This window comes from Anabrus simplex, chromosome 4, assembly GCF_040414725.1.
Source record: "Anabrus simplex isolate iqAnaSimp1 chromosome 4, ASM4041472v1, whole genome shotgun sequence".
Taxonomy (NCBI): domain Eukaryota; kingdom Metazoa; phylum Arthropoda; class Insecta; order Orthoptera; family Tettigoniidae; genus Anabrus; species Anabrus simplex.
In genome coordinates, this window is record NC_090268.1 from 354,783,511 (window position 1) to 355,071,868 (window position 288,358).

At 39.5% G+C, this 288,358-nt stretch overlaps 1 protein-coding gene and 1 pseudogene across 2 annotated transcripts; both read right to left on the reverse strand.

The window, feature by feature from the left end:
* Nucleotides 1–26,997: 26,997 nt before the first annotated feature.
* LOC136872724 (uncharacterized) lies at nt 26,998–228,088 on the reverse strand. 2 transcript variants are annotated; one of them, XM_068227512.1, is made up of 9 exons: nt 227,853–228,088; nt 216,144–216,325; nt 198,559–198,610; nt 155,032–155,162; nt 120,926–121,087; nt 114,889–115,033; nt 89,622–89,737; nt 48,747–48,962; nt 26,998–27,052 (listed from the first exon to the last, which is right to left on the reverse strand). In XM_068227512.1, exons 1-8 carry the CDS (start codon nt 227,860–227,862, stop codon nt 48,762–48,764), a joined length of 999 nt encoding a protein of 332 aa, XP_068083613.1. In that variant the 5' UTR covers nt 227,863–228,088; the 3' UTR covers nt 26,998–27,052; nt 48,747–48,761. The 2 variants fall into 2 exon arrangements, with proteins under 2 accessions (XP_068083613.1, XP_068083612.1); XM_068227511.1 differs by lacking the exon at nt 26,998–27,052 and having other exon boundaries at nt 46,244–48,962.
* Nucleotides 146,370–148,057, reverse strand: LOC137500442 (piggyBac transposable element-derived protein 4-like; annotated as a pseudogene).
* Nucleotides 228,089–288,358: the final 60,270 nt, after the last annotated feature.

A 288,358-nucleotide genomic window follows, 5' to 3' on the forward strand; every position in this document is an offset into this window, starting at 1 on the left:
GTGATGTAAGCAAGCTACTTTAAAAGTGTTATCCAGTTTAACAATGACCAATATTGCTGTAAAATAAAGAACAAAGCTAGATAGTGGACTTACCTGAAGTTTCTAGGGCATTTTTCCCAAGGAGATGCATGGCGAAAGAATAGGAAGAGAAGGGAAGGGGAGAACGTGTTGTGACAGTCTAGACAGAGGTACAACCACTAAAGATGGGAGTTATATATCGTAACATGATACGGTATCCTAATCCATAACAGTAAGCTGTTCCAGATATATTATGTTCCTCTGGAGACCCTAATACGAAAGTAACTGTCTCAGCGTAACCAAGGGAAGGGTAGGGAGTTTCTAATTGGCTAACAGGTATTAGGAAGCATAGCAGCTCACTTTAAGCGTGCACTCCTGCACAGGTGTGAGCAATACTTATGTAACAGTTTAGTGACAGTACTGATATTCCTATCCTGTTACTTGCTAGTCGGTTACAGATATGCTTTAGTTATTTGAAGTGCTTTGTATTAGGCGTACTGGTGGTAATACTTACAGTAGCGTAGTTCCTCGGAAAAGTTACGCGTGGTCTTCCCACCTTGAATCTCGAGTTTCACTCCGTGTTCTGGACAATGAGTGAGTGGATGTATCACATCCGATACGATTTATGTGGACAAAAACTCAATTACAGGAAATGCGCTGAAATAAGGTACCCAATAACAATATTAATAATATTAAAAAAATTTAAAATTCTACCAGTTCACATAGTTCTGATAATGTACATGGTACTCAAATGTCAGGTCCTGAAAACCTATCGCAAGTCCCATCACGTGAATCTGTGCGTCCTGAAATTTCGTCATCAATTGCAACCTGTGAGGCAGTGCAGCGAAAGCTGCTATCATAATTTTTACCAGTACAAAAGAGAAGGAGTGATAAATACAGAAGAAAAGAAGACGCTGGACAAGCCACTTACACTGTTGTTTGCCACATATCCACAACCTTCTGTAAATGACAAAACGATTTTGGAGCCTTTTATACTGGATTTATAAAGTGAGTTGGGTACACGGTTTGTGTTACATAGCTGTTAGCTTATATTCAGGAGATAGTGGATTCGAACCCCACTGCTGGCAGTCCACAAGATGGCTTCCCATTTTCACATCAAGCAAATGCTGGGACTGTTCCTCAGTTAAGGCCATGGTTGCTTCCGTCCTAGTCCTGTCCTATCCCATCGTCACCGTAAGATGAGCCTGGATTAAACTCTGCTTACGTCTTGCCTGGTAGGGCTATTTCCTCATGACCCATTCCGGTGGCATCTGAAGTGTATGGCACTCGTTCATCTACATATTTTGTTGTAACCAAGGTTGAAGTTTACAAAACACAACTTTTATTGCTTCACTTTATGATATTTACACAAATAACTGAAATTTATTTTGAAGCAAAAAGGAATATTGAATCTTGAGAAAAGTCTGTCTTTATACAATATGTACAGGTTTACAGTCTTTATATACACTCCTATCTTGAAAAGATAGTCTTTGTGAATTGACACGTTGATAGTCGAGAACTATCTGGCACACTAACATGAATGTCTTTGAGAGTCCTTGTTTGTTGAAGTGCCTGAATTCCTAAAAAGCAAGTTCAATTGATTGAAGAAATTCCACCTAGCGAAACTAAGGGATCTTGCATAAATTAGGGAATGGAAATGGCTTGTAAAAGAATTACGGAACATAGGCAGCGGAAACAGGTAAGGGAACGGTGACCAGAGGTGAAACCTCGTACTGCCAGAAATTCAGTCCACCTGGTCGAAGCACATTTTCAAGAGGAGTAGCCTCCGTGCTCGACGTAGGGTGTATTCTGGAGCTGGACACCGGGCAAGTGGGCAAGTGAGCTGGCAGGGAGCTCCTATTTATAGTACTCTCGATGGTCAGGCACGCGCACTGAGGGCTGCGCGTCGAAGCTAGCAGAATGATACACAGGCGCGCGTGCAGCTGGCTGACGGAGCGAGAAAGGGAGCGCCGGACATACAACACCCTCCCCTCCTAAATACGCCGGTACGGCGTGAAACAGCGGCGGCGCTGGCGGCGACTGCGATGCTGGGGCGGAGCTGCTGATGTTTCTGTTGTATTGTCCGGAGCTGGAACTGGGCGGAGTGGCGCTGTCTCGTCCTGAAAGGAACCCATTGTTATTAAATGATCTAAAGCGCGTTCAGCAATAGATTTATCAGGTTTAGCAATAGCATCAATAGCTGGACAGGGGCGGTAGCGCAGACGTATCTGATCTTGATGGCGGCAGATACGTTTCTCCGTAGTCTGTATCTCGTATAGACGATGACCCAAAGATCTGCAGATGACTCCAGGTATCCAGAGTGGGTTGGATTTGAATATCCTGGTGTAGACCTTGGCGTTGAGGGAGAACTTCGTTGGTGAGGTCTTATGCTGGGTCGGAAGAGGCTGTAACAGAGAAAGTAAAGTTCTGTGAGGTCGTCCATGAAGCTTCTGTGCAGGAGTGATATTATCAGCGCCGGGTAGAGTTCTGTAGTTGTTTAAGAGTTGGAGCAAGGCTTGGTCTTTAGTTAAGCCTGAAGAGACAGCTTTCTTCATACTTCTTTTAAATGTTTGTACGAAGCGTTCAGCTTCACCATTAGATTGAGGGTGAAAAGGTGGTGCTAGGATATGACGAATGCCATTATGTGTACAAAAGTTCTGAAAAGCAGTAGCTGTAAATTGAGGTCCGTTGTCCGAAATGAGTACTTGCGGTAAACCTTCTGTAGTAAAGATTTTCTGGAGAGCACGAATGGTAGCTTCGGTTGTAGTAGTCGAATGCATATCCACTACATATGGAAAGTTTGACAGTGAATCGATGACTATTAACCACATGGAATTGAGGAAAGGACCTGCGAAATCGATGTGAACTCGTTCCCATGGAGTAGTAGCAGGAGGCCATGAAGCAAGATCAGAAGACGGGGCGTTCTGATTAGTTTGACATTGCTCACAATGACGTATTAGCTTTTCGATGGCGGCATCAATACCGGGCCAGTAGCAGTGTTGACGGGCGAGTTGCTTTGTTCTGGAGATACCCCAATGGCTTTGGTGTAATAATTCGAGAACTTGTTTCTGTAGGCGAAGTGGGATAACCACTCGGAAGATGGTGCCTGCTTCTAGTAATACAACTCCGGCACGAGTCGTGAGACGATGCTGCATACGATGATAAGGTGCCAGGTGGGCAGGAAGTGTGCTCTGAAGAGGCCAACCGTTGCGGATGTAAGTACGTACAGTAGCAAGTGTACTGTCCTTATCCGTAGCTTTAGCTATGCAGGTAGCATCAATAGGAAAACTGGATACAGTATCTTCAAGTTCTATGTCCAACTGAAGACATTCAGATTCTTGAGAATCGAAGGCAGTATCAGGACCAATGGGTAAGCGGGAGAGGGCATCAGCATTACAATGCTGGGATGTGGCTCGATATACAATCTGATAGGAATAATCAGAAAGGAACATGGACCATCTTTGAAGCTTTCTGAGGGAATTCTCTGGGATCTTATTACCAGGATGGAATAAGTGTACGAGAGGCTTATGATCGGTAATGATCAGGAAATGGTTGCCATAGAGATATTCATTGAAACGGCGAATACCAAAGATGATGGCTAAAGCTTCTTTCTCTATCTGTGAGTATCGACGTTGATGGTCATTAAGTGTTTTCGAAGCGAAGGCGATGGGGCGTTCTTGTCCATGACTATCTTTCTGGGAGAGAACGGCACCGACACCGTAGTCTGAAGCGTCAGTAGCTAGCGTGATGATCTTGTCTGGCTGAAAATGAGTGAGTTGTATAGCTTGAATTAAGGCGTTGTTGATTGTTTTCCATGCCTGTTGGCATTGCGGAGTCCACTGAAACTTAACACCTTTTTTACGTAGAGCGTTTAATGGAGCTGCCACTGTAGCGAAGCGTGGAATGAACTTATTATAATAGTTCGCTTTGCCTATGAAGGACGGAAGCTGCTTGAGGTTCTGAGGTGCTGGCATGTTTACTATCGCTGAGACATTCTGTGTACTAGGACGAATTCCATTCTTAGCAAGTATATGTCCTAGGTAGTGAACTTGAGGCTGAAAGAAGGTACATTTAGCGAGATTCGCTCGTAAGCCATTGTCTTTCAATTTCTGGAGAAGGAGGCGTAGATTGGTTAGATGTTCCTGATGATCTTTTCCAGTAACAATAATATCATCCAGGTATTTAGCACAACCGGGAATGGAGGCGGTGAGTTGAGCCAAATAGCGCTGAAAAATAGCCGCTGAGGATGAAACACCGAATGGGAGCCGCTGGAGCTGGAGTAGTCCGAGAGGAGTGTTGAGTGTGAGAAATTTCTTAGATTCTTCGTCTAAAAGTAGCTGGAGATATGCTTCTTTAAGATCAACTCGAGAGAAGAATTGTCCACCAGAGAGACGACGGAATAAGTCTTCTGGACGTGGAATAGGAAAGATATCTGCGTCGAGTTGTGCGTTGACTGTAGATCGAAAATCGCCACAAAGTCGAACATTACCATCAGGTTTCTTGATTACCACGAGTGGAGTAGCCCATTGACTAGAAGTAACTGGTACAACAATGCCAGTTTGTATCCATCTTTCTAATTCTTTCGTGACCTGGTCTTGAAGTGCTAGGGGTACTGGACGTGCTTTGAGGAAGCGAGGCTTAGCTCCGGATTTCAGCTGTATGTGAGCTGTATAGTCTTTTGCTGTTCCGAGCTGAGAGTCGAAGACTTCAGGAAACTGTGCTAGGAGAGCGGTAACGTCAGAAGTAGGATGCAATGTAGATACGACGTTAATGTTGTCATGTATCTGGAAACCAAATAAGTTAAATAGATCCATGCCCATAATGTTTGATGCAGTGTAGTTGTTAACTACGAGAAGAGGAATGGCCTTCTGAATTCCTTTATAACTAGCCTGAAGTTTGATTTGACCTTTGATGTCAATTTTCTTCTTGTTAAATGTCACGAGCTGGATGTCAGCCGGAGAGCAGGAAGGTGAACCTAAGTTGTGGTAGGTAGTCAGGTTAATAATAGAGACAGGTGATCCAGTATCTAATTGAAAATCGACAGATCGATCAGAGAATGAGAGAGGAATGATGATTTTGTGAGAATCCTTTGTGGGAAGAATAAGATTGATCTGATCAACTTCCATGTCTTGGCGGGGCTGTATATGCTTCCGGCGTGCTGCAGTAGTCTTAGCAGGGCGGAGCGAACTTTGACAGACAGTCTTAATGTGTCCAAGTTTATTACATCGTTCACAAGTAGCTTTGAAAAAACGACAGTCACGACGTTCATGATGCTTGAAACAACCTCGGCAGGAAGGCAGGAGTTTCGAGGTGCTTTTAGAATTGGGCTTCCGTGTAGCATTACGAGAGGGAACCTGGCGAGAATGCTTGGTGGAGAGCGCCTTAGCCGTACGGTTCACTGTAGCAGAGGACTTGCGGGCCTGAGGCGAGACTTGTGCAACTTCGTGTGGAGAAGCTATGGCTGCGGCAGTCTTGGTAGTAAGCTCATAAACCGTAGCAATACGCTGGACGTCTTCTAAAGAAGGGTTACTCTGCTTGACAGCGTCAAAACGTATTTTGTCTTCAGGAGTATGTAAAAGTATCATGTCCCGAATGAGAGAATCAGTGTAGGATGAACCACAACCGTCCTTGGAGCAGATGAACTGGCAGGGTTTAGCTAGACCACGCAGTTCAGTTATCCATTCAGTATGTGTCTGATGGGGTTGCTTTCTGCTCTGAAAAAATTTATAGCGAGCAGCCACTATATGAGGAGCTTTGGCATAGTGTTCCGTGAGACGGGCCAAGAGCTGCGTGAAGGGTACCTCAGATAAGTGTTCTTCCGGACTTAATTTACGTAGTAATTCACACGTAGCATTGCCAACCGAACTAAGAAATAGTGCGCGGCGGCGTTGATCATCTGTGACAGAATGGCAGATGAAATGCTGTTGTAAACGGGCTAAATAAACTGACCATTCTTCCTTAGCCGGATCAAAAGCAGAGAACGGAGGAATAGCTGATGGCTGTGTAGAGACAGAAATAGCTTGAATAGCCTGAATTAATGCTGCCTGTTGTTGTTGCATAAACTGTTGTTGTTGCTGCTGTAAGGCTTGGAAGACCGTAGCGAGTTGTTCCGCAGTAGCCATTGCGAGATGCGTGCAAGAAAGAGTAAGGTAAGCTGTGTGTCAGAACTGGTTGGAGTGTCGTTGTTGTTTAGCACGTCGCCGTAGAGTTGACAACTGGGCCTGTTGAATTGTAGTGCCGTGTTTACCTCGTTGCTATAGAGTTGGCGATTGGGGCTGATGACGTGTAGTTTGTTGCTGTTTTACCTCGTCGCGATAGAGTTGGCAACTGGTGTCGAAGAATTGTAGGTTGGTGCTTTTTACCTCGTCGCCATAGAGTTGTGTTGTAACCAAGGTTGAAGTTTACAAAACACAACTTTTATTGCTTCACTTTATGATATTTACACAAATAACTGAAATTTATTTTGAAGCAAAAAGGAATATTGAATCTTGAGAAAAGTCTGTCTTTATACAATATGTACAGGTTTACAGTCTTTATATACACTCCTATCTTGAAAAGATAGTCTTTGTGAATTGACACGTTGATAGTCGAGAACTATCTGGCACACTAACATGAATGTCTTTGAGAGTCCTTGTTTGTTGAAGTGCCTGAATTCCTAAAAAGCAAGTTCAATTGATTGAAGAAATTCCACCTAGCGAAACTAAGGGATCTTGCATAAATTAGGGAATGGAAATGGCTTGTAAAAGAATTACGGAACATAGGCAGCGGAAACAGGTAAGGGAACGGTGACCAGAGGTGAAACCTCGTACTGCCAGAAATTCAGTCCACCTGGTCGAAGCACATTTTCAAGAGGAGTAGCCTCCGTGCTCGACGTAGGGTGTATTCTGGAGCTGGACACCGGGCAAGTGGGCAAGTGAGCTGGCAGGGAGCTCCTATTTATAGTACTCTCGATGGTCAGGCACGCGCACTGAGGGCTGCGCGTCGAAGCTAGCAGAATGATACACAGGCGCGCGTGCAGCTGGCTGACGGAGCGAGAAAGGGAGCGCCGGACATACAACATATTTTATAAAGTATGGTCCTAATGTCTGTTTAACCACAGATCCTTGGACATCTACGAATACACATAGCAGCCACAGCGCTTTTTATACATGAAATTTTCGAAGTATTGGTTCTCGGAATGTAAGTGGGTCATTGCAAGGAATAGTTAAGAATGTGAGTGACGAGCTGGCAAAAGGGACAGTGGGAGAGAAGAAAGCAAGATAAGGATATAGTATTGCTATATAAGTACTGTACTTACTAAGGTGCGGTTAGGGGCTATATGAGACAACAGGTATAAGGAACGTTCCTTCCAATAGTTGACCTGCAACTTGTATTATGTTACTTATATATCCTAATACTCCAATCTAATACCACCGTGTAACGGATACACAAGAACATGATATTGGAAAGTAACCATTTGTCCCATCCCTAAAAACCACTTGCTTATGGGAAAGGAGAGTACTTCTCAATGACATAGGCATCAGGTTGGCATATAATATCATACCAGCATGTAGAGATAAGAAAGTGACCCACTCGTTAACTTTAACTTAACTTCTCCGGACTTTTATACAGTAGCTTAAACTGTTGTAAAACCAAATTTAACCGATTAAACAGTGCCACAACAGACTTTTGGTTACCAATACTGTTAGAACAGAACAAATTCTCATAATATACAATTCTTAGGAATGTCAACACATTTTTGGAAGCAGAATATCTTGTTCTAGCCTTTGAAGTAGTTCTGAACCAGCCGTACTTATTTCCATTTTCTAGTGTACTCCTTTGTTAAAGGCTTTCAGTGAAAACTAGGGGTGGTGATAAATGTTGATTATATCTTCTTGAAGAGAAAGTTCATAAATTTGGCATTTAAACATTTAATGTACTGTACAGAATTCTGTTTAGTTAAATACAAGAACAGCTTAATAGTGAGATGTAGTATGGTTAGTCATTTTAACCTACACTGGCGCCATACAATGGTAGCACAATTAAATTCAAAGAGTGATGACCCTAGTAGTTCTACTCGTTTTGCTTGTCATAGCAGTCATAGTTCATTGGGCACAATACAGCTTTTGTGAATTGAATTGAAATACGCTCCTAATTATCAACAGATGGTTATGACATACCATATTTTTTTCTTTATATTCTTTCCATAGAAAATACAACGTATCTACGGCGACTAAAATTATGCAATTTTCACGGGTCATAAAGACATTTAGGCTTTTTAAATGTTTATCATTTTCCAGTAATTTTTAATATTATGGTCATATTTCCCCACGATTTTCGTATTTTTGTCATATTTTAATCTTTTCATTCTTTTTTTGCATACCCGCTTGCAGTCGCCTCAAAGAAGAATTTTTAACATCTCCTAATTGTTGTCTGTAATTTCTTACAATTATCTTTCTTAGAAATATATATTTGAGTTTGGAGGGTAAGCTATACAGAAAGAGACAGAAAGGTGAGCCTCAATTGAACGCTAATCATTTGACGTATTTCAAATATGCCCCAATAACGTCCTGTGATGCCGAGCGGTCTTTTCCCCATTACAAGTCAATGTTGCATGAAAATAGAAGAGCGTTCCTATTTGAAAACATTAAAACATAATTTGCTATTGTAATTCTTTCTGGTTGCTCATCAAAGTGTGACATTTATTTCATTCTATGGAGAGTCGAAATTTACCTTTGGATAGTGTTCCGTAATGAAATAAATTCAAAATATTAATAATAGAGAACAGGATCATCAGGAGAATAATAGAAAAATTATGGAATAGTAAGTGCAACATTAAGTGGATTACAGAAATCAAGGATCAACTACAAATTACAGTGGAAAACCTAAGAAACAAAACCGACAAAATCAAGAAACTCACAGACAAACAAACCAGACTGCAAATCAGAATCAACAAACAGACAATACGAAGAGTAATTTTCGATGAAGAAAGAAGGATAAGATCAGAGAGAATAAAGAAGTACTGGGCTGACAGGAAACTAAAAAATTCTTTGTATAAAGTTGGCTAGAGTGGTCCAATGAAGGCCATAAAATGTAAATAATAATATAAATTAATATTATTATTACTTATTTATTATCATTATTATTGAATGTGCTAGATTTTTAGAAGTATATTTTCAATATCATATTAGGCTAATTTAAAAAGCAGCAAGATTTTGAAGATTTCAAAAATGTTACCAAACATTTTTGAAGTCACATTTATTGTCATATTTTAATATTTTTAAAAGTCATAAATGCTTACATATTAATAGCATCTTTATGTCATTAACATCTAGGCCCTAATTATGTGTCTGCCGTACTGTTGTTGAGATAGAAATTGGCTGACTGTCTTACTCATACTTGGGTACAGCCTCCCATTATGGAAATATAAAAAACTTGTGCCCTCATCCCAAGGTGGTGCAGCTCTCTTCAGGTACACCCCTAATGGAGGTGAACTGCACGTACAATTTCAACCATATACCAGCCCTCTTGCCATTATTAAATTTCTGGCAGTACCAGGAATCGAAACTGGGCCCCCGAGGACGGCAGCTAATAAAACTAACCGTCACGCTACGGAGGCGGACATTATGGAAATATGATGCAAGTATACTCAAGTTCCTACGCAGGGTATCCTGAGCAGACCATTCATCGGTACGCGAGCATCTCATTTTCCTTATGGCGGCAGACTGTAGAATGTTACTCAAGGCGCATTACTATGCAAAAACTGCTCACACGTGTCATCTATTGAGATATAATGGAAGCTTTTAAAATTAGCGGATTCTATAAGCCATAATTTTACTAACTATGCCGATTCCTGACAAATGTACATTAATCTATTGATAATTATGCTTTGCTGAGGTACAATAGTTGTGAAGTTATGGTTCGTGCCACCTACCGAGGATAATTTGAAACCTATGGATTCTTAACTCACTCGACTCATTTGACGTAACGTTCACACGAACATCGACCGGGCCTTCAACTCAAATGATGAGACATTCATGCGCTGTGCCGAGTTGTATGTACTAGCTTATATTTTGACTATACCTGCAAGGATTTCCCTTTTGTGAGCGTCTATAAATAGAATAAGAATGTGGCTTGTTAACAGCTCTCCTCCTAAAAATTGTACCATAATTTATTGCCCATTTGTAGCCTCTGAAAGCACAAACATTTCATCAGGTGTCAGTCAGGTTCCTAGCCATGGCTCCAGGTGTAGTAAAGGCTAGTGACAGCAATGCTATTGCTGAGTTAATTGAAAGGGTTTTAGACAGTAATGGACAGTGCTGGTGTAGATAATACTGAAGAAGAGATTTTTACGTGAAAGTGACACTTCATCTGATACGAGTGACTGTGAAATCGTACCTATTGTGGAAAAAAAGTATAGACACCTGAGTTTATACGTTAATAAAACTTTTATTCTTTGTCCCACATAGAAGCAAGCTACACCAAAATTTAGTTAATTTTATTTTAAGTTTAATTATGTGGAGTAAATTTTTTATCGTACCAAGTTAAAATTTTAATGCAGGTTGAACAAAAAAGTGCCAATATTTTTTCCATTTCCAACAGTGTGCTCACTTTGAAAATTCATAACTTTAAAGTATTGATATGATTGTTACCAAACTTTAATACGTCTTCAAATAACTTATTTTTGAACTGTATACCACGTTCTTATTTCATCTGATATTTGTGAAAAAGGTTGTTGTACATTTTGTTAAACATTTTCTCGTTACTGGGTGAATATAGCCGTAAAACTTTCGGCTTGTTATCAAGATCGTGAGAATGTCAGACTAACATTAAAACTGCTTTCTCCTGCATGAAACTGTTGATTTTATATTGATTTATATTTAATTGGGTGGTTGTGTGAGAAGAAAGCAGCCTACCGCCCGGTGAGAACAATGCACTTGGCCCTGGAAATCCTAGCGATGTTGCCGGGTTGAATATCATTTGAGCGTTCCCTGCTGTACTCTTCTTCAGACTCTGTAATTGAACAATGAGCGTGTTGGTTTTCGGATACAAGGGTCCTGGGTTTGATTACTGTCAAGGTCATTGAAGTTATTAGAAGTGTATCCTCTCTTCAAGGTATCAATAGTAATGGTGGGATACATTCAGCTTTTGCAACGTCTTGTATTTAAAGTTCTGGGTGATTGGTAGGGGGAGGATACCACTATTCATCACCTAGCATATTCCTTATTGCACCTTTTCACCCCACAACACATTCATTGCGATGTAGCTCTACATGACTCAAAGCTGATACAGAGCAGTGAGAGAGTTTAGTTGGCGCGGCAGACAGGCCAACTGAACAACACCGCTTGGCCGATACGCTGCTTTTTGCTCTCAGAACCACTCAAATATAAATCATTATAAAATCAACAATTACATGCAGGCAAAAAGCAGTTTTAATTTTAGCCTGACATTCTCATGGGCACAAGTACGAAGGATGAGTTTTCCACCTAATCAATACTTTATTTACAAAATGTTTAAAATTATCTACATTAAAACAGTACTGGTTTCAACCCATAAATAGGTCATCATCAGCTATTGGTGAACCTGCTTAATAACGATTGTGCACAAAACATTACTAAAAACTAATTTAACAAGAATGCCTTATTCTAATATAATACTACTGTTAAGATATATATATATATATATATATATATATGGTACAATTATAGGGCTTTGACTTGGAGTTCCATTAAAAAATCTGTACTGTTGCCAACATTAAGTCAAACAAGATACATATATACATATGGTACAATGAAGGGCTTTGACATGCTGGAGTCCCTTGAATGCCACTTATTATAAAAATTGTATAGCTGAGGTTGAAAATAGAATAAAGGATCACTGAGGTTTTGGGGTCAAGTTCAAATATCTATGCAGTATGTCAGCATTTGTGCCTTTGCTGGCAGGACCTAGTGTTTACACTGCACTAAGTCTTCTGGTATGGGCTAGAGCAATTTTGTTACTTTCATTGATCTGTTTCAGCTTTATCCTTGGCTATGACAAAATGAAAGTGACTGAGGTATGAGTGATGCTAGTAATGCCATTCCTTCTGCAGCCAGACCCTGCTATGAATGGTGTGAAAATATTGCTCATGGGGTCAGTTGGTGCATGCATTTCAGTGGGCTTGGCAGACTGATATGTAATAGCAACTTCTGGCTCGGTGAGGAAAGCAATGGGAAACTACATCACTCCTCATTTCCCTAGTACGCCTCTTCAGCGATGCCTACGCCATCTATGACAGCTGATGGCGGAACTGTTTAGGATCCAACCAGCCTTCGGGCTGAGGACTAAACATAACACAACACATGTCAGCATTATGTCCAACTGTTGTATAGATACAATCAAGGTGCATTGTTGGGCCACAATTTTGCGGGGAACGTAGTAGACTGGGGTTCTGTAGCTTGTTTAACAGGTTCTATGTTCATTCTTAGTGTATGTTGTTGCTGATACATGCTACCTTTCAGGATCCTTGTTGAGGCATATCACACTATGGAAAAAATTTTGAAGCTGATAGATTATAGTATTCTCATGGGGTTCATAATAAGCCAAAATTTTTATGGCTATGGTCACCCAGTAATGAGAAAATGTTGTTTCACGAAATGTATCACAACCTTTTCCACAAATGTCATATGAAATAAACACTTGGTATACAGATCAACAATAAGTTACTTTAAGGCGTATTAAAGTTTGATAACGATCAGATCAATACTTTAAAGTTACGAATTTTCAAACTTAGTGTTCCATTAGAAACGGAAAAAACACCAGCACTTTTTTGTTCAATCTATGTCAAAATTTTAACTGGGTATGATAAAAATTTCTACTCCACATAATTAAACATAGAATAAAATAAGTTAAATTTTGGTGTAACTTGTTTCTATGTGGGACAAAGGATAAACTTTTTATTAACGTATTAACTCGGGTGTCTATACTTTCATCTACGACAGTAAAGCTCCGCATGTGAAAGCAAAACATAGTGGCTGTGTGGGGGTTAGTAATGGTGATAACCAACTAATTACTCATCAGTTTACAGTCTTTTCAGTGGTGTCAGGAGAACCGAGTGATAAGATGATTCTGTATCGGATTGTCTCTTTTGGAGTTTATGGACCCATGGCTTTCCCGTATTGTGCGGGAACTATTTATACTATAAATTTAATTTTTGTTCCGTATTGAAGTGCAATTGCATCTTCAATACAATATGTCAAATAAATAAGACTGATGTAATATTATTTACACTACGGAAAAATAAACTGAATCAGATAGGAAATAAAGAATAGACAATGACAAGTGGTTTTGACACTAATGAGGATGAAATTAGGGTCTACTTTGCCCTCTGCATTCTGATGTCTCAGGTTCGTAAGCCTCGCATCCAATTATGATGGAGCAAAGATAAACGAGTTGAGATCCCAAAAAGTGTGAAGTGCCTCTACATATACCCAAATGTTTTAAGATTTATCAAACAAAATCTTTGTTCTGACATTTTTTTGGCGAGTAAAACTCTACATAAAAATTCTGGTGGCTGTTCTGTTTATGTTTATTTCAGAGCAGTGTACAGTAGTTCTGAATGGATGACTTACTTGAGTTGTAGGTAATTTAAATCTGATTTCTAAGCAAGCACACGGGACCATTAAACCTGAAGCGATTGGGTTAATTCCTCATCTTTTCTGCCATTTGTAAGAAATGTAAACTTCGTGTAAGAAATATCAAAGCTCGAGACGAATATTATGTTTGTTCAGGGGAGTATCGTGAGCTATGGTTGGGTCATGTCTACTGTCAAGTAGTGAAATCGAAAATGCACTTTTAGGGCAAGATTAAAGGAGTAGCAGCCATTTTTCACATGATTCGAGTGTGGGGAGCAAAACAGATTATGAGCACGAGGAACTGACAACCCCAGAAGATGAGATTGTAGAAAGTGACTGTGGCGCATGTTGACTACATTGTATGTTGGGTGGAAAATTTTGTTCGCTGGGGTGTTGGGATCACAGAAGGATTTTGATAGGGTCTCAGATACACTTTTATTGTTTTTTGACGAGGCAGTAATAAATCTCAAACTAAGGTAGCCTAACAAATATGCAGAACAGTGCCTACAAAGGAGTGTTTTGAAGTCAAGGTCGTGTGTTAGGAACTGGGAGCTTACCAGCAAATTGCTCAAACCTATGGCCAATGCTGTAGCTCGAATCTCGAGACCGATTCTCCTGTGCTACGTCCCAGTAAAGAGCGTAAGCTCGATAGTGTATAATCAGCTGTTATTGCGTGAAATAAAGTTCTCATATGGAAGCGTGTGTGCTGATAAATTTTGTCTTAAGTACTGCATGTTCAACTATGAGCCCCTTAATACCATTAACGAAAGTATAAACAGAATGGCATTATCAATGGTTCAAGAGTTATTTGAGGTGGACATCTTAGCTTAAGAACCTTGTATAATTTGTGAATAATAGGGAACATGCATGATCCGGGGTTTTAATTAAAAATATGCTAATCTGATTCAAAATTTCATGCAGAATTCAAAAATGTGATCAGAATGTACAAATAATAACTCCAAACATGATAAAAATCTACGAAAATGTCACGTCACGCAAGTACGCGATCTCATTGGTCTGACGTCATCGTACAGGTTGACTGAATTAGCAGACGAAATAACACATAGTGTGCTGTGAGAAGCAGGATACACTTCGCGTATTTCTACTTTATGTTAGTGTCTGGTATGGTTAAATTCGAGGTCTATACATTGGATAATAATCTGAGTGGTATATTTTAGACTTAAAATGAATCCTGCGCAGACAGTGAGGCAGAAAACTTATAAATGGTGTAGAGTTCCGATGTGCAATAGCACATCGCATACCATACCATACCAAACGTTCCAAAGACGCTAAAACTAGGCAGAAATTGATTTTGGCGAGCCGGAGAAATGCTGGTGATATATCGGAAAAGTCTACAGTTTATTTTTTTGAAGATTTTAACGTAAGATGAATTTGTTTGAATTTTCAAATCACTTTTCCATGCCAGCTGTTCTAGTGGTAAAACTTTAAATTTTAATGTATTATGCTTTATTTAAATGCTTCAATTACATCTTGGAATATGAAAGTAATAAACAGTGCATTAAATAATGCTGATTATTAAAGTATTCTCCAAACCTAACCTATGTTTTGGGTGATCCATGTCAAGATAATAAATCAAAGGGGTTATGGACCATTTTGACAGCTCTAAGTCTACCAATATATCTTGGCATGGGACAGTTATGTATGTCTTTATTGAAGAGCTTAATTGGTAAAGAAATTTAGGCTATATCTAAATACTCTATAATGTAACAAAGAATAGGCGTGTACATCATGAAAGGAAACAACGTGAATTTAACAAACGTATAACTCTACACAAAACCAATGCTTGTCTGTTGGGGGTCTTATAAGTTAACAATGCTCAATTATAATAATTATCATAATATTAATGAAATAAATAACATAATTGCACACAGGTGAAAATAGTGATGTAGGTGTTTAAAATATTATCCTACTTAGCCAAAGTTTTAGGTTATACAAGCCAAGTCAATAAACCGAAGGGTAAAAATACCGCGCGAGTTGGCCGTGCGGTTAGGAGAGCGCAGCTGTGAGCTCGCATCCGGGAGATAGTGGGTTTTGAACCCCACTGCCGGCAGCCCTGAAGATGGTTTTGCGTGGTTTCCCATTTTCACACCAGGCAAATGCTGAGGCTGTACCTAAGGCCACGGCCACTTTGTTCCCATTCCTAGGCCTTTCCTGTCCCATCGTCGCCATAAGACCTATATGTGACGGTGTGACGTAAAGCAAACAGCAAAAAAAAAAAAGTAAAAGTCACAGCACCCAAAGACATTCCTGTATTGAGCGACTAAAATGTCACCAGGACACTTTTCTTTCCTGATATGCTCAGCTTGTTAAAAGCCAAATGTAATTAATGTTATTGTCTTCACGCCTCGCTAACTACTTCTATGATTTTTGGGAGACGCCGATGTGCAGGAATTTAGTCCTGCAGGAGTTCCTTTACGTGCCAGTAAATCTACCGACACGAGGCTGACGTATTTGAGCATCTTCAACTACCACCGGACTGAACCAGGATCGAACCTGCCAAGTTGGGGTCAGAAGGCCAGCACCTCAACCGTCTGAACCACTCAGCCCGACTTGTGAAAACTAGATGAAGTCATATTTATCTTTATCATGTTTAATTTTTTCCCTCCACAAAGATATTTAATTCTCTTTCATAGGCCCCGGAAGTGGGTAGGCCAGTTGTCCCAACCATAAATATTTTTTTTTGGGGGGGGAATGATAGATTATAGCCCTATAGTACTATGATCTTTCTTTCTTTCCTTCTTTCTTTCTTTCTTTCTTTCGTAATCAGTTTATCCTTCAGGGTTGGTTTTCTCTCGGACTCAGCGAGGGATTTCACCTCTACCACTTCAAGGACAGTGTCCTGGAACGTGAGACTTTGAGTATGGTGATGCAACTGATGAGGAGGGCCATTACCTCGCCCAGGCGGCCTCACCTGTTATGCTCAACAGGGGCCTTGTTGGAGGATGGGAGGATCGGAAGGGATAGACAAGGAAGAGGGAAGGAAACGGCCGTGGCCTTAGGTGCCTGGAGGAGAAGTAGGAAAATACGAAAAACCACTTCGAGGATGGCTGAGGTGGGATTCGAAACCGTTCTACTCAGTTGACCTCCCGAGGCTGAGTAGAGCCCGTTCCAGCCCTCGTACTATTTGTTTTCAACTTTCGTGGCAGAGCCGGGAATCGAAACCGGGCCTCCGGGAGTGACACACATTAACCACTACACCACAGAAGCGGACTAGTACTATAATGCTATCTATATGTTTATGTTAGTGCTGAAATCCGATTTCTTACTTTACTAATGCTGAAAGCCCGAAAATGTAATGTTATTCTTTAATAGGGGAATCAGTCTAGAAGGAAATGTTGAAAGTGATGTGATATCTATCCAGGTTCGTTGTTATCCTAATACTATGGGTTACAGTACATTGCACGTATATAAAAGACGCCACTTACAAACTTCCTTGTTATCCGCGAATTTCTGCGGCCACAAAAGTCACATTTTTCAAGAATGATGACATCTACACATGGTAGATTGTCTGACTGTGCTGTTTTGAACGTTTCTTCTGTCATTTCGAAGTTATTCGCGATCATGAATAATAAACAATCGGCTTTTAGCAACGGCTGATGCACAACGGCTGGTAGAGCTCCATGCGGTACTGAATCGTGACGTCACAGCGCGCCGCTTACGTCAGAGGCCGTTTCACTCGCCTTGCGGAAAGGCACTACTAAATATTTTTTTAATGGTAGAAAACAAGGCAACATACCACAATGTAATACGTTTACGTACTATTTCGTTGGTGTACTTTTCAAAAAAAAAATTTTTGAAAATGATGCACGTTCCCAATTGTAGATAGGATGTACAACTACCTGGATACCTTGTTATCGATGGGGTAGCTTCTTATGATGCAGACCGGACCGGAGGTGCTCTCTGTGACGACTCCCCTTCAGTGATGTGTTGTTAAGTGCCGGATCATCCTAGAAGTATTTCTGCTGATGTATTTTACTTCTTTTGAACAAACAACACAGTGAACTGCACTATGTGGCATCTTTTCAAAATAATCCCATGTCTAAGACATATCTTGCATTTCGGACATTGTCTTAAAGTTGTCGCATACAATTAGACACAATTACACCGTCTTATATACTGAAGTACCTAATTATGACGTGAATATTCCCTAACATTGCAAGAAATCATTTCCTTCATCACACAAGCACTAGTCAAATGGATATTGAATGTGGACGAGTCTGATAAATTATGAGCGATATGTGGAATCTGATAAATTATGACCGATAACGATTTACACCTACAGTAGCCATCAATTTCTGTACAGTACTTATCCTACTCATTTGTGTACTTACGGCTGCATACAATGTCAGAATGTGTATCCTTTATAATTATATAATACTGCGCTAAAAGAGACCTCGGTAGAAATGAACGCCTTAATCGCTTGTCGACACGTATTTACGGAACAGAGAAGGCCAATGGTTGTCTATTCATATACTTGACAAAAACAACATTCAGCTCTGTCTAACTGTAGACCTTCAACACACTGCGGGGACAACGCACTCGAGACCTCTCAAAATTTCTTGCGAGAAAGTGCTTGCACAAGTTTTGAGAAATCTCAAGACCCCGTCTCAAACTGCCCATCACTACTGTAGAGAGATAAAAAGCACCTCTGGTAAGTTGCCATGAAAATTTCAAAGCATTAACTAGTATAGTTTTAAAAACGTGTTGTTTTCCAACAAGGCGCAAAATGTGATGTTGGGTGACAATGACCAAGTCACTGGCATAAGCATATCTAAGACGTACTCTTGGAGGAAGGAAGGTGTTGTGGACATATTCTTTAAGGAACACAGCACAAAATTCGCTTCACAGAATTTTTCAACACACTACCACAATGCTGTTCAAAAGCAGCTAAGACCTGAAATTTTGCGATTTGTGTATTTTTCAAAAGCTACAATACATTCTGGTAGTACTTTCAACTCATTTGTTCTTTTTTGAGCTTAACATGGGTATTTCAGAGGAAAATGACAGGAGAAATGAGTGATTTTCATATTTATTATAATATATTGTGCCCTTCAAGGCATGTGTGGCAGTGATCCTCTTGTAGACTGTTGCCTCGGCTGCTGATGAAAAATAAAAATACTCACCGCTCACGTAGACTCTTACCTCGGGTGTGGACCGTCCCAGGATTTCCTCGTGCTAGGGCCAAATGGGGCGAGGAAATGAATAACTACGGGTCAAGCTAGCTACAAATAACATTACCCAAGACTGATTTAAATTAAATGAATAGAATTTATTTAAAAAAAATGGAATTAAGCAAATAAAATTTTAACTTGAATTGCAATAAACTGGATTCAATGAAAATAAATAACAAAATAACTGGATTTATTGGGATTAACTAAGAAAAGAACTCCAGGATTTGCTTAAATTAAGCAACTAATCAAATAGATTTCGTCGAAAGGACGCTAATGCAAAACTTCTAGCAATCAAGGCAAGACTCAAACAATCATAAACTCAAGTCTCAAATTGGCATATAACAATGATTGAAGATCAAATGAAATTAAATAATCAACCAATAAAAATATTTAGTATTAGTCGAGACAACTCACATATTTACGTGACTATACACTCTCGACTCATGACCTTCAAAAGTTACCTAAAAACAAAAAATGTTAAAACAAATTTTTAAAACCATGAACACTGTTTTCCAGTTAAGACCTTACTTTATTTATAATTTTTATAAACCTTGACACACTATAATCTCAAAGTGGCTGAAAGCTGCCCATAATGGCAGTCTTTACTCTTAAATTAAAATAAATGTCACAAAATAATTAATCAGCCATGATACAATCTGAGTTTGTTCACTGTGATGGCTACTGGACAAAACATCACAAATAACAGGCAAAATACCTCTGTTCTATCAAAACTCAAATGAACTCTCCTACCAGAGTTTCATCACTGCTTGTTACACTGAACCTACATAAATCAAATGTAACACAGCATTGTTACTGGTGGCAGGTTCTCACCTTGTTAAATTAGATCTTGCAGCATTAATTTACATTAACATACAATCAAAGGTTGGTTCATTTGCATGATTCTATCTTAATCTACATACATTTGTAGTGGTGACTATTCTATTTATTTTGCAGTATTTGTTTTCTTTTTACTTATAGTTATGAATTTCATCAAAATCTCTATTTGCAAATGAGGTGTCTACCTCGGTGGCAAATGGTACACTAAAATACATTATTGTCAAGCACGAAATATTAAATTAACAAGAGAAGAAAATTTTCCTATAATAAAATATTACATAATTTACGCTAACAATTTCTCTATTAAACACACAGCTCATCCTTAATAAATTTATATTGTTTACATTATTCTACTTATATCCCCTGTACTACTTACAAATATAGTCAACTGATATACAGTATGTGGAATTACTTCAAATTATACTATACAACTGGTATAAGATTAAAATTTACATTGCCTTTATTTACTTTTTTTTTTTTACCCATTCTGGAAGCTAAGTAGCATAACGACCTGCTGCGTCTTAACCAGAGCCCCTTTTGCCACCACTTTTCAGAGTTCCTAAAGGGCCTTCACAGCTACCGTAGCGGTCCCAGGGCCCTCAAAGTCCCCACTGTACTTCACCCCTACAGGCAGTCCAAACTCCTTAGACCAGGGGATGGAATTAATTTATTCACACACATTTTTTATTTACTGTAACCGTACTACAGCGTTACAGATTCCATTCAGTATTTATTATTATTATTAACCCGATTCATTAGATTTTATATTGTTTCTCGTCATTCAGACTGTAATAATTAGGTATCACGCATATTATTGTATTTAATCATAGGTTAAGTGAATTTTGTTTGTAATTATTCTGTATATTAATAAGCGAGATTTGTTGGTTTCAAATAGTCATGCTGTGGCTTGTAACTCTGGCCAGATGAGCTGGCATAGTATTTTGCAATCGAGGCTATGTTTAACCAAGAATGTATTGAGAAAGTAGGTTTCCCGCCGACACATGCAAGGTAGTCATCCGTAGTCCGCGTAGGCAAGCTTATTACAAGTTGTCCATTTCATGACCGTATCGATGTTTAATCAAGAAGTAAGTATAAATAACCACCTAATCGATACTTAATAGAGTATCGATTAGGTGGTTATTTATACTTCTTTCTTAGGCAAGCTTATACGACTCATGACTGATGACATCAGTGCGTGGGCACGTGATTTCGACCAAGTGTCTGTATTCGCCAGCTACGGTATGTTGAGGTGGAAGGGATGACCAGAGAGTAGGGAGAGGAGTGGTCATCAAGGTTATAAAAGTCGATGCAACGGTGGTGTGAGCTATCAAATGGATGGAAGAAGTGAAGGAAGAGTGATGGTCAGTGGTCTTAGAGTGGTGGTCAGAACTAAGAGGTGTGCTTGAAGAGGTTTTGGAATCATCGAAGAGGTCTACGAGTGGTGGTTGTATCCAAGTAGAGACAGGTACTATGCTGATAGTGAAACATCATTTACTTGTGAGGATGGACTTCACAAGGGGTTTCAATAATATTTTCCAATTCATTACAATCTATTGAGTAAACGTAACTACATTGGAGCTTACTACACTCGTATGGGGAATGTAGGTCAACTCCCAGTTACATAAGAAGATAACAGCAGGCGGCTCCCGACTTCAGCTCATTGGTTTTTCCAGGAATTTCAAGTTCAACAGCGGTGTGAGCAGACATCAGGTAATTAAAGCATCAGACATGTTATGCATTAATAACATGAAGAAGAATGAAATCAGCGGCGATATCATATTTCACTTCAAGTTCATGCCAATAGCTTTCTTTGTTTAGATTAAATTTTCTCTTTGATCGTAACAGCAAATTTCACAATATATATTGAACCCTTTGGTCCATATTGAGGGATACCTACCTTTCTTACCTATCAGCAAAGTTCATGAGATCTGTCTCTTGGGTCGTGTCGGGTTCTTCGTCACTTGCTGAGGTAAAGGTAGGGTTCAGCAATTCTAATCTATCTACTGGAATGAAAGACCTATTTAAAATATTCCTATTTATTCAGGAAAATTCTGAAGCAATCTGATATGTCAACGGCATCATAGTCAATTGTGTCCACTGGACACCACCATCATTTTTACATAAATGTCAAAACACTGGTGTGAGACTTTAACGTAACTGCCTGACGGGCATTCATACTAGAAACCATTGTCTCAATTATTAATCATTTAAGAATGGAAAGTCTGGAAATCCTTAAATTCGGCTTCCATGAGAGACCACATGTACCATCATAGTGATTCGTTATGGTCCAGCCCTTGTAACACGAACTCTGGACTCTGAGTATAATTAAGGCAGTCCAATTGGTGTGTGCCACACAGTGGTTCTACGGCATGGACCCTTAATTGAATCGATGTGACCTGCGTCTATGTCAAGGACCGACATCTAATCTTCTAAGTTACTTTAAAGTCATTGTGGATGATTACCGCAAGGAAATGAGGCTACAATGGCATATGGCCCTAATCTAAGTCACTGAGGTTGATGACCCATGACCATCCAAGTTTCTAGGCTGAAGGCTAAACACAATTAAGTTACATCGGTTGATGACCAAATTTCCACTTTACTATCCCCAGCACATTCACTGCTCAATCAATCAAAGTTCAATAATTACAACAATAGCAATGCTCACAAACTTTGTGGCAGTAAAATCCATTTCCTTCGGATATGTCCCCTTAATCGTTACTTTATATTTAAATATTCCCCCAGAAAACTAAACTTTCCAGAATGCATCTCCAAGTTATTCGCTTGATTAAAGTTATTTCAAATGCGGTTTCACTGAATTTAATAATTAAAAAAATTTAAATGATTTAACGAAATGTTAAAGAACAGTAAATTTTATCTCCGCGGACTCTGGTTTCTTCACAAATTCCTACGCAGTTGTGATGTGAATTCAATCTAGTGATATTTATCTGGCTGGAAAAGAATTGTTACATAATTCGTGTCCAGTTATATATCTTGTCTCATGATTTCACACTTTAAAATCTAATCTAGTCCTAACCGTTATTAACACTTGGATATCCAAATAATCTACGTACAAACCAAACAACTCGCCATAAAATTACGATGTCATATCTCGTCATACCATTTATGAATTTTGCACACCCCTCACAGACAAACCGATCATCACAACCATCGCTCTATATTTTGGACAACCCTGAATTTGGTTACTCTGTTCCTTATACTCAAAGTTCGTGATTTCAAATGTTCATTACGTCCCAAATTAAACAAATTTTACAGTATTTCACAATACTCAGATCATTACCGGCTATGAATTTCAACTAAATCCAGCATTTTAACGTTTTCCCCGGCCGAGAATACAGTACAGTCTCAATTCCACGCCTGTCCCGTTATCAGAGCTGAGGCCTCTCGTCCCCAAGTTCGCTTGGCAGTAACATGAAACACCTGGTTTATTCCAGTTGACTGGCTTTTCAAAATGCTCACCCTTTAAAGTCTGCCGACATAATTAAACAAATACGATATTCTAACCAACAAAATGCACAGATTAAGCTTCAAGATGCCCACACTAATTATACGCGTCGCCAATTAATACCGCTATGGATTTCTATTTCTTTCCATTCCCAACATTATAAAATATTCCTCGGGCTATCAAGTCCCGGCTTCAATGACAGGACTCTAACCTGATTCGCACATCTCATCTGAACTCATAAAACATTCCTCGGGCTTCCATGTCCCGGCTTCAATGACAGGTCCAACCTGATTCACAAATCTCATATCAACAAAACTAACCTCTGTTTCCCAGCTCCACAATTATCATCGACAAAGAACTGGAATAAAATCCTCAATAGAAATCTCGACGTCTAATATCGCACAATGCATTAATCATGAATAACTTCGCATAAAGGATATCGTATTTAATAACCTGATATTTACGAGAAAATGACTGAAACATTCTACTAGATCTTTTATTGTCAGTCAGACACAGTTTAAAATGGGCCTAGAAAAACGTTTCTCTCCGTGACCAAATTCATCACCCTAGGTTCTCACCCGACAGCGCGCTTCAACTCGATTGAAAATGAGTGACCATGGATTTCTACATTATTAACGTCAAATTGCAGCCAGGAAAAATTTACGTCGAATGAACATCTTAATTTGACATCACAAAATATAGGCAGTGCACTCACACGGATGACGATCTACATTGGACGTGATATAACTTCGAAACCCTATTCAATAACTTTTTACAACATTATACGGCCCTCGCAAGATTTCAAATTTTTTATCCAAGTGGAAAATAAAACAAATGACTCTTTTAGTCGTACTCTCACATTTACAAAACTTAGTAGGGGTGACCACTGCATCGTATATCCCCATTCAAATACACTTTTAGAGATCATGAGACAAGATATAAGAGGTAGTAAGATGGAAAGTCACCCACCTCATGTAGTCACACCATTGTTCGTCATAGGGCTCACCTGCGACCCTGGCATTTTATTTAGCCATTTTTACATTCATGGCTGTACAGATCATTATGTTTCTTCAGGTTTCCTGGAATAAAGCATTAAAAAAAAAAAAGAAAATACCCTTCACTTGTTTGCTGAGCGCACACGATGGACTATAATTATTTCCGCACACGAATTACTTAATCACATTAGAATTTATTCAGTACTTTGACCGTCCGATCTGGTACAATTATTTCACTCAAGAAAACTATCTCCTCATGGAGACAAGACCTAGCCACAATGGCTAAAATCTGCAGTTGAACTCAGTCTACTTTCGTTGGTTTGATTTCGCAGAGCAGCTCAACAATTTTTCGTCCGCTTTGTATCACAAATGCCGGAGAAGGAGACTTCGTCATGGCGTCCCTTCATATTTATAGCAGTTACACCCTCTCTTCGGATATCTCCCTTTGCCGCCAAGGAAATTTCTATAAATTTTCTGACTTAACTAAACCGTAATTTCAAGAGTTTTGAAAGTGACTACATGCTTGCTACATTTCTGGCGGTAGTGTTCATGGACATTTAAAATTTATACGGGTTCGATTTGTGAGATGATTGACCCCCTTTGATAGGCACTATATTTTTTTGACTTGGCTTGGGTCACGCCATGTACACGCGCTTTGAAATAGTTCACAAAAATGACTTGAGATTCTTCCGCCGTCGACACGTGTGGCTGACGTCACGTATCCCAGAGCGTGGGACCGAAGGTAATCACCCCCTCGTCACGTGTCAAATCCATGCTATCAAGAATCCAACTTTTAATTTAATTGTTAATTTATGCATAATGTTCTGAGGGCACAAAGGTCATGGGTTCAATATATATATATTTTGTTAAATTAAAATACGTCAATGCTTGTTCATTGTGACAAATTATAGTCATAAACTCAGTTTTATTTTAATTATAATAAGTGATTCTATTTCCAAGCACAATCCTCAATTGTGGAAATGCAACCGTAATCTAATATTGTCCTGATCCAAACCCCTGTGTATTGCCAGATATGCAAGTTTATCACCTCACACCTTGAGATAATGGAGATAAGAGGTATTGTGCCCTATAATGTTTTTGATTCCCGTCAGGCTAATGCCGAATTCGAACCAAGAACATCATAGTGACCCTTACATCCAAGAAAAAATGTATGTACGCCACATGTCTTACCTTACAGGCGTATCCACAATCCGCAGCTCAGTAGAACATGAGTCAGGGCATCCGGGTGAAAAATGAGGGCATAAAAGATAACTTAGGTGGATACGATATGATGCAGGGTAAGAGAAAAATCCTACAAAAAAAAAAAAAATCTAACAGAAAACATCGCTGCATTCAAAGTTTTACAATCAGGGATTTATTACATAAAAATGCTATTTACAAATATAAGAGCTTTCAATTGTGACTGGGGTAACGATAATGTTGAGCCGATGACTACCAGTTCACTGCTTTCACGAAACAGCTTTACTGTAACAAGCATGTTACAATTGTGTAAGTAATGAAATCAAGAAAAAAAATGGATATCTGCTGAAATACACATCTAACAGTAATTTCCATAAAATTCTACTATGCCTCGTACCATCGAACCCCGGTGCAAACAAATATAAACATATAACGTACAGTGCCCTGACCCGGTATCGATCCCTGGTCCCATGAAGCGCAAGGCGTTGAATATTCAAATACAAACAATATAAAAAGGAACACAACCAACTTGTCCAGGGGTCAAGATCAAACGGGCAAGCGTTAAATAAAGCAGAACAAACAGAACTAAAATCTCTCCCTGCGTCAAAACATCAAGGTCGTCCTCTCCCCTCTACACACTCGACAAGCTGCAGACAGCAATATAACCGAGTTTCAAGACTGTGACGTCAGGCACAACAACCCTCACCAGCAGTGCACTCGACAGGCAGTGGTCCACACAATTTATGAGCTCAGCTGACTGACTTGTAGCTGAGTGCTAAGAAACTTCGCTTTTCAAAGTACCTCACATAATCTGTCTGCTAAAGCGCTCTTTTAAATACACATGGGCTACACGCCCTCATCTCAATATCACCAGCAATACAATATATCTCATTTCCGCCTCCAATGGGCTCATCCTTGATAATACAAAGGCACAATTCAGAAAGCTATAATCACATAGCCATAATAAGGCATCTCAAATGCATCTAATCCACTCTCAATCTGTGCTGGGGCTCTCTCATATCAATTCATACAGTCAGCTACATGCATAATGCCCACATCTCTCAAACATACGGACTCGCTCACCCTGTCAGTAAAGCTAGGTGAGTTACGGGGTAAATCCTGATCTCAAATACACAACCTACGTCTGCCGAGACACATACCTAAACGCTACACAATAAACAGAGCCTGCCTGTCAGACTTATCTAACATGACCAAGGGAGTTCGACCTGACCCATGAAGATTACACGTACACTATTATAATACTATCGAAATGAAATATAATCACACCAACAAGGAATATACAACCTACTACCTACCCTAATGTACGGGGTTCGAGCTTGAGGCCTAGCTCTTTATTACCAAGAATTTTCCTACCATAAACTAACCTGTTGGCTGACGGCCCCCCTGTTCCTATCTAAATTTAAATGACATGCTTGAAACAGAATTGGAAAGCTCTGACCTTATATGATTGATGACATGACGGAGCGGCCCTTCCTGTGGACCACTGAATTTACCACATCATGACAAACTGCGACGCTTGCAGCAGATACTGGTGAACGACTGGAGCCATACTATCTTGCGTGAATCCTTCTTGCTGCTCCTTAGATGGTTGGAAGATGTCCCCTTCGATGTCGTGCTGATCAGGTACGCCCAACGTTCCTGTGTCGATCCCCGATGTCGTGCCGGCTTCAGCTCCCGTTGTGGCTTCCTCGCAATGATGATGTGGTAGCTCGTACCGGCTTGATGCAGGGGTAACTGAAAACAAATTTACTTATTACAGACTGTCCAGACTCGATGCCTGTTTCCACTAATATCGTGCCTCACACGTTACATTGACCAAGTCTTGTTCTGAATTTTAAACCTGGTACACTATAGTTTCTTCATCACTCATAGTAACACTGTTATTTTATTCTTTCACTCGGACAACATGTCGTAGTATCAGAACTACCCTGAGCCTACATTTATTCTAGCATTACGTCAGTTACAACTTGACCTCACAGAAATATGAAGCTACTAGTTCATCAGTCTATTATAGGCAGTACCTCACCTCACCATAGCCGATCAACACAGGTAATATCAAGAATTCAGCTGAATATGCAGGTTAATTACTTACTTTCTTGCAGATTCAGTAGTGCTAGTTGTATGTGCAGCTCGAAGATAAAACGTTGTTCTAGGTGCCGACTCGCAGCATGACGACTTCGTTCAAGCAGCCTTACGGTCAGAGAATGAGGCTGACGTGCCAGGCGGCTCTGCATTTATAATCAGGTTGGCGTAGCCACGCAGCTTGATCGCGTGTAGGATACGTGCGCCCGCGACTCGAAGTTTTCCCGCACAAAGCACGTCAAGTACCCTACTTAACGAATGCATTTATGATTACAGCCATATTGCATATCAAAATTTAGCATAAATTATGCAGGTTGCAATTCTTGTATCAGATCCGATGCATCTCTTTCGTAACCAAAGATATTAATTTAATTCCTTCTTCCCTCCGAAAGTTAGTTTGCCGGGATCCGGGGAGCGTCCCCAATCTTCATTAAGAGGCTTGGCTTGGGACATAAATCCCTTGAATGAGGCTCTAGAAATTTTCATAATGAGGCTCTAGCTCTCTCCCCACGCGAACGCTTCTTCTGGAATCTTTTATGAAATAAACTATAAGACAATGACTTCCTTGGTGGTCTTAGGTAATCCCAATATCTAATAATAAAATCCATACTATTGGTCCATGAACTGTATGGTTCAGCATGCTCTACCGAATTTTGTTATTTTTTTCCTTAAAAAGCAACTGGCACTCAAACAAATGTTATGTATATTGTGTGAAAGAGATGAAGGTATAAGAATAGTGGTTGGAGTAGCCATAACGTGTCGCCTGCAACATACATGGATCAGTTCTTTTAATGAGTATGCACATGTTAAATTCACCGAGTAATGTTAGGAAGGTCATTTTGTTGAATTTTGTATTTAAGGGGTAATGTTAGAGGAAGTGCAAGGGGAAATAGCTTTGAGATCGCGAAAAATAAGTAGGAAACTGAAGATGGACAAGGATAGCAATATGCAGTCAGGTGATGAGGTTGATGTTATTGTGTCCAAGGAAATTTTTTATTGTTTTTTTTTTACGTCGTACCGACACAGATAGGTCTTATGGCGACGATGGGATAGGATAGACCTAGGAATGTGAAGGAAGCGGCCGTGGCCTTAATCAATGTACAGCCCCAGCATTTGCCTGGTGTGAAAATGGGAAACCACGGAAAACCATCTTCAGGGCTGCCGACAGTGGGGTCCGAACCCACTATCTCCCGATTACTGGATACTGGCCACACTTAAGCGACTGCAGCTATCGAGCTCGGTTCCAAGGAAATCCAAGGTGGTAACATGAATAGGAAGTTGGTGACTAAGGTGGGACCTGCTGAAAGCCAGAAAATAGTAGAAACTGAGGAAAACGCTGTCACGCAAGATCAAAGTAAAGGGGAGATTGACCTTGGTTTATTCAATTTGTTGATGTCCAAAATGACTGAGCAGAATAATATCATTAGTGAGAAAATTGAATCTCAGAATAATATTAGGAGTGAGAAAATTGAAGCGGTCATTAGTGAGAAAATTAAATCTCAGAATAATATTATGAGTGGGAAAATTGGAACCCAAGAGTAATGCCGTAAATAGTATTAATAAGAAGATTGATGATGTTAGTAATAAGATAGATCATACGGTGTTAGAAATGAGTAAGCAAATTAATAATTTAGAAAGTAAGGTAAATAGGGAGTGTAGTGACATCAGAGCTTAGATGGAACTGTGTCGGAGCAATCTCCATACGGAAATTGAGCAAGTTAGTGAGACGTGCATCAAACAAGGGCATAAGATTGATGAATTAGGCACCAAGATCGAGTCGAATAAGGGGGAAATCAATGAGTTAGTGGAAGAAAGGTTTGAAAAGATAACCAATACAGTGGGGCAAGAAACTAAGAAATGTATTAGTAGGGTAGAACATGTGCAAAAGGAAACTTGGAGAAGTAGGGGATCTAGGGAGTGAGCAGAAATCATTATCACAGAAGGTGAGAGAATCGGAAGAAAAGTTACAGGAGAAATTAAGAAAAATTGAAGAAAAGGTTGAGGAAACATTGGAAGAAAAAATTCGGAGTTGCCAGAGAGTACTCCAGCAAGAAATGCGCGATAGTAGAAATGTACGTGAAATAATTGTAAATAATGGTTTAAAATCACTAGAGATCATGATATACCTAAGTTTTCTGGGAAAGAATTCAACCCGATGGAATTTATGAGAGTAGCAGAGAAGACATTTGCTGTTCAATTAAGGGACAACATTATTAGCTGGGAAACTGTATTGGAGATCTTATCTAATGCTTTCGTAGGAGAGACTAAGTCTTGGTTTCAGGTATATAAAAGCTCGATGTCTAGTCTAACTGAATTTAACCCTTTGGCACTCAGCCTACATGCAGGGGTTTGCTCGAAGACACTCAGACTAATTTCTGTCATTTTTCAAACCAAATTACAAAAAATCAACACGTAAACAGTTTTAACACACATTAAAATAAATTAAATCACACTAATACAGGAAACTGAGCATTTCGGAAATGAATTTACCTAGGACGTATTGTTATTGGTAAAATAAAAAAATTATTACATTTTGAAAATAAATTTAAAAAAATGATTGTTAGTTTTCAATGACTAAAAAATCAGACATTATTGCGTCTTCCTTCTTTACACTTAGATGTGAAAGAAAGAATATTTAATTCTAAATAATTTGATATAAATATGGTGTGTGTACTGCAATTCACTCATGAAGCATGTCAAAAGAGTTATTCACTGTACATGGAACGGTCATCGATGTCAGGTCCTCGCGGTCCGATGCACGGTGAGCAGCTGTGACTGTGTCATTTGCCACATAATGGGAATGACTTTCGGCAAAGAAGGTCATTATTACTGTCTAAATCATCTGAAAATTCAAGGATATCGGCCTCATTCAGCCTTGAATATGGCCTAGCCATTACGATAAAAAGATGACGCAAGCACGTGCAACAACGGAGTTAAGAAAAGGAGTAAAATTATAGTTCGCAAAGTATAACAAACACACGATATACCAACGAAACAAAACATACTCTAAACTAAACTCATATCAAAATCAAATTGCTGTATTCATAAGGCAACCAAAACAGATCCACACAATAACAACTTCAAATAACCACAACATAAACATTCACGGTCAACAGATTTAATTTGTCGAAAATAAAAATATTTTGTAGGGCTGGTGGATATGTCTGTAGAGTAAAACGCAAATTCAACGCTTTAAGGTACCGTCACGATCAACTGTTACGATTTAACAGCCACGCAAATGACCAAAATCCCTAAATAGGACAGAGCCGATGTATGGCGCCGTGAGCTTTCTCACCATAACCACGCGCGCCAATAGATCGGCGTGCTGAGTGCGAAAGGGTTAAGGAGAAATTCATAACTAAATTTTGGAAAGGTGTTCAGAGAGAGAGAGATAGAGAGAGAGAGTAATAGTAATGTTTGGCAGGTATAATTCTTACGAGGGTGTTAGAATGACAGAATATTTTTTGGCTCATGTTTTGGTGTGGAGAAATTTAGAATGCATTGGACCTGAGGCTGATATCGTTAGACTTATGGCAAAGCACTATCCTGATAGAATAAGAGAAGCTGTTTGTATGGAAAGAGTGGAGACTATTAAGGAAATGGAAATTTTGTTGGAAAGTTTTGATGCTTTAGGTAGTAGCCTGAAATATAGGAGGACACAAAATAGGAATGTGGAAGCAAGGGGTAACCAATCTAATAATCAGGACAGGCCTATAAATAATCGTAACTACAGAAGAGAATATCAGGAGAGACCTAATAATAATAATTTCCACAGGGAGAGAAATTATCAAAATAGTTTGGAACATTTCAGGACTGGGAGGCGTGATTATGGAAATCAACCAGAAACTGGGAGGCGGGAGAATACAGGCCATAATAATAATAGTAATGTAGCTAGAGGTAATAGGCAACAGGGGAGGCCCAATGAGGTGTGTAACCAACACGTTGTAACCGAACCTAGTAATTTAAACGTGCAACGGGCTGTATAAACAGGTCACCGAGACAGTCCGTAAATGGCGAGTTCACGTATAAGGTAGATAAGTCAATTAATGTCGACCAGCCTATAGTTGTAAGTGAACATGATTGTGACCTAAGTAGCAATAATTCAAATGTTTTAAGTGACGACGTAATTGTAGAAAATAAATTTTATAAGTGTAATTTAAATTTTGATATAAGGTAAGATTTGTTAAGTGATCTAATATTATGTAATGAGGATAATTTAAGTAGTGTTACTGTTACACCGATGATTGAACTGCTGATATGGGGCAGGAAAGTTAAGATTTTGTTGGACTCTGGTCGTGAGAAGTCATGCGTAAATTCCAAGCTGTATGAATAAGTTTCGAGAGAGAAGTATGTGGCGGAAATTCCAGTAAGGAATGCATTCTTCGTAACAGCTGTTGGAAACAAGTCTCAGAGGGTGAATAAACAAATAGCTGTCCCCATTAACATAAGTGGAGAATGTATTTTCCAGTCATGTTTAGTTGTAGCCAATTTAGTTGTAGCCAATTTAGTTTATGCCGTTATTTTAGGTACCGACTGGTTAACGTGTCACAAGACTAAATTGGATGAATTTGAGCTTGGTGACAAGGTTTTACTCAGGGTGCCCCTGCCGTCATCAGCTGAGGCTGGTCAATTTTCTTTTTCTTGTTATATCAGGGATACTTCACCATAGTGAAACGGATTGGGAAATGTGCTTATTCATTAGAAGACAAGGAAGGAAAGATCGTAGGCACATACAATATCAGAAATCTTAAGAAATATATCATGTGAGTTTGTTGATTCTCATTACTATGTTAATTCACCATGTTTTATGAAGCTGGCATTGCGAACAGGACTTCAGTGAAATTGGCGTGTGTTGTGATATTAAGTGAAGCACGGCAGTGCAATAAACTCCAGTGCTTGGAGAAAGTGTATATAATGAAATGTCTGAGAATTACTTTTGGACACTAAATGAACGTTTGAAACGACCGAAGTGGAAAAGAAATGTAATCTCTGTATGTAAATAATACTGTATAATCAAAGTGAAAATGATATTTGATCTATGTTTTACATGTGTAACAATGAACATCCAGATGGATAATACTATGTATCCAATTTGTAAACGGCATTTTTATACATGTATCTATAGTGTACTTGATTTCAGATGATTATGTATATATTTCATGAATCAATCGATTCATTTAATCGATTATTTCATGAGGGAGGCGTTCTGTAACCGTACTACAGGGTTACAGATTCCATTCAGTATTTATTATTATTAACTCGATTCATTAGATTTGATATTCTGTTTCTCATCATTTAGACTGTAATAATTAGGTATCATGCATATTATTGTATTTAATCATAGGTTAAGTGAAATTTGTTTGTAATTATTCTGTATATTAATAAGTGAGATTTGTTGGTTTTAAATAGTCATGCTGCGGCTTGTAACTTTGGCTAGATGAGCTGGCATAGTATTTTGCAATCGAGGCTATGTTTAACCAAGAATGTATTGAGCAAGTAGGTTTCTCGCTGACACATGCAAGGTAGTCATCCGTAGTCCGCGTAGGCAAGCTTATACGACTCATGACTGATGACATCAGTGCGTGGGCACGTGATTTTGACCAAGTGTCTGTATTCGCCAGCTACGGTATGTTGAGGTGGAAGGGATGACCAGAGAGTAGGGAGAGGAGGGGTCATCACAAGGTTATAAAAGTCGATGCAACGGTGGTGTGAGCTATCAGATGGATGGAAGAAGTGAAGGAAGAGTGATGGTCAGTCGTCTTAGTGTGGTGGTCAAAGCTAAGAGGTGTGTTTGAAGAGGTTTTGGAATCATCGAAGAGGTCTACGAGTGGTGGTTGTATCCAAGTAGAGACTGGTACTATGCTGATAGTGAAACATCATTTACTTGTGAGGATGGACTTCACAAGGTGTTCCAATAATATTTTCCAATTCATTACAATCTATTGAGTAAACGTAACTACATTGGAGCTTACTACACTCGTATGGGGAATGTAGGTCAACTCCCAGTTACAGAAGAAGATAACAGCAGACGGCTCCCGACTTCAGCTCATTGGTTTTTCCAGGAATTTCAAGTTCAACAGCGGTGTGAGCAGACATCAGGTAATTAAAGCATCAGACATGTTATGCATTAATAACATGAAGAAGAATGAAATCAGCGGCGATATCATATTTCACTTCAAGTTCATGCCAATAGCTTTCTTTGTTTAGATTAAATTTTCTCTGATTGTAACAGCAGATCTCACAAGCTACTTGCTTCACGTCGCACCAACACAGATAGGTCTTATGGCGACGATGGGATGGGAAAGGCCTAGGAGTTGGAAGGAAGCGGCCACGGCTTTAATTAAGATACAGCCCCAGCATTTGCCTGGTGTGAAAATGGGAAACCATGGAAAACCATTTTCAGGGCTGCCGACAGTGGGGCTCGAACCCACGATCTCCCGGATGCAAGCTCACAGCCGTGCGCCTCTACGCGCACGGCCAACTCACCCGGTTCTTGTTAAATTGAAATACGTCAATGTTCATTGTGACAAATTATAGTCATAAACTCAGTTTTATTTTAATTATAATAAGCGATTCTGTTTCCAAGTACAATCCTCAATTGTGGAAATGCAACCGTAATCTAATATTGTCCTGATCCATATCCCTGTATATTGCCAGATGTGAGTTTAGATAGATAGATAAAGCCTTTATTTTCTGTGGCGAAGTTAGGGCTCTTGGCCCTTTCTTACACTTAACCACACACATATTATTATTCCATATAATGACATTGATTAATTTAAAATACCAAGAACTACAAATAACACTAATTTTTAAGACAAAAATATGAATATATACACGCAAAGAAGAAAGAAAAAGTAACTGCCTACATAATACAGGTTTGAAAAAGAATTCAATACACAACAAAAGAAATACGAATGTAAAAAATACTAGTAAGCTTAATAAAAATATTAAATGAAATTTAGCTGAATGTATCCTTGCATGACTAGATCTAAGTTAAAAGACTGTACTTACTACTAGCTATTTTTAGGCTACTCCTACTTCGTAAATACAACATGGATGTTTTTAATTTAATTTAAATTATCATATTAAACCAATATTTAATTTATTGTGCAATAATCTCATATCATTTTCACACACAATCACTCGTTCCACTCATACAGGTACTGTACCTTGCTGGAAGCACTTAACGAGGAACTGCTGGTAGGAGGTTTTAAATATACTTTTTGATGCAGCATCCTTGATGTCTTTGGGAAGAGCATTCCACCATCCCGAAGCGGTGATAGTAAATGATCGATGGTATGTGGTTGTTCGGTGGACAGGTATTTCTAGGAGGGACACAGAGCGAGTATCATGGAGATGTAAAGAACCAAGGTGACGAAAATTACTGGAGAGATAAGCAGGGATGTCTTCCGAAAGTACCTGGTACACAAGAGTATTTGCATGTAGTTTACGCCTGTCTAGTCGTAACCAAGATAACTGTTTATAGTAGGGAGAAACTCGAGCGTCATACCGTAAATCCATAGCATATCTAAGACAAGCATTTTGAGTGCGTTGTAGTTTCAAGCTTAATTCATTTGTTATATCCGTAAGAATTACATCACAGTAGTCAAAAATGGGAAATAATAATGACCGAACAAGTTACCGTTTTAAGGGGTGCAAGCCACAATAAACCGTTTTGCAGATATTCTTAACTTGCGCTGACCAGTTTAGAGTTTCTGTTATAATAACACCAAGGTTAGAAACTGTTTCACAATAAGGTATAACAATATTATTTAAAGTTACGGGAGGAATGCAATTTTGTTTTAAAATGTGAAGATTTTTTATCACCTCGCCTTGAGATAAGAGGTATGCTCTACCGAATTTTGTTTTATTCTTAAAAAGCAACTGGTGGTCAAACAAATGTTATGTATATTGTGTGAAAGAGATGAAGGTATAAGAATAGTGGTTGGAGTAGCCACATTACATTAACCCGCACTAGTCGAATGCCCTCTAACATTTCATTTATTTTCTCTGTTGCTGTTTATTCTCTTCTTGAATATCTGTACAGATTTTGGAAAAGGATCAAACACTACCCCTGGTAAACTGTTCCACTCCTTCACACCCTTCGCAATGAATGAAAATTTACCCCATTCGCTTCTGTTAAAATTCCTTCTAATTTTATATTTGTGGTCAGTCCTGCCGATATAATTATTTTCCAACTGAAGCCTCTCACGGATATCTCCCCGTGCTTCTCCTGTATAGGCTCTATATAATCCTGCAAGTCTAGTTTCCTCCCTTCTCTTACTTAAAATTTTCCACCCAAGTTCCTTTAACATTTCTGATACACTACTATTTCTCCTGAAATCCCCTTTTACAAATCTTGCTGCTTTCCTCTGCACACTATTTCTTTTATTAGGTATTCTTGGTGAGGATCCCAGACACTATTTGCATATTCCAATAATGAACGGACCGTACTTAACCTGGATCCGCCCAAGATTGAATTTTTTGAGAATAAAATTGTAACTATTAGCGTTGGATACAGTGCGCGCGGTTACAATAATAAGAGTCCAAGAAGACTGTGTAGTTTGCCGTGCCATATATGGCACGCTGGGCGGATTCAGGTTAAGTAACTTTTCTCTTTTAATTCTTTGTTGTATCCTTTAAGTAGCCTCATTGTGACATGTAACGATCTGTATGCTTTCCCAACACTGTCATCCACATGACCCTTCCAGTGCAAATTACTTTCAAATGCACCCTTTGGGATAACTACCTCATCCAAAGTATATTCAAATTCAGTTTTAAAACTCCTGTCTGTAAATGTTGTAACAGTTGATTTGCCTCCATTAACCTTCATATTATTCTCTTCAACCCACTCTAGGTCCCTTTGTAATTCTGAACAATCCTCAATGTCATTTATTTCCCTATAAACAATTATGTCATCTGCATACAATCTTATTTTTGATGTTATATTATTCTCTAAACCATTTACGTATTTTAGGAAAAGTAACGGATCGATTATACTACCCTGCGCTATTCCCTTCCAAACTTTCTCTTCCTGCGATACATTATTTCCTACTTTGAGTTTCTGAACCCTTGAATTTAGAAGTGTTTTTATCCAACGTGTAACCCTTACGTCCAATCCTATTCCCTCCAATTTCTTTAATATAATTCCATGTTCCACTCTATCAAAGGCTTTGGAAAGATCTATGGCTATGCAATCTAACTGGCCTCCTGAATCTAACTGATCTGATATGTCCTGCTGAAATCCCACTAGTTGTGCCTCACAAGAAAATTTCTTGCTAAATCCATACTGGCTCCTCATGAACCACTTTTTATTATATCCTTCTGATGTACTTTGATATTAAACTCTCCAGTATTTTACAAACTATACTGGTCAGGCTGATTGGTCTGTAGTTCTCTGGTTTCCTTTTATTACCCTTTCCCTTATTGGTATTATTATAGATTCTTTCCATTCCTCTGGTATTATACTATTATTTATGTCATAGTCAAAGAGAAATTTTAAATAAGGCACTATGTACCACCCCATTGTCTTTAACACCTCCCCAGAACTTGTGTTCTGTATTGAAGTGGGATTACAGTAAATTAAAATTCTTTCAAGGTCCACCTGTTCAATACAATAACATTTTATTGTGATTCAATCACATGTCAAATGGTACTAGTTTCGGCATCTATGTGCCCATCAGCCTTTAAGTGCAAATTATACAATTATATACATATGCCTAAAACATCTAAAACACATTACTGTGATTATACATGAGATAAGTTAAAATTATGTTACAATTGAATGCTGTGATATAAAATTCTGGCAATTCGTTTTTTGTTATATAGTCCAGCCTGTGTACATCTGGGTTGAGTGAATTTGTGCTGTTTCATGCTGTCTATATGGGTGACAATTATTCACTTGATATTAGAAGGTTCCAGGGAAATTCAATTTGTCATGTAAGATCGTCATGGCAACTAATTTTTTTCTCACAAATGCGGGATCTATCAGACAAATGGAAATATACAGATTGGAGTGGCGAGCATAAAGTGCTGTGTAATGTATGAATAATGTCGAGCAGGTTTACCGGGTGTAGGATATAAAGTGAGGAAACTGTTAGCCATGAAATCCTTGTGCTACGTAATGTTTTTTCTCAGAGTGTACAGAAACCAAACAGTAAATCTTCAAAGTAGTCCTCTAGATTGTATACAGCACATTGACAGTGATGTGGAGACGTCAGATACCAGTCACCTCGCATTTGTGAATTTCGCAATCTCATGTTTTGCAGTGTTGACAATGTCCTCTCGTGTCCCAAACCACATCCCATGCAATAGTTGTCTCTCTCTCTTTGGGGATGAGGTCAAAATCACATGGAGACAGGCCCGGCGAATATGGCGGGTGTTCCAGTACTTCCCATCCCTGAAGTTGCCTTGTCACATCCATTCTGCACGGAGCCTGACTCACTACTACAGTATCATCGCCCTGTGAGTGATACCTGTCCAATACATCGCCATCTCGTGCTGTGTCCATGTACTGTGTGTGTCATATTTTCCAAGACATATGATCATTGTATTGTAGCACCGTGCACTTGCGAGGAAAAAAATAGTTGCAATGACTTATGCCCCAGCCCTCGTATAAATAGAGATGAATTCTCACTTCAATTTAAACCTGAAGATGAAATTAGCCAAGTTAGACATTGGAAGCAATGTATGGAAGTTACAAGAATCATTAAATGACGATTGACTCACCTTGAAGAGCATGTTGAACGTGTATGTTACACAGACGGAGCCAGATGGTGTGTGTGATAGCTAAGGTAGGCAGCGGTAAAGGAGGCGAGGGGAAGGAAGAAGAAGGGGCACCTGCGGGGGAATGGAACTAAGGCGGGGCGGAAGGATGGGGTAGTGGGGGTAATTGATAGGAGTGTGTATTGCGGATTGCTTGGAAAATCGAATTGTTTTTCGACAGTTTGATGTTTTTAAGCCATTTGAATGAAAGACAGAAAAGGATATTAGGTTTCTCATAAATTTCATTTAAATTTTAATTGGGGTTGAAGTACTGATCACAGTTAATGTAACAACTTTCAATAATATTTATAATGGGTCCCTTATTTTATGTTTGAAGAACTTCCATATCTTGTTCGATGTCGGTAAATGTCATGCATATATTGACCCATGGCGGAGAACTTGTTGTGCTTTATCGCGATGACATGTTCTGAATATCTAATTATAATGTTACGTCCTGTTTGACCCACATAAGAACTGCTGCATTCATTAGATTTTCCTCTGTATATTCCAGATTTGGAATAAATATTGGGGGTATTCATTGATGCAGAGTTGTGTAAAATTTCGGACGTTCTATTCTCAGTTTGAATAAACTTCTCACATGTTTCCGGAAAAGGTTGGTGATTTTGTGGACGTCATTGTAAGTGAAGGTGGTTGAAATAGGAGCTTTTTCTTTTTCTTTTATGAGATTGGTTTTAGGCCGGTACCTATATTTGTAGATTATTTGTTCTATAAACGGCCTGTTGTACCCATTGAACTTGGCAATTGCCCTTATGGTGTTAAGTTCATTATTAAGATCTTTCTTTGTCATGAGTATGGCAAAAGCTCGATAGACCATGCTATTATATGCTGCACATTTGTGCATTAGGGAATGTATGGAATCTTTGTGGATTGTGTTAGCAGTTTGTGTATGTTTCCTGTATATTTTGTAAGACAGACCAGAGAGATTTCTGATAACGGTTAGATCTAGAAAACTGATTGTCTTATTGATTTCTGACTCTAGTGTGAATTTAATGTATGGGTCAATACTATTCAAATCTCGAAGAGTGGAGTCCGCGTTCTTGATTAATTTATCCATAATGACGAATGTGTTGTCCACATATCTGGCCCATATGAGAATATTTGGAAAGTTGTTATTGTTGATTTTTGTGTGTTCTAAGTTATCTACATAAATATTAGTCAAAATTCCTGAAGAAGGTGTGTAACGGTTCAAATCCCGTTACAAGGTAATATCTGTATTTTATTATTATTATTATTGCATCTGTGATATTATTATTATTATGTCCATATTATTATTTTATCTGGGAGATTACTATTATTTTGTTATAATTCCCATTCAATTCAATTTTACAATGCTTGTCGCTTGCAGGATTGTACTTAGATGTATGCATATATACACGTGTGTGTAAAATAACACTCAATACATGTACAGTGAGAATTGTTATATATCAGATGTTGGATAGGACGTTATATTTTGCACTACTGGCGATTCTGCCAAGTCATTGCTACGTCATCGTATTTAGTTAGCACTGAGCTCACTTTCTTTGCGAAACCCAGCGAGCCGGCGGCGGTTTCACAACTATATGTAATATTTGCCGCGTTGTGGGAGTATGTCATTGTTATTTCTGGAGATTACGTAGCTGTGTCAACCAACGTCTATAAAAGGTGGGCGCATATTGTAGCGTCAATCATTACTTAAACGGAAGCAGTACAGTGAAGAAGTCAAAATGGATAAGTGAACAGTCATTAGTTAAACGGAAGCTGAACAGTGAAGAAGTCTACGAGATTAAGAGGCCTCAATGTATAATATAACTATTTATAATAGTTTATTTAAATCCGCCTTGATCAATACACTCATTAAATGAAAGAAACATTATTAATTAAACCATACATGTTTCGGGAAATCTCAACCATTCCCTTCATCAGTGGTTAGATCAAAGAATAACACAATATTAACCTATCATGGTTAAGTTTATTAACAATGAAGAGGCCTCAGTCGGTCAGTCAACGAGTGTGAACGAGAGATGGAGAAGACTCAGTGAGCCATTAATCATTGGTCATTGAGAGAGTGAGGCCAAAGGTTGGTCCGTCACTTAGTTGAAGACACGGACGCAAGGGAGGGATACCATATTGACTTACAAAGAAGTCAGATAATATGGAGAAGAAGCAGTAACAAGGATGTAGCACCAAGTTAGGCGTGACACATCTACAGTAAACACCAGATCAAAGGAATACGTCGTAATTACACTCAAAGTATTGAAGGTACAGTCAAGTGAATCAGTGAGGGAAATATTTCGTATAAATTGTTAAATGTCCGGTCAAGAAGAATTCAAATTCATGCCTAGTTTCTTTAAGACTCACTACTTTTTATATATTATTTAAAGAATATATTTTGTTCTATCAAACGAATTCATAGTTTTATTTCAATGACAGTAAAATATCTTAACCTCAAAATTAATGGGGAAACCGAACGCCAATCTCCTTTTCCCAGAACTTATATGGTATGTTGTAAAAAGTAAGCTTATTACCCCACACTCTAGAGATAGTCAAGAGTCTCATTCTATTATTGCTGCACTGAGTGGCAGCTGGCGCCCTTCAAATAACATATGTGTAAGTAAGCAGGTAAGAAGTAAGTGAGAGTACAAGGTCCGACGAGTGTGTATTTTATTTAATGAATATTAATTTTCAGATTTTCCATTTTAAATGCAGATATTTCATATTTTTCAAGTTAAAAGCAGTTTTTATATGTTTCAAAAGTTAGTCAGACAGTTAGGAATGTCTCAGGTGATCCCATCACCAGGCCATTCTGTTGATAGATAATTTTGTAGAAAACAAAGAAGTTATTGTTGATGATCAGTTTTAGAAGCTGAATGAAATCTTGTACTTCTAATTTACTGAGAGAACTGTATTTACTTAAATTGTTTTCAATGATTTTTGGAAGTTTAGAAATTGGTATGCACGGATACAGATTTTCTATGTGAAAGGAGTGGAGGGAGTGGTTAGGTTGTAGGTTAAATGCCTTAATTTCTCAATCAGTTCGGTAGTATTTTTAATGGATTTATTGGAGAGAAAGTGATAATTTTGGGTTAGGAGACTTTGAATGAATTGGGATGCTTTATAGAGTGGGCTGGGTCTATAGTTGATAATGTGTCGGATACGAATATTAGGTTTGTGAATTTTTGGAAGGGCTTTAACTGTAGGAAGGCTTGGATTCATGGTTACTAGCTTAGATTTTTCATGGTCTGTAAAAAGAAATAAGTTCTTTTAAGGTTTGTTTTAGTTGTCTGGATTTTTTTGGGTAGGGCCTTTCTAAATTATTTTAAATGTATTGTTATTGAAAAATTCTTTAGTTTTAGATACATAATCGGTTTCATTCATTACGACAGTGGCTTTACCTTCATCTGCCTTTGTGATTATTAAGTCATTATGTTTTATTTTCCTTTTAAGTTCTATGATTTGTTTGTGTTCAGAAATGGAATTGTCATCATTAGAGTTAGTGGAAATGGTTTTTCTGCTTCCGTTTTTAGCTGTGCCCATCTTATCTAGTTTCCTTTTTATTTCAAACCTAATTTTGTCGTGTTTCTCTAAAGGCATTTTATTTATTGTAGCTTCTGATTCTATAATCATGTTAATTATATTCATTTTATTCATGTTAGACCAGTTTTGGTTTGGGCCTTTTGATTTCCTTATTAAGGTTTACATTGGAAAGGTTAACCAGAGGGGGATGAAATTTCTTGATTATGTTTTTTGTCAAATTGATTTCTCTGGGTTGGTTTTCAAGTGGAAACTTATGCTTTTCCTTTTTCAAAGTGTTTAATTTTCTATCTAAAGTAAGTTGTTTTTGTGAAAGAATATCAAACAATTTGTTGTCAATTTGAGTTTCGTACAATTTATTATTCGAGAAGGATTTTTTCTTATGTAAGAAACAAATTTCGTTTTTCAGCCACATTTTGTTTGTTTGTTATTGAGTTTTGATCAAATGTGGTGCATAACGATGTTTTTTAATTGTTCCTTTCAAAAAGTTAGGTGTTAAATCGTGTGTAATACACTGCTTCAGGAAATTGATATCTTTGCCTAATTTGGCAACTTTAATTTTTTTAAGGCCCATATATTGATAGGCCTTTCTCTTTGCCCAGTAGGCCATTTCACTAATAGTTATGCATTTCATTGTGTTCCGTATTGAAGTGGGATTGCACAAAATTAAAATTCTTTCAAGGTCCACCTATAGGTCCACCTAATCAATACAATATTTTATTGTGATTCAATCACATGTCAAATGGTACTAGTTTCGGCACCTATGTGCCATCAGCCTTAAGTGCAAATTATAGAATTATATACATATGCCTAAAACATCTAACACATTTTAAAATGCATTACTGTGATGATACATGAGATAAATTAAAATTATGTTACAATTGAATGCTGTGATATAAAATTCTTAAAATTCCGGCAATTCGCTTTTTTGTTATACAGTCCAGCCTATGTACATCTGGGTTGAGTGAATTTCTGCTGTTTTATGCTGTCTATATGGGTGACAATTATTCACTTGATATTAGGAGGTTCCGGGGAAGTTCAATTTGTCATGTAAGATTGTGATATAGAGATGAATTCCCACTTCAATTTAAACCTGAAGAAGAAATTAGCCAAGTTAGACGCTGGAAGCAATGTATGGAAGTTACTAGAATCATTAGAGGATCCTCTAGACTTCCCTGGAACCACTTAATGTCAAGTGAATAAGTGTCACCCATATAGACAGCATAAAACAGAGCATAAATTCACTTAACCCGGATCTACACAGGCTGGACGAGATAACAAAAAACGAATTGCCAGAATTTTATATCACAGTATTCAATTGTTCTCTTAGCCTCTCTCATCTCAATTCTCGATTTCCTACCTACACGTGGTGCCCCTGTTAAGCCAGTGGAAGGTTGGGTAACAACCCCAGCGGTAAGCTGGGTCGGTGAGCAGAGTGGAATTGGGGGTCGGTGGAAGGCAACGGGAAACCACCACTGTTAATTTTCCCAAGACAACCTCATGGCTTTACTCAATCATAAATCAGTGTCCGGAGTAAGTCTCTCAGTCGGATCTCCGGGGGAGGGGGGATATGGTTGAGAAGAGCATCTGAACGTGCAAATCAATCCAAACCAACTTTGCGCGTAGTTAGAAAGATTGCAACCTTCCTCTTACAGACAGGAAAACTGGCTATCGTTGAAAGAGCAATGAGCCTACATGATCTGGACATACTTGGACTCAGCGAGACACACTGGAAAGGTTGTGGCCACTTTGTCACTCACTCGGATAACACCATATATATTTTCTGGAAGCGAGGATCTCAGTCGGAATGGTGTCGCTGTAGTGATTCCTAAAATACTAGCCAGTGCTGTCATTGGATATGAGCCTGTCTCTGACAGAATCATCTCCAAGATGAATGCTTCTCCGTGTAGGATCAACTTCATTCAGGTTTATGCTCCTACTGCACTTGCACTGGATGATGAAATCGATGAATTCTACGAGTTGCTGGAACACACCATCAGAAAGATTCCTCAGAAGGAAATATTAGTCATTAAGGGTGATTTTAATGCGAAGATAGGCGAGACTATTGAAGATAATTATTTGGGACATGTGGTTGGAAGGCACGGTCTAGGTGTGAGAAATGAGCGTGGTGAGAGTCTACTGGAGTTTTGTGTTGGCAATAACCTGTCTATCTGCAATACTCTCTTCCAACATCATCCACGGCGTCGATACACATGGATTTCTCCTGGCGACAGGGTTCAAATCAGATCGATTTCATTTTGGTGAGGCAACGATGGCGGACTTCTGTACTGGATTGTAAAACCTATCCTGGAGCAGACTGTGGTAGTGACCACATTATGCTATCCATGAAAATGCGGATCAAACTGAAACTGACCAAGAAGAAGAGAGTGACACAAGTTCGCGTTACTGACAAAAAGGCTCTCCAAGATTTTGGAAAAAGAATAAGGCCAAAACTCCAGCAAGTACAGGAGGAAGGATCAGCCTCCCAAACATGGGATAACCTCAAGTCAATCATTAACTCTTCTCTCCCTGAACCATTTATTCATTCTTCCCAAGCTAAGCACCCCTGGATATCGAACACCACTCTACTGCTGATAGAAGAGCGGAGCACACTGAAGAAACGTGGCATTCAATCCAAGCAAGACGAAGAAGCATACAGTGAACTTTGCTGCAAAATACAGCGCAATTGCAGAACTGACAAGACATGGTATCTCACCAGTATTTGTGATGAAATAGACCAACATCATAGGCTGAATCAAACACGTGATCTTTTAAAAAAAGTCAACAGCATTACCCATGAGTTCAAACCACGCACATGGGTGATTGAAGATGAAGATGGCAACCTTATTACTGATAAGAACAAAGCAATAGAGAGGTGGAAACAATACTGTGAAATGCTGTATTGCAAAGGAAGTAATTCTGCCGAACAGGAAATTTCTTTGAGGTATGAAGAAGAACCTGATATTTTATTAACAGGTGGCTGCCCTTGAAATTACACAAACTAGTCAGCCGAATTAGTTACTCTATTGTCAAAGCTGGTATAGTCTTTAATGAAACATCGTCAAACGCTGGGTTAGCTCAGCGACTTTACTGATTACAAAACTCCCTGCATAACTTGTCCTTGTGAGTTTGTAAGTTTCCCGAGCTCTGATATGAATTTCTACTTATTGCGATATATATGAATTTGCAACTCCTATTGATAAATCTATTATCACAACTGCACATGAGCTTATATTCCGATGTGAAATAAAGGTTTCGATCGCTATCACCGTGGACTTAGCAAAGTTCATCTAAGTGTGCCGTGAATTTAACAACTGAATGTCGACTGATGAGAAAATAACATTGGAGATTCTAAGACATTCTGAGAGTTCTAAGTATCCGGACAGTTCAACACCTACAACACTTCGTAGCAACTTCACAGTTCTATAAAATCCACATCACATTATATCTCGCTAAATATTCGCGACGTCAGAATACACAGCGGCGGTTTAAAATACACTTCAAAGCTTTGCTCTCTGCGGCCCGTGACGTTTGACACGATCTTGACTGAAGACTCGCTTGTAGACTGAGTGTAGACTGACTAGTTGCATTAAAAATGAACTAAGACTGAATGCTCCGCCGGCCTCCACCGCTCATTTTGTAAATTTTGGGGACCACAACGCCTAAGTAACTCTTAGGGAGGGATTGGTGTAGTGATATCGTAACCTCACGTCGATTTTCTAAGTGTCCGCAGGTTAATTAATCATTGAATCATCTCTTGTGACTTCCGAAATCTGTGCGGTTTACGTTCCACAAGATTATAAGAATCGTTCATTATTTTCCTACAACTTACCAAGCGTCACTGGGATTGTTTACACTGATGAATTTTGACACTCTCCACCAAGGGACTCTGTCTTGCGGCCGAATCCATTCTTCACAAACTTACAACGTAGATGCCAATAATGCATTAATTATAAAATAAAATCACTTAACTGCACAGAAAAATCGTTATAAATTAGTCCCAGATTAGAGCACAGTATTTCTCCTTTAATTCTCTTCTCCAGATCGCAAACAACTAAATAATATTTCTGCTACGGCAGGGCGCTTAAAATTTGTAATTTTCTGATTGGCCAAAAACTGCCTACAGCTGTAACGACGTGTTTGAAGAAGGACCCAACCACTTTCAGAAAGGGATATCAGATACTACTCCGTCTCATGGGCTATCTTTGTCTTTTATTAAGGTGTGGCAAATTCCAACGTCCCCTTTCTCATGGGAAAGTTTTGCTGAGGGTGTCCCACTGTCGGCTCATTAACTTATATTGGAGGCGGTTTATTACCCCTGGCCTTCCTGGGACGTGCTTTCAAGCAAGTTGAGGGGGGATGTATCTTCTCTCTGTGAGGTCTCTTTGTTGCAAAGTTGTGAAATATCTCCACTGAATTTGCCATCTGCAGTTTTCATATGTAGAAATTGATAATTTAATTAATTTATTAATCTGGCTATTCACCTTACGGGTGCAATATTTAACAGAAATATAGTGTAGATAAAACAGAAGCAGTATTGAAAAACAAGACAAGTATCTTTATGTCAAGTACAGTTTTCAAAAAAGTTACAAAAAAGGCAGTTAAAAAAGTCAGGTACAGTCTTCATAAATGTCAGGTACAGTGTTCATAAAAAGTTACAGGTGAATTGGATAACCAGGTCAAAACACCAAAAGACTTCACATCCATATTACCTCTAAGATTTCTCTTCCGCATGGAGAGGGAGCAAAAATTTACCACCACTTTAGCTGGTGCTGCCGCACAGGTGGGCTGAAGAAAATGCTTGCTTTGTTCCCGAGTGGCGGGGATACAGTGTGTGGTCAGGCAGCGCAGTGAGTATGGTTAGCGGTAAGCATAGGGAATGAACATTTAGTTCACAAGTGGAATTCTTGTTGTGCGTGCATTCATCCGTACAATGTGTCAGTAGTTCCTCATTTAACACAGTGAGATCCAGCTGCTTGTGTCAATTTCTGTGGGTGGATGCTACAAACTGTCCACGATGGTACTGTCAGTCCTTTTCTTGTAATTACGTCAGACAAAGCTTAATGGGTATGTGAATTCTAAGAATTCAAGGTATTGAGACACTGACAATCCTCATGTAGTGCATGAAATTCCTCTTCACGATCAGCTAGTCTGTGTTTGGTGTAGTATTACTGCACACAGAATAATTGGTCCCATTTTTGTTTGATACAGCTAACACAAAACTTTGTGAAAAACACAATGCAGCCATTTTTTGGAAGGTTGTTGATTGGGGGGGAGCAGTATGCCTGCTTCCAACAGGATAACATCACTGTCCATACAGCTCATCAGACAATACATATATTAGAACACGTGTTCGATGAGTGAATAATTAATCACAGTCTTCGGTGTGCGCTTGTGATTTTTATTAGTGGGGAACTTTAAAACAGAAAGCATAGTCTTGAAGCCCCTGGAGAATGAAATCAGAGGCTGATATATGAAATTTCAAAGGCAGTTATACGAATTCTTCATAATTTTTTTTACACAGATGCAAAGTTACCAACGAGAATGATGAACATCATTTTCAACAGCTGCTTTGATGACAGTCTAGTTTTCAACTTCATTCATTTGAACTCTGAACTAATAATTTAGGCCTACATAACAAAACCAAATGCCCATCCATGCAGTATGAGCTTATTTAACGGCGAGTCTAGCAATACATTCTGGGCAATCTGTTCCCCCGACGTCACCTGCATAGTGCGGTAACTTTTCGCTCCCTCTCCCAGTATTAAAGAAGAACGCTCAGTACAATACGACTTAATTGGAACAAGGTTCTTTGTCAATTTTTTCCATGGTTGGTAACAGTGGACCACAAAGGGTTTAATCTTAGATTGAATTTTAGCTTAACTGCTCTGTGTGGGAATCGTTTTAAGTTAAAAGCCCATTTATTGGCATGTTATACTTCGAGGAATTTTAAGGTTACCTAGCAAGATTTATAATTTGTCTTCAAAGTACTGTATACAGTAGCATTACCGCAATTGTGCAATTGTAGCATTACCGCAGAGTATTTCTAAGAATAGAATAGAGAGAGAGCTATTAAATTTTGTGTCGTGTAGGCACTGCAACTAAAATTATCCGCTGGCACAAAACAGACTGGAAAAAGGGAAACTGTTGTAAGAAACAGAAAACTACACCAACTGATGACTACTTTTTGTCCAGGAGAAGCAAATTAAACCTAAGGCAAAGAATCTGAACTTGACTAATGTTTGTCGCAGACTTCTAGTAGATGAAAACTTCCAAAGAAATGCTTTCAAACAGGAGAAATGCACAGGAAACTTCTCTTGAGGACATGCAGTTATCAGAATTGAAAAAAAAAAAAAGGAGTTTATTTTCACTGATGGTCACTTTGAAATGCAAGAGCAGACGTTTAATGTGTGACCAGCAAAGAAGCCAATAAATTCAGCACATTTGCAAAAGACTATAAAACACCCTGTGAAAATGATACTTTGGAGGCGTTTAATGCATGAAGGTCCAGGACCCCTAGTGCCAGTCGATAATACTAGGAAGGAGAGTTCTTTGTGACCTACAGAAAAGGTTTCCAGATGGTGATGGAACTTTTTTCCAGCAAGACTCAGCTCCTCGTCAGTGATAATATTCTGGTGCTAGAATGGGCAGGGAATTTCCCTGATATTAATCCTATAGACAACATGAGAGCTGTTTGGAAAAAGACTAAAAATATTGACTGTTCCAGAAAAATACGCATGAGAGTGTTTCTATTTGGGGTGTGGTAATTGTGACTATGAATTTAAACATGTGTGTTCAAAGCTTGTGGAATCTATGCCTAATTGTGTAATGCCACTTATAAAACAGAAAGTAGGACATATTATGAAGGATTAAGAAAGATTAAAGGTATGTAATAGATGAATAAGTGCAAAAAAGTTATTGAGGTGTTCCGATTAAATTACACTGGACCCTACCAACTGAGGTTTTGGCAAGTTGCCAGTGATGCATATTGGTGTCCAATAAAAAATCATAAGTATGCAGCAATTAAAAAATGAACATGATCAAGTCATACTGTTAAAATTCAGTTCTAAGAGGCATTTACTGTCGTCTGAGCTTGAGTAGTAACTTTTGTTATGAAAGGAGGTAAAGGAAGCTTAATAGCTCCTATATGAACCATTCCTTGCATCATCTGTAGGACATTGTTTGATTTAAAAACCACGCTAGTCTCCACTTTTGCTTTTTCCATCTTGGGAACTGATTTAATTCCGTGCCATGTCTTCTCATTATCCTGTAAAAACGAAAATCTTTTGTCATTCTTGTATTGTCTTAAATATCTAAGTTCTTTTTCACAGAAACACAATACATTTTATGGGAAGAACATACTGGATAGTTAGAGAGTAATTAAATTTTCCCTACTTAAATCACTCTAGACAGGAAACTATTTATAGCATACATACCAAATTCAGAGTGAATGATTTCCAGATTATGGGCTACAAGACTGCATGGTACACTGATACCCGAAAGACAGGATTTATTAGGAGAACGTTCACATTTTTGCCAATCTGAAGATAAGCATATCAAGACAGGTATTAAGCATACAATGGACATGTTTTGTGCAGCAAGCTGTCTTACATTTTGAGACTCTCCTGGACATAGACAGGCACCATTCTGAGCACGTTTTGTAATGTGATGGATGTTGCATCCACAAAAACTAGGCATACTGTACTACAATACGGCAAGACATTCAAAGTGTTTAGTTGGAATTGCATGTTCATTATTTCTCTTTCCCATGTCCTTGGCAATGTTCCCAATGTGTTTTCTGTTCATGTAATTGCTTGTTTTCCATATAGAGACCATTAAGTAGGGAAAGTTTAAATGTAGCCACCCGGGTACAATACACATAAGGATGTATTTCATAATAATGAACAAACTATTAAAAGATAATTGTCAACATTTTTGTTGCTGAGATTATCAAGCATTATATGTACACGTTCAAGTTAAAATTGTATCTCTGTGAATATAAGCTATCATATGACATCCAGCATGGTCAATGGTTTAATTACTTTATAGCGAAAAAAAAAACACCTTTACCTATGCTTCTGAAATGTGATGTTTGTGTAGAATAGTATATGTGCCTTGGACAGCAAAAAGAACCAATGCGTTCACACTTCAGGAGCTAAAGATTTTAAAACACCCTTCTTCTTGCATCAATGAAATTTTTTTTTTTGCTAGTTGCTTTATGTCGCACCGACACAAATAGGTCTTATGGCGACGATGGGAGAGGGAAGGGCTAGGAGTGGGAAGGAAGCGGCCGTGGCCTTAAGGTACAGCCCCAGCATTTGCCTAGTGTGAAAATGGGAAACCACGGAAAACCATTTTCAGGGCTGCCGACAGTGGGGTTCAAACCTATTATCTCCCGAATACTGGATACTGCATCAATGAAAAGATAATCCTGTTCTTTGGACACATCTAGAGAAGTTCATCATGGAAGGAAAGGTTGGGGCAGTAGACCACAGGCAAGGACTGCAATCAGATAGATGAGGCAAGTGAAGATTAACACCAATATGTCTTTCCAGTGTGTCCTGAGGAAAGATAAGTTCCTTCCAGAATACTGATGTTACAGCACAAATGTGATAAGCAGATACAAAGCCAGTGGGGTCCCAACACTCAGTAAATTAATTAGTGATGATTAACTTGAGGACATTTAGGCATACAAATCCTGTTTTAGGCAGCTTAACCCTTACCACTCGTCTGTCGGGTGAAGCCTGACATTGCAATATTCCCGTTCTGGTCGCATGTCGGGGGAGACCTGACATGACGTTTTATCGCCCACCGCTCATCTGCTGTGTCTTAGCCGACAAAATACACGATGGTATACTGTACTGCCATCTTTAGGTTCCACGTGGAACTTTGTAGAATCCGGATACTATTTGACAGTCGGTCAAAAATCTATTATTTAGATGGCAGTGTAGCTGTCAGCTGTCCACTCACGCACACAAAAGATTGAGCGATAGTAAACAAACATGGTCGCCATGTGCTCTTCTAGTCATATATATGTTGTATATATCAGGCAACACACGAAACCACAGTATTTTCGCACCTCTGCTCCTAATGAATATATCTAATAGCATTTCACGGTGCCTAAAAGTGAACTGACGATCGGTTTGTGTACCGTAACCCAACACGTACCTGATGCTGATGCCTGGCACAATTGTCAACCAACAGATCCAGATTTCAAGAAATCGCCGTTTACAGTGGTTTCAGCTTACAAACTACCGCAAGGTATGAAACCAGAGACTGGATAGACTTTTTCAATTTATTTTTAGTGATAATTTGTACACTGAAGTTATTAACGAAACCAATCGGTATGCGATAACAATAATAAAAATGTCAAATAATTTGTCTTAAATTCCACATATTGCTTTTATTTGCTCCAGTATAGCTTGCTGTACACGTGTATAGCCTAACTACATCATTTAAAAGCAAGTACTATCTCCAAAATCGAGAAAGATGAATACAGGTCATATAAGATAAAAATTTACATTTAAAATACAAGTAGTTGAGAAAACTCAGAGAACTTGAATTCGAGGGATAAGGGTTAATAGACACTATCACAATTTGTATATACTTGTACTAAATAAAAATGTTAATTATCTCCTGTAGCGATGGGACAAATCTAATACTTCGTCAACTCCAGCCACTCATGTTTGGATACATTACCAATTTGAGTTTGGACTCGAGCTGACAAGTCGACCGGGTAGGGCAGGGAGAGCGAGACAATAGCAATATCTCGTGAAAGAAGCATGTAAGGAAACTCGAGTTGACGAGTCAGGCAGGAAGAGCGAGAAGAGATACCAAGGCCATCGTTATGTCTTGTAAAAGAGGTGAGGGAACCCGAGTGCTTTCTGTGTGCGCAGAGTTTACTTGAATCTACCCTGGGTTACACATTCGAGGCATGAAAAGAAAGACAATTGTATTCGTAGTGGTACAGTAATGTATTTTCTACAATAAATCCATACTTGTTAAATTAGCACTGCCTGGCAGCTGAAGAAAACATTAATAAATAAGGAAACAGAATACTGAGCTCTTTTCAAACGTAAACCAAATAATAGTCTCAATCCTTTGTAAAGAAAGCTAACATTGCACTAAAGCTAAAGGAAAAAGGCTTAATAATTTGTAAAAATAAAGTTAATAATGTAACTGGTTTCTTGTTTAGGTTAGGAATCTATCAAAGAACAGAAAGCACTCGGCTGAACTTGGGGCTACTCAGGACATCTCGTATCTTTGCCATCATGTAGCAAATGATGACTCGAATACTTCGTCAACTCAAGTAACTCGTATTAGAAAACTATGCCAACTCGAGTTGGCGACTATCGCTGTCTTGTGAATGAGATGGGATGGAAAAGTAAACAACTATTATTTTTATAAATGAAGGAATACTCGATAGTTGAACTTGAGTTCTCTTCCTAGCATTTATTAAAAATCGATCAGTCAAGAACAGAAAGCACTCGATCTCACTCGGGATGATTTGGGCGAGTTCATGTCTGTGACTCAGGAGCGCGTCAGTGAGTGAGGTCTTATTGCTGTGAAGATAGAATGAAAATACTTTGAAACAACTTATTCTCCAGCTACATTACAGTTTGCTACTGTGTAATTTTCAAGGTTTTCTGGTATAATTTTCTGCATCATTTCAGTCAAAGTATTTCTAAATTGAAAAATGTCCTCTCAACCTCTCAGGATGCGACTGGGAAATACTCAAAAGAGGCCATTTCCACTGGTGACAGCTCTAATGTCATGGCTGAAGAAGTTACACTGAAGATATCATCCAAACAGGTATTAGGCCAAGTGGCCTATTATGGTCTCTATCAGTCTCTTAGCTGGACGTCCAACAGAACAGCTTCCTCTGAGGTGGTATCGTAAGATCTACTTTGGATTTCTACTCTTTCCTCTTCTATTCACACTGAAGTCATAATTTATTTGTTTTACATCTTGCCAACCAGGATTCCTTAGCAGAATCTTCCTGCCACAATGGACAAAGTGTATCAGGATTCAGAATGTTCTATCATATAGAAATATAGCGGTAAAATGGAATTTTTAACTTATGGAGGTCCAAACAAATGAGATCTCAGAATGTGTACAGATCCATGTATGGTGGTGGTAACTATTCTTTCAATGCTGTTCATAGGCAACCATAACTTCTTACAGAATTCTATGAACAAGGCAGGTATTGTGCCATGAGCACCAGCTATTAGACTGAATCTTTTCAGTCTCTTTAATTAGTGATCTGCCTTGAATTATCAAGGTTTTTGGTGCTTAAAATGCTGCAGGTTATATATTTATTGAATGAACCAACGATTTCTTCAATTATGGGTTGCCACAACAGGATTTGTAATGCCTGAATGTCCTCACAATGATCATCACTAATTTACACTGATCAGCCAGAACATTATGACCACCCACCTAACAGCTGGTATGTCCACCTTTGGCACGGATAACAGTAGTGATGCTTCTTAGCATGGAAGCAATGCCACCTTGGTAGGTCGCTGGAGTGAGCTGGCACCACATCTGCACACACAAGTCACCTAATTCCCGTAGATTCCAGGGAGGGGGGTGATGAGCACTGACACCACGTTCAATCACATTTCGGATGGGTTCAATCGGGTTAAGATCTGGCGAGTTGGGGGGCCAGCACATCAATTGCAACTCGCCACTGTGTTCCTCGAACCACTTCATCACACTCCTGGCCTTGTGGCATGGCACATTATCCTGCTGAAAAATGCCACGGCTCTTGGGAAACATGATCATCATGAAGGGGTGTACGTGGCCTGCAACCAGTGTATGATACTTCTTGGCCATCATGGTGCCTTGCACAAACTCCAATGGACCCACGGATGCCCACGAGAATGTTCAACATAGCATAACTGAGCCGCCGCCACCTTGTCTCTGTCCTGCAGTACAGGTGTTAAGGAGCTATTCCCCTGGACGATGACTGATTCGCACCCTCCCGTCGGCATGATGAAAAAGGTATCGGGATTCATCAGACCATGCAACGCCCTGCCACTGTGCCAACATCCAGCGACTATGGTCACGTGCCCATTTCAGTCGTAGTTGCCGATGTCGGGGTGTTAACATTGGCACATGCATGAGTCGTCGGCTATGGAGGTCCATCCTTAGGAGTGTAGGGTGCACTGTGTGTTCAGACCACTTGCACTCTGCCCAGCATTAAAGTTTGATGTTAGTTCTGCCACAGTTCGCCGCCTGTCCTGTTTATCAGTCTGCCCAGCCTACGACGTCTGACATCTGTAATGAGGGGTGGCCGCCCAACCCCTAGATGTTTGAAAGTGGTTTCGCCACTTGCTGAAGACACTCACCACAGCACTCCTCGAAGGTCCGACAAGTCGTTCAGTTTCCGAAATGCTCGTGCCGAGCCTCCAAGCCATCACAATCTGCCCTCAGTCAAACTCAGATCGCGCACCTTCCCCATTCTACACACGGACAGCATGCTCACTGATACATGCACCGTGCGTGTCTGACAAGCAGTCATTCCTCGTCAGGTGACTCTGTTATTGCCTGGACGGGTTTATATGGATGTTCTGGCTGATCAGTGTATTTACTGAGTGTCAGGATCTGACTGGTTTTGTATCTGCTTATCACATTTGTACTGTAACATCACCATTATGGAAGGAACTTGTCTTTCCTCAGGACACACTGGAAAGACAAATTGGTGATAATCTTCACTTGCCTCGTCTATCTAATTGCAGTCCTTGCCTGGGGTCAACTGCCCCAAACTTTCCTTCCATGATGAACTTCTCTAGATTTTCTCCAAGTCTTCTCACAATGTGCCCAAAGAATAGGATTATTTTTTCATTGATGCAAGAAGGTGTTTTAAAATCTTTAGCTCCTGAAGTGTGAATGCATTGGTTCTTTTTGCTGTCCAAGGCACATGTACCATCCTACACCAACACCACATTTCAGAAGCACAGGTACGGATGGTGGTGGGTTTTTTTGGGGTCACAAACCCTTGTGGGTCCATTCTCACAGCCATATGGGAAAACAGAATACAAGGGTTTTAACGTGACTCATTTTTGTATTATGAGTTATTCCTCTATAAAGTTTGTCACATGAGGTCCATTTAAGTAATTAAATCATAGGACATCTCCATTGCCAATCACTGGTAGCAGCACTCTGGCCTGCAGCAATAATAGGATAGATGGCTTATATAAAAAAACTTGCCACTTTATATGAAACACAATCATTTCCTAACACTCCTGAAAAAGAAAATACGATGCAGCAGCATGGTCAACGCAGGAAGTTGCCGTTTGCTTGGCAGTTGCAACGATCATAAATGGCCTGTTATTCTCTGCTGATCAATGAGATACTGTATACTGGCGTTTACTCAGTTTTCGACTGACCCAGTAGGTTTTCATTAGCTCACTGTGTCAAGCACTGCGTTCATCCGACTACTATGCACCAGTTGTCCACCTCACATTCTAGAAAATCCCAAAACTAATGATGCTTGTTCTGAAAAGGTCTCATTTGTGTGCGTCATCTTGTCATAGGCACATTTCTTTGAGGTCTTTCTTGACGTTAACATACCGGGGAAATGTAGTTTTTGGTTTTGAGTCAAAATTGTAAAAATGCGTTCTGTCTTATCCGTCATAGGTGACCGTAGAAACAAACTCTGCGTTTGTGCATTGTGTCAGTGACCTTCTCAACTGTCGGATTTTTTATTATGGACACTCGAGTTTAGGCTTTAATTACAAACGAATCAATAGGCATATTGCAAAGCAAGTCATACCAATATTTTTCTTGTTTAATTCTACATTAGCTTCTTTAAGGCACATTGTTTTTGACGTTCATTAAATATTTTTTATTTGTGGTTGTAATAAAAATTGCCCACATTTTTGGCTTCTTCTGTAGGAAGCGCTCACTTAGGAAAACTACTTGTCTGATGGTAATGAAATTTTTATATGTTATAACCACATGTATTTGTAGTGTAATATTCAGTTACAATTTTCTTTAACCACCCCGAAAAAAGTTCTTATCTTTCGAAAGCAACTCTTTCTCAGCCCAGGATAGACGTACAACAGCAAACTTGGGCTTGTTTTGAAGCACTCAGTCATGGTTATCAGAAACTACAACAACAGTAACCGTACAATGAGGTACCGAATTTATGAACAGTAATATTGAAGGGAGGTTTTGTGTACGCTGGACTGTGCGATTAACAGCAGGCCGGCGGGTGAAATTGGGAGCAGTGTTGCCGCGTTCAGTAGTAATCACGCGCGCAACAAACACAGCTTTTCGTTTACTTTCAACTTGCAATGATGTTGAGTGCTATTTGTTTCTTTCATTGTGAGGGGGAAAATGTAGGGGACAAGAAGTTCCCTGTGTACCAGAAGGTGGCAGATTGCCTTGGATTATCGCTGTCGTCAGTGAAGATAGTAAGAGCCGCTTCAAAGGAGAATGATGGAAATACGTCATCCAGGTCAAGAAAGGAGTAGTGTGCGAGACCGATGCGTCCGAAAATCCATCTTGATGATTTTACTTTGTGCACAATACGAAGAAATATGCACGATTTTTATATGAATAAGATATTTCCCACAATTAAAAGCCTCCGTATGAAACTGTTAGAAAATATGGCGGATTTTTCTGATATGTCAATTTGTACACTTTTGAAAGTAGTTCAAAGCTTGGGATTCAGATTCAAAAAAATAAAAAGGTAACCAGTGCCAACTGAATCTCTGACAGTTGCTGCATCCTGACATACCAACCTTAGACGAATTAGAGACTTAAGAGCACAGGGCTACAAGATGATCTTTATAGACGAGACCTGGTGTGGACAGAACCATACTGTTAAATATGGGTGGCAAGAAAACGTGGTTGAAGCTTTAGAAAACAACTTTGACAACTATAATCTGTACAGAGGGTACATTCAGCAAATTTATGGATGGCGTGGAGGGTTCAAAACACCGCCTGGAGCTGGGAAACGCATCATAATTTTTAACACCGGAAGTGAAGGAGGATTTTTGACGGTGCAGAACTTCGTTTTATTGGCAAGAACGGAAGTGATGATTACCGCAATGAGATGAACTCGACTCATTGTGAAGAATGGTTCACAAAAGTCCTGAGTTTATTGCCTTAAAGGTCGGCTGTTGTTATAGATCAAGCTCCATATCATACGATGGTCGATCCTTCATCTAAAAAACCGAACATGTCATGGCTGAAACCTGAAATTATATCTTGGATAACATCAAAGAACATCCAGGAGATAGTGGGTTTGAACCCCACTGTCGGCAGCCCTGAAAATGGTTTTCCGTGGTTTCCCATTTTCACACCAGGCAAATGCTGAGGATGTACCTTAATTAAGCCCACGGTCGCTTCCTTCCCATTCGTAGGCCTTTCCTGTCCCATAGTCGCCGTAAGATCTACTGTGTTGGTGCGACGTAAAGCAATTAACAAAACAAAAAACATCAAAGAATATTTCACTATCACCTGGGGTTGACGATTATAACAAATTAAATAAATCAAAGCTGATTGTCCTTACCAGGGCTTATTTTCTACTACTATGCTAGTTGCTTTACGTCACACTGACACAGATAGTATTTATGGCGACGATGGGACAGGAACGGCCTAGGCATGGGAAGGAAGCGGCCGTGGCCTTAAGGTACAGCCCCAGCATTTGCCTGGTGTGAAAATGGGAAACCACGGAAAACCATCTTTAGGGCTGCCAACAGTGGGATTCGAACCCACTATCTCCCGGATGCGAGCTCACAGCTGACTAAACGACTTCGACCAGATGTACAGATTGTTTGGTTACCAGTGGCCCATTGCAAGCTTAATCCAATCAAGCTCATTTGGGCTTACGTAAAAGGGAAAGTAGCAAAAACAAATATGGCTAACACATTAGAAAACGGTAGAGGTACGGAAGCAATTAACGCTTTATGCCGAGAAGCCTTACGTACCGTGACTCCTGAACTCTGGAAAAAATATATTAAACACACTAAGGAAATTGAAGACCTCTACTGGGAAAAAGACGGACTGTCTGAAAATGTCCTTTATTTCGAGCCAGTCATAATCAACATGAATGACAGCAGCACAGATTCATCGGAACACAGTGATTTTTCAGACGAAAAAAATTGATAGAATTAAATATTGTAAATATATGTAAATAATAATGCAAATAACTCTTGTAAAAATTGTACAGTATGATATTTCTAAATTAGGAAGTCAACCATTTTTAAACCTGCCATTGAAGGTCCAAAGCCCTTATGAGAAAAGGCGATGGGAAGTGGAATTTATAAGAGGAAACTATACTAAAGGTTGAAAGTAAACAAAAAGCTGTGTTCGTCGCGCGTGATTACTACTGAACGCGGCAACACTGCGTCCGATTTCACCAGCCGGCCTGCTGTTAATCGCACAGTCCGGCGTACAAAAACCTCCTTTCAATATTACTCTTCATAAATTCGGTACCACACTGTACGGTTACAGTTGTAGTAGTTTCTGATAACCATAACTGAGTGCTTCAAAACAAGCCCAAGTTTGCTGCTGTACATCTGTCCTGGGCTGAGAAAGAGTTGCTTTAGAGAAATGATAAAAACTTTTTCTGGGATGGTTGAAAAAAAATGTACTTTGAGTATAACACCACAAATACATGTGGTTATAACATATAAAAATTTCATTACCATCAGACACGTAGTTTTCCTTGTATATATTCCAAAGTGAGCGCTTCCTAGAGAAGAAGCCAAAAACCCGGGCAATTTTTAATACAACTACAAATAAAAAATATTTAATGAACGTCAAAAACAATGTGTCTTATATAAGCTAATGTAGAATTAAACAAGGAAAATATTGATATAACTCGCATTGCAATAGGCCTAAACTCGAGTGTCCATAATAAAAAATACGACAGAGCATATTTCTTGCCTGGATTTTCTTGTGTACATTCCGTTTTTCTAGTTTGGGCCAAGAATGTAGCAGAAAATCTTTCTCTCACTTTTTGCTCTAATTTAGCGAGCGCACATTTTCTGAGAGAGGATAAGGCATTCTGATGCATAGAGAGATACTGGCTTGACAACAGTGTTATAATGATAAATTTTGGTATTTAGAGAAAAGCACCTTAGGTTATATATGTTTCGGGTGGTCTGGAAAGCTACCTCAATTTTTTTATGTTCTGTATCTAGTACGTTTGAGAAAAAAATAAAAAAAAATAAAAAAATTAAAACAGGCATTATAGGAAGAGAGGGACAACTCTCAAGCTGCTGGTCACAATGATGAGATGCTTTGGTATATGGAATGAAACATTCATTGACTGGGGCCTTCGCACACTGAAAACGTCAATACCCATATTATGACGTCACTTCTATTCCACCAGGTAGAAACCCATCAATAGTCAAAATGTTTCATATGCATTTTATCTTTAAGAGCATTAGCTGCATATTCTTGTACCAAGTCATTCATTTATTTATTTATTTATTTATTTATTTATTTATTTTTCCTTCAGTTTTGGATCACTGTCAATAGGAACTTTATTGGTATTCTTTGGCATTTTCAGAAACTTCAAGAGTTTGAGGAAAAACAACTAAATTACAAGAAAATCAAAAACAATAGCATACGTATCACAAAAAAGGCATCCATCGCCTTTCAAATACCCACTATTATCACCGACACAAGCTCTCAGTCTTTCTGGCTAATCATGTACATACATACATTATCATTATAGACTGTTATGCCTTTCAGCGTTCAGTCTGCAAGCCTCTGAGAATTCACTAAACATCGCCACAATCCTCGATTTTGCAACTAGTGTTGTGGCCTCATTTAGTTCTATACCTCTTATCTTTAAATCGTTAGAAACCGAGTCTAACCATCATCGTCTTGGCCTCCCTCTACTTCTCTTACCCTCCATAACAGAGTCCATTATTCTCCTAGGTAACCTATCCTCCTCCATTCGCCTCACACGACCCCACCACCGAAGCCGGTTTATGCGTACAGCTTCATCCATCGAGTTCATTCCTAAATTAGCCTTTATGTCCTCATTCCGAGTACCCTCCTGCCATTGTTCCTACCTGTTTGTACCAACAATCATTCTTGCTACTTTCATGTCTGTTACTTCTAACTTATGAATAAGATATCCTGAGTCCACCCAGCTTTCGCTCCCGTAAAGCAAAGTTGGTCTGAAAACAGACCGATTTAAAGATAGTTTCGTCTGGGAGCTGACTTCCTTCTTACAGAATACTGCTGATCGCAACTGCGAGCTCACTGCATTAGCTTTACTACACCTTGATTCAATCTCGCTTACTATATTACCATCCTGGGAGAACACACACCCTAAATACTTGAAATTATCAACCTGTTCTAGCTTTGTATCACCAATCTGACATTCAATTCTGTTGAATTTCTTACCTACTGACATCAATTTATTCTTCGAGAGGCTAATTTTCATACCATACTCATTGCACCTATTTTCAAGTTCCAAGATATTAGACTGCAGGCTTTCGGGACAGTCTGCCATTAAGACCAAGTCGTCAGCATAGGCCAAACTGCTTACTACATTTCCACCTAACTGAATCCCTCCCTGCCATTTTATACCTTTCAGCAGATGATCCATGTAAACTACGAACAGCAAAGGTGAAAGATTACAACCTTGTCTAACTCCTGTAAGTACCCTGAACCAAGAACTCATTCTACCATCAATTCTCACTGAAGCCCAATTGTAAACATAAATGCCTTTGATTGATTTTAATAATCTACCTTTAATTCCATAGTCCCCCAGTATGGCGAACATCTTTTCCCTCGGTACCCTGTCATATGCTTTCTCTAGATCTACGAAACATAAACACAATTTCCTATTCCTCTTGTAGCATTTTTCAATTACCTGGCGCATACTGAAAATCTGATCCTGACAGCCTCTCTGTGGTTTGAAACCACACTGGTTTTCATCCAACTTCCTCTCAACGACTGATCGCACCCTCCCTTCCAAGATGCCAGTGAATACTTTGCCTGGTATACTAATCAATGAGATACCTCGATAGTTGTTGCAATCCTTCCTGTTCCCTTGCTTATAGATAGGTGAAATTACTGCTTTTGTCGAATCTGAAGGTACCTTACCAACACTCCACGCTAATTTTACTACTCTATGAAGCCATTTCATCCCAGCCTTCCCACTATACTTAACCATTTCAGGTCTAATTTCATCTATTCCCGCTGCCTTATGACAATGGAGTTTATTTACTATCCTTTCCACTTCCTCAAGCATAATTTCACCAACATCATTTTCCTCCTCCCCATGAGCTTGGCTATTTGCAACACCACCCGGATGATTTTCTTTTACATTGAGAAGATGTTCAAAATATTCCCTCCACCTCTCCAGTGATTCCCTGGGATCTATTATGAGTTCACCTGAATTACTCAAAACACTGTTCATTTCCTTTTTCCCTCCCTTCCTAAGATTCTTTATTACTGTCCAGAATGGTTTCCTACCGGGCGAGTTGGCCGTGCGCGTAGAGGCGCGCGGCTGTGAGCTTGCATCCGGGAGATAGTAGGTTCGAATCCCACTATCGGCAGCCCTGAAGATGGTTTTCCGTGGTTTCCCATTTTCACACCAGGCAAATGCTGGGGCTGTACCTTAATTAAGGCCACGGCCGCTTCCTTCCAACTTCTAGGCCTTTCCTATCCCATCGTCGCCATAAGACCTATCTGTGTCGGTGCAACGTAAAGCTCCTAGCAAAAAAAAAGAAAGGTTTCCCAGCTGCTTGACCTAGCCTTTCCAGGTTATTACCAAAATCTTCCCATGACTTCTTTTTGGATTCAACAACTATTTGTTTCGCTCTGTTTCTTTCATCTACGTACAAATCCCTGTCTGCCTCGGCCCTTGTTTGGAGCCATTTCTGATAAGCCTTCTTTTTACGTTTACAGGCTGCTCTCATCATCATCATCATCATCATCTGTTTACCCTCCAGGTTCGGTTTTTCCCTCGGACTTAGCGAGGGATCCCACCTCTACCGCCTCAAGGGCAGTGTCCTGGAGCTTCAGACTCTTGGTCGTGGGATACAACTGGGGAATATGACCAGTACCTCGCCCAGGCGGCCTCACCTGCTATGCTGAACAGGGGCCTTGTGGAGGGATGGGAAGATTGGAAGGGATAGGCAAGGAACAGGGAAGGAAGCGGCCGTGGCCTTATGTTAGGTACCATCCCGGCATTCGCCTGGAGGAGAAGTGGGAAACCACGGAAAACCACTTCCAGGATGGCTGAGGTGGGAATCGAACCCACCTCTACTCAGTTGACCTCCTGAGGCTGAGTGGACCCCGTTCCAGCCCTCGTACCACTTTTTAAATTTCGTGGCAGAGCCGGGAATCGAACCCGGACCTCCGGGGGTGGCAGCTAATCACGCTAACCACTACACCACAGAGGCGGACACAGGCTGCTCTCACTTCATCATTCCACCAAGATGTTCGCCTTTTCCCATCTTTACACACAGTTGTTCCTAGGCATTCCCTTGCTGTTTCTACTACAGCATCCCTGTATGCCACCCATTCACTTTCTATATCCTGAACCTGCTTACTGTCTACTGTTCGAAACTTCTCACTAATCATATCCATGTACTTCTAATTTCCTCGTCCTGGAGATTTTCTACTCTTATTCGTTTGCAGACAGATTTCACTTTCTCTACCCTAGGCCTAGAGATACTTAGTTCACTACAGATCAGGTAGTGGTCTGTATCATCGAAAAATCCGCAAAAAACTCGTACATTCCTAACAGATTTCCTGAATTCAAAGTCCGTTAAGATATAGTCTATTATGGATCTGGTGCCCCTAGCCTCCCACGTGTAGCGGTGAATAGCCTTATGCTTGAAGAATGTATTCGTAACAGCTAAACCCATACTAGCACAAAAGTCCAGCAAACTCTTCCCATTCCCATTAGCTTCCATATCTTCCCCACATTTACCAATCACCCTTTTGTATCCTTCAGTTCTATTCCCAACTCTCGCATTGAAATCGCCCATTAGCACTATTCTATCCTTGCTGTTCACCCTGACCACGATGTCACTCAATGCTTCATAAAACTTGTCAACTTCATCCTCATCTGCACCCTCACATGGTGAATACACGGACATAATTCTTGTCCTAATTCCTCTCACTGACAAATCTACCCACATCATTCGCTCATTTACGTGCCTAACAGAAACTATGTTGTGTGCAATGGTATTCCTGATAAAGAGCCCTACCCCAGACTCTGCCCTTCCCTTTCTAACACCCGTCAAGTACACTTTATAATCTCCTATCTCTTCCTCATTATCTCCCCTTACCCGAATATCACTTACTCCTAGCACATCCAGATGCATCCTCTTTGCTGACTCAGCCAGTTCTACCTTCTTTCTTCCATAAGCCCCATTAATATTGATAGCTCCCCATAGAATTCCATTTCGTTCGCCAAGTATTGTAACTTAAAAGCTTTTCAGTATAATACATAATAATGTTATTTGCTTTACGCCTCACTCCACTTTTACGGTTTTCAGAGGTGCCGGAATTTTGTTCCGCAGGAGTTCTTTTACACGCCAGTAAATCCACCAACACGAGGCTGACGTATTTGAGCACCTTCAAATACCACTGAACTGAGCCAGGATCGTACCTGCCAAGTTGGGGTCAGCATGTCAGCGTCTGTGCCTCTCAGCCTGACGCTTTTCAATATGTCGACCACACATGTTCAATGTATTACTCTATAACATACCTGTAAAAAACACACTATTAACCATTCGACGTACTTTGACGGATCTCTCCATCCTGGCTCTCGACCGCACTCCGGTACAAAGACGATCTCTCCGCCTGCATGTAATGTTTATTTCCGGATCCGCTCCAAGCTGGTTTCCTTTTTGAAAGGATTTGATATTAGTAAGGTAACCTCTTGACAGATGGAAGCACTGTTTCATTCCATTGATGCATTCAATAAATATTTCTTTGCAGTTATTCCATGGAAATAAGACCTTGTATCTATCTAAGCAACCTCATTGTAGGCAAAATCATGGCTGCCTCCAACTTGAGTGATGAAGTGATTATAAGGGAATTTTTAGAAGAGAGTGACATTGATATAGAAATAAGCGAAGAAGAATTTAGTGGGAGAGAAAGCAGTTCGTGTGATAGTGACGTGAGCGCTGGCAGGGGTGAACAAAGTACTGTTTTGCTGTCAAATGTGTCACTGAATTTTAGGCCTACATCCAATGCCACACCAACGGCTTCTAATCATATTTTACGTGATAGGGAATGGAACTGGGAGCACGTAAGTAATACTCCAGAGTTTCATGCATTGCAACTGGTGAATGAATTTTTTACAGCAGACTTTCGGGAACATCTAACCAAAGAGACAAATGCTTATGCAAGTATATGTCTTGTATCAGCTCCTGAGGATATAAATAGGGTAATGTCATATGAAAAGGAACGCTGGTTTCCTGTATATGTGGATGAAATGAAGGTCCATTTTGCTCTGTGTACCGTAACATCACAAAAAACAAGAAGCTCTCACACCAAGACAATTGGTCTAAGCACAGGGTTATGGAGACTCCAATTTTTGCAGGAACCATGCCTTCCAAGAGGTTCAAATCTATAAATAAATTCCTCTACTTATCTAGTGATGCCCGTGAAACTGCTGGTGATAAACTTAGGAAAGTAAAGCCTGTGCTTGATTTACTTTTAGATAGATTTCAAAAGGTCTACTGTATGTGCTTGGAGAAAAAGTGTCTATAGATGAAAGTCTGGTGAAATTCATGGGTAGGCTTTCATACATACAATATAACCCATCAAAGAGAGCCAGGTTTGGCATCAAAATATGCAAGATGTGTGCATCTGATAACGGGTACTGTTGGAATTTCAGAATTTATACTGGGAAGGAGAACGGCAGTGAAGTACCTACAGTGGGATTACTTTCAAGTGAAAAAGTAGTTATGGAAATGTGTATAGAGCTTTTGGGTTGCTGGAGAACACTGTACACGGACAACTGGTACAGTTCACCAACATTATTCAGAAATCTACTGGATAATAAGACTTATGCTGTTGATACGAGACCAAATAGGAAGTTCATGTCCAAGGAACTCAGCAGCACAAAGCAGAGAAAGGGGGCACTAACCTTCATTTTCAGTAATGGGGTTTTGGCTGTGAAATGGGTAGACAAGAAGGTGGTGCACATGCTCTCTACACAACATAGCAGGCCAGATTACCCTGAAGTGGTGAAGTATGATGGCAAGTAGTTCAGACCCAATCTTGTTGTTGACTACAACTGTGGAATGGGTGGCGTTGATTCTCATGACCAGAGATTCGCATCATTCCCCTTGATGAGGAAGTATGTAAAAGGATACCAAAAAATATACTTCTACATACTAGACATGACACTTCTGAATTCCAACATCATCCATCACCTCCTCAACCCTGACAAGAAGTGAGTAGGCTTTACCAGCTTCCGGATCCCTCCTACACTGTTCTTTTTGGTATAATCTACTACCTCATCTAACCCTCTTTGAAAACCCCTTGTCAATGCTAGAATCAATGAATTATCTGCGAATAACAAACCCGGCACTTCCCTCTTCCTTATCCATGGACATTGCCATCTCTCCCCTCCATAGCTGTCTAATATCTTATTTAAAAAATAATATAAATAATATCGGGGATAGCTTACATCCTTGTTTCACACCTATCTTCGACTCAATACAATTACTCAACCCTCCTCCCTTGTAATCTGATAATCACAAATACCTTCTCATACATTATTTCAATTGCCCCTCTCAGTTTCTTCAATAACCCTATCTCCCTTAATCACATGAATAGCGCATCTCTGCTCACTGTATCAAAAGCTTTTTCTAAATCAACCACCGCTACGTATTATTTGAGCCCTGCAATCCTCACATATTTCGTAATTAATGGGTCCAGTATACACACATTATCAACCGTATTTCTTTCTTTCCTAAATCCGTTCTAAAACTCTGATATCCTTGACACGGCATTTAGGAATGTTATCCCTCTATAAGTATTCGGATCGCTTCTAACTCCTCTATTCTTATAAATTGGGCATAATACCGCCTTTCTCCATTCACTCGGATATTTAGCAGTTTCAAACAATCTGTTAAAGAATTTTACCATCCCCCTCAACATCACTTCGTTGGCTCCTACTTTCCTCCACACACTGTTGGTAATGCCATTCACACCCCCCACTGCCTTGGGTCTTGCATTACTTAATACCCTAATTACTTCCTGCCCTGTTATCTCCTCATCTAATATCTGATTTCCTACTTCTAATTTTCTTCCTATAAATGTTTTCCCGATTTCTCTATACCAGTTATCTTCCCCTCCCAAAAATCTCTTTAAATATTCCACCCACTTTTCCTCCCTTATACTTACCCCCTTCTGCAGTCTAGCCTGAGCAAGCGGAGAGTGAGAACATGCTGCGTAGTGCGTGCCATGAAGCATGGGGGGAGTCGAGCAGTATCGGGCCGCGATTGGGAGGTGGCAGTGGAGGCTGGGGAAGAATGCAAAGAACTGTTTAGAGAAGAAGGAAGATCTTGGAAAGATGGGAGAGGTGGTTTTGGTGGTGGCGGTGTTAGCTGTGCTTCTGGTCATTGGGGGTGGGGGTGGAATTGAACCCTGGCCCAAGTACCAGTGGCAAATTCAGCTGGGAAGACTTGGAGGTGATTAAGGAGATTGTGAAAGAGGTGATAAAAGAAACCTGCCCATGGGATCAAGGAAATTATGAGAGAACAATCGAAGGAGATTCGGAATGTGAGGCAAAGGCTTCCAGAAAAGGTTGATGAAAGTATGACCAAAACGTGTAGCAATGAGAAAGAATTAAGGCAGCTAAGATTAAAAGGAAAAATCTAGAAGAGGAGGTGCTAAAGTTGAAGAAAGAAGCGGAAGTTAGCAATCAGGAGAGGATGAAGAAATGTATATTTTTGTACGGTGTTCAGGAAGATACGAAAGAAAACAAGGTGGACGTAATATGCAAAGTGGTTGAGGTTATACAGAAGAAGATGAAAATAAATTTTGGTGAAGTGGACATAGATGATGTAGAAAGAGTGGGTAAAGCGAAAGGCCGTAGACCAATCAGTCTAGAAATGGCAGAAATAGTGTTAAGGAACGCTAGCAATTTACAAGGGCACAACATTTGGGTAAGGAGAGATATGGGTAGAGAAGGAAATGAGAATCTGAAAACTATGAAGAGGCATTTAGGGAGGGCCAGACGCCAGGGACTGAAAGCTCACATAAGGGGGCAACAGCTGGTGGTTTCAAATGGAAGATGGGTTCGAGTGTGGCCTGTGTCAAAACTGTAAGCTACGAACGAGAATGCCAAGAGGGAGGAGGACGTGATGAAGAGACAAGGTGGAAGGAAAGAGGCAGAGCGAGTGGTGGAAACAGTGGAGGTAAGAAAGGAGAGCAACATAGGGAAAAGTGGACAGAATAGTGCGGAAACAGAAATGAGGATCCGAGAAGTGCTGGGTGAGGGGCTATCTCAAGAAATTTCAAGTGCAGAGTGCAGTGGACAAGTGAATATTGCAGGTGGTGGTTCGAGAGACGAACAGAAAGGAAGAGAAAGTATGAGTAAAGGGAGAAGTATGAGTCTAAAGGACTTGTGGGGTAAAAGGAATAAAGGTTCTGAGGAAAAAGAGAGGGTCAAAAAATGTTAAGAAAAGATGGAATAGAGTTAGAAAGTGAGAGGGCTATGGTAACGAGAAGCAAGATTAAGTGAGGAAATGTAGAGGGGGGGGAATAAGTTACAGCAAAACTGGAAGATAGGGTTTGTCAATATTGAGGGGCTATAAGGTAAATAAAGTAATAAAAAGGTTAAAGAAGTAGTGGAAAGCTTCGACTCTTAGAGATGTGGCTTGAAATAGGAAATTAGTATTTTAAGAGGGAAGTTTGAAGACGACGGTATGTTGCCATTTGGGGATTGGAACACGAGGATAGGGGTGCAGAGTCCAGTGTATAGTAAAGAAGACGGGAGAGTAATGAGGAAAAGTAGAAGAAATTAAAATACGGTAATAAATAACTATGGACACAAACTTTTAGAAATGTGTGCAGTGGGAAACTTAAATATTCTGAACGGGTGGCACGAGGTTGACAGGAATGGGAAGCTGACGCAAGTTACAGCGCAGGGAGGAAGTGTAATTAATATAGTAATCAGCTCAGAAGAAATGTTAAGAGGAAATCATAAGGATGGAGGTAGGAGACTGGGTTCAATCACATCACTTTACGGTATGGTTGTTGATAGAAAGCAGGGCAGGGGAAGATAAGGAGAGAGAGATAAAGAAGGGTGAAGAAATGGGGAGAGGGTGCGTTAAATATAAATGGTCGGAGAAAGCAAAGCGGGAATTGGATTCCATAATAAAAATGATCATGGCAATGTACAAGGAATGTTGTTGCGTGCAAACATAAGTTGGCAGGACAAGTTGGTTCAAAATAACTACTGGGCTGAGACAGGGAAGTGTTCTATCACCAATCCTGTTTACAATAGTAATGGCTGACATCATGAGAACAGAAAAAGCAGCATATGGAGGAAGAGAAATGAACATATTATTTGCAGATGATATTGTGATTTGGGGAGAAGACGACAGGAAGGTTTAAGAACAGCTGAATGTGGTGAATGGGAAGATCGAAGAATGTGGATTGAAAATAAGTGTAGAAAAGAGTAAAAGAAGGGAAAGGTCAGATTAGACTTGCAGACAAGCCCCTGGAAGTAGTGGAAACATTCAAATACATGGGGAGTGAATTAATGGAGAATGCTCAACTGGGTGCTGAGATTAGTAAGCTGGAAGTTGTTTCTATCATAGTGTAAGAAACATGTTATGGGACAAAGATGTGCCATTGGAAGCAAAGTATTACGTACCCATAACAACTTATGGAGCAGAAACCTGGACAATGACAAAGAAAGATGAGAGTTGAATACAGGCATCCGAAATGAAGTTCTTGAGAAGTATGATACAGAAGAGTAGAAGAGACAAAATAAGGAATGAGAATATCCGGGAAGAAATTAGTGTGAAAAAATGAATGATAGAATAGAGAGGAGCCGATTAAGATGGTTTGGGCACGTAAAGCGAATGAGTGATGAAAGAATGCCAAAAAAGGTGATGGAAATGAAAATGCAAGGAAGGAGAGGCCGTGGACGACTACGATTGAGTTGGAAGGATACAATCCAACACAATATTATAGAAAGAAACCTGGACTGGGACACAGTGTTGGAGGAGGAGTGGTGGAAGGACCGAAGAAAGCGGAGAGGAACCATATTTTCCCCTACCCGGCTACAGCTGGACAAAGGGAAATGATGATGATGAATAAAAGAGGAGTTAAATTTAGTAATGTATGGTTGGGGGTTGCATTGGAGGAAAACAACATAGATAGAGCAATGGAATTGATTACATACCCAATCAAAAGGGTAGGTCAGATAGAGTCAGGAGTAGAAGGAAGAGAGAGGAGGAAGGATGGTACACTAAGGATTGTGAGGAATTATGAAGAAGGGTTATGGGTGCGTTAAAATAGCATGTACAGCATAGTAACTTTTCATTATTTCCATTACGAATAAGGCGTAAATGTAACGTGACAGCACACTGACCAGCGCTTGAAATTTATTAACATTTCCAAGTTCCTTTATTTAGTTTGAGGAAGGTTACGCGCTTCCAAATCTGTAAACATAAATATTTAGAGATATGAAATCTTTGTCATATTAAATCTTTACAGCAGAAATTCCGTATGGTAACATACGATATACTGACTCACTTCCGCAGGTATCGAGTTTAAAGCTTAACACATATTATAACAGCAGCAGAAGTAAGTTCATGTTTGAAACCATGCATAGATAGTCCTGGAAAACCTACAACCTGTTTTCGAGTCTTTGACAGGGTCAGGGATGTAATGAATGAACCATATATAGGCTATTATTACAATGGGGTCGCCACTCCCAAAGTGATTTATTAATGACTGATAAATGCTATGAAATGATAATGGAGAGTGTTGCTGGAATGAAAGATGACAGGGAAAACCGGAATACCCGGAGGAAAATCTGTCCCGTCTCCGCTTTAACCAGCACAAATCTCACATGGAGTGACCGGGATTTCAACCACGGTATCCAGTGGCGAGAAGCAGACGCGCTGCCGTCTGAGCCACGGAGGCTCCGCATAGATAGTCACTTTTTAAAAATTGAACAATAAGAAAGAACAGGAAAAACACTTCATTAGAACACAGTCCTACCTGTGAGATTAGATGTCATGAAGTGGTAGCTTTTGAAGATGAAATCCACTGTCGTGCCTTTCGCCGATGAGCTGCTATGGATTTTTCAGTTCTTGTCCGAATGTTCATTTGTTATATGCGTATAAATATTCTCGTTCTAACATACATTTTTAATATTTCTGGTGGTACAACGGGTAATTTACTGCTAATTATATGACACACTTTGCGTATAATATTAGGTATGCGTTACAGTTCAGCACGTCCGCGAGTGTCCTGAAAATTAACTCAAATTCTTTTGTTTGGTTTACCATTCTAACGATGGAATGAGTAGACCTCCCCGAGGTAACATTTCTATCCATCCCACAGAGGCTGTACCAGAAGAAATGGAAAGCATTTCCCCAGTGGGACTTCGCATTGACCTGTCATATTTTCTTTCACGGTCGGCGATGTAGCCGGCGAGGTACCGAAATCCCTCTGCTGAACAATCAGGTGTCGCTGTAGATTGCGGTGAATCTTTTTTCTTTTTTTTTTTTTTTTTTTGCTATTTGCTTTACGTCGCACCAACAGATAGGTCTTATGGCGACGATGGGACAGGAAAGGCCTAGGAATGGGAAGGAAGCGTCCGTGGCCTTAATTAAGGTACAGCCCCAGCATTTGCCTGGTGTGAAAATGGGAAACCACGGAAAACCATCTTCAGGGCTACCGACAGTGGGGTTCGAACCCACTATCTCCCGAATACTGGATACTGGCCGCACTTAAGCGACTGCAGCTATCGAGCTCGGTCGGTGAATCATTAAGGGCACAGTTTTCTATCGCAATGATACTGTACAATGAACACACAAATTTCACTCCAGCTACTATTACACTGTTCACGCAACTAACGAAAAGAAAATAAGTGCACCTCACTGCACGAAACACAGCAACTTAACAGAGATCTCACAGAAACGAACTACGACACACACACTACGCAAAATACAGTAGGCCACTATATAAACCAACAGCAATATACGGAAAGAAATTACGTATAGTTATTACGTGGAAATCCTTTCTTTATAAGACAGACATATATAAACAATGAAATGAGATACACGTGCAGTTGTATGCTACACAGTCACGGTGCTCCTGTGATGACATCACGAGCAGGACGAGGGAAAACTAACATCTACTGCGCAACCAATCTGGGCCACCCGTGGGAATGCAGAAAGAGAAGCTTTCTGTAATTTAAGGAAAGGTTACAAAATGGAAATTACAGAGGGGAAGAAATTATGGATGAAAGAACAAACAGAAGCTATAAATAAGGAGTGTAGGATGAACCAAACTGAGAAAGTGTGGGAGAGAATAAAACCAAATTAACAAGGGTGGAAGGAGATTGGAGAAACCAAGTATCGAGTATGAGCAGTGGGTAAACTATTTTCAAGAACTACTTGGAGAGGAGAAATGGTTTAGAGGGGAGGGGGAGACCAGTCTGACTCACCACGCTACACCATTACCCTGTTCGTCGAGACAAAGTGCTGATCAAAATTTATATTCGAATTCTACAAGTCTTTACAGTGGACTTAGATTCTGACAGTTTATTTGAACTTAGAATCTGTGCGCGAGTAGAAACTTCGAATATGACAAGTCTTTACAATGGACTTAGATTACAACAGTCGATTGGAACTTATAAATTGTGCGCGTGTTGAAACTCCGATATGTAACAAGTCTTAGAGTGGACTTAGGTTCTGACAGTCGATTGAAACTTAGAATTTGTATGCGTGTGGAAAATTCAATATAGGATAAGTTTTTATAGTTGTAGAACTTAGTTTCTTACCACTTTATAATTGTGGAACTTAGTCTCTCAACAAGTGTTATAAATTTCCAAGTGACACACTACTGCATTATATTATTAACTGTGGAATTTTCTTAAAGCTCAGTCAGCTCTTTATTAAGTAGAAGTGATCATGAAAGTGTTTAAACTTTTCCACTACCATAACTGCAAGTGATTGCCTATTAGGCAACATACACTCGTGTGCTTTGATACAAGTGATTAATTCTGAACGATACTCAATTCAAACTGTGTTAAATGTACAACTGTGCATAATATCTGCTAACTTTATTATTTCCTTAAATTCTGGGTTGAAGTGAACGATACTCAATTCAAGCTGAGTTGAATGTTGAACTGTGCATAATAGTTGCTAACGTCATTACTTCCTTACAGTGCTTAATAATTTATTAGTGCATTACTGATAGCAGTGTCCGTAGGATAAACTCTTGAGCAGTCGCATATTTAACTGTCAAGTGCGCCCATATTTCAGCTGCCAACATTTAGAAATCAAAAATAAGATTTTTTTTCCTTGGATTTCATCACATATATTGTGCCACAGTCTAAGTGAATAAAGGACAGGATAAAAGGCATACATATCAACAGTTACAATGTGAATTGGCCATTAAATTTAAACTCAAACTAAAATAAAAACCATTAAAATGGTTACAAGAAAATGACACATACGAATAATAACACAGTCGAACCTCCATTACTCAAATTTTCAGTATATCGAACTTAGATTTTCTGGCCATTCCTCTTATTCTTCACCTGTATTTATTTCTCCATTCTCAAAATTCAGTTATACAAATTTCTCGAAGCAAACATTTCCTCCCTTGAAGCAAAAAATACTCTAACTCGAATTTTGTGCAACATTAACTGTGCAATACGGCATTTGTGGTTTGTGAGCAACAGTTAGCAAGGAAGGGTTACAGTCAAGCTGGAAACTAATAAGACGGGAACTGAAAAACTCAAACTTCTAGTGATCGGCAAATCCTCGCCATTTCTCGGGTGTCAGTTAATTAAAAGGAGAACAATAAAACTTTGATTTCCATTAAATGTAATACGGAAAAAAATGAGGATAGTCTCTTGCAATGTCAGTTAATTACCGTTCATACACGAAAGCAAGCCCAGAAGTCGCAGATGACAAGCTCTATTTACGAAATGACGAGAAGTTTCAACATGAAGGGAGGAAAGGTTAACCGCAACAAACAGAAGAGACTAACCGATTTTTTTCCAATCGTGTTAACGGAGCTATGTTTCTTGTTTCACTACTGTATGTACTGTATCCTGTCTTGTAAAAAGTTACTACAATAAGTGTTATAATGAAAGTGATGCCCTAAAATAGAGTTTCTTTGTATATTTTTAAGTACTGTTAAACATAATGTATTCAGTAAAAGCCCGTAGATACACGTGATTCAATTACGTGCTATACATGCTCAAAAACGGTATTCTTTATATCTCAAAATTTCAATAACGCGAAATAAAATTTATTTGCTGAGGTGATTTGCACAATAATTTCCTTTATTAGACTGTAAAATGAACGGAAATTTAATTTTATAGGTATCTCTGAAGACATGGAGATAACGTTTTTATGTTTTTTGGCCATAACATGAAGAGAAAATACCAGAAACTGTCACCGACACAACTCCCTGAAATACATTCAACTCATTAAAATTATGAAGTAAGAATAAACAAAAATGCACTGAAATACATGAAACTACCATATACAATACAGATCGGTATGTCTCATACATTATTAATAATAATGTTATTTGTTTTACGTCCCACTAACTTCATTGACAGTTTTCGGAGACGTCGAGGTGCCGGAATTTAGTCCCGCAGGAATTCTTTTACCAGTTCTTCTGTCTTTCCCGTCAGTGTCAGTACATTAATTGTTGCAATTTATGAGACAACTAATGGAAAAGCATTGGGAGTACGGGAATGATATGGTGATGACATTCATTGATATTGAAAAGGCATATGACAGTGTCCCTAGGACGAAAGTTTGGGACAGTCTGGTGCAAAAAGGAATTGGACAGGGATTAATAAAAATGATCATGGCATTGTATAAGGAATGTTGTAGTTTCGTGCAAACACAAGTTGGCAGGACAAGTTGGTTCAAAATAACTAGTGGGCTGAGACAGGGAAGTGTTCTATCACCAATCCTGTTTACAATAGTAATGGATGACATCATGAGAACGGCAAAAGCAGCATATGGAGGAAGAGAAATGAACATGATGTTATTTGCAAATGATATTGTGATTTGGGGAGAAGACAACAGGAAGGTTCAAGAACAGTTGAATGTGGTGAATGGGAAGATTGAAGAATGTGGATTGAAAATAAGTGTAGAAAAGAGTAAAGCTCTTGTTATGACTAGAGGGGAGAAAGAAGGGAAAGGTCAGATTAGACTTGCAGACAAGCCCTTGGAAGTAGTGGAAACGTTTAAATACCTGGGGAGTGAATTAATGGAGAATGCTCGACTGGATGCTGAGATTAGTAAAAGGATTCAAGCTGGAAGTTGTTTCTATCATAGTGTAAGAAATATGTTATGGGACAAAGATGTGCCAATGGAAGCAAAGGATACTATGTACAAGATGTATTACGTACCCATAACAACTTACGGAGCAGAAACTTGGACAATGACAAAGAAGGATGAGAGTCGAATACAGGCAGCCGAAATGAAATTCTTGAGGAGTATGATACAGAAGAGTAGAAGAGACAAAATAAGGAATGAGAAAATCCGGGAAGAAATTGGAGTGGAAAAAATTAATGATAGAATAGAGAAGAGCCGACTAAGATGGTTTGGGCACATAAAGCAAATGAGCGACGAAAAAATGCCAAAAAAGGTGATGGAAATGCAAATCCAAGGAAGGAGAGGCCGTGGATGACCACGATTGAGATGGAAGGGTACCATCCAACACAGCATTATAGAAAGAAACCTGGACTGGGACACAGTGTTGGAGGAGGAGTGGTGGAGAGACCGAAGAAAGTGGAGAGGAACCATATTTGCCCCTACCCGGCTACAGCTGGATAAAGGGAAATGATGATGATGATGATGATGAGTTCTTTTACGTGCCAGTAAATCTACCGACACCCTACCCACTGACACTGGGGTGTATGCAGGTGAACTTATCAGAAGCCCTTATAAGAGGCACAGTCTGATAACTGCATACGGGAGATAAATCTCCACAATGGAATTATTGCCCGCCTAGCAATTCCGAATGGAAAATTCTAACTTCCCATGGAGGGGTTTGACACATCCCAGTCTGATGAGTTTAGTGTCAGACCTAAGACGAAATGCTGGTTAATAGAGCAAACGCCTGAAAAGCCTTACATCTGATATGTTTTTGACATTTTTAAATAATAAAGTCGGGCTATATTTTACTGGTTCCGTAGATAGATTGAAGAAAGGAGGTTTACTGTAGTGACTATGGGGTTATATAATAAGGGGTGGATAAAGGGTAAGGATAAGGCACTATACATATTATGTGGGATAAAGTGTAATGATCTACACTTAATAAGTAATTGTAAAGACACGGGGCAGGTAAGAAATAAACTTTTAAGTGCCAACAAGCGGAAGCTATTAGAACAAGGGGATGAAAAAAAAAGTCTTAGGGCAGGTGGCCAAAGAATGGGAAGGAGGGGAATTAAACAGGTATTTATGTGCAGTAAGGAGAATACGTGAATTAAAGTTAAAAAAAGGAAGTACATACACTTATAAGGTTGTGTAAAAGCTAAGACAGTGTGCGGTCTTATAAGTGGTCATGAATGTAAAAGACTAGGAAGTTGAGATTTTGTAATATAGTGCATTGTAAGAAGGTATGTGTCGACTGTAAGTCGTGTGTGATCAATTAATGAGAATGCACATGGCCCTAGGGGCTAACTCAAGATGTAAAGAGAGGGATGGAAGGCTAGACTTCTTTTAGTAATGTGGTTGTCAATTAGTAATTAAGTAGGGTTAGAGGGCGGGAGGTTGGGGGCAGTACATAACCGAGGGAGCACGGGATAGGGCGGGCCTATCTCAAAGGAATGGGGTAGAGTGTCAGCAAATGCAGCAGGGAAAATGTCGAGATAGAAGAGCGGGAGGGGGGGCACATGGGGAGCAGGATTTCCGCTTACATTGTTCTGCTGGAATATGGAATGGTGAGAAATGAGAATTTGACAGCTGCTAGGGTAGGTGGGGTCTTCCTTATGGACCCCACGAGAAAGGGCTTGGCGTGTTATCCTTGGGAGGGTGGCTCATTTTCTCACCACGGGGGGATAACACGACCGGGCAGTAGTTGTAGGGGTGGCCCTTGCATGTGGACTGGTTTTCCGCCTGTGTGAGGAGTCACAAGTTAGATTATACAGTTAAGTTAGATATAGGGGCGGGCTTACATCTGGTCTGGCTATCCGCCCATGTAAGAGGCTGCACATTAGTGTCAGTTTGTTAAGGTGGGTGATGTCTGACAAGAAGTCTGGTTTTCCTCCCGTGCGAGGGGTCACACAATAAGTATACAGAGGTGGCATCTCTCATGTGGGAGAGGCCACACATCAGTGTTTGTGTTCGCATTCAGGTTAAAATTGTTCAGTTTATTGGTTTTGGGAACATGTAGTTTGAGCGAAAAGCCTGTGATGTTCGATGTTTAAATAAACGCTACCCCTTCTCCATTGGTTTCGTTCTCCTTATCTTATTTATAGACTCCCAATTCTTCTCTATTCTATTTTCCCTACAATATTCATTTATTCTTTCTGCTTCCACCCTCTTTTTTTTTAATACCACTTTGTATTCTCTTCTTAATTTACGATATTCCTCTCTCTTCCCTTGTTCCCCTAACTTCCTATACTCTGCTAGGGCTCTCATTACAGCCTCTCTTTTCCTACTACAGTCCTCATCAAACCAGCCAGTCTCTCTATTCTTTTTTCCACCTTCCCTTCTCTTAACTTTCCTCCCCACACTCCGCACTAGGAGTTCTATTAATTCTAACATCCCATCTATGTCATTTCCTTCCAATTCCCACCCTTAATATTTCTCCCCTCTCCCTAAGCTCCAACCTCAGTTTCTCTCTCCTATCATTCCAAACCTACTTCCACCCTTCAGCCTTATACCCTCCCTTTCTTTTTCTCACATCCCTCTTCTCTCCCTCTACCTCACTTCTCAATTTTATCTTTATTGGTATGTGTTCTGTCACTCCACATCCTAACACTTCAAAACTTCACTCTCCTTAAAGCTAACTTCGAACTTATTCCTATATCCACTACGCTCCCCCCATTTGTTATGTATGTCTATTCCCCATTATAATCTGCCTTCATCCACCTGTTTAAAATATATAATTCTTCTAGTGCACGAAACTCCAGCATCCTTTCCCCATTTAAACATTTATCTTTACTCCTCCTTCGGCACCCACTAACTTCTGTATCATCTCTCCTATAATCCGGTACTCTATTGCCAACTCTAGCATTCCAATCAACCATTAAAATCATTCTGTGTTCTTCATACAACCCTTTAATCGTGTTTATTTCCTCAATCAATCCCTCAAAAAATATTTATTCACATATACTGATTCTTTTGGATGATTGTATAGGAGGGCCAGACAAATTGCCTCATGATCCCCTCTACCAATTTTAATTCTAAACCAGTGGCGGCGCCTGACTTTCGTCACTGGGGGTTCAACAGAAGGAAAAATCCCCCTTCAATATCCCCTCTCCCCCCTGTCACCTGTGCCATGACTGAGTTCAAAGAATGGGCCTAACGGTGAACATAATGTGCATGCCTAAAATCTTCCCTGATGAGAACTTGCACCCTGAATGGTGACCACTCATTACATTTGCCCCATCGTAACCTTGTGAAATCAACTTATCTGGACTATCCACAACTTCGCTCAAAGAAAATTTTAAACACTCTTAGCACCATGACTAGAGGGTGAGAGGAAACCCCAGAATCTTTCAATTGGCTTACCGTCGGGAAGAACGATAACAAATTGTGCTGTAGTTGATATATCGGTGTTCTCATCTGCGATTACCGAAATGAAGTGCACTGTGGTGATTTATTTTTTTTTCTTTTCTCACGACAGATTTCATACATGCGCGAAAGTGAATCATTCTGAATGTCTTTCGAGGTGCCTTTGAAAACAGTAGCTTTGGACAGATGATCTCTTAATGCAATGTCAATTTCAGAACTAAAATTAACGAGGCCTCGAAACATGCCAGGATTCGATGATTCACTTATTTCTTCATGCCCGCGAAGTGCCATCTCAAATGCGCCACAGAACTTTACACAGCACATAACGATTTTTCCGTACTTGATCGTTGTCTCTTTCCACAGACTGCCTGTAAGCACAGTCAAATTACTGACGGTTATCGTGTCTTCCCAGGAGATCGAATTGTAACTGGGCAAGCATATGAGATTTAGAACTTTTGTGTTTCTTTACTTTTTTGGGACAAATGTCCTAAATGTACCACTCTGACTTTGGTCCAAGTCGCTTCACCTTCATCACTCATGATTCATAAAAAAAGGAAAACAAATCAACATGTTACTAATTTCACACCCACAGATCCACTCGATTCATTTATATATATATCAATTCTGAATTTATGCACGATTTCATTACTTTTACTTTTAGGATGTCCAGCTCCATGGCTAAATGGTTAGCGTGCTGGCCTTTGGTCACAGGGGTCCCGGGTTCGATTCCTGGCAAGGTCGGGAATTTTAACCATGATTGGCTAACTTCCCTGGCACCCGGACTGGGTGCATGTGTAGTCTTCATCATCATTTCATCCTCATTATGACGCGCAGGTCACCTCCGGGAGTCAAATCAAAAGACCTGCACCAGGTCTCCCCAGAGACAACACGCCATTATTATTATTATTATTATTATACTTTTAGGATGCCTCGTTATATCAAGATCAGGCATTGGACATCCGGCATCATTAATTTTAATCTTAAGTTTACGCTCAAGAGAGAGAGAGAGATAAGAAAAGTTTGTCTTCTTAAGTATCATATCACTGTTCAAACTCATTATGTAGCTTCTTGCCTTTCCCTGGAACAAAGATTATGGACGCAACTACAGTGCACAAAAATACACACACGGACAAAATATTGTAACTTCTTATGTCCTAAAAATTAAGTTTTTGAACGGCACAACAGTGCCACTCACGCTTGCACAGCGTACAGTAATATTACGAATTATGGTAACTGTTGTAAAAATTTGTAAACATCAGACTTGAAAAACACGAGTAAACTTTAGGGATGTATGTTCACACTGTTCACAATGTTGGTAACATAATTTTAAGAACTTCTATGGCTAGGCAATTAGCATTTTTATTGGTATTACATTCCCGCTACTCTTTGCCTTGGTGATTTTTAAGTTAATTTTCTCTCCAAAAAGTAATTATTCCAAAGAAGGCAAATGAATAGATGTTTAGTAAGTATTGATGTACAGTATTTGGGAAAAGGCATCAATTGGAATTTGGCAGTTTAATGTGACTGCTGGTAGTAATGATGCTCTTCAACACTAGCGCTAATTATGTACACTACTTTCTGCTACGTAGTTGAATTCCTGTAAGGGCAACAGATGGCAGGCACATACTTACTCCAACACCCCCGACAACACGACTTGAGAGAGTGGCATATTGCGCATGCGTAAACCACGGATATCTGTTTCTGCGATATCCTGGTCTTGTCTACGTGCCGGCCGATGTCCCCCCGCACCTCGCCACTCCCTTCGTCCAGATACGGACGGAAAGATTGCCTTTCAAGGGGGTTCATTTCAGACAAGTATCCAGCCACGGGACGTGCGCAGTTCACATGAATTGAAAGCCAGTACTAGTATATTACCGATAGATGGGCTAAGCAAGAGCTTCGAGATTGACAAGGGAGTTATGAATATTAAGTAGTTGAGTACAACTTGATATAAAATGGAGGTTCATTGCTCCATTGCGCTATACCAGAAACCGCCACTGTTCTAAACCATACTACCCCATTTACCTCACTCTGGAGTCTCTCCACTCTCCCGGTTACCTCGTTTCTTACTAAAACCAGTATTCCCCCTGGGTTCCTCTCCATCTTCCCTATTTTTTTCCCCGTACTTATCACATTTACTACTCTATATCCGTCCCATTTAATTTCTACACCTTGCCCTAATCAAGACTCCACTAGGGCAATTCTCAAAAAAATTTACTAATTCCACAATTTCTCTGTTTCTCCAACTTCCCCACTAACCCCTCAATGTTCAGCATCCCTATCGAAATATATCGTTATTTTCTCCCCCCGCCCCTCTCTCGGCTTATGTGTTTCTCCACAGCCTCTCTTGCTTCTCGTGATTCTCCCGTGAGCCCTCCTATCTTCCTTGTCCCCTCCCTCCTTCCCCTTCTCCGAGCTGGAACCCTTTCCCCCCCCCCCCCCCAATAATTCTTTCAGACTTATCGATCTTCCCTTATTCAACGCCTGTCGTTTCTCCACACTCCTATGTGTATTCCCCTTCATCAGGGAGGCTGGATCACTTCCCTGTCTAATTATGTCTCTTCCCTCTCCTTCACCTCCTCTTCTCTCCTCACTCTGATCAGCTAGTGTCTCTCTCTTCTCGTTTCATTAACACCTGTGCTGCTTTGACTCACCAAAGTATCTGCATTCACCAACAGCCGAGTGCTGACACTGCCGTCTTTTCTGTCTCCATTATCACCGCTGACGACGTCTTGTGCTCGGTCACTGCAACTCCTTTCCTCTCCACCCATTTCCATCTTCAGTAGTTTCTCCAGGGTCCAAATTTGTGACCATTTCCTGTCTGCTGTAACCAAATACTTCCCTACTATCTTCGTTCGCAGGTCCTGTGCTCTCGCCTTCCACATATGCCGCTTTAAAATTTCTGTCTGCTTCCTCTCACCCTTCTCTATCTCTGCCTTCAAATATATGTTTAAGCCTTTCAGATTCACTGCATTTCTTAACCCTGACAATTACACCATACGATTTTCTGATGTGTTGTGCGAATTAATGCCATCTAGTGCTCATAAGGAGGGGAGAGTTATCCCCTCCACCACCTCTATTCCTTGTTCATTCCGTCTGGTAACTTTAATGTAACTTTAAATAATAGGCTTTGAGTGGCACGTCTTCGAGACGTGTGGTGTAACTAAAGCGATATTTATAGACGTGTTACTGTCAGGGTTAATAATATATCCACCATCAGAGTTGAAATCAATCTCATTTTCACCGGCCTATTCCCACTGTTCCTTTCTGCTCGATACAAATCATCAATGTCCACTTCTGAGAAGTTCATTTCCATCTTATTTGCAATTATATCTACCACATTCAGCACCACCTCCACTTTCGATTCTTTTTTATCCTCAGGTACTCCATACACAAAAACATTCTTCTTTGTTAACTCCTGCATCACCAGCCTTGTTCATATCTTCATTTCTGCCAATTCCTCTTCCAATTCAACCACCTTCTCCCTCAAACCTCCCACTTTCTCTTCTAAGTCCGCTATCTTATCGTTTACACCACCAACTTCTTTTATAAAAATTTTTAGGTCCTTCATCTCTCTTATTTGTGTGGTTCGGTCTTCCTGCAACATTTCTTTAATTTCTTCTACCTTACTTGCTTCCTTTAGCACACACTATTTTTTCCAATTCCTCTCACCTCCAATAGCGTTGCTATCACCACAGCGCACATCATGATTTCGAGCAGCCCCTTAGTGCTGCTTTTATCTCTCTCTCCTTCCGCTCAACACTTCCTCCAGCACCACCTTGCTCCTTTCTAACATTCTATCCTTATCCTTATCCTATGTGCCGTTATTCCCATCTCTCACTCCTCGTTTCCACTGACATGTCTGCACTGTACGCTGTCTCGATCATGACTGATAAATTTTATATGCAACATTGTGAAATGTTGCCCACATCTCAACATCCTGCAGGACATTGGTTATAGACATACTTAATGCAAAGAGGAGAAGAACTCCACCTAATCAATACTTGTTTATTATTATTATTATTATTATTATTATTATTATTAAAAATACAGGACCGGTTTTGACCGTAGTGGGTCATCCTCAGCTGGACATACATATACTGTACATATAACAAATCGTACAATTGCAAACATTACCATATTTAGAAAGGAATATCATGTGACGGTAACATGTTAGGTTGTACTCATGAGTAGGGCATTCGTCGAATTGGAAGTATATATTATCATGCACGAATACGCATGTAAGAAAAGTGAATATTCCTGAACTTAAAACTTACAAAATGAAAACACTTTCATGCTTGTGAATGTTCGAGTTTATGGCTTGCACTGTTTCTTAATTCTTCAGTTTGACTGCTATCATTAAGTCTAGTTGTCCACAACTGTGCATTATATTAAAAACTCAATGGCTTAAACTGTAATGTGAGTTACATTTTAAAATACCAATATCTCATTTTAAAAATATTTTTGTCACCATTTGTACACGAAGGATAAGAAACACTTTGCATCTCTAAAAGGCAAAATATTGACGTAGTGTGGATTCAGTTGAGGCTTGGACGGAAGTGTAGAAATTGCAGCTTGCCGTATATAAAATCCGGTTGTTTACATTAAAAAATGAGTCATAATGTCGTTTGCATTGATGTTGTGTTGCAATAAACCAGAGTGGAGGCTCCTTTTTGTAGTCATGTGATATTGTAAGAATTATCTGTGAAAGATTAAGATGGGAGTGATACTAATATGTTGAAGGAATGTCTTAAGTCATGTGAGAGAATCTATACGTGTACTTACTGCTATTGTGGTCTTGAGGTTGTATATTCATTCATGTACAGTCATTCATCCCTAAAAAATGCTTATCTCAAGAGAATCAATAAACAAAACTTGACACACGCCAGAGAACCACCGGAAGACGCGCCAGACTCCACCCCTACCCCCTCAACAGCCACTCCTCCCGCCCCTTCCCCTCACAGCAAACGGCATTAGCCCGAGACGAACACGAAGTAGTACACAACGTGCTCCCAAACCATATACAACCTCAAGACCACAATAGCAGTAAGTACACGTATAGATTCTCTCACATGACCTAAGACATTCCTTCAACATATCAGTATCACTCACATCTTATTCTTATCTTTCACAGATAATTCTTACAATATCACACAACTACAAAAAAGGACGAGCCTCCACTCTGGTTTAATGCAACACAACATCAATGCAAAGGACATTATGACTCATTTTTTAAATGTAAACAACTGGATTTTATATACGGTAAGCTGCAATTTCTACACTTCCGTCCAAGCCTCAGTGAATCCACACTACGTCAATATTTTACCTTTTAGAGATGCAAAGTGTTTCTTATCCTTCGTGTACATATGGTGACAAAAATATTTTTATGCTATTGGCTTTACGTCGCACCGACACAGATATGTCTTATGGCGACTATGGGACAGGAGAGGGCTAGGTCGGGGAAGGAATCAGCCGAGAACCACGGCCGTGGCCTTAATTAAGGTACATTTGCCTGGTATGAAAATGGGAAACCACGGAAAACTATTTTCAGGGCTGCCGACAGTGGGGTTCGAACCTACTATCCCCCGAATACTGGATACGGGCCACAATTAAGCAACTGCAGCTATCGAGCTCGGTACAAAAAATATTTTGAAAATGAGATATTGGTATTTTAAAATGTAACTCGTATTACAATTTACGCCATTGAGTTTTTAATATAATGCACAGTTGTGGACAAGTAGACTTAATGACAGCAGTCAAACTGAAGAATTAAGAAACAGTGCAAGCCATAAACTCGAACATTCACAAGCATGATAGTGTTTTAAGCATATGTTGTTTCTATTTTATGTATACTTATGTTAGTTTTAAGTTAACATGATAACATATACTTAACTTCCAATTTGACGAATGCCCTACTCATGAGTACAACCTGACATGTTACCATCACATGATATTCCTTTCTAGATATGGTAATGTTTGCAATTGTACAATGCATTATGTGTATATGTATGTCCAGCTGATGATGACCCGCTAGGGTCGAAACCGGTTCTGTATTTTTAATAATAATAATAATAATAATAATAATAATAATTAAAAAAAACAAGTATTGATTAGGTGGAGTTGTTCTCCTCTTTGCATTTGTATGAATCATCAATACGGATATGAAGCTACGATATAAACATACTTACAGTAATATGTAAGTAATAATAATAACAACATAAACGTTTCCACCTTTTCAATACTAAAATATATTCACAAAGATCTTTGCTTCAATACGGCTGATGACCCCTAGATGGGTCGAAACTAGTACCGTGTAATTTATAATTTTGTGAATATATTGAGCCCAATTGGCTCATAGCATTGTCTTTAAAATATTATAAATTACAGAAATGTATAAGGGAATGAACCACAGTTTCATTATAGTCCGGATGTGTGGTGCCATTTCGCTTGCCCAGGTTTAAAGATAAGTTCCACGTGTCAGGGTCATTTGATGATGAAATGGGAAGTACTGGAATATTTCGTGAGGTGTGTGATCAAGGTCACCAGTTTTAAGTTGGCAGCACTTTCAGGCAGCCAATAGCAGCGTGGCAAGTTTGGAATGATGGGGGTAAATTAAAGATGGGTGCCGTACGAATGACCTCCAAAATTAATTAAATCCGCCAAGGGATAATGTGAAAAACAATATTAAACTATTTTGAGAACAAGAATTAAAGATGGCATATTTGCAATAATTTATTGGAATAAATGAATGCAGGCATACGTTGACGGGATGTTACATCATTGTTGATGGGGTTCCCCGAGCTCCATATCCAGGAGCTGGCGTGCATGAAGAAGACGCGTGCTGCTCAGGAGACTCACTCTGCTACGGAAATTTGAACGTGTCGGACGTAACGCATATGTGGTTAACGAGGAATCCTAATCTTCAGCATTTCCTAGTCCACTAACTAGTTGTCGATAGGATACTACGGGTCCGATAGACTATGTATTTCAACTAAATAACGACCGAAAATCTGGTTAAACTCAGGAAGGCGATTTTTACAATATTAACTGAAAAAATAAGACCGGAGCGAGATCGATGCAAGGACGCTTTGCAGTGCCACGTGTTAAACTTGCGGAAAAGAGCAGAGACAAAGTATTCACTACCAGTGTAAATAAGTGTTTATGTGCTATAATAATTTAATTATATCTGTGTTTATATGTATTTTAGTGTATTAAGAAGTGAAGTCGTGTGAATTCATTAAAGCCACAAGAATGAAGACCATGGTTATGAAGAAAGGTATCGGTTCAGGTACTGAGGCCGCCTGTATGATGGCTTAAGTACATCATGGGGCCGACCTGAAACCATGAAGCCGTGGAGCTGAGTATGGAGCGTCGCCGAATCGATAAGTACCCTGATTCATTATATCTGGCATGTGCATGATTAGCTGTTAACTTGTAAATAAATTAATGCACGATTATTCGTTCATTTTCTTTTTAAGTACTGTAGCAAGGATAGTTAGATTTTTTAGGTCATAAGTTTATACTGATGCCTAGGGGGAGTAAATATTATGATATTATAGCGTGTGTTCAAAATGGTCTTCGCGAATGAGGAAATAATATGTGTGTGTAAATAATGATCTTCTATTACGTGTGTGAAATATGGTTTTCCTTAGTGCGCGATCTTCTGATAAATACTAGCATGTGTGTGTGTGAATATTTACAGTGAAACCTCGATTCTCCGTTTTCCGAGGGACCATGAAAATGAAACGTACAATACGGGAAAACGGAAAATCCGGGAATGAATGAAAACCATCAACAATTTGGCTAAACATCACAAAAATGAAATATGTATAATTATAATCTTACAAAAACTCTTAAACCAAACCAAACTACAGCCCCAGTGGGACTTTCTGCCAAGCGACCGCTGCTCAGCCCGAAGGCCTGCAGATTACGAGGAGCGCATGGTCAGTGCGACGAATCCTCTCGGCCGATATTCCTGCCTTTGTAGATCGGGGTCGCCATCTCACCATTAGATAGCTCCAAAATTAAAGGTAATCACATAGGCTGAGTGGACCTGGAACCAGACTTACATCCAGGTAAAATTGCCTGACCTGGTCGCAATCGAACCCGGGCCCTCTGGATGAGAGGCGGGCATGTTAGACCGCGAAAGTGCATTAATTACCGGTACGCGAGTTCAAAATCTCGATACTTTATATTCAACTTTATAGGAGAATCTTCGTCATTTTCCCGTGAAAACGTCTTTCAGTTCAGCAACTTTGATTACGCTAGCCAAACTCTTCGATAAATCTAACAACGCCAAGCCAAACGACAATCGACCAAAAGTAGTTTTTAATTCTCTCATCTAATAAAATAAAGCTCATTAGATACAAAAGCACCCAAAATGATGGCGAAATCCGTTCATTTCTTAATCTTTCATTTAATTTGGTCTCCGGTATACTGTTCGTAGTCAGTTTCTGGAAATCTCGTACCGCGCAAATTAGGCCTACATCGACTTTTAAAGGTTATGTTCAACTCGAAAACATGGTTTCGAATGTATGTATCGATTCTTAAAAGTTCTCGAATGCATTAAATTCAATTATGCGCGTCACAAATCCAATCAAATTGGAAAGATAAAAGAAATATCAAAACTTCAGAAATTACGGTTATTCGTGACCTTGAGGTCATCTGGAAAGCGCGCTCACTGCTCATGTCAGTACGAGTTTGAAATGATACCAACCATTTAAAATGTAACGTGCGCAAATAAAACGACTGCGGTTTTTGGTATTTTAACACGAAAACGTAAAATTCCCAGTCTTACATTAGAACCTAAACAGTAATAGGCAATCCCAAGACCTCCCATGGCTTTCTTTTTTTAAAATGTAAGGTGCAACGTCCGTTTTGGTCTCGCTAACATAATTATGTACGATAATATCAAAAATACTGAATTTGCGTTAAGAAGGAGCAGTTTCGATTCCTGCCTGAAAGCCCAGTTACTCTGCAGTGCCCTGAGGAAAGTGCCGAAAACCTATTCGGCAGTACGATCGAAAAAATGTCAAAATATAAACATCTAACCCTGGACATAATATAGACGTTTTATAAGTGCGAACATTTGACGAAACTCGTTCTGTCTTCAAGCAGAGCTGTCGAAATGCGCCGTGTCTCCTTGCAATTGTTGTGGCCACTCCCTGGTTTATGATTTTCCGAGATTCTCTAAACAATACCACCCGAATGCGATGCTAAGATGGTCCCTTATGCAAGTTCACCGCCGACTGCTTTTCCAGTACCGGTACAGTAGGCCTTACTTGCTTTAATTATCGCAGTGATCCATAAATATTCCATAGCTGTCCTTTCGTGAGATACAGTTTATTAAAAAACGATTGATAGAGGATTTAGCATTGATGGGACTGGAATTTCTGGACGGTTGATCCGGGAAATCGTTTCTTCGAGGAACGGATAATGCGGGACTTTTACAACGTGATTTAATTACGATGTTCGCGGGACCGCGTAATTTGAACGCATATTCCGGGAAAACGTATTTTCCGGGAACGGATAATCGAGGTTCCACTGTAATGTGATTTAGGAGGCATCAGTAAGGTATTAGTCAAAGGGAGTAGATAGATTAACCTGGCATGTCGCATGACAAAAAGTTCGTCGAGAAAAATTTCATTGACCAAAGATTCGAACCTTGGTTATTCTGGCACATTACAGTGGGATTTGAAATGCATGTCATCAGTAAGTAACGTGTATTGGTAACCAGTGAATGAGAAATGTGCTGTAGGGAATAGGTTTCATCGTATAATTTATCCGAGATGTAGTTAGCCAGTGTTGAAGTAGGGCCTCTAAGACACAAAATGCCAACCGCAGGGGTCGAACCAATGAGATTGTGTAACGCCATATATGAATAAATACCGGCATAGTGATATACGCGTTTCTGATAATGTTGAGTGAGAAATGTAGAATTATATACGTGAGATATGGAACAAATAAGATGCATTGAGAGTGTTATATATATAATTAGTTACTGTTCGCACAGAAAGCAAGGATACGAAAGATGATTTTGGAGGAAACATATGAGTTCATTAGAGCGGAGAGAGAGAGAAATATTGAGTGCGGACGGATTGAAATGCCGCGTTAACGAAATGAGTAAGGCACTTGAGATAAGTGTAGTTGCCCAGGTCGGCATGCTGTGTATTAGAGGAAATCAGACAGCCTTGCCAGGGTCTTACAAGTAAAAATATTACAGTTATTCGTAAGATAATTCTGTTTTGTGGAACTTAGGACAGCACATTAAAATTAAATAATAATAGATATACTTCGTGACAGTTCATTGTGGCGAGTATAATGATAGGTCACTGTAATGATGCCATACTGATGGTCGGAGTTCGATGCCCAGCCGAGTCAGTGAATAATGATTTTCCCTGTGACTATATGATTGGAATTATGTTGTGTTTTTGTTCATGTTATATGTTCTTCAGTGTGTGAGCAATGCAAATTCTGGTTTGCAGTTGTAATATTTCTTGCGATGTTGAATTCAGTTCACGTTGGTTGTTTATACTTGTGACAATGAGGTTCTATCCCATTGTTTGTAGAATCAGTGTAGGTTAAGTTGAGTATTACCATTGTAGTGTAGGTTTCTTGCTACAGAGTAGGCATATGTTTTGTGTATGATAAAACAGCTGATTATGTATATGCGGGGTATTTATAATTTTAAATGAATCAGTGAATTAATTTAATTTATTTATGTCAGGGTTACTTTCGATTTCGCGCGTGCGTTCCATATTATCAGCATTTATGCGAGTGGAGGATGGTATTGAGAAAGAATAAGTAAAATAGTTTCGGACTCAAATAATAATAGGGATTATTTTATATAAAATTTGAGATAAATAATTTAATGATTTATCAAAAATTGGGTTAAATTACCAGATCTTACAAAATGTAATTAGATAATTTTATGATCTTAGAGGTAACAATTATGACATGATAACCACGAATTTAGTGAATTATAATGAATTTAATTAATTAAAATGATGAGTTCATGAATTACACGGCGGATGTTGGGCTTAACGAATTTACATAGCCTCATACATTTCAGAATGGAGGGTTGTAATCAAGTAAATAATTTGATAATTAGTAATTGTAATTACAAGGTTTATAATATAGTGATGAAGTAATTTGAAGGTATGGAGAGTAAATACGAATTTATTTATTCAAAGAATGAATGGAAGAAGTTTTGGTTGTATATTAACGTTTCAAAGGTCACTCTGACGAATTAACGAAGGTTATGATGGTAAATTATTATAATAATTTTTTTAAAATTATTGATAAATTTGAAATATGGTGGTAACCAAATATGAGTGGAATGGAATTGAATTAAAATTGGAGGTATTGGAGTAGAGTTGGTAAAAATAAATGAGAGGTAATAGTAATCAAAAATTAATGTGTTTGGAAGAAGATTTGAATTTTATGAGTCATGCTGTTGATACTTTATAGTCGGAGTTGACAAAGGTTATAAATATTATTTGGTAATTTACATTGTCGAAATTCGTAACAAATGATGGCGTGATGAGTGCCTTATAATAAATGGTAATGAAATTTAAACATAATTTACATGAGTCGAGTGATGTCAAGTATGATGTAAAATATTTGGTCCGAAGATTTTGTTGATTTGTATAGGGGTATTTGCTTTGCCAAAGTTTATTCTTTAAATAAATTTGTATTTATAAAGGTTCTCATTCAGATTTTTATTTAATTTTTATTTTCTTCTCTTTATCCTTCCTGCATAATAAATTTAAGGTTAGTTTATAATATCCGAAGATATCTCTGTGGGTAGTACCCAGTCAGCGACCCTGTGATGTCTCAAGCCGGTGCCACATTTCAAAGGCTGGAAGGGTAGAGGGTTGAATATTTTAGTATTGAAGAGGTGGAAACGTTTACGTTGTTATTATTATTATTATTATTACTTATATATTATTCTCAGTTCAATACGGACCAAAAACATGAAATTCATAACCATTAATAAACATACTTACCGTGACTATCAACTTTGAAATCTGTGGTGGGTCATCACCAAAGAAGTCCTTTGTATATTGCTTCCTTGTGAGTAAGGTTGTGTAATCAATGCCATTACTGCTCTCTTTGGGAAGCTCTGTAAATTAAAGTAATGAAAAATCTGACATGGTATGAAATAATGTAACATACACACCAGTTTCATTTTTCCTTATCATAAAATGTTATAACTTAGCAGTAAGTACTTGTATATTTACTAACCAAATTCATACATGCAATTCAGCATTCTTAGACAAGCAGAGAATCTCCTACTCTACCTCGCACGGTTTTAATTCTTCTCTTGGAACTCATAGTCTTGGCCCTCTAGGTAGCGGTTCGTGTTAAGGCTCCTATGATCTTCTTGGACATTTCTTTCCCCTTTCTTCGTTCTGGTTATCTCGTAAGTCTCCGAGTCAACTAGGAGGTCTGCACTGTCAATTGGAACATCAGACTTGTCACTCCAGCAGAGTCATTCCCTGTTCTGCTGTAAGACACTGGGACGATGAGGGCCACCTCTTCACAACCAACTGCCTGCTCTTCTACTTGTGGTGGTGGAGATACAGCCAGCCACCTCATCATCTTTTCTTGTAGCATAGTCTCTTGAAATAGGTCAAACTTGTTTCAGCATAATCTCTTCCACCTCGCTCTCATCTGCAGAATTTGTGGTTTCTTTCTTGCTCCTGAGTTGGTTTGTATGTCTACGAATTTCAGTTCCTTCATTCGAATTGTATATTGCTCGCCTGGTGGCCATGATCGTTAAGGCGCTGAAGTCTAAAGGGTATGACACCGAGGTTAGCCGGTTCGAGTCCCGTTGGTGGAAAAAAAATTTCACCATCAGAATGTTGGACGGCAGGGTAGGGGAGGTGGTGGTATACAATTTCTAATCACTAGATTATATGCCAAAAGCCTGGATTAAATTCCAAACCTCTCCGCAGTGCCCATATGGAGACGTTAAGCCTTGAGCAGACCCCTTGGTGCTATTTGACAGGAGTAGGCTATGTGCCGGCACTGGGTTTCACCCTCTCCCTACTATCATATATCACATCATTCATTTCATCTCATTAACTCCTCTGATGAGGTTGACGTCAGGAAGGGCATCCTGTCAAAAACCCGCCACGACAGATTCATCTCGCCTTATACCCGACCCCGTAGGGAAATGGGACAAGGGTTGGACAAACATTCGAATTGTATATTGTATTAGAGTAAAAAAATGTTTGCCTGGTAACCAGTTATTTCTATTGCCATAATCGTGGAAATATACTGAATCTCCTATTTCAATGCATCTCAGGTCTTGATTTGTCTTTTCTTTCGCTGATATTGGCTTCTCCACTTCAGCAGTTGTTGTCGAGTCTGGGTGAAGTTTATCCAAAATCGTCCTCAAACAATGACAACAGCATCTCGGCAGGTGTGAGACTAGTTACTGCAGATGGTGTAGTGCAGATGGTCAATTCCCATTTCAAATTAGATGAACTTTTAACTGGCCCTTCACTGTCTGTACCATTCTTTCTGCCAGAACGTTACTTGCTGGGTGATACGGGGCAGTATATTTTATTCCATGCATTTCAAGGAATGTTTGTAATTCATGTGATTTAAATGCTGTGCCATTATCAGACACTAAAACATTGGGAACTCCATGAGTGGAAAATGCATTTCATAGGAAATCTATTATTGTGGAAACTGTCATCCCCTCTGTTTCACGAACCTCTGGCCACTTCAAGTAAAAATCCACTAAGATCAAAAAGGTATGCTCATTTGTTGATCCACAGAAGTCCGGAAGTAATCAGGACCAAGGCTTTGAAGTTCTTTCCCAAGGAATAAGTTTGGCCTTTGGAAGTTCACTCCATCCTTTCACACACTGTGGGCAATTTCCTATCATAAACTCAATATTCTGATCCATATCAGGCCATCGAACGTAACAGTGCGAAGGTTGTGGTTTTAGAGATCCCTTGGTGAACCTTATGAAAAAGTTCATGTATCTCAGTCCTGCATTTCTTCAGAACTACAACCCGATTATCCGAAAGGAAGCAAACTCCATGTACTGATAGGGCTGCCTGTCAAGATTTCAGCGCCGTAAACTCTGATGACTGATTCACAGGCAGATCCATTACTTTTTTTTTGCTAGTGGTTTTACGTCGCACCGACACAGATAGGTCTTATGGCGATGATGTGATAGGAAAGGCCTAGGAGTTGGAAGGAAGCGGCCGTGGCCTGGTGTGAAAATGGGACACCACGGAAAACCATCTTCAGCGCTGCCGACTGTTCCAAGAAGTAATTCCAAGCAAGTCATTCTTTGTAGCTTTCGCTATCCATGTGCCTGTTAGTGGAGAGTCTGGTGGAGCTTCCTCGAACAGACACCTGCTGTTTTAGGGAGAGCTGATCCTAAATCTGGCAATGGTCATCTACTGCAAGCATCTGCATTTTGATGCTTTGATCCAGGACGATACTCAAACCGAGTCAAGTTTCCTAAAGTCAAAGCCCAACGCAGGATTCTTGGAGACAACACATCTGGTAATGACGTTCTGTTTTGTAGTAAACCTAGCAGTGCTTAGTGATCTGTCATAATTGCACTATTAAATTTCATATTAGAGCCCGTATTGTCAAAAAGTATCAACTATTAGTCTAATGTAGTCTTTACAATAAAGACTGTTACAGTATTGTAAAGGTGGAATTATAAATTTAAATTTTCACAAGCTGATAATAGTCGTAAAAGGGGCTGTCTGGCCGAGGCGGTAAAGGCGTGCTCGGTTCGCCCAGAAGGACGTGGATTTGAATCCCCGTTAGTAATCTCATTTATGACTTTCCCCGTTAGGAAGTCGTAAAATTTAAGAAATGAGATTTCCACTTCCGGAGGTGCATATGGCTCTGAGGTTCATTCAGCCTACACAAAAAATGAGTACCAGGTTAATTCCTGGGAGCAAAGGCGGCCGAGTGTAGAGCCAACCACTCTACCCCATCACGTGCTGAGGTTAACAATGGGGGAAGCCTTTACCTTCCACTCCTCCAAGGGCCCTCATGGCCTGCACGGAGGTGACCGCTTTTTTTATAATAGTCGTAAAGCGTCCCCCAATATAGTGGTGAAATTTGTTCTCGCCGAACATAATTGCTAATGCTTCTTTATCCTATTGTGAATAATTTCATTCACATGGTTGCATATTTCTTGAGCTAAATGTGATAGGTTCCTCTGATCCATCCGCCAGTTGATGAGAAAATACAGCACCTACATTGCACCATATGTTTTTTTCATACTTTCCAGTGCTGACTCAGTTAAATGTGACTTGAGGTTCCACTACCTCGGCAAGAATCTATCGTACAAGTTCTGTGGACCTAAACAAAGACTAATTCCGAACGATTTTTGTGGCAGCTTTTACCTTTTCTTCTGTGGGGTGTGTACCATTTGAATTTTTTCTGAAACCAAGATATTCAACTGATTTGATTGCAAATTCACAATTCTTCAGATTCACCATAAGCCCACAACTGCCACCTTCTCAACACCAAGAATGCCAATGTTGTTTTCCTGAAGCTCCCTTGATGAGAGTATCATCCAAATACACAACGACCGGGCGAGTTGGCTGTGCGGTTAGGAGCGCAAAGCTGTGAGCTCGCATCCGGGAGATACTGGGTTCGAACTCCATGTGGGCAGCCATGAAGAAGGTTTTCCATGGTTTCCCATTTTCACACCAAGCAAATGCTGGGGCTGTACCTTAATTAAGGCCACGGCCGCTTCCTTCCCATTCCTGGGCCTTTCCTGTCCCATCGTCAACATAAGACTTATCTGTGTCGGTGTGACGTAAAAAAAAAAAACAAAAAAAAAAAAAAAAAACAAAAACAAAAACCCACGCCTGGAATACTATTAAGTAAGGTTTCCATCAACTGCTAGAAATACGCTGGTGCTCATTATACGCCAAAAGGTAATCTCATTACCCTGAAAAGCCCCTTCACTGTATTCAAGGTCAAAATCTTCAATGATTCTTCATGAACTTGTATCTGTAGATAGGCCTTTTCAAGATCAATCTTTGCAAACCACTGACTACCCAACAACTTAGCTAACATTTCACTGATGTACAGCAGGGGGTTAAATATCCAGTTTAATGACCATTTATTAAGAGTTACTTTGTAATGTGTACAAGTTTCCCCTTGAACAGGACTACTTGTCTAGAGAGAATATTTTCTAATAACTTCATATTCTTATTTCTCCATTCCCTTTTAAGACTGGAACAATTGATTGCTCTGTAGATACCAATATTTCTTCCTCCACCATATTCCATAAGGCTGCTTCTACTTTTGATTGAATAACAAATGGCACTGGTCTGTAACTCTTAAATATAGGTTTGTGTTCTCTGCGATTACAATGTGTACAAGTTTCACCTTGAACAGGACTACTTGTTTAGAGAGAATGTTTTCTAAGAACTTCATTTGAGTTGGGACATCACTGCACTGAATCTAACCGAGCTCGGTAGCTGCAGTCGCTTAAGTTCGGCCAGTATCCAGTATTCGGGAGATAGTGGGTTCGAACCCCACTGTCGGCAGTCCTGAAGATGGTTTTCAGTGGTTTCCCATTTTCACACCAGGCAAATGCTGGGGCTGTACCTTAATTAAGGCCACGGCTGCTTCCTTCCCACTCCTAGCCGTTTCCTGTCCCATCGTCGCCATAAGACCTATCTGTGTCGGTGCGACGTAGAGCCAATAGCACTGAATCTAAATTATTTTTGGAAACCGAAATATTAGAGAAGTCAAATCAACTGCAACCAAACAGGCTAGGTTCATCATTTTTCATGATTAGTAATGGTAACTATTGAGTTTTTTCCTTTGAAACTAACCAGAACATCACAAACACCTAAGATCTGTAAGTTTACCTTTGACCAAATCTGGAGAATAACAGATGGATTCAGAACTTTCTTTCCCTTCCATAGATATCACCTTTATGCAGATGAACTAAAAATTTACTGTCAAGCTGGTATTAAAGATATATTGAAAATGATACGAGATGTAAGCACCAACCTGCAACAACTCAGCAACTCTGTGATGACGCTCTCCTTCTCAACCCCAAAAAGACCCAAGTTATTATAATCGATATACAGGGATTGAGTTTCCTGTCTAAAAGCCACATTATTCCTCCAGTGACTTTAAATGCAACTGTAATTCTATTTAGTATATCAGTGAAGAACCTTGGTATGACTGACTAAAAATCTTGACTGGTCTGCACATATATGTACGTGCAGAAAGATGTACGCGATGCTACACCCACTAAAACGGCCTAAGGACATATTGACTCAAAACGTGAGGAAAAAACTTATTGAGACTCATACTACCAATACTCGACTGTTGCGACATGGTCCTCATCGATGCAACTAGTGATCAAACTATGAAACTTGCAACGACCATTGAACTCTTCAGTTTGCTTTCAACTTGAGTTACGATTCTCACGAAACTCCTAGCTACAAAGCTCTTTCCTGCCTGAAACCCAAAGAGCGGCGAAAGTTACATATACTGATGTCAGTATATTGAACTCTAGATGCACCTTTATACATGTCTTTGAAATTTAATTTTCTAACCTCTTCTAAGTACAATAAATCCTTCGTTGTGACTGGGTCGTGACTTTGTAATACACTTCCAGCTGATGTTAGGAACTGTAAGACTTGAATGAAATTTAAAACTGCTTGCAGAGATTTCCTTCTGAACACCGCTGACCTTTTCGCATGACTGGTGTTGTATGATAGACTGCATGTTTGGGCCATTATGGTATGTGACTGTGATTTCAAAATTAAAATATGCAGTTATTTCCTAGAACCAATATTATTATTATTATTATTATTATTATTATTATTATTATTATTATTACAAGTGAGGCGGTCCGTTCCAAAACTCGTCTTATCCATTTAAAAAAAAAAATGAGTTAGAGGTAGCATTGCCTTCTTGGTGATGTTTTGATGTTTGTGACAGTTCTATCACAAAATTAAGCACCAAAACTCGCCTTTTCCCATAGAAATTGTCACCAAACTTAGGCTATTGTTCCATAACTCGCCTTATCCACGCCGCTTGTCATTCCAAAACTCGCCATATACAATCCTTTTTTTTTTTTTTTTTTTTTGCTATGGGCTTTACGTCGCACCAACACAGACAGGTCTTATGGCGATGATGGGATAGGGAAGGCCTAGGAGTTGGAAGGAAGCGGCCGTGGCCTTAATTAAGGTACAGCCCCAGCATTTGCCTGGTGTGAAAATGGGAAACCACGGAAAACCATCTTCAGGGCTGCCGATAGTGGGATTCGAACCTACTATCTCCCGGATGCAAGCTCACAACCGCGTGCCTCTACGCGCACGGCCAACTCGCCCGGTCCATATACAATCAACCAATAGGAATGGATAATTTCAGCACGTGACTCACGCTACAGTTTACCCGCGTTTTATGCCAGTCTTTCCACTCTGAGTTGTTCTTGAACTGTGTTAGTCTTTCATACAGTTTTGTGCTGTGAATAGAGTGTATTTAGATGACCGAAAATATTGCTCTTGTTGGGGAAGGTATATAAAACTTGCTAATACAGAACAGTTTCACATTCAGGTCTGCCAAAAGACATTCTTGAATGTATTGCATGTCAGCAAAGATCGGGTTCAGAGGATTGCCAGAAATCACTTCCAGAAGGCTAAAGAAGAACTAACGCGGGATACTAGCGAGCGATGTGACATGTGCTGGTTATGTGGTGCATGAGATCCCTCTAAAAGTGCATTTGACCACCTGATGACATAGTGTCTTGTGAACTCATACTCGTCAAACTACGGTCTCAGCCACTCACATGTTCTTTTTACTTCTGAGATTTAGAAACTTAAAACAATCTTGCAACCTGACAACTAAGCTACCGCTATATTTCAAACAAGATTTATTTGATTCTTAAAGCCGACCAATTTAATTTGGCTTACTGCCTATATTCCAATGAGGAACTATTTTTAACAAACATTAAATAACTAATAGCTGTGCTCTTTTATAATATAACAATACTGGACACTTATTATTTTATTTACATGAGTATTCTCACATGATAGAAAGTCTAAAACTTTTAATACTATAGGAATGTCAATACCCCAAATTTTATTAGGTGTATAAGCTGTTTAGACAGAAGTATTATAAAAGACATCTTTTATTATTTTACACACAATTGTAACAAAAAACATCACAGATATCATAGAACTGTAAATAGATCAATTTTACCTTTATCATAAATTTTATAAGAGGTATATAGGAGTTTTTATACATTCAAAATTTTGTACATATCAACACTATTATGAATTGCCAATATGGTAGAAAGTTTATTTGTGTACTGACATGTATGTAATTTACTTGTGTCCTTGTTTATCTAACTTTAGGCTGATGGGATAAATATGCCGAAACCGGTCCCTAATATTTATGAATAAAATGTGACATTTCAATGTATATCACATTTGAATTTGTATTGAACAGGTGGAAAATCATATACTTTCATCTCTTAATTGTAAATCTTTTTTCAATACGGACCAATTATGAAGTTTTTAACATTAAAAAATGAAGACCTCAACGGCATCTACGGCGGAGAAGGTGGACTTCGGTACGGTGGAGATGGCGGAAGGGGCATACCCGTAGCGTCTGTACTCCAGAGGAGCGGCTACGGAAGGCGCCTGTCTCCATGTTAAGGGCGGCCTAATTTTGAACCTGGCAGTAGGTATAAAATGCCTTTGGATGTGGCAAGCCCATCGTAACAATAGCCTATATGGACAAAGCAGATATGGTGCCTCGGAAAAGGTTAGGGCGTCCCCTGCTAAAAGCGACGCGCAGCTCGTCAGGTGCTGGGGGAACTGTGAAAAATGGGCAACCAGCACCAAACTACATCAAAATTGCAACAGTAAATGTACTGACACTGACGGGAAAGACAGAAGAACTCGTTGACTTCACGATAGAAAAAGATATAGCCATACTTGGACTGTGCGAGACCAAGAAGAGGGGTACAGGGGAGATCCCTCTGAGAGAAGGATACAGGCTGTATTACAGTGGAGGACCTGAAGCAAAAAATGGAGTGGCCATCATATTTAGAAGAGAAATCCAAAAATATCTGGAATATACAAAGTACGTCAGCGATAGGATGATGATGATGATGATGATGAGACTCCAGTTTGAAAATGGCGTGAAAGATCTATTTCAGTTGTATGCCCCACAAACTGGTTGCATAGATGAACATCTAGAGGACTTCTTAGAGGAAGTGGAGAGACAGATAGAAGATAAGGAAGTACTATTGATGGGAGATCTAAATGCACAAGTTGGAATGGAAAGACAAGGAAAGGAAGATGTTGTAGGGCCCTTTGGATATGGAAATGTAAATCCAGAAGGCGAGTTGTTGGTGGATTTTTGCATGAGGTATCAAATGATTGTTGGAACACCTGGTTTAGGAAGAAGAACAGTCAGAAGATTACAAGGTATGGCTGGGGAGACAGACGAACAAAGACCATGATTGATTATATAATCATAGAGAAAGAACACCGGAAGAACCTTGTAGATGTAACAGCCATGCCTGAAGAAGCCTTTGGTGGAGATCATAAGAGTTGTGATAGGAAAATTGAAAGTTGGAAAGATTGAAAAACCCCAATTAAAAAGAGAGAAAAGAATTAAAGTATGGAAGTTGAAGGAGAAAAGCATACAAGAAGAATTTCAAAGGGAAATAATACCCTTGGTACCCAGGACAGAGGTGGGGAATGCTGAAGAGGAATGGAAAAGATTTAAGGAAGCACTGGTTGGATGTGCAGAAAAGGTGTGTGGTAGAACATCAGGAAATGTGAAAGACAAAGAAACACACTGGTGGAATGATAGGGTAAAGATTAAAGTGAAGGAAAAGAAAATGGCATGGAAAGCATGGAAAACATCTAAGACTGAAGAAAGTAGAAGAAAATATGTGGAGGCAAAGAATTTGGCCAAGAAAGTAGTGGAGGAAGAAAAGAGGAAAAGCTGGGCCTTATTCACACAGAAATTGAGAGATGATACGCAGGGCAGCAAGAAATTACTGTGTGGTATCTTAAGAAACAAAAAGAGAGATCAAGTAAACACCAGATTTGTGAAGGATGAAGGTGGCATAATTTTAACAAAGCCAGAAGAAATAAGAAATAGATGGAGAGAGTATTTTCAGAAGCTGCTGAACATAAGAACGGATGACAGTCATTCAATGGACGACCAGGAAAGGCAATTAGTTGACGAAGAAATGGATAAAGAAATTACAATGAATGAAATTGAAATGGCAGTAGGAAAGATGAAGAATGGAAAAACTGCTGGAATAGATGAAATTTCAGTGGAGATGATAGAGGCAGCTGGAGCTGTAAGCCTGCAGGGGACATATCGGGTTCTCAGGAATGTCTGGGAGAATAAGGAGGTCCCTCACGATTGGCAAAAAGGAATAATCATCCCAATTTTCAAGAAAGGTTATAAGAAAGTTTTGAAGAACTACAGGGGAATTACTCTAATATCCCATGTTGCTAAGATAATGGAAAGGATACTGGAAAGTAGAATAAGGTTGTGGGTTGAGAATCAGATGCAGGAAAATCAGTTTGGTTTCAGAAGTGGAAGGTCGACAATAGAGCCCATTTTCATTATGAGACAACTAATGGAAAAGCATTGGGAGTACGGGAGGTGATGACATTCATTGACATTGACATTGACGAAAGTTTGGGACAGTCTGGTGCAAAAAGGAATTGGACAGGGATTAATAAAAATGATCATGGCATTGTATAAGGAATGCTGTAGTTGCGTGCAAACACAAGTTGGCAGGACAAGTTGGTTCAAAATAACTAGTGGGCTGAGACAGGGAAGTGTTCTATCACCAATCCTGTTTACAATAGTGATGGATGACATCATGAGAGCAGCAAAAGCAGCATATGGAGGAAGAGAAATGAACATTATGTTATTTGCAGATGATATTGTGATTTGGGGAGAAGGCGACAGGAAAGTTCAAGAACAGTTGAATGTGGTGAATGGGAAGATCGAAGAATGTGGATTGAAAATAAGTGTAGAAAAGAGTAAAACTCTTGTTATGACTAGAGGGGAGAAAGAAGGGAAAGGTCAGATTAGACTTGCAGACAAGCCCCTGGAAGTAGTGGAAACGTTTAAATACCTGGGGAGTGAATTAATGGAGAATGCTTGACTGGATGCTGAGATTAGTAAAAGGATTCAAGCTGGAAGTTGTTTCTATCATAGTGTAAGAAACATGTTATGGGACAAAGATGTGCCAACGGAAGCAAAGGATACTATGTACAAGATGTATTACGTACCCATAACAACTTACGGAGCAGAAACTTGGACAATGACAAAGAAGGATGAGAGTCAAATACAGGCAGCCGAAATGAAATTCTTGAGGAGTATGATACAGAAGAGTAGAAGAGACAAAATAAGGAATGAGAAAATCCGGGAAGAAATTGGAGTGAAAAAATTTAATGATAGAATAGAGAAGAGCCGACTAAGATGGTTTGGGCACATAAAGCAAATGAGCGACGAAAGAATGCCAAACAAGGTGATGGAAATGCAAATCCAAGGAAGGAGAGGCCGTGGACGACCACGATTGAGATGGAAGGATACCATCCAACGCAGCACTATAGAAAGAAACCTGGACTGGGACACAGTGTTGGAGGAGGAGTGGTGGAAAGACCGAAGAAAGTGGAGAGGAACCATATTTGCCCCTACTCGGCTATAGCTGGAGAAAGGGAAATGATGATGATGATGATGATGATGATGATACCCAAGTCTCTAAGCTCAAATTTTCCAGAGGCCATCAGCTGAGTGGCTTTCTTCACAAACTTACTAACAGACTCCTCAGATTCGAGGCTGGTTATACAGTTATCCACATAAAACGCCTGCTTCAGAATATCAGCCGTCTTTCTCAGTTCTTTTGGAGCCTGATTCAGATGAGTGATGGTAGCTGCTAACAGAAAGGGACTTGATGAAATTTCAAACACTACACGACGGTGTCTGAAACATATCATTTCCTGAGCATGAACATTGCTGCACCATAGGAACTTTAAGAAATCCCTATCACTGGGCGATAGCCTAATCTGCAGAAATGCCCTCTTAATGTCAGCACTTATACCAAAGGCATGCTTCCTGAACTGAATAACTTTGGAATTAGCTCAATTAACTTTGGCTCCTTTTCTAGGCAATCATTCAACAAATTCCCATTACGATCCTTAGCTGCAGCATCAAAAACTGTTCGGATTTATGTAGTCTGGCTACTAGGCTTAATTACAGCCCGGTGCGGTAAGAAATGTCCTTTATCCTTACATTCAGGAACTGTCTCGATAATGCCTGACTGTAACCAGTCCTGGAATACTGCATAATTCTCCAGGTGCCCACTAGAGAGAAGATGTTTTGTTACACCTTTAAGCCTCCTCTCTGCCAAAGCTTTATTATCCAGCAGATCAGCGTGCCCTTCCTTCCAAGGTAACTGCGCCTCATATCTATCTTCTTCATTGAAAAACAAAATGGTATCAGTAACCGAATCCTCTTTAAACTTCACAGATTCTACTTCACTAATACCTATAACATCTAACCTCCAAAAGGCTGACAAATCCGAAGATTGCAGGTTTGAGTCCTGCCACGGTCGCCAGATGAAGGAGATTCCACAAATTATAGGGCGAACAAATCACACATCCATTTATTTATTTAAACATAATGATGTAACAGGCCATCTCGACTAACAGAAAAGACAATGAAATTATTCACAGAGTAAACAGAATAGTCTTTTTTGTTTCGTATCAACCATATCTATAACAATTTGGTGTTGTGTGGAACAGGATTGGAGGAATTTTAACATTTTTGAGTTTGGCATGATTATTTTTGGATCCTATTATGATTGCTTCCAATTTGAATGGATTGACTTTAAGAGAATTATTTTTAGTCTAGTCTTTTATATTTTTCAGGTCATCATTTAGTTTTTTAATGTCTAGGTTGACATCTTTCAGGTTTGTATATGTATATATAATTGGATGTCATTTGCGTAGAAATGGTATTTAACAAGTTTTTATATGTTCTGGTACATCATTTAAATACAGTGAAAATAGTATTGGTGCTAGAACAGTGCCCTGAACTACGCCAACTTCAGTTTGTTGTCAGTGATACTTTCATACCTATTGACACGCACGGCTGTCGCTTGATTAAATACGAGTGCAGCCACGTCAGTGTGCTTGAAGAAAATATTTGTGCTTGTAGTTTTTAGCTAATAATATTTCCCTGTCCACACAGTCAAATGCTTTACTTAGGTCTAAAAGAACAAGGATAGTCATATGCCTGTTGTCCATTTCTACTTGAATGCCATTTGTAATGCTGTGCTGTTTAAGGTAAGTTGTTATCTGGTTGCGAACAAGCTTGTCTAATATTGTACTAAGACAAGTAAGTATGTAAATGGGTTGAAAGTCTTCAGGTTTTGTTGGATTATCGGTTTTTTTTTTTTTTTTTTCGGTAGTATTATGGCACTTTTCCACATATTGGAAAATATTTCTGTCACGAGTGAACTATTTATTATATGCGTAATTTTTGGGAGAGCAATTTTAGAGTGTCTTTTAACCTCTTAACATGAAAGCCCGAGTGTACTCGGGGTTTTATATATTTATATAAAATAAAATCCCGAGTATACTCGGGAATGTCGCTCATTGAACCTAATTTAAAAGCAGGAATATACTCATTTCTTGTTGTTTCTCAATATTTCTGCCAGATGTTTATGAAATTATTACTTTAGAGTCCTATTTTTGCCAACAGATGTCTCTGACTCAACCGTAGTGGATGTCGGTGACTCAGGCAGTTCGTTTTCGCGGCTTTCCCGTATTTCTTGCTATCTAAGTGTACTTTGTTAGGTGAAAATGGAGAGTGAAGAAGAGTTTGAGGACAGTTCAGAAGAAGAAAGTGGTAGTTCTAGTTCATCTGATTGTGATATTGCAAGTACCAGACAGTGGTGTGAAATTGATACTTCCGGAACAATACCACCTGCCCCACCACGTTTTCCTTTCAAGGCTAATCCTGAAATACGTTTCCAGCCGTGTTGTGAGGATGTTATGCACTATATTAGTCAGTTCATTGATGATGATTTTATGGATATTTTGGTGACCGAGTCTAACAGATATGCAAGACAGACTAATGCTCCGGAATGGAGGACACAACAATTGATGAAATGTATATTTTTATCGCGCTGACAATACTGCAAAGCATTGTAAAGAAACCTACATATCAAATGTATTGGTCCAAGGCACCTATATTAGCTACACCCATATTTCGTCAACTTCTTCCTTACGGAAGGGTCTGACACATCCCACTCTGACGAGTCTAGTGTCAGACCTAAGACGAAATGCTGGTTAATAGAGCAAACGCCTGAAAAGCCAACATCTAAATTTTTGAACAGAACTTCTTCCCTTTTGAAGATTTCATAACTTGAAGAGGTACCTACATTTTTCGGACAACAGTACATATGTTGCAGAAAATCATCCACAACCTAAACTAAACAAAATATGGCCTATCCTGAATCACATGTCTATTAAATTCAGAACTGTGTGTACCCTGGAAAGGGATGTGACAATTGACGAAAGCTTGCTGCTGAATAAAGGACGACTGGGCTGGGTCCAATATCTGCCTCTCAAGAGAGCCAAATTCGGTATCAAAACATTCATGCTGTGTGAGTCAGCTACAGGTGATGTTTGGTCCCTGATCATATACACGGGCAAGGGCTCTAAATTTGATGATGACTACAAACATCTACCCATGTCATCACAAGTTATGACACTGATGAAACCCCTGCTGAATAAGGGGTACTGTCTAACTGTGGATAACTATTACAGTTCTCCCCAACTGGCCGACATTCTCATTACCAATCGTACAGATATGTTAGGCACTGTGCGCCCCAATAGAGCAGATATACCTCCAAATTTCCGGAGCACGAAACTCAAGAAGGGCGAGATTGCAGCATTCCAGCGAGGTAAACTGACTGCAATAAAATGGAAAGACAAGAGAGATGTCTGCATCCTATCTACCATCCATAATGCAGAAATGGAAAGACGCGGAGTACGGAAAAAGGAAGTTGTGAAACCTAAATCTGTGTTCGCGTATAACAAAACAATGGGGGGTGTTGATAAAGTAGATCACCACACTGCTACTAACCCCCTGCCACGGAAGAGAGGAAAAAAAGTTTTATAAGAAGATATTTTTTCACCTTTTGGAACTAGCAGTATGGAATGCTTTCGTCCTCTTCAAAAAACATGGAGGAAGGACGAATGCTCTTGACTTTTGTGTGGCTGTCGTTGAGAAAATGATTGCACAACATCATAGAGAGGAATTTTCTCCGAAAGCAGCAGGTCGTCCTTCAACAAAAGCAACCCCAATGCGACTTATTGGCTGCCATTTTCCTTCGGTGATTCCTCCGACGGATAAGAAGCAAAACCCAACAAGGATGTGCAGGATGTGTAGCAGTGTGCGCGATGCTAGAGGGAAGAAGGCGCGGAGGGAATCCAAGTACATGTGTAAGGAGTGCGATGTAGCATTGTGTGTTGATCCTTGTTTTAAGGCATTTCACACAGCCACAAACATTTGAACAATATTGAGTGTCATGTTGTATTACATGCCATCTGTTTAGTGCTGTGTTATTTATTTTAGAATCCGTAAAAAGTATCACGAGTATACTCGGGATTTTAAAACAGGAACTTTTCGGTGGCTTATATTTCATTGTTAAGTTCGAAAAATGTATTTTCATTGTTATCACTGTCATTAGTTTTCAATAAATAGCCCATTTTAACAATTAAAAAATTAGGTAAAAAATGATCACAATTTTGTAAATAATTGGTCTGTTAAGAGGTTAATTAATGTCAAATTTATTCCATCAAATCCGGTAGCCTCTGACTATTTCATGGATCGTATTTCTGCGTCATTAAGAGTTAAAAGTGAAAAATGAAAGTATTCTCCACCGTGTTTTCTTTTCGCATATAGTCTGTCGGTTGTTTCCGTTTTAGTTCTGTATGTGAAGGTTGTGAGCAGAAATATTTAATTTGTCTAATGGCAAGTCAGTGTTGTTTTTGTAAAATCAATGTTGCGAAGCATTTTCTATACATTGGCAGAATTATAATTTTTTAGGATGTCATGTGTATGGCGTATCTTAGCATTCCTGATGGTCTGAGCTGTATGTTATGCAATTTTCTATACTTTTTGAAACCGTCTACAGTTGGATTTTTTATGTAATATTTGTAAGCTGCATTTCTTTCTTCCACATTTGCCCGTATGTCTTCTGTCTTTTTCTCTTTCTCCTTACAAGATTGTACAAAATTATGTTGATATCCTCTTAGTCAATACTATACTATTTTACGTCCAATTAAGACGAAACTTTACACAGACAGACATGTTTTCACCCAGCACTGGGTCATCCCCGGTACGACATATATACTGAATTAAAAACATCAGACACACGAGATTCATAGTCTGTAATGTCTTCTGTCAATCAAGGCGATGGTTTTAGTTTTACTAGTGCTGTCCGTATGGGAGCATGTTTGTCATACAATCCTAAAAGTAGTTCGTTAAGCAGGGTTATTTAGTTCGTCAATGTCATATACCAGCCGTACGTTGTTGCCACGGTGTCCTGAGTGCGCCCTCAATGAACGGCTCTTCGTTTAGTTTTTTAAGTCTTGATAGGGAATGAATTTAGGCTCACTTTTGGGGCATTTCATTAAGTATGTTGCATATAGTCATGCTGGGAAACTCCAGGAGATGGCTGTTTGGCCATGAGTTTGCATTCTATAAGTAGTGTTTGTAATGATTAGATCCAGTAGTGTATAGGAAGTGGCTGTGTGGTATATAGGATAAAGGGGAAGCATAGTCATATTGAGGTTAAAAAAAAAACCTGTGTATGGCTTTTAGTGCTGGTAGTGTCCGAGGACAAGTTCAGCTCACCAGATGCAGGTCTTTTGACTTGACACCCGTAGGCGACTTACACGTCGTGATGAGGACGAAATGATGATGATAAAGATGAAACATAACCCAGCCCCCATGCCAGCGAAATTAACCAATTATGGTTAAAATTCGCGACCCTGCCGGGTATCGAACCCGGGACCCCTGTGACCAAAGGCCAGCACGCTAACCATTTAGCTATGGAGCTGGACATTGAGTAAGGTAAGCATGCTTTTCAGTCATCTAGATTCAGTAGTCACATTTGGTTAGGAAATGTAACTTTTATGATAGCAATAAATTCTGCGCTAAGTGACAGAGTACCGTATCCATTGATATTGGTCTAGCGTCTCTCTGAAAATGAAAAAAATGAAAAAGAAAAAAATCTGTTTTCAACCAGTATCGCCTTCAGTTTTACCTCATCATAGCAGATTTTTTTAAAAACCTGTCCTAACAATAAAACAAAAAAATGGTAAAATTATAGACAGAAATAAAAGTCAGCTGTTAAGTTGGTGGCAGGTTATGAAAAAGTACAAACAGCTTGCAATTTTAAGGAAAGCTGGAGGATTTTGAGAGAAACAGTGATAGCAATGGACCTTTAAAAATGTGAAGGTTTAAAAAGGTCTTTAATTAAAGAGAGAGAAGTTGCACTACTACAAAGGTTAAAAAAGGCAAGACTTTATCATCAAGGTACAATGTGTACAGAGAAAGTCAAGTTACTTCATGAATTTTCATTAATTGGATAATCCATATTTTTGGCTTTTCGTGCTTTTATCCCTTCAATAGTCGGAATAACCAGGAGTTTACCGTAGTTGACTTTTCAGTGATTAAGTTTGCTTCTAACTGTTCATTTTGCTACTATACTGTTTAAACTGTTACTTATGAACCATTTATTATGAGTGTTTAACCTTCAGCCTACCAAGTGGGTGCACTAGAGACCTCAAAGTTTATTATTAGGTGAAAACAGTATCTGTACAAATTAATAATACTACTTGTTATCAGGTTTGTTTATCACATGTATGTTGTGCTGGTCACTTACCAGTAACCAATTCTTCCCTAGGAGAATACATTTTTCTTTCATTTAGGTCTTTGTTGACTGCTCTTGGTAGCTGTGTTGTACAAAACATTTGTTACCCTATCCTATGCATATACAGCAGTTGCTGGGAATTTACCTTCACTTTTATCACAGTAGATCATTAGGTTAAGTCTATGTTTTACATGACTACTGTTCCTAACGGGTTATATAAAAATATCCAACAGAAAAATATTTGACAAACATGTTGTGCAAGTGATTCATATGATACAGAGTGAGAAAGTAAAGAATGTAGTTAATCTGTCAAAATCAAAAGAAGAGACTGCGATAAAAGCAGATGAAACAGAAAAGAGTGATAAATTACTGATGAAGAAAATGGTGTTAGGAAGAATGATGAAAATAACAGGTAAAAAATCCACCAAAAGACATGAATCAAACAGTTCATAAATTGCTGTTGTGACCCTGGGGTTTATAGGTGCATCTCATGGAATTCAGATATTTTTCATGACAGCATTAAAAAATGGACTGTACTAATAAAAAGGCACAAATACTTCATGAGGAAGGGAGAAAAAGGAACTCATAAAAAGAGAAACAAAGCTACCAACTGATGTTGATGAATTATAGTATTAATTTTTAGGAATTCTGATAACCATGAAGTTTTTGAAAGCTAAACTGGAGTCAGAGTTATTATGGAATACAGATCCCATGCACTAAAGAGACATGATGGCGATATCTTGCTGCAATGATATAAACTTGATTTGAACAGTTATCGACATTCACCAGATTTGATCATACCGTACAAGAAATTAAAGCAGGCAGTATAATAAACTGGCCGTTGTCAGAGGTTTCTTCAGCTTGTTTGTTTATTCTGCACTATCCTGTTTTAAGCTTTTCTGAGAGAAAATTAACTTTTTTACAAAACTGCTTAAATGCGATACTCCACTATACTTTCATGCTCAAAATACGAATCCAGTTATTTCTTACCTAATGCGATATTTCAATAACTGAAACATGCCCAACAGCAATTATAAAAGGAAAATTTAAAAAATAAAGCATACAAAAGGGGCAAGATGTCGTCAGTGTCCCAACAAACTTCACAAGTCACTTCCTAAATCATAACAATCCACAGAACTTATTCTAGACCGTCAACTCGACTGTACTTCAGCTGCTAACTGTTGCCGCTTATGGCTGTAGGAGCGCTAATGTCACGAACATGTCATCACAATGTTCGAGGGAAGCATGGTACTGCTGAGTCACGTTGAGCCATGGAGATAGCCGGTTCTGCACCTCGACGCCGCAAGGAGAGATTGCCAAGTTTGCAATTAACCCCTATATAGCTGAATTTGCAACCAAACAAGTTTATAAACAGATCAAAAACACCTCAAAGAATGATAATCCAACCGTAACTAATTTTCCCCCAAAAGTGGAAATTGCCGGTTTTGCATCTGGACCCCTCATTTTTAAAGTAGCGTGGACTCCTCGCTTTTCCTATTACCATGGAACCAACCTTTCCATTCCACTTTCATTGTAGCTCAACAGAGGTCAGTCTGTCTTTACTCAAGTTTCCTCCATGACATTTTCTTCCTTTAATTTCCAGAATTTTGTCAGGTAAGAGTTGAAGAAACAAGCCTGTTTTGTCCACATTGAAAATATCACGAGGAATGAACTTTTTGAGAAGCTGAGGAAGTGTTGTACTTTTCACTGCTTCTCCAGGGTCAATATACACGCTAGCAGCCTTATCTTGCATGCATCTGTACACCATTCTTGAACCTTGCAATCCAACCATTCGAAGCTTTAAAATCAATGATGCCCAACTGTACTGCTGAACTACAGGCCTGTGTTCAAACCACCTCCATCACATGCTTTCCATTTCAGGAAACAGCCCTTCCCACACACATTTCCTTTTCCGCTCAACCTTTCTTCAAATGCATTTTCTATTTCCTTCCCTTTGCCGAGAATCGTGTTCAGTGTAGACTGAGGAATGTTCCACTTTTGCACTATATCCACACATTTCATGTGAGGATTTACAATCCATGTCTTGAATATATTTCAACTTGTCAATGTTTGTTATCTGTCATACTTTCTTCTCACTCATTATGAAAAACACAATAAAATAGGTCCTAACAACACACGATGTACACTTTTAATACATCACTGAAATACACAAGCAAAAGCAATCAGGTGAGTAAACTTGCACCATACCAATGAGATGCTCGTGAATACAATGTCATATAAAAGTTCACCAGATCTAGCGAAAAAATATTCTGACACTGACAAGAACAAAACAATCACTTATTTGCTAGCCTATTTCTCCATGCCAACCTATCCTGTGCTAACCTTTTCATTTCTACGTAACATGATGATGATGCTGCTTGTTGTTTAAAGGGGCCTAACATCGAGGTCATCGGCCCCTAATGGTACGAAATGAAATAACAAAAAGTCAAATTGATCCACTGACCAAAATGAAATAAAAAATGTCATGAAGAATGAATGGACATGAATCCTACAAAAAAACAAAAAAAACAAACAAACAAAAACAGTGGATCTGACACAAAAAAAGATCGTGAATAATAGTATTACTGACCAAGGGACCACTTATAAAGTGCATTGATGCTTGATGTCTATAGGGGTGCAAAATCCACGACTAAGGAACCGCAGAATGGAACATGTCGCGAGTAAAGTAGAACCATGGTATTTGTCATGTTGGGGTACTAATCAAAAGTAGCGAAGACTCACGGTGTTCCACACAAGATGGTACTACTCACAAGTATTGTACTTCGTACAGGTAACGCAGACCTATGGTGTTTCGCACACAATGGCGCCACTTACAGCCAACACAAACCGATGAGTTTCCTCACCTAGGTGTACTAGTCACGGATGCCGGTCCCACGGGCCCCGTGGTGTTTCTCACATAGTGGGTACTTATCACAGGCAACGCAGACCCACGGAGTCACTCATATAGTGGTACAACTCACAGGCAACGCCCAGACCTGCAGTGTTGCTCACATGGGTACGACGCACGGGTACTGGAAAGCCACCAGGCCAGGCTCTATACTTCTACTAATCACAAACCTATTTCGTACCTAATATAGTGGTACTATTCGCAATTACAGGCAACCTATGGTGTTCCCCGCGTGATGGTATGAATCAAAAGTAGTTTCATGGTTCTAATTCAATCATCCCTTGGTCTCCCCTTTTAGTCGCCTCACACGACAGGCAGGGGATACCGTGGGTGTATTCTTCATCTGCGTCCCCCACCCACGGGGAGTAGTGTGTTAGGTCTGTGAGAGATATTTTATTTCCCTCAAGTCCGCTGGCAAGCCGGTTAGGACCCCCCCCATCCGCCACCTGGGACGCGCCACGTAGGAGTATCACCTCTCCCCCTGCTACGCCTGCGCAGTAGGTTAGTGGATTTCTACGTAACTATTGCATCCTACATCTGCTCTAATCTGCTTGTCATATTCACATCTTGGTCTACCCCTATTGTTCTTACCGCCTACACTTTCTTCAAAAGCCAACTGAACAAGTCCTGGGCGTCTTAAGATGTGTCCTATCATTCTCTCTTCCACTCGTCAAATTGAGCCAAATTGATCTCCTCTTACCAATTCGATTCAGTATCTCTTCATTCGTGATTCGATCTATCCATCTTATCTTTAGCATTCTTCTGTAACACCACATTTCAAAACCTTCTATTCTCTTTCTTTCTGAGCTAGTTATCGCCCACGTTTCACTCCCCCTATAGTGCCACGCTCCAGATGAAAGTCTTCAGAAACATCCTTCTAATTCCTATCAATATTTGAAGTGAGCAAATTTCTTTTCTTAAGAAAGATCTTCCTTGCTTGTGCTGGTCTGCATTTTATGTCTTCCGTACTTCTGCCATTGTTAGTTATTTTACTACCCAACTAACAATATTAATCTATTTCCTTTAAGACTTCATTTCGTAATACTGTATAATATTTCCTACATCACCTGCCTTCGGTCGACTGCATTCCATTACTTTTGTTTTGAACTTATTTATATTAAGCTTATACTCTTATCCAAGCCTTCATCCATATTAATCAGCAACTTCGAGATCTTCTGCAGTCTCAGATAAAATAATATCATCGGCAAATCTCAAGGTTTTGATCTTCTCTCCTTGGATTGTGATTCCCTTCCCAAATCACTCTTTGATTTCCTTTACCGCCTGTTCATATAAACATTGAAAGGGAGGGGGGAGCAAACTGCAGCCTTGCCTCACTCCTTTCTGGATTGCTGCCTTTTTTTTTCTTCACAGCCCTCGATTCTTTTCACTGCAAACTGATTTTTATACAGATTGTAGATAATTCTTCGTTCTCTGTATCTGACCCCAATCACCTTCAGAATCTCAAATAGCTTGGTCCAATTAACATTATCGAATGCCTTTTCTAGATCTACGAACGCCATATAAGTGGGCTTGTCCTTAATTCGATCCTCTGAGATCAGACGTAAAATCAGGATTGCTTCACATGTTCCTACATTTCTTCTGAAGCCAAATTGAACTTCTCCCAACTCAGCTTCAACTTGTCTTCCCATTCTTCTGTAAATAACACGTGCTAAAATTTTGCAGGCATGAGATACTAAACTAATGGTGTGGTAGTTTTCACACTTGTCAGCACCAGCTTTCTTGGGAATAGGTATAAGAACATTCTGTCGAAAAAGGGATGGCACTTCTCCTGTCTCATACATCTTACACACTAGATGGAATAACCTTGCCATGCTGGTTTCTCGTAAGGCAGTCACTAATTCAGAGGGAATGTCATCAATTCCAGGTGCCTTGTTCTTACTTTGGTCTCACAGCTCTGTCAACCTCTGACCTCAAAATTAGGTCTCCCATTTCATATCTGCCTGCTTTGTCTTCTTTCTCCAGAAGTGGCTTTCCATCTGAGATCTTAATATAAAAATAATTTAGAAGCCTCCACCTTATCAATACAATATTTATTTACTATAATGCAGTAAATTCAGTACCAGTTTCGACCCCTATGGGGCCATCCTCAGCTGACACACATTAAATTGGTTTCAAAAACATCAATGGTGTAATGTCTTACATGTGATTGTAGTAGCAATCAATACGGAAATTAAGCTAATAGATTATGTGAGCTCCTAATATTCAAATTTTCTTAAAATATTGAACTGAACAGAAAACTTCCATCTACTGTATGTATTAATAATTCAAGGAACATAGTGACTGGATTAAGTGAAGATCTACAAGGAAAATGGACGTAATTCGTAAGTACTGTCGTTGCCTACGTGATGGTTCTACATACAACACTAACCTAAGTTTCTAATTTAAAACAGAAACAAATGACAAAATTTAGTCTACCAGTAATTCAATGAATAATATAGCGATTGGACAAGCCTGTGAGAAATCCAAAAAAAACTCAAAGAAGAACAATAAGACAAGATAAGACTTGAGCAAAAAGGGAGGGGGAAAGAGAGAGGGAGAAGCGTCAGCTATTACTTCTGTGTTGCGTCATAGCTCAGACGAGTTCTATATCGTCAAAACCAACTAAAATCATCTACACTGTCATAAACTATCAGAGATAGGAAGCAATATCACATCATGTTTTCCAGATAGCGAATTTTGTATTTAAATAATGAAAAACCAGGTTCCCTAACAAATAGTACAACAAAAATCTTGGTCGTCGTCAGCGAGAATAGAAAAACGTATTAAGGGGATATATCAGCATGTATTTAGTAGCATTGGGACTGGGGCTTGAGAAAATAGTGTTGAACAAGAAAATGTGGTAATTGAGAATGCGCAAAGAAGATTCCATTGTACTTAGGTTAGGTGACGCTGTTTGAATAAGAAAACTGAAATGTTTCCCACAGAAGCCTCTGGAGTGATACAATTTTTCAGAATGAAATTAAACATATGCATTCACAATTTGAAAAATAACCGAGTAACCCGTAGTGTGGATATCATCCATGAAAATGTGATTTTTGAACTAACTGATTCCAGTTTCATACCAATTTAGAACTGCATCTTCCCCTCCCCTCTTTTACAAAAAAGGATCTAACGTTAATCCATTATAGCGAGTAGATTTTTTGCCGTTATGATTTCTTGGACTTCATTGCTGTAAGCTACACACAAGCTTAGTGTCGATGTGACGAGACCAACAAGGTCGCACCATTTGAGACAACAGCCTTTAAACGAGTAAGTTTGTAACCGAGCTTACATTTTTGGGGCCCTCTCTATTAACATTTTAGACGTGGCAAACTCGCCACAGAAATCTGTGTTACTGGGAATTTATTTCCAATTTGTCGTCTTCTATTATTTTCTATATAACTTTAGTGTCACATGTTTGATTATAATATCTATTTCGCCTTGAGCGCCAAGTTCCTATTTTTCTAATACTTCATGATGTATCTCTTCAACTCGGCACGTGAAGTGCTCATTCGTTCCTGCTTTGTGCTGCTCTCTACAGCAGCCAGTCTGTCCTTGTTGGTGCTGCCTCTGGCCAATCAGTGCACGGCTTCATCTTTGAGCTGCCAACGACTCCTTGTAAGCACGCGGTAGTTATGACTCCCTGTTCTGCAACCACGGCAGAGGGATGTGTTCTGGGTCCATGTCGCTTTGGGCTGGATCATAGATTCAGGACGATAGCATTGGTTCGAGGGTGTTTTCACCCTCAGAGGATTCTTGTGCTTTGTTCTTTTTCATCGTCCTCAGACTCTGTGATTTGGTGTGAATTTGGTTTTTTTAGCTAGGCACATCTATTGTGAGTGTGTGGTGGTAGAGTTGTCAGAGTTCATGTGTGGAATCGTGTTTGGAAATGTAATTTTAACTTAAATCTCCTAAAAGGTCTTGAGTTATAATATTATTATATTAATTGGGTTGCAGCAATGTATGATGTTGGAAGGATATTATTATCATTATTATTTTATTTTTATTTTTGGGGCAAGCACTATTGTCCTAATGTGCGACTTAATGGAGTCACGTTTATGAGCGGTTTGACAGCCATGCGAGGTTTTGCAAGGGTTTTAAAATTTTGGTTTGATCCCCTTCTTAGTGTCAACTTTCTGCTCCAACTTAAATTTTATTTTGACTGGTAATTGTGTGTTTTTCGATCTACTAGATTCTTTTGTTTTTCCCATGTGAGCTACTATTGTTGTGTTTTGATTTCGGGATTGGTCGATACCTTTTTCTTTAACTGTATGTACGTTACCATGGCGATCGTGGTGTTGATGACTATTGTTAGTTTATGAGATTGATGTCAATTCTGTCTTGTAAGAATTTTGATTCCCTTACGGAAGCCCCCTGGACGAAACCTAATCCTGACTAAGTGTAACTAAATTAAGAGAAAAGAAATCTTGCCATTTGAAGGTACTTTTCGAATTGAATGAGAAAAAGCATGATGTTATTCAGATCTCATAGATGTATTCTTAACTTACTGTAATTGTAATAATTTTAACTTTGCTTTCTTCTTTTTACTTTGATCGGCTGGCTGAGATTTAGATTAATTTAATTTTTCTAATCTGTTAATTGAACTCTTGTTCTAAAATTTTTCTACTCATAAGAGGACGATAATTCTAATTGTGATGTTAATTTAAATTTCTCTTCGGAATCAAAATTATTTAACCTTTATAAAATAGGTGTTTTTTTTTCTATGGTTAAATCTTGGCAATGTGGTACCGTACCAGGACATCCATTGATTCACGGGTAATTTGTGACACCCTGTCCTGCTTAAGGTAAGTTTAATGTCTATTTCCCTTTTATGTTGTGTTTTTGGGGATGTTTGGTGCTTCCTAGTCTACTTTAAGTTGTACTGGCTCATTGACAGTACAGGCCGGTACAAGTTGATTGAGCCTCTTCTTTCCATGCAATATTTTTGTTTTTTTGTTTCATCAATTCCTTCTCTCTTTCCCCATCTTGATGCACACTTATTATTCCCTTTATTGATGGTCTCACTACGCTGTGCAACACAGTGTTCCACTTCTTAAAAAGGATTAGCAAGTTGTATGTCAACCAAACTGTATTTTTTAGACGAGAAGATGTTTTTAATATGTCAATCTTGATAATTGTATTTTAATTCCACACATTTCACCAGTGTTTTTATTTGTTTGCATAAATGTAATATTTGAGCTTCTACTGAAGATGACCTTTAGATAGGCTGAAACATCTATAGATATCATCCCATCTAATATAGATGGTTGTTTTGTATTGAGGAGGATTATGTAAGACTTTTTATTTGTAAAACAATAATAATGGACTTCTACTCTAGATGAAGAGATTTATAACAGAAATCATAAATATGAAGTCAAATATTTTAAATTAAGTTCAGGCATACCTGGTTCGAAACGGCTTTCCAGAAATGTACCCAAAGAAGCAGCTTGAGATTCCTTATTCTTCAGCATTCGAAAGAGAGATTCAAGGGATTGACCTCGCAGTTTTAGTATAATTCCATTATCGTAATCCAAGGCTTGTGCTATTACCTGAAAACAAAACACATTTAAAGAAGTACTACCGTATTTATTTGCATATCAGCGGCACCTCTAATTTTTTGTGACGAATATTCACGTAAACTTTTGTGCCGATTAAGAGCCATACATCCAGTTTGTGGGCTTGTCACAAGAATATGTGTCTGCAGTAACAAACAGAAAGGGCCACTGTCTGAACTCAACGACGTGAAGCTTGTTAGTAAATATTTGTCATGGGAGAAGTTAACAGTTACACGGCTTCATTCAAGCTAAAAGTGGTGAAATTCGCGGTAGAAAATAACAGAGCAGCAAATCATGAGTTTTCTGTTCACGAAAAACAAGTGAGAAATTGCAGAAAGCAGCCAGCGGCAATTTTTTGGCCCAAAACAGGGCAAGTTCCCGGATGTTGAGGCAGCGTTACTGGAATAGGTGAGACATGTGGAACACTGTTGCAGTGTTTCTCACGAAATATTGCAACTAAAAGCACGGAAATTGCTTGATCCCATGATATTCTGGGAAACCTATTCAAGGGAAGCTACGGGTGGGTTTACAAGGAGTAATCATAATATAAAGAACTCCGTTGACTATCTTAGAGTTTATAACTACACGTGACAATTAACGATGTCTATCAGCCATAAAGCGTAGCATCAAGGATGCAAGATCTTTTCCATACTGAAAGTACCCGAGACCAAGGAATATCCAACTAAGTCATAACATTCGAGCTGTCTAGGGAAACATCAATACTAGTGAACAAATAATGGCATCTAACAGCAAAATCCAGCAGAATAATAAATTGCAATCTGATAATATACCCGAGACAAACAGCCAACACATACAGATGAGCAAAGAAAACCACAGTCCACGGACCTCTGTCCTATCTGTGAAAGGAAAGTAGGTGAGGCAGCTGTAGCATGCGATGGAATTTGCCAGAAATGGCATCACCTGGCATATACAGAACTACAACAAGGGCAATTCAATGCGCTGAAAACTACAAACAAGAAAAAAGTCTAGACTAATGTGGCTATGCTACAACTGTGAATAAGAGTTCCTACAGTACAAAGCAGAGAAGTCTATGAAGAAAGAACTGGAATATATATTTTTTTGCCATTTGTTTAACGTTGCACTAACACATCGAAGGTTTTCGGCGATGGAAGGGTGGGAGATTTGGAAGGAGCGGGAGTGGCCTTCATTAAGGTACGGCCCCAGCATTTGCCTGGTGTGAAAATGGGAAACCACGGAAAACCATCTTCAGGGCCGCCGACAGTGGGGTTCGAACCCACTATTTCCCGAATTCAAGCTCACAGATGAGCAACCCTAACCGCATGGCCACTTGCTAGGTGAACTGGAATCTTTAAGGAAAGAAGTAAACGATAAGCTAGACAAAAATGACAGATACTCTAACAAAAATACAAAAGAAATTCCCTCTGGAAAATCAAAGATCGGTTATCAAGAGGATGGCCCGACGACCAGAAGAAACAATAATCGTACCGGAGGTGACCCACACAACATACACAAGAGCAACTCAAAGAAAGGAAAATGAACAAATACCGGAACATATGGAAAAAATACAGCACAGAAAGGAGGAAGCAAGATCACGATGTGATATGTCGGAGGTATGTACTAAAGACAATGAAGGATTCAAAGAAGTAAGAAAGAGGGGATACCAAAAACGTAGATCACAAGAGATAATAGGAACAAAGGATGGAGATAATGGTGGAGAGATTGATGAAATACAAGCTGGAGAAAGGAAGGCATGGCTAAACATTGGGCGCGTCTCACAGAACACCAACAACAGAAAAATAATCAAGACTTACGTGAGCAAATCGGGTATGGACAAAGAAGAAATTGTGTGTGAGGAGCTGAAGACCCTGGGTACAAATAAGGCCTTCAAAATAGGACTCTCACTTCAATACACACAGAACATAGAAAACCATCACCTGAGACATAACTTTTTTTCGAAAGCAAAGAAATACTCCAATTAGAGAGCTACACTTTACGACTTCCCGCCAAGAATCGTTGTCATAGCGCTAAAATTCATGATTTTTCAAGCTCCTTGACGGAAAGGAAACAGTCGACAAAGACAGTTGATATATCCACCAAAAGGAAGAGGAAGCAATACAGTATTCCTAAATAGTTTTTGTGACATGCCGTATGTAGTACTGAACACCGTTGTTCCCGAGGCATGCTGGCACATGACGCACATGCTCATGCGAACTACTAGTGTCTACAACAAAACAGCCCTCACATAAAAAAAACACACCTCGTATATACCTGTGTTCCCCATTCACAGACCTCTTTGTCGTGTCCATCACTTTCCTCTGTTATACTTCCAAAGTATTTGAAATTTTTCATTTTCTCCTGCAAGTGCCTAATGCCAGTTTCGAAGAGATCAGTTTCCTATTCCACAGTTGGCTGGTTTTTATTTCTTGTCTCCAGAAACTTTCATTCTCCCTGAATTTCATCCCATACTGTTTCACTGCTTCTACTTATGTACAGTAGAACCCCTTTTTAACGAATCTCACGGGGATTTGATAGCTCTTCCTTAAAAAAGGGGTTTTCCTTAAAAGGAGGTTCAAAGAAAATAGGCTATATATCACAAGAAATAATAATACATTTATGTCTTTAACTAATGTAATGTCATGAAATAATAAATTAACATAATACTAAAAGCTCAAATTAACATAAGAATACCAGAAAATATTTACAAAATAGCAGACGTAACAAATTCCTTAGTGGACCATTGGGAGCACAACCTGCAGCAAGGAGAAGAGAAATAGGTATGACTGACTTGCAGTTTTATATTGAAGGAACAGAGACCTAACATTATTTTAAAGTGATTTGTGAAAAATAGAGCATGAGAACCATGAGATTAAACATATTAATCTTCACTTTCTGAAATAGTCCAGTACAGTAGTTTGCTTCCTCTTGCCCAGATGTCTAACGGAAAGAAGTTTTCTCTCACTTTGGTTGAGACTGTTGAGATCTTCATCAATATTGAAGGAGGAGATGCCTTTTACGTCTTGCAGAGTCATCAAGGTGCCGGAATTTTGTTCCATAGGAGTTTTTACGTGCCAGTAAGTCTGCCAACCCAAGGCTGACATATTGGAGCACCTCCAAATACCACCAGACTGAGACAGGATCGAACCCACCCAGTTGGGCACAAAAGGCCAGCACTTTACTGTCTGAACTACTTAGCCTGGCATTGTGGGTATCCACAGGGTTTGTATCTACATGAGAGGTGGAGCTGTGATAATTTTGATAAGTTAAAATTCTGATAAAATATTAAATGTGAACATACCGTACAATCAACTCATTCATTTTTTTCTAGAGCCTGAACATAAAACTCAAAAATCATTATTTTATTCCAGTCAGATCTATTCCTTTTAATCCAGTTTTCTCACAATTATAATTTATTATTAATTTCACTGTATTTGTGAATGGTATGTCTGTTTCTCGAAAGGTAAATTTTAAATTTTCCATTAATTTATTCAAGCCCACTGCCAATTTTTATGGAATTATTGTATTTCCATTTTGTCTAGCGACTTCTGGGAATAAACAACTATGAACTGTAGGCCTACATGTATGTGTTCTACATTATTCCTTAACAAATTTGTGACTATTCTGAGTCTTACTGGCTACCTTCATTGGAAGGCAGAATTTCATAATTTAAAAAAATAAAGAAACTAATGGTGAACACATTACTTTTAGGCCTACAAATACAGTAAATATAGTCAGTTTTAGTCACTCATATCACTTCATTCGTTTCACCTCATTAGCTCCTCTGATGAGTTGAAGTCAGGAACTGCCTCCGGTCGCAAGACTCACTACGGAGATTCATTTCACTTCATACTCAACCCTGTAGAGAAAAGGGATAAGGATTGGACATACAGTTTATTTATCGCATAATGCAATATTAGGTTGAATACAAAAGAACTTAAGGGCCAGTAATTTGTCTCTGTCAGTTGAGCAGTAGGCCTATCACAGAATAAACCTAATCAGTGCTTTCATTTGAATTATCGTCATCTTGTGCCGCCAACTTCTCTACAACCAGTGTTGTCGTCATCCCAAATGACGTAATCTTCATTGCCATTGCTAACATTCGAGGTCCTGTCTTTTTGAATTGAACCTTTTAAAAATAGTTTTGTTCCTGACTAGAGAGTCCCCAGTGTGAATCCATTCCCAAATGGTTTCTGGAGATGGTCTCTGATATTCCCAGTTGATGTATGTGTAGCGGAAGCCACTCCTTCCGAATAAAGCCGTCCTGTAAAAAGCGTGCCAAACCACCAGTACCGTATGACCACAAGGACATGAATCATCTTGATAATTCTTACTCAATATCCAGTATATTTGACTCGCAAGTTTTCAACTTGCTCAGAAAGAAAGAATAGTTAAACATTACAATTCAAAGGTTTTACCATGTGGTGGTGTTTTAATGTAGACGTCATAGGGTTTTTATCTTATGTAAATAGGTTAATGTTTATCATGAGAATTATATAATTGCCTGTTTTCCAAGTTCTTTGTACAGCTGAGGATGATGCAAAAATGTGTTGAAACTAGTCCTGAATAAATTTAGAATATTGTAATTACATCTCGGATCCCCTCCATATTCCCTTCTTCTGCCTACCCCTATCGCCCCTCCTTGTTGCTGTCCAGATATGCTTACCTGACCCAAGTCGCTCGCTGCTCATTGCACTTCATTTGCACTACGTTCAATCTACGTACGTTTGGGGTGAGTCTTATAAAAACTTATACTGTTGAGTAGGGCCTTATAACTTTCCACTTAGAATTACTATCAGCATTTATTATTCACAGGTTCCACATTTGAACTGGGAAACGCAGTTCCTGTTTACATCTTAAGGATCTTTTTATGTGATTCCACCTCAAAGGCTTTTAGACATAGAAGAATATCGTCAAACTCAAATCTTATTCAGCTGATTTTATTCATGTTTATTTTCAGAAGGCCCCTAGTGAGAAACACAGTTTAAGAACTATAATTGAATTAATGTACAAAATGTTTTAAAATACAAGCTATTTTATTATTGTAGATTGCAAACAAAATATTTTGAACTCAGTATTGTATGTCCATAAGGACTTGAATCAACTTGACAATTGTTACTCAATATCCAGTACATTTGACTCGCAAGTTTTCAACTTGATCGAAAAGAAAGAATAGTTAAACATTACAATTCAAAGGTTTTATCATGTGATGTTTTAATGTAGACGTCATAGGGTTTTTATCTTATGTAAATAGGTTAATATTTATCATGGGATTTATATAATTGCCTGTTTTCCAAGTTTTTTGTACAGCTGAGGATGACGCAAAAATGCGTTGATACTAGTCCCGAATAAATTTAGAATATTGTAATTACATCTAGACAACATTATTACTGTATTGAATAGGTGGACTCTAAAAAGTTTAATCACTGTAACTACATATTTGAGCGACGTCATCGGAGCTGCAGTATGCTACGGAGGCGGATATTTCTTAACAACGAAATACAGACGTACTGCACGACTGATTTGTGTTTTCATTGCAGGGGTCGAACAGAAAACTATTCATAAATTTTTGCAAGTGATATCATCGTTCTTCTCTGATGAATTACATTGAGGATCATATATGCAAGCTTAAGTTTTTCATTTTCTTTGACTCGAAAAGCCAGGGGGAAGTATAAAACTTTAGGAAATACAGTAAACTGAATGGTGAAACCAGAGGGCCCATATATAACCTCTGCTTTTGTCAGGGAAAATTCTCAATATTATTCACCAGAGAGAGGCCAATAACTGTCTGGGCTATGGAAAAAAAAAGTTTATTTCAAATTTTCCTTGAGATTTATCAAGAGAAATAATTTTAAAAATAAAGAAAAGAGAACACGGGGAATACCACTAAATAATCTGGAATGTTCTTACCTTAATTATCAAAGGTTTGTGATTTGCGAGAAACAAATATCTCTCTCCCCAGTAATAAGCAGCATACACAGGTTTCTGCAATACAATTCCTTGATTTTTAACAATCCTCTTCTCTATGATCATCAGCCATATCAAATCATCACGGGGCAATACTCGTATAATCTAAAAAAGAAAAAAAGTCTAACAGGTAATAAATTACTCAAATGAAATACGATACCTTTGTAATTTAAGATATGCAAAAATAGCCAACTTTTGTATCACTAGATTAAACAAGAGGAAACTCGTAGCAAAACATTTTTATGTGAGGCTAAGCCTTACCAATCGATGATAAATCTGGGTGCCATACAGCCTATAATAAGCATACTGCCATACATGTGCCAAACCACAACAATATTACAGTACAAACCTGCTTATCCATGAAGAAGAGTCTACAGTATGTGTAGTTCTGCTGATGTGATTCAAGACAGTGGAGTTAATGTGTGAACTGAAAAAGATGAAGATAACACTGCGACCAAGGGTACCTCGAAGACAAAAACATTTAGATAAGACAATGTGTAGCAAATTGTGGTTTCAGGTAAGGAGAGATAAAATTATTGCTACTAATGTAATGAAAATGTTTAATTCAACTTGTCTGATACAAATGGGAACTGTATGTACAGTACTTTATAGAGCAGACCCCCCCCCCAAAACCAAACAAACAAAAACACCTTTCTTTAGAAATAAATCCCATATTGTTTGAGCTTATTACCCCTCCTGCTTGTTGCTGTGTTGTGCCACTGACTTCCAAAGCAAATTGTGTGCTGTGGACTCATCTTGTTGTTCTATGTAGGCCACAACTGCCTCAATCATGCATAGGCCATCTCTGTGAGAAATGCATTCAACAAATTAGTTAACCCATTGCCTTGCAATGACGGAAATTTCCGTCATTGTCTGCGGGTTCCCACAAATGCAATGCCGGAAATTTTCGTCCTCCCTCTCTATTGCTTTGTTGAGGTTTCCACGAATACATATCGATATTTCTTTGCAATTCCAACATGTCTACAAGATGTTGGTAATCGTATTTCAGCTATCTTTGCCCTCCAGCTACATATTTCACCGCCATAGAGTCTAAATATAATCTAGTAAATTGCTGCGTAAAGCTTGAGTGAAGGTCATGGCCGAGTCTGATGAAGCCCGAATATTACGTTTTTTGGAGGAAACCAATGTCAGTGACGGTTTTTCCGAGGAAAGTGGTACTGAATTACCTTCGAGTGACGTTAGCATTAGTAGTTCCGAAGAATTAGATGACATTATTGAAGAAAATGTAGACTGGGATGTAGCTGGGCGTGTGCATAACCTAGAAGACTTGAGGTGGGCACAAACAGACAATGTACCAAATAATATGTGGTGTGTTATAGATGGAGAACTGAACTCTGCGGTAGGAAGAAGATTAGGCGAGAATCCAGGGAAGGCTGAAGTGCTAGGTGAGTTTTTGACTGACGAATTCTGGGAACTTGCCTAAGAATTGAACTAACGCTAATGCGGCAAAATGTCTTCGCGATATTCAAAGTCACTTTAAAAAAAAAAACATGATAAATAGACATCATGCAAGAGACGAGTCGGAGCGTCTCGGTGTACCTCGAAGAGTCAAAAACTCAGGCTAAAATCTAAAACCTTTCTAGCAACTTTCAACATAAATTCACTTACACAAACTGGCAAGCTGAAAACCCTCACCAAAGCTCTTCACGATAATCAGATATCCATAATGGTCCTACAGGAAACAAGGTACCCAGATGAAGAGATTTTTGAATCCAAAGGCTACCGATTTTTCAAGAGCAAAGCACAAAGAGGAATCCTCAATGGAGCTGTGATGCTTGGAACTGCATTTGCTGTTAGAACCAAGATCCTAAAATCGGTTGCAAATTTCAAACCTGTGAATGACAGATTGTCTATACACACAATTAAATGCGCAAACAAAACCTACGCCCTAGTTAACGCACATGCTCCTACAAACGATAACAACAAGTCTGATCCAGACGAAGTTGATAATTTCTGGGACCTACTGGATGAAAAATTAAACAAAATCCCCAAACACCATGTCAAGCTTCTTTTGGGTGACTTCAATGCCCAACTAGGTCGTGAACAGAAGTACAAGAAAGTTATAGGAAATTATCCTGCTCACAAAAGAACCAATCCCAACGGCAAAAGACTGGTGTCCATTTGCGAAAATCACAACCTGCAGGTCCTGTCGACGCACTTTCGCCATCTACCCAGAAAGCAAATGACTTGGCGTTCTCCCGTCCAAGCTCTCGGAGAGTTCCAAATTGATCATGTTGCAATCTCCAGGAGAAACAGCCCTGAGATTATGAATGTCAAGGTAAAGAAAGGCATCAATGTGGCCTCAGATCATTATATGTCTCTTATCAAATTCAAACCAATTCCCGCAAACACAAGGAAGACAACCAAACAGATCACACGCTTCGACAGTGATAAACTTCGGCAAAGGGTCGAGGAGTTCCAGGAGAAGGCTAGACCAAATGACTGTGACTTTAACAACGCCAAAAGTCTCCTTGTTGAGGCCGCCTAAGACGTTGCAGAAATCAAGAGAAGCAAAAAGCATACCTGGTGGAATGGTACCTGCGAATCAGTCCTCCAAGAAAGACTCAATGCGTGGAAACAGTACTACTCTACGAAATCAGAAAATGATTGGGAAACCTACAAAACCCAACGTGCCCAAGCAGCTAGGGTGTTCAGAACTGAGAAACGTAAATACAAAAAATCTCTCATTGAAAAGATAGAACAAAACTTTAGGAAGAATGAAAGCAGAGAGTACTACAGAGCCTTCAAACGCAAACTCACTGGCTATAAACCACCATCTCTATGCTTTGAGCGAAAGGACGGCATACTGGCAACGTCAAATGAAGAAAATTGCAGCATTCTGGCAGATTACTTCAAGAATTTACTTAATTGCTCTAAACCACAAAGCGCCATTGAGACCAAGGAACCCTTACTCAGGTACCCAGATTCCAGACCACCCGACAGAGATGAAATCAAGCGCCACATTTCCCGTCTCAAAAATAACAAAGCGCCGGGGGAAGACTCAGTAGTAGCAGAACTATGGAAATATGCCCCAGAGGAATCACTTGATATCTTGCAAAAGCAAATAGACGAAATTTGGAACATGGAGATCCTACCCGAAGATTGGAAAATAGCTTTGATCCATCCATTACACAAAAAAGGCAGCATGAAGAACATCAACAACTACAGAGGAATATCTTTGCTGCCCGTGACTTACAAAATTCTATCACTTGCCATCCTGGAGCATTTGGAAGCACAAGTCGATCAAATAGGTGAATACCACGGAGGGTTCAGAAAAGGTCGCTCAACAGCTGAACAGATCCAAAATCTCAAAACGATCATCAGATATTGTACACTAAGGTCCAAGCAGTATGTGTCTGTCTTTGTGGACTTTAAGAAAGCGTACGACTCCATTGACCGGGAAGTCCTGCTAAACATCTTAACTGAATTTGGAGTTGATTTGAAACTGCTGGCATTAATTAGAGCCACCCTGACCGATACAAAATCCAAGGTGAAGTTCCACGGATGTCTCTCGCATTCCTTTGACATCAAAACAGGAGTCTGACAAGGTGATGGGCTATCCCCGATACTCTTCAACTGTGTTCTTGGAAAGATCATCAGAACCTGGTGGGTGAGATTACAGGAAACAAACTACAGTCCATTGAGAATAGGAACCAAATCCAAAGGGATCGCAACAGACTGCTTAGCATTTGCCGATGATATTGCTGTTCTCTCAAACGACATAGAAACCGCTAGAGCTCAAGCTGAAATTTTAAAGGAAATTGCCGAACAAACTGGTTTGCAGATATCGTTTGAGAAAACAGAAGTAATGACTAACATCAAAGAGGCTCCACCAAAACTCCATACAAAATATGGGGACATCACCTGAGTAGACAAATTCAAATACCTGGGTGAGATCATCATGAAAAATGGACTGGACAAAGAAGCACTTCAGGAGCGAGTACGCAAACTGGAAATAGCCTACCAAATATCCCGCACAATCTACAACAAAAAAATGCCTTTCCCAAAACACCAAGATACGTCACTATGAAACAGTTCTGAAGCCAATAGTTCTATATGCAGCCAAAACCCTGTCTCTAAATGCCAACAAAGGACTCCTTGAAGAACTGGAGAAAAGAGAACGCAAAATTGTGAGAGGAATCTTGGAATCAAAGTACAGAAATGGAATCCATCAAAAGAGATCCAACAAGGAAGTCTATAGCAAAATAGAGAAAATTACCGACACAATCTGAAAAAGACGGGCACGATTTTACGGTCATCTGAAAAGAATGGACGGAAGAAAGTTAACTAAAGAAATCTTTCACTTTTTTGATTCAAACCCCAAAACCACAATTCCCTGGTTTAGAAATACCAAAGAAGACCTGCAAATGCTACATATCTCAGCTGAAGACGCCCTTAACAGAGATCTCTTCCGCAAGAAAATATTGACGAACGGGCTAAACCGAGACGAGCAACCGAAGAGAAGACACGGTGCCCCTTGGACAGAGGAGCGTAAGCAGGCCCGCTCACAAAGAATGAGGGAAATTTGGGCTCTAAAGAAGGCAAAGTTCAGTGTCAAATGCAACAAGACTTAACGTGGTCCTTGATGGCCCCAGCGAATTATATATATATATAAATAGAACTGGTTTCCTGTAACAAAGGATGAAATAAAGGCTCATTTTGCGTTATTTATATTGATGTCTCAGGCTCAAAAGTCTTTGGTTCAAGAATACTGGACTAAGAGAAGGGTTAGAGAAACGCCAATATTTTCAGAAATCATGTCTCATGGACGTTTCAGTATCATATCTAGATATTTGCATTTTGCCCCATATTCTCCAGAAACCCAGCGTGATAAGCTGGAAAAAGAATAAGTATTGATGAAAGTCTAATGAAGATCAGGGGGCGTTTGGCATTCGTTCAATTCAACCCTACAAAAAGAGCACGTTTCGGTATAAAATTCTATAAAGTCTGCTGCTCTGACACTAGCTATTGCGGGAAGTTTCGTATATATGTTGGTAAAGAACCTCAGTACGTAGATGGGACAGGTGATGCCAGAAGACTACTGTGTAGTGAGGCAATTGTTCTTGAAATGTGTGACGAATTGCTAGGATTATGCAGTACTATTCATGTGGACAATTGGTATTGTTCACCTAATCTTTTCAGGGACCTGATAATGAAAAATACCAATGCCATTGGAACTGTACGTCCAAACTGGAAATTCATTCATCACATGCTGAATCCTGGAAAAAGGAAGCCCAGCTTTTCCAGATTCAGGGTTGATGTTGCAGAGCAAATTTTGGAGGATATTTTTCTGCCTGATTATCCAACCAGAGTCCAGCCCAGTGCAGGAAGTACACCAATGAGGTTACAAGGAAAACATTGCAGTCACTTCCCTGTCAAAATAACAGCAACAGCAAGCAAGGCATCTCCATCCAGAAGGTGCAAGTTCTGCTATGACCGCAGAGGAAAAAATCCCAAGAGAAATAACAGCGGTGAATCCGATTATGAGTGTGATAAGTGTAAGGTGGCAGTGCATGTAGACGAGTGTTTTAAGATCTACCATACTGTGTTGAACTATTGTTAGAATGTGAACTGTGTTTCAGTGTGTTAACTTGCTGTAGCAAAAGTGCATATTTATTTTCAAGAAAAATTGCAGTTCAGTGGGTTAACACTTATCAGTCTTCTGAACGCAAAACAACAACGGCATTGACTTATTACTTGGTCCTCATCTCTGTTTAATCAAGTCATGACGTCTTTTTGGTTCATAAGTTCAACAACAGAAGACTACATGTTGACTCCAACCTGATAATGGTTGTTAAGATATTCAAAACAAGTAGTTTAAATTAGGCCATGAAGACATTATTTCATCTGGAACACAGTGAGACCCATGAGAGTAACATGTATATCACTGTCTACTGATGATCTATAGTATAAATTTGATGTATGTAGTTCATAAAACAACTAAGTAGCCAAAATGATCAATCAATTTTGCCAGTAATTTGTACATAATCTTTTGAATATTTTAAAACATTGTTAGTTTGTATGATGCAACCTGTACACAACTGGAACATTCATATCAAGTTTTGAACTAGTCTATTTTCATTATTTCAGAAGACTAGTGTCAAGTGAAAATTCAAAAATTTTAATGTGGACTGAAGTATTTTACAATGTATTTATACTTTTAGCTCAGGGTTTACAAACCCCATTTTATTTAATGATTGTATCATTTTATTTAAAGGGTCCAAGATGGCGGGTCGACATGTGTTCCAAGTGTTTATTTAAAGAAAAATTTCATTGTTCCGTATTGAAAGTATTAACGTTAAAAATAAATAATTGAAAAAGAGGTTCAACCTATTCAATACATAAAAGAAAGAAATGTAGTGATTACATTCTTATTTAATAGTAACTATAAATAGGACCGGTTTTGACCCTAGTCCAGGTCATCGTCAGCCGTAAAAACATGTAAAACAATGCATATGAAAAAGAAAAAGATTAAGTGAACTCTGGATCGGTATAAGATGAAACATAAATTAACGATGGGGGTAGAAATTGTGAGTCACTTAAAAGAAAACAGTACGTAATATTAAGAATGGTAGTATGGCACACGCAATGATAGGCGAAGTCTCACAATGTTTATGAATATTGGAGAATGGTCAAATGGGTCAATTTCCACACTCTGTCAGGCACAAAGTCACAACACTATCAAATAATATATGAAGATCATAAATAACTTGAAGTCGCAGATGAATAGATTTGTAGAAGCAAACCGCCAGCTCCCGGTGATCAGCGCGGCACATTCAAGGTCATGCGCTGCGTTCGAGACCGCAGCGCATGACCTTGAATGTGCCGCGCTGATCACCGGGAGCTGGCGGTTTGCTTCTACAAATCTATTCATCTGCGACTTCAAGTTATTTATGATCTTCATATATTATTTGATAGTGTTGTGACTTTGTGCCTGACAGAGTGTGGAAATTGACCCATTTGACCGTTCTCCAATATTCATAAACATTGTGAGACTTCGCCTATCATTGCGTGTGCCATACTACCATTCTTAATATTACGTACTGTTTTCTTTTAAGTGACTCACAATTTCTACCCCCATCGTTAATTTATGTTTCATCTTATACCGATCCAGAGTTCACTTAATCTTTTTCATATGCATTGTTTTATATGTTTTTACGGCTGACAATGACCTGGACTAGGGTCAAAACCGGTCCCATTTATAGTTACTATTAAATAAGAATGTAATCACTACATTTCTTTCTTTTATGTATTGAATAGGTTGAACCTCTTTTTCAATTATTTAATTTTTAATTTTAATGTGTTCCAAGTGCTCCGTATTTTCTTGTTTACTAGTGGTTAAACGCGTCACGTGTGGAAATAACAAAGTGATCTTTAATGGTGTGGTGTTCAGTGAGTGTGCTAGCAGTTCAATCCTCCAAGAGAACTTGCTAATTGTGAAAAATTGTGAAGTATCGTGCTTAAGATGGTGTGCCAGTGAAAATGTGTACGTGACCGCTGGTACTGGCAGTGCGCTTCAAGCGAGGCGCTGGGTTGCCAGACCACCCTCTTCAACATTTCAACTCATTCTCCTGACCATAGCTGCGTGTGGAGATGTAGAAACAAATCCAGGACCTCCGAAGAGAAATGTGAGTAACATAGAATGTCGCATCAATCAGCTGTACGTGAAGTGTGTGTCGTGTGAAATGTCCACGCATAAGACCTGCGCCAAAATCTCTCCATCTGATTACCATAACATTAAATGTGGCTTTTCATCTTGGCAGTGCTGGAAGTGTTGTCTCCCGCTACCATCGGACTTGTTCTTCTAAGTTCCAGACAAAGTAAATTATGTAAATAACTCTGTAAATAGTAATGACTCGGTTACCAGTGTACAGGGCCCCCAAAACATCACCATTCTCTCATTTAATGCCCGTAGTGTAATGGGTTATAGGAGACAGTAGGAGATAAGAACATCACTGGCAAGTATTGTACGATCAATCGTGTCTGCGAAACGTGGTTGAGCAGTGCTACTTATAATGGTGAAGTATTTCCACAACCATACTTGTTATTCAGGAAAGATAGAACCTGGACATCTGGAGGGGGTGTTCTCCTGGCTATACGACCGGAATTACAACTAATCCGACTTGGATACTTGGAAGCTGACAGTGAAGCTCTATGGGTGGAGGTGACATGTAGGGGCAACAAATTCTTGATAAGTAGCATATATCGGGCTCCGAAATCCAAGCCCTGTATAAATGAAGGATTACTGGAATCTCTAAGACGTATGCAACTCATTCAGCACAAGTACAATGCCGTCTACCTCACAGGTGACTTTAAACTGGACATAATATGGACCCGTGATTCCGCTCCCATCCCTGGAAATCCACTGGCAGACACATTCCTAACAGCGTTCTACAATCTCTTTCTAGAACAGCTTGTTTTAGCAGCAACACGTATCACCAAAACATCCCGTTCTATATTAGATCTATTTTTCACCAATCATCCCTCCTCAGTATCTCGAGTTGAAGTCATACCCGGCTTCAGTGATCACCACGCCATTCAAGCAACCGTAGATTGCAGAAAACCTGTCAAACACAAATTCAGGCCTCAATATAACTTCAGGAAAGCTGACTGGAAATCCCTCTCCATCTTACTACTGAATCACCTCCAACCTCCTTATCAACCTGTGACGTAGACTTTGTGGCTCGCCTGGAAAAATACATTTTTCTGGTGTGTTGACCAAACTGTACCGAAAAGCAACTTCAAAAAGAGAGAAAAAAGGCCCGTGGATTAAGAAAGAACTTTTGAAGTTAATAAGGAAACAGAACAATCTATTTAAAAAAGTGGAAACAGTGCCAAACTGAACAAGCGTGGGAAAAGTACAAATCCGCACGCAAAGACACTAAGAATAGGATCAAGAAGGCTTACGATCAGTATATTCACAAGGCTTGCTCAGATACCAAAGAGCTGTGGAAGCTACTAAAAAGGAACTGTGGCAGCGCTGCACCAAGCTCCTTTCAAGCTAACGGTAAATCCATCTCCATGCCCGCAGACATTGCCTCAGCCTTCAGTGGGAAATTTAAAGGGAATTTCTCCCAGGCACAATCAGCTGGGGACATGTACATAACCAACACACCCGTACCACCCCTCCCTCTCACCAGCCTCTATTTCTCAGAACTTGAGATACTAGCAAGTTTGAAGAGGATTCGACCCCACGCGGTGAGCGACCCTGATGAAATACCCAGCCATATACTCCGTGACTGCGCTGAGTCACTGGCACCATCTCTCTGCGAACTATTCAACCTGTCGCTTCACTGTGGATCACTACCCCAAGATTGGAAGTGTGCTGATGTAGTTCCGATTTTCAAGAAAGGGGACAAAGCACTCATTGACAACTATCGGCCAGTGTCTCTCACATCCCACGTATGTAAATGTATGGAACGACTAGTAGCCTCTAATATACGGGAATACTTCCGCGAAGGTAATCTGCTAAGTGAAAGCCAGCACAGTTTTCTTCCAGGAAGATCCTGTAATACTTTATTAACAAAGGTTATTGATGAGTGGCAGTTCTCTCTGGAGAAATCTAAAATTGTTCAGGTTGACTGCATGGCTTTGGACTGGGCTAGAGCTTTTGATCAAATCCCTCATGAACGACTTTTGTTAAAATTAAGACAGATGAATGTTAGGGGAAGTGTACCGGCATGGTTGCGGTCATTTCTCGAGGGTCGAACACAACGTGTTGTGTTTGATGAAGTTCGATCATCAACCGTTAAAGTAACTTCAGGAGTATGTCAAGGCACCGTCATCGGACCTTTATTATTTGATGCATTTGTCTCTGATTTACCTAAATGTGTGACCTCAACCATAGCTCAGTACGCTGATGACACTGTAATGTACAGGGATATACAATGTGCAGATGATTGTCTGAAGTTACAGTCTGACTTGGACACTATAGCGGTGTGGTGTTACGTCAACGGTCTCAGCATTAATGCTGACAAATATAAATACATTAGGTTAAGTAGGTCTCGACACCCAGAAGAATGTATATATAACATTAATAATGTACATATTAAGCGAGTTAAAACTATGCATTTGTTAGGAATAACCATTTCTGAACAACTAAAATGGAACACACAAACAGAGGGAGTGAGATGCAAAGCTGCCAGGGTGCTCAGTTTTATGCACAGAAGCCCCCGTGGGTACAAGTCGAATGCTCTACGGACGGCTTACCTGACACTAGTGAGACCTATACCAACGTATGGTCTACCTGCCTGGCACCCTACCACTGCAGCTAACCTTCACAAACTAGAAGGAATCCAACGTCACGCTGAACGACTAATTAACAAGAACAGTTGCCTGTCTTCCCTCCCGTCAATCGCCTCCTTGTGTAAACAAAGCGACATTCACCTTTTACCATTCCCTCGACTCTCCTTTTCTTACAGCTCCGTCCGTAGAGGCAAAGGGGTGGGTCTTTTACCCCCCTTTGCGCAAACTGAGTCCTACAAGCTAGGTTTCTTTGCTCGTTCAGCACGGCTTTGGAACGATCTACCCGCCAACATTAAATGTAGAAATGTAAATATAGTTAAATGTTATGTTAGGAAACACATACGGTGAGAAATGCATGTGAATATGTGGAAGAATGAACAAGGGAGTGGAAGGTTGTATAAATGAGAAATATGTATATATTAGGCTATACTTTGTTACTTTACCTGTAAATAGGGTATATGACTGTTTCACTTTAGGATTTAGGTAATTATTTCAAAGGTCAAGAGGCACAACGTGTAGAGGGGCTTGTCCTTTTCCCCTGGCCTTCCATAGATACTGTAAAGGTTTATGGTAAATAAATAAATAAATAAATAAATAAATAAATAAATAAATAATGAATGAACGAATGAATGAATAACTTGTTTAAATGAATAGCTGAAGATGACCGAGTCATACGGTTGAAACTAGTCTTATTCGTATAAAATATATGTATTGATTAGGTGAAATAAAACATCAAGTTACACACTAAGATTGTTTAAAGTGAGTTATATCCATCAATACGGGCAAAAAATATGAAAAGTATTGCTTACATGGTACTATGTTGATATTGTATGTCACAGCCTGTGAACTTTCTGTGTGCAAATACTTTATAATGTCCCAATTTTTCACAAATACATGACGGCGGTACAGGATATTGGCAGTTTACAATGTATTTCTCTTTCAGTGTTCTGCATGAAGTGATAAAATAGAATCTTTAAAATGAGATTCCTAAATTAAGTTTATCAATGTAGCTAAGCAAATGAGGGAAGCTGATTGTCAATTATGTGACTAAGATTATCATATCTATATTGGTATTTCATGTACTTTTAGGCTTTCAGAACATTTCTTGCGGGTTTATTTCAAGCAACAGAAGTATGGGCAGAAGCCTATTTCGTTTATGTCTTCACATAATTTTGATGCAGTCTACTATTAGTGCTGTTATTACAGTCTTGAATTTTCGCAGTCCAAATATATGTACTATATATAACTATGAAAATCTCTTTCAAATTAACAATAATATATTTTAATATTTTTTAAAACCAAAACATCAAACCTAGAAGGAATTTTCAATCATCTCAGCTTGATAGAGGTATTCAAGTGTAGGAATAATTAATTTTAGAGAAAAAGAGCAGCAATAATCTCAACGATACCGGTATCAATAATTCCAAGGATTTTAATGATCTCAGTTATCTCAGTGTTCTCAAACACTTGAAAACGAAAATAAGAACTGGTTTAATTAACTTCGTAAACCTAACCAGAAATGTAATGAATATAAAGTCCGAAGGATGATGTTTTCTTGAAAAAGGAGAATAGATTGAAAGTCAGGTACATTAACGGTAACATAAAGGGAATACCGTAAACCTGATGGATGTTCAGGCTAGGAACATCTACCTAAAAACTCAGAATTGTATGTACATTATATATTTATAAGTTGAAGACAGGTTGGATATTATTTATCTGAGTTCGTACTATGAATAATAGAAGTTACACAAGATAAATAGAATACAATTTTTTAGGAAGGTATATTTTTTAAGGAATGAATCCAGTTGAGGAACGTGATTGGCTAGAAGTTTTAGTGCAGGTAAAACATTATAATGTTCCTGATGAACACATGTAAGAATTTGTCCTCCTCATCAATTTCTATATAATAAATATGGTGTATTTTCACCTTCTGTATAAGAACTAGCAAATGTACCCATGCTTCGCTACGGTATTCTGCCTTGTATACGAATATTGACGTAAATACTGTACATGCAGTAAATAAGATTGTTTTAAAATAGCATGTCTCTTAGCGTTATCCGAGAAACAGCATAGAGAGGTCCCCATACGTTGTTTCTAATGTAAAGTGCTTGTTACGGATTTGTGATGATAACGACAGGCTCACTTGCCTATTGCCATTCACAATCGAGTTGGGAAGTTTACATAATTGCAGGCCCCGTTGCCTACTGCGCGGTCACAATCGATTTGGGGAGTTTCCGTTACAATGGCAGTCCCCCTTTCCTACTTCCAGACATATTACAAATTGAGGAGTTTTTATTATAATGGCAGGAAACTTCCCTACAACCAGTCAAAATTGAGTTGTGCAGTTATTATAATGAGAGGCCCCTTTTCCAACTGCCAGCCAGCTTACTGCCGGTCACACTAAGTTGGTGAGTTTCCATCAAAATAGCAGGCCAGTATGCCTAATACCAGTCACATTTTAGATGGGTACATCTGTTTATAACTGCGGGAACGCTTGCCTACAGCCAAACACAATCGGTTAAGGGGAGTTTTGAACAAAACCACATGCTCCCTTGCCTTCTGCAAGTCAAATCGAGAAGTGAATTATTCATTACAATGGTAGGCCTGCCCTATTAATGCCAGTTACACAGGAATTGGAGAAGGACCCCATTCCTACTGCCAGTCAAAGTCAGTGTGGGGAGTACTGATTACAATAGCAGACACACCCATTCTCGATCGCTACAAGACGACATCAGTGAATATTTATAGATCGACATAAGAAAGTACTGTATGTGCATGCTTAAAATATTGCAGACCTTCATTTACAAATTGAATGCTGCAAAACGGACGTCATATCGACAAAGGATTGTACCATAAGACGTCAAATTTAGCGGCCTAAATGGCTGGTTGTATGATATCTGATCTATTCATGGGTCCGATTGAGTTGGAAATGTTGAATAGGGTAAAATTTTTGTAAGATTATCTCACATTGCATTACTTTTCAGATAATTATGTGACAGCTACATACATAGCATTTGGCTCACATATGGCTACTGGGTGGGCCAATTTTCGTGTAGGGTTTGATGATTCTATCTTTCTTATAAGTGATTGAAAGTATGAATTATGCATGTGAAAAGTCCAAATTTACTTTAACGTCGAGAAATAGACAAAAATCAAACGTAAAAGGGATACACATACAACAAAAAGTCATAAGACCAAGGTTGTAGATCACTCCAAACTGAATGGAGATTGTGCATTCCCTTATGTGATAGGACTTCGCGAAGATCTGCACCATAATTAAAATTGCCTCCATATTTCGAATTCTTCGGGGGAAAAGTGAAAAATCTAAAGGTCTTGGAAATGTTCTGTCCGTTACAGGCTAAAATGTATAATTATGCCAAATTTCTGTTTTCTTGTTCGCCTGGCAGATTATGCCGCAATGTGGATTTTGGGCGAGGAGGGTTAACATTAGGACTTTCAGGAAACTAAACCAAAAAATTATGCAGATGGTTGTTATTATTACCCCTTAAACGCGTAGCTGTGCGAACATTTCACCAAAATAGTCAACGTACAGGCACACAGTTAGGATTTTACTTATATAGATAAGGAAACTGCTCCACGTACAACACCGTTTGGTCTATGTCTGCTGGACTTACCCTGCAAAACCGACCATTCATGATATCTCCCTTATTAATCTTTCTGTCGAAAAAATACACATGAAAATAGTTTTAGAAATGGATTTCCAACAAATTTGGTCGATTTCCAGTCAGGTTGGTCATGTATTCTATATATTGTGGAAGAGTAAATTCACTATTTCGGTTCCCTATAAACCGCCAGTCCATTCCAGGAACAGGAAATGTTATTGACCTTTAAAATCTACCTTTGGAAAGGTGGATGCTAAATATAAAGTTTGGTTCAAATATCTTCAATAGTTTTCAAGTTGTAAGAAATACGCTCAACACGCGCCCGTTCTTAAGTTAAGTCCGGTTAAGGATATCTCCCTTATAAATCCTCTTATCGAAATGATGCACATGAGAAAAAAGGCTTAAAAATTAATTTCCATTAAGGCAGGTAGATTTCTATTAAGTTTGGTTGTGTATATTTTGAGGGAGTGCAAAATCACGGTTTCGGTTTCGTACAAACCCTCCAGTCATTTCATGGATTTAGAAACAATATTTGCCCTGAAACCTACCCAAGGACAGGTGGATTCTAAATATGAATTTTGGTGGAAATATATCCAGTAGTTTCCAAGTTATAGACAAACAGACAAACAGAAAAACAGACACCAAAGCTAAAAATATGCAGATGGTCATTATTACACCTGAAACGGATAACTGTACAGAAATGTCGCCAAAATAGTCAATGTACAGACACTCTAGAAGCGCAGACCTTTATTTTGAGAGTTACTGCTTTGAAACTCTGCGACATATCTGCAAATGGACCTCACCATAAGACGCCTCTTTCAGTGTTCTACATGGTTGGTCCCATGACATCTTCTCGTATCTCCTATATTTATGGTTTAGATTAAGTTAGAATCATTGGGTGTGAAATTTTGTACAGTTTTTGCATACTACTTTATATTTGTGATACTCATGTGACAGATAGAATCATCAAATTTGGCTATCACATTGCCACTGGTCATGCCAATTTGCGTGCCGAATGTCATGATTCTATCTTTCCTATAAGTGTGCCAAATTAATGTTAACATATACGTGTGAAAGTACAAAATTAACTTGAAATCAAGAAATACAGCTCTATTTAACGTATAAGGAATAGAAATACGATAAAAAGTCATAGGACCAAAGTTGTAGATCTCTCCAAACTGAAAGGCGATTGTGCTTTCTGATTTGTGATAAGACTTACAGATTAGCCACCAATCATCCCGAAACGAAGGTGTGCACCGTCATTAAAATTACATCCATATTTCGATATTTTCCGGGGTCGAAAGTTATACACTTGCATAGCTTAGAATATTTCCTCAAAGGAAGACACCCGTTTTGCCGTGAAGGTGGAACAAACAAACAAACAAACAGACACGAAAAGTAAAAACCACCGATTCGGTCTTGAGTTGACCTAGAACGGATAAATATCTGAAAAATTGGCAAAATAAACGAAATTACAGACAGCGGACCCCCTACAACTTTATTTATAAGATCTGGTGGCTTATTATTTTGTTTTAAAAATAGGATATTAGAATATTCTATATTTATTTAACTTATTAGTCTTTCGTGATGATATCACTCCCAGTTGTATTCCTGATCCCATTTGAACCCCGAGTTTAAGATAATTTGTGGATACTCTGTTGAAGAAAAGAAGAACTTGTGCAAATATTTTAGAGAGCACCGCTGACAAGCCAAAGTAAGTTATCTAAGCTGACCTTTCCTGATCACAGGACGGGTGTAAAAACATTGTCACTAAACATGAAATTCTCATTTACCTCCAACATATGTTATTTGCGAGCTACAGATTGCTCTCCAGGTACGGTTTCATCAGCACATTCTTCCGTTTCGGACTGTTCAGTATCCATTTTATGTTCACTTGTTCACTTTCACTGACCATGTCCCTGTTCTAGCCCTCAAGTTGATCTCTACGAATTTCATCAAACTAAGCTAAAATGTCACGACTTGAAGCCATCGTCACACACTAATTATGCAACACATTAATACAATAAGTTGAAAGAACTGTTTCAACTATGAAACAACATTCAACAACAGCGAAACTATCACACATACAGAAAATAGCGCCAACATGACTGGTCGCACGTGAAGCAAAATGCTCACCGTTGATGGTCGCTGATAATTCCTCCCTCACTGTCCCCTCTCAAGGTCAGAGATGTGCGTTTCAATGCATCCATCCTTCTCTCAAAACTGCAGTGCGAAAGTACAACAGGGCTCAAATTCGAAACTACAGGCTGTATAAAAGAACAGATGATTTTCAATGACCGTGAGCATTTTGCTCATATAGCGACCACTGGCGGGTTAAGGTCAAGAATTGGAAGTAATTCGGCCACGGTCTATCAAAAGGTACTGTCCCAGCGTTCCCCTGGAATTGAGAATTGGAAACCGTGGAAAACTATTCCCAGGATGGCCGAGGTGGGATTCGAACCCACGCTCTTCTGAATGCAACACACTATTAATTCATTGATGGTGAATTCGAAAATGAAACCAGCGCTCCATCAGAAGAAACAATGACTCACAGAGAGGCAACAATGCAGCTGGACAAACTGATGGCCTATTTAGAATCCTTGACTGAAACCACACCGGCAAAACTGTTGTTAGTAAAACGTCTTTGTGATCGTGCTGCGCGCAAATTATTATTATTCTATTTATTACTATTATTAGTATGTGTAGGCGTAATTGTCTCAATTACGGTTGAGAATTATGTAGAAGTAAAGAAAGAAGAACTTAAGAGGCATTTATATGAGAAAACTATGTATAAATGCAACGTTATTATTAAAATATTTGCGTCAAATATGTAAGATACAGCAAAAGTTGAATAAGCCAAACGCTAAGAACAGGGCAAAGACTAGGCCTTGGCTCAGAGAAGAGAAATTCAAAATTCTTATTTTTTCCCGTTTTGGTCTTGAACTCCCAGCAAAAATGAAGCGGCTTCAGGCGTTCTCAATCCTGTTTGAAGTGTTACTACTCCATGTCTGCTACAATATATGATTTCTCTCGCCATTTCTTACGTATCTATACAAGAGTGGGATTTAATTATTTCTTCACTAAAAAGAATATAACCATCATGTTTTGTTATGTATGAACATTCTTATTAACTGACTGGCAGCCATGAGTTTGATTATTACACTGCCAGCTCTGTGTTGTACCTTATGTTTTTAACCTCTGGCAACACTATTACGTTTACTTATAGTTATGAATTTTGTTGTAACACTATTACGTGTTTTTTCTAACTCAGCCATGATGAACACTCATATATTTTCACTCTTGTTTTTAAGTTTGAACATTCTGATTGACTGACTGGTAACAATGATATCCTAATGATTTTAATAATTTCACTACCAGCTCTGTATTGTACTTTCTGTTCTTATCCTCTGTCTCAACTCGATTGTGTTTTTTCTCTTAGCCATGTTGTAACATTCTATGTTTTTTCACACTAGTTTTAAGCCTATTTTCATTTTCTAAATATAAATGTTGATTCTTAGGGTGCCATATATGTTAAGGACACTAGGTTCAGGGCCCTGACCTAACTTCAGGCTAAGATTTATTTTCGCCTGATGATGCTTACGACTGTTAAGCGAAACATGTCCCATCTTACAACGCTTGTTGTAATGTTTATTTCCTAAATATAAAGAAAGATAAGTATTGGAAAGGTGGTGCTAACTATTATTCTTGTTTTAATGTTCAGTATCCAGTAATCGGGAGATAGTGGGTTCGAGCCCCACTGTCGGCAGCCCTGAAGATGGTTTTCCGTGGTTTCCCATATTCATACCAGGCAAATGCTAGGGGTTTACCTTAATTAAGGCCACAGCCGCTTCTTTCTAATTCCCAGGCCTTTCCTTTCCATTGTCGCCGTAAGACATATCTTTGTCGGTGCGACGTAAAGCAAATAGCAAGGCAAGTATTGTTGTTAAAAGTAAAGGCCGAAAATAAATTGAGTTTAGATTTGTCTTATTAAATTTGATTTAGGACGATGTCTGAACTTACCTCATCGAAACTGTTTAATCTAGCGATCGAACATATAATATATAGTTCCTTGTTCAGGTCTGCTTTTAACATGGGGACTTTAAACGTGCGATCAACCAAGCTGTTGTATGTGGCGCATTTATGAGAATGGGGATGTACTGAGTCTTGATTTATTGTTGTTGGTGTGTGGGTGGGTTTCCTATGAATTTTGTATGAGATTGAAGAGGGGAGCCTAGTAATCATTAAATCTAAGAAGTTGATAGAGCTGTTAATTTCCGATTCTATTGTGAATTTGATGTGAGGATCTACGTTAAGGTTTATAAGGGTATTCGGTGCATCGATAGAGCGTTCATCGATGATGATAAACGTATCACACACCAGGCAAATGCCGGGGCTGTACCTTAATTAAGGCCACGGCCACTTACTTCCAATTCCTAGGCCTTTCCTATCCCATTGTCGCCATAAGACCTATCTGTGTCGGAGCGACGTAAAGCAAATAGAAACAAACAAAAGAAACCCTACATATCTAGCCCACAACTTAATATTATTAAACTTTTCATCGTTTTCAATTGTTGTATGCTCCAGAAAATCCAAGTACATTTCTGCCAAAATGCCAGTGACCCCATAGCCAAGCCATTTTTCTTGTAAACGACATTGTCGAAAGTGAAGTAGTTCTTATCAATTAACAATTTCGAAATGGACATGAAATCAGAGATTTCTAGTTTGCTTAAATAAATGTTAGTATTTAGATTCTTTCCAATGATAGAAAAAAGTATACTCGTTTTAATGCTCGGTTACATGTTGACAATGTCGAAAGAATGCAATGTGTGGTATGGTTGAAGGTCAAAGCTGTCTAGTTTCTTCATTAATTCTAAAGTGTTCTTAATAGATTTATCAGAAGAAAATGTATAGTGTTTTTTGAGAAATTGTTGGATAAATTGATCAAGCTTATATATAAGGGGCTTGGCCTATAATTTATTATAGGGCGTATGGGGACACTGGTCTTATGGATCTTCGGCAATGCTTTCGCAGTGGGTAAGCCTGGATTCATATTGATAAGCTTTAGTTTTTCTCTTTCAGTTAAAAGAAAGGACATGTTCTTAAGAGTCTGTTTTAGGTGCCGCTGAATTTGTTCAGTTGGTTCCTTGCCGATTACAGAAAAAGAGCTATCTTTAAAAAAGTCTTTTGATTTTCAATGTAATTCGTTTTTTCCTTAATAACAGTGGTGTTCCCCTTGTCTGCCTTAGTAATAATTAGATTACCGGTATCCTTAATCTTCTTCCTAAGTTTAATGATATTTGCTTTTTTCACAAATTGTTCGTAAAATTTATTGAAGCCAGGAGAAGTGAAAATTTTATTTAATTGTCTTTTAACGTCCAGCCTTAATTCATCTTGTGAGTCCTGCGGCATTTTATTAATAGCGACTTCTGTTTCAACATCGCTTCTAAACTTATTGAAACAGAGGTCGCTATTAATAAAATGCCGCAGGACTCACAAGATGAATTAAGCCTGGACGTTACAAGACAATTAAATGAAATTTTCACTTCTCCTGGCTTCAATAAATTTTACGAACAATTTGTGAAAAAAGCAAATATCATTAAACTTAGGAAGAAGATTAAGGATACTGGTAATCTAATTATTACTAAGGCAGACAAGGGGAACACCACTGTTATTATGGAAAAAATGGATTACATTGAAAAAACAAACTTTTTGAAAGATAGCTCTTTGTAAAATCTTTCAAGATTAAAAATATTGTGTCCACCTATTCAATACAAATATATATTTTTAATGGTTAAATTCTACATGAATTAAACACACCAGTTAGGGACATGTTTCGCCCTAGTTATGGGCATCTTCAGCATATATTAAACTTAAGGTCAAGAATTAAAACTATAACATTGGAACTTGTAGTAAACTAATTTAATACTAAATACAATTGTCTTATGCTATTTACATAGTTTACTATATGTACAATATGTGCATTAACTTTGCCAGAATTTATGAACTGAATTAACTTATTTTATTATGACTAGACTTCCAATTGTGGATTAGATTGATGTGAACAATGAATTAACTTATTTTATAATGACTAGACTTCCAATTGTGGATTGGATTGATCACAGCGTGAATTAGGGTTTCTCAAATTGTATTGACTAGAATTTATCACTGCGTGAGTTGGCGTTTCTTCAGCTGATATGGTCGCCTGAGTCGTAAGAATTTTAACATACCGGAACCTTGGTTAAAGTCGTTCATGTTAGGGTTTGAAACAGTTTGAATATTCCCTTAAAAAGAAGCATGGTTATGTTTTAAGATTAAAACGTGTAAGTAGGATACATATTGTTGATTTCATTCATTGCTTATCGGATAAAAATATTTGGAAAATTCAGTCGTTCTTGTTGATAAACTTCCCATTGGTGCATATTCATTCTGGGAGGAATATGAGTTTTCTATAACTGGATAAGAGAAAAAACGGGGAATTAGAATGATGAATGAGGAACCCAATATGGTAATAAATGTAGAGTGAGTGCTTATCGTAGCTCCAATAGCCACACCTAATGCCAGACCCACCGAATCCAATTCAAGTAATGCCTCTCAAGCAACAATACAGACGTACGATTTGAAACTCTCGCCCCCTTCCCCACCACGCTCCACCCCTCCGCTACAGCATCAATATTACACTAGGAGCAGCAAGCTTAGCCGTTCAGACACAACCGGAACAATTGGTCCCAGCTAACGTTGACAAGACAAGTAAATTCATACGATAAATACTCACTCTACATTTATTACCGTATTGGGTTCCACATTCATCATTCTAATTCCCCGTTTTTTTCTCTTATCCAGTTACAGACAACTCATATTCCTCCCAGATTGAATATGCACCAATGGGAAATTCATCAACAAGAACGACGGAATTTTCCAAATATTTTTATCCGATAAGCAATGAATGAAATCAACAATATGTATCCTACTTACAGGCTTTAATCTTAAAACATAACCATGCTTCTTTCTAAAGGAATATTCAAACTGTTTCAAACCCTAACATGAACGACTTTAACCAAGGTTCCGGTATGTTAAAATTCTTACGACTCAGGCGACCATATCAGCTGAAGAAATGCCAACTCACGCAGTGATAAATACTAGTCAATACAATTTGAGAAACCCTAATTCATGCTGTGATCAATCCAATCCATAATTGGAAGTCTAGTCATTATAAAATAAGTTAATTCATTGTTCATATCAATCCAATCCACAATTGGAAGTCTAGTCATAATAAAATAAGTTAATTCAGTTCATAAATTCTGGCAAAGTTAATGCTCATATTGTACATATTGTAAACTATGTAAATAGCATACACCAATTGTATTTAGTATTAAGTTAGTTTACTATAAGTTCCAGTTTTAATTCTTGACCTTAAGTTTAATATAGGCTGAAGATGCCCATAACTAGGGCGAAACATGTCCCTAACTGGTGTGTTTAATTCATGTAGAATTTAACCATTAAAAATATATATTTGTATTGAATAGGTGGACACAATATTTTTAATCTTGAAAGATTTTACTTATTGTATCTTCAATACGGAACAAAATGAGATTAGTTACTTGTAACTAGATAGCTCTTTTTCGGTAATCGGCAAGGACCCAACTGAACAAATTCAGCGGCAACTAAAACAGACGCTTAAGAAACACGTCCTTTCTTTGAACTGAAAGAGGAAAACCAAAGCTTATAAATATGAATCCAGGCTTACCCACTGCAAAAGCACTGCTGAAGATCCATAAGACAGGTGTCCCCATATGCCCTACAATAAACTATAGGCCAAGCCTCATATAAGCTTGGTCATTTTATCCAACCATTTCTCAAAAAACACTACACATTTTCTTCTGATAAACCTATTAAGAACACTTTAGAATTAATGAAGAAACTAGACAGCTTTGACCTTCAACCATACCACACATTGCACTCTTTCGACATTGTCAACATGTAACCGAGCATTAAAACGAGCAAACTTTTTTTTATCACTGGAAAGAATCTAAATACTAACATTTATTTAAGCAAATTAGAAATCTCTGATTTCATGTCCGTTTTGAAATTGTTAATTGATAACTACTTCACTTTCGAAAATATCGTTTACAAGCAGAATGGCCTGGCTAAGGGGTCACCGACCTCTCGCATTCTGGCAGAAATATACTTGAATTTTCTGGAGCATGCGACAATTGAAAACAATGAAAAGTTTAATAACATTAAGTTGTGGGCCAGACATGTAGATGATACTTTTATCATCATCGATGAACGCTCTATCGACGCACCGAATACCCTTATAAACCTTAATAACATAGATCCTCACATAATTCAAATTAGAATCGGAAATTAACAGCTCTATCAACTTCTTGGATATAACGATTACTAGGCTCCCCTCTTCATTCTCATACAAAATTTACAGGAAACCCACCCATACAGCAACAAGGATAAAACAAGATTCAGAACATCCCCATTCTCATAAATGCGCCACATACAACAGCTTGGTTGATCGCGCTTTTTAAGTCCCCATGTTAAAAGCAGACCTGAACAAGGAACTAAATATTATACGTTCGATCGCTAGATTCAACAGTTTCAATGAGGCGTTCATTGAAAACATAATCAGTAAGTTCAGAAATCATAAAAAATCAAATTTAACACAAAACAAAATTAAACCCAATTTACTGTATTTTCAACCATCACTTTTAACAAAAACATTTACAGCGTCACTAATATATTTAAGAAACACACCGTCAATATCTCTTTCAGAACGAATAACAGAAACACTGATATTCTGCACAATTCCAACTTAATCAACAAATCTAACCCTTTTGCAAAGTCAGGTGTATACAGATTTTGGTGCAATGACTGCAACAGCTCATATATAGGAAAAATTGGTCGGAGTTTTAAGATTAGGTATGCAGAGCACATTAATGCAATCAAGTATAACAGGTTTTCTGCAGTGGGTCAGCACATACATGACTATAAGCACAAATTTAATGACATAGATCAAGACATAATGATACTCGATATGTTGAGTAAAGGCCCCTTGCTCGATGCCACGGAAAACTGCTATATACATTTAGACCAATAATTTAATCCTAACTTGAACTTGAATGACATCTCTGAAAAACCCAAAATCTTATTTGATGTCCTCATTACAGTGTTCAATAGTGACGTTAAGATGAAAATACGTAGCCTTAGTGGTAACTCATGACACCAGTCTTCATGACGTGAAGTGCTGAGTCATAATGTGATTGAGCAAGTGGATCTTGTTCTTTCATATCACACACAATACTGTGTCGCGTTATCCTCCCCTACCACGCCCGCCTGACTCCGCTCCATCCATTACCCCTCTTCCCCTTCCCTCCTGACCCCCCCCCTCAACCTTGTCCTTGCTTTAAGAAAGTCCGATCCCTCAGTTCCTCTCTAGACTTCGTATAATATACAGCAGGCCGATGGAGGCGAGTCCTTCAATGAAGATTTACTTTCTTGCCTTTTTCCCAGTATCTTATTCTAATTTGGTTTATCTTTTTTGTACTTCAGATCCTGTATTGGATTAGGAACCTTTTGTCATTTGACAACTTTAATATCCATACTTGTAACAAGATCCACTTGCTCAATCACATTATGGCTCAGCACTTCACGTCATGAAGACTGGTGTCATGAGTTACCACTAAAGGCCTGTTTTCACATGTAGGACTGTGCTGCGACTGTGCTTCGACCGTGCTGTGTCGTCCGCAATCGCCAAACAGTATAAACCATTCCATTTACATTGAACAGCAGTTGAGTATTTTCACATGTAGGACTGTGTCCCTACCGTGTTGGTACCGTGCTGTCATGGATCGCCAAGCAGAGCGATTACGGCCCACACAGTCGTCGCCTGGTCTCAGCACAGTACCACATGTGAAAATTAGAAACGGTCGCCCTAGTGTCGCCAAGCCGGACTTCCGTCTTATTTCGGTGGTAATCGGAAGCACTCGGTCGTACGTGATCCAGTGACCAACGAGCACAGAATAACATAGAGTGCGCAATGCGCTGTCTGAGTACTGTGCTCGTTGGTTGAGATACAGTACATTGTGTGATAGTTTGCAGTAGTAGGTGTGGCGCAGTTGTCTTCCTTAAAAATGGACGAACAAGTGATAATTTTAGTTCAACAACATGAATGCCTTTATAATTCTTATTTTTCTTCTTCTTTTGTTGTAAAACAATGTACGCTGCGCAGGCAATAACTACGGTACGTCTTCTTCGTTCGGATCCATGTCTCCAACCTGTGAGCACAGATGCAATGAACAAGGACCACATGACTACAGCACAGTCCTACATGTGAAAAGACAGAGTAGGCGACACCGCCGTAGCACGGTCGAAGCACAGCCGAAGCACAGTCCTACATGTGAAAACAGGCCTTAAGGCTACGTATTTTCATCTTAACGTCAATGCTCTACGGAGGAACAGCAATCATATGTCAACATTTTAAAAATTTATCCTGTGGCTAATAAAGCCACACTTAAGACTAACCCTTTTAGTACCAGTCGCTTATAGGAGGTATACACGAAGGATACCAGGCTTATTTTTTTAAAAAAATTGTTATGTTTCAGTAAAATCATTATAACTTGATTATTATTGAAGATATGCCTTCAAAATTTTTACTTATCATAGAAAAGGAATTGCTTTACATGTTTTTAAATTCACAAGCTATGTTATATTAATGCTATAAAATATAAAAAAATTATTAGTTTAATAATTACCAAAATGAAAATTGAAAAGTCAAAATAGAGATTAAGAAACACAAATCAAAATTAAAATTATGCACTGAAAAATATTATTGTCTGCAAATACATGCTCTTGGTTGACCAACTGCAAAATTTCAATATCCTAAGCACTAAAGTTTCTAATTTAAAAAATATTTTATTTCACTATACAAATGTACACATTTCATGCTGGTTCACTTTTAACACTTGTGATACCCTATGCAGATGCCATGAAGACCCTTCATACACTTGGAACAGGCAGTTCGTGATCTTTTTACTGGCCGTCCATCCTTTTTGTTGCACACAACGCATCTTTTCAATAACCTGCCATCTAATTTCACCAAAAGTTCACCTTCCCTAAGTGGATTCAGTTTGGGTAAGGCATTGTTTATTAGGCTCTTCTCCTGGATCCATTCCTTTTCTATTGATTCTATTACGGAGGAAGTGAACTTGAGCCGCGTCATAACTTTGCTAGAAGTATTCTGTTTATAAATCAAGTATGAATTCAGCACCATTCGTGCAAAGATACAAAATACCACCTTCTTCCAATATTTTAGTGTTCAGCACTCGTCAAAATATGTGTACAGCATCATGTCAGATGCGTCAACTCCCCCCATTGATTTGTTATATTCGAGAACTACAGCTCGCTTTCTTACTTCAACCTGCTGTCCTCGACGCCTCTTGACTGTTGTTTTAGTGCTGTGCAGGATGTATACAAAAGAAGCACTGGATTTTCTACGATATTTTTTTTCCCCAGTACCCAGCAACAAGAATCTCATTACTCCGGAAATACTTCTCTTGACCTACATCAAATTTTCCTTTCAGTCCCTGCGGAATATCTTTTCTGTTGCGCCTGAGGGTGCCTGTTAGGTAAGTACCATTTTCAAATAGGTACTTGGCCAAAGGAATACTGGTAAAAAAACTGTCAGTGAAAACATGATAGCCTTTCTTCAAATAGTTTCCCATAGTCAGTAATGTATGAACTACTACTTGTCCCAAGCCAAACTTCTTAATTTTCTCTTTGTTTTTTTCCTCTCTGTAGCAATAAAACCCCAGGCAGTAATTGATGACAGTCACAAATCATCCAAAACTTAATGCCCCACTTATGAAGCTTCTTATTTGGGAGGTACTGCATCAGAGATGAATGGCACTTTATGCCCACTAACGATTCATCTACACTTAATTGCTGACGAGGTGTGTAGTAAAACCGGAACAGTCTATTGGCATGGTCAACAATTGGCTGAAATCTTGCACATGGATCATATTTAGGGTGGCCAGGTGGAAAGATGATACTATTGTCAATAAGGTGGAAAAATTTCAGAATTAACTGAAATCTATTGCGGGAAAACATGGTACCGAACCAAGGAATCTGTCTTGAATTAGTCGACCAGTATGAAAGTATACTTGGCCTTCTTGTAATACCCATTTTCAATAATACTGCCACAAAGGCTTTTATTTCTGTGACAGTAACAGGTCTCCATTGTCGAGCTGTTGAATGGGGCGACATTGGCTTTAGAGAAGAGAGGAACTGATTTGCGTACCTGTTCGTTTCCTTCACAATTAAATTCAAAATATATACATACAGTAAAGAACAGGTCAAAATACTGCACAGGCTCTGCATCAGTGGGAGGGACATGTTTAGGACCGGGTGTTTCGAGATACAGCGGGGAGGGCTCGAACCGAGCATCACTTTCAACTGAAACTTCACTGAACACTGTATTATGCATATAGGCATTGTTATTACTGCCTGCATCACGGCCTACACTGTCTACATTTCCATCACTTTCCAAATCAGCATCACTGTCACTTTCACTAATGACAATACCACGAGGTTTATTGTACTGTGGAATGTTATTGCTACACTCACTTCCTGTCTCTGAAATAACATCACCAACATCATTATTACATGACCCTGATATAGCTACATCATCATCAGACTCAATATAATTGTCATCGGCACAGACTCTGTTAATATATTCAGCTAAATCGGCATCGTTTTGTAACACATCGCGCACGGCAGAGTCCACTTTCCCACTCACAAACTTTTATGGTGTACAGAATATAGGTCGCTTTGAAAAAATCATATCTCTGTAAATACAGCGATTGCCATGATAGTTGTGGTAGATTTAGAAACTACAAGTTCCAAAGAGTCTAGATCACCTGTATTGTGCTGCTATCTGTCCAAAACTGAGAACTACAAGCAAATATAAAACTGCTTGCGTAAGGAGTGCCATTGCGTTCCCGAAAATTTTCGCTTGCTCGCCAAGGAACGCTTTTGCGCTCTCTGGTATTCTAAGAGTTAAGCTCCACAAAGTGACAGACTTACTCAAATATTTGTAAAGGTTTTCACCTTCTGTTTTACAAATGACTAACAAGTTCTGAACTTGTGAAAATATCTTCAGAATGACTCTCTCCTCAAGCATTATCACTAGAGCAAGTAAATATATGAAATTTCACATTCTACACATAAAGAATATTCAAGTGGGAACCAGATACCTTTATGTTTTATGCAGTCAGCAATACAAATCCACCAATAAAAAATTTCATATTTCATAATGTTTTGTTAAAATCTTCATATTTTACGAACATTTTCATATTTATTCATATTCTGGCATTTATGCAATTCTGTATAATTATACATTAAGTAGTTATTCAAATAAATTAGGAACAGAAAAGGTGTCTCTTTTCATTCTTGATTTTATAAGCAATAAATAAAGAAATAAGAAAATAAATTACAAAATGAAGTTAATTTGTATAAATTTAGTATTAAATCCAATGATATTAATTATTTACGAAATGTAGAATTGATACTTATTATATCTGTTAACACGGATAACAATTTCGTATATATGTCAATAAAACTTTATATACCATGTCATATTAAAACTTATGTTACAGTTAAATATTAATGTTATCTATTTTGAATACAGTTTTGCGTATAAAATCGCATGACATAGTATAATTAAAAACAGCGTACCCTGTTTCAATTCAGATCCCAGCAGCTGAAAGCACATTGAAAATGTAATACTCTTTAATCCTGTTTCTTTAAATAAACATACTGAAATTCATTTAATGTCAAACAGTGTTTTCCTTGATTGCGTATAACTTGAAAATGACATGATTTTGTGTGCAAGTAAAAGCAGCTTTATATGCTGGGTCATATTGAAGAGTTTCATGGAAACTGAAGAATCAATTCATTGTTTTGAATACAGATGCATGTGTCAAACTGGATGGCATAATATACTTAAAAACAATATACGTATTGAAGCAAATTACAATGCTGTTACTTATATAAGAAAATTAAAAGGAAACTTGATTCACTGTGGTACACACTTTACAAGCTTTAATATGTTTCCGGCTGCTAGGTTGGTAACAGTGTGAGCCACTTGCGCATCCACTGTTGATGCCTGGCTTACATTTACTTTCTGCATTGATAGTGTGGTTATCGAGTCGTGAACTGTGGTTGTGAAGATGTCGAAAAGTGGAACGAAAGTTTGACTATCGGAATTTAAGTGCTACAGAAGTAATGGGACAGTTGTCTGCTGCACCTATTGTAACAAAAAGGGAAGCTTTATATATTTCATTTATTGAAGCATTAATATTGAAAAATATAACCATATGTGGCTTACATTATTGACATTAAACTTGTAAAATGTATTTAGGTGAGTGATAAAACAAAATTCCATCTACAGAAGCATCAAAAAAGCGCAATGCATGAAAAAAATCTGAGACAAAGGACTTCCAAACAGACCTTGCTCACTAATCAAAAGTCAGCAGAATAAGAAAACCAATTTACTGAGGATTTATGTGAGGCGCTAATATCATCAAACATCCCAATTACGAAAACAGAGACCCCTAAACTCAGAGTTTTTGCAATTCGTTCAGAATCAACATTAAGGCAGAAATATGTGGATGTGATTTTCAACAAGGTAAGTGAAAAAATTATAGTAAAACCATACTTCCACAGTAATATTTCCACTTTAAATTATATTAATCCAATACTATTCTACGATTATTATTTTATTGTTCAATATATTTTGCACTAAGCCAATATTAATTCCCGCCACAAGGTGGCATCCCAAGTAACTTCACATTGATTAATTAAATGAATTTCCAGACTGTTCAAAAGATCAAGGATGATATTGGCGACAATCCTATATGGATAATGGTGGACAAGACGACAGATGAAACTGGGCGGTTTGGTGCTAACCTTATTGTTGGTAAATCAACATCCACTCAAACTGGTAGGCCACATCTCCTGAGCTGTAAAATGCTCGACAGTGTCAACAATGAAACAATAGCACGTTTCACAAATGAATCTCTCCGTAAGTATTTATTATCTTTTAGTAATTATTTTGGTAGGCACATAAACAATGAATACAAAAAAATTAAATTATATAAATATATATTTCTAATGTGTTCTTTTAAATTAATATTAAAAGTTGTACTTCCTTCAGGCTAGCAACCCGTCGGAAGGACATTTGATTGCTTTCAAGTCTTGCAAAAAGTAAAATGCAAGACCGTAACGGGTCACATGGCCCAATACTTGGAAGGAAGATGATGATGATGATGATGATTAAAAGTTGTAAACATTTAAAATTAATTTTAGTGTTGTTCTGTCTTACAATTTAAAAAAATTATATTAAATGTGTATTTCTTTTTTGTTTTGCTGTATTAACTATTAGATCTTGTTCCCTTTGTAACAGATATGTGCAAATAATATCAAATATTAAAAAATATTTTAAAATATCAAAAATTAAGTATTTAAAAGTGAACCGAAATGAGCATTCCCATCGAGAAAGCCTTCTTTTATGATATTTGAAAACCAAAAATTTTGAGGGGATTTTAGTGCTTTTTTAAATACTGGTAATGTTTTATTTAAATTTAATTTTCTAGTGCGTTGCAATCTCATTTTAGTTATTTCTTTGCAGGTGGTAAACAGTTTTGAGGCCAATTCAGCACACTGTGTGGCTCTGGCATAGAAGGGGTTCAGAAGTGATGGCATTAAGGGCGATATTGCTTATATCTTACTCATTTCAGCATGATACCACAGGTCACAGAGAAGCTGGAATGCAACAGTTTGACACTAATGTCTGCCATTTAGAAATTGGAAGACCTGAGGGAGGCTGTTGCAGATATTCCTGGACCCAACAGGAGAATTGTGTCAGAAAAATTTGAATCAGTGCTGGATAAAAAGAAGTCTTACCAGGTACTCAGAGAAATAAGTCAAGTTATTGAAGGTATGACAAACATCATTCCTGCAAACATTGTAGTAAATTGATGTAGCATGCTTCAAATATACTCCCATTACATCTTGTGATGTTGAACGAAGCTTCTCATCATACAAAATTATATTGACAGACGTTACAGTTTTCTTCCTCAAAATTTAGCGAAATTGTTTGTTGTATATTGCAACAAATAGAATATTGTTATTGTATGTATGCAAACTTTGTCGTCTTCAAGGTTTCGGCTTTTGATCAATTCCAAAATTACATACTTATTGCAAATAATTATAAATTATAATTTACTTCCTTACATTTTGTAATTTACTGGGAGCTGATTAAATAAACATAGTCTTAAAAGAAACTTATTATTTGAATTTTTACTGTAAAAGTATTAATCTAATACTTTTATTATATTGAATGTTGGAATGAATTCCTACCAATTAACTTTCAAGCATCCAAATTAAAACCGGCACCAACAACTTCATATAATCTCATATTTTGGTAAAAAAAAACATATTTTTACTTGCTCTAATTATCACACATTGTATTTTATCTAACCATTGATATTTTAACCATTAGGGTCTATAGATTGTATTTTAACATTGTGTATATCTTTGTTTACCTGCCCAATTTTGGCTGCTGATGACATCTGAGACATTGAAACTGGTACCAAATAATATACATACATACATACATTATCATTATAGACTGTTATGCCTTTCAGCGTTCAGTCTGCAAGCCTCTGTGAATTTACTAAACGTCGCCACAATCCTCGATTTGCAACTAGTGTTGTGGCCTCATTTAGTTCTATACCTCTTATCTTTAAATCGTTAGAAACCGAGTCTAACCATCGTCGTCTTGGTCTACCTCTACTTCTCTTACCCTCCATAGCAGAGTCCATTATTCTCCTAGGTAACCTATCCTCCTCCATTCGCCTCACATGACCCCACCACCGAAGCCGGTTTATGCGTACAGCTTCATCCATCGAGTTCATTCCTAAATTAGCCTTTATTTCTTCATTCCGAGTGCCCTCCTGCCATTGTTCCCACCTGTTTGTACCAGCAATCATTCTTGCTACTTTCATGTCTGTTACTTCTAACTTATGAATAAGATATCCTGAGTCCACCCAGCTTTCGCTCCCGTAAAGCAAAGTTGGTCTGAAAACAGACCGATGTAAAGATAGTTTTGTCTGGGAGCTGACTTCCTTCTTACAGAATACAGTCGATCGCAGCTGCGAGCTCACTGCATTAGCTTTACGGCACCTTGATTCAATCTCACTTACTATATTACCATCCTGGGAGAACACACAACCTAAATACTTGAAAATATCGACCTGTTCTAGCTTTGTATCATCAATCTGACATTCAATTCTGTTGAATTTCTTACCTACTGACATCAATTTAGTCTTCGAGAGGCTAATTTTCATACCATACTCATTGCACCTATTTTCAAGTTCCACGATATTAGACTGTAGGCTTTCGGCACAATCTGCCATTAAGACCAAGTCGTCAGCATAGGCCAGACTGCTTACTACATTTCCACCTATCTGAATCCCTCCCTGCCATTTTATACCTTTCAGCAGATGATCCATGTAAACTACAAACAGCAAAGGTGAAAGATTACAGCCTTGTCTAACCCCTGTAAGTACCCTGAACCAAGAACTCATTCTGCCATCAATTCTCACTGAAGCCCAATTGTCAACATAAATGCCTTTGATTGCTTTTAATAATCTGCCTTTAATTCCATAGTCCCCCAGTATGGCGAACATCTTTTCCCTCGGTACCCTGTCATATGCTTTCTCTAGATCTACGAAACATAAACACAACTGCCTATTCCTCTCGTAGCATTTTTCAATTACCTGGCGCATACTGAAAATCTGATCCTGACAGCCTCCCTGTGGTCTGAAACCACACTGGTTTTCATCCAACTTCCTTTCAACGACTGATCGCACCCTCCCTTCCAAGATGCCAGTGAATACTTTGCCTGGTATACTAATCAGTGAGATACCTCGATAGTTGTTGCAATCCTTCCTGTTCCCTTGCTTATAGATAGGGGCAATTACTGCTTTTGCCCAATCTGAAGGTACCTTACCAACACTCCACGCTAATTTTACTACTCTATGAAGCCATTTCATCCCTGCCTTCCCACTATACTTCACCATTTCAGGTCTAATTTCATCTATTCCTGCTGCTTTATGACAATGGAGTTTATTTACCATCCTTTCCACTTCCTCAAGCATAATTTCACCAACATCATTTTCCTCCTCCCCTTGAGCTTCGCTGTTCACAACACCACCAGGATGATTTCCTTTTACATTGAGAAGATGTTCAAAATATTCCCTCCACCTCTCCAGTGATTCCCTGGGATCTATTATGAGTTCACCTGAATTACTGAAAACACTGTTCATTTCCTTTTTCCCTCCCTTCCTAAGATTCTTTATTACTGTCCAGAAAGGTTTCCCTGCTGCTTGACCTAGCCTTTCCAGGTTGTTACCAAAATCTTCCCATGACTTCTTTTTGGATTCAACAATTATTTGTTTCGCTCTGTTTCTTTCATCTACATACAACTCCCTATCTGCCTTGGCCCTTGTTTGGAGCCATTTCTTATAAGCCTTCTTTTTACGTTTACAAGCTGCTCTCACTTCATCATTCCACCAAGATGTTCGCCTTTTCCCGTCTTTACACACAGCTGTTCCAAGGCATTCCCTGGCTGTTTCTACTACAGCATCCCTATATGCCACCCATTCACTTTCTATATCCTGAACCTGCTTAATGTCTACTGTTCGAAACTTCTCACTAATCATATCCATGTACTTCCGTCTAATTTCCTCGTCCTGGAGATTTTCTACCCTTATTCGTTTGCAGACAGATTTCACTTTCTCTACCGTAGGCCTAGAGATACTTAGTTCACTACAGATCAGATAGTGGTCTGTATCATCGAAAAATCCCCGGAAAACTCGTACATTCCTAACAGATTTCCTGAATTCGAAGTCTGTTAAGATATAGTCTATTATGGATCTGGTAATTTTAAATTTTAAAATAGGTGGATCCATTGCACTCTACTGTATGTTAATCTCTATTCAGTATGGACCAAAGATGAAGTTCTTAACATGAAATGGAAAAGTTCAAGCAACAGAAGAAAATTATGCATCATTGCCATAAGTATTCTAAGTATTACAGCAAATGCATCTGCGTGTAAACAAGACAGGAAAGCATTCAGCCTCATCAAAACGAAGGAAAGAAGTAGACTGACGAATGAGAGAACAATGAAATCTGTTTCTGTGGCTCCTTTTTCCAGGAACAGCAACCCCAGGTCCCACATCTTCAATAAAAGTTTGCAAAATGAGTCAGCAAGATCAGTTCTAGAAAAGACAGTGACTGTGATTCTGAGTAGTGGCAAATGTGTTGTAGTAAGCAGATATCCATAACTTTTCATAAAGTAGGCCTATTTCCCACACAATTAGTAACTAACAAAATGAAGATTACTATCAAAAGAAGTAATACAGTGTGCAATAAAGAATGTTTATATGTGCTCCGTAATTGGTCATTCAATTCCTGCTCTGGTGAAAGATGGGTGATTAGTATTTTCCAATAGATTTATCAAAATTTGACATTATAGTTGCAAACTGAAGTTCATTTGTAAATACTGCACAAAAGAAAATTCAGAAAATTTCCATCAATAGGTCAGGGTAATCGCACTTCTTTCAGTCCTGGTTGAAAAGAATGTGAATGGACTATCTGTACATGTAAAATGTCTCTTTAAAATTTTTATTACATCTTTTTTCAATTGAAGAGGCCTGAGTTTGCCCTGAACTTGAACGACCTGTATGCAGTCTTAAGAGTATCTCAGTACATTAAGAGGCATGTAATATACGGAAGAATTTCAACAGTAAAAATACTTGACGGAGTATTGTGTCATGCTTATCTATGTGTATGCGTGCTTCACATCTTAGCCTAGGAAAGTCACTTTTCTACTTTGTATTGCCAAAAATCCATCCAAAATGTGGAGCATCTTACTGAGCCAAGGCTGTAACAGAGACACACATCACAGATATGGGAGCAGAAAACCTACTATGATGATTAGCCCTTCTTTGTGAGCATAGTTGATGACCTTGTTCTTTATTTTCTTATTCAGTTTGAAATCTTTTGCTCTACAACGGATTGGTTACTTACACATTCCAAATCGTTACGGCGACATGCCTGAGTCAAGTTTCTCTCGATAGATTTTAACGGTATTTGCCTTTCAGGGTTGCCAATCAGTTTACAAGTAACCCAAAATTTTTGCTTACTATGAAAAGCAACATCTGAAACAAAAAGGAATGTCAAGTTTAAAACTATATATCTTTACTATCCAAAAAGCACTACCACAAGAAGCATCAAACAAAATCATAATTTTTCTTATGTGGACTTAATTCTCTAATGCAGAGAACTAAACTGGGCACTCTGGGAACCTTTAGATGTAGTTTGGAGAGGAAAAAATCAACATTACTTACTCTTTCTGACAAACTTGATAATTATACTCACAGTAATATTTCATGTTTAGATTCATAATGCGTGCATAAAAGTGAACTATGTACATTATTATGAACCAAAATTCAAAATAACACTTAGTCAAAATACATAGGCAAGTCAATAAGTATCTGAAATTTTGCTCTAATTGTTTTCAGGTTGGCTCTATGGCGTTGTGTGTTCACCAGCGACTAGATGGCACCGTTGTCTACATCTGTGGTAGGTTTCAGCATTATCAGATCAGTAGAGCTTGTGCTGTTGAAACTTAAAAATGGCCGTGCCACTCTGTTTGCACCAAGGAAGCACAGCGTTCCGCAATCCAGTTTTTTTGTGGTCTGAGGGTGTACCAGGAGCGGAAATTCATAGAAGACTTTCAGCACAATACGGGGACAATGTTTTGCCACAGCGAAGTATTTACCAGTGGATTGAACAGTTCAATAGGGGTCGAACGAGTGAAGAAGCACCGCTGAGGAAGAGAGCAGAAACTGAATATTGAATTTTCACAACTGCATTGCAATCGAAAAAGACTTTCAACCTATAAGGTCGTGTTACGTACATTTAGTACGTGTTGAAGAGATGTTAAGTATTTAAATCTAAGAATTTCATTTTTGTCCGTATTGAACTATGTTAAGTACATAACAAAAATGACCAACAGGACACCAGTGGGATCCGAACCCACAACCTCCAGATTTCGTGTCGGTTACTCTAACGGGGCATCACAGAATGATGACTGTGATGAAAGCCATGTCTTGAGCTCACCATCACCACCATCATCATCATCATCATCATCATCATCATCATCATGGGGCAGAGCAACCGACGCAAAATCGGGAGGTTGTGGGTTCGGATCCCACTGGTGTCCAGTTGACCATTTTTGTTCTGTGCTAAACATCTCTTCAACACGTACTAAATATACATAACACGACCTAATAGGTTGAAAGTCCGTTTCGAATAGAGTAGTAACTCTCGAAACATGTACGGTAGATAATTATAATAAAATGCAAAGTATTGACAAGGCAGGAAAAGTGTTTTATAGAAACTGAATGTAAGTCAATACGGACAAGAGTGAACCATGCAATACAACATGAAATAATTTGTACTCTTAATATACTATAACAGTTAATTTTTCATGTGGCAGTTTTTCATTACTACAATATAGTCTTGAGGAGTATACAATCTTGACTGCACCTTTAATGCACATTCAATGCCTCCAAAACCATCGCCGTTTGGCAGAAAACCATGACCAGGAACAAGAAACTTTATTTTTTATTGTTTCTAAAGTTGGATGTGATTACAATATGGCTTTCAACATTACGACAAGCTTAATGTTTCTAATCTGGCCTCTGCAAGAATCATACCACAATATTAAATGTCTTTTCTTACCTCAATATTTTCATTTACAGTACGCTCTTGCAGAGACAAGAGCCTATTTCCTGTACCATGACCTGCCAGACCTACTAATACATAACAAAATGATCTGAGGTACCATCATAGATTCCACAGATGTAAAGCCATAACACATGCTTATAAAATACAACATTGTTAGGGATACACAGAAGAGAGTTCTTTGCATACCAAAGGACGTAACTGCTGAATCTATTTTGTCACCTGAATGGTGCATGTCCTTACTCATTACACTGTGAACCCTTCTGCTTCTTCTTGGTGTGTAACTAATAAAATGACCGGACCTGAATCAGTTTGTTTGGGGGAGAAATTACTGGGGTTATTTTCAAATGAAGATAATTCCATAAGGTTATACTTAAATGTCTTATACTAGTTATCCCTGGCTCTGTAATTTGCCGATTTGCATTTCTAATCTGAGAAGAGAAAGTTTGTGAAAAAAGAAAGCGTTCATATCATAATGATATTATAATACCCCCAATGAGTGTGAAGTTTCGTTTTCAGTAGAAGTCTTGTTTACCGCAGGCTGATTTATAATCATATCTAATTTTCTGGGCTCTCTTTGTCACTCTGAATAAAGTGTATGTATAGAAAATATGCCAGTAACAATATAATGCATTGACACAATACTGGATACAAGATTTAGATCACTGTGTTAAGCAACAACTGAAACAAAACTCCTGAAAATACAGTAATAACCTATTCCTTGATTGTCAGTTATGCATACACAACGTAAGAATGGGAATATGCCACTTACCCATTTGATGCAGAACTAAGCTTGGCGTTTACAAAGATCTGTACTTATAGCGGTTTGTTGCAAAATACAAATCTTGGATTTGGATGATGGCGATTATGTTTTTCTACATTATTTAGGCCAATTTTAAAGAAAAGGTGCCAAAAACCTGTGTACATGTACTTCATTGTCCTATGCAATAGGTGGCATCGAAATCACATTTTAAAAAATTGGAGCTTAGCCGGTTGATGCATAACAACGTCCAATTATGAGACAAGTTTTGTAGGTACCATCATTTTTTAAAAGAAACACAACATAATTTTGAAAACATTCTCTTTTCTTCGGATTCTATACATTTTATAAACTACCACTCCACAGAGTCACCACTATTTTTGCCATAACTTGCCATAACGGGGCATCATAGAATGATGACTGTGATGAAAGCCATGTCTTGAGCTCATCATCACTATCAAAACCTTTGCCACTAGTAATGGGACATTCGATTAATTTGATTCCGTTCATGTTACTGAATCGATACAGTGATTCGATTCACGGCGCATTAGTCACCGCTCCTACTGCATCTATGTAGTATGTACTGGTAACACAGCAGCAACAGCATTCAATGCTCGCAGCTACTATCTGGTCTTCATACTATGAACTCCTTTCTTAGAAAAAAATGCTAGTCACTCTAATACATCGAAGGTGTTCGGCGACACAGGATGGGAAAGGTCTAGGATTAGGAAGCTAGCAGCCATGGCCTTAATTAAGGTACAGTCCCAGCAATTCCTGGTGTGAAAATGGGGAAACTACGGAAAAGCATCTTAACGGCTGCCGATGGTGGGATTCGAAACCACCATCCCCCGAATGCAAGCGCATAGCTACGTGATACTAACTGCACATTCAACTCGCTCAGTCATTTTTTAAAATATGTATTTTTCTATCAGCTGAGGATTTTTTTAAATCGTCATATTTTGTATAGGCTACCCGAGTGCTGGTTAAGTTATTGCATCAGTCAGCTCACTTACTGTCCACATATGATTGAAGTCTTGTGCAACGATGTGACATATGAACTGAGAGAATACTGAACCGTTCTTCCCAATATAAAACAGGTACTTTTGAGTGGTCATGAGCATGACTGAGTCATAGGGCAGGCTAGAGTCAAGTTTAATTGTCAAATGTCAACTAAGTTATAATACTAAGATTATTAAACTAATAAATAGTATAACCTAATAGCCTATCTACTTACTAGCTACTTCAGAATTATGTTTTGACTACCTTTTTAACACTGCAAATGAATACATCTATTATTTAAACCTCCCTGTAAGAAGAGGACAGTGAATGCAAATCAGTACTATTTTCAAATGAGCTGAGCTCGAGAGTCCATTATAGCATACGATTCTTTTAGTGTGCCATGGCTCACTGTATGTCTCGCTGCAGCGGAAGCTCGGCTCTCCGCCAGTGTCCAGTGTGCCGATAAGGAGCCGTGTGTATCTTGTGTCTCACCGAGCTGTGCTCATTCACGATTCTTTCGGTGTGCCATGGCTCACTGTATGTCTCGCTGCAGCGGAAGCTCAGCTCTCCGCCAGTGTCCAGTGTGCCGATAAGGAGCCGTGTGTATCTTGTGTCTCACTGAGCCGTGCTCGTTCACGATTCTTTCGATGTGCCATGATTCACTGTCTCGCTGCAGCGGAAGTTCGGCTCCCCATCAACGTCCAGCGAGTGCGCCACTCAGCACTGTCCGCTGGGAGTAAGCTGAATCGTGTGCCGTGAGCTCGCCGTTCCTGTGAATCGATTCACTCGAACGAATCTATACACTGCTTCGAATCATGCATTCAGTAGCCAACACTACTTGCCACCAAGGAACTTCAGTAAAGGAAATGACAGAAATAACTTCTTGCCAAATCAGAACTGTAAGGGGGGTGGAGGGTTACTGCTATAGTTTCCAACCAAATGATGTGATGAGGTCCTGGGTTTCTTGGCTGTGGTCATCTTGTAGTGAATGATTAAAATGTTCAGATCTTGAATGCACGAAACATTAAATCAGCTCATATTCTTCACAAAGTGTGTGGTGTATGGTGAAAGTGCAATAACGGATGGAATGGTGAAGAAACAGGTTTGAATGTTCAATGAAGTGTGATATTTGAAGCCATCTCTTTTTAGTTTCAGACTCAGTTAATTTATAGTTAGGTTCTTTGTCGTATGTATTGTACCATTACGTTACAATTGACGTCAGTTGACATGAAGATAGATCGGAAGAAAAATGGCGCAGATCAGATTCAAGCGTTAAGAATGCACGGAATAACTTTTTGTGACAAGTTGACCGCAGCTAGGAGGCAGTGCCTGGCAAGATGGAAAGGAAACTATGAGAAATGAACCACTGTACGTAAAAAAAAATATTGGAAAAACGTTCTATTATTATCTACCTTGGCAATAAGATTTCATCAGAAACGAACTGTGAATTGCAATTACCTAACCAGAAGAACAACTATTATAATCAATACAACCATATCAGAGTCCATATGGAGGAAGAATCTAGAAACAAACTACTGAAAAATACGTAAAAACGGCAGGGAAGCACGTATAATACATTTCAAATACTGTGCCGAAGAAGAGGCGTCGGAATACGGCAATCGTAAATAAGGCCTAAACTGACTTAGTAAACGGCCAGATTTCCTCAAATAATCCGTGTAACCCATCTATAAGATTCAAAAAAACATTATTCAGGCAACAGATTTTACCAAGAAAGAACCAATTTATAAGAATATAATTAATTCTGAGCTTTATCTAGAGAGGATAAGAAATATAAATACAATTAGACAAAGTCCTTGGAAGAGCTATATATACGGAGAATTAAGATGTATTCTGTTAAATTAATATCTTTTCGTTGCATGGAAATTGGATACGAAATGGAGCGAGCGTAAAGCGATGGAGAAAGGCTGACCAGATCATCGTAAGCTCAAGCCTGGCGACCTAGAGATCCAGCATGACGTAATCCAGTGCAAGGCTAGACGTTCCGAGATGTCGTGAGGAGGAAGAAGAAAGCAACGTCAGACCTAAAATGGCTTGAGATAAGTAACATTTTAAGAAATTTAACTATAAAGTATTTCATTTAGTGTAGTATAATTGTAGGAATGCTGAAGTACCAAAGATATGACCTGTTTGTGCCAATATGTGAATTCTAAGGCATATGCCGGAGAAAATAACCACAGATACGTATTATTTATGTGTAGTAATATACTGCCGTGCTCATAAGTTTGATCTGAGGTTAATGTGAGCAGTATCGGGAAGTGAATAAGGATGTTTTTGAACCAATATGTTTAAGAGTACGTCGTATATTAAGCTAGGCAAGGCTAAGATATGAAAGTGCAGTGTAATAATAATAAACCTAGGCTACCCAATGACCAGATTGAATAACTAGGCCAATATCGTCCATATTTACGATGAGTTGGAATAAATAGTAGCAGCTTGCGATGTTATGAAAAGATATTAAGGTAAAAGAAGTGTTTTACTGCGACGTAGTAGTCATTATGAAGAAGTTGATTAGAGATATTGATTGAATGCGGAGGAATCGCAGTAATTAGAAGCATGAATGATAATATGTTGTTGGAGATTTGAGATGTTGAATAGGTATTGTGTAAGTAAATGATTGAAGGAAATAGGTGCGAATTTATGCTTAGCCACAGTTATATTGTGATTGAAAATGAGGCAAGCAGTGGAATTAAGGCCTAGATATGTGAATATTAAGTGTAGTAAAGAGGTTGGTCGAACTTAAATTAAATATGGAGATAAGTTAAGCGTAATTTACATGTATTTGAAGTGTATATGGGAAAGAGATACAGTCGCCTAGTAATATATTTGTCTCGCATAGTGAATATACAGTATTGGAGCATGCGTTAACCTGAAAATGGTAAAATTGGTAGGCAGTAGAAAGAGTCATTTTAATTGAAAATACACATAATATTTAATTGATCTGTACGATTCTGGCAGGTTATGATGATTGAAGAACATGGAGATGACACTCGTAAATGAAGATATTTGATTTTATTTTGGCACATATTTTTAATATATAAGGATGTTGGAATTAATATTAATGGTTAGGATTAATTTCTTTTAGATACTTAAGATGGCATTTTGAAGCCATAATTGGAAAGAGTTACTTATCTCATGCCATAAACAAGTCAAAGACGCAATTCCCAAACCAATCCCAAAGAATACTGCAAATAGACCTAAAGGAAAGAAAGACCACTCCCTCCTTTAATAAAGAGTAAATCCTAATTGTCCCCATGATGAAATAAAATGATGAAATGTGGTCACGCAGCAAAATAATACTTGCCCAAATGAATTAAAGATACCTGCCCAATTTTAATTATGTTAATTCATTAAGTTGAGCTGTCAAGAAAGATAATATGTGATATTCGAATTTATTTTCCTCTATTACCAGAGATGGTCATTATTTTGTTATAGTATTGGCATGCTAATAAATTAGTTTTAAGATTATTCAAGCGTTTATTTTCAAAAGTAGAGATAGGAAGATTAGTTGTAAGGATATATTTAGACTGGTATTTCGGAAATCCTGATATTCAGAGGCTCATATTGATTCTACGGTAGGATTTTGGAGAAAAATGAGTGACTTATTGAAATATACACCCTCTTCAACGGAACTTGCGAAATTAAATAGTATTTTTGAATATGTATAAATGTTTTTACCCTGAGATATTGACTTAATATTGACATGCAACCACCGCGCTTAATCTGTATATCCATCCCCAATTTTGGATAGTTAATTAGTACCAATTAGTGGGAATATTGCGCGGGCAACATCATATTAATTTAGTAGCACGACATGAGGTGAGTTGAATGGAAGTACAGCGCGATGGTTATACCTATACTTTTATCAGTCCAATGTGGAACTTGGTAAGAATTAGGGCTGCGATACCACCTAAGGTTGCATTAAATTTATCGCCCATACTTGGGGCAAGTTGAATAGAAAAACACCGTTGTCGCAGGTTGCAGTATGCTATCTTACACCTAACCTAACCCCTGTAAAACCTTCAATTATTATATTTAATAAATTTTAATGATCTTTTATTAAACGCTAAGTAGACCCTACACCTAACATATGATTTTCCTGTAAATACTGAACCCGACAGGGGCATGATCCAAGGACCTTTGGTTGATATTGATCTTCGTAATTACGCACGCAATGCTATTTTAGGGAAAGAATGCTGAAACTGATTAATATTCATATCATTGATAGAGGTAATACCAAAACTAATTAATATTCATACCATTGAGATGGATAAATTGTGTATTTTAAAAATTATTCTACGAGATTCCTTTGTCTACAACTTATTGCGCAGTATTATCCTTTGTGTAGCGGGGCCCCACAGATGAAGCCAAGCCAACTTAGACCCGGGAGGGCTTATGAATGGGGATTCCCCGTGACATCACTCGAGAGAAGTCATCCCTCCTCAAGACTCACAAAATGAGGGGAAACCAACTTTTTCGAAACGAAATATAGGAGCCATCTTGGACTCGGACTAGCCAACTTAATTACCTATGATCCAGAAAATTAATGAAACTCGAATTATGGGGTCATCTCCCGATTTAAAAGGGATAAATGTCACTGGGACATTTATTTAGAGTGTTTAATGTCCTCTTCCTTGATAACTTTCAGAAGAAGAAAGAATACTGTGTGGTTTCTGCGTGGAAAAGTACTGCGCCATCTGTTTATTCTCACGACACCTCCTCGAGAAAGGGAGTTCACCACGCAGGGTGGGGGAAGCAGGACAGATTTTAATTAATTTAAGGAGATTCACCGAAGGATAAGCGAGTGGTTATGTCTCAATCGCATCAACTAAATACGGGTCACCGATTAACCGTACTATTATACCTCGAGTACGCCGGGAATAGGCGCTACGCAAATTAGTGGAAGGGGTATCGCTCCCTTGTAAAAACTACTGCAGTAAGGGACGAGCATCATTCGGGGTTAGCGGCTCATCGACGGCGAAGCTATGCTCGGTTAAGCCCTCGTTAGTTCTTTGTTCAAGTGAAGTTAACTCCCATTTTAAGTGAAATAATACAATTCGCATAAACAGTGTATAGTTTTGATCTCTGTGACGCCAGTGTTAACTTTTTAGAAAACCGTGATGTGTAAAGTAATATTATTATCATTACTATAGTATAATAATCTTACGTAACAGCAGACTGAATAGGAAAACCGAGAGATAGACGAGATTCGGTACTGAACCGCGGACTACGTAGTCGCTTACGAGATCGTGACCGGACGTTCACATTGAACGCTGTTAACCGGAGTGTGAATTAAACAGTGACGTTGTGTGTGTACAGGATTAACTGCCAGCGGCTCCACCAGCATCGAACAATGGATCTTCAACTTCAAGATGGAATGGAAATGAAAGTAATCACCGTGGTGCCCATGGAGGAGGAGTAAGCTCAGGATGGACCTCCTGAGTTGACGAAGGTGTTATCATGTGAAAGAGATGAGTACAAAGTTCCAATACCTGGCATGCATAGAGGGGATGGGAATATTTATTGTAAACTGACGCTATATGAGATTAAAGATGTAGTCCTGTTGAAATAGAGCGCCGAAATGGGCGCGTAGTTATTAATTCTTAGTTTAGGAACCCGGCGACAGGTCTGAGTAATTGATTGTATATAATTTAGGGAAATATAATACTCTAGCCTTTCATGGGATAGAGATTTATTCAATTATTTCTTTCTTGGGAGATTCTGTTTGTTTATTGGCGTCAGAAGACCAGGAGTAATCAGTTTAGGGGAGTGCAGTAAGAGTAGTTATTAATTAGAGTAATCATTAATTTGATAAGTGAATGGCAAGTAAAATGGTAAGTACTACAGTGTGTAAGGCACGTAACTACGAGGCTCAGCGGCCGAACTGACACAGCCAAAAGAAAACCCCACCCTTTGAGATACTTAGATAGGAAGTGATAAGATTAAATTGATTATGTGATTAAATTTACCAGGAAGTGATTATAATGCGTGTGTCAAATATCAATCCGCGTGAATATTAATTAATTAATGAATGTATTGCCGTGTGACGATAAAGTAGCCATGTGCTGACCATCGATTAATTAGCAGTCAGTAATCAGATGTTAATTGCCGCGCGAGTACTTAATTGTGTTGTAATTGCTAATAGATTCCGCACGATGACCATGTATAAGTAATGTAGCGGGTAAGCCATGTAGGACGGCAGGAATAATAATAATAATAATAATAATAATAATAATAATAACAACAATCGGGCAAAGATTACCATTGTAATACCGGAGTCGCGTTGTGGAAATGACGTGATACTGTTGGGTAAATATGTGTTGAATTCAAGGTGATTCGCGCGAGTCTTTGAGACCGCAGTTTATTGTAGAAGTACTTCCGTGTGAAGTGTTACTGTTTCCTTTTGAAAAGGGAATGTTACGCCTGCTAATGGTGGGTTGTCGACCGCGTGTGGAATGGGGAGCATTTTGTCTGACCTTGCCCCAGTTGTGTTTCCTTTCTTTTTTTTGTTCGGATGTCCCGTAAGCTGAGGAAGGAGGGACATTGCTGTTAAAGAGAAGTTGGCTTCTTTGAATGGCAAAATATATGATTTACCTAACACGCCAGAGCAGTGTAGTAATTAACAAGCGACCCGGCCGATAATGATAATGTCTGCCAATGAATCATTGTTAATTGTTCGAGTATAATACAGATAGGGATTACAGGGCCCTGCCTTCATCGCAAGAGGTTGTCAGTTCGATGCTCAACGTAGGCATAGGAGGCCTACAGCGTCAGAAGAAAGATCAAAGTGCCTTTTACGTATTTTGTTGCATATCATGTATGTGTTCTTTATGTCATGTGTGGTTGTACATAAGGTCAGTGGTGGTTCTGTCCATCAGCTTGGCGATGTCTATAATAGCGAGGGTCGGTTCGAACCCAGGTGTTGTATCATGTGTGTGTATTTTTTCTTTTACGTCATTTCTTTGGGAAATCTAGGTCTTCATTAGAATAGGGATTGCTCAGACGTGTTGTCGGATGCATGTTAGTTTTATGTGTTAGTGATAATATAGCCTCAGTGTTATGATAAAATTTCCATTCGCTATATGTCACGATACATCGCTTCGCGATAAACGTACTCATTTCTATCAAGGCTGACGAACAGATGTTCACGGAACAAGCCACAACAAACATTTTAAAATTTTAATGTAATTCATTTGTGTTATTTAATGCATCATTTCCCATCATCATTAAGGTTGAATAAACCGGTTTGTGAGTTAAATAATTTAATTCGAATGTGTTCTCATGTTAGTTATGTATGCCCCGCTTCTCCTCCCTTGTACGCCGTTAAGTTTACTTTAGTTTAGCGCCTATTTATTTCATTCTTCTTGACCCATGTGCGACCCTGTAGATTCCATGCCGGTACCATTCAGGGAGGGGGCGGGTGCAATACGTACTGTAAATTCGTATAACCACAAAATTGGTTCAGTCGAAAACTAGAAAACTCTGTAATATTCGTAAATTGGATATGTCCCACTACCATCCTAATACATATGGAAGCTTTAGGAATTATGTAATTTCTTCTTTCATTTTTTATTTATTGTAGTCAAATATTCAAGTTTAATCTACACTGAAGTACTCCAATCAAGTGGCCGATCGATTGATCGTTCCTTGTAGGTTCGGGTACGTTCCATTTAGTGTGTTGCAAGAACATTTCCGGAAGTTTGATATTTCTAGACAATCTGTCGAATTGACAATTGAGTCTATAAATATAAATCGTAATAATTGTAACGCATCTTATGCCTGTCAAACAGGTAGGAGCTTCCATACAAGGTTAATGCTCTGAAATATAATAATTTTTGGCCATGGGACAGCACATGGGTGATACTAACCATAAGTTCACTAATATCAACCAAGACATGAAAATTCTCAAAGTTATATATATATATTTTTTAAAATGGTTATCTGCTCAATATTACAAAAAATTGTTCTATCCATCTGGAACAGTTTCAATCGTAACTTCAATCTAAATGAAATTTCAGAGAAATCAAACATTTTATTTGACTTTTTGATTTCTATTTTTAGTAATCGTGTCTCAGATGAAAATAATTCTTTCTTTACAATCTCTTTAAATTCCTGTCTCAGCAGCAGTCTTTCTTTCTGCATCCTTCAGCCCCACCTTAGACACCCTTTCTCTCTCCTTTTCTCCTCCCCCCTCCCTACCTACTCCTTTGTTTACACGACCTGCCTGCTTCCTCCAGCAAGTGTTTGTTCTACGTCAGACATTGGATATACTGTACATTTCTCTAAAGAGGTGAGTCTCAAATATTTTTTTTCTCCTTTTTAATTTCTTTTCTGTATGTTCATTAATTCCTAATTCTGGCTATTATTTCCAGATTTACTTCTTTGCCTGAGGTCCTAAGTCAACTTGAAGACGACATATTATGACAAGAAGATCATAACCATAATTTTTGTTATTATATGTATTTTAATGTTATAATTATTCCTGCAACACTGTCTGTCTGGTATACATATGCTTTAGTTATCACATAATCTGTTTAATTTTAATTTGGCTGAAGATGGCCACGAGGCTGAAACTAGTCCCAAGACTGATATAATATTATTTACCTGATACATTGTACCCCCTTGTCAATTTATTTCTTATAAGAACGGTATACACATCGAACTGACGGCCAAGGGGCTGGTAGTTAGTCTTGCCTTGTGATGGTGCAGTGAATAATCAGTGTGAGGACTTGTCGGAACCTACTGTAAACTGCTTCAGTGTGTCTCTCTTAATGTGTTGCAGCGTTTTTTTTATAATTGTGGGGTAGGTTTCCTAACAAAAGTCCTTTATTGACAGAGAATCCTTTTTCAACTGTGGCATTTCCAAGGAACATGCAGAGCAGCTTCTGCAATAACTTCATGAAATCACTGTTTGAGCTTTGCAGTAAATTCATTGGGATATATATTAAGCTTGTCCTGTGGATTGAACGGTTTCAGTTGTTCTTCAGAATTCTCACAAAATCGCAAGCAGTGCCATTTTACAACATTAACTGCTAAGGCAGTCATTTTTAGTGACAAAATCTTCCAATGCTACTGTCACATGAGAACCTCAAAAAATGGAACTCAGCATAACTTAAGGTGATAATTATGAAGCATTTTGATTTTTGGAATTCAGCACTATGGAGGGTTGGAATTATTTCATTGCAGTTTAAATACTACAATGTCATGGCTAAGTTATAGTCAGTGCCATGGCGTCATAGTAATTGTAACGCTGTTGGCAAATGGTAAGGAAATTACACATTTAGTATGAGAGGGAGAAGTGATGGCAATTCTTTGCTTATGTTGAATATTAACAATGCTACCAGTGGAACTTGACGTGTTACCAGACCTTCTGATGTATTACTTCTGATTTAATAAGTGATGTGGTAGTTTATTAGTACAGTAAAACCTCGATTATCCGTTCTGCGGAATATCCGCCGCAAAAAAAATCTCGATTTTTAAAAAAAGCAATGTACAGTCGCTCGAAAACTGAATGAATGTACTCTTGATGTCAATAATAACAATAATGTTATTGGTTTATGTCCCATTAACCACTTTGACGGTTTTTGGAGATGCTGAGGTGCCGAAATTTTGTCTTGCAGGAGTTTTTTTACGTCCCAGTAAATCTACCAACACGAAGCTGACGTATTTGAGCACCTTTAAATATCACCGGACTGAGCTAGGATTGAACCTGCCAAGTTGGGGTCACAAGGCCATTGCCTCACCTGTCTGAGCCACTCAGCCTCGGCTCTTGACGTCAGGATATCTTGATACCGTATTCTGTTTTGGAACGACTGTACAATGACTCCCTGACTCTTGAGTCCACGATCATAACGTACAATAACTATTGTACGTACACGCGCATAGACTGGCAATCTGCATTGGAGACATGACTTCATACATTTTTTTACTACGTATTTTTATGTTGTGTACAATTAACGTTTAACTGTTACGAAAGAAGAGGGATGCTATTCAAATACATAAACTTTATTATCTATTCCATTGTTGACGAATAATGTACTGTAATGTGCCCTCTCCCAGCCCTCGGAGCGTAGAGTATAGTATGCTGGTCATTTCTACTTCAGAATGATACCTACAACTTATCTGGTAGCATGTAACATCTCTGAGTACTGTACGTAGACCTTTCATATCGTTTTCTGTCAAGGTTAAATATTTTCACCACAGGCTACTGAATCGTCAATATTTCACAATGCGCAAGAATCGGAAACCAGCCTAGCGGTCCATCATAGTCAACCTACACTATTAGTAGACAGGTAGGCTACATTCCGTACTGTAGTGCTAGGAAATGTGAGAGTGACTGATAAATTTGAACATTTATTTTCCGTTCTAACAGCCGAGAAATGATGAGATCGAAATCTACAGTAAAAAAAAAAGTTAGTTTTAACCATACAAAATAAAGTTAATATAATCCAACGGTTAAAGAAAGGTGAACTACTGTCGGATTTTTTATTATGGACACTTGAGTTTAGGCTTTAATTAAAAACAAACCAATAGGCCTATTGCAATACGAGTTATACCAATATTTTCCTTGTTTAATTCTACATTAGCGTATATAAGACACATTGTTTTCGACGTTCATTAAATATTTTTCATTTGTGGTTATAATAAATATTGCCCGGGTTTTTGGCTTCTTCTCTAGGAAGCGCTCACTTAGGAATATATACAAGGAAAACTACTTGTCTGATGGTAATGAAATGTTGGTATGTTATAACCACATGTATTTATAGTGTAATACTCAAGTTGCAATTATTTTCAACCACCCCAAAAAAAAGTTCTTATCATTTTTCTAAAGCAACTCTTTCTCAGCCCAGGATAAACGTACAACAGCAAACATGGGCTTGTTTTGAAGCACTCACTCATGGTTATCAGAAACTACTACAACTGTAACTGTACAGTTTAGTACCGAATTTATGAAGAGTAATATTGAAAGGAGGTTTTGTGTATGCCGAACCGTGCGATTAACAGCAGGCCGGGTGGTGAAAACGGCCGCAGTGTTGCCGCGTTCAGTAGTAATCATGCGCGCAACGAACACAGCTTTTCGTTTACTTTCAACCTTTAATTTTATTTCCTCTTATAAATTCCACTTCCCATCACCTTTTCTCATAAGGGCTTTGGACCTTCAAAGGCAGGTTTAAAAATGGTTGACTTCCTGATTTAGAAATATCACACTGTACAAATTTTACAAGAGTTATTTGCATTATTATTTACATATATATACAATATTTAATTCTATCAATTTTCTTCGTCTGAAAAATCACTGTGTTCCGATGAATCGGTGCTGCTGTCATTCATGTTGATTATGACTGGCTCGAAATAAGTGACGTTTTCAGACAGTTCATCTTTCTTCCAGTAGTGGTCTTCAATTTTCTTAGCGTGTTTAATGCATTGTTTCCAGAGTTCAGGGGTGACGGTACGTAAGGCTTCTCGGCATAAAGCGTTAATTGCTTCCATACCTCTACCATTTTCTAATGTGTTAGCCATATTTGTTTTTGCTATTTCCCCTTTTACGTAAGCCAAAATGAGCTCGATTGGATTAAGCTCGCAATGGGCCACTGGTAACCAAACAAGCTGTACATCTGGTCTAAGTCGTTTAGTCAGTTGTTCCAGCTTCTTTACCGGTGTTTGAAAATAAGGCCTGGCAAGGACAGTCAGCTCTGATTTCGTTAATTTGTTATAATCGTCAACTCCAGGTGGTAGTGAAATATTCTTGATGTTATCCAGGATATAATTTCAGGTTTCAGCCATGACATGTTCGGATCTTTAGATGAAGGATCGACCATCGTATGATATGGAGCTTGATCTATAACGACAGCCGACCTTTGAGGCAATAAACTCAGGACTTTCGTGAACCATTCTTCATAATGAGTCGAGTTCATCTCATAGTGGTAATCACCACTGCCTTTCTTGCCAATAAAACAAAGTTCTGCACCGTCAAGAAATCCTCCTTCACTTCCGATGTGTAAAATTATGATGCATTTCCCAGCTCCAGACGGTGTTTTGAACCCTCCACGCCATCCATAAATTTGCTGAATGTATCCTCTGTACAGATTATAGTTGTAAAAATTGTTTTCTAAAGCTTCAACCACGTTTTCTTGCCACCCATATTTCATAGTATGGTTCTGTCCGCACCGCGACTCGTCTGTAAAGATCTTGTAGCCCTGTGCTCTTAAGTCTCTAATTCGTCTAAGGTAGGTATGTCGGGATGCATCAACTGTCACAAATTCCATTAGCACTGGTTTCCTGTTTAGTTTTTTCAATCGGAATCCCAAGCTTCGAACTACTTTCAAAAGCGTAGAAATTGACATATAAGGAAAATCCGGCATATTTTCTAACAGTTTCATGCGGAGGCTTCTAATTGTGGGAAATATCTTATTCATATAAAAATCGTGCATATTTCTTCGTATTGTGCCCAAAGTAAAATCATCGATATGGATCTTCGAATGCCCCGGTCTCACACACTGCTTCTTTCTTGAACTGGACGACGTATTTCCATCATTCTCCTTTGAAGTGGCTCCTACTCTCTTCACTGACAACAGCGATAATCCAAGACAATCTGCCACCTTCTTGTGCACAGGGAACCTCTTGTTCCCTACTTTTTTCCCCTCACATTGAAAGAAACAAATAACACTCAAAATCATCGCAAGTTCACCCTCTGATAACGGCGGTCTCGGAGGCATCTTGAAGTGACGTGGCCAACATGCAGAACATAGGACAACTGAAAGTAGCTTGCGGATAAACGAAGGTCATGGGCATTCCGTTGCACAACTGCCCGGGGCGAGTATACTGTGTTCGTTGCGCGCGCGATTACTACTGAACGCGGCAACACTGCGCCCGTTTTCACCACCCGGCCTGCTGTTAATCGCACGGTCCGGCATACACAAAACCTCCTTTCAATATTACTCTTCATAAATTCGGTACCATACTGTACGGTTACAGTTGTTGTAGTTTCTGATAACCATGAGTGAGTGCTTCAAAACAAGCCCAAGTTTGCTGTTGTACGTTTATCCTGGGCTGAGGAGGAGTTGCTTTAGAAAAATAAGAACTTTTTTTGGGGTGGTTGAAAATAATTGCAACTTGAGTATTACACTATAAATACATGTGGTTATAACATACCAACATTTCATTACCATCAGGCAAGTAGTTTTCCTTGTATATATTCCTAAGTGAGCGCTTCTTAGAGAAGAAGCCAAAAACCCGGGCAATATTTATTATAACCACAAATAAAAAATATTTAATGAACGTCGAAAACAATGTGTCTTATATACGCTAATGTAAAATTAAACAAGGAAAATATTGGTATAACTCGTATTGCATTAGGCCTATTGGTTCGTTTGTAATTAAAGCCTAAACTCGAGTGTCCATAATAAAAAATCCGACAGTAGTCTCAAATTTAGCATCAGAGTTTGGTGTGGGTGTGACAACAGTGTGGGACCGAATGAAGAATAAAAACATAGTGTTGCAGTTTGCGGCGAGTTCTGACAGTTCGCATGGACTCTCTAAAAGAAAAACAATTAAAGCATCATCTTTAAACAGGGTGTCCATCAAATCCAGATTTGAAATTCTCTGTTTTCCAAACATAAAAACTAGTTTTTTCCTGAAACACGACAAAAAATAAAATAATAAAGGAAGTTTCCAGCTATGACAGTAATATTAAAATACATTTTGAAAGCTTAACATCCAAAAAATAAATGAGCAATTAATGTGGATATTAAATTTCAAAACTTGGAGGTTGAATTCAGTCTAATTAAATTCACTTTAAGATTTAAAAAAAGAAATTGATTACCATTACTATTTCAGCGAAGAAATTTCCTTGTCTATAGCCACCAACGACTGTCGAACTTCTGCCATCACCCTCCACTTCTTTTCTTCTAATTCTTTCAACAACAAAACGACCTTAATAGCCTGGCTGCAAACACAAATTATCCTTTGCCTACCACAGCTACCACAACGAACTATCACATATGACTCCACTGCTGCTTCTTCTTCTTCTTCTTCTTCTTCCATTAAAGAAGGTTCACCAGAGGCGAGATGTCTACAGAATGATCTTTCAAGAGAGCAAATAACCAAAGCTGAGATTACATGGCGCATGCATACTGTCATGCAACACCATTCTTTACGTGCCAGTGAAGCTAGTGTACGTTTGTTCCCAGTAATGTTTTCGGACTCTGAAATCAAAAGTTCAACTGCACAGAACGAAAGTTCCATATACTATCACTCATGGTTTGGCTCCCTATTTTCATAAACAAGTTCTTGAGATGTGTAGTAAGTGCACACATTTAACCGTTGGTTTTGACGAGTCACTGAATGAAGTTTCTTAGATGGGCCAAATGATCTTGTAGTTCATTGTTTCAATCCTGATACTAATGAGGTATGCACTTCTTATTTTGATTCTGTATTTCTTGGTCACTACCTCCTAGGATTAATTTTTTTTTTTTGCAAGCACTGCAAGGACTCAATCTAAAAAACTGTTACAAATTTCAATGGATGGTCCAAATGTTAATAAAAAGTTCCTTCAGGATATCGGTCATTTGTTAAATGATATCCAGATGCTCCTCTTTTGGTGAACATTGGACCTTGTGGCTTGTGTACTGTGCACAATTCATATAAAACGCCAGTAAAAGAAAGCCAGTGGGATATGCAGAGTTTCTTCGTGCTCTTCACTTCTTGTTTTGCTACGTTCCAGCAGGACGTGCTGATTATACACATTCAGGTTTAAGCGTTATTTCTTTGAAATATTGTGATATAACATGGCTTGAAAATTTGAATCAATGAATGTGCTATAGATATCCTAACTAATGTTGACAAATATGTGGAAGGAAAAAAAAAAGAGACAAGAAAATCCCAAACTGTAACAGCTTCAAAATAGTATCAACTTCACTCTCACTAAAACAGTGTACGCACTTCCTAACAATATCTGACACTAGGACAAGAATAGGTACATTATTATTAGGAATAAAAAAAACAAATTATTCGCGGCTAATGACTGGCATAGGAAGGATGTTATGGCTGATCGAGACCACGGTGCCAAGTTTTGCCGAGTCACATTCTTGCCACTTGTCTTTCACGAACTATACTGAGGTATGGTACACAGACGAACTAGATACTAACCAACACCCAGATGTAAATAAAATTATATCTACACTGAAGACTATTAAACCTACACTGCACGCCGAGCCAGGTAGCTTAACCACGTGTTGATGTATTGTAGACAATACAGTTGGCAGCCAGGTTTCGAGATTGCACTCAATCTACATAAATCGATATGAACGGCAGCTTGGGATTGGCTGAATCAAGACAGAATACTTACAATCATACTTCACAAACTCAAAAACTCCAAACCAACAAACAACTTTCATCTTACAATGTAATGTCACTTTATTTTAAATCTTGTTCTGTATTCACAAAATTACACGTGACAGTACAAGCTACTAATCGTGCCTCAAACTTCCGAACACCTCGCATGAAAGAGGTTAGATACTCAACATGGCGCAGCCCGAACGGTGTCGCGATGCATTACACATTTACACAAGGTTTACCTACATCAGCACATTTAATAATTGTAATTATATAAATGTCGTATGTATGTATGTATGTATGTATGTATGTATGTATGTATGTATGTATTACATCTCCTCCTAAACCACTGGAGAGATTTACACCAAACTTGGTACACTTATGTCTTAGTATCAGGAGACAAACCGCGTGGGGGTAAGACACCCCATGTACCCATAGGGGCGGAGACGTATAAAATATTCGAAAATAGTGTTGAATCCATACTTTTTATGGTCGCTGAGATGAATAGTGACATTCCGGAATTTTTTAAAGTCCAAGTCCAGCCCCCTTTGGGGTGGGGGCGAGGGAGGAGTGATAAAGAAAATTATCGAAAGTAGTGTCAAATCCATACTTTTCGAGGTCGCTAAGATTAATAGTGACATTCCGGATTTTTCAAAGTCCAAGTTCAGCCCCCTTTGGGGTGGGGGCGAGTGATATATCAAAATGACCGAGAATAGTGTTGAATTCATCCTTTTCGGGGTCGCTGAGATGAATAGTGACACTCCGGATTTCTTTTGACAAACTGCGTGGGGGTATCTTGGGGAGGGTGGGCGAGGGGGTGACATAAAATATTCGAAAATAGTGCCGAATCCATACTTTTCGTGGTCATGAAATGAATAGTGACAAACTGAATATTTTAAAAGTCCAAGTTCAACCCCCTTTGGGGTGGGGGCAGGGGGAGTGATATATAAAATTAATCGAAAATAGTGTCGAATACATAGTTTTCGGGGTCGCCAAGGTGAATAGTGGCACTCCGGATTTTTAGTATCAGGAGAAAAACCGTGTGGGTGTAAGGCACCCCAGGAAGCGTTAGGGGCGAGATACAAATATCATCGAAAATAGTGTCGAATCCCTACTTTTCGGGGTCGCTAAGATTAATAGTGACAATCCAAAGTTTTTAAAGGTCCAAGTTCAGCCTCCTTTGGGGTGGGGGGCGATCGGGGAGTGATATATCGAAATGACCTAAAATAGAGTCGAATCCATACTTTTCGGGGTCGCTGAGATGAGTAGTGGCACTCCGGATTTCTTCTGACAAACCGCGTGGGGATAAGACACCCCAGGTACCCACAGGGGGAGGGGGCGAGGCGATGAATTAAACATACAACTCTGCATTCACATAAAAATGGAAATGACATCCATGCAGCTTTGGTAAACAAAGGACTTTCAGATTCTGTGCACTGCTGTTGGAAAAAAAAATTAAGGTTAGAGATTGTAGTTTCAGGTAAATTGAAAAAATAATGCCCACTTTTTTTTTTGGTGATGCAGGAAAGCAGCCAATTTGGGTCTCATCTTCAGAAATGACAAATATAGCCTGATACACCTGACCACGGAAGGCAGGTTAGAAGGAAAACACAGATGCAGATCCTCTGTGTCCTTTTGTATTTTCACTTTTGTTCCAGTCTCCTTTTCTATTGCTTCCTCTTCTGATCTGTCCTTGTGCTTATCCTATTATGTGATCCTACTGTAATATATATATGTGTGTGTGTGTGTGTTAGTTTCTGTCTGTACTTTTTGAATATTGAACTTAATACTTGGATTTACATTGGCTATAACGAATAATGGCCTATGACAAATTAAGTTAATTTTTGCCTGTTACAGGATCACAATAAAACAGGTAGGTGGATTTTCATGAAACTTTATATTTAAGGGCAATTAAGCTATAATCTGTTCAAAAAAATTCACCTGGAGGGGGGCTTCAGAGGGAGCCTGAAACATAAAACTTGGTGTATTTCTCACATTGGTTTTACAAGAAAATTGCCCATGACAAAATTTACTTAGAATATTGCTATTGATGCTTTCACGGCCCGTACATATAGACATGAACTGTTTAAGAAGCCTTTCTCATGGACAGTCGAGATTTTCTTCTGATGACGCAGAGCACAGTTCTCTGCGAAACGTAAAGAATTTCACCTTAATTTCTTGACACGGCATAAGCCCAAAAGCCTATACAGTATTTAGAATATTGTTTATAAACTCAACTCTTTTCTTCCATACTTTAAAAATAAGGGGAATACCAGTGGCAGTAGTGTGGAAGTTCAAGTCCAAGAGCCAATAACTAACTATGGAGAGTTGCCATGAAGATCATCCTGACCACATTTTAAATGCTTTGTACATATATCTGACTAGCCGACGTGCACGTGCTTCGCTATGGAACGAGCAGGCAGTAGACAGCCGTGAACATTCCTCTGCTGTATTCCTGTAAGTTTGCACACTGCTCATTCCAATCAGCGCCTCAGAGTAGGGATTGAATAGTTTGAATACTAAGATGATCCAGTGTTACGTACCAGTAGTTATCAGAAAATGTATGAACCACAAGAATGGCATGCTAAAAAAGAAAGTTAATAACTCCCCAGCTACTTTCCACCAATATTATGGCAGGCTGTTTTACTCGGGACGCAGCAGTCCCATATATCAGAGATGAATGGCAGAAGACGCAAAGCACATTACAACAAACAACGGTCAATGTAATGTTATTGTTGATTAATTTTGTGAGCTTTCGACATTGTAGACCTTCACATTCAGTTTTCTTTCGACTCTGTGACGTTGATGCTCGTTGCTTAAAGGGGCCTAACATCTAGGTCATCGGCCTACTCTGTGATGTTAGGAAGTAGTGTGATGGGAGTTTTTCCTTCTTTCACGACTCCCTCTTGTCTTTTTCTTCAATTGATTATTCCTTTACGATTATTTTCTCATTTTTATAATCATCTAATTTTCCTTGTCGACATGGATCAGTGAATACGCGGTTCTAAACCTTAAGACAATCATGACAAGAAACATCGTTAGTCAACATGACTGAATGATATTTCCATGTTGGCAATGCTCACTGTTGATATGGACTAAGCAACAAAGTCTAAATTCATGAATTCTATTACTGCAGTCAGCATGGTAAATCCGGATAAGACAAATTATTACATTCTCTATAACATTTGCTATGTAGTACATTTTGATATGACCAATAACATAGCAATATAAAAATTACATTTTAGGCACATTCCCCTAAACATTATTTCGTCCAGTGCAAATAACGTTATTTATAGCCTAGACAAATGCTTTATTCCCTGACTATACATACACATTTTCACTAAATTCCATTCACCCATTTTCTCGTGGCTTGGCAATGAAATGGACTTAGCAACAAAAACCAAAATTCACAAATACCGTATTTATGCAAATAATCCCCGCACCCTAATTTTAGGAAGGATAATTTTGAAAAAAGGAAATGAACTAAAATTCCTTCCAGTGAAAGAGTAACGTAGGCACAAACATTTCATATCACTCCTAGAGTTCCATGGGGTCTTTACACAAATATGAATATGACGGACATACAGTAGCTACTTTAATAAAAATGCATCATCACTGGTATAAAATATATTTGCCATGAAAATTAGTAAGTAGGCCTTCTTATGTGACAGGTATTTCATTAACCTGAAGTTGCAATAGGCTCAATTCGCTGTAGATCGGAAGATTCTCTGTCTCTTGCATCACTAGAATCCTCTCCTAAATTACTTACAAATTCGTCACACTCCATGTCTAGAAAACTTATCACACGTGATCTCTTTTTACTCTGAGAGTAAGACAGCTAGTGCTGGATAATTCTTTTCGTTCAATGTAAACACTTCAAACAGACATGCCTGTGAACTTGATTGTTAGTTTTGCGATACAGTAAAATCTCGTTAATTTGAAGTCGTAGAGACGCAAAAATGTGACTTCAAATTACGTGATTTCAAATTAACTGCCAACTTATAATTCAGAAATACCAACCCTTGCCATGTCACAAAATATTCTAAGACCTGTTACTGCTTGCAATTAACATTGATTCGCAGTTTAAACTTTTCAAATGATACGGGGCGAAAAAAAAAGGGGATTTCCAAAATGTATCCAACAAGGCGCAATTGTGTGTATTGAGTCATCAGTCCATAGACTGGTTTGATGCAGCTCTCCATGCCACCCTATCCTGTGTATAGTATTAAAAAAATGCACATGGAAAACTCACTGGCAAACATAACCTCACGCAACGAAATGAAAATAAATTCAAAGACGAGGAGAAATCTATGCTGGCTTCCCTGTGCAAGTGCTTTATCCGTTGGATTAGTGCACTGTATGCATTTTTAGATGACTTGTACTTGCACAGAAACATTGTGGCTTATCGAACTTTCCTATTATGAGGGAAAGAAGTCTGGCACCCGTCTGCATTGCAACACAGTACAGTTCACCCATCTCCTTTAAATCCTTAAGTCTGTTTGATCTTGGCATTACAAAAATAAATTTAAAAAATGCTGTTTCATCGGCATTGATAATATTGTTCGGTGCGTAAGAATTGATTATAATTATGAGTCACGCTTTTTCGCCAAATGTCTGCATTGCCAGTGTTCGCGGATTCTGTTTCTCCCCACACTGCCTGCTACGTGTTCAAAACACTGAATACTAACGAATTACAATTTCACTCAAACTTAGCAACTATGAAACACACTGTACACACACTGAACCAAGTGAAAAAAAAAAAAAAAGTGCCGGGAGTGTCCGAGGACAAGTTCAGCTCGCCAGGTGCGGGTCTTTTGATTTGACTCCCATAGGCGACCTGCGCGCCGTGATGAGGAAATGATGATGAAGACAACATATACTCAGCCCCAGTGAAATAAACCAATGACGGTTAAAATTTCCGACCCTGCCGGGAATCGAACCCGGGACCGCTATGACCAAAGGCCAGCACGCTAACCATTTAGCCATGGAGCTGGACACTGAACCAAGTGAAAATGCGGAAAGCTACCCCTGCACGTTCCAGAAGACACGTTCTATCGTGAAGCTGAGAAAATCCAAATTTAAATTACTCTTTAAAAACTATTTTTTTAAAAATGTAAAGGCAGTTTTGAATTAAAAGTCCGAATTATTTTTAGTTTAACCCTTAACTACTATGAACCGTCTCCTAGACCGCTCTCTTTTTTCTTCTGCTACACACTTCACCCCTCTGAGAGCAAAAATGGATCTTTCCGTCTACCTTCTAGTTGGCGGGAGCCTTGACCTCTATGAAAGTCATAAGGTGACATCAGTTTATTCAGCAGTTATTAATTATTGAATGTTGCGAGCAGTCTCACAGACGTACCATAGTGGTTAAGTCACTTTTTTTTAACTATTACATGAGACTACTACTCGTATTATTGTGTGATGTATAGTTTCTCTATTCAATCATGACTGAAAAGGCAGGGCCATCTAAGGAATGAGTATTATGCACTACAGATCCCGATATAGAAATAATATGAATCACCACCTTATCAATACACTATTTTATTTACTACCAAACTGGTAAATAGGGTCAATACCGGTTTCGACCCCTAAGGGGTCATCCTCAGTTGACACATATAAATATCTATAAAAACATCACATATAATAGTTAAAGTTTAAAATTGATGTGTCGTTAGTATACTGGTAAGTACATATGCATGTATTATGGAATTTATAAGTTTGTTCTATTAGAGCTATTATGTAGATTTTCTGTTTCTTTGTAAACAGTATCAAAAGTATTGTATTGGATGTGGTTCATCCATTTGACAAAGTGCTAGTGGATTGAATATGTACATTTGCTGAGAGGTACATGCTATTCTATTTTACAATTTTTGTTTTACATAATATGGGGTAAAATTATTACATTTGCACATATATGGTGATATTAGGTACAATGTAGGGTGTTAAAGATGTACTATTTGAATTTTCAGTATCCTGATTACATTTCATGTAGTGGTTGTAAGGTTTACTGATTCACTTGTTTAGTTCAGTTAAATACATAATGACCTTGTTGGTTTGAATTCTTATGATTAAAATATTGGTATGTAATACCTAGTTAACATGAATCCTTAATATTAATATATAAGTTTGTAGCACCTCTTATTCCCGTTTTCAGTCTTAAAATAGAATTGTGTCTTGACACTTTATTTTGTTAGACATATAAAAGTCTTGTTAAAATAAAACTTTGGGGCTAAAACCGGTATGAAATACCTATTTAAAATACATTAGATAATGGTATTGATATGTGGTGCTATGTGCATATTCAAAAAATCTAAATGAAATATAAATATAAATTGGTGACAGTACAGTAGGTTGTTGTGTTGTAGTTAACGGCTGGTCCATTAAAAATATATATGTTTACTTGAATAGGATCGATCACATGCTGTACGCGTTACGAGTGAAATTGCATAATATATTATAGTAATAACTGGTAATTTTGTAGGATACTGCTGTTGTAGTTGGAAATCTTGAATATCATTGAGAAAATGTTCTCATCTTGTCGCGTGTCGAATACAGGTTGAGTAGGTCACCATTAAGAGATGAAGTGCATATTGGATGTCGTATATCTAAATTAGGTTGTACGTTGGTTATATCGTGGAGACGTGTTGTGAATTAATATATCTGTAAGTAGAAATAATATGTGTGTGAGATAATGTATCGAAAGAATGTAGTGGCAAGTATATATCGTATTACTTACGTTAGCTGTTGGGATCGTGTGCTCTGTATGGCTGTCTGTTGAGATCTGTAGCGTGTTGCTCTGAGGTTATAGTTTACGGCGGTAGAGGGGAGGCTTGAAGGGATGGGTGGAGCGCTTGTAACGGGAGTGGGATTAAAGGAGGGGAGGTCTTGGAGCGGTAGATTTGTATTTATGGATTTTTGTTTATCTATTCTTTTTAAATAATAATCTTTCAGGAGGGGAATAACTGTATGAAAAAGAATATTATTTCTGTCTATGTTATCGTTCAAGTTGGAATTTGGATTAACGTATTTGTCTAAGTTTATATAGAATTCTTCTAGTATACTGAGCAAGGGGCTTTTTGGGTTTATTTTGAGGATTTGCATATCATTACTGATGTCTGTAAAGTTATGTTTCTGATCGTTGATGTGTTGTCCCATGGCTGAGAAGTGTCTATGTCTAACGGCATTTACGTGTTCGTTGTATCTTATTGAAAAACTTCTACCAGTAAGCCCTACATAACTGGCTTGGCAATCATTGCATTTTAGACGGTACACTCCTGAGTGGTTGTATTTGTTTATGTTATTGACTGATTTAGAATTGTATAATATGTTGGTGTTATTGCGTGTAGTTTTGTATGCTATTTTTAGGCCTTGTTTTTTGAAAATGTTGGTTATGGGGTGTATATGGTTATTGTTGTAAGTGAATAGTGCGTATTCTTTTTTATCTTTGGTGATTCTGGTTAACTTAGTTTTTGGTTGGTTTTTTACTTTGTTGATGATATGGTTTATCATTACTCTTTTATAACCATTTTGTTTGGCTATTTCATGAATTATGTTTAGTTCTTTGTTCAAATCTTTCTTTGAAAGTGGAATGTTATATGCCCTGTGTATCATGCTGTAGTATGCGGCTTTTTTGTGAGTGTGTGGGTGGGTGGAGTCTGTTTTTATTGTATTTGATGTATGGGTAGGCTTTCTGTATATGTTGTATGTTAGATGATTATTATGTCTGGTTATAGATATATCCAAGTATATATACTTGCCACTACATTCTTTCGATACATTATCTCACACACATATTATTTCTACTTACAGATATATTAATTCACAACACGTCTCCACGATATAACCAACGTACAACCTAATTTAGATATACGACATCCAATATGCACTTCATCTCTTAATGGTGACCTACTCAACCTGTATTCGACACGCGACAAGATGAGAACATTTTCTCAATGATATTCAAGATTTCCAACTACAACAGCAGTATCCTACAAAATTACCAGTTATTACTATAATATATTATGCAATTTCACTCGTAACGCGTACAGCATGTGATCGATCCTATTCAAGTAAACATATATATTTTTAATGGACCAGCCGTTAACTACAACACAACAACCTACTGTACTGTCACCAATTTATATTTATATTTCATTTAGATTTTTTGAATATGCACATAGCACCACATATCAATACCATTATCTAATGTATTTTAAATAGGTATTTCATACCGGTTTTAGCCCCAAAGTTTTATTTTAACAAGACTTTTATATGTCTAACAAAATAAAGTGTCAAGACACAATTCTATTTTAAGACTGAAAACGGGAATAAGAGGTGCTACAAACTTATATATTAATATTAAGGATTCATGTTAACTAGGTATTACATACCAATATTTTAATCATAAGAATTCAAACCAACAAGGTCATTATGTATTTAACTGAACTAAACAAGTGAATCAGTAAACCTTACAACCACTACATGAAATGTAATCAGGATACTGAAAATTCAAATAGTACATCTTTAACACCCTACATTGTACCTAATATCACCATATATGTGCAAATGTAATAATTTTACCCCATATTATGTAAAACAAAAATTGTAAAATAGAATAGCATGTACCTCTCAGCAAATGTACATATTCAATCCACTAGCACTTTGTCAAATGGATGAACCACATCCAATACAATACTTTTGATACTGTTTACAAAGAAACAGAAAATCTACATAATAGCTCTAATAGAACAAACTTATAAATTCCATAATACATGCATATGTACTTACCAGTATACTAACGACACATCAATTTTAAACTTTAACTATTATATGTGATGTTTTTATAGATATTTATATGTGTCAACTGAGGATGACCCCTTAGGGGTCGAAACCGGTATTGACCCTATTTACCAGTTTGGTAGTAAATAAAATAGTGTATTGATAAGGTGGTGATTCATATTATTTCTATATAGTGATACCAATCAATACGGACATGAAGCTTATAAATAATAACAGATCCCGATTTCGAAAAGGTAGAGGAGTATTTAGATGAAGACATTTATGACAGTGATGATCCAGATTTTAAGTTGGTTAGTAATCATGACATGGACTTGGAACAAGAGCCTCTTGGGGATGAAAATGGAGAATGTGAAAAAGAAACTACTGAAGATGGTCAAGGGGAAGTTTATTTCTATGGACAAAATAAATGTTTCAAATGGCAAAAGACACAACCACCAGTTAACGTCAGAACAAACCGACATAATATAATCGTCCAGTTGCCTGGATTGTGACCTTGGAGAAAAAAAATGGATGTTTTAGAAGTATGGGGATTGCTGTTTACGCAAGACATTCTCGAAGAAATCCTACTGTGGACGAATGTGAAAATAGATAAACTGAGATCAAATTATGGTAATAAAAGCTTGAGTTATATTCATGATCTTGATATAATCATATTGAAAGCTTTCGTTGGGTTATTGGTTTACAAAGCTGTCTTCAAATCTGGGAATGAGCCAGTTCACAGCTTCTTTGCAACTGACGGAACTGGTAGAGATGTGTTCAGATGCACTCTATTGAAAGAACGATTTCTGTTTCTACTTTGAGAATTGACAACCCCAATGACTATGAGAGAAAGAAAGACGACAGGGGTGCAGCAATATCAAGAATATTTCAACAATTCATTGACAACAGTCAGCAGTGCTATTCATTGAGGGCATATGTTTGTGTTAACGAAATGCTTGTGGTATTTCGAGGAAGGTGTGGATTCAGAATGTTTATGCCTAACAAACCGGTTAAATATGGACTAAAAATCCAGTGTTTGACAGACGCGCGTATATTTACACTGGCAAAGGGAGTGATGGACACACGCTTTTAGTTGAGAAGTCCCTAAGTATTCCTTCACAAGCTGTGGTAAGGCTGGTGAAACCGATTGAGAACACTAGAAGGAATGTCACCGGTGATAACTGGTATTCATCAATAGAAGTAGTGACCGAGCTTTCAAAGAGAGGTCTGATGTATGTTAGAACATTGAAGCAAAACAAGAAAGAAATCCCACATCAGTTTCTTGCGAGCAAAACACATGAAGTGCAGTCAATCATTTATGGATTTACTGAATATATGACTGGTATCCTCTGAGCCAAAAAAATGCAGAGCTGTAATATTAATATCTTCTATGCATCACTCGGCATGTAACAACACAAACACAGAAAAATCTGAAATAAATGAATTTTACAACCAGACTAAAGGTGGAGTAGACAGTCTCAAACAAAAGTGTGCTAACTACACATCAAGTCGTAGAACAAGGAGATGGCCATTGGCAATTTTTTCCAGATTTTTGGATGTCGGGTGTGGTGTTAACTGTTACGTCTTGCGTCAGGCGTATCGGAAGCCACAAGTGTTGAAAAGAATTTATTTTATGAAAACAATGGCAAAGAGTCTCATCAGTCCTCATATACAACGCCGACAGTGTATTGGCCACCGCCCAAGAGAAATGAGTTTCGCCATCAAAAGGATACTTCAGGTAGAAGAAGACCCTCAGATCCCACAACAAGAGCTCTTTGAAAAGAGGAAAACAAGGTATCCATGTAATAGGTGTGGAGTCGCACACTGTTTGGGGTGCTCTAAGATAGTGTGTATCAAGTGTATCCCTGAATAGAGAGTGGAACACCATCTACAGTAAATTAACTATGTTGTTCTTTCTTAAAATGCATAAAGGGAATCTAGTTATTAATTTTCATAGTTTCCTTTACTGATTCACTTGATAACACATGCTTATGACAAAGGTAACCAAATATCGATAAGATTGATTTTCTGTTTGAGTTTCTTTTTCCTAAAAATTTTACACCAGCAAATGCATAATAACGATTTTAGGTGAAACAATGAACATTATATTTTGAATTCCCACACTTTTGTAAAAAAAAAATGTACTGTTATTTAATAATGATCGTAAGCAAATCATCAAGAAAAAAACCGGAAGCAGTGTTCTTTTTTGCTGATTTTATTTTCACATTGTTTTCAAAACTTAATTTTATTTTAAACAATTTAAATTACCTTGTTGTTACAATGTGTAAATGTACAGAGTTTTCAGAATACAAAAGAGATTGTCTACGATTGATCATTGTGTTATATTTAACAGAAAATTTAGGTCTGACAGACCCCTCCATAGTAGTTATGTGACAAACATTGTCTATAGTACTAGAGGGTTAAATATGACATTTGAGGGCAGTTTTCTTCCATCTACAGTTACACAAACAATAACTGTACATCCAACATCGAAAACTATGTGAACCAGAAGCATGTTGCCAACCTTGACACAAATAAAAACCACACCCCAATTTCGTGCAGCAATTTAAAAAATGCAAGGATTATTCGTGTAAATATGTAAAAAATTATAAAACATAAATTATGAGAAATTCAATGATATATAACTTTTGTTATGTAGTATTTATCAATAATGTGATAGTACATATATCACACCCTCACACTATATGTAGAAGTGAGAGATGTTATTGTCAGTATTCGATTATTATTATCATCAGTCTTTTATTTGTATATTTTGTCATTTATATTTGTAAGCTAGATCTCCATATATGTAGTATGAGTAATTTGGTTTGAACGAGTGGGGAAAACATCGCTATATTGGACTCTGGTAATTTGTATGACTCATGCGGGCATCCCAGTGTCGTATGAGATGTACTTGTCGGTAAGTTTGATGAATCATGTGAATAGCCCAGAATCACATGAGCTTGTTGATGTTGTACTAGGAAAGTTCTATGACTCATGTGAAACACCCCAGCATTTGTTTATGTCTTGGGACATAGAAGTTCAGGGCATGGTCTTGACAAGAGAATCTACCATGATTGGCTGACCAGGATCAATCTCGGTGTATCATGTGAGACCTGAGGTCTTTATATAGTTTGACGTCACAGCGGAAGAGAACGACAACTGACACACTGTACGAGAAGGAAGTAGTGCTGGATATATGATATTCGAGTGACACGGCTACAATGGAATGGATTTCAAACGTTCGTGAAACGTAGTCTTGTTTATGTTCGTTGAAAGTGGCTGATCGACAAACTGTGGAGTGCTTATGCATTAGGTGTTGTAGCACGTGTGGTGGCCTGTTATATGTTTGGTGAAAGCTATCTCAAACTTTCCATAATTTAGGATCGACAAGCGTGTGTTGCTCAAATGTATATTTCTTTACAACAAGTGTTAAAATCAGCGAACACAGTATTCTGAGGTGCAGTATCTGTGTGATATTATAAGTGCCGATTATGAGAATCGGCAAGTCTTGTTGATACAGAGACAGTGAAGGGTATTTATCTACATATATGTGCATTGTTCAACGGACTATCTGCAAATGGTGGCATAGTTCTCGCTTTCGTTTTCCCACTGTTTTCTTTGTTGTTGTTGTTGTTGTAAATATGGAGTCTTCCAGCAATCTTTTGTTTGTGTATTATAAGTGTATTTTGGTGTGTTGATGAGGTGCTCATGCATGGATTTGATAGAGAATATAGTTAGATATTTTAGAATCAGTGGAGTTATTGATGAACCTAGGTGCAGTTCCTACCTATTTAGTCGTTTTCAGAAGGTTAGGTACGGCCTGAAGCAGATGTACCAGTACGCAGCATTATGTACACGCCCTGGGATATAAAGAATTATCATGCTCTAGCTAAATTTGAGAGATCCATTCTGGTGAACTCTGGCGCCCATACTACGGACATTTTGATTAATTATGTTTATTAATTTGATTACGTTTTTGAGTAATTTTATTTATTTATTTATATAATTTTATTTATTCAGTCATTCAGATATTTAATTTGGTATTCATCGAAAGTTACAATAGGACCACTAGAAACAGATTTTTGAGTAGTGAATTGTAGGCCTTCCCCTAAACTACCATTTCGCACTCTGCGAATAACATTATTTATAGCCTAGTTTATAGCACCTTATTCCCCTACTTTATATACCGATTCTAATTAAATTCTCCTCAGCCATTTTCTCGTGATATCCATACGTACGTACATACATACAGATGAAAACCTACAACCTGTTTTCCAGTCAAAGACCGGGTCAGGGATGGAATGAATGAGGCCCCCATCTTGCGACGAGGATAGGAATTGTGCCGGCTGCCGAAGCCTATCGCTCTCCTCTGGGGCAATGATTAATGACTGACAGATGAAATGAAATGATAGTGGAGAGTATTCATGAGGTATATTTTTGGGCTTATGCCATGTAATTAATTATAAAACACATTCTACGAGTTTCGAAAGGAACCTTGCCTTTCTTCATCAGGAGACAACAGAGGAATGAAACGACACATTAAAGGTTGCTAGGAGACAGCAACAAGGAACTTGAAATGGTGCCCTAGGATGTAAAAGGGACACCATTTTAGCCTCAGCTAGAGGCAACGAATGGCAAAAGTAAATCATTACTTTCTAATGGTTCTGATAATATGTAGCCATGATTCACTGAGGTTGTAGCCTGTATCGCGGTTGAAATGATCTGGGTGTTTACGTATTTCAACCGCCTCCCTGATAATTCTTGGGTGATTTGCTTTATAAGGGCAAAAACATCCACTTCTTGGAACAAGACATCATGACCAGGTGTTAAGGCATGATCAGCAAGAGCTGATTTATCAGGTTGGTTGAGTCTGATACATCTAGTATGTTTTTTGATGCGGGTACATACCGTTCTCGAAGTCTGCCCAATATTAACCATGCCACAAGTACAGGAACTTTGTAGATACCAGGTTGTTGCAATTTAGGCAAACTATCCTTAGTTGGTTGCAGGAGTTGCCTAATCTTAACTGATGTTCCAAAAACAGTTCGTACATAGTACGTACGTAAGATTTTAGCAATACGATCCATCGTGTTATGTATATAAGGTAGGTAAGCAGTTCCTTTTACATCTTTTTCCTTAACAGACATCCGATTATGTGTCAATTTCAGAACCGTTGAGATCAAAGCTCTGCTGTAACCGTTGCTCTCAAAGGTGGTTCTAAAGGTGTTAATTTCCTCTTGTAGAGCTGACACTTCACAAAACCTGGTAGTCATCAGAGTTGTTAAGGATACCATATTTCTGGGCAGGGTGATGGTGAGAATCTGTGTGGAGATATCTATTGGTGGAATGAAAGATGACAGGGAAAACCGGAGTACCCGGAGAAAAAACCTGTCCCGCCTCAGCTTTGTCCAACGCAAAACTCACATGGAGTGACCGGGATTTGAACCATGGAACCCAGCAGTGAGAGGCCGACGTTCTGCCGTCTGAGCCAGGGAGGCTTACACATACATACAGATATGACTAAATTAAAAAATGCATTTCCTTGTTACTGTAGACATGACCGATACAGAAATACCATTCTTTTTTAATTCTGAGCAATGTACAAACAAAACTATTATTTTATGAAATCAAATCAATACTGATCTGCATTTAGGACAGTCGTCCAGGTGGCAGATTCCCTAGCATTTTCTTAAATGATTTCAAAGAAATTGGAAATTTATTGAACATCTTCCTTGGTAAGTTATTCCAATCCCTAACTTCCCTTCCTATAAACAAATATTTGCTCCAATTTGTCCTCTTAAATTCCAACTTTATCTTCATATTGTGATCTTTCCTACTTTAAAAGACACCACTCATCCTTATTCGTCTACTAATGTCATTCCATGTCATCTCTCCGTTGACAGCTCGGAACATACCACTTATTGCATGTGATAAAAATCATTATGGTTCCGGATTGAAAGTAATTACATTAAATTTAAAACAATACATGTTTATTACTTGACCACCTTTTCAATACATAAAAGTCATAAAATTAGGATTTTATCCTTGATAAATAGAAAGAATGGTACATGTTTCGCCTCTCTTAGTAGGCACCATCAGCCAATTGTATCATCTCAAAAATCAGGTATCTGATTGAAATTAACATGTAAACAGCTAAAATATACATCTCTGGAGTTAAACTAAATAAGCAGTCATTCTTTCCTTTAAAAAAAAAAATAATATGCTTGCACCACATGTGAGGAACCTGGGTGTATTATGTAAATGGAAGATGTGTAAAGTGTTGAATGTGAGGAAAGGAACAAAAGCAGTCATATTACAAAAATTGAAAATATTAGTTGTAGTACAATATTGAATTCACATAATATGGTTCTGTTGCATAATGTAAAAAACTATTACATTCCTCAATTTGAGGATAGGAAACACATTCCAACTAGGGTATCAATTACGTATTATTAAATTTTAAAAAATAAAAATAGCATTAAAACATACAGAATTATCTGGCTGAAGTCCTTGGTTCGAGGAATTCATGTGTGTTCTAAAATTTATATAATATTTGATTGAAGTTGTTCTTATGTGACGTAGTTTTTGGAAAAAGCTCAAGTAACATATTTTAAGTAACAATTATAGAATTGAAGTACACAGCAGATTTCATTGGGCCATCTTTTAATATGTGGTGTTTGTAGAGAAGTTTGATACTATTACCATGATTCGTTGTTGTTAGAACATACTGAATAACAAGCGGGTTGGTCTAAAGGGAAAGATCAAATTGTAGCGGATATTATGAAGAATGAGAAGCTGAGTGTATGTTGAAAGTCTGTAAAAAGGAAAAAGTTATTTATTGAGAACTGAGAATTGAAAATAATCGGAAGTTGATTAAGAAATAATCCGAAATATTTTATTTTAGAGAATACATACTTTACTGCCTTACAACTACTATTTCTGCTACTTCGCAGCACTTCCATAAGTGTTTTGTTTGTCTAACACTGTCGTATGTGATGTCTTTGCTCACTGAAGTTCTTTGGTGTAGTTTCATTGATTTGTCTCATTCCATGTAATTTGAAGGGCTGTCACTTCATGTGCCCTAACTGATTCATTTAATGATTTATTGGTCCAAGGATCATGCTATTTTCTTTTAATATATAGGGTTTATAGCGACAATGAGAGCCGCAGGCACATTTTACGAGTCGATGGTGGTGCGCCGAGACATCGATGTGGACCTTGAACCTGAGGGCTGATACTGTTCAAATGCTTTCTTCAGAACATACCAATGCACATGCCCTGTGAATAGGAACTTCCTATCTCTAGTCTTTCAAGGTGTTCTGGATTTAATGATTATATATATATAAAATAAGAGTTTTGTCTGTACATTGCTCAGAATTTGAATGGTATGGTATTTCTGTATCGGTCATGTCCACAGTAACAAGGAAATGCACTTTTTACTTTTCCGTAATTTCTGTCTGTCTGTCTGTATGTATGTATGTACACGCATCACGAGAAAATGGCTGAAGAGAATGAAATGAAAATCGGTATGTGAAGTCGGGGGATGAGCCGCTACAATCTAGGCTAAAAATCATTTTACTCATGCTGAGTGAAATGGTAGTTTAGGGGAAGGCCTAAAATTTAATTCTCAAATATTTATATTATTATTGGTCCTATCGATAACTACTACATAACTAAAGTTATATAGAATTAAATTTCCGATCATTTATGTCATACATTGTTACCGTACCGGCTTTGATGACACAGATATTCATGAATATGTATTTTTGTTGCTAAGTCCATATCAACACCGAGCCACGAGAAAATGGGTTAACAGAATTTATTGAAAGTCGGTATATAGAGTCGGGGAATAAGAGACTACAGTCTAAGTTCTAGACAATTTTATTTCCCCTGTATGAAATGGTAGTTTAGGGGAAGGCACCTAAAATTTAATTTTTAAATGCCTATGTTATTGGTCCTATCGAAAAGTACTACATAACAAAAGTTATAGAGAATACAATTTCCGACCATTTATGTTTTGTTCAATTTTACCGTACCGACTATGATAAGAGTGGTTTCAGAGTTGGAAAAAACAAATGTATGTGAATGCCTACAATATTGAAAGCGCAACACTGATCAACAATAACACTGCATTGACCATTGCTTGTGGTGATGTTCTTTGTCTCTTGTGTTGCCGCTCAACTCCGATGAATGGGATTACTGATGCGTACCTAGTATAACAGCTTGAGCGAATATTGGTGGGAAATAGGTGGGGAGTTGGAAAACTTTCTTCTTTAGCACGACATTCCTCTGGTTCATACATTTTCTGGTACCGTACTGCTGGTACGTAACTCGCTGGTTCATCATAGTATTCAAGCTATTCGATCCCTACTCTGACACGCTGTTTTGAATGAGCAGTGTGCACTCTTAAGTAAGACGCTCAGGTAGTAGTAGTAGTAGTAGTAGTAGTAGTAGTAGTAGTAGTAGTAGCAGCAGCAGTATGACCTGGTCTAGAATTACAATTTAGACATATTCCAAATTATAGCACCACAATTCACTAAATAACTCAAAATTCAACCCTGAAAAGAGCCGTTTCTTCCTCTTCACTTTTTATTAAATTCTACATTCATTTTATTAAAAATTATCAGTGAAGAGGGGGTTTCTACTCTGGTTTGACGGGGTGTCTTCTCTGGTTTGCAGGAAAAAATTGCCTCCAAGCCAGATAGATTTTTCCACCGCCAGTGTAGTGAATTGAGATTTTCCGACTCATCGGGTACTCATAGGAAACAGATTAGTAAAAGGGCATAGTTTTTGCCCTGGGACTCTGTACTATTCGACTCCCCCCCCGAAAAACGACTAGAAATGTTCACCGATCATGGCTGTCTGCGGCCCGGTCATTCCAGCTTTGGAACTTTTGACTGTTAGATCAGCAGCGTAGTACTGTTAAAACTGAGACTATATTCATTTCAGTTGGGAAAACCACTAAGACAGTCTTTCTGATGATGTACAAAGGCAGGTGGAGAGTGAGTGTCTGCCATTAGAATGCAATTGCCCAACCTGATTGTGACTGATGGTAGGCAAGCGGGCCTATCATTACAATGAAAATTCCCTAATGCAGTCTTCGTATGAGAAAAGACGTTTGTGATTTCTCCATCGCGTTTCTAGGGTAACGTTAAGAGCTATGCAATACAGTCTTGCTCACAAGGTGAAACCTACAATTCTGTATACAATGTAGAATTCCGTAGCGAAGCGCGGGTATATCAGCTAATGAGTGTATATATGACTTGGTAATCTATTATAGAGTCGATGCATAAGTTCATGTGATATTCTCTTGTGTTAGCAACAATGCGGTGTGAAGGGATTGCTTATCGTTATTCCATTGTTTTAAATGAGTTTGGAATTTTGTGTGTTGTGAAACATGTTTTCTTGATTGTGAACCTATTATTTGTGTATATTTCAGACAAACTGATATGGAATGTTGACAAAAGTGAACATTTCCAACACATTTTACTCTTTGACTGTAACCGAGGATCCAGTGCAGCAGGAGCTATGAGAACAATGTGAACTGTATGGGAATGAAGCAAATGCAGAAAGAACAGCACAAAAATAATTTTCCCACTTTCGAGCAGGACGGTTTGACTTGTCTGATGATCCACGTTCTGGAAGACCAGATTTTTATGAAAATAGCTGGAATGAGTTGCTTCATGAGAATCCTCGTCAAACATCGCAGGAAATGGCGCAAGTTTTTAAATATGATCAGTCAACTATTGTACTCCATTTCCATTTGATGGGTAAGGTACAGAAATTGGGTATATGGGTACCACTTGTGCTAAGTGACAGTAACAAAAATCAATGAGCAAACATCTGTTCATCATTGCTTGCCCGGCACCAGTTGGCTTGTTATAGGCACAAAGCATTCCTTTCAAACATTGTCACCGGTGATGAGAAATGTTGCCTGTATGTCAACATGAAAAAGAGGAAAGAGTGGCTCAGCCCATCAAAAAAAAGCAACTCCCCATGCCAAGGATAGTGCTCATCCATGGAAAATCATGTGTGTTTGGTGGAACAAAGATGGCATTCTTCACCAGGAACTTCTTCCGAAAAACGTAACGGCTGCTGTGTATAGTGATCAGCTAAGATGGCTTGCCGTTGCTATTAACAAAATACAAAGACAGTGATTGTGAGTTACAGTGAGGGACAGTGACAGTAAAATAAAATATAAGAACCACACAAACTTATGCATCGACCCAATATATTTCTTGGTGCATGTGACAGGTACTATGTATGAGGCTTGGAACTGTAACAATGGCAACTATTTTTTTTTTTCTCTATTTGTTTTATGTCGCACCGACACAGATAGGTCTTATGGCGATGATGGGATAGGAAAGGCCTAGGAATAGGAAGGAAACAGCCGTGGCCGTAATTAAGGTACAGCCCCAGCGTACAGTATGCCTGGTGTGAAAATGTGAAACCATGGAAAACTATCTTCAGGGCTGTCGACAGTGGGGTTCGAACCCACTATCTCCTGAATACTGGCTGCACTTAAGCGACTGCAGCTATCGAGCTCGGTAACTAATTACAACTGATACAAAAGAAATACATGTTACCAAGTTTTACTGCCATTCAGAGTAGTCACCAGCATAGTGTACAACCCGTTGCCAGCCATGTGGAAGTAGGGTACCTTTAGTAGTGCCTGTTGTGTTTCTAGTTCGAATGGAGCAGTCTACTGCCTGACAAATCTGGAACAATTCTGAAGCGAATGCTACGAAATGGTTCCTTCATTTTAGAAATCAAGTCAAAGTCACAAGGGCTTAAGTCTGGAGAGTATGGTGGATGGTACAGCAATTCCTAGCCCTATAGACCAAACAAATCAGCCACAGCTTGTGCTGTATGCGGCCGAGTGTTGTGCACAACGATTGATGGGTTCTGCAGAAAGTGTCACCACTTCTTTCTCAAAGATGGTCGCAGATTATGTTACAAAAAGGAACAGTAATACTGCGCATTGAGGGTCCGCTGCGGAGGAACGTAATGCGTTAGGATAACACCATCACAATCGTACACGAGAATAACAATAACTTTCACACTGCTGGGGATCTGTTGAACTTTCGATCTTCGTGGTGACCTGTTACGATGCCATTCGTTCAATTAGCGTTTAAGTTGTGGCTCATATGTAGAGTCCGGATTCATATGCACTAAAAACTCCAAAAATATGCATGCAAATATGCACTAAAGATGTTGAAAATATGCACTAGAAATAAAACAAAATACACTTGCAAACGCATTATTTAATTTTAACTCGGTGCTAAATTGATAAACAGTTTAATTACTTGCAAAATGATGTATGCCAGTAGGTTATTAATTTTTTTCAGGGGCCAGCGACTTCCTGTTATTGGACAGAATTAATTTATTTATACACTGAAAATGATTGTTCTACGGCGATGGACGTAACTGGGCAACACTTGTACACTGGCACTGACTGCTCGGAAAATTATTCTAGCAAAGACTGTCCGATTCCACTTATGTATGTAGGTGGTTTGAAAAGTTCTCGGAATGTACTAGAATTAAGTATCTTACCTCGGTGAAACTACTTTTACTTTTCAACATAGTCTCCATGTAGACTAATGCATTTGGTCCAGCGATGTTCCAATGCCTTGATCCCATCTCGAAAATGAGATTCCTCCAGGCCTGCAAAATACCTCTCCAATTCGGCTGTCAGTTCTTCCCTTGTAGAAAATCTGTCCACCGAGGAAAATTTTCAGCTTGGGGAATAGATGAAAGTCTGATGGTGCCAAATCAGGTGAATAAGGTGGATGTGGCAACAATTCGCACCCCAGTTCATGAAGTTTAGCCATGGCAATAACACTTGTGTGCGGTGGAGCATTGTCCTGATGAAAGATGACCTTTTTCCTTGCCAAACCAGGCCTTCTTTCGCGTATCTTTTCCTGTAGTTGGTCTAGGAGGTTTGCATAGTATTGCCCCGTAATTGTCTGGCCAGTAGGAAGATAATCTATCAGCAGAATGCCTTTTGCATCCCCGAAAACTGAGGCCATCACCTTTCCGGCCGAGCGCACTGCCTTTGCTTTCTTTGGTGGTGGAGAATCAGCATGTTTCCACTGCTTTGACTGCTGTTTTGTCTCTGGGGTATAGTAGTGGACCCAAGTTTCATCTGTAGTCACAAACCGGCACAAAAATCTTGTTGGTTGCACTGAAAACGGGCCAGACTTTGTTCAGACATTTCCCGTCTGGTGCGTTTATTGTCCAATGTCAAGAGCCACGGCACCCATCTTGTGGATAATTTTTTCATACCCAATTCTTCGGTTAAAATATAATGTACCCATTCAGAAGACATCCCTACAGCTTCAGCAATCTCCCGCACTTTCAGTCGATGATCCTCCATGACCATTTTATGCACTTTTACGATAAATTCTGGGGTCGTAACACTTTTTGGCCGTCCACTACGCGGATCATCATCCAAGCTCTCCCGACCAAATTTAAACTCGCTGGTCCACTTGGTAAAGTTGAAAATGAAGAAGCAGAGTCCCCCAGTGTGTTCTGAAAGTCGGCATGAATTTCCTTTGCTTTCATACCTTTATTTACAAAGTATTTAATCACTGTTCGAATCTCACTTTTTTCCATTGTCACAAGTCACTACGCAGGAACAACAACAACAAAGAGTCATCACTACCACACACTTGCAGCTAGAGCACTGACACGCCATGTGTTCACTCACAAAGGATATGTGATTATTGCACGGGAACCTTGTTGCTCTAGCACTGACATCTAGCGGTGGTTCCGAGAACTTTTCAAACCGTCCTCATAGTTGCTTAACTTCTTCAGTCCTGGGTTTGAGTCCAACACCGCACTGAGTTTCCTTTTAACTTTTCCTCCAGTTTCACCAAGAGACACAATTTAAAGAATTAATTTCCATGGCATCAATGACGAAAAAAGGTGACCTGCTGGTCGACTGGAAGAAAGCGCGAGAACGCTGGCGGAGCTATTTTGAGAAACTTTCAACCGAGGAATTTCCCCACCCACCAATCCCAACCACCTCCGCTATTGAAGGCCCAGTGAAGGAAATTGACGTCACGGAAGTTCAGGCTGTTCTGAAGGAGATGAAACCAGAAAAAGCCACCAGCCCCGATGACCTTCCAGCAGAGTTCTGGTGCTCTGAACGGTGGGATGCGGCAATATGGCTAACAAAGCTTTTCAATCAGATCATCAAAGAAGGTCAAATACCATCAGACTGGCGACGGAGCATTACCGTACCAATCTTCAAGAAGAAGGGAAGGCCTGCCGATTGTTCTAATTATCGCCCAATCAGACTTCTGAGCCACACGATGAAGATCTTCGAACGTATTCTCGACAAAAGGATTCGCCAGATAGCTAAACTTACAACGAACCAAGCTGGATTCGTGAAAAACTGTGGCACAACGGATGCAATCCACGCTGCACGGCTGTTAGTTGAGAAACACCATGAAAAACATAAGCCTCTTCATCTCGCTTTTCTGGATCTTGAGAAGGCCTTCGATCGGGTGCCACATGACCTAATCTGGTTAGCGCTACGAGAACATAGCATTCCAGAGCACCTTGTTAAGTGGGTACAGATGCTCTACGTAGAACCAAGGAGTTATGTTCAAGCTGCCGCAGGAGCGTCCGATGATTTCCGCCTCACTGTAGGAGTACATCAAGGCTCTGCCTTATCACCACTGCTGTTCATTCTTGTGATGGACACTGTTACATCCGATCTGCACAAGCCAATACCATGGACACTTCTCTATGCTGATGATGTCATGTTGGCTGCTGAGAATAAGTCTGATCTCCAGCGCCAAACAGAAGAGTGGAACAACCGACTAGCACAATACGGCCTGCGCCTCGACAAAAAGAAGACAGAGTACATGACATTAGATCCTCGAGAAGTTGGAACCATCCACGTTGATGGTGAAGATCTACCACGAGTAGAGAAATTTAAATATCTGGGCTCCACTCTCTCTGCCGATGGCAGACTTACTGATGAGGTCAACACAAGGATACACGCAGCCTGGCTGAAGTGGCGAATGACAACGGGCGTCACCTGCGACCGTCGGATGAAGGACCATCTGAAATCTAAGATCTACCGGACTGTTATCCGTCCCGTCGCTCTCTACGGCACAGAGTGTTGGCCTGCTACGAAGGAGGTAGAACGTCGACTAAGCGTCATGGAGACAAAGATGCTTAGGTGGACAGCTGGCATCACTAGACTGGATCATATTTCAAATGACATTATTAGGAAACGCTTTGGCGTTGCACCAATCCAGAAGAAAATGCAGGAAAATCGTCTGCGCTGGTTTGGACATGTATTGCGTGCAGAAGACAATACACTGGCAAAGTCAGCGTATACATTGGAAGTCGCTGGAAAGAGGCCCAAGGGACGACCAAGACAGCGATGGATCGATGCAGTGCACAACGACCTGAAAGCTGTAAGACTCCATCCTGACGTGGTCCGTGACCGAATTAAATTGAGACAACGAATCCATACAGTGGACCCTGCCACCAGGCGGGACAAACGCTAAAGAAGAAGAATGGTGTTTTGAATTAACTGAAGGGATTCGTGTCGGCGTGCACCGCGAGTTTCTAGGTCCTTAATCGCCATCTAAAGTGATGAATAATGCACATAGATGAAACTCATATCTTTATATACAGTTTCAGATTCAAATGTGGACTTTACTTCACAAACACACGCAGTATGACCATCACCAATACTTTTAACTACATCTTTTACTTTATTAAAATTCTCTTGGTAGAATGATACTGCGGACAACCAAGTTACCCATCTTGTGAGAACAGGTTCCGGTGGAAATAGCTGTTGTGGAAAGGGCCATTATCCATCTACCTGCTTGTAGTGAGTCACTGAAAGCACTTTCCTTGATCGGGAGAGGCTTCTCATGTTGCAAGTGGATGTACAACATAATTATATAGTTTGTTAGATTGTTCATTTCGTTCAGAAATCTTGGATAATCAATCACAACATGAAAGAAAAACATACCTGTATATGCACTTACGTTCAAAATATGCACTAACCTTCAAAATATGAATTTGCACATGCATTTTTTTTTTTAAATCCGGGCCCTACTCATATGAATTGGCCCATGTCTCATCCAGCGTAATGATAGTGTAAGAAAGTATCTCCTTCACACTCTTAGTGCTCCAAGTAGTTGCGAGCAGTTGTCGTATCATAACCATTTCTGCATTTCCATCAAATCACGCGGAACCCACCATGATTCAATTTTTCTCATGCCCAGGCATTCCTTCAGAATATGAAGCATAGTCATATGCACTAATCCAGCGTCTCGGGCCACCTCACGATTCATATGGTGTTGATCAGTGTCCAGTAACGCGGATAGAGCATGCAGTTCTTCACAGACACTAGGACGACCTAGCCGACGCTTGTCTGCAACAGTTTAGCGTCCCTCGTTGAAGGGACGTGTCACTGTTCTGTAAGGCAATAGATTCCTAGCAAGCTTCTTGAAGACCTTGACAATGTCATGCTGTATGACCTCTGGCACATTCAATCTTTATCCAACTCCGTTGTTCCTGTTTCGAAAACATCGTGACAACACTACCTTAGACCGCCAGGTAACACGAGACTCTGTTCCTCTTGCAGTTCGCATGTGTGTGATGTGGGAAGGGAGAGTCCATGGGCTCTGAGGTAAGGTAGGTATGTAACTAATGTTAGCGACCTGATTAGGTTCGATTGCATGGCGTCTACAGCAGTGCTGCCACTATTAATGTTCCAACCTTCGTAATTATTTGGGAAATGTCCAGGGAGAAAACAACATTTGGGACAGCCATTGCCAACAAACCTCATACCTATGATCAAAGTACCTTTCATGTCCTATAACTTTTCCATAGTTAATGTTTGGCATTTGCTATGATTGCTACTAAAGAACATTACTTACCGATTAGCATTATATCATAAAGTTTTCTTGTCAGCTCTTCAATTCCCAAAGTCTAAAACACAAAAAAAAAGACAACTTAACAATTATTTTAGTTAAAACTTAACAAAAAAATTATTAACTTCATAAAAAAAATGTTTGTTGTAGTCATTAGAAAGAAGAAGAAACTGCATGAGAAATTTTCTCCATGTTATCAGCCATCTCATTCATTACTTTTTAAAAACGTATAAAAGACATATGACAGTTTTTAACACCTATTAGTACATTGAACCAAGAACTCATTCTACCATCAATTATCACATTATCCATCTACCTGCTTGTATTGAGTCACTGAAAGCACTTTCCTTGATCGGGAGAGGCTTCTCATGTTGCCAGTGGATGTACAACATAATTTCATTTCGTTCAGAAATCTTGGATAATCGATCACAACATGAAAGAAAAACATACCTGTATATGCACTTACGTTCAAAATATACACTAACCTTCAAAATATGAATTTGCATATGCATATTTTTTTTTAAATTCAGGCCCTACTCATTTATTGACAACATAAATGCCTTTGATTGCTTTTAATAATCCCATTCTCCCCAGGTATTATATACACATCCTAGTTTGTGAACCATAGGCAATGACAGTGGCCTAGTACTGTAGATGGTCCTACAAGAGGGGATACCAGTCGCTATGGAAAGGGAGTGGGCATCTCCGACATTCTCAGCGTTAGCCCTCTTGTGCTCAGGTGGCTAGGACTATACAATTCATCGGAGTCCCTAACCCGTTAGAGAAATTCTCACCGGGACTATATGCAAGTAGGGTAGCATCCTGCTTCACAGAACTTTTACTGAGCACGCTCAGAATGTTTCAATCAAGCCTCAGACCTATGGGAGTAACGTAGTCCAACTTCCATTTGAAAGGTGGGGGACTTCTTGGAAACAACTTGGCGAACAAAATGGAATTTCATGGAGAACAATTAATATTAATGGAGCTTATGAAAGAAAGTAGAACTGGCTGAGTCAGCAAAGAGGATGCATCTGAACATGTTAGGAGTTAATGAAATTCGGATTAAGGGGAGATAACGAGGAAAAGAGAGAAGATGAAGTGTTCTTAACAGGTGTTTTTTTTCCTAGTTGTTTTACGTCGCACCGACTCAGATAGGTCTTATGGCGACGATGGGACAGGAAATGGCTAGGAGTGGGAAGGAATCGGCCGTGGCCTTAAGGTACAGCCCCAGCATTTGCCTGGTGTGAAAATGGAAAATCACGGAAAACCATTTTCAGGGCTGCCGATAGTAGGGTTCAAACCTACTATCTCCCGAATACTGGACACTGGCCGCAATTAAGCGACTGCAGCTATCAAGCTCGGTAACAAGTGTTAAAACTGGGTGTACACTAGTAATATAAGTTTGTTTTCCTTGTATTTCCCCTGCATTAAATTTAATTGGACATGGTACATAAGAGTGCTGCTTGAGTGTTTATCACACTCTGGAATCATCATCTTGATACATATTTTGCACAAACACTTACAATGGCATAAAGAACTTGAAATAAAAGTATCGTAAGTCAAAGAAGCTACACCTTATCATAAAATGCCAAACTGTGATGTGGGTTATCAGTAATCCCATTGTACACAGCCACTACAAGAAACATCGCAACCAATAAAAATTAACTACATCCCTCTAAATAAACCATTAGTTAAACACTCTTTGAACTTATGTCTGATCATCAGGGAACCTATTCTTGAAATTGGCTTAAGTGAGAAAGTATGGGTTAGTGTTCAGAAACTTATGAAAAAGTTCCCAGTTCCTGTAGCAAATGGAAGTGTCGTTTGAATACGTATGCAGGTCAACTAGTGTGCATAGCAACAAGCACCACCAACACATTCCTTTCTTTGCAGAACTCTTCTGTGACAACTTCACTTTTTCATAATAATTTCTCCTTAAAGTGAGGTGAAGTGTATGCTTGCGAACGTCCGACATCAACAGCCAGAACTCTCAATAATAAAATTTGCTTTACGTCCCGTTAACTACTTATACGTGCCAGTAAATCTACCGACACGAGGCTGCTGTATTTGACCACCTTCAAATACCACCGGACTGAGCCAGGATCGAACCTGTTGAGCTGGGGTCAGAAGGCCAGTGCCTCAACCATTTGAGTCACTCAGCCCGGCACCAAAGCTCTTAGGAAGGACCTCACCAGAGCAACAGGGTTTCGTATCGCAGACCAAATAGTGTTGCACGTGATAAATTTTATATTTGAGCCCATATTGTCAAAAAGTATCAACTTGTGAAAATTTAGATTTATAATTCCACCTTTACAATACTGTAATTGTCTTTATTAATAAGACTACATTAAACTATATATTGGTGATACATGTTTCGTCCTCTTATGGGACATGTTCAGTCACACATAAAATCATTGGAAATATGGTAAGGACACATTAAAATTAGTGAATAAAAAGTCTGTGAATCTTGTGACATGGTGTATTAGCGTCCTGGCCAGGCTTCTAGAAAGATACGTTACAAAAAAATACCTTCTCGTAAATTCTCGAGTACCTAACAACATAGATATAGTGTACAGAATATTCACCATCATTCTCGTCTACCCAGTACCACTCTGGATATTACAGTGTGTTTCACAATTTTGTAGTGGATTATAAATCATTAATACAGGTAATGATAAATTATATACAGATTCTTACATTAACTAACCTCACATAAATATCCTATATACAGCAAATGTTTCGTGCAGGGGCGTATTCTCCTTGAATGCAAGGCATTCATTGCATGCGTTATGACAACACAAAGAACTGTCTGATGTACGATTTTAGGTTGTTTCAAGTCGAATATTAACGACTTCATCTCTCAGAAGTTCAAAAGGTCCGCGCAACTGTACTGGTTCCGTTGCTTGACTACGTGTGGTGCTGGTGTAGTCTCGCCGTCTACACCACTCTAGGAAGAAAGAGACAGCGAATGGACGAGTTCAGGAAGAAAGGCATTCAATCTTAAAATTGCATTCGGTGGCAGACGTAGTTCTGAAACCCTCCGAACGATGTCGCTGCAATTGAAACTTGGTCAGAATTTGTCACCCTATATCCGTGCTACCCTCTGCCATCTGTTAGCAACTTGGAGAAAGTCGGCATCTTTACAGCGAACGGGACCCACAGATTACCCCCCAGCGAGAACCCAACGTGACGAAACTGACCAATGCAACTGGGGTGACTTACCTCCAGTGCGTGAATTGTGGCTAACTAGTGAGTTAATTCATTGTATTTTCGGTGTTTTATTATATCTTGCGCATATGTGGTATTAACGATGGATGAGTCTAAAACGGATATAATTGTAAATCAGTTTGAAAAGCCATTTTAGTTCGTTTGATGAAAAGATTCAAATAGTTAAAGCCGGGAGACCTCAACCTTCCCTCGTAAATTTCTTCCTCTTCTTCTTCTTAATCTGCTTACCCTCCAGGGTTGGCTTTTCCCTCGGACTCAGTGAGGGATCCCTCCTCTACCTCCTCAAGGGCAGTGTACTGGAGCTTCAGACTCTGGGTCGGGGGATACAACTGGGGAGGATGACCAGTAGCTATGTTGAACAGGGGCCTTGCGGGGGATGGGAAGATTGGAAGGGATAGACAAGGAAGAGGGACGGAAGCCATGGCCTGAAGTTAGGTACCATCCCGGCATTTGCCTGGAGGAGAAGTGGGAAACCACGGAAAACCACTTCGAGGATGGCTGAGGTGGGAATCGAACCCACCTCTACTCAGTTGACCTCCCGAGGCTGAGTGGTCTCCGTTCCAGCCCTCGTACCACTTTTCAAATTTCGTGGCAGAGCCGGGAATCGAACCCGGGCCTCCGGGGGTGGCAGCTAATTACACTAACCACTACACCACAGAGGCGGACCCTCGTAAATTTAAAAACAGAAAACAAGAATTGTGTACGCACGTTCAATCCAGAAACTTACAGTAAAAGTGTTTGGCTCGAGTTCACCTACATGTAATTAGGGTGAGTAGAATTGAAATTTACTTAATACGTTGTGTTAACTGCATGGTTACTAGTTGCATGCCTCAGTGGAGATTCCAGGATACGCCACTGGTTTCGTGACAATCTCACAACAGATCAGATGCAAGGCTTTTCAGATGTTTGCTCTATTAACCAGCGTTTCGTCTTAGGTCTGACACTAGACTCATCAGAGTGGGATGTGTCAGACCCTACCCACTGACGCTGGGGTGTGAACTGACACTAGGAACACGACGAAGACCCAGTGCGGTGGATTTGGTCAAAACTAGCAAAAAACTGCCAGGAACTGGACCCAGGCCTCTAACAGACAACAAACATATAAGAGACGCAAAGAAATAAAAATATACCAGTAATAAGGGCAAGAACTTAAATTTATTATGGAGAAGAAATAAAAAAGGATGCATAGGTAAAACAAGGGGGCCAAAAATCAAATAGCTAATATTAATAATATGTGGTCCAAAATCAAAATACACCAGACTCTTTTATTACAGCACCTTCACATACGCTTACCTTCATAAAAGACGTGACGAAAAGTTTGGAATAAGGACTTGGCATCTAAATTAATTGAAGAATATGAATTCAGGTGGGTACAAAACATTTCTTTGTAGCACATCTGGTCTAAACAGTGATTCCCCAGATAAGACAAAACTCTCAACAATAAAAAATCACGTCCAGCGAGAATACAATATAATTAAGTAAAAGAGCTTAAAATGGGAGAAGAGGGAAGGGTGCACCAAGCTCATTTATACTCATAAAATAAATGCGAAGAGAAAAGGGGAAGTTACCAGGGTTTCACGCCAAACAACAAAAATATGGAAAGGCAACCCGCAAAGAATATAACATATTAAACAAGAAAATAGGTAAAGAAAGCCAATGACAGCAATGTGAAATGAACAATAAATAAGTAAATTAGACACAAAAGGTTTCACGGACTCAAACGTCAATACCACCCACGCTCACGCACAGACCAAGAGGTTAGGTTGCCAAACAAAGGGACATATAAGAACGTCAACACACAGCACATAACAAAATAAACAACCTCTCTCGAGCTCAGACAGTATGAACCAGTGGTCCATCTTAAAGGGACGGAGTGTCTCCAACACCAAAACACACAGAAGCAGGCAAATCGCGTAGTTAGCTAGTATTCATACAACACCTATATTTGGTGGACATGAAATATACAGAACACGCGATAAAATAATACAACATGAGCTCAAGCGGTATGTTAATGAAGCGACATGAGTGAAAGGTATCGGCTGGCACACAGCAAACAATCTCATACACACACACATGAATCTGTGTCACCTTCAGTTCTCAAAACAAACATAGTGAATCGGTAAAGGAAAATCAAAGTTAACACACGAATAAATTAGAAAAACATGTAATGAGGGAAACCTTTCTAACCCTACCATGGCGAGCACAAAACGAAGCAATAACAAAACCAAGAGAAGATTAAAGAAAACTAAATATCTCAATTATATAAGCAATTCACATTCTCGATAGGCGAGATATGTACAAAGACATCTTGAATCTATTAAAATATCTTTTATATGCCACAAAGGCGACTTGGAAATCCAATCCTTCCATCTTCTCAAGTCAAAAACTCTACACTACCCACCCAGAAAGATAACCCAACAAGACGGGGTAGAAAAGACATGCTTTGACCTATGCTAACGTATGAGATGCCATCAACAATAAAGGTGTTTTAATTTAATCCACCTATTCAATACTTATATTTTCACTTATAGTGGTTACATAAACTCACAGTTAAATGGGACAGTTTCGCCCTCAATTAAGGGCATCTTCAGCCTAAAAAGAATCATGAAGAGTACAACTAATATTAAAAGTGGAAGCTAAAAGTTTGGCCAGTTATTAAAATTCAGGACATAAAAATGATACAATATATAAAGATGCTAATGGAAACACTGTCAATGATTAAACTATAATCTTGTCAGAGACAAACTTCTTCCATTAAAACAGTTCATTTAAAATGTTAGTGGAAAACCAAAGTTGTAATAATATAAAGCCAACGACATGAGGGCGTGAACACAAGCATAAACATGATTGTCATAAATACAATATGTCCAAGGCCGCTGATGAAATTTGTCAGCATGAAGTGAGACAGAAGCATCAGTTGAAAAATTGTAAGTGGCCTTTAGCACCGGTAGGTAATACTATTGGCTGAAACCTTGCCAGGAAATGTCAGTAGATACTGAAATAATGTTTTCTGTATGAGAGGGAAAAAATGAAATAAGAAGTAGAACGTAAGGAGAGAATTCGGATTATATAAATTGAAACAGATGAGGACTTACATGGTAGTTGAAAGTTGTTACTTGTTATCTACTGTTGTGTTGGTTGCTGCCCTTCTGTTGGCTCTGAGTCTGGTGTTGTAACTGTGCTGCAGAGGCAGCAGTGAACTCGGAGGGGAAGGAATAGGGGAGTGTGGAAGGGAGGAGAGTGTATGCAAGTTCATACACCCCAGCGTCAGTGAGTAGGGTCTGACACATCCCACTCTGATGAGTCTAGTGTCAGACCTAAGATAAAATGCTGGTTAATAGAGCAAACGCCTGAAAAACCTTGCATCTGATCTGTTTTTGACATGCTCTATTGGTGAAAAATATCTAATTCCTTCCATGGGAACTTAGAATTTTCCATAACCTCACAATGCGATCGTAAACTAATAATGATACTAATAAGTGGATGAACATCACAAGTCATAATAATAACAACAACAATAGTAAAATAATAATTCGAGCTCGATACTTGCATTATTTACCCATGGATGAGAGAATATTGTTTTCAAGTTATATCAATTTATCACACTTGCATCAATATCACCCCATAACTTGAAACAATTTCGACACTGTCACACTCGTCGACTTAGCTTTGTCATAGATTGTATCTTCTTTCTTCCTCGATGTCGCTGGATGTGCTCTCCTCCTCCTGACCAGCTTGTACAGTGTCGAGGGTCGGGGTTGCCTTGCTGCCAGTCTCTTCCTCGATAATAGTCAATGCGTTCTCCTCACGACCAGATTGTGCTGTATCATTAGTAGCCTCTCCCCCAGGCTTATCCTGTATGCCCAGCGGTTGGGTGACTCGCCAACTCCGATTCGTGGACCTTGACAGGAGGGTTGGTCTTTAGTAAGTAGACCCCATGGCCCAGCTTATATCCACCTCGATGGGACCAAGCCACTTAGGTGCATGACCTGCGTGAAACCCTCGAATCTTATTACTGATTGGGTGGTTATATCACAGTACTTGTTGGCCTGGTAGGAAGATCTGGGTCTCTTCGACATTTTGAGCCTTGGCCTTGGTTAGGGATCTCTTCTCAGCCAAAGCTTGCTTCTCCTTGATGTTCTGCTGCTGCATCCTCTTGACCAGAAGTGGATGGTAAACGAATCTACCAAAATCCGGTGCCGTTTAGCTATCGACCAAGGAATAGCTCCGCTGGGGAATAGCCTGTGACACGGTTGATGCGTCGTTGCAGGGCAAAGAGTGACTGTGGTATCTGACGGTCCCAGAGTTGATGTTCTTTGTTTATTAGGTGGACCTGTAGCATCCCTTTGAGCTATTTGCAATCACCAACATATGACTTTTGCAGAACTCAATTAGCCTGTGATCTCTTTCATTCCTGTTTCCAAGGTCATACTTTCCCTCCACAGTTTCTGACTCTACCCTCATCTACTACAGCATTCCAGTCCCCAACGATCAACTTTTATTAATACTTCCTCCAACTGTTCATATACTGTATATCTTCTACTTCATCAACTGAGTGTCCAGACGTGAGCAGGTAAGTCTGGATTAATATACTGTATCCTTCATCTCTGTCTTTAGTGTAATCATGATAATTCTTTAGCTAAATCTCCATATGCTTTGGACTTGATATGCTAGTTTTCATTTTAATACGAAAGCAACACCTCCAGTTCCCTTTACATCCCCTGAATAAATAATTCCATAGTAACCACTCTAGGAATCTCGACTCATTGCCATCTCACTTAGTCCTAGTACCAGTACGTCACTCTCAAGCATATCAATTTCCTTCATCAGATTTTCCTTTTAAGCGATTGAACATTCCAGGTTCCTATGATACAAACTTTATTTCTTCTCTGGAGATCCAAGTTGGGGGACTATAGGTACTACTTTTTTACTTGGAAAGATACCTTCATGCATGCTTATTCTTGGGATATCCTATGGATCTTTAATGCAGTGGTTTATCCTTGCCTTCTGCATCCTCTGCAATTGGCCTTTTAGTGGCTTTTCCGCCTTTAGAGGCAGCTTCCCCTCCCCAATGACAAGAGGGTCATCTGCCCTCCCAAGAGGCCATTGACATTCGGTAGAGGGAGACCACTTATACTGGCAATCATTCGGTTTGTGGAAATTGTTTAACGTCTGGGGCGAAACGCTGGCAACCAGGAATGAGTTAGCTGGAAAAATGTCCAACAGCGGACCAACTATATTGGAATTATAAATTTACTCATTCGTACCAATTATTTCAGGTTCCCTATGGGAATCAACATCTTTATTGTCAAATATTATGTCGAACAACTATCAAAGCTGCTCCTTGTTTAATTTCGTCTCTAGTTGGCAATGAAAATAATACTTATCTACTAATGCGCAATATGGTCACACACACCCAAATGCAGTTACGTAACACAACTAAATCACATGTATAAAATGAAAGCACATGAAGTTTGTGGGTTAATGGACCAAAAATGACGTCATGGCGTCCACATATCGGGCATGGAGTACTGGGTTTACTGGACGTATTTTAACACTGTGGGACAGAAGTTATGCATTTGTTTGATTGAATATTACTGAAACTGGAACGCCGACATGGTTAAATGCTTCATCAGCTAGAGTAGCACATACGAATTCAGTCACAGTACCCACAGATTACGAAAACAAACACTACAACGAATATGTAAATTCTTAAAAAACTTCTAGTTACTAGTCACGTAAGAAAAGTTTTGATTATGAGGTTAGGGAAGTTCTTTGGCCGTAACTACGAAGATAGCAACAGAGTTTATGTGTAAACAACTATAAAACCCAATTTAAAACACCTCCTCATGACTGTAATAAAAAATACTACAAGTGGTGGTGGTGATTACTGTTTTAAGAGGAAGTACAGATCGGCAACCATCCTCTACACAACACTAACCAGAGAGGAAAAATGGAAAGGATCCGACACTTCGAAAAATGAAGATATCAGCCAAAGGAAGACAAGGGCCACGAAAGGCGTTAAAATAAAAGACTTCCTAGGCCTCGCAACCTAGTACCGTTGGGGTAGGAAAAGAACAAGAGTTGACCAAGGAAGGTCGGATAGGATAGATGAAAGTGAGGAGCCTGGCGCAAGTTAGTGGAAGCAATTATCACACTTCATTATGCAGGTTGTTAAAAAAAGCAATATAAAAAACCATTTCAATACTTTAAATATCGTGGGAATCTGGAAATTTGAAAAAAGATGGAGCTTAGGTAATATGTTAATAGTTTAAAAAAAAAACACTTAAAGCAATGAGAAAATTCTAATCGCTGCTGCTGGTCCATCTCAATCTCAAACAAAACAGACATCTATTATGAAACAATTGGACAGCTCAAAACGCCAGAAAACTTCCAAAGATCACTTCTCAAAAAGAACACCTAAAGTGTTTTCAAAAGCAAATATCCATTGGCAAAGCTCGAAAACCAAGAGTTACAAGCATGGATTACCAAGTTTTAGAATGAAGAGCTGGCATGTGTGAAAACTACATGAGAAATATTTACCAGGTAACTAAAATGTACCTATCTGAACCACCCAAAACTAACTGGTATTACTTTGGATCTGGCACACACAAATACAACATTGCAGTGAGTGGACACAACAAACAGAACTGTTGTGTTGATAGTGATCTGGAAGTTGTGATCCGAACAAATCAAATGGAAGTGACAGGTTAGGTTATGATCTGGACAAAGCAAATGGACGTGACAGGTTAGATTAGGTGTGTTAGTAAATGCGGCCCATAGACTGCCACCTTTGCAATCTCCCTAAGAGACAACTTTTGGTCCAGGGACCAATACTTCTTTCAATATCACCACGCGCCATGTTGGGATTAGTGCAACCTCGTTACAAAAGCAGCACCACTACTGACAGAATAGGGTGTTATGCATTTGTAATTATTGCTAGATTCTTTTGTTGTAATGTTAAGTCTATGATATTTTAAAAATTATTTAATTTTTCTAGAAGTTGCCTCTGATCACTGTAGACTGACAACAGAAGCTGTAACTGGGAAGAAAAACATACTGTGTGACAAAACTACCGATAGAATGGGGCGATGTGTTTTTGTAATTATTTTTCAAGTTCCAGCTGAATCGGAAAGGAAGCTGTTTATTGCTGCAGTGAATTATCTCGAACTAGGAAAAGCTACAAACTGCTCCCGAGCTGTCCTGGATGCACTGCAAACCTACAATGTACTGTATGATCCCATGAAAATCTTTGTCAGTGATAGTGCTTCATATATGACCCTCTGCAAGTGCTTATAGGGGATCATCTTGAGCATGTGCAGTGCTGGGCACATAAGCTTAGCTTAGTTGGTAATTGCTGGATCAGAGTGGTGTCAGATTTGAAGTCTGCATTTTTGAATACAACAAAACAAATACAAGTCTCAGTGTGGCGATTCAAAGGAGGCAAAGTCTTTTCCTTCACCTGTCCATACTCGGTGGAACAGCTGGTCTGATGCTGTGTTCTTTGAAGAACAGTGGTCACAAGGATTAACCACCCTTTGAGTGTCAGATTTTGCGCAGCTTGTATAGTGGTTTCACCTCATAGCCCATAGCCATCTCACTGCATTCACTGATCACTAGCAATAGTAGTGAAACTAATTTTTTTAAATATGAGTCTCCACAAACAAATATGGTGGTTGTTTATGTCTACCATTTATAAAGTAATGAAGCAATCATGCTATTTTTTTTTTAAATATAATAATTTCAGGTGAGTTTCACTGTTGTGACAGTTATTTACAGTAACAGTAGAACAAATTCAAATAGCAGGAGTTTTCCTCTGTGTTTAATGCTATAGATCATTCCATGTTAAGAAAACAGTATTGCTCTTATCGACCTACAAGGAATATTATAATGTACTTTATGTTGTATTATGAAAGGAAGAAAAAAGGAAGAGGCACTTTTTCCCCCATGCGTTGTTAAAATAATGACTGAAGCTTTTCTACGTCAAATACATTCTCAGGGAGGAAGCACAGTGGGGGGAACAGCCATCACTTTGTTGCCTTCCTTCATTTTCCTTCTGTGTCGTTCTGGTACACGTAACGCGTAATCCATTACTCTGAATCCTGGCAGCTTATTATTGCTGTAGAGAAGTAGTCTTTTTATGTGATGTATATGTTTTTAGTCCTTATATTAGTGCATACTTGTCTTGTGTTGAGTGTTATGCGATTAATTAGCCCGCATGTGCAGTCTACTTCTTTGAGATTAATACAGTAATTTATATACTCTATGTATGAGGCTGAGGAAGAAACAAAAGTAAACTGTGCTTAATTTGCAACTTATTTTCTTCTCCCTTTTATTGTGAACTTAAATACTCAATTTCACCAATATATGTGCCACAGTTTTCCCGAGATGCTGTTGAGCAGAGCTGTTCGATATCGCAACCCTGTGGCCATAAGAGCAATACTGTTTTAACATGGAATGACCTATAGTATCAATACGATTATATGTAAGTGGTTTCAATTCACAACCACTATGAAGGTAGAATATTAAACGTAAGGAACTTCATCTTTTCGTCCGTATTGAACTGAGATCACAATTAAATTAGAATCTAGCGGGTTCCTCGCGCCGCAGCCGTCACGCGAATTACACAGCTTTAGAGGGTTCTATTGAACTGAGAAGACATGTCCGCCTAACAACTGTAGGACAAATGAAATTACAGTTCCAACCACGCATACAGCATTAAAAATACAAAGTTTTTTGTACTTAATAAATTTAAGAAGACGGCCCAGTTTTAACAATCATATTGTATATAACGAGCTTTTAATCCATCTAAGTGGTTATTATATACATGAAGTGAACATTTTAACATCAAATGGACTGCATACAATTTTAAATCCTCAAGCTTAAGTTCACATTTGAATTCGATAGTACGATAGTACAAAATCACAGACATTAAGGAATGTGAAGACAACTCATCAAACAGACGAGAAATTTTATATTTATGACTTACAAGAATTCTCTTGTTACATATTAGAGTTTTAATATAGCATAATTTACTGTAGATGTTTTAGGATTTAACTAGTGCAATATTCTATTGTTTGTATATATGTATATTAAGGAGTTACGTATGACAATATGTTGTTTAATGTTTAGATTGCCAAGTTTTTTCGCACTTTCTGAGCAGCTGATGATGGTGTCAAAAATTGAACACCGAAACATGTTCTGTAATAAATAATGTTGTAAATACCATCCAACAACATTGTATTTTGTATTGAAAAGGTGGAACCCGCTAGATTCTAATTTAATTGTGAAGGTAGAATATGGTAATATAATATAGTGTGTGTTTATTTTTCATGCAGTTTGGCTACCAGATGGCATATTATTCCTCTTACTGTGTAACAAGAAACAATCTACACTGCAGCAAATGGACTTGCAGCACATGTGAAGTTGCACTTTGTATGAATGAGGACAAAGACTGCTTTCTTGCAAATCACACCAAGTAGAGTTGAAGTTCATTACAAAAAGAACAGTATGAGGCTGATTTATGTTTTTGGGTCTCATTATTCTCAATAAACACTAATAATTATGCAGGGTAACAAAAGACATAATAAAACCAAGCAAACCAAACCCCATGGCGCAAACAGCTCTGAAGAGCCATAGCTTACCAAGCAGCCACTGCTCAACCTAAAGGCCTGCAGATTACAATGTGTCACGTGGTCGGCACGATGAATCCTCTCGGCTGTTATTCTTGGCTTTCTGGACCAGTGTTGCCAACTTAGGGGATTTTCCGCTAAATTTGGCGGAATTAGAAGACTGTCGGCGGAGAAATATACCATTTAGCGGACAGCGGATTTTTTGGCGGAATTCTAGATTTATTATAGCGGAATTTAGTGTTTTATTCATTTTAAATTTTTTAAAAAACATTTTACTCCAATCTGTCTCTGAGCTACTCCATATTTCTTGTCAGGAGCTAGCAGTCACATGAGGAAAACATGTTATTTTGACTTGATGTTATGAGATCGTGGTATCATAAAATTGCAATGCGTGGGGAGAGGTTACTTATCTCTTAGTTGATGAATGACGAGAGATAATGAAGCTGTGAGAGAGTAGCATTTATATTTATGCTATGAAGGAAGACCGTTTAATGAACTGGCCTGTTCTGTGTGTGGCCCTTGAGGTAGGGGATTCACCTAGTTAGCACCCGACCTTAAAACGCCTACAAATTTTAGCTCGCTGGCTCGCAAGCAGGGGGTTAATCCCAGTGGAACTCACAGATCAGGCGAGTACAGACATTTACTATTATTATTATTATGATGTGTGTATGGAGCCAATGGATCACGCAAAACTCTAACGATTCTGTTTTCTGAGTTGCCAAACACCTCTAATTCTTTCCCCGTGGATCCTTTTTCATTCTTCTGTTCACTTTGCTCCAGTCTTCTTTTTCACTTTGTTCTCTGGTTGCACTATCCATCCATTAATTTTTTTTCCTGTAGAGGTTTCTGTCCGCAGTGTCATTTGAGTTCATCTGGGCTTTTTCCAGATCCTTCTTCACTTCCACTACCCATAGAATATTTTTTAGCTGTTCTATGTAGGAGAGAATCTTGTGTGTCAGTTTTTTTTTGCTAGTTGCTTTACGTCGCACCGACACAGATAGGTCCTATGGCGACGATGGGATAGGGAAGGGCTAGGAGTGGGAAGGAAATGGCCATGGCCTAATTAAGGTACAGCCCCAGCATTTGCCTGATGTGAAAATGGGAAACCACGGGAAACCATTTTCAGGGCTGCCGACAGTAGGGTTTGAACCTACTATCTCCCGAATACTGGATGCACTTAAGCGACTGCAGCTATCGAGCTCGGTTTGTGTGTCAGTCTACTTGCCGGTAGTCTGCGGACGTGCCCATAAAATTTCAGACGTCTTTTGCGGATGTTTGCTGCAATGTTGGAAAGCTCTTCTGTCACTTTGCGTGACCTCAGTCTATATCCATCTTCTGTTTTTCGGGGGCCGAGAATTTCCCTCAGATTATTATTATTATTATTATTGCCCATTATTTGAGATCGGATTTCTTGGCGGAATTTTAGCGGATTTTTAGTAGTATTTAGCGGATCTTAAAAATATAAGCTGGCAACACTGTTCTGGACCAGGGCCACTATCTCACTCTCAGATGGCTCCTCAACTGTAATCACTATGAGCCTGGATTTCCATACAAATGCATGTTTTTAAATAAGATAGTTACGCCTCTTAATCAAAATTCACCGTGTATGGTGGATGTTCGAAGCGTTATCCACGAGCATTAGTACCAGAAACAATTACCAGAAATGAAGGTTATCCACTGTATCATTGCCAGTCGACTGCAGACAACGGATCAACAATAGTCAAAGTGAATCAACAATACACTGAAATTGATAATCGTTGGATTGTTCCATATTCACCGATCCTATCAAAGACATTCAAGGCGCACATCACTGTTGAATCTTGCCATTCCGTCAAATCTATCAAATACATTTGTAAATATGTAACCAAAGGAAGTGATGGAGTTAGTGCAGAGAATTCCAATGATGAAGTTACCCAATACCAAATGGGCCGCTACGTTAGCAGTAATGAAGCAATTTGGCGCTTTTTTTCTTCTCCCACTGTTGTTCACTTAGCCATACACTTAGAAAATGGTCAAAGAGAATACTTCACGGCTCAGAACGCATTACAACGAGCTACTGAATCACCATCTATAACTTCGACCAGTTTTTTTTTTTCAATTGTGTCAGAATGATGATTTTGCCCGAACACTGCTATACTCCGAATCGCCAAAATATTATACTTGGAATCAATCCCCAAAGAAATTTCGACAGAGACAAGGAAAACCAGTTTCAGGTTACCCAAATGTATATTCCACCGATGCAATTGGTCGAATTTATTCAGTCCATCCAAGCAACGATGAGTGTTTATATTATTTGCGATTACTATTAGTCAATGTTCGAGGCCCATCATTCCATCATTTACGAACTGTTAATGATGAATTGTGTGGCTCTTACAGAGAAGCCCGTCTACGTTTGCAACTGTTAGAAAATGACGCTCATTGGGATCAAACTCTCAATGAAGCTGTAATTTCTTCACAACCTCATCAAATACGAACATTGTTTTCTATAATTATATCAACATGCTGCCCATCAAAACCAATTGATTTATGGATCAAATACAAAGATGATATGTGTGATGATATCTTGAATCAAATGCGCATCACAACAGGAAACCCAATTTTACAAATCAGTGAAGAAATGTACAGTCAGGCGTTGATATCAATTGAGAACATGAGCTTGATGATGTCAAACAAAGTATTATCTCAATTAGGCATGGCCGCGCCCAATCGCCCGATGCACAATGCTTTTAATCAAGAGTTGCAACGCGAAGAACAGTACAATCTCGATGCTTTAAGAGAATCAGTTCAAATATATCTTCCACTGCTGAACCAACAACAAAAGTATGTATTTGATACTCTAAAAGAAAGTCGTAAAAAATGGAACTGGAGGAAAAACTCTCTTAATTTTATTGATTTTAGCAACAATTCTCTCACACAATGAAATTGCACTCGCACTTGCTTCATCAGGCATTGCAGCTACATTGTTGGAAGGCGGTCGAACAGCCCATTCAGCGCTAAAATTGCCGTTGAATATGCTAAGCAACGAAACTCCGACCTGCAACATATCGAAAAACTGCAATGGCAAAGGTTTTGCAGCAATGTAAATTGATTGTGTGGAATGAATGCACCATGGCACATAAAAAGTCTTTGAAGGCATTAGACCGAACCATCTGCGGAACAATCAAAACCGATTTGGTGGAGCGATGATTTTGTTAAACAGGAGATTTTCGTCAAACATTGCCAGTGATTCCACAGTCAACGCCAGCTGATGAACTTAATGCATGTTTAAAGTCAACAGTATTGCGGAAACACGTCAAGATACTAAATTTACGCCAGAATATGCGTGTCGAGTTGCAAAATGATCCACCTGGAGAGATATTTTCAAAACAACTAATTGACATTTGTAATGGCAAATTCCCTTCAGACATTCTGACTGGCTGCATTACTTTTCCTGATAACTTTTGTCAGTTTACTGAATCCAAAACCAAACTCATTCAAGAGGTGTTCCCAAACATTGCTCAAAATTACAGAGATCATATTTGGTTGAGCAAACGAGCTATATTGTCTGCCAAAAACATGGATGTACTTGTAAATGAATTAAATTTCAAAATTCAAAATGAAATTGCTGGTGAATTGAGGATATAGAAATCAGTTTATTCCGCTACTAACCAAGATGATGATGTCAACTATTCACCCGAACTTTTGAACTCGCTGGATTTGCCAGGATTGCTGCCTCAAATTCTTCAATTAAAGGTCGGATCAGTGGTCATAATTTTGCGAAATATCAACCAACCACGTCTTTGTAATGGCACACGGCTAGCGGTGAAAACATTACTGAACAATGTGATCGAAGCAACCATTCTAACGGGGAGAAGACTTCGATACCACTCATCCCTATGGTTCCGGCTGACATACCATTTGAATTTAAACGACTACAGTTTCCAGGGCGGCTCGCTTTTGCTATGACCATAAATAAATCCCAGGGGCAGTCATTGAGTGTTTGCGGCATTAACCTTGAAAACCCATGTTTCTCGCATGGCCAATTGCATGTTGCCTGTTCCCGTGTTGAAAAACAATCAACTTTGTTTACGCGCCAGGTAATCAAACAAAAGTATTGTGTACCTTAAAGCTTTACAATGAAAAATATCTTCATAATGCTGGTTGGAATCGGTGTTTTTTTTTATGATAGTTATTTCCTACGAAGAAATAGGAGTAAGTTTTGCCATATCATCTTCACGCCATCAATTTATCAAATTACTTGATTTGCAATGGGGGATAATTATGGCTCTGTGAGGGATTTGTAAGACCTGCTGAACAGTTCCCATCTACATTACAGTCCATCAAGGTTATTCCTGGGTAGTGATATGCTGTGACCTATTTGAGCATTTCCTTATTCACAATCAAGATATTAATATTACAGGTAATGAAAACACATTTTTCCAGTAGTTTGTTACTAACTTTTGGTAACAGTAGAAAATTAACTCATTTGATGTTGATGATATAGTCATTTGCATTATTCTGATTTTTGCGCGCAGTACAGACTGAATTTGAGTTCGTTCTATTGTCATTAATTTTTTGACAGAACGACGTCTGTCGGGTCAGCTAGTTTAAAATATGTCATTTGAAATATCACTAATCTGCTGGCTAATATATAACAAGAACTGCAGTTTTCACAGGTCAGTTTAAACCTTTTGATGCTAGTGTATTCATTTGACCATGGTATGGAAAGTATAAAATACATTAAGCACTCACAGTAAGAGAAGATGTTAAAATCATTGTTGCAGATTTTACTGTCAAAGACATCTTCTCTGCCATTAATTTTTCTTTAACCTTCTTCCATGTCACAGATTTGAATTCTGGTATGACATCATCTTTCAGTTCTTGGAGGCTGAAGTGTGCCAGAATTCTCCCCAAATCAGAAACCAGTTTTGTACCTGAAACATTACCACAAAGAGACTAAAATACATACGAGTACAAAATAATCAATCAATCAATCAATCAATCAATCAATCAATCAATCAATCAAATAAGCAATTTAAATACATAAATAATCAAACACCAGCGATTAGTATTTAGGGCTGTCTCCCAGATGGCAGATTCTCAATTGTTTACATATTCTATAATTTTTAGGTTCTTCAGTTTGTCAAAACGAATTTATGGTTAAATAAAATTTATAAAATACCTGAAAAGAAAACATTTGAATAGACTGTCTCTTTTTCAGGTATTATATATATATATATTTTTTACAAACTGCCTTACGTCGCACCAACACATACAGGTTTTATAGTGACAATGGGATAGGAAAGGGCTGGGAGTGTGAAGGAAGCGACTGCGGCCTTAAGGCACAACCCCAGTATTTGCCTGGTGTGAAAATGGAAAACCACAGAAAACCATCTTCAGAACAGCCGACAGTGGGGTTTAAACTCCCATCTCCCGGATGCAAGCTCACAGCTGCAAGCCCCTAACCGCACGACCAACTCGCCCGGTTTTTTATAAATTTTATTCGATCATAAATTAGTTTTGACAGCCTGAAGAACCTAAGCCCCTCAGCACAAGTCGACTGTTTAGCAACATGAGTTTGAAACCGGTTGCACATCAAATTATTCTGCGGCCAGTTTGCAATCGATTGATATTCTCCGCCCGCACATGACTGAATCTGGATTAGTCAACAGTTTCGTAGTACATAGTACTACTGGGTGTGGTGATTGAAACATGTTTAGTACCTATTCTTGAAGGTGGTTTTGGCAAAATGTCGTGTAGTACGTCACATGAAGACACAGTTGACTATTATGAATACTGCAGACAATGAAGAGTAATACGAAGGGAATATTGGAATCATCCTTATATAGAGAGAAATATCAAGTGCAGACTGTTCGAAGCAACAGAACAATTGAATCAGACAAAGTTTATAGCATTTTACAGAATGTCCAAAGATTCTTATCTGGAATTGCTAAAGATGGTTGCTTCTACCACGCAGAAGATGGACACAAATATGAGGAAGTGCGTGACAGCAGAGGAAATAATATTAATAACTTTGAGGTAAGTTTTATTTATTACTCATTATTTTGGTTCAAACACAAATTACATAATTTAAATCCAATTTAAAGAAAGACACTTTAAAGCAAAAACAATGCAGCAGTTCTTAGTAGGCATTTTATGGGAGGCTTATTATACACGTAATTTTTTGTTGTAATTTTTCACTTCAACTACGGTTCAGATTGTTTGTATATTAAAAAGACAGGTAATAAGACGATAATAATAATATTAACCCATTTATGTCCAGGTGGGTCGTTTTCGACCCATTACATTATGCTATCCTACTTTAAGCTATCACATTGTTGACACTTGTAAGATCGATTAAGTTAACCATTATATATTTCGTCACACGTTTAGGCGGGAATTTGATTCATTGTTGGCGTTATTCTTGATCTGGAGTCGACAGAAGAAAGATGGATTGTCAGCCCTCTGCACGCGGGAGAAGAATGTAAGTAGAATTGATAACTATTCTCAATGGCAGATTATTCATTGCATTATTTACTATTTAAAACTTCAATAACATACATACATAACTTGATATTCGTGTAACTTGCTTAGAATTTTCTGTATTTTCAATGGAACCTAGTGTGGGTCGCTAACGATCCGCTAGGCAGTTACCCGAGAACTATCACTGACTTTCCCATTCACTCGATAATGACCATATGTTCAGTTTAAACATTACATAACTAGTCTTAGTATTCCTAATTGCTCTGTAATTTATTGCAGAGTACAGCAACTGACAGTTGCAGAAATACTGGATGAGCTCGAAGCGGCTGATCCTTCAGATATCCCTGACTCAGGTGTTGATATCTTTATTGGGCTGCCTGAAGATGGAGAAGAAACAGATGCTGACTCTGGTGATGAAGATTGTTCAGATCCTGACAGACTAAATCGTGCTCAGCTTCAAGCTCCAGCAGAGTTAGTGATACAGGTACCAATAAACAGTAACTTCAATTCAGAACTTGCTCCCGAATTCAGTGATGAACCTGAATCACTGCCGGAAAATGAACAGGTTGACGGTAGTGACTTGGATAAAAATTGTACTAATGGGACAGCCAAATCCTACTCTTTCAATTGGAAAATAGGTGATATGAAATTCCCACCCTCTTCTTCGTCCAATGTTTGTCATCCAGATAAAAGGAATTTCACGATCCAATCACAGCCTATAGACTTCTTGGAAGCATTTCTCGATGAAAATACAGTTCTTCAAATATTGAAATATACCGTTGATTATGCCTCTTACACCAATAATCCACAGTTTCAATTATCGTTGGAAGAGATGAACTCTTATCTCGGCATACTATTTCTGAGCGGGTATGTACCCTTACCACGAAGAAGGATGTTTTGGGAGAATTCAGATGATGTTAGAAACGAACTTGTTCAGAACAGCATGCGTAGGAATAGGTTTGAGGAAATATTCAGATTTCTTCATATTTGTGATAATTTGGATCTCCCGGCAGGTGACAAAATGGGTAAACTGAGGAATTTTATAGATATCTAAACAAGTCATTTCTTATAAATGCTCCCAATGAAGACAAAGTATCTATTGATGAGTCCATGATACCATACTTCGGGCGCCACGGGTGTAAGCAATTCATCCGCGGCAAACCTATTTATTTCGGCTTCAAAGGCTGGGTAGCCGCTCAGCGGACAGGCTACTGTCTCCAGGCTGACATTTACCAAGGATATAAAGGAGGAGAAAAGAGGGAGAAAGGAGTGGGATTAGGTGAAGCAGTAGTGATGACATTTGTGAATATTCTTTCTGAAGTATTTCCTGGAACTGCTTTTTCTTTCTATTTCGACAACTTTTTCACGTCAGCTAAGCTTCTATGTAGGATCTCTGAAAAAGGCCATCATGCTACAGGAACTCTCAGAAGCAACAGAATGCTAAAGTGCCCTATTTCTGCTAAGCCTGTCATTGAAAAGAAAGAGGGTGGTTACTTTGAATCTTGTTTTGATAAAGAGCACGGTGTGATAGTTGTGTCTTGGAAAGACAATGGCGTAGTGAAAATTATGTCAAATCAGTTCGGCGTAGCTCCCATTCAAGAGGTCACAAGATACTCAGTCAGCCAACAGGGGAAAATAAAAGTCAAACAGCCAAATGTTTTCCGTAAGTACAACCAAAGCATGGGTGGACTTGATCTCGTGAACCATAACGTGTCAGATTTGCGAATTTCAATTCGTGGCAAAAAATGGTACATTCCTATTTTGTATTGGTTGCTCGATTTATGCATGAACAATGCCTGGATTCTTAGCAGGAGCTACGGTATGTCTTTTGATGCCCTAACTTTCCGTCAGGAAGCAACCAAGGCAATTCTCTACAAATATGGGACAGCTCCTAAGGGAAGAGGTCTACTTACATCGCTTAATGTTATCAAGGAACGCCAGAGGAAGGACCATCGAGGGCACCTGCTGATAAGTCAACGACCTAGGCACCGATGCAAGATTTGTCATAATAAAACAGTGAAGGCCTGTGCGAGGTGTAATGTTCCCCTTCATGACAGATGTTTTGTAAATTACCATGAGTGAGTTTCAGTTCCACTGTCAGTTATGGAATCTGAAGTTACGTGTTGAGGGTACGAAATATTATAATTAAACAGAACACTGACAACTATTGCTCTTTGTGTCATAACACTAATTTCTGAAGGTAAGTGAACTGTAAGTCTGTAGAAATAAATTGTTGCTAAGATTGATGTTCAGAATATTCTCACTCCCTGTTTCCCGAGCAAGTGCTTAGCAGGTCGTTAACGATCCATGTGTTTATATGGGTTCTAGACAAGTAAATATGGTTTTGTTTATTTGTACATGAATAATGGGTCATATTAAGTGTTTATATATACAAGTTATCAATATCAGAAGAAAAAAATAATTTGGGCATAAATGGGTTAATAATAGCAACAACAATTCAGGGAGCACTAAAAATAAAACACCTAAAAGTATAATACAGCGTCACTGACTTAGCCAGGGCAGGGGCGTGGAGAACGAAAGGTCAACGGACTGGATACCCAGTTGGACTCACGCCAATGACAGAGCAACGGTTTTCAAACACATCGCATTCTATGCTTGGTTGGAGACATAACAGGACTTCATTAAGATAAGTTCCAGATTTCTAGTTCATAAGTATTTAACTCTTACTAGTGCTCGGCGCCCGAACTATCGACCATGCGAGCTGCTGCTAAAATTGCTGGGGGCCAATCTATCGGCCACATTTTTCTTTTGCCTGTATCTTCAATCCCTGCTGCATGATGGCAACACAAGTACAGAGTGGCGCACAATAAGTCACCCAATTGAATTTTGATCCTACAAGTATACTATCGGGGCAATAGCTTTCAAATTGTGTGCTCAACTTTGTGCAGTTCATGGAAATTACTCCAGATATCGTTACAACTTCATCGCTTTTGTTTTGAGTCCGCCATTTCAGTTTGCCGCGATGGCGGACAAAGGACGGTTGGCAGTCTCACAAAAGACGAAGATTGTGTTACTCTTCGCGGCGACAAACAGTGTTATATTGACACAGAAAAGGTTTCGTGCTCATTTCGGCACACGGTGGGCTCCCAGCCCACAGACAATACGCAGAGTACATCACAAATTTGCAGGTACTGGATCTGTTTTGGAGTGTAAGCGGCCACATGCACGTACCATGCGTTCGCCGCAAAACATTGAAGCAGTTCGAGTGGCTTTGACTCGCAGTCCGAGTAAATCAACAAGAAGAGCCAGTGCCGAGTTGGAAATTTCACGCCAATCTGTACAAAGAATTATTCAATCCGAGCTTCGTTTGTATCCATACAAGATGACTGTGGCGCATAAACTTACTGCGAGAGATAAGGAGCGGAGACTACAGTTTGCAAGGTGGGCAATCGAGCAAGACGAAGAGGCAGTGCTATACAACACATGGTTTTCGGACGAAGCTTATTTTTACGTGAACGCTGTTGTGAACAAACAGAACGTTTGATTTTGGGCACGTGAACCTCCGCGAATAATCCACATGAAAGACATCTATGGGGAGAAAGTGTGCGTGTGGGTCGCGATGTCAAGTCATGGAATCATCGGTCCGTTTTTCTTCGGTGCTACAGTAACCAGTGAACGCTATTTAGACATGCTGCGAAACCAGTTCTTTCCTCAACTCATGGCCACAGGTCTTCCATTGCAGACACAATGGTTAATGCACGATGGAGCACGCCCCCATACTGCCAACGTTGTGCTTGATTTTCTACACGAAAGACTTGGCCTTAGGGTATTGTCAAACAGATTTCCAGAACGTTATGAAGGAGGAGGAATGTGGCTGCCTCACAGCCCGGACATTAATCCATGTGACTTCTTCCTTTGGGGGTTCCTTAAAGAGAAGGTGTACCACAGAAAACCCGAAAATGCAGTGCAACTTAGGGCCATCATTGTGGAGTTATGCCACGCCATTCCAGAAGATTTGTGTCGGAGAGTCGTCACAAATGCACGTGTGCGATTTGAAGTTATAAAACAAAACGGCAGTCATATTGAACATATGATTCATTAGGTTGTATTTCCAAGCTGTATTCTTTATTTCTACATCAATAAATTACAAATCTTGTCAACAACAAATGTGTTATTCATGAAGCAAGTCAGGTGACTTATCATGCGCCACCCTGTAATACCACCGGAAAGATTGAAGTTTTTACTCTCTGGAAATATTGATAACGTGCTATATCGATATCAGTGAAGTTTTATAAAAATATTCATTCACAATCGGAGCTACTTGGAATTATTTCTACCTGTGTTGGAGATACATACGTCACATGGCACTGCCTAGGTCATACTTGGTCAGACTTTTGTAACAGGAACCATTTGTCGCAATAAAAAATTTCTACCACGGGCCTTCTCAAAGAAGTTCCAGGTAGGGGAAAGAAAGTACTTTCAGCAAGGTCTAGTTCTTGCAGCTGCTTTTAGAGAGAAGAAATCACAGTATTTCCCTGTTCTACTAGTATCAACACACAGTAAAGCAGGAGATTCAATCTGTAACCGCATCCGTCATGGTGATGTTTGTAATGTAACTGAACCTACCATCATCCACTAACCACATGGGGGGAACAGATACATCAGACATGATGCTATATGCCTACTTGGATGAGAGACGCAAAGTCAAGTACTGGAAGAAAGTATGCTTCAACGTATTTTCAAGAACGATTCTGAATTTGTACATAATTTATAAAGAAAATATCCCTGCTGGTACTAAGCCAATGTCATGCATGGATTTTACTATAAACATTATTAATTAATTAGGCGACGAGTGGCTGCAACGCACAAAAAAAAAAAAAAAAATCTTGAGTGGTGGACCATTTCAGGTGATGCGAGGAAATGGCGAGAGATGACTTCGGAAGCTGCTCTGGGAAGAAGGAAAAAGACTGCTGCGTTTGCAACTCCAGAAGCAAAATTGGGGTTGGGAATAGGAGGAGAACAATAAAAGTGTGTGTGATGTGTGAAAGAGATCATGGAGAGTAATGGTGAGATTCGATTCATTTGATTCCGTTCACGTTACTGAATTGTTAGTTGCCTCACGAAGTTCTCTCTTCCACGCAGTTAGAGTTCCGCGTGTCTTCTTTGTATTTTTTTAGATTCTACGCACAATGTCCAGTCACTGGTTTGATTTAAGTATTACTAACAAAAAAAAATACTTCAATCTTCATACTTTGTGCGTATAATATTGGGTATTTGTATATTCGCAGGGAATGTTATGGAGTACTTAGGATGAGTTAGTGTTTGTACTACATTAGGTCGTAAATATATAAATTGAACTAAAGCCCATAGGAGTGCTGGTATTTTCTTTGTAATACATTTTCATTTCCATAAGAAAAAGCTAGGAAAACAGATAGGGAATCTGCCAGCTGGATGACTGCCCTAAATGCAGGTCTGTAGTGACCGACTGAAAGAACTAATAAACGGAAGTACAAACTAGTTAACGGGAGAAGTTGTTTATTTATTATATTCTTTTAGGTTAGTAACAAGTATACATTTGTTAGTTACATTTATTTATCACAGGGACACAGGGTTCTACATCTTCACACCAGTGTGATCTATCACGGCGTCTTACTACAACACACAAACATGACCAGATCGCATATAAGGGATTCAGGATCATTCATGGTATATCATGACATTACAGTCTTTAAAACTTTTTGTCAACAATTCTGCTATCTGAACTGTTGGATGATATACCAAACAAGAAACACTTAGAGGAAGTTGAAATCCTACCTATTGATATTAACACAGAAATGAAATTTTGTTGCCGCTCTTGATATTTATTACATTGAAACGATATATGATTTATAGCGCCGATATAATTACCAAAATTACACAGGTTCCTATCCTTAATCTTTAAACGATATAGATGTTCTGCTGTATAGGCATTATTCAAACGAAGTCTTATTATAGTAGTTATATGACGTCTAGTGTACTGTCTTTTGCTAACCATGGTTTATTAACAATTGTATTTTGGATATTGTATAAATGTTTACCTTTATGGTTTGCCGACTGGCGCCATTGTTCATTCTACTTTTCTCGGATAAATTTCTTGCACTGTGTCCAGACATCATTTTGTGGGATTGCTATATATTATAGATCTTGTCCATTAGCTTCCTCATTTGCTAGTTTATCTGCACGATATTTCCTGCTATTTCAAATTGTCCCAGGATCCACGTGAATATTACTGAACGATTTTGTATAGTTAAATAATAAAGTAATTTTCTTAGGTTTTCTATATACCAATTTTCTACGTTGGCCGGGTTTTCCTTTTCTTTCTTTACAATTTTGCTTTCACATCGCACTGACGATGGGATAGGAAAGGCCTAGGAGTTGGAAGGAAGCAGTTTAATTAAGGTACAGCCCTGCATTTGCCTGGGCCAGGTTTTCTAATGCCTTAATAACACAGAGAATCCGCACATATGAATGCTTTTTTGGATTTCCGAATATTTTATACATGAAAAAAAAGAAAATAAATGAAGTGACATACGGCTTTTAGTGCCAGGAGTGTCTGAGGACGTGTTCGGCTCGCCAGGTGCATGTCTTTCGATTTGACACCCGCAGGCAACCTGCACATCATAATGAGGATGAAATGAAGACGACACATACACCCAGCCCCTGTCCCAGAAAAATTCCCTACCCTGCCGGGAACCAAACCCGGGACCCCTGTGACGAAAGGCCAGAACGCTAACCATTCAGCCATGGAGCTGGACATTTGTTTTTTAAATATATTAATACTTGACGAACTGCAAATATTTCAGTTGTGTATATATACGCCGTGTGGGGTAATATGAATTTTGATAATTCCAGATGAGGGGAGTAAAAAGCGGCTCCAAGATCAGATGTGTCATGCTTTGACCTGTCTGTATAAAATGTGATACATTGCTTGTACTTATATAAAGTAATTTTGAATGACCTGTTGGTTATCCGGCTGTTTATATTCTCGGAAATACTTCAAACTTTGCGCGTATAATATTAGGTATTTTTATATTTGCAGGGAACATTAAGAGTACTTAGGATGAGTTCGTGCTTGTACTACATACATTATTTTTAAAATTATATTTGTTTGGGGCGTCGACTCGTGTGGGTCTTTTGCCCCTACTGGCATCATATTGTATGAACCTGCGTGTAATTGGAATAGCAGTAGTGTGGAATGTTGTGTGTGAGGAAAGGAAGATTAAGGATGTCATAAACACCCAGTCCCCAGGCCAGGTATATTAATCATTACAGTTAAAAAACTGTGACCCGGCCAGAAAATGAACCCGGGGCCGCCGGGTGACAGGCGGATGCGTTGCCCCTTACACCGCGGGGCCAGACTACTACATACCTACATTATCATTATAGACTGTTATGCCTTTCAGCGCTCAGTCTGCAAGCCTCTGTGAATTTATTAAACGTTACCACAATCCTCTATTTGCAACTAGTGCTGTGGCCTCATTTAGTTCTATACCTCTTATCCTTAAACCGTTAGAAACTGAGTCTAACCATCATCGTCTTTGTCCCCTCTACTTCTCTTACCCTCCATAACAGTCCATTATTCTCCTAGGTAATCTATTCTCCTCAATTCGCCTCACATGACTCCACCACCGAAGCCGGTTTATGCGTACATCTTCATCCATCGAGTTCATTCCGAAATTAGCCTTTATCTCCTCATTCCGAGTACCATTCTGCCGTTCCTCCAACCTGTTTGTACCAGCAATCATTCTCGCTACTTCCATGCCTGTTACTTCTAAGATATCCTGAATCCACCCAGCTTTCGCTCCCGTAAAGCAAAGTTGGTCTGAAAACAGACCGATGTAAAGATAGTTTAGTCTGGGAGTGCCCGGTATTTCCTTTATAATACATTTCCATAATAATTTCAATTTGGGAAGGATCTAGTGTTGATATCTGGCCATTTTCTTCAGAAGATATTTTGTAGATATGTGTTTACATCTCAAATGTAACGGGGGTTCCGTAACTTCAACCAATAAAGGATTCGTTGGATTCGAGATCATGGTACCTGTAATCATTCTAATAATAGATATATATTGTTCTGTGTCTCTGCCTTCGTGATATACAGGCCGTACTGTAGATCTGATGATGTCATGCTTTGGGTGGGACTTGGAGGCGATACGCATCTGCTCCCCTTGAATAACACACTCGTTTAAATTACTTAAGAAACTGAATAACACCTTATAAAACCAAAAACTAATGATAAATATTTGTTAGTTCTGACATACAATGAATATCCTTCCCCGTAATGTTCTATTTCTCGCGTATATCCGTTCGTTTCTGTGAGTACAGGCTAACACTTTGAGACATATTCTTGCGATTTCTATCAATTTTCTAGTCAACTGGAACATTCATATCATACACACAGATAGAAAACAAGCAACCAATTTACCAATACAATATACTACAAATGTAAATTATTTCTGTACAACCAATTCAATACCTGCAATAAAGATTACGTGTAAGCTAACTTCCAACAATAACAAAACATTTACTGTCACTGTCATAAAATTCAGTTATTGTTTCAAAACTGTAGATTTTTAAACAGCAAATAATGCCTACACAATTATTTTCATATTCAATTTTCATGGAATAACCCTGTTCCATTGTCTATGTTATGAAATTTGATAGGAAAAATCTCAGCAGTCTTATTTCACATTATATTTCTACCTAAAATAGTACAATTTATAAACTGGACTTGAATTTTCATATACAACGAATTCAAATAAGCCGTCTGATTACATAAACACATATCTAATATTACCCATGTTTTTGACATAAGAAATTTTAACTCAGCATCTGGACGAGACACTTATTTTCCTCAGGATTTAGTCTTCAGGAAATTAGTTGATACACATAACTGTGTTGATTAACTATTAATCTCTCCCTAGGAATAGCCTTCTTCCGTAATGTAACTTTCTTCATCAGAAGGAAACAAATACTGGAGTGTACTCGCCTCGTTTATAATTTGCTTTTCAGCCAGGCACACAGCAATTTTCAGCATGGTGATTTCTCTCACTGATAAGCTTAATTCAATTATATGCACATCGTGGTTGATAAACGATGAATGCACTAACTCAATTCATTTTACACTAGGGATCATGGGATCCTGCAAGAGGGGCGCTTGCCCCCCCCCCCCACACTGGAATTCTAAAAAGGTTGATGTTCAATTGTTTAATATACCAGATTATTTCATAAACTGAACTTACTGAAAGTCATCTAGCATCTGTTATAACCGGAAATTTCTGTAAATAACTTGACGTTGCTGACGTTATATTGGTTTTTATATTCAAGAAAATTGTTAATATGCCCCCTCCCCCACTGGAAAAGATTCTGCGGGCGCCCATGCTAGGGATATGACATAACACAAATTAACTACAAAATTAAAACACGGCAGAGCGATATTCTTAGCCTACTGCCTCACATGAATACACGCCCATAGTATTTTTTTTTTTTTACTAACTGAGGACTTTTCACTTAATAATGCAGTCGATAACGACTCAGTCTGAGTAAACATGCGGCCAACGTTAAAAATTTCAATAAAACAGGGAAGAATTCACATGTAACTCAACTAACTCACGTGCTAAACTTCCCCCCCTAACGATCAGCTGATTGTTTTCCCGTGCTTGCTACAGTCAAGTTCTTGCCGTATGCCGGCAGGCTCGTAATGTTTCGGAACAGCTGACTGTTCTGCTCTGCCCTCCTCTACAGGCTACTTCGTTATTCTTCTCACAAAACGGTTAAGATTTATGTGACACTAACGCAATCCAAAAAATATTACAAAAGGTGAAACGATGGATTGTTGAACAGTTTGAGTACTGCACTATTACACTTGTGATGTTTAAAATCGGGATCTTTTTTAGAACAAATATATTTTTAAGGCAATTTCAGGTTATATACTTTACTTTGTTTATATTATAAATAAACATCATCGTTCTTACTTACGTCTTTGCATGGTCGAAAGATGATGAGCTATTAGTATTTAAAATGGTGCTGAATGCTTCTTTTAAAATTGTAACTTTGAATTAAAATGGTGACTGTTTCTTTTAAAATTTCACGTAACTCATTAAAAGCTCTAAATTAAAATGATAAGTGATGAATTTCATTAAAACTTCAAGTTTAAAACTAGTACCGGATCTGTGACGTCCGGCACGAACAGTCACCCAACATGAACACGACCAACGGTCCCGCCCAAAGCAAAGACTTTTTATAAGACGTTCATAACATTTAACTTGAAAAACAAATGAAAATCACATGCGAGGTACTGTTGTCATGGTAACCGCACCTGGTTGCCAGAATCGCCAACTTATCATTCTTGATTAGGAAATACCACGGTGCAGAGCCATCTACATTTAATAAGCCGGTGAAATGTAAGTTTGGCAGTATCCAGTGGAGGCCAAGGCGAAAGAGCGGGAGCTATCTGTGTAAATATGTTGATGTGTAGCGTACTTCGTGTTGTAATGGATATGTTCGAGTATATGTAGGCCTACGTATAACATACGTAGAATACGTGAAGGCATGCCCGAATTTGGGTTATTAATAACACGTTTCGTGTATTTGCAGATGCCCAGAAAATGTTGTGTTCCTATGTGACGTAGCAACTGACATCAAAAAGGATGGTTATGTTACTTTATTTAGGTTTCCTTCAGATGAAGAATTAAAACAAAAATGGATTTGTCAAGTTAAGAGGGATAATTGGAACCTGGGAAGGATTCAATGGTGTGTATAAAACATTTCACAGATGATAGTTTTTCAAAAGGGGAAACATTTTGTGATAGTAAAGGCAATATAACTATACAACCACCTAAACCTAATGAGCTTCTTCCTAATGCATGTCCAACTATTTTCCCAAATTTGCCCAAATATTTGTCGTCAAAGAGTGTGAAAAGAAAAGATCCTGAAGATAGGAGACTGGAAATTAAGAGTAGGGAAAACAAGAGGAAAACAGATTTGGAGAAATCAAAGCTTCAAGATGACTTAATGGCTGACTTAAATCATTTAAAATCCCTTCTTCATACCAAAATTGACATGTCATTGTGGCAGATCAGTATCTGTAATGAATTTCTTTGCATATACAGATTAAATCTGGATGATTTGCCGAATGTAATTTACTAAAAATTCACCAGGATATGAATATGACTGTATATGTTAATAGTTATCAGGTGTCAGTCAAAGAAATTAAATGTTTAGCTGATCGTAAAATCTCCAAGTGGTCTCAACTAAATGAATATTTATTAAATTATACAGGAGCCACTGCTAGTAGTGTTAGTGCTGAATGTGTACTAAGTAATGTACTTAAAATGCTTAACAAGCTCATAGAGTTTTGTGAGGTTAGCAGTGAAAGCACAGACTTCTCATCTAACCTTGTTTTCTTAAGGGAACAATTCGAACTTTGTACTAAAAGGAAGAAGAGTTACTCAAAAAGTACATTGGTCTTGTCTTTATGTTGAACTGTCAGTCTCATGCTGCTTATTGTTCTTTGCGTGAGAGTGGTACACTGATACTAGCACACCTTAAGTACCGTACCTTGAAAAATTAGCAGCAAATATACAAGTGTCACCTAATTCGGAAAAGGAAAACAGAAACTTTCTTTACCGAGTGACAAGGAATTTATCAGACATTGAAAAATATGTAGTTTTAAGTCTTGATGAAATTTATGTGAATCCCTCTCTTGAGTACAAGAACGGAGTACCGGTACTCATTGGTCAAGCCAAGAATAGCCCTTTACAAGAAGCAAGAACAATATAAGCTTTCATGGTGCATTCTGCATTTGGATCCTTTATGGAAGTCATCTCTCTCACCCCAGTGAAAGCACAGTCCGGAGATGTTTTATTTAACCTGACAATGAATGCCCTGACACTTGTTCAGAATGCAGGACTAATTGTTATGTGAATAATATGTTACAACAATAGGATAAATAAGAATATGTTTAGCAGTATGTGTTCATTGTTAGGAAGTGAAAGTCCATATTGTGTACCAAGTCCCCAACACAAAAATTTACAGATATTTCTCATGTTTGTTCCTGTACATATATTTAAGAATATCAGGAATAACTGGCTGAATCAGAAAGACAGAAACAAAACTTTTATTTACTCTGATTTTGAAGTAGATCAGATTATCCGTAAGGCGTGCTTTAATGATTTAAGGAACATTTATGTGTACCACAGTCATGTATCCAACCTGATTGCTACAGCTTTTAAACTTAATTATAAAACGGTGTATCCCAACAATTTTGATAGGCAGAAAGTATTACTTGTTGATAATCTGTTCCATGATATCACCATAGCTGCTTTAAAAACCAGTCAACTAGATTCTAATGCCACAGCAATTTTTTAAAAAAATTATTAGTAATTGGTGGCGTATTGTAAACGTCAAAAGTGTAATGAAAGGAATTTGCAAGAGGAACCACAATCAAATGCCTTTTACTGGACTAGATGATGACCACATTCAATTTCTTCAACATTTCTGTGAGTGGGTAAGCAGTTGGGGGATTTAAATTTGGTTCATGGTCACTTAACAACTGACACTTCAAGAGCTTTAGAACATACCACAACTGTCCTGTTAAAAATTATCCAATTTTCATTTGAAACTGTGAAACCAAATTATTTACTGTCAGGGAAGTTTCAGAGTGACAATCTTGAAAGAAAGTTTGGTCAGTACAGACAGCTTAGTGGTTGTAATTACAATGTTACTGCACTTCAAGTTATAGAAAGTGAGAAGAAAGTTAGGATTAAGAGTGTTCTGGGCTTGCACTCATCTAGGTATGGAAAAGTGCAGTTTGATTGTAGCCAGTTAGACATGTCCGATTCCACCAAGACAGATGATATTAGGCTCAATATGTCAGTGATAAAAAAAGTTCGACTCACTTTTATCATGTGACATTTTTGATGGGCATTTTGAGATGTCAGGTGTAATATACATTTCTGGGTATGCAGTAAGGACAATATCCAAAAGGATACGCTGTGACACATGTTAGGTCTCCTGCAGTGCAATGAAACAGTTGACCCTTATTTTGAACAACTTCAGAGAGGTGGGATAGTGGTGCCATCAGATTGTGTTGCGTGTGTCTGTGTAACAGTGACAGGAATGTTTAACTTGCTGGTGTCTGAAGACTACAAGGGAGACTACCTGGATTGTGGAAATCACAAAGAAGTTCTCTCTATCTAGAGCTGCTTTAGGAAGAGATGGAAATCAACAGTTCTGGTTTGAACATGGTAACTGTGGGCATGACAATAATAGTCTAATAGACTCTTTATTGTCCGCATTTTCCAATGTCACGTTGAATAATTATAGAAAACAGATTAAGAACAAGAGTTATGCCAGCAGTGGTGATAAAATCACTAAACGGAGGAAGCTGTCAACACTCCATATGTATCGAGTTTGTGAGTACTGTTCTTTAAGGGTTTTGTTTTTATGCATGTAAAATGTGTATTTCTAACTTAACTGAATGCATTTCTTGATGTGTGTGTTTCTTAGTATCATTTTTCACAGTGTGTATATTTTTCATAACCATCATGTTGGTCTAAGTGCGCAGAATATGTATGAAGTCAATTCAAAGTCGGACACGCCCCCTTTTCTCTCGGCCTCCGCTTGACAGATAGATACAGCGTTGCCAAGCGTACCTTCCGACTTTAACTGTAGATGGCTGTGCCACGGTGTGAAAGATAGAGATTGATGAGCAAGCTAACCATCTTTTAAGGGCCCCATACACGCGCAGACTTCTGGAATACTTACCTGCACGGACTTACCTCCGGGAGGTAAGTCGGAAGTATGCAGTTGCCCACACACGCTCAGACTAAATGACTATTTACCGAGGAAGTTGAATACGGTACGTCACGCTCAGCTGTTTTCTGTTTAAGATTATGGGCTTCGGATGGTTGAAAAATGTATGCGGATCGAAATTAATTAGATACCGGTAGTCGGTATAGAAGATCAGTTGTTATCTGGACACAATTTAGCGCTCTGCACGAAAAAGACGCGCAAAAATAAATTTCAGTTTTCATATTTGTAGGTTACCACATTTACATTTTCTGCCGCAACTCTGAGATGGCGCTTTCGTCGCAAAGTCTCCGGCTGAATTCAAGTAGCGCTAGAATGTCACAGACTTGCCTGCAGACTTTTTGTCGGCAGACTTATCGGCCATACACACAGAGACATGTCTGAAGAGACTGGTTTGTGCAGACTTACCTCCGACTAAGTCTGCGCGTGTATGGGGCCCTTTACGCAGCAGCGACTATGGGTCTAACTCACGGCCGGCTGGATTCAAACGCGCCTCCGTTCCCTTTTTCGCAGTTTTAAAATTATTCCCTTGGATTTTTTTGGCATAGTCCTGTTCAAGACCGACTACAATATCGTAGTTGGTCTTGTCCTCTTTTCTGCAGTTTGATTTGCTATCAGCTGTTTGTATAGTACTGAAGGTTGCTTTCAATTTAATGTAAAATAAAACGTCGGTGAGGGCGAATAGAATATTGTTCGGGAATGTACAATTTTTTGTTGATATGAATGAGCGAGATAGGGGAAGCAGCTTCATGAAGCAGTCTTGTTTCCTCGTTGGTACAGCAGTTGAGACTCTGTGCATGAGGCTGTGTCTGCTTCTGCTTAATGCAATTTGTGAACCGATAGTGAATTGTTCGCAATTACGGTTGTTTAATTTCCATCGTATTTATTAAATGCCCAATGCAACACTTTATGATTTGATTTATACCGTTACTATAGTTAGGTCCAAGAGAGTTCGAGTCTGACATATGAGCGGCGAAAGCAGTAACTCCGAAGTATGCTGCGTTGTCATAGTTACCTCCATCTGCGGTATATCACCCTTTCATACAGACTTGAGTATTTAATCTATACTGAAATGAAATGGCATATGGCTTTTAATGCCGGGAGTGTCCGAGGACATGTTCGGCTCGCCAGGTACAGTTCTTTTTATTTGATTCCCGTAGGCGACCTGCGCGTCATGATGAGGATGAAATGATGATGAAGACAACACACCCCACGCGGCCAGAGATATTAATCAATCATAGTTAAAATTCCCGACCCTGCCGGGAATCGCACCCGGGGCCCCTGTGGACAAAGGCCAGCACGCTAACCATTTAGCCATGGAACCAGACTAATCTATATTAATATTGTAAAGAGGAAAAATTTGTATATTTGTTTGTAACGGATAGACTCAAAAACTACTGAACCGATTTTAAAAATTACTTCACCTGTAGAAAGCTACATTGCCAGTGAGTAACATGGGCTGTATTTTATTTTCAAAACAATTCGATGGGGGCGACGAGGGGAGATATAAAGATATAACATAATAGGCTATTATAGGCAAAATCGACTTTGTCGTACAAGGACGAGACAAAGCTCATTTTAAGTCCTTTGATTCAAAGAACAAAACTCGGTAGGTCACACGGGCCCGAAAATCGAGTTTTAAGGCCCTAAACCCAACCGTTATGGAGATATTGGCACCACACTACCCATGCTCTAGGAATCGGATTAAAAAAAATATGTACTGCCGTAACCATGGCAACGTCAGCTCCAGGATTCTAGAGCAGCGAGATTATGCATGTACGTTTGGGCATAGCTGCCAACCAAAATTGGTACAAATATGACTTAGTATCAGGGAAAAGTATACTGTTGTGTAAGACACTCATAGGACTCCTTTGGGCGGGTATGGAAAGGGGGTGAAGTGTAAAAGTAATGTATGTAAATGTCATTGTTTGTTTGTTTGTTTATTTGTTTGTTTGTTTGTTTGTTTGTTTGTTTGTTTGTTTGTTTGTTTGTTTGTATTACATCTTCTCCTAAATCACTGGAGCGATTTCAACCAAATTTTGTACACTTATGACTTAGTATCAGGAGACAAAACGCGTGTGGGTAAGATACCCCTAGCACCCTTATGGGTTATAAAAATAATCTATAATAGTATCGAATCCATAGTTTTCGTAGTCGCTGAAATGAATAGTAACACTCCGATTTTTCTAAAGTTAATGTTCAGCCCCTTTTGGGATGGGGATGAGGGGGAGTGAGATATAAAAATAATCAAAAATATTGTCGAATCTACAGTTTTCGCTGTCACTGAGATGAATGGTGACAATCCAGATTTTTTATCTCTTGGGGGGGGGGGGGGAGCGAGAGGGTACAGTCTCATTAACAGTTGAAGTCCTGTGCATCGTATCTATAGTGCGACGGCTAAATATATATAGTTATCACGTATTAATTTTTGACAGTAGCAAATAATTCCCAGTCGATTCGAGCTTCCATAAGGACAAAGTTTTACTCGAAAATTAAATAATCTGAAACTTGAAATCAAACACATCTAAATAATTCTAAAACTACATAATAGATCGTAACATTTCAATCTGCAAGTCAAAAAGGAATTCTATAAAAGTTCGCTTCACACATAACTAACTGGTAATACACATCTGAAAGGTAAACATTCAGAAGCAATGGGCAACGCCGGCTACTACAGCTAGTACTTCATCTTATTATAAAGAGGAAAAATTGGTATATTTGTTTGTAACGGATAGACTCAAAAACTACCGAATTTGTCGTACAAGGACAACACAAAGCTCAATTTAAGCCCCTTTGCGCAAAGAACAAAACTCGGTAAGCCCCACGGGCCCGAAAACAATGTTTTAAGTCCCTAAAACCAACTGTTATGGAGATATTGGCACCGCACTACCCCTGCTCTAGGAATCGGATGAAGAAATGAACTGCCGTAATCATGGCAACGTCAGCTCTAGTATTTTTACAGTCGCGAGATTATCTACAATATATCAGAAAAACCTAACATGTTACAGACATGAAAATTGGTATTTGGAATCTCCTTCAAAAATAAAAGAACACACATTTTTATTTTCAGAAAATCCACTTAAGGGGTTGGGAGGTGGGAGGTGGGGTATGAAGTGAAAGGAAGTCAGGAAGGATACATATCTCAGAAACTGAAGATGTTACAGCGTTAGAACTGGTACTTGGAATCTCTTTTAAAAATAAATGAACACACTTTTTGTGGAAAATCCACTTAACGGGGTAAAATAATAAAAAAGCGGGTGATTTTTTTAAAATGAGTGTTTTCTGCTACCACTTTTTCCCAGACCTGCGGGGTCGCGGGTGCGAACTGTGTCGCACATGTAAATTTGACCCTGTTTTACGGCTGGATGCACTTCCTGACGCTAATCCCGTGTGCAGAGATGTAATTACTATTGCGTATTCCTGTTGTGGTTGGTAATGTGTTGTATTGAGTGAATATGAAGAGGAGAGTGTTGGGACAAACACAAACAAGCTGACCGCGAGTCAGATGAATAAATCACAGGCGATTAAAATCCCCGACCCAGCCCGGAATCAAACCCGGAACCCTGTGAACCGAAGCCCTTAATTCTGACCACGCAGCCAAGGATTGGGACAGGTTTTAAAAATGAGTATATCTACAGTATAGCCCATAAACTTAACAAGTTGCAGACGTGAAAATTGTTGTTTGTAAGCCCCTTTAAACACGTACCGTACTTCTTGTGTTCGGAAAATCAACTTAAGCTGGAGATCGAAAATAGGTGAAGGAGGAGTTGAATTCTCTTTATGAGGATACTTATATCTCAAAAACTAAGAAGTTACAGACGTGAAAATCGGTATTTGGAATTCTCCTTTAGAAATAAAGAAACCCTTTTTACTTCGACTTAAAAAGAGGACTGTTTCTCACATGTAGAGTTCCATGGCGCACGTTCCAGTTGTAGCTCTACCAATACCCTGGTCATCTTGGCCCCAAAAGGAAATGCCACAAACGTGGTTTACAAAGAGGTTCTGGGGTAAATGAAATGCAATTTTTCGGTGAGTTTTTATACTTCAGGGATTTTCAGATAATATCTTTGTGCATACCAAGAAGTAATTAATTTTTATCAACTTACCAAATCCTCGCGAGTGAAGTCGTGGGTAACAGCTAGGCAAATATGAAGTCCTAATGCAATTCAATAAACTTTGACCCATTCTTAAGCTCGTGCTAATAATTCCAGCATTTAAGACAGAACACGTCATTGCCGATAAATATGAGATTAAATAATCACTAAACTGACAATAACCTCGAAAATGACCATGTTAAATAGAGAATAGAACTGCACAACTAGCCACTGATTAACTTGCAAGAAAGAAAAACTAACAACTAAAATAATATTCAGGAAAAAGTAAATAATTACAAAAACCAGCAACAACTAACACAGTACCACTCCGAATAATATCACAAAAGCGAATGTGAGAGCAAGTCAACCCACGTGGTGATAACTTACTTAAATGTGCCATCGGCAAGGCAGAGACCGTACAAGGCTCTTCAGCCGAAGCAGGGGGGTGACACTTCATAGGGAGCGTCCGAAGCAGTTCTGAGATGGGCCAATCGATCTCTGCCAACTAATGAAAACTAAAATTCTCTTTCAGAGGGTTAATTTAGAAGGCAGAAGTTGGCATTACACATTCAGTTGCGTGGTACAGCAAATTCATAACACAACACCGTTATCGTTGCGCGCGAAGGTACCTTAGTCGTACGGTATGTAATAGTCTTTGTTAGATGAAAATTTGTTGAGATTCTTTCGCATTGAACGAGATTTTTGATCCAGTTTTTTGAGAGTATGGTGTGAAATTATAATTATGCGCGTTCTTAGTGTGAAGAAATAGTATTATGTTCATGAACATACTTCACATTGAACTACCTAACTGTTGCGAGTAAACGTCTGTGTGATTTTGCTTCTTACCTGCTGTTTGGAATAAATAAATTCAAAATATAAACTGTGTGCATTATGCTGTGTTTTACCTTCATCTTTTCCTTCTCGTGTTTTCCATTCCCATACATAAAAGTCGTGGGAATTGTTCAACGAACGAACGAAAGAATGAGGTTATGTTAGATCGTGATTTGGGCAAGTATGGGCGTTTTGGGGTTTTATATGAATTGCATTAACATTTTCAGTAATCAATGTTGAATTTATCACTTAATAGATGTAAATTTACATTAAAATGCGAACGGTGAAACAACGATACAGTATTGCCAACATACAAATACGGTAATTGCAATTTACTTTTCAAGTAAAAGACACGAAAGAAGCTTTAGATACAACTTTCCTACCGAAATACAATCATTATCTCTATCACAATTAAAATTTTAACAAAGTAACAACTATCATCATCGTGCTTACTACGAGGTACTATCGTGGGATTTATTTCCTTATGTTGGCAGAGAGAAAGTGGCCACTGTAGCTTCCATGACCTGTTTTCTCAGCCAACTTTATTACACAGGAGTGACGGATCTATTTCTCTTATATGATCCTTGAGCCGAAGCACCCGGAATTCCCAGGGAACATCCTAATGGAGGTTTGGGAAAGACATCTAAGCTCAATCCTTCAGGCTAACGACACACGCCCGCCGGCAGCAAGCCCCATAGTGACCCAACCCCCTACACGGGAGATCAAATTTTTCACAGAAGATGAAATAATCCACACAATTATGAATACAAAGAACAATAAAGTATGTTGATCAAACAATCATTTACAACGAGCACCTGAAAACTACGCTTCCTGCACTAGTGACTCCCCTCACAGCACTCCTCAATGAGTGCCTGAAATGAGGAACTGTACCGAATAAGTGGAAGCACTCAAAGGTGATAATGTTGTACAAGGGAAAAGGTAACATGGCTGAACCAAATGCGTATAAGGGCATTGCGCTGGAGAACACCCTACTCAAGATCCTTACAACACTATTATGTAAGCGTATCCGAGATATTATTCATCAGACCCCGATTCGCAGTTTGGTTTCAGATGTGGGAGATCAACTACACAAGCTATTCACTGTCTCCAAGCTGATATAGAAATGGCATTAGCAAACCGTGTGGGAAAGCTTCATGCAATCTTCAGCGATTACACCAAGGCGTGCGACAGAATCAATAGATCCATTCTAATGAAGAAGCTGGAAGCCGCCTTAGGTTCAAGACATTACCTGCTGCCAATCATCAGATACCTCCTCACTAATAATTGGGTGGAAATACATAATGGCATATATACACCGAGTCTGATACAACAAACTGTTGGGGTACTGCAGGGAGACCCACTAAGCCCTTTACTCTTAACCGTAGCTATAGCAGACATCGTCGAGACAATAAAACACGCCAAAGTAATCCTTCTAATGTATGCGGACGACGTGGCATTGACCTCAACCTCAGAGGGCGACTTGCAGAAAACCTTCAACCAGTTGGTGGACTGGGCACAAGAAAACGACCAAGCATTGAATAAAGGGAGGACAATTTCCATGACCATCAGAAGAGGGGGAAGACCCGCCACTTTCTACTCTGGCGAGACACCGTTAAAGTCAGTCACCAGATTCTCGTATCTGGGAGCTAACCTTCAGACACAGGGAAACGTATTCATACGTCACATAAACGACAGAGTTAGCGCCGCGACGAGAGCCGCAAGTGACATCAAGTCAATAGGTAAACTCTCTCTGAAAACAGTCCTATGACTTTTAGAACTCAAACTTGAACCTGTCGTAACATACGAACTGGAAAACATCTGGACACATCTGAAGAAGACAAACCTCGAAATGATAGAGAAGCTGAAGGCAACAAACTTGAAAAGGGTGCTCTGTCTCTCCAAATACACACCCTCTCGGCTCGTGTATGAATTTACCAGAGAGCCCTACTTTATAGAACAGCTACGACTGAAGCTCTTACTATCAGCGACGTTAGCTTACCAGGACTTACTGAGGGAACTGCATGAGAAGAAACGCAAGATATGGGAGGAATTGTACGTTACTGACGCTATGGCAAGCCGTGAATAGATGCAGGGAGGTTACGAACTCCGCCACAGAGTGACAAGAGTCTCAGTGCACGGATTTCACCATAAGCTGTGCAACATCCGGAATTTTCACGAGGCCGGCACGAACTGTACATGCGCAAGGTGCGGTGACCAATGTGAGAGACACCACGTGTTAAATTGTAAGATGAGAACAGAGTCGCTGGTGAAATTCTGTAGTGAATAAGTCCTGTAAATAAGATTTGTAAATTCATGTACTTCACACACTAAATGGCCAGTTCGGCTGCAATAAACATATTATTATTATTATTATTATTATTATTATTATTATTATTATTATTATTATTATTATTATTATTATTATTATTAAACGTGGCATCTCTGTTATCTTTGCCATAGCAACAGACCATTTTCGAGCAGCGTTAGTCAACTTTTTCTTGCCGGTGACGCTAAACGCAAATACTTGAATATTAAAGTATTTGCTAAACATCAGATTCCAACTCTCGTGGGCCCAACTATAAACAAAAACTTACAAGATGCACTTTTTGTGTGAAAAGTGGGATTCTTCAATTAATTGAGCGATTGCTAGTCGAGTGAGTTAACTGTCCTCGAAGGTTACTATTCGTCAACAATAAAAGCAATTATAAGATCCATGTAAGAATTCATAAACGCTTTTCAACTTACACAAAGTTTCCCAGATAATACAGATTCCACTCGCTTTACGCCACAACGCACACAAAAAAAAACTACACACCATAATGTAAATCTTACCAAAACTTCAAGGAGAAGTTCTCCATTCAAATCCACAACTAATGAGAAATTGCTCTTTCTAACGCTCCTCCTCAATTTCGTTTACTTACTTTTTACTTCACACATACCTAAGTTCTCCCTGTGCTTCCTGAATAACTCAAAAGGTAGTCCCTTCTTGAAAATATCTGCCTCTGATTTTCAGATGGAATATTCATAAGCTCATTACATTTCGTGTTGCGCAGGTCCCTCAAAATGTTGTATTTTATATCTACATGTTTAAGTAGTTTTTCATCCCAAACAGATAACGAACTGATATCGTATACGATTGGGATTGGTTATCCTCATATATTCTAACTGAAAATTTTACTGCGATCGTCAACTCTTCGAGTAGTTATTTTAACCAAGTAGTTCTGCTAAGGCCGAAGCCAGTGCAATACATGCCGCTTCAGTTGTTCACAGAAACACAGTTTTCTGTTTCCTTGAGACCCACACTACAGTATCCCAGTGTACTTCAAACATAAATCCTGACACAGATTTTCTATCCAGATTGCATGCAAAGTCAGCATCTGCATAGCCAAGCATTTCTACATCATAATTTATTTTATACCATAGACTCCAATTTAATGTACACTGAATATACCTCACAATCCTTTTCAAAGCATCCCATTGAACTTTAGTCGTACTTTGTTGGTACTGACTGTAAAAATTTGGTCCTGCACACAATTCAGGCCTTGTGATCAGGCAAGCTACAGTAAGTTTAAGATAGGCTTTAACAGGGGCGGCTTTTCAGGTAAAGTAGTTGAAGTGCAACTTCAACATTTTTTTTAACAGAATGATTTTTTTTAAAAAATATTTTCGTATGACATTTGTTGGTTTTACGGAAAGAAAATGTTTTTGTGCGGTGTTTGGAGCACCAAGAGCTCGCATCACTTGATGAGAACCAGAGGAACTCACGAAAGCGCCGGCTGTCGGCTACAGAACGGCGCGTGAGATTGAGTGAAGACGAGAGATTCCTCCCAAGAGCTTCCTCGTACCGCTTGGCCTTGGCGGTTGCCGTGACAACCGTGACGTCACCCGTGTACTTTCCTCATAGCGGAATGTGCAAGTGAAGTTGCCGGAAGATCGGAATGTTTCGTCTGCCTTGCGTCATCCTGTGTGAAGTACGAGTACTTACGCCTCGTGATTCATTCGTAGTGTTGTGCTGTTTTATTTAAACATGTATCTTATTTATGCCATAGTGTGAATTTTATTAGAAACATCATTCAAGTTGGAGAAACGAAGATCAGAATGAAGTTCTACGTTTTGGTTGCTCTACTGAATCACTGAAAATTTGTGCTACAAAAGAAGTGAAACACTCCGTTAAATCTTATAATCTTAATTTCAAACGGTCGTGGTTTAAGGAATTTCCATGGTTGTGCTCCTCTCCAACTCTACAGAAGTTGTTTTGTTGGCCCTGCTTGCTTTTTAGCAATAAAAATAACGTTTGGAATAAAGAAGGATTTTCAGCCCTTTTGAACAGAATACGTTCTTTACATAAGCACACAGACTCTGCAGAACATATAAAATGCCAGCTATATTTGAAGATTTTGGAAAGAAACTAAAATACGATCTCTGATGCCCCGAAGGAAAATGCTAGACTGTATATTGTACAGTTCAATGGAAATGTACGTTTAACAGGCTTTTCCTTCAGTTGGTAATTGATGCACTGCTCTATTTAAGTACCGGTAAGCAAAAACTGGCTTTTCGTGGTCATGACGAAACATTAAATTCAATAAATCGTGGTAATTTTAAGGAATTGTTAACATTGCTGGTATCAAGGAACCCTGCAGAAATACAAAACAAGTATTCTAAGATAAAAAGTGTGCTTAGTGGCGAATCAAAGAGTATTCAAAATGAGTTAATCGAGTGCATTTCAGAATACATCGATGATTTCGTAAAAGCAGAATTGACGAGTGATGATTTTTTCCTGTTCAGGTGGACGATACGACAGATATCACACAGGTGTCTCAGTGTTCTGTAATTGTGAGGTTTGTTAATGCTGACGGGGCTATAGTGGAACGTTTCTTAGGTTTCTATGATTTTGTGCTAACAGATCCCCAGATGCTTTGTTAGCTTTATTGAGCAAAATTTCGGGACCATTCGATAACGAGCACAAATTAGTAGGACAGTGTTACGATGGTGCTAGCGTGATGTCTGGCCATTTAAATGGACTCCAGAGAAAGATGAAAGAGTAAGCTCTTCTTGCAGTATCTGTACACTGTTTGGCGCATCGATTAAATTAGGTCTTACAACAGAGTTGTAAAACAATACGAAAGTGTCGTATATTTTTTCATAATTTTCTGGAATACCATCCTTTTTCCATCACTCGGCGAAGAGAACTTACGCCATTTCTGCTGTATCTGGGCCACGCATTCCAACCGTGATTCCTGTCCACTGGAGCTCGAACTCAAAATGATTGAGTGTAAATGTGGATGACTGGGAAAAGCTGTAGGAAATTTTCGAAAATATAGTTACTAGTGAACTGTCCGGTGACAAATGTATTTTACTTGCCAGAGGCTTTCTTCACGACATGAACAGTTTGAATTCACTTTTCTGGTAGTAGGGTTTCATGACAGTTTTGTTTAACTGATATTCTTTATGATATTTTGCAAAAGAAGTCATTGGATGTGAACTATTGTATATCAAAAATAAGAACAACATGTGATCTTCTAAGAAACAAGAGGACCGTTGAACATTTCCTGATTATATTTGAAAAGGCCAGTAAAATGACGGATATGCGCCAAACCCGAAAGTATAGCACCCTTACTCAGGACGAATGTGTTCAGATGTATCGAGTTTTATATTTTGAAATTTTGGATAACATTTTGATGGAAATTGATGAGAGATTTCGCAATTATAAAAAAGTTAAATTTGTTTGCTTAGCCGATAACACAAAATTTGAAGAATACAATACGTGCTTTCCTTCTAGCGCTCTTGAAAACGTGCAAAATTTCTTTGGATCTGTATTTCCCAAGATGCATCGCTTAAGAAACGAACTCTCTATTTTGTATACCGATGAAAAATACAGACATGTTCTACTGAAAAGATGTTCCAAATGCTTCACGAAGATAAATACATTTTTACGGACGCTTATAATTTGTTCTCCCTTATTCTGTCCATCTCATCTACTACTGCGTCAGTGGAAAGTAGCTTTTCTTGCCTAAAGCGTATAAAAACATACCTTAGAAATGTAATTTCAGAGGCGAGACTTTCTTTTTGGGGCAATATTGCTATTCAGAAAGAACTACTTTTGCAGTTAATGAACAAACAACCATTCTATGAAGACATTACCGACAAGTTTTCAGCTTTAAAGGACCGGAGGATCGAATTGATGTACAAAAAGTAGGTGAGTTCAATTATTAAGAAAAACAATTAATGTAAATATATATTTTATTTACTACTATATATTTTTCGGTTTCTAGCGTCAGTAAACAGCTGTGCGTTGTAAAGGAAAACACGATAAAATGTTCAGCTCTTCCCGAGGGTGCCGCGCTTCCATAATTGTTAATCTCCCGGTCAGTTTTTATCTCTACTTTGCATTGTAGAGCAAAGGCAGCCACATAGTAGTCGCGCTGTGATCGTACACAGCGCTCCGGTCTGTATACACTTTTGGTCAAGTGCTGGACCCTCCGCCAGTCACAGCTATGAGGTATGACTACAAAATAACCAAAAATAACACATAGTTCCTAAATCTGTCGCTCAAAACCGAACGGGTATAGCTCTTCACCATACTTTACAGCCACGAGCCGCCACTGGGGTTTAATTCCTATCGCATTAGGTTGTGAAGTATCTATCACTCTGATAGGCTATACTTCTAAGGGGTTTTCCTGAGGTTTGCTGATTGTATTCCAAATTTACTGATTACCTTTTGCAAATACTCTTTCTGAGATATAAAAATTATGTTTTCCCCGCACTCTATTTTAATTCCCAGAAAATAACTTAGCTCTCCTAGATCACTCATTTCAAATTCTCTCATCAACTTTTGCTTCACATCCATTAACACCTCAAGCATGTTACTAGTAATTATAAAATTATCCACATACAAAAGCAAATGTACAACTATATTTCCTTCCACTCTTACATACACACATCTGTCAGTCTGACATCACAAAAATCCAAGGGATTTCACAAATACATTGAGCTTAGGATTCCACTCTTCGGGTGCTTGCTTGAGCTCATACAATGTTTTGTTAAGTTTAAAATAGAGTCCTTCCTTGACCTTTATTCTTTCTTGTGGATACATATACATAGTTTCTATTAAGACTCCATTTCAAAAGGCATTCTTTACATCAAGTTGATGAGAAAAGTACTGCTTAGAATTTATCACACACAATAATTTTCTGAGTGTAGCCAGCTTTACAACTGGTGCATATGTCTCAGAATAACCAAGCCCTTTCCTCTGTGACAAATCTTTTTTAACTAACCTAACTTTATAGAGATCCACATTACAATCAACATTTTTCTTTCTTGAGAACACTCTTTTACTATTAACTGCCTTTTGACCTTTTGGTAACTCTACGAGATCCCAAGTATCATTTTTGTTCAATACCTGCATTTCCTCATTTACTGCTTCATACCAATTCAACAGGTCATTCCTGACCTGTACATCTTCTTATCTTCATAGTATTGAGGCATTCCTTCACAATAAGAATTAGCAATCAGAGCAAGATACGGACTTCTTCCAAATCCTCCAGCTATTATTTTCAGTATCATTTCTACCTTCGGTTGAAACACTCATGAAGAATGCACGCATCTCTCTTTCCTCATTTTCTCCACTTAAAAACTGTTGGTAATTTTCTGCCTGAGTAACTGAAGTCACATCACTCGAGCTATAAAAAGGGAGGTGAGCCGCGGACACTCAGTCAGTGTTGGTGCTGGACTCGGAGTCAGTGTTGTATTCCGCGGTGGAGTCAGTGTGCGACAGTGTGTTGTGGTTCGGTGGCTGGGCTGAGGACGACAGAGGTGTTGGCAGTCGCTAGTGTCCCACCGAGGTCTGAACGAGGAGTTGTGGTTGTTGGTGTGTCGGAGTGTCCAGTGAATTGCTGGACTGAATTCGGCAATAATCCACTGTCAAATTTTCTGACGCCTGAGTTTCTAGCACAGGCACAATGTTGTCATATTCCTCTGGCAGTCATTAGTAAATGACAAACATTCCCTTCATCATCCATTTTGTCCCCACTCCTGGCCAGATGAAAAAGGAGAGAGTCATACTTCACGCAGAAATCGTCATTTTTTTCTGAACTGGGCTTAAATTTCATATTCGCAAGCTTCTTCTTCAGAGTCATTCGGGCAACAGCATCTTCTTCTCAACTTCGTTTCTAAATATGTCCATATCTCATTGACAGTTTGCTTACTCCTTACTAAGGGAATTTGGGATTTGGCTAGTGTATGTACAACAAACCGTTTGTACTTCATCTCAGTTTGCCACACCTCAGCTGTTTTTACTTCATTTTCTTTTCGGATTGCTTTATTGTCACCTTCTACGACTTCAAAGGGTTGCAGTAGTTATTCAAGGGGTGTTTGTATATGCTGTAACGAGCCTTTTTATTCTAGAAATGTTTCCAATCGTATTTCCACTCGTCATAGTCTTTCACACCGAAAATTGTGAACCTTGTAATTTTTTCGCCATCCATATTGAACTACAAAGGATGTCTACGCCGCACCAACTTCTTTTATATTTTAATTGTAACTTATTTGACTGTTTATAAATTCTCAGTATTTACTTTCACGTACTTCTGGGCCCATAACCTGTTAGTTGAGTGAATTAATTGTCCTGGGAGGTTACTCTGCATCAATAATAAAAACAAATATCATATCGATGTTAGTTTGCTGATTTATTACTACATAATTTAAACACATTTCAACTTATACAAAGCTTCCCAGAGAATACAGATTTCACTTGTTTACATCACTTTTATATAACAACGCACATAAAACAAACTATACACCATAATCCTAATCTTACCAAAATACAAGGAATAAACAGGGAAAAACTATGAGAAATTTCTCATTCACATTCTCAACTCATGAGAAATTGCTGTTTGCACTGATCTCTGAGAATTAATAATGGATTTATAATACTGAGCTGCATTTAAGGCAGTGCGCTCAGGTGGCAGATTCCCTATCTGTTGTTTTCCTAGACATTTATTAAATGATTTCAAAGAAATTAGAAATTTTTTTAACATCTCCCTTGGTAAGTTATTACAATCCCCATAAACGAATAATTGCCCCAATTTGTCCACTTGAATTCCAACTTTAGCTTCATATTTTGATCTTTCCTACTTTTAAAAACACCACTCAAACTTATTTGTCTACTAATGTCATTCTACGCCATATCTCCTCTGACAGCTCGGAACATACAACACAGCTGAGCAACTTGACTCCTTTCTCTCAATTCTTTCCAGCCCAAATTTTGCAACATTTTTGTTACGCTACTCTTACGTCGGAAATCACCCAGAACAGGTCGAGCTGCTTTTTTTGGATTTTCCCGTTCTTGAATCAAGTAATCCTGGCGAGGGTCCCATATACTTGAACCAGACTCTAGTTGGGGTCTTACCAGAGACTTATATGCCCTCTCCTTTACATCCTTACTACAACCCTCAAACACCCTCATAAACATTTGCAGAGATCTTTACCCTTTATTTACAACCCCATGTATGTGATACCACAATGAAGAACTTTCCTTGTATTAACACTCAGGTACCGGTACTTACAGTGTTCCCCATAAGGAACTTTCACCCCTTCAATGCAGTAATTAAAACTGAGAGGGCTTTTCCTATTTGTGAAGCTTACAACTCACAACATGACTTTTAACCCCGTTTATCATCATACCATTGCCTGCTGCCCATCTCACAACATTATTGAGGTCATTTTGCAGTTGCTCACAATCTTGTAATATTATTTATTACTCTGGACAGAATAACATCATTTAAAAAAAGACTCATCTGAGATTCCACGTCCTTACTCATATCATTTATATATTGTACCTGTCCAAATGGTACCTTATAGGAATAAAGGAAGAGTTGCTGATAGACAGGCCGTTTCGTTACGAGCAGAGAGCCGGAACCAGGTCGAGCGGACAAGGACACTTGAGCTACGTCACAGCGGTGCACTCGTAATGCAGCGGTAAGTTGGAGAAGGGGTAAGAGAATTCTGGAATAATCCGTACCCTCGCAAGAAAGGATGAATCACATTTAAGCATTAATTTCAACCAATAGAAATCATATTCTGCAGATTAGGTCACTTTTTACGTTTTCGTTGGTTCAGAAATAAACATTTTACGACGTAAAGGAGCGAACAGTTGAGTGATGTTAAGTTAAGTTAGTGCAGTGTGAGAGAGCGGGCAAACAGTATTCTTCCTGTTAGGTCAAGAACAGTCATATAAGTCTCTGGTAAGACCCCAACTAGAGTATGGTTCCAGTGTATGGGACCCTCACCAGGATTACCTGATTCAAGAACTGGAAAAAATCCAAAGAAAAGCAGCTCGATTTGTTCTGGGTGATTTCCGACAAAAGAGTAGCGTTACAAAAATGTTGCAATGTTTGGGTTGGGAAGAATTGAGAGAAAGAAGAAGAGCTGCTCGACTAAGTGGTATGTTCCGAGCTGTCAGCGGAGAGATGGCGTGGAATGACATTAGTAGACGAATAAGTTTGAATGGCGTTTACAAAAGTAGGAAAGATCACAATATGAAGATAAAGTTGGAATTCAAGAGGACAAACTGGGGCAAATATTCATTTATAGGAAGGGGAGTTAGGGATTGGAATAACTTACCAAGGGAGATGTTCAATAAATTTCCAATTTCTTTGAAATCATTTAGGAAAAGGCTAGGAAAGCAACAGATAGGGAATCTGCCACCTGGGCGACTGCCCTAAATGCAGATCAGTATTGATTGATTGAATATCATCAGAATTTTATTTACGAGCAAAAGAGTCTATATTCTAGTACTTTCTGAAGAAGAAGATGTCAAGGGACAAATCTTGTCTTTGGAAGAAGTATAAATGATACATCTTCGTCCGAAAGAATATGTCTGGAAACTTCGAGTACATTTTATCTAATCTTGTGGACTTGGCTTGAAAATATCCTGATGAGTTCGTATTTTGACTTTGGATTCGAGAATTATTGCACGATTTCATATGGAACAATTTAAGCCGTCGAGAAGAGAACATAATTTAACGAGTGAACTTGTGAAACGTACTACACAGACTACTACAGGGTGTGAGTTAAGTGAAAACTTGTGTAGTTAACGACGTGTTGAGCAACTGTAGGACATCTAATTCAAGGATTGACGAGAAGTAGATGTGGTACATCATTCTATGGTGCCAGAGAAATAGGACATCCAATGTTGTACATCATTGCATCGAGTGTTTGACAAGTTAAGTATGACAGTGCACAACTTAGTAAGGTAATACAAGTGGAGCAAACCTCTAATTTAAGTTTTAGTTTCAGCCTGACAACGAGAGCCAGATCTTCAGTTATGGATCAACGACGGAGGAGTTCCACGAGAATTATCGCCGCAACTTCATATTGCCTGACTGCGCCGATATCATGGACTGATATTTTAAAAACAAGGAAGAGGTCAATAATAACGAAAATTTCTCGCTATCATGAAGGTAGTGCGGTCTGGCGGGCTAAACGTGCCCTTACGGAATGTCTCACTGTCACTAGGAAAGGAATGCTCAACAAGGCGCGTGAGTCGGTGGGAAGACGGGCCTGGTCACAGGATAGTCGAATAGTGATATTGGACAAAGACGGGAAGAACCACTATTTAAACACACCCGCGGAGCTGGACATACTCTTCATCCGGCTAGATGCAGACAACAAAAGAAAGTGACAATTATGGTAAGTTTGTATTATAGTGTTTTATTTTGAGTGCATGAAAACCTGGTGCAACATCACAGGAGATTCGAAGGTAAGAAGAATATATTCTACTTTGTATTCTGCTTTGTGTGATGAGTGCCGTGATAACTACAGCCAGCTGTGGACCAGACTCTCTCCCTACCTCTAAAGTCTCCTATCCGAGAGAGATGACACCCCGCAGGCAGAGCTCATTAGTGAATGTATTTCAGACTAACTCACGATCATTTAATTGCACTCACCTAAATTATCATCCATACCTGCCCAGCACGAGGAGCTAATATTTCTTCTTGAAAACAACATCGTACACGTAGCTTGTGTTAATGATAGCTGGTTACGTGCAACTATTACTAGTAGCATGGTACACATAACGGCGTGTAATATTTACAGGCAGGCCGAATAGATAAAAGCGGTGAAGGAGTAGCCTTGTTCTGAAGAGATGAACAATGAGTGAGTGAGTGGACGTGTGCTAGTACGACTCCGTATTTTGTGAAAGTTTAACTGTGGAGAAAGCGCTACGGTGGAGAGCGACTCGTCTTAACCTTATAAATAAGGGTATAACTCGCGAAAGGTCGACCAGCGCAGAATCGCTGTTTAATGTTCATTTGTCATTGGGGATGTAGGTCAGTTCAATTACTTTGTGGTACCAACTTGAATTAGTTTCAAGTATGACGTACCAACAACTAAACTTAATTCCTAATACTACGTAACAGTTCCTAATACTACAGTACGTTGCACGAAGTACCAACTTGGCCGGGCGATAAAGGTGAGGGCACTGATTGCAATGTTTAAGTATTATTTTCCTTTCTTCTTCTTTTTGGGCACTCATTGCGCGCGAGGTTTAATTATATTTTTGTTGGTACGGTAAACAACAACTTACTATTTACATGGGTGTCGCTGGTTGTGGACACTGCTGTGTAAAAATTTCTTCCTGGCAGCTGCTGATCTCTACCCTCCTCTCCATTAAGGTACGTTCAATGTCACCATAAATGTTTCTTTTTCTATGTCCTTCTTTATGTGTGTGTATTTTTCCCTGTGTGTGTATTTCTTCCCTGGACCACAGTATACCGCTATCTCAGAAGCATTTAGACATGCCATTATTTGTGCTTCTTATTGATAATGAATCATGAGTTCCACTATTGCAGTCAGTAAGAACAGCCCAATCTATGCTTTAAAGTGTGCAATTCCGTAATAACTGTCTCGCTACATTGCTCTTGATACGTTAGGTCCGGTGAGTGACAAAATCATTGCTCTAACATCCATTTCTTCTTCTTATTATTATTACTAAATCATCTGGCTAGGTTAGCTCCCGGTAGTGACAAAATCATTGGTCTGTGAACAAGGAAACGTTAGAAGCCGCGAAGCGGCTTTAAGCCTCTATTTCTTATTAATATTAAATCGTAAGTGGCGCTGTCTATGATTTGTAGTGTTTGGAATCGTAATTACTGCTCACCTACAATAATATTAAATCGTAAGGGGCGCTGTCTATTTTTTGTAGTGTTTGGAATCGTAATTACTTCTACAATAATATTAAATTGTAAGTGGCGCGGCTTCTAACCTCCATTTCGCGGCTTTAGGCCTCTATTTCTTATTAATATTAAATCGTAAGTGGCGCCGTCTGTGATTTGTAGTGTTCGAAATCGTAATTACTGCTCACCTACAAAAATCGCGGCTTCTAACCTCCATTTCTTCTCGCGGCTTTAGGCCTCTATTTCTTATTAATATTAAATCGTAAGTGGCGCTGTCTATGATTTCTAGTGTTCCGAACGAATCGTAATTACTGCTTACCTACGTCTGAAGTATTTCAACGTTATGTTATAAATCTTCGGTGTTTCTATATAATCATGCCTGGCGGTGGAACGAATAGACTCTGCCATTGCCTGAAGATTTGCCCCATGAAACGTCACTCCCATAATTCAAGACAGCGACATATTGTTATGTTTATTTATTTCATTTCGTTACTCTTTGCCATTGCCTCATTATCTTAGGTCTTTTCATCGGGCGTAAGTTGGCTATAACTTCTCGCTGTCTTGAATTATGGGAACGACATTTTATTGCTCTAATCTTCAGCCAATGGCAGAGTCCATTCGCCCACCGTCAGCCATGAGAGTATTCAATTTAAAACTGTTGTTAAGAATCAGTCAATGCCGTTTCGAGTGTTTGTTAATTGTGACAAGTGAAAGACGATTTTAGAGTGCAGAACTGCCAACTCCTCCTCCATGTTGCTGCGCGCTCGCAGTAACAATCCCTTTCACCAGTAGCGCTAGGATATCAAAGTAGGATTACGTGGCATCCACAGAGGGCAGGAATATGATTGTGTGCGTTGTATGTTCTAAGAGCATCTTACGTCAGGATACACTTGGAAAAATAAAGTGCGGGCTATGCAGCAACTGGTTCCATAGTACTTGTGTAGGCTTCAAGGACGAAGGTGAACTCTCAAAAATTATTAAACAGAAATGGTATTGTAAAAAATGCTTAACAACGAAGTGCACAGACAAAGAAAGTGTTGCAAATGATACTCCCAACTTGGAACAAATGTTCAATCTCCTCATGGTAATTAACAGTGAGGTGAAGAGTTTGACATCTGTTCGGGACACTATGACGGAATTACAACAAACAAAAATAATTGAAGGTGACTTGAGAAAATCATTAAATCTAGCTCACGAGAAGCTAGACGAGAACGCTCTTCTGATTAAAAAACAAAATCAGATGATCGAAAATTTAATACGGACAATAACGGAACTGAAGAATGAAAACTCTCTTCTCAAAAAACAGTTAGCTGATGCAACAATGCTGATCGATGATCTTGAACAATATGGGAGAAGGAACACTGTGGAAATTCATGGGATCCCGGAAGTTGCGAATGAAAACATAGTCGATATTGTTAAAACGGTGGGTCGCAGTCTGGAACTGGACATCCACGATCAAACGATCGACACCTGTCATCGGCTAAAGAAGTCTCAACACCAGAAAAATGCTGGAATAGTAGTAAAATTTGTTAGACATATTGATAAGGACAAGTTTATGGAACGACGTAAGGTAAAGAGGAATTTGAACGCGGCAGAAATTGGATTCACATTCTGAGACCCTATTTACGTAAACCATAGTTTAACAGTACTCAGAAGGAAGTTGTTCTCCGAAGCTAGAAAAATCAAGAAAGAAAAAAAATATGCTAATGTGTGGGTTGACAGGTCAAGTGCAATTAAGTTGAAAAGAGCAAGTGGATGATAGATATGTTTATACGGTAAAATCAGTTGAAGATCTGCACACTTTGTCATAAAATTTACGATGTCTATCAACTTTACTTTTTAATTATTCTTCAGTATGTGTAGTAGCAAGTATATTTCAATATACTATCAAAATGTGCGAGGTCTAAACACAAAAACAAATATATTTTATAACAACATACAATCAGCTGAATATGACATTGCCATCCTCACAGAAACCTGGTTGAAGGAGAGTGTATACGATGGTGAGCTTTTTGATAACAGATATAATGTGTACAGATGGGATCGAAAGTTTGCGAGAGCAGGTGGTGGAGTTTTAATTGCCGTGAAGGATTATTTAACCGTTAATAAAATTGAATTCATAAGAGAAAATATAGAATATATTGTCATAAAATTGTACATAGGGGGCTTTACTTACTATGTAAGTACAGTTTATTTTCCGCCCAATTCTAAACTGGAAATATACTTGTCTTTTTCCGAACTATTTGATGAATGTCCAGATATTCAATTTAATAGGATAATAATAGCTGGAGATATTAACCTACCAGCAATAAGTGATAATCAATATGACCTAACGCAGGGAGGTCCCTGTTACCGGGTTCTAACAAACTTTCTCTCCTATCACGACCTTAAATCAATGAACTGTGTTAAGAACCATAACGGAAGGACACTTGAATTAATATTGACCAATATAACTAACGTTAACGTTACAAAAAATGTCCGTTGGTTAGTGAAGATTTTCATCATCCTTCCCTCTTTATGGAGTTTGAAACTCGTCATAAAACGAATAAAATTTATTACCCAGAAAGAATTATGCACAATCAAAGGCAGACTTTCATAGTCTTTACAAAATGCTTGAAAGAGTAAACTGGGGTCATCTAAAAACATTAAAAATACTTCTATAATGTTTTTGAAAAGATATTGGACAAAACTCTTCCAAAAATGAAAATAAAAACCGGGAAGACGTATCCACCTTGTTTTACGAAGGAAATTATTGAAACCGTAAAATTAAAGGAATATTATCGGAAACGTATGAAGAATTCGGAATACAATAAGATCATGTTTAAAGAGACGAGAAATCTTTCGAAATCATTGATAGAAAACGTTTCAAAGAAGTTCCGAAGAACTTATAAATATTCATCCATCATTATTTTGGAATTTTATTAAAAATAAACGGAAAATACATCAATCCCCGGGGTTATGACTTTAAATGTTGAACCTTTGCGAAGCGCTAAGCAAATAGCTGATGTCTTTGCCACATATTTCAGCAAGGTATATGTAAGTAATAGTTACAAGTTTAATTATGAGGTGGAATCTCCCATGAAAACAAACTCTTCACTCCCAGTGTCACATGTAGGTGAAAAGGAATATATTCAGGCTATAAAGAAACTTAAAGTAAATTACTGTACATGAAGTGAATAATAATTTTTAAATTGCATGTCAATTGGGGTTACCTGAGAAAAGCATAGGGAGGTGCGCAGAAGTTGTTTCAAATGTAAAGTGCGAGTTGTGGAGTTATGATGATAACGACAGGTGCACTTGTCTACCACAATTTACTATGTTTTAGAAACGTTGAATAGGGTGAAATTTGTGTAAGGTTTTCACAGAGTGAATTACTTTTCAGATACTTATGCTACAGTTTCAAACATAGAATTTGGCTCACATATGGCTATTGGGTGGGCCAATATTCGTGTAGAATTTTATGATCCCATCTTTCCTACAAGTGAATCAAACCATCAATTATACGTGTACAAAGTGAAAAATTTAGGTAAATCCAGAAATAGAGAAAAATTTAATATATAAGGGATAGAGATACGACAAAAGGTCATAGGACTAAAGTTGTAGATCACTCCAAATTGAACGGAGATTGTGCCATCCGTTCTGTGATACGACTTACCGTTTAGCCACGAAATACATCGAAAGGAAGGACTGCACCGTCATTAAAATTGCCTCCATATTTCGATATTTTTCGGGGGTAAAAAATAAAATTTTTAAACATCTCGTAAATTTTCCGTCGGTTGCATGCAAAAAGCTACAATTTTGCCAAATTTCAATTTTCTATCTCGTCTGGGAGATTGTGCTACCATCTTGATATGAGAGAGGGGGTTAAAATCAGGACTTTCAGGAAAAGTTTAAGCCCATAAATCCTGTAGGATCTGGATAAATATCACCGACTGTGTTCTTATGCAGATTTGAAACTCCTAGCGTGTACCCCTCAGAGAATTTTGAGAATTTGTGATCTTTCTAGGGATCGTGAAGTCATCAGCTTGTCTGGTACCAAGTTTTAAATTTCTAAGATCCCTAGAATGGTCTCACTAATTCACGTCTGTTTTCATTTTCATGCCTTATATATAGTGCAGTATATATGTAGATCGCGCCAAACTGACTTCCATTTATTAATATGGATTATTATATTTCACCAGCTTCCCTTGTGGTTCTAGGGCCGTCTTACTCCCACAGTACGTTTTCCAGGTAGTAAGTCATACTTTAAAGTCATACTGGAACATACACACGTCCATTATGTCGGTCATTTATGACAATTTATTTTTTTCACCCTTTCTCACCCCCTATACCAAAGGGGGCTGAAGTTAGACTTTAAAAATCCGAAATGTTACTATTCATCACAGCGACCCGTAAAACTATGGATTCGGCAGTACATTCGACTATTATTATATTTCACTCCCCACTCCCCCACCCTAAAGGGTGCTAAACTTTGAGTTTTAAAAAATCGGACTGTTACTATTCATCTCAGCGACCCCGAAAAGTATGGATTTGACACTACTTTCGATGATTTGTATACCTCAGTTCCCTTGCCCCCCCACTGACCCTAAGGGTTCCTGGGTTGTTTTACCACTATGTGGTTTGTCTCCTGATACTAAAAATCCGGAGTGTCAGTATTCATCTCAGCGACCCAGAAAACTATGTATTCGACACTATTTTCTATTATTTCTATATATCACTCTCCCATCGCCCCCCACCACGAAGAGGGCTGAACTTGGACATTAAAAAATTCCGGAGTGTTGCTATTCATTTCAGTGACCCCGAAAAGTATGGATTCGACACTATTTTCGATGATATTTATATATCACCCCCCAAGCCTACTACCAGATCCCCTTGGCTCCTGAGTCGCGACATGTGACGGAATTTGCCACCGACTGGAATTTATACGAATTTTTGCGCGTCCCTTTTGTGTTCTCTACTAGCGCCGTCGTCCTTTCTAGGCTTTTGGATAAGCTGTTTTCGGCCATTAAATTTAACTACTTAGATCATTATCTCGACGACCTTGTCGTTTATTCCGAAACTTTCGAGGAGCACCTGTTGAGCCTTAACGAAGTGCTGATGAGCCTCCGGAAGGAGGGTCTCACCGTCAAGCTTTCTGAGGTCTCTTTTGCGAAGCCCCAGATGTCCTTCCTTGGGCATGTGGTTTCGCCTGACGGTGTTTCGGTGGGTCATTCTCGCACCCAGGCCATTCGCGAATTTGCTCCTCCTAAGGATGTGAAAGGCGTAGCACGGTTTGTGGGAATGATAAATTTTTTCGGAAGTTCATTCCAGACTTCGCTAAGCGTGCCGGCCCGCTTAACTCCCTGCGTCGGAAGGGGGTTAAATTTGATTGGGGAACCTCTCAGCAGGCCGCTTTTTAGGATCTTAAGTTGGCCACCTCTAACGCGCCTATTCTTGCCATGCCCGATTTTTCTAAACCGTTTATAGTGCAGACCGATGCTTCTGCATCCGCTGTTGCCGCGGTGTTGTTGCAGGAGTCGGAATTTGGCAGACGCCCGATTGGCTATGCATCCAGAACATTGTCCGCTCTTGAGTCGAAATACTCGGTGTACGAGCTTGAAGGTTTAGCCGTGTTATTTGCCCTCGAGAAGTTCCGTATGTATTTAGAGCAGCACGTTAAATTCCAACTTGAAACGGACAACCAGGCGTTAAGCTGGCTTCTGGGTCGACCCCGAAGAACAGGCCGTTTGGCCCGGCGGGCGATCAGGATCTCCGCCTTTCAGTTCGAAGTGCGACATATCCGGGGGTCGGATAATATTTTGGCTGATTCTTTAAGCCTATGTACTCTCCCGAGGTGGTTCAAGATGATCAACCCTTTGATGTTGAGTCCCTTTCCCTGCCGATTTCTGCGGCATTTCTGTCCGATACCCCCATATTGTAACATGACATTGGGAAAATTCGAAGAGAAGACCTCGTGTTGGGGCCCACCATCCAAGATTTAGAGCTAGGTAAACCTGTTGCTCCCTACGAGTTACGGAACGGGGTCTTGTGTTGTACGTCTCGCCATGATAAAAAGATGAAGGTGGTGGTACCTGCCGTTCTCGTGCCCATGATTTTCAAATATTTTCATGAGCCCTCCCTAGCGGGCCACCTTGGGGTGTTTAAAACAAGAGAGAAAATCCGCGAGAATTTCATTTGTAAGGGATTGGATGGTGAAGTGCGCGAATTGGTTAGAGCTTGCAAGCTTTGTAATAATAGTAAGCCACCACTGAATACTAAGGTCGGATTTCTATTTTCTTCTCAAGCCACTCGCCCTATGGAGCGTGTTATTAGAGCGTGTGTCGGGCCCCTCCCTAAATCGAAAGGGGATGGTAATAGGTTTATTCTTGTGTGTGTTGACGCTTTTACTCTCTTTACCTGGACGTTTCCCACTAAGCTTGCACAGCTGACACCACGGTAATGTGTTTGAAAAGCATTTTTTCCACGTTTGGGCCTTGTCAAGTTTTAGTCTCCGATAATGCGAGGGCTTTCACGTCCAATTTCTTTTAAATATTCTGTTTCGGCCTCCCCATCTCTCACGTTACAACCTCTGCTTACTATCCTCAGCCGTCGTATGCGGAGAGGGTAAACCGTAATTTGCGCTCGGCGCTTATCGCCTTCCATCACGAAGATATTTGGAGGTGGGATACGACTGTTCCTTGGTTAACTTATGCTTTCAATACTGCTGTTCACGAGGCGCATAAGTCGTCCCCCTTTTCTCTCATGTTTGGTTTTATATCTAACTCACCCTTGTCAAATTTGTGGAATATAAATGACATGTTGCCGGAGAATATCGACCCTCCTATTGTTAGGGCTACGTGGAAACGTGCTATGGCTAACCTTAAGGTATTTAACTTCAGGAAGCAGCAACGTTACAATCAGGGGCGAGGATCCGTCAGCCTGGCCGTCGGTGATAATGTTTTTGTGAAGAATTTTGTACCTTCGGGAAAGCTCTCTCCTCGCTTTTGGAGGGCCTTGTACTGTTATTAAATTTTTGACTCATGTCACATTGCTCCTTAGGGACCCCGTGGCGGATAGGGTGTTTAGGGTGCACCTCTCTCAAGTCAAGCCTGCCTAAATTTTTGGTGCCGTTTTGCACCCGGATCGCCTTGCTTCGAATTATTTGTTGAGGGTTTTCTTAGTTAAGGATGGCATCTTGTTGCATTTTAAGATGTTTAGCCTTGTTAAACTGCATGTCTTCATTAACTGTGCTTGTACTTCTTTTACCTCACGCCCCTTCCGACTTTCCCTCCGTTTGTTTGCTTCCCGGCTTACCTTCGCGCTACTGCCGGGTCCTTATGCGGCCTGGCTTTGTCCACCTGCCCCGGTCCTTTTTTGAAAAGCGCAAAGAGACAGACTTCTGTTGGCTCTGTTATTTTTCCAGCCATTCGGTGCATCCTGTTGCCGAGCTCTCTGAGAGGGCCCCTCGGTGGAGCTGTTGGTACGTCTTGCACGCTGTGACCTGTTTCCGGCTCCTCATGGACCATATCACACCTTCGGAGCCTTTACCATTTTGCCTATCTGATCTTATGGCGCAGTACTCTTCTTGGTTGGTCTGCTTCTACGACCTTGCTATGTGAAGGACCGAGTGGGAAATTCGTCGCTGTACTTTATTCTTCAAGTTTCCTGGCGTGCCGCCTATGAACTTTCTGTGTGGCTGAATTACCTTTCTTTCGAGTCCACTTGTGATTCTAAAAATGTGTGCTACTTAAACCAGGAGATTTTCTAAAGGCACGGAACTCTTTTAAGAAGAATTGCACTCATATTTTATTTTTGAAGTTAGCTTCCATCTTTCTCCGACGTCGGCTTTAAGGCGGGGAGGATCTGTGCCATGTAAAAACTGTTATTCTCCCCGGCCTATCTTCTCTTCATCATCGTCCTATTGTATGTGCTTGCAAGCTGTGTTATGTATTGTGTATTTTGATGTATTTGTATTTATTTTGCCTTACTATCCTTTGCCCCTCTTAAAGAATAAATTTGTTGCCTCCCGTCCCGCATGTCTTCAGAGAAATGCAGATTTTATCTCGCTCTGAAGTGCCCTCCCCCCTGCTTTGCGAGGTCTCTCTCTCTCTCTCTCTCTCTCGCTTCGCGCCCCTCTGCTCCTCCCCTCTCCTCCAGAGGGGGTTCCGGTCCACGTGGCCGGTGCGCTGCTTGCGGTGGCTTTGCCTGGCCGTCGAGTGATTCTCCTGTTGGCACTGGTGCAGTGCGTTACTCTCTGGGCACGCCTTGCGACTCGTCGAACCCGGCACGCTAGCGCGGAGGTAAGAGAGAGAGAGAGAGAGAGAGAGAGAGAGACTTTGGTGCAGTCCCCTTGAAATGTTGTAACCTCGAAAGATGCCTGAGGTAATTATGAAAATTTATGAATGTGAAATGGTAAGAGTCTAGTGCTTTCGATATTATCTTTACTAAACCTTTTAAGTTGACGTGTTCGATTGAGTTAGAAAGAATGTGTTTTCATGGCTGAAATGTTTCCCCCTTCTGGGAAAGACATTTGGTAACTAATTATGTACCTCACTGGTCGCCAGATATTCGATAGTGATGTTAGGTTAGTGTTGTTTTTCAAGGGCATTGTAATTTGCTAAGCATTTTCTATATGCCTTGCTTCTTGTTAAGGTACCGAAAGGCCACGCTTACTTACTCTCAATATTACTACTTTAATTGTGTTTTCTCATATTCAGAAAGTATCTATTATACTTTATTCCTGTTCGATGCCCGGCTTATGTTCGGGAAGTTTGCACGAGAAACCCTTCACAAAAGTGTCTGAACATGTACCTGATAGCGAGGGCTGGTTCCCTCATTCTTATCCTGTTGTAATTCTGAAAGTGCATACGGGTATAATTTTCTTTAATTGTGAGTTGTTGTGATTTGATATACTTAAAGGAGTGAAAGCTTTCTGCATTGTTTTAAAATAAGCTTTGCGAGTTGTCATTGTTAATTAAAGTTTGGTATTTTCATTTAATACGACTTATTATCCAGCCACTTTGGGCCGCTGCTTTTTCCGCCCGTATCCGCTGCACAGGCATGATACCAGTCACGGCCATCATTGGCACCATCTCTACGAACCTACATCGTGGACGATGAATTTGATTCGCTCCTTGGTCGAGAGTGGATCCCTGAGTTTCAACGAGAGATCAATTTCGAACAGCTTTTTGGAAGACCAGGACAGATCCATCAACTCTCCGTCAAGCAGTCTCTGTTCCTGGACAAGCAAAAGGAACTCGACGCTGTCCTCAAGAAGTAACAGGACATATTCAGCGATAACCCCGGGAATCTTTCCAGCCCACAAGCGAATATGCAGCTGAAGGATGGCGCTAACCCTATCTTCTCCCGAGCACGTGAAGTTCCTGTGGACATGCGAGGTGCCTACGCCAGAGAAATCGATGCCAGAATAGAATCCGTTTTCTACACGAGACAAGAATACTTAGAGTGGGGGTCAACGAGTCATGTCGTCGTGAAGAAGAACGGCAAGTTGACAATTACGGGTAACTACAAACCTATTCTCAACCCACGGATCATCATCGTGAACGCCCGATTCCGAATGTGGAGCACCTGTTCAACCAAATGCGCGGCGCCACCCTCTTCTGCCACCTCGACGCCACAGGCGCGTACACTCATCTCCAGGTTGACGATGAATTCGGCCATGCCCTCATGCTCAACATTCCAACCCATGGCCTGTTACGCGCAACTCGTGCTGTCTACGGAGCAGCCAATGTCCCCGGCATCTGTCAGCGGCGAATAGACACGGTTCTGCAGAACCTCCCAAATGTTGTAAGTTTCATTGCTGACACCATTGTTTTTGCCAATAGTTTTGAAAACGTGATAGAGGCTCTCAACGTGACACTGGAGCGTTTTGGCCAACACGGTCTTAAGCTCAACCGAGCCAAGTGCAGCTTTGCTGAAACTGTCCTGGAAGTTCTTAGCCACAAGATCGATGCATGAGGCATCCATTAATCTGACGCGCACATCCGAGTTGTACGAGACGCGCGGAAACCAACGATTCCAGAAGATATCCAGTTGTGTCTGGGAAAAAGGACATATTACTGCGCCTTCATCCACAATCTGTCAACGAGAGATTGACCAATCAGGGACATGTTGCTGAAAGATCTTATCGTATGGACACCAGAGGGCGACAGGACCTACTAGCACATCAAGAACCCTCTAAACTTGTCGCAGATTCTTATTCATTATGATCCAGCGTTACCGCTTTTGTTGGCAACATACGCCAGCAAAACCGTTCTAGGCTCAGTGCTGTCACACCGCCTCAGCAACGCACACGAACGGCCTATTTCATATGCCATTCGAACAGTGACAGCAACGGAGCAGAGGTACCCCCAGATCGATAAATGTGCGCTTGCCATTGTCTGGGCAGTACAGAAGTTTTTCAACTACCTGTACGCTCGCCACTCATATTCATCACAGATCACAAACCTCTGACACAGATCCTGCACCCAGAGAAGTCATTACCAGTCCTGTGCATTAAACGCATGGCCAATTATGCCGACTACCTCACACACTTTAACTACACCGTGTCTTTGAAAACGTCAAATCAAAACGCCAAAGCTGACTACTGCTCCAGAGCGCCGTTACCATCGACCGTCAACAACATCCAAAGCTCAATCCCGCACCAGAGGGAAGAGACAGAGTATTACGACGATTTATGTTTATTTACAGTTCACCAAACGCAGCAGTTACCTGTCAAATCCGAAGCAATCGAACGAGAGGCGAAGAAGGGCCATAATCTTAGCAGAATTGCCAAACTTCTGGAAGGAGGCCAAGATCTTACTCACCATGACTTCCAGGCACCCGGGACAAAATTTACACTCACCGTCGACTGCTTGATGTTTGATCACAGAGAAGTAGTCCCATCTGCACTACGAGATGCCTCAGCGAACTGCACGCAGATCACTTCGGAATCGTCAAAATGAAAGGAATGACACGTTCTTTCATGTTTTGGCCAGGCATCGACTCTGGCATTGATGCGATCGCGAAGTCCTGCACCAGATGCGCAACCCATGATCACGCTCCCACAAGTTCCGCGAGCATCACTGGCTCCATGGGAACGCATCCACATTGACTACGCAGGCCCAGTAGCCGACACCATGCTTCTGATTGTTGTAGACGCCTACAGCAACTGGCTCGAAGTCAAGCCGACGACCTCCACGACAGCAGCAGCAACAATCGCCCTGACGGACGACCTGTTTACAGCGCACGGCACTGCAGTTACCGTCGTCTCGGACAACGGTAGGTAGTTCACTGCGGAATAATTCAACGCCTTCCTGCAGAACAGTGGTGTGAAGTACCACAAGCCTACAGCGCCATCCATCAACTAATGGCCAAGCCGAACGGTATGTCCAAACAGTGAAGGACGCCCTCTACGCGATAAGGACCACAAAAGGATCTCTGGAGACCAACCTGAACGAGTTCCTTCGTCAATTCCGAAAAGCGTCGCAGTCTGCCATTGGACAATCTCCATCTCAACTATTTCTGGGACGAGAACTCCGGGAACGTCTCAACCAGGCGATACCCGAAGACGTTCGCATTAGAGTCTGCAAGAACGGAAAGCAGAAATGGACTTGACGTTCCGCACACTCGAAGCGGGACAATCCGTTTACTTCCAATCTGGCAACCCTAACCTGGGCAAGTGGCTTCCCGGTACCATTGCAGCCCGCACTGGAGATCCACATTATGATATCAACCACCAGGGGAACTAATAAAGCACCACATCGACCACAATTAGCAATTTCCAGGGACACCGCCAAACACAGAAAACCAGGCACCGACCTGTGACGAACCTGCCGAAATTCCAGCTAGGCCACGACGTGTTCGGTTCTTCCAGGCTCCAGCTACTGCAGCACAAGCCGAGATGATGCCCCAAGTGATCGATGGAAACCAAACACCAACACCAGGTACAGCGGCTACCCGAGTTATACCGCGCAGATCTACAGGCACACGTCGCAGATCAGTAAGATTTTCACCATAGTCATAACTAGTACTATTTAAAACAGGGAGTAAAAGTTGTGTATTCAAACTCTGAGCAACAAATGTGATTTCACACTGAACAGCTGGTAGTATGGTGGACAGAGAGACTTGCAGCTACTAACCTCGAGTTTAGTCTTCTCCGTACTTAACTGTAGTTTTATCCTCTAAATACATGAATTATCTAATCAGTTTGCGTTATTTTTCAACCCACAAATACAAAAGTCGTCACGGAATACAGTTGGAGTGCCGGGACAGCGTCATATTTCTTTCTTACTGTATATATTGCACTCATCCAAAGGGTCATTATTTAAAGAAAAAAGAAAATGTCATTTCTTCGATATAATTTATTAATTTCCAATAGTTATTTTAACCGAGAGAACAGCTGTGACATTACTTGAAGGAGAGAATCAATTCTGCCGGCGAGTCTCAATGTTACAAAACGGAGGCAATCGTATAGCCTACTTTTATTTTTCTAGCGGTGAGTAATAAGCCAGAACAAAGACTTGTGACGTGACGAGCCTACACGCTATGTGCACAGCTACATTTTAGGAGAAAGGTTATACTAGAACGATTTCCAACGCGTGTTAATAACCAATAAACATTGAGATGTATTTTTCCAACCAATAGGAATACATTTAACCCTTAACACTATGGAGGAATACGAGATAATGTAAGCTGATGTCAGTTCACTGCTCATTCTCTTAAAAACAAATTCGCTTACAGAATAGACTCTCTTAGAAAAAAGAATCTGTCACTTATGAATTTGTACAAGCTGACAATCTTACACTCTTCAATTCTACGAGATTTTGAACTATATTTCAACTAGTTTTGTACATCAGGGAGCCAAGCTTCTAAGGCCAGGCGGAGAGCGACCTTGAAGCCAGGTGCGATCAGCGGGGAAGGAAGCCGACTGAGAGGAACAGTTTTAGCGAAGCAACTTAGCAAACAGTATTATGCAAAACTGTTCACCAGTTGACTATTATCTATATAAATAAAATCGTAACGACCCTGTTTCTGTTCGTTGATTATTTCTGCGAAATTTTCATCCAGTTATTCGTTTCAGGTGTAATAATGACCATCTGCGTATATTTTAGCTTTGGTGTTTGTTTGTTTGTCTGAGTTCTTATAACTTGAAAATTACTGGATATATTTCAACCAAACTTCATATTTAGAATACACCTAGCCTTGGGTAGGTTTTAGGGGCAATATTGTTTCTAAATCCCCGAAAGCCTGGGGGTTTATTCGAAACCGAAACCGTGATTTTGCACTCAAACAATACATACACAACCAAACTTAATGGAAATCTACCTGCCTTAATCGAAATCAATTTCTAAAACCTTTTCCTCATGTGCATCATTTCGATACGAGGATTAATGAGTGAGGTATCATTAACGGACCTTTTTTCATTGTAAGTTCGAGCAGACTCTTTTAGCTTCTTTTGTCGATTTGTCTGTTCGTCCGTTTGTTGAATTCTTATAACTGGGAAACTACTCTATATATTTCTACCAAAGTTTAATTCTGCCCTTGGGTAGGTACCAGGGTCCATTTTATTTCTATATCCCAGATTGGTTTGGGGGTTTATAGGAAGTCGAAACAGTGATTTTACCCCAGCAAATAATATATATGACCATCCTTAATGGAAAACTACCAGCCTTAATGGAAACCAATTTCTAAATGTTTTTCTCGTGTGCTCCTTTTCGACAGGAGGATAATAAGGGAGTTATCATTAATGGACTGTTTTACAAGCAGTCGTGTCATTTCAAGTTGGGTTAAATGGTTTATTTAAAGAGCCATTTTACTCTTTTCAATAGAACAGATAATAAGAGAGGTTATCGTCAACGATTTATTTCATGAGTCTTGAGCCACTGTACCACTGGGATGAACATCAATCTGTAACCGGGAAATAGGGAGAATTACGCACAACTTCAGACCAGCGAACTGAATCGTTCAATAAACTCTGTGATCTACTCCATTCTATCCCTACTTTGTTCAGTTTTATCGTACTTCATGTTACTGCTAGGTGCTTTCGTAGAAGAACATCCCAGGCATAACTTCGCATGAATTCATGAAGGAATCTTGAAATCGATTACAAATTCCCGTGCGAAGAACGGGTATATATGCTAGCAAGTTATATTTCTGTGGGAGTGTGCACTTAATTTTATACTGCAAGATGAATATTTATTCAGTAATGAGAAAGATAATTTGTGTTTGATGTTTAATGTCCCCCTTCTAAAGTTTAACCTCAGTTTCTACTTGCAATTCATGGAAACAACGTGGTCATTACTCAACTTATTTTGAGTGCGGCGAGGCACGAAAATAAGGAGTACCATGAAGTCATCTCTACTTAATACTACGTGGGACCGTTGCCTACGAGATATACAAGGCCGGGTAGTGTGCGCTAGTTCTGAGCATAAAAACCGTCCCCAACCAGGTTCGTAGTACCGCCGCCAGATGTCTCGACATCGTGCTATAGTTTTTATGTGCTGTGGTATATTAACATATGGAGAAAAGTGTTTTTAATACGTTTACTTATAGATTTCACTTGTTGATAGTGTTCAAATGAACTCGATTTAAATTTCATATACTCTATAAAATATGGTATATCGTACTGTAAGTCCAACTCGTAAAAAAAAAAGGAGAATAACTGGAGTTTTCAATCATTTCCAGCCGATCCAGTTTTAAAGGAGAAGTGGATAACTGCTACATCCGGACGGGGTAAGGGGGCAAATTAGGTTCCCTTTGGTCGCCTGGGACGTCATCCAGAGTCTGTAATTTACATTTTAAGTATTGAGACTTCAGATTAAGGGTTACAGATTCATTACATCACTTCACTACTTCCGACTACCGCATCAAACGACACGAATTAAGCCTATGTTGGCTTTTCGAATCGAAAAAAACTAGAATAACACTCCTCATTAAAGATCCCCCTGTGGGTGGGGGCGGTACAATAACACCTACGCTATCCCCAGCCTATCGTAAGAGGCGACTAAAAGGGGCCCCAGGGGCTCTGAACTTTGGAGCGTGGGTTGGCGACCACGGGAACCGTAGCTGAATCCTGGCATTGCTTCCACTTACTTGTGCTAGGCTCCTCACTTTCATCTATCCTATCCGACTCCTCTTGGTCAACTCTTGTTTTTTTCAACCCCCACGGTATTAGGTTCCCCAGGCCTAGGGATCCTTTCATTTTCACGTGGTCCTTGTCTTCCTTTGGCCGATATCTTCACTTTTTGAAGTGTCGGATCCGTTCATTTTTTCCCTCAGATTAGTGTTATATAGAGGACGGTTGCCCAGTTGTACTTCCCCTTAAAACAATAATCACCAACACCACCACCACCACCTCATTGAAGGAAACCTCCATTACGAAGCCATGAATTTGACATGCGTGGAGGAAACGTTAGGATCCCTTATCATAGATGAAATGGCTATCAAGCCCAGAGTACACTATGATCGTAATCCTGATCAGCAACAGTTCTGGAAATAGGCCTACTTGATGAGACGCTCGAAGGTAAGCTAACTAATCAATTCGCGATTATTCTATTTTCTTTCAGGTGTACTATTTTTAATAGGCCTAAAATATATCGAAGTTTTTTTGCTATTGGTTTTACGTCGCACCGACACAGATAGTCTTATGACGACGATGGGATAGGAAAGGGCTAGGAGTGTGAAGGAATCGGCTGTGGCCTTAATTAAGGTACAGCCACAGCATTTGCCTGGTGTGAAAATGGAAAACCACGGGAAACCATCTTCAGGGCTGCCGACAGTAGGATTCGAACCCACTATCTCCCCAATGCAAGCTCACAGCTGCGCGCTCCTAACTGCACGGCCAACTCGCCCGGTATTTTTATATTATCTTAGATGCTATTGATATTAAGAATCACACCATGCCTTTTCAGAAAAACCTGTCACTCTGGAGTTGTCTTCCTTGGCCATGATATGTGGTTATCTCGTTCGAGTTGCGGAAGAAAATTCCAACTGTCAATCATGCTTGGGACAGATATCCTCGGCCGCTACTGACAGTCCATTGATGTGCCTCATTAGGATGAAAGATCGTGGAGTATTACACTACCCCTCAAAAGAATTTGTTTACTTCCTGAAAAACATGTTGAATTTTACGCGTCACTCATTACGTTGTCTGGGAAATACGAATTTAGTTTAAAAACTTACTACGCTACCCCTCAAAAGAATTTGTTTACTTCCTGAAAAATATGTTGAATTTTACGCGTCATTCATTACGTTATCTGGGAAATACGAATTTAGTTTAAAAACTTCACGTTTCTGTTGTTCCAAAGTCCATTGAGGCATTCAAATGTGACGAGTGTGATCAGAGAGTACTGACTGCAACTCATATTACAAAACTTTTAAAACCAATACTCGACAATGAAGCTCATACAATCAATTACAGATGCTCATGACTTGGAAAACAAACAAACAAAAACAAACGTAAGTTATTTCATTCCCGCCGCAAGCGCGGCGGGCGGGCCATCAGCCGAACTAGCAGCTCTTAGGCCTTGCGAAAAAAGGGGAGAGTGAGATTAACAAGTACTGGTGGGTATGTTATGCACATACGTAAAATAATATGTAGAATGTCCCAGCACAGGAGGATACAATTGAAACAGAAAATTGTGAAAGTCCTGCAGCATTGCTTACACTGCGCAACTATAATGAACAGAATTGTCCTGCAGCTCTTCTTGCGCTGCTATGGTAACACTAGACACAACTAAAAATACGAGTAAATTAGTAGAGATTGTTCAATTGTCTTACATGGTACTTCGGTAGCGAGCACGAAAAGAAACCAGAGAGACGTATCGAAGAGAAATAAACACGGAGAAAAAGAAACGTGCGTGAATTACACTTTATTGCACTCGATAAAACACTCATTGAGGGCGCTTGTGGCGCCGGATCATCGGTGGTGGACATGAGTTCGTGGGTCGGTTGAAAAGTTTAGTAAGGAGCACGAGGGTAATGTTGTAACAGGAGGTAGTAGAGGGTAGTTGTGATGTTGGTAATGGAGGTAGCAAGAAGACGAAGAAGGTCTAGGATCGGGAGGGGCGGCGGAAAAGGTGGGGGTTGGGGAGCAGGGAGGAAAACCGGTTGCGTGATTGGGGTGGGTGGCGGGTCCGGTCGAGGGCGACGAGGAGAACTGATGGGTGGGGAGCACACAGTACGGGGTGGGGAGCGAGAATGTTCCACGCGGTAGTGCCGACGACGGATGCGGACGCCAGAGGTGATCAGTTTGTGGACGTCTTCATCTGACGGGAGTTGGAGGCGTACCATAAACGTTGGGCCAGCATTGTTGTAGATACGAAACACTCGAAGTGCCGGGACGCCTACCATGTGGAGTTCCCCCAATATGTCCTGTTCAGTGATGGTAGGGTCGAAGCCACAAAGGACGCAGCTCGATGACGGAGGCCGGTGAAGAACTGCGGCAGCGGCGGACTCTCCTTGGGAAGCTGGCTGAGTAGTGGCGGTGGCAGCTGTGAAGGTGGTAGGGGCATCCAAGTTGGTGACAGGTGGATCCTGGGGAGGGAGTAGGGAGGCGGGGACAGAGGTAGTTGGAGTAGACATAATAGGGGAAGGATGGCTGGTCGTGGTGGTAAGGGTAGTGGTATGCAGGAGAGGAGGAGTAGAAGTGGTGAAGGTAGGAGTAGTAGTGGTGGTGATTTGGGACGTACTGGTGGTGGGGAGCGGGGGAAAGTGTTGGAGTGTACGGGGTGGATGGATGTCGACAGTACGAAGAGGGTGAAGATCATGGAGGGATTGCTGGATGAGAGACGCGGGCGTAGGAACCACCTCATGAAGCTTGCCATTGATGGTCGCTCCGCTGATGATGAAGGTTCCCGTGGCATCGGCATCCGGGAGATAGGCCAAAACCGCAGGTGAAGGTGGAGCATCTGGAGCAGCAGTAGGTCCGTCACGAAGGCGAAGAATATCAGAGACTGGGATGCCAGATTGACGGAGTAGGAGGCAGAGGTTGTCGTCGGTGTATCCTAGGTCCACGCCCTTGATGATACAAGTATACATGATATGAGGGAAGGCGACAGCCAACTAGGCGTCTGCCCATGTGCTTATTCTTGGGCCGGCTGAGGATGCGAAGAGGTGAGCGCCACCCAGCCGAAAAAAGGCGTGGACATACGAAGAGAGAGAGTGACTTGGAAAAGAACTTCAGGACAAAGCCTTTTAAGTTGGAAGATCTTAAAAATGTGAGTGATACGAGCAGTGATCATGGTAAGTCATTTTTAATGTATTACTTTTATTAATTATCACACTTGACTTCGCCTAAAATAATTCCAAATACCACTTAAATGTGCCTTACTTTACATCCAACCACTCGAAATCACGTTTAGGTGGTCCTAACTTCATTACTTGTAGATTTTTACGTCTTTAGAAACCAACATGTACTATTAATTGAATGTATTTCGCGCGAGCAGCATAGCAAGATGTCGAGACCTCTAGCGGACGTTCGTAAAACTACTTGCGACCCGCATTTCTATCGGTCCACTTCCCGGCCTTGTTATCTCGTAGGCAACGGTGGGACTCATTCGTTAACATGACCTGCTAAATAATAAAGATGCAGCCATTGTGTTAAACCTCTACCACCGCCAATGGAACCCAGGACTCCAGCCTAATCCTCACCTACGTAGAAGGGATATCGACAATCATCACTGCCATATAAGTGCCAATTTTATTGTAACTAATCTTATATTTCCGTAGACTAGATTTAGCTCTGGTTATCTTCTCTCCAGGATCTCAAATCTGGGTAAACCTCAAGTGAACTCCACAACTCGTCGCAGAAGACACTCCTGTTATTTTTGATCGGCCGGGTGGCTACACATCTTTACTTTCCACTCGCGCCGAGCCAACAAAGCATATAGGCCGACTCCTCGTTGGATGTCAGCCTCCCTACCACCAACCACCATGACGACCACCACCACGACCATTACCACTACCTTTGCGACCGCTGCTCACACCTTTTCCTCGCTTTCCATCACAACTGTTACGTCGTCCCATTCATCGCCGCTTCTATCCACCCCTCTCCCCGCGCTACCTCCTGTTGATCCACCTCGACTATTACGTATTCCTCCCCGCTACTTCACCCGCCCTTCTACGCTGTCTACATCTGCCTTGCCGACCACGACATCACCACCACCATTGTCCGTCGTAACAGCAGCAGCCGCTCATCAACCTCCAACACCGTCAGACACATCAGCCACAAACGAAGTCTTCAGTTGCGTCGTCCGCGGCGTAAGCCCACTCATCCCGGCAACCGACATTCAAGAACAACTTCGCCTTCAAGCCATACCCGTCAAGAGGGCATTCCGTATCTACAACTCCACCGGTCCGACGTATTTAATCAGACTTCAGCTTTCCAGTGCAGCAGCCGTCGCCCACCTGATCTCCAGCGGAGCACTTCTCTACGGCCGTCGTCATCCCGTCGAACCCTCTCGTTCACCTCCCCGCCCTAGATATCACCACTCCACCTCTCATCGCCATACCCGGCCTGATCATCCTCCCTTCCAACGCTCTATCTATGTCCGTCCAACTCCTTCTTCTGCTAATATCTCCCTCCCACCACCACCGACCCTTGAACATCTCCGACACCTCACAACTGTCCTCTATCACATCGCTTCAACACTTTACCACCTTACACTTCCACGAAACTTCCTTCTCGACACTCCTGTATAAATCTCAATCCGTATAGCCAGTCATCCAAATTTTCACACCGTTTTTCCCTCTTCTTCATTTCAAACATCCCACTGTTCTCTCCACATCTCCCGGCCCGAGAGATCGCGACACGATCTAGGGGGCCCGCCCCGTCCTTCGGGCGGGGAATGAAAGCTCTGCAGCAGCAGCAGCAGCAGCAGACTAGATTACGACGATCACACTCAACAACACTCGAACACTCGTCGTGCAGCCACGCTAGAGAGCACGTCGGAGAGACTAGCCCCGAGGCCTGGTACTGGTTACCCAGACATCCAGCCCACCGCCATCAAGAGGAACTCATCGCCGCTAGCACACGCTAGCCCCGTACAGCCGAGGAGAAGCCCGCCACGAAGACAGCCTCGCCGCTAGCGCTAGCTAGCTGCGCCCAGCAAGGAAGACAACTGCAGTTAACGGTCACCTTAGTGACCACTGAGCTTATTTGTCTTTACAGCTTGGTGTCCTGTGCTCGTGCCTTGCCTGTGGCGTAATCCACGTATAAAAAACTAGCCTGACACGACACAGGCAACAAGTTGAAATACCCAGCCCGGTCCGCTACAGCGTTTGACCGTTCCAGTATTTCATCCTTACCTCTCCCAGCCTTCAACCAATAAATCCCAGCCAAGAAAAATCCCGCCATGCCCAACAAGCCAAGATCGAGGAACAAGTCCGGTGGATAGAGTAGCTGGACCCCTGTTCCAGACCCTCCTAGAAATTATCAAACTAGGAGCAACACGTCCCGCGCCCGTTCTACCCCTATTCGCAGCCCCGCCTCGCAGCCCTCTTACAGACTTCCGTCCCCAGCTCTCTCTCCCATTCCAGAGCCCCAGTCAAGCTATAATCCTTCGTTTGACGAGGAAGACTGTTTTGAACACCCTTTCTTCTATCATAGCAAGCAGCTTCCAAGCCCTCCTCCCCCTGAAATCAAGATAATTGTCATCCCCCTTTACGTCATTGGAAATGTGCCCCAGAATCGCATCACAATCCTTGGCGCAATCAAGCATATCATTGAAACCCACACAGCCGGAATAGAAGAGACTGACAACCATATTCTAATGATCACCCCACTCCCGGAATATCTCACCCTCATCTTAGACATCCTTCTCTCGCTAAAGGACGTCCCCAAGCCATTGGTACTGCACCCACTTGATTCACATCCTGACCACAAATCTGAAGATAAAGCTCCAATAGTTGAAGAAGAAGAAAAAGAAAAAGATGCAGACAACGAAGAATAAGAATAAGAAGAAGAAAAAGAAGAAGAAACCACAATAGAAGACCCTCCTGTCTGGGACTGTGGCGTTCAAACCTATTCCCCTCCGTCTCTTGCGGACACCTGCTCTCAAACCGACCCTAAAATCACTTACCCCTCAGCCACCACACACGTCCAGACTGACCCTGAAATTTCCCACTCTTCAGCTACCACGCATGTCCAGACTGATCCGGAAAGCACTGTAAATTCTCCAATCACATCTGCCATAGAACCGGAGGCACCCCCTCCTGCAACCTTAAACATTGCCACCCCCACTCCGAAGAGGACCTCACCCCGCCACAAGCCTTCTAGTATAATCATGTGTTATAATTGTCTCCAACTGCACCACACTGCTGCCACCTGTACTAACGAGGTTCGCTGTAATAGGTGTGGAGATCACCATCATCACTCCACCTGCCCAGTCCCTAGAAAGGAGGCCATATGCGCAAACTGCAAGGGCAACCATGCCGCATCCTATCCTGGGTGTCCCTTCCTGAAAAAGGCACTCAAGGCCCAGCATATTGCAAATAAGCACTTACGTCACCAGCAACCTGCTACCCAACAGCAACAACCATCACTACTCAGCCTAAAGATCCCACCACCTCCCGCCTACAACCTACCACCGCAACTCAACACACCTGCCATAGAGCTACTCAAATGCCTCCTAACTCTCCTCACCACTGCAACATAAAGCCATCATCTCCCACGTCCAAACCTTTTCCCCCTTAAATACTGTATGCTCCTGATACACAACTCCGTCGCACGCCTACAAACTCCCACGCACCTCCATCGTCTCCAAAGCAAATGCCCTACCACCCATCGTCCAACAAATTTGATATAAAACTCCCAATTCGAACCTGCCCTACCCTCTTGAAATACTGGAAGATAGGGCTGAAAATATTACAATGCCACAAGATGGCATAGTCGAAAACTGCAGAGAAGAACCAACGGAAGAACGAGGACAACAAGTTGAAACAAGCAACTCACCAACCAGTTGGCATGGGACAAAGGACCCAGAAAGGTCGGCGGTCCCACAAATGATTCATAATAAAACCACGCGACCCCCCTTCGGGGGTATGCAGCCCGTTGGGCTATCCGTATTTCTGCCTTCCAATTCGATGTCAGGCATATCCGAGGTACCGAAAATGTTGTCGCTGATGGACTCAGCCGTATGTTTTCCAACGACATTGAGAACCATGAACCGGTCGATAGTTCATCTCCTCCCGAGTCCATGTTATCTGATGTTAATGCCATCTTAACAGATGCCCCCATGCTTTTTAGGGATATCGAGAAATACCAACGTGAAGATCCGACGCTGGCTCCGATAATGGAAACCCTTTCTTCTGGGGAACGTGTGGTCCCTTATGTTCTGAGGAATGGTGTTCTATGTTGCCCTTCGAGGCAGGATAAGATGATGAAAGTTGTCGTTCCAGCTGTTCTTGTACCTATGATCTTCAAGTACTATCATGAGACCCCATTAGGGGGGCATCTTGGAATCTTTAAAACTCGTGAAAAGATTCGTGAAAGGTTCATCTGGAAGGGTATGGACGGTGAAATCCGTGAACTAGTAAAAGCTTGTAAACCTTGTTTGCTTAGTAAACCCACTATGTCCACCAAGGTAGGCCTTCTGTCTTCGCATCAAGCGTCGCGCCCCATGGAACGCCTGTATATTGATTATGTAGGACCCTTCCCCCAATCAAAGGGAAATGCCAACAAGTTCATCTTTGTGTGCGTAGATGGTTTTACCAGATTTTCCTGGTTATTTCCGACTAAGCTGGATACCGCCCAGTCCACCATTACTTGCCTAAATTCTATTTTTGCTTCTTTTGGTCCGTGCCAATATGTTGTGTCTGATAATGCTAAGGCGTTCACATCAAACCTTTTTCGTAAATTCTGTTTTGACTTGTCTATCTCTCATGTAACTACTTCTGCTTATTACCCTCAACCATCGCTGGCTGAACGGGTTAACCGTAATCTCAGGTCCGCGCTTATTGCCTATCATCATGAAGATCATTCCAGGTGGGACACGTCCTTGCATTGGTTAGCTTTTGCTTTGAATTCGGCGGTTCATGAATCACATAAGTTTACTCCAGCCTCTTTGATGTTCAAGTTTGTTCCCAACACGCCGCTCTCTAACCTCTGGTCTCTGAGTGACATTCTACCCGAGACAATAGATCCGGACAACATCAAAGATCTTTGGAAGAAGGCTAAAGCCAATCTTAAAGTCTCTCATGAAAAGGTTAGGGAAAGGTATGATCGTGGACGGAGACCCACCCCTTTGAAGGTAGGTGACCAAGTTATGGTCAAGAATTTTGTTCCCGCGGGCAAGCTTGCCCCCAGATTTCATGGGCCATGTGTCATTCTCGATTTCCTGACGCCGGTTACGTTATTATTAAGTAATCCAGCCACCGAGAGGATATTTAGGGTTCACCTGTCACAGGTGAAACCAGTGTAAATTTTGTGTTAACTTGCTTCACATAATTTGAAAGGAATATGAAGGTTATATTTTTTTTGAGTTTTCACTTTTAAGGCATTCTGCCCCTTCTATAATATTTTGTTTCATATGTAAGTTTTGGTAAACCCCTCCCGCACGGTTAAACTGCCATTCTGTCCTTACCACGGCCATTACCACGCTCCCGTCTCCTGCTATACACACTGTGGCTTGCTTATATTAAATGCCATGGATATCTGCACGCCGCTGGCCCCTCAACCTCTCCACGAAGTCTGTGCCCTCAAAAAGATGATGGTCCAACAATATTCTGCCGCCTAGCTTTAATGTTTCAGTGCCCCCGCAGCCGCGCGGCGCTGTGCCGCGACTGGGCTTGAGGATGGGCCCCCTCGACCCCAGCGAGGACGACATGTGCACGGCGAGCCGGAGCTCTCCTCCCGGCCAAGGCTGATGTGCGGCGCACGACCTGCTACTTGCCCGCAGCCTGTAGATCTTCACCGCGGGCGCGGCGTGTTTCAACAGCACTGCTCCCCTCATGGTGCGGGCGAGCGGTATCTCAGGGTACTTGAGGGGTCCGAGCGGCCTCTCCTGGACGCAAGCGGCAACGGCCGATCTGGCCATTCAACTTAGTCTACATCAACTTCATGGACATTCCAGTTCGACATTATTACCTTCTCTTGGAATTTTCTGCAATACCTGGTGGATTTAGAAATTTTTTTTCTCAACTTTAAAAACTAAAGTTTATCTTCTGAATTCAACTTCTACAAGCATAAAGACTTTACTTCACCTGCAACAACAAAAATTTTGAAACTGAATCAAACCATATTAAGAAAATCTTAAAAATACTTCTGCAATTAATCTCCACATCTACATCAAAAATTGGACCTAGTTTTCAAACAAATTTCATGTGTCACTCCTGGAGGAACATTTGGGGGGGGGGAGGTCTGTACCGGGCGGTACACCTCCACGCCGCTAATTCAAAAGGTGCGCCAGTTGAAACTCCTCTGCTGGAGGAAACCTGAACTTTATTGACGGTATTAATTTTCTACTTTCTCAGAAGATGTCACTACCTGTAAATTTTGGAGTTTTAGAACTGTGTCATTTTTGATGTGTTTTTGTTTTGCTTGAAGTAAGAAGTGTGAACTTTCTCTTCTAGAGGACACTACTGAAGAACTACAATAGTGCACCCTAGTGCGAAGAAAAAGAACTGTTCTTTGGAGAAAATTTAATTTCAAAAGTTTGTTCCTTGCTAAATTTCTTTCAGTCATTGTTTAAGTTGGCAATATTAACCCTTTCTTTCCCCTTGTTTTAAATCTAGCCAATCCCGAATTTCTTAACTTAATTTTCCACCAATAATGTGTTTCTTCTTCATCTTGTGTAGGGGTTTCTCTTTATTCTCCAATAAAGTGATTGTGGGCGGGTGTTTTCATTCCCCTAACGCCTAGAACCTTCCGCGAGAGTATATAAACTGCTGATTTTGGGTCTCTGGGCCACTTCTGTTCCATCTTTCAGTGTGTAAAGTACATAGCAGGGGGCGGGAAGCGCCTCTTTCTTCGGCGGCGGTCAACAACCAGGTAATGGCCGATTAATTACTTATTTTCTTGCTTGCTGAGCAGTTTAACTCTCGGGGCGGGTCCGAAGCTTTTTCCATTATGTAACCTTCCTTAAAATGTAAAGAAACTTGTATCTATTTCATCTTTTAAACTGCATATCGGGATAGAGAGTGCTTTACCCTCTCGAGCTCCCAATCATATTGTTTTGAGGTGAACTTATCTTTCTCAACCTATTCTTCGTTAATATAATGTAAATTGTTCTTTTCTGAAGTCACCTCTGTAGTATGGGATTAGCCCTTGCATTAATGGCCTAGTGCCAAGTAGGTTTTAAATAAAGTGTATTAGGAGTGCGGAGAGCCTCCTTTCAAGTTGGTATTTTAGAGGCCATATAATTAACCTTTTCTCACTTAATAGGCCTCAGTAGATTGGGTATTTTACCCCTGTGTTTATGTCCGTTGAGGACAGCTTGAAGGTCGAGTTTGGTGTGGCCTGGGAGAGGCTTAAAGTTGAGAGCGAGTGGCTCTTTTTTTTTTTTTTTTTTTTTTTTGAAAAGTGAGTGTTGTATGCCTCGAGGAGGCTTTACTGTGTAATTTGGAGCAAGTGCTCCAGGGTTTGATTGGGGTCTTCTGCCCCGTTGGTGAAATTTGTATATCGTAAAGTTGGGCTAGTTGCTCAAGAATTGTGTTTTCAGGGCTCGAAGCCCAAATCCTGTAAATACTGTAATTGTACTTTGTTGCCTTGTTACTCCGTACCTGCCATTCTTGTTATTTCTGAATTTTGGAAAGAAAATATAACCTTGTTAAATTTTACATTAACTTTAATTCCGTAGTTGGAGACCTATTCACACCCGCACCTTCTTTCACCTCTACCTACCACGGAAATCTCCGTAACAATTATTATTATTATTATTATTATTATTATTATTATTATTATTATTATCATTATTATTATTATTAATTCATGTCCGTATCCATGACTAAATGGTTATCGTGCTGGCCTTTTGTCCAGGGTGTCCCGGGTTCGATTCCCGGCAAGGTCGGGGATTTTAACCTTCATTGGTTAACCCTAGAACGCTTACCGGGGTGACGCGCCACCCCACCGTGTTCTTGTGTTTTGCGTGGCTGCGCTTGTGCATTGGTCTCTTCCTTTCTCAGTAGTCTCTAATAAAGGCAAGCTGAGTGACACCATAAATGTTGCGTAGGCATACGCTGAGTGTAACTGAATCGAGACGTGTGGTGGGGTTACAAGCCACCCCGGTAGGCGTTTACGTATGCGATATATTGTTCACCGCATTAGAAGTAATAGCCGTTTTTATAATGGAAATTAGTGTGACGGACACTAACTTTACTGATAAGGTTCTCGCCATAGTTGATAAACAAAGTGAAGGTGAAAATGACAGTGAATTTCAGGAAAGTGAGACAGAAGATTATGTTGAGGTGGATTCTGATAATCCTACTGAAATTAGCGCGTCAGAGGATTCTGACGGTGAAACTGACATTCCTGGGACAGTTCTGAAGGGGAGGAATGGTCATGTGTGGTAACAAATAATTCGTTTACTGATGAAAATGTGACTTTTGTTCAGTTTACCAGAGGTACATTTAGAATGCAGGACTTACGTGCAAGGAAACTGTGAAAGGAGTATAGCCATTTGTGTCTTTTGTCCCTTGAATTTCAGACTGCTATTTCCCAATATTGTGTTTCAGTATGCTTTGCTATATAGTATTATAGTTACCATACTTAGAGTATGGGCATGGTACCTTTTTTATGGTGCCTAATACTATTTGAAGTATTAAGAATTTTACAGATGTGGATTTTAGTAGATTAAAACAAAGTACACTTTCTAGTGTATTGATTGTATTCGTGATTTCTATTTAACTTCACGCATCATATCCTACTGCTCGATAGGTTCTGTGTAAATTATATGCAAATGCATAGAATAAAATATGTCCATATACCTGAGAAACAGGGAAGAAACTAATGGGGTGAAGCATCACCCCAAGTAAGCGTTCGTGAGTAGCAGAAACAGGTAAGCATTGTAGGGTTAATTCCGATGGCTCGGGAGCTGGGTGTGTGTGTCGTCTTCATCATTAGAATATTATTTTTGCTGGGGGCGTTACGTCGCACCGACACAGATAGGTCTTATGGCGACGATGGGATAGGAAAGGGCTAGGAGTTGGAAGGAAGTGGCCGTGGCCTTAATTAAGGTACAGCCCCAGCATTTGCCTGGTGTGAAAATGGGAAACCACGGAAAACCATTTTCAGGGCTGCCGATGAAGACGACACACACACCCAGCCCCCGAGCCATCGGAATTAACCCTAGAATGCTTACCTGTTTCTGCTACTCACGAACGCTTACTTGGGGTGACGCATCACCCCCATCATTAGAATTCATCACAGGTAAGACCCCATTCTCACAGTTGCGCAGGTCGCCTATATGGCGTCAACTCGAAAGACCTGCCTCAGGCCCCTTCAGAGGTCACACGCCATTATTATTAATTCATAACAAACTGCACACATGACAAAACAGTGAAATAACGTAGTTTGTAGTGGTGGCTTGCATGATTTTTTACGTGCTTGGTACTTTTTCCGTGTTAACAGTAATCTATAATACATATTCGGAACTCACTAATTTTTTCTTCCTTCATATTGTATTTATGTATGAAAATGTTTTATACTGAATGCTTAGTGCAATTTTGATAGTCATATGACAACGAGAACACTAAACGCTTTAATATTAATGAAAGTGTATGGCACTATAAAAGTTTGATTTGTTGAACGGGATATGCAGCCTCTTTGTGTGATTCTCTCTTCTCGCTTTCCAACAAAATATAAACTCGTTTTGCTTTGTGGTGTGGTATGTTTTAAAAAAGACCCCCCCTCCTTTAAGGAAATGGCGTATGGATTTCAGTGCCGGGAGTGTCCGAGGATATATTCGGCTCGCCTGGTGCATATCTTTTGATTTGGCGCCCGTAGGCGGCTTACGCGTCGTGATGGGATGAAATGATAATGAAGATAACACCTTCACCCAGCCCCAGTGCCAGCAAAATTAACCAATGGTGGCTAAAATTCCTGACACTGCCGGGAATCGAACCCGGAACTCCTCTGACTAAAGGCCAGTACGCTAACCATTTAGCCATGGAGCCAGACCCTCCTTTAAGGAATCCTGGATACGCCTCTGTATACTACGGTTCCTTCTGATGACAACACCTCTACTGATCGTGATTGCTGTGCTACAAATTACAAGTCATTCACCAAGTACTCTGAAAATGTTGTTGCGTACATAGCAGGAAACATCAAATGCCGCGACTGTCTGAAGGTTATGTTTGCTCAGCATTCCGAAGAGAAGAAGTAACATATTACCTAGAAAGATTATAAAATGTAGTCTTTATCCAGCTTGTGATGCTCTGAAATTGCCACGCGGCTGATAAAGTGTTCAGGAAAAAGTGACTGTCGCGAAGACGAAACTTAAACTTTAGTTCTCTTCAGTTATCCTCCTGTGGGTAGGGGCGGTATCACCTACCTGTCGTAAGAGGCGACTAAAAAAGGGCCCCAGGGGCTCTTAACTTTGGAGCGTGAGTTGGCAACCGCGGAGCCCTTAGCTGAGGTCTGGCATTACTTCCACTTACTTGTGCCAGGCTCTTCACTTTCATCTATCCCATCCGACCACGCTTGGTCAACCCTTGTTCTTCTTCGACCCCGACGCTATTAGGTAGAGAGAGGCAGATAGTCTTTCATTTTCACGCCCTTAGTGGCCCCTACCTTCCTTTGGCCAATATCTTAATTTCTCGTAGTGTTGTACCTCCTTCAATTTTTTCTCTCTGATTTGTGTTATATAGAGGATGGTTGCCATGTTGTACTTACTCTTAAACCAGTAACCGGGGCCGATGACCTTCGATGTTAGGCCCCTTAAAACAACAAGCATCATCATCATCAAACCAGAAACCGCCACCACCTTCACTCTCGTCAGTTGCAGGGTAGTTGTTTTAAAGTAAGGATAATTTATTTACCACTACCGAGCTCAGCGAGGAAACCCATTGAACCAGCATGACAAAACTTCTTTTAAAGCAGTATTTTAAATTAGACTGCACCACAGATACAGAATTATTATGCAAGAATTGAAAAGAGCAACCATAGCCTATGGCAGATGTACACAAACGTAATACTTTTCATGGGGACAATGAATCAGAGCTAGAAAGTACGTATCGGTTTATGTGAATGAGAGAGGCGTTTCGAATCGGAAAATGTGACTATTAATAGTGTACCGGGAGGTACACCTCATCCCGTGCATTTAAATGAAGCGCCTTAAGGAACGCTATCGATCATTCGAAACTCGAAACAACTAGTGCATGAAGTTGGGACATTGGTCAGAAGATGTCAATACTAAATGACAGAGTAGTATGTTATTTTAAAGTTTCCTAAACTGACTATATTTCGTTGTTTTGTTGTATCACTGGGTTCAAGAAATTCGGACGTTCCTCCTTAGATGTCTCTATGAAAGAACTGATGTCATGCACTCTGGTGAAAAGTGAAATAACTAGAAATCTAAAGAAGTTTTGTGTTTGTAGGTTTTCTCAACTGAATGGACTTTCATTATTTTTGGTACTTCACGGTTTGCAACACTTCTTACTCATCCCGCCAGCGTTGGTTTCTAACCAGTCATAATGTCATGTATTTATTTTCAGCCAGTCAAACATTTCTTGTAACTATTTTATCCGCCAATAAAAATGAGAGGGTGTGTCCGGATTTTAGTCCAGAGCCTTCTCGAAGCTTCCCCTCGGGTATAAAAGCTATAGCTTTTTCGAGCTAACTTGTCTTATTGATAATCGAATTTCTGAGTGTGTGTGTGTTAGGGCAGTAGGCGGGGGCCTTAATCTTCGGCAGACAGAACATCAGCCAAGGTAATGGCCAACAGTTTTTTCCATTTAAGTAGTCATCTCCGCAAGCTGACCCTAGGGGAAGGTTCTAATCTTTAACCATGTAACCGCCTGTTTTCTAAAATGTAAATTTTCTTCTTTCTAATGTAAAATTGTAAATCGGGGGTAGAGAGTGCGTTACCCTCTCGAATTCCCCTTCAAATTAATCTTGAGGTGACTAAGATTTTGTAACTTTTTCTCTTGTAAATCTTTAATTACTTTGTCCTTCTAGTCAACTCAGTAGTGTGGGATTAGCCTCTGCATCGTCGGGCTGCAAGCCAAGTAGGGTTTTTACCTTCGTTTTTTTAGGAGAGCAAGTGTACGCCTCCATACATTTTGAGTTCTGGCCAGTAACTTAACCTGTTCTTTTCTCGAAAGGCCCAGTAGAATGGGTACTAGATACCCCTGTGTAAGCTAAAATTCATATGGTATTGTAAATTGCAGGTTGTGCCTAGAGAGGTGTAAAGGTGTAATTGTATTGAGCAGTGATGCTCTTTTCTTTCTTGTAATATTTAATGGTTGCCTTGAGTAGGCCGTAAGCGTTGGGAGCGCAGTCTCCTTGGTCGAATTTGGAGAGCATGTAAACTCTTTTCTTGTAATGTATCAGATATTGGTGTAACATTGAGTGGTGCCTTTGGAAGGCTGTAAATTGTAACCGTTGGAGCAAAGTGCTCTTGAAAAATTGTGTTTTGGGAGATCTCTCTCCTTTATTCCTGTCTATCGCAACAATTTTGATGTTGGTGACCGTGGTAAATTATGAGCGTGAAGCTCAAATTGTAACTAGTCTTTCCTGGGTTTTCCCTGTTTCTTCTACTTTGTACCTGACTACCTGTACCTGATATATTGTTTGTAAAGTTTATTTTCTGAAAAGAAATATAACCTTTATTTTAAAATTGTAAATTCATCTTTGACTATCGTCAACACCTTCTTTCACCTCTGCGTTCCACGACAACCCGGTAACAAATACATTAATACAAAATTCAATCTGTTTATTGTAAATTTTACTTTCAGTCCATGTTATAAACATGTTGAAGTGTGTTTTTTCTTGGCTGGTTAGATACGCATCGTAATCCGTAATCTTGCACCTACACTCTTCTGCATGTTAATAAACCGGGGATGTGTGGATATCACCGCTTCTCTGTGATTAAACAACATTTCTTCTTCTTCTTAATCTGTTTACCCTCCAGGGTTGGTTTTTCCCCTCAGACTCAGCGAGGGATCCCACCTCTACCGCCTCAAGGGCAGTGTCCTGGAGCTTCAGACTCTGTGTCGGGGGATACAACTGGGGAGAATGACCAGTACCTCGCCCAGGCGGCCTCACCTGCTATGCTGAACAGGAGGCTTGTGGGGGGATGGGAAGATTGGAAGGGATAGACAAGGAAGAGGGAAGGAAGCGGCCGTGGCCTTAAGTTAGGTACCATCCCGGCATTTGCCTGGAGGAGATGTGGGAAACCACGGAAAACCACTTCCAAGATGGCTGAGGTGGGAATCGAACCGACCTCTACTCAGTTGACCTCCCGAGGCTGAGTGGACCCCGTTCCAGCCCTCGTATTTCAAATTTCGTGGCAGAACCGGGAATCGAACCCGGGCTTCCGGGGGTGGCAGCTAATCACACTAACCACTACACCACAGAGGCGGACGGTTTGGTACTCTCCTGCCCCTAATTGGTGCCGGTGGTAGCTGAACCTCTCGCAATATACGACTTTCTCTTATACAGTAGGGCAGGGCCTCTCAGGGTGCATGCGCGTGGTGCATGCACTGTGCACGGTGCAAAAGACGACTTGGCTTGGTTGACCAGAGTGCAGACCCCCCACTCCTCGATTTGGAGCAATAGCGCTTACTCTCTCTTCCCTCGCGCCTGTCTCGCTCGCTCCGCCTGTCTCCCTCTGCCCCACTTGCGCCGTAGTGCTACAAATCCGGGCTTACTTGAGCCGAGTATAGGCGAGTTGAGCCGAGCTTAGCCGAGTAGCAGAGAGACGAAGCGTTGACCCGAGCTATGCCGAGCGGCAGCGATTCACAGTGCACGGAGCTCTTGCACCTCTATCTGCACGCGTGAGATTTTAGGCGTTTGAGAGGCCCTGCAGTAGGGTATTGTAAAGGACTTTTCTTTTTCCACTGCTCCTCACCCACCCTGTCGCCCCAGGGGCTCTGAACTTTGGAGCGTGGGTTGGCGACCACGGGGCCCTTAGCTGAGTCCTGGCATTGCTTCCACTTACTTGTGCCAGGCTCCTCACTTTCATCTATCCTATCCGACCTCTCTTGGTCAACTCTTGTTCTTTTCCGACCCCGACGCTATTAGGTTTGCGAGGGCTAGGGGGTCTTTCATTTTCACGCCCTTCGTGGCCCTTCTCTTCCTTTGGCCGATATCTTCATTTTTCGAAGTGTCGGACCCCTTCCATTTTCCCCTCTGATTAGTGTTATATAAAGGATGGTTGCCTAGTTGTACTTCCTCTTAAAACAATAATCACCACCACCACCTCACCCACCCTGGTGGGTTCGCCGGGGCAAAGTATGTCGCACTTGATGATTTGGCCCTTTTTTGTGAAGGAATACCATTCTTTATGCCAGCTTTTTATGGAGGGATTTATTTCACCCATAATTTGTCGATGTTTTTTCAGGACCTCGGCATCGTGAGTAATTACTCATTGTTTCTTCTTAGTCTGGAGCGTCTGTTGTAGTCACTTCATTGAATGATCGACAGGGTTCGAAGGAAATCATCACCACTTAAAATAATACGGCTTTAACGAATCATATTTATTGAAAAAGATGCGGTATTGAACATTTGAAAGATTTTTTTAACAAAGCGGAAAGTATTTACAACGAATTTAGTGCAATTTTACATTAAATGAAAGGGTGAAAACCACAAACAAACAAACAAACAAACAAACAAACAAACAAACAAACAAACAAACAGATGAAACATTGTCAAAAATGGGCGATGAATACATTCGCTCCCTCGCACTTTTGCCTTTGAGTCTTTTTCTCAGACAATCTCATTATAATAACATTTCACGAAATACAACATGAAAACTGAAAAGACATATTTTAAGTGAAACCGTGGATGAAATAGTGAACTATATATAAGGTTGTCCACCGAACAAATATCTCGCACGGCATCATACAAGTTGAAAGGACCCTTAATTTGAGATGCATTGACTTTGAATCCAAATTGAACAAGTCGTAAGTAAGCTATCATTAGATTACATCAAATATGCTCGTGTACCAAGCATAGAAATAAATAAATAAATAAATAAATAAATAAATAAATAAATAAATAAATAAATAAATAAATAAATAAATAAATAAATAAATAAATATTGTACCGGTAGTGGTAACTGACAATGTTTCTAACACTCAAAAAGTAATTCACAACTCGCATCGTCTAAATACATTTACACCATATATCCATAAATCTGCGTATCTTGTCTTTCCTTTCAGACATTTTAGGCTATCCAGGATATTCTCAAATAAAAATTATAACTCGATAATGATATTTTTACCCTAAACAAATTCTAATAGAGCGTTCGAAATTATATCGTCTTTCCTATTTTTCAACACTTCGAACCTTGAGGCCTAAGTAACTCCGTTCTTGATATTCATTACTCTGAATCATGGAACGACTGCTGTCATATGTATCTACATTTATACTTGTGATCCGAATCAAATTAATTCAACTAGCACTTTTTCATAAATAAATAATTCTTCAGGCAAATTTCCAAAAATTCTACAAGTGGCACTTATGGCTCTACCTGAACACTTAGAACATGACAACCACACAAAATCCACAGGATTTCACAGTTATCCCTGGATGATATCTCGACATAGTACTTAACAATAAGCAGGGGATCATATCCAGATACACCCTGTTACGAAACGTTTGCTCAACATCAATATAAACTCTGCCTGAATCAATTTCAGTTTGACAATATCACACTTCAGTTCCAAATGATAGGTTCTGACATCCCACACTTAACTTAGGCCTCAAAGTTATCCCAGAATTTACACCAGCTAATTTATTCTCTTCATAAATATTCCGAATCCAGTACTATTCAAACTTTCTACATTTCACATTTTAAATAGGACGAAATTCATTATCAAATTTCTTAGTATATTATAGTTGGTGTCGATTACTAATTTTGAGTTAACATCTGATCCAACACTACGGACAAATATATATTTCAAATACATTCTTTAAACAGTATGAACTTCGTTATGAACTTTATTATTATTGTTGCTGTTCTTGTTGTTGTAGCAGCAGTAGTCTGAAACGATGACACGCGAATGTAACTCCATGAAATCAGAAGATTTCAGCTCCTGATATCAGCAAAGCTTAATGGATATTCCAGGAATATGCAAAACACAACTATATATTGGTTTCGCGTAGGAAGGGGAAAACATCGTGATAATCTGTAGACTACTGATGCAGAACTTCTGGAGGGAGGGGAGGAATGAATGGTTTCCAGTATAAGTTTGGGAGTGGAGGTTTTTTCTCCAGACACTTGACATTGCCGTCCGGCTCGCTTCAGACGTACAAGATGCTGTTGACCTTCGTCCTCACGGCGATCGTTGCCCTCTCGGGCTTCATGTACACGGAAGGAGTTCATTTAGGTAAGATTTCCCTTTTTGAGTTTAGAACTAAGTGCTGTTGTAGCAGAATGGCTCAGTGTTGCCCTAACCACCGTACATGTGAGCAGGTTTTTGAGATGCCATTGCGGGACTCTTAAGTATTTTAGGGTTGGGTGGCTAAGCAGTGTACTAAATACAGTCGAAACCGTTTATTGCGACATCGCTTTTAACGGCGTATTGTATATAACGGCGAAATCTAACGGCCCGATCTAAATCCCACGTGAACACTGTATTTTAAAAATCTCTTAGTACGGTATGACATCGCTTATTACGACATATAACATAAAACGACGCATCTTTATCACATTTCTGGAGAAAATATCAAATATAACGCGCAGTGTTTATTTTTGTTTGTTAAGTATTTGGAGTCCGCCTCTGTGGTGTAGTGGTTAGTGTGATTAGCTGCCACCCCGGAAGTCCGGGTTTGATTCCCGGCTCTGCCACGAAATTTGAAAAGTGGTACGAGGGCTGGAACGGAGTTCACTCAGCCTCGGGAGGTCAACTGAGTAGAAGGGCGTTCGATTCCCCCCTCAGCCATCCTCGAAGTGGTTTTCCGTGGTTTCCCACTTCTCCCCCAGGCAAATGCCGGGATGGTACCTAGCTTAAGGCCACGGCCGCTTCCTTCCCTCTTCCTTGTCTATCCCTTCTAATCTTCCCATTCCCCGACAAGGCCCCTGTTCAGCATAGCAGGTGAGGCCGACTGGGCGAGGTACTGGTAATTCTCCCAGTTGTATTCCCCGACCAAAAGTCTCACGCTCCAGGACACTGCCCTTGAGGTGGTAGAGGTGGGATCCCTCGCTGAGTCCGAGGGAAAAACTAACCCTGGAGGGTAAACAGATTAAGAAGAAGAAGACGAAGTATTTGGGACTTGCTGGCAACAATGTAAAGATTATTTTCAAACTTTGTTTTCAGTAGATTGTGGATTTCAAATAAGTCTGTCTGTTAAATAGTCCAGGTGAACATCATTGTGAAGATATAGTACAAGAAAGGAAAAGTGTTTAATATTGAAAAAATGTCACGCATAATATGGCGATTAGAGAATGGGGAAACAAACGTCAACATCGCGAAAAAATTGAGTGGAGCATACTCAACGATATCCACAATTTGAAAGGACAGAGAGAACATCTCATTTACTAGCCAAGACCATGTCCGATATTAATGATCAATTTATATTGAATGTCAGATTGGTGATACAAAGCTAGAACAGGTCGATAATTTCAAGTAGTTAGGTTGTGTGTTCTCCCAGGATAGTAATATAGTAAGTGACATTGAATCAAGGTGTAGTAAAGCTAATGAAGTGAGCTCGCAGTTGCGATCAGCAGTATTCTGTAAGAAGGAAGTGAGCTCCCAGACGAAACTATCCTTACATCGGTCTGTTTTCAGATCAACTTTGCTTTACGGGAGCGAAAGCTGGGTGGACTCAGAATATCTTATTCATAAGTTAGAAGTAACAGACATGAAAGTAGCAAGAATGATTGTTGGTACAAACAGGTGGGAACAATGGCAGGAGGGTACTCGGAATGAGGAGATAAAGGCTAATTTAGGAATGAACTCGATGGACGAAGCTGTACGCATAAATCGGCTTCGGTGGTGGGGTCATGTGAGGCGAATGGAGGTGGATAGGTTACCTAGGAGAATAGCCTAATGGACTCTGCTATGGAGGGTAAGAGAAGTAGAGGGAGACCAAGACGACGATGGTTAGACTCGGTTTCTAACGATTTAAAGATAAGAGGTATAGAACTAAAATGAGGCCGCAGCACTAGTTGCAAATTGAGGATTGTGGCGACGTTTAGTAAATTCTCAGAGGTTTGCAGACTGAACGCTGAAAGGCATAACAGTCTATAATGATAATGTATGTATGTATGTATTGTGCCCTACTGCACTTTAAAGTTCCGTCCAGGCGAAGGCCGGTCTCGAACCCAGAGTACAATAGTGAACGAACTCTCACAGACGTGAGCTGGTGCACATAGTCTTACCTGAACACAGTCCTCTTCATTCAGCCGGGAAAGCGCTCTTCTCAGGGAGAACATGGGTATAACGGGGCAACAAAAGATAAACAAGAGGATGTGTGACAAATCAGGTAAGATTCGGCTAAATTAAAATAAAATGAAAATATCTAACAGAAAACTCGCTGCATTCAAAGTTTAACAAATAGGGATTTATTACACAAAATTGAATTATTTACAAAGGATAGAGCTTTTCATTATGACAGGGTAAAATAACGCTGAGTCGAGGATAACCAGTTCACTGCCTTCACGAAAACTGTTGTGCTGCAACAAGCATGTTACAATAGTGTAAGTAACGAAGGTTTAGAAAGATGGACATCTGCTTACACTCATAAACAGTTATTCCCAAGAAATTTACAATGCCTCGCGCCGTCGAACCCCGGTGCAAACAAAAATCACCACAAAATGTACAATGACCTGACTCGGTCACGAACCCTAGTCCCATGACGAGTAAGGCGTCAAAGATACCTATGCAAACAAAATAAAAAGGACACAGTCAACACATACATGTGTGTAAGTATCAAACGGGCCAGTGTTAAAATCTTACGTAAAACAAATAGGACATAAAAAAATTCTCTCTCTGCTTTCAAAACATGAAGGTCGTTTCTTCCCCCCTGGCACCCTTGACAAACTGCAGACGACAATAACCAACTCACAAGCCTGTGACGTCAAGCTCAACGACCTCCACCCTCACCACTTTCCTTGCGGCAGCCCCCTAATTTATGAGCTCAAATGGGCGACAGGCTAAATTCTTGCCTTTCAAAAGAACACCTCTCGTAGTCAACTGCTAAAGCCCTCATTTAAATATACCTGGGCTATCTGCCCTAGTCTCAATATCTCCAGCAATCTCGCTAATTTTACTTATGCCTCTCATGGGCTAAATCCTGGTGCTACAAAACACTAATCATTAAGCGATTGTCACATGGCCATACTAGGCATTTCCAAAATATATTCAATCAACTCTCAATGGTTGGGCTCTCTCATGTCAACTGCAAATTTTACTTCTGCCTCTCATGGGCTCAAATCTCTTAAATATTCGGACTCGCTCGCTCTATCAGTGAATCTGGGTGAATTACTGGTTACGTCTTGGTCACAACTATACACATCTACGTCTGCAGAAACAAATGCCTAAATGCGATCTAATAAAAGTACCTATCTGTTAGACTAACCTCCTATGACCAAATGAGTTCGATCAGACCCATAAAATCACACGTTCGTTAAAATAACACAATCAAAGTGAAATATGAACACGCTAACAAGGACTCTACAAATAACATCTACTTTAAAGTACGGGGTTCGAGTCTGAGGCCTAGCTCTAAGTTACAAGGAAAATTGTCCTACCATAACTAATCTGACTGACGGCCCCCATATTCCTATCTAAATTTAAATGACATGCTTGAAACAGAATTGGAAAGCTCTGACCTTGTTATCGATGACAGTACGGAGCGGCCATCCCTGCGGACCACTGAATCTACCACCTCATGGTGGACTGCGGGGCTGGCATCAGATACTGTTGACCCCTTGGAGACATTCTTTCTTGTGTTGCGTCTTCGTACAGCTCCCTCTGTAGTTGGAAGGTGTCCCCTTCGATGTTGTGCTGATCAGGTGCTCCCAACGTTCCTGGATCGATGCACGTTGTCGTGTTGGCTTCAGCTCCTGGTTGTGACTTCCTCGCAATGACGATGTCAACCACTCGTACTGACTTGATGCTGGGGTAACTGAAAATAAATTCATATATTACAGACTGTCCAAACTCGATGCCTGTCTCCATTACAATCGTGTCTCACACGTCACATTGACCAAGTCTCGTTCAGAGTTTTAACCTGGTACACAATAGTTTCTTCACTCCTCTCAGTCACTGTTCTTTCACCCTATCACACGGACAACATATAGTTTCATAATTCCTAACCTGAGCCAATATTAATTCTAGCCTTTCGTCCGTAATACCTTGACCTCATAAAAATATGAAGCTACTAGTTCATTAGTCTCCTATAAGCAGTATCTCATCTCCCCATAGCATATTCTCACAGGTAAAATCTTAAATTCAGCTGAATATTCAAGTTGATTACTTACTTCCTTGCAGA

Bases quoted from the DNA above. Each gene is read 5' to 3' on its own strand.
- LOC136872724 (XM_068227512.1), bottom strand. The intron at 115,034-120,925 runs GTAAGAACATTC...TTTTGTTTTCAG, and splicing joins ACAAACCTTTGATAATTAAG to GTAATAGCACAAGCCTTGGA. The intron at 89,738-114,888 runs GTATGCCTGAAC...TTTAATTTACAG, and splicing joins GGAAAGCCGTTTCGAACCAG to AGCTTCCCAAAGAGAGCAGT.